The 283672-nt window shown below is 48.6% G+C and overlaps 5 protein-coding genes across 26 annotated transcripts; 2 read left to right on the plus strand and 3 right to left on the minus strand.

Annotated features, from left to right (window-relative positions):
- The first annotated feature begins 6399 nt into the window (after positions 1–6399).
- Positions 6400–25491, plus strand: BSPRY (B-box and SPRY domain containing). Of its 2 annotated transcripts, XM_081067113.1 has the most exons (7): positions 6424–6658; positions 9974–10072; positions 14474–14704; positions 16478–16503; positions 21765–21889; positions 22990–23051; positions 23135–24456. In XM_081067113.1, the coding sequence occupies exons 1-6, from the start codon at positions 6434–6436 to the stop codon at positions 23016–23018; spliced, it is 735 nt and encodes a 244-aa protein (XP_080923239.1). In that variant the 5' UTR covers positions 6424–6433; the 3' UTR covers positions 23019–23051; positions 23135–24456. The 2 variants fall into 2 exon arrangements, with proteins under 2 accessions (XP_080923238.1, XP_080923239.1); XM_081067112.1 differs by lacking the exon at positions 22990–23051 and having other exon boundaries at positions 6400–6658; positions 23135–25491.
- On the minus strand, positions 25321–30072 carry HDHD3 (haloacid dehalogenase like hydrolase domain containing 3). Of its 3 annotated transcripts, none has more exons than XM_081067115.1 (2): positions 29534–30072; positions 25321–27212 (listed from the first exon to the last, which is right to left on the minus strand). In XM_081067115.1, exon 2 carries the CDS (start codon positions 27045–27047, stop codon positions 26292–26294), a length of 756 nt encoding a protein of 251 aa, XP_080923241.1. In that variant the 5' UTR covers positions 27048–27212; positions 29534–30072; the 3' UTR covers positions 25321–26291. The 3 variants fall into 3 exon arrangements, with proteins under 3 accessions (XP_080923241.1, XP_080923240.1, XP_080923242.1); XM_081067114.1 differs by having other exon boundaries at positions 25328–27212; positions 29548–30072; XM_081067116.1 differs by having other exon boundaries at positions 25328–27212; positions 29879–30037.
- Positions 30073–30865: 793 nt separating this feature from the next.
- ALAD (aminolevulinate dehydratase) lies at positions 30866–47649 on the minus strand. Of its 4 annotated transcripts, none has more exons than XR_013994494.1 (13): positions 47265–47634; positions 41400–41587; positions 40396–40446; positions 39815–39911; positions 39313–39448; positions 39103–39186; positions 38914–39002; positions 38573–38628; positions 38398–38485; positions 38218–38304; positions 37770–37899; positions 36983–37113; positions 33946–36501 (listed from the first exon to the last, which is right to left on the minus strand). XR_013994494.1 is itself a non-coding variant. In XM_081067117.1 (12 exons), the coding sequence occupies exons 2-12, from the start codon at positions 41510–41512 to the stop codon at positions 37055–37057; spliced, it is 990 nt and encodes a 329-aa protein (XP_080923243.1). In that variant the 5' UTR covers positions 41513–41587; positions 47265–47649; the 3' UTR covers positions 30866–37054. The 4 variants fall into 4 exon arrangements, 2 of the variants coding, with proteins under 2 accessions (XP_080923243.1, XP_080923244.1); XR_013994495.1 differs by having other exon boundaries at positions 36356–36544; positions 47265–47418; XM_081067117.1 differs by having other exon boundaries at positions 30866–37113; positions 47265–47649.
- Positions 47650–51188: 3539 nt separating this feature from the next.
- On the minus strand, positions 51189–54177 carry POLE3 (DNA polymerase epsilon 3, accessory subunit). The gene is made up of 4 exons (XM_081065298.1): positions 53697–54177; positions 53511–53596; positions 53016–53134; positions 51189–52741 (listed from the first exon to the last, which is right to left on the minus strand). Exons 1-4 carry the CDS (start codon positions 53760–53762, stop codon positions 52569–52571), a joined length of 444 nt encoding a protein of 147 aa, XP_080921424.1. The 5' UTR covers positions 53763–54177; the 3' UTR covers positions 51189–52568.
- Positions 54178–54499: 322 nt separating this feature from the next.
- RGS3 (regulator of G protein signaling 3) lies at positions 54500–193685 on the plus strand. 16 transcript variants are annotated; one of them, XM_081065281.1, is made up of 31 exons: positions 54500–54617; positions 56225–56424; positions 56529–56679; positions 60017–60095; positions 61763–61863; positions 63093–63156; positions 63928–64100; positions 64750–64900; positions 65277–65337; positions 95418–95468; positions 97447–97505; positions 97808–97902; positions 98893–98961; positions 105418–105478; positions 106535–106625; positions 107264–107319; positions 113735–113816; positions 114606–114711; positions 115485–115836; positions 116718–116757; positions 121301–121497; positions 123923–124006; positions 129291–129402; positions 135069–135112; positions 140327–140449; positions 179487–180437; positions 187990–188054; positions 190631–190732; positions 191129–191190; positions 191789–191955; positions 192730–193685. In XM_081065281.1, exons 2-31 carry the CDS (start codon positions 56274–56276, stop codon positions 192913–192915), a joined length of 4086 nt encoding a protein of 1361 aa, XP_080921407.1. In that variant the 5' UTR covers positions 54500–54617; positions 56225–56273; the 3' UTR covers positions 192916–193685. The 16 variants fall into 16 exon arrangements, with proteins under 16 accessions (XP_080921407.1, XP_080921419.1, XP_080921421.1 ...); XM_081065293.1 differs by lacking the exons at positions 179487–180437; positions 187990–188054; positions 190631–190732; ... (1 more) ...; positions 191789–191955; positions 192730–193685 and adding an exon at positions 144814–149213; XM_081065289.1 differs by lacking the exons at positions 54500–54617; positions 56225–56424; positions 56529–56679; ... (4 more) ...; positions 64750–64900; positions 65277–65337 and adding an exon at positions 85102–85228.
- Positions 193686–283672: the final 89987 nt, after the last annotated feature.

Here is a 283672-nt window from a genome sequence, read left to right on the forward strand (position 1 = left end):
TGCTGACTCCTACAGTGCTGATCTCCCAGCAGAACTGCCTTCAAGAAAAACTTGTGAAATTTCTGAAAGTTCGGTGCCTCTGGGAACAAGGGTAGGGGTGGTGAGGGAAATTGACCTTCACAGAATACCAAGGCTGGTGATTGGGTCTCTCTTCCAACCCAGAGGAGTCCTCTTCACAGCATTCCTGACGGGGTTCCTCTAAGCCCTCCTTGACACTCCCTTGGTGATGATGCATTCATTACTCTCTGAGTCAGTGGCTTGTTGTTAGACTTCCTCCTGCCAGGCCCTGGGGTCTACCCCCATACCACTTGCAACACTGATCTTAGTTCAGAGCTGAGGGCTCTCCCTACAAACTTAGTCCCTCTTCCCCACAACAGCCTGGCAACCTTCCACCAAGAGAGACTGATTGCCTTAGCACTGGGCTAGGCTCAGTGCAGTAACCAAGTTGACCTACCAGACACCTGCTCTCAAGACGCTTTAGCTCTGGGGAATGTAGCCCCCTTGGAAGATGCTTTAGGCTTAAGGCACCTGAGACTTCCAAACTTAGGTATCTCTTCCCAGATTTTCCCCAGACTTGTATATCCACCTGCTTCCTGCCCCGTCTCCACCTGGCTGTGTAAAAACACCTCATCCTTGACATGACTCACACTGGAAACATTTTCCCCCAAAACCTGTTCTTCCTCTTTTCTTTTCTAGAGTTTGGGGCACTACCATTCACCAATCACTCATGCCAAGGATCTCAGAGTTATTTGTAACTTCACCGTCTCCTCTTCGTTGTTCCAAAACAATCCCCACAACTTCTCAATTTTGCCTCCTACATATCCTAAAAATAACAATCTGTCCACTTCTCTTTACCCACCACCTCAGTTCAGGCCAGCACCATCCCAGGGATGATAGATTAAAAATAGCCACATATTCTTTGTAGCTTCTCACATCAGAGGTGGTCTTATAAATTGTTTTGACCAACAGAATGTGGTGGAAGTAACATTGTGCTACTTCTGAGTTTAAGCTTCAAAAGGCTTTGTAGTTTCTGCTCTCATTTTCTTTGAACAGTGCCACCACGGAAGGAGCCCAGATCCCCTCTTTTTAAAGATTTTTATTGGGGAAGGGGAACAGGACTTTATTGGGGAACAGTGTGTACTTCCAGGACTTTTTTCCAAGTCAAGTTGTTGTCCTTTCAATCTTAGTTGTGGAGGGTGCCATTCATTCAGTTTTAAGTTGTTGTCCTTTCAGTCTTAGTTGTGGAGGACACAGCTCAGCTCCAGGTCCAGTTGCCGTTGCTAGTTGCAGGGGGCACAGCCCACCATCCCTTGCAGGAGTCGAGGAATCGAACTGGCAACCTTGTGGTTGAGAGCCCACTGGCCCATGTGGGAATCGAACCGGCAGCCTTCGGAGTTAGGAGCATGGAGCTCTAACCACCTGAGCCACTGGGCCACCCCATGGATCCCCTCTTTAAGACATGGCCCATCCAATAGCTAGCACCATGTGCCAGACATGTGAGACGATTTCAGACTGTCCAGCCCTAGTTGAGACGTCAGATGACTGCAACCACATACGTCACCACCAGAAAAACAGCCCAGCTGTATCCAGCCTGATCTGCCAACCCTCAGAATTGTGAGCAAATAACCAGTTGTTATTTTAAGCCAGTAAGTTTTGGGGTGGCTTGTTTTGCACAATAGATAATAACTGATTTCCAAGGTGAAATCCAGATTCCTTTGTTAGGTCTAGAGAGCTGGGTCTATATCTTTGGCCTCATCTTCCACCTCTGCTACACTATATGCTTCAATGGTCTAAACTCCTTGCAGCTCCCTGGCTCGTTTTGCTGTTACCTTTGAATCCTTGCATGTGGTGTTGTCTCTGCACAGAACATCTCCTTATATCCCTATCACCTATCTTTGTCTGGATAACTGTTTATCCTTAGCTCAGAGACCATCTTCCTTCTCTACACTCAAGTCTTCCCTAACCATTTCTTTCCTCCTCCAGACTGAGTTAGCCATCTTTCCTTTGTGCTTCCAAAGCCTCCACACATTCCCCAACATAGCGTGAGTTTTTCATTAACTTGTCTGTCCCACTTGCCTGTGAGCTCCATGTGGGCAGCGACTGAGTCTTATTTACACCTGTGTTTACTGCTGGTGTTTAACACAGGGTCTAACAGCACTGCGATAGAGCAATCTACATATATCTATGCTGTCCGATATGCTAGCCCTGAGCCACACGTGGTTATTGAACACCTGAAATGTGGCTAGTGCAACTGAAGAACGGAATTTTGAATTGTATTTAATTTTAATTTTAAATTTTAGTACCCACATGTGGCTAGTGGCTCTGGTATTGGGCAGCACAGGTCTAGCACATAGTAGATGATCACTGAGTATTTTTGAATAAAGAATGAAAGGGGAAGACCGTTGTGGACAACTAACTGGGACAAAAGATAGACTGCTATGGGTGTAAGGAACATAGTTTCATGTACCCCTTCCTTCTGTGTCACCTTTCATCCCTTCAACCTGACACGACCAGTGCCTTGAATTCTGCCTTACACAAATATAACCCTAGTGCATGGCTCTTTACTGCCTGAATTGCTTATTCTCTCCTGGACCTGCCCAGTTTAATGTTATCCCTTCTCTGAAGTGCCCTGGTCCTCTGGAGATGAGATCTGGTCTCATCTAGTCTGTTCTAGTTTGGCTGGAGTAGAAAAGACTCTCTGCTTGGGGGCCTGGACTTCATCACGTGGGACCCATGTGGTCTGAGTTTGTCTGCACTGGCAGGCCACCAAGTTCCTCTTAAAGGTGACAGTTAAAGCTGTTGTGCTGTGAAAACATCACAAGAGAAAAGAAGCCACAGCATTGACAGTCTTCTTGCCACTCCTGGAAACCTTGTAAACCCCAGTCAGATGATTTCCAGCCGTAACATAACATCGGAGACAGTGGTTGGATCAGGGACTGAGAAGGAAGGAGGCCTGGGACGGGGTGAGGCGGGGCCAGCCCAGTGGTTGACAGGGGGCCTACCAGGCAGCAGACAAGGGCTGGGTCTGTGGTTGAAGAGCAGGCCTGAATGATATTAAAGGCCAGGAAAGAACAGTTCTTTCCAATAGACTTTCCCAAAAGCTCACTACCAAAAAGGTTAAAAAAAAAAAGTCCAAATCCAAAGGTCATAAACGTGCAAGTGAAAAAGCAGGTTAAAGAGCAAAATGTACAGATAATCCCGATTTTATAAAAATAAATACATTCCTGCTTATGTCATAAGTAAGGAGATAATGAATAATTTACCATGTGTGAGGGTGTGTAACTATACCTGTAGCACTTTTCCAGAATGTGAATTGTCTATGGTTTTTTGGGGAGAAGGGAGTAGAGTTCATGGCATACAGAGACATTTTGCCCTTGCAGACCCGTCTGGAAAGCTCCTTCCTCAGATGTTCTCAGGCATGCTTGCTCTCTTTATTCAGGGTACAGTTCCAGTCAGTGCCACTCGTCCAAGAGATTTCCTAGATCATCCTTTCTAGATTAGCACCATCCAGCTCTCTTTCCTATAATGCCTGAGTCATTTTTTTTGTAGCGTTTATCACTTACCGATATTATATTACATTTCCATTTGTTTTATTTGTCCAGGAGAGTAGACTTTGTTCTTTACGGTTATATCCTCAGTGTCTTAAATACAGCTTGACACCTGGGTAGGTGCTCAATAAATCTATTGAATGACTAAAATATAACAAAGGTGTTCATTCTTTTCTGTCCCCAGATCAATGTGTCCTGACTATGCAAACCCAAAAGTTCAAGTACAGCTCTTCTCTCTCCCACCAATGCTCCAAAGGTCACCGTAGAGCAGCAGCTTTCAAACTTTTGTGACCAGGACCCTCAGTAAGAAATAGTCAATCCCCAGTGCTCGTATATGTACAAGTGTACGTACCATATTTAACTGAAACAAAAAAAACCCCTTACTACGAGCAACGCCTCCTATTTTTTCTTTTCTTTCTTTTTTCCCTTTCTTCCTTCCTTTTTTTGTTTTTCTTTTTCTTTCTTTTCTCTCTCTCTCTCTCTCTCTCTCTCTCTCTCTCTCTACCTCCCTCCCTCCCTCCCTCCTTCCCTCCCTCCCTCCCCCTCCCTCCCTCCTTCCCTCCTTCCTTCCTTCCTTTCTTCACCCCTTGAATTAATTTGCCACCCACTAATGGGTGGTCACTGCCTTAGGGCAATGTTTGTACCAGTCAGAGGGCTCATTTGCATGCCAGTCTGTGCTACAGCTACACTTGTGGATTCCTGGCTCCACCCCAGACTCAGTGAATGAGAATCTTACTGGAAAGTCTGCCTGCTTCACAACCCTACCACCCCAGGTTATTCTGAAGCCTGATAAAGCTTGAGAGCCACCACAGGGGGTTTATGAGTGTCCTGAGGCCTCATGTGGGGACACTGTGTCAGGCAGAGCCTGATGCACATTGAGGGAAGGGGCTGATTTTCCAGTTCTAGTCTAACTCAGCCCCTGAATGGTGGAACAGATGATCCCAATTTTATAAAAGCAAATCTATTCCCACCTAAGCCCATTACACTTTCTAGTCCCTCTGCCTGGAAGGACTTCTGGTGATTTTACTGTTTTCCTGACTCCAGCCCTCCTAGGGCCACTGACTGCTCCAGCATCACTCGCAATGAAAAGAGGCCTCACTTTCCCCAAGGACCTTAACCCCTTCATCTACTCCCTGCCCTTCGTAGTCTCTTTTCCTTTCACACAAAAATCACCTCCTCTTTTCTTTGTTCTTACCATAAGAGCTAAATAGTCTTCCCCACCCTCAGCCCTTAGAACAGAAAATACTAACCACAATCTCTAATTATGGTGGCTCATTTCCTTCCCCACCCCTAGAAGAGGGTAAATGCTGTTATAAGGTCTTCATCCTCCCATTGGTATTGCACTAAAACTTCTTTTGATGCCAGGAATGCTGCACTTTCCCCCACCAAAGAACCTCAAACAATTTACATTCTGAAAACCTGCTACACGCATATTTACTGATCCTCACTTGTACAATAAAACATTTATTAGCTCCTAAGTGTATGCCATACACCCAAGCTAACAGATCTTTGCTGACAAGATCTCATTTAATTCTTGAACCAGATAATAGTATAATAGATACTATTATCACCCCCATTTTAGAGATGTGGAAACTAAGGCACAGTGGGACTAAATAATCTGACCACGTTCCCATAGCTGTAAGTGGCCATAGATCTGGGTCTATGATGTTTCTCTTTCTGATTTGGCTTTCACAAGCGTCCAGCTCTGATGAACTCAGAATTCCCTCTGACACTCCTCCCTTTGGCTGAGTTCTTTCCTCAGTCCTCTGCCAAGACCTCCTAAAATGGAGTCTGGGGGTTGAGGAGCAGTGCTCTTCTTGTGTGCCCAGGACGGCTGGACTGGAGCCTCAGGACAGGGTTCAATTTGGGTTTACTGATTTATCAGATCCTAAGAAAAAAAGCCCCAAGACAGCTCAGGTACATGTTAGCAGTGTTTGTTTTTTTGGGGGGGATGAGTTTTTCATCCACGTGCTTATTTGCATAGTCTATCTTCTTCAATAAACATGCATTTGTTTTCAATACTAGTTTAAAATTTTTTCAGATTAAGAAAATTTGGATGTAAATATTTTGGGGGAAATCAGCCTAACACAGACGTTCTTCATTGGACGTTAATACGGAATTAAAAATTATTAACCATTAACCATAGGTCATACAGTCTGGTTCCAATCTCATTCCTACTAGTTAGTAACTGTGACCCCTGGCAAGTTACTTAAACTCCATAAAAATCGGAATCACGGTACTTTTCTTGGACTATTAGCGTATGCTTAGCCGCTTAGAAGTTGCAGCCGCTGTCCGCGCTCCAGGTACTGTTGTAGGAGTTTTAACTCAGTTAATCGTCAGCACAGGTCTGTGAGGTAGGCACCCTCCTTACCCCCCCTTTTACAGCGGAGGCCCTGGAAGGTATTTAGCCAGTGGGCAGTCATATGGGACTTGAGCTCAGAACCTACCTTTAAAGCTAGTACTTGTTTAAAGTGGCCTCTCAAAAATAAAAAAGGCTGTTATATTACATGACAGAACACTTAGAAAGCGCTTAGCAAAAGTCGGGCACCTACAAGTGCTCAATTAAGTTTCCTATGGTTCCATGAATACTTGGTGTTTCATGGTTGTTATAAAACAAACCCATATAACGCAATTTAATTCAGAGAACAAGGAAATCAAAACACTGCCGAAGCCGGCGGGATGTGAGCCGGGGTCGATCGAGGGTGCGGCGCGGGCGGCCACCGAGCGGCGAGAGCGGGCTGGGAGGAAGCGCGGGAGCCGCGCGCGCGGACGCGGGTTCGGGCCCGGGGGCGGGGTCAGGGAGGCCCGGGGGCGGGGTCAGGGAGGCCCCGCCCAGCCGCCACCTGCGACAGGTGGAGCGCGCGGCGCCGGGTCGGCGCTCGGCCATGTCCGAGGAGCGCGCGGGGCCAGGAGCGGGGCCGGGGCCGGGACCGAGACCGGGACCCGGGCCGGGGTCCGAGCCGGGGCCGCTGTGCCCCGAGCACGGCCAAGCTCTAAACTGGTTTTGCTGCTCCGAGCGACGGCCGGTGTGCGCCACCTGCGCCGCGCTGGGCGGCCGCTGCCAGGGACACCGCCTCCGCCGGCTGGAGGAGCGCGCGGAAGAGCTGCGGGTGAGCGGACGTTGGCCCGGAAGGCGGGGGGCTCCGGAGCGAGGCGCGCTGGGCGACACCCGCGGGGACCCGGGAGCCTGGGCCGGCTGCCCCGGCGGCTGCTCCTGGAGCCCAGGCTCCGCGGCGGTTTACGGGCTGTGGGACCCGGCGGTGAAGGGTGTGGCCACCCGCGTCAGGCAGACCTGAATGCGAATCCCACCTCCTTCTGTCCTTGGGAATCTCGTAACTTTCTGAGGCTGAGTGGCCTCATCTGTAGTTTGGGGGCAAGGATAGCGCGCATTTAATAAAGTGCGATATGAATAAGATAATGGGGTCACACAGTGGGAGATCCAGCCGCCCAGAGTCTCCGTTGCCCTGCTGAAGGGGCTGGGAGCTGGGCATAGCCCTGGACACTAACGGGCTGTGCTGCTGCGGTGGCCCCAACTCCCACCAGGGCGGAAGATGACTTCGGGTAAAACCCAGCCTTCCACACTCAATCCCTGGACTCAGAACCTCTCCCCTCGTCCACCCTTCAGGCTTCCTGGTGAGGTGATTTCTTTTCCCTTTCAAGATTGGCCTTGACTGTACTTCACGCTGGTTTCGCCTGAGTAAATGGGGGCTGGGGGGCTGGGAGGATATCAGGAGGTTCCTGCTGGAACCCTTCACCTAGGGTTTCTCTCCACCTCCATCCTACACTTGGCTCCAGGCTCGTCACTTTCCTGTCACCGTCCCTTCCCTGAGCTGCTGAGATTGAAGAGTCAAGTCACCCTGGGGCTTCCTCCCTCCTTCCACCCTACCTGTGGCCCCTGGGGATTCCCGTGCAATTTGATTAAAATACTTGATTCTCCCAAACTGTCCCTGGAGTTCTGCCCCGCTGTGAGGGGAGGGCTCTCACTGGGGACTTGCCGACTCAGACTGGACTGTAATAAACCCATCTGACAGGGTGCTGGGGCCAGGAGGGATTCAGTTATTCAGCGACACCTTTAAGCTCCTGCTTGGTCCTACCTGTCACCACTGCCCACAACCGGGATGATGAAAATAAACTTGGATAGCTTGGTTTAGTCAACTTGCATAATGTAAGTTCCAAAGCACTTAAATATCCTTCATCTCATTCCATCCAGACCAAGCCTTTCAAATGGTGTCTTACCCACATTTTATAGATGAGGAAACAGGCCCAGAACAGGGCAGTAACTCCTCCAAGGTTCCTACTGTTCAGGGGCTGGACCAGGGCAGTCATTGACTAGGCCAGAGGAAACCACCTACTTGCTTCAGTGGTTGGAGGGAGGAAGTGATGCTAATGGGAGTGAGAATTTCATGAAAACCTTTTTTTAAAAAGCTGCCACCAGGGCAGAATCTGAGTGGTGGAAGGGGTGACGGCTGGGACAGAGTGGCAGTCCTGGTGCTTGTTCTGGAATGCACTCTTTCTGAGGATCCTTGCCTGAACCCTCCTGAGGCCCTAGGAGGGTTCATCTTCTTTGCCTGGAGGGAGGTGTGTCTTGCCCTGTCTCCCTCCAACTTTGATTGGATTGTGGCTTTTGTACACTCCTTTCTCTATCCCTCCAGCCAGCAAAGAAATTTCGCCCCAGGGCAAGATTGTTCTGGAACTGGGCAAAAACAGCACCACTGCAACAACTTCTCACTTATCTTCTGGATTGCTGCCCCTGTCGCTTTTCAGAAGCTCCCTCAGTCTTAGTTCCCTCAGTCCGGTGGTGTGTGGTGATCATATAGCTTCCTCCCAATCAACTCAATTCAATAACTTTGTGTCTGGACGGGTGAAGCTTAAGGCTAATTCCTAATGGGGGTGAGGGGTGGGGGGAAGAATTTATAAGGGCTTCCTAGAAGAGGTAGCTGAGTTGCCTTCTGGCAGATGGAACTGGGGCAGTGCTCATAGCGGTAATAGTGGAGGGGCTGGCTGCTGCTTGGAAGGGGTCCAGTTATATGGAGAAATGGAGTGAAAAAGCAGGGGCCTGGCCATATCTCCTTGGGCAAGTCACTTCTCTGTGGGCCTCAGCTTTTTCATTTCTAAAATTCTTCCCTGCTGCCATGGGCGATGCTCAAAGCTTTGGCAGCTGTAAACTGCTGAACTTCTTGTGCTCAAGGAAGTGGGTTTAATTCATTCAGCAAACATTTATTCAGAGCCTTCTATGTGTGGGGACTCTGTTCTAGGTAGTGGAACATAGAGAATAATAAGTCAAAGTCATGGTGCCTATGTTCCAGTGGTGGCGGGGGGGAAGATACAAAAAATGGTGAACAAACACACAACATACAGTCAGACAGTGATAGTGCAAGGGAGAAACATGAGCAAAGTAAGGGAATGGAGTATGGGGATGGTTAACGAAGGCTTCTGAAGAAGTGACGCGTGAATGGAGGCGGGGAGTGAGACATGGAGATGTATGGGAGAAGACTGCTAGAGAAAGAACAACAGGTGCAAAGGCACTGAGGTCAGGACAAATTTGGTGTGTTTATGGAATAAAATGAAGGCCAGTGTGGAGAGTGGTAGGAGGGGAGATAGCTCCAGAGTCACATCAGGTAGGGCCTGTTGGCTAAGGTAAGAAGCTTGAGCTCATCTCACTGTGGGTGTATTGGAAAGCCAAGTTTTGAGCAGGCACAGTGACCTCATCTGATTTCCTTACAAAAGTTGACAGTGACTAACCGTGGTGTTCAAGAATGGAAACCCAGTTAGGAGGCTCTAACAGTGCTTCGAGTGAGAGAAGGTGGTGATCTGGGTAGAATAGCATGAGTGGAAGTGACCAGGAGTGGCCAGAGGAGACAGAGAGACTTTGGAGATGGGGTTGAGAGGATTCACTGATGGATTAGATGTGGGGCTGGAGAATAACTAGTTTTTTTTCCTAGGTAATGAGGCTGATGATTGATGGTATTGTTTAGTGAATGGAGGGATGCTTGGGGAACAGCTGTTTGAGAAGCCACGTTCTGCTCAGGTGCAGGTGTGGAGAGTCGTGGAGCTGTGTGTGAAGGAGGGTTGAGAGTATATGCAGGAAAGTGATGATCATGATAGGCCACAGGATTTCAGGGTAAAGAGGCAAGCAAGACCATAAAAGGGGATGATTGGTGGTAAAAAGCGGTAAGACTAATGAATTGGTGGCTCCAACTGAGAAGAAGAATTGTTGGCATGGAAATTCTAGAGTTAGTGATCTAGAAGGCTGGGAAGTGGTAGGCAACATTGGGATCTTTGAAATGAAGATTTTGGAGGTGGTATAGTTTTCAATAATGATAAGGTTGGGGATATGATCATGGCAATAGGTGATGGAGGTGAAGTAAAAGGGAAAAAAAATCAATGGAATGGATCAAGATGTCCTGGTGGTGTTTGTTTTGCAGAACAAGATTGTGGACCAGTGTGAGAGACTGCAGTTACAGAGTGCCAGCATCAGCAAATATGTCGCCGAGGTCCTACCTGGGAAGAACCAGAGCGTGGTGGTAAGTAGTTCTTCCCCTTTCCCCTCCACCCTGGACCCCTCCCAGGATAAGACCTCAGTCTTAGGGACTTGAACCAATCTGGTTCCCATCCGAACCTCACAGACTCATTGTGCTATTAGCAAAGCTGGATGCCCAGAAAGGATGGTTTCTTATCTCTCCGAGCCTTGATTTACTATCTGGTCAGAGTATCACACTGGGTGCAAAGACTCTGCTAAAAAATGACCTTTTGGGGGGTAATGGATCAGGAAGGGTAGCGTTTTTCTACCGTCTAATTCTTTTGTGTGCTCAGCCCAGAATTGTAAAATAACCTACGGACTTTTACATTGAGTGTTCTTTATGACAGTCTTATTTATGCAGTAGATTGCAGTACATGCCCATTTACAGATGGGAAAATGGGTCCCGTAGCGGTTAATTGACTAGGTTAAGGTCCCACAGCCTCCTGCCACAGTCAGTTCTGTGATCGGGATCTTGTGACTTGCAGCCCAGTGCTCCTTCTGCTGCACCCCACTGCTTATCCTCTGTTCAGCGACTCATTGCCCTGGCTACATCTCTCAAGTGTGCCCTTCAAGGGGCCGTGGCTATGAATTTCCTTCTGCGCCTTGCCTCCCACCTGCCCCCATAGTACATGAGGGCGGACCATTGGACTTAGGGACATGCACGGCACTGGAAATCCCTACAAGAGGAGTTTTGTAGAGTGGTGGATTGGAGTGGGTTTCAGGGAGAACAGAGGAGCAATTTGGGTTAGTTCACACAGGCAACTCTTGAGGAACTTTGCTGTAGAAGGGAGCTAAGAAATGGGATGATAGTGGAGGGGGATCAAGAGGAGTTTTTTTGTTTTGTTGTTAAGATGGGAGAAATTACTCTATGTGTGTATGCTGATGGGAATTGTCCAGTAGAAAGGGGAAAATTAATGATACAAGAGAAAGGGGAGAATCAGGTACAGCAGAGGGGGTGGGATCTAGCAAACAAGTGGAAGTGTTGGCCGTAGGTAAAAGCGTGGACAGTTACAGAAACAGGGAAAGCAGCGTGTCTGAGCACAGGTGTAGGTACATGGGTAGCTGATTTTGGCACCCTTAAGATTTTAACACAAATACTTAACAATGTTTAAAATAACCTGAATAATACAAGTACCATAAGAATGCGTTAACCTAACAACCCCTCTGGTCTTAATATTTTAGTTAAATTAAGTTTTTTAATAAATCCTTCCCATTCATAGGAAATATTCCAGTTTTGATTAGAGGTGTCTTTATTGTGCTCTCATTTTTATATGCTGGTTTGATTTAGATGAGTATACAATTCTAAAGTAAATCACAAGCTCCACCTAGGGCAATCCTCAGCTCCTGATTACACGGGTTTCCAGCTTCTTTCTACTTTTGGACTCCAGGGGATTTCCTTTACTTAGTTGCGAGAGAAGCTTCACTTTCAAAAGGATGCTTTTTTTCTCAGCATTTCTGTGTTTCGTTCTAGGAGGATTTTCTTGTTTTTCTCTTTTGTCTTTTTTTTTTTAATTAAAGTTTATTGGGGTGATAATTGTTAGTAAAGTTACATAGATTTCAGGTGTACAATTTTGTAATACATTATATCTCACATTGTGTGTTCACCACCAAGAGTCAGTTCTCTTTCCATCACCATATATTAGACCCTGTTTACCCTCACCTACAGTCCCCCTCCCCCCTTACCCTCTGGTAACCCCTAAACTATTGTCTATGTTTATGAGTTTTGTTTCTTCATTTGTTTGTCTTGTTCTTTTGTTGTTTTCAGTTTTATATACCACACATCAGTGAAATCATATGGTTCTCTACTTTTTCTGTCTGACTGATTTCGCTTAGCATTATAATCTCAAGATCAATCCATGTTGTCACAATCGTACTATTTCATCTTTTCTTACCGCCAAATAGTATTCCATTGTATATATATACCACAACTTCTTTTTATTTTTAATTCCCCCCACCCCTTCTTCCGCCTACCCCCCTCACCCCCCACTTCGGTTCAAGCCATTGTTTCTCAGTCTAGTTGTGTAGGACACAGCTCCCTGGCCCATGCTGGTATTACGAGCCTTGCGCTCCCCCCAGGCTGAGGCAGTCGGTCACCTGTCATTGGTCACCAGTCGTCCATTGGCTGCTACCACAACTTCTTTATCCATTCATGCATCGAAAGACATTTTGGTTGTTTCCATGTCTTGCCCACCGTAAACAAAGCTGCAATGAACATTGGAGCACACTTGTCTTTATGGGTAAATGTTTTCAGATTTTTTAGGTAGATACCCAGGAGAGGGATTGCTGGGTCATATGGTAATTCTATTCGTAATTTCTTGAGGAACCTTCACACTGCCTTCCATAGCGGCTGCACCAGTCTGCATTCCCACCAACAGTGTATGAGAGTTCCTTTTTCTCCACAGCCTCTCCAACACTTGTTACTATTTGTCTTGTTGATGAAAGCCATTCTGACTGGGGTGAGGTGATATCTCATTGTGGTTTTCATTTGCATTTCTCTGATGATTAGTGATGTTGAGCATTTTTTCATATGTCTATTTGCCATTTGTATGACCTCTTTGGAGATCTAGGAGGATTTTCAGTTTATTTTTTCATATCTTTAGACAGGGAAATTTTCTTGTTTTCTTTGTTATTCATTTCTGAGAATGACTCATGAAGTGTATTGAAATTGACTGCTGTCCTCTAGTCAGGGAATATCTGATACCTCTTGGGTCAGGGTGTGCTGTTGATCCTGATCCACAGTACAAACATGGCTGCAGAGACCCACTGCTGTGGGTAAGGCTCTGAGGTGGGACAGAGACAAGAGCCATAGCTGATGTTATTGAACACACATGTGCTGGCTTTGTTCCATTTACTTTATATGTATTCACTCATTTAATCCTTATAGTAGCCTTACGAGGTAGACACTATTATTATCTTCAGCTGACAGATTAGAAAACTGAGCCATAGGGAGAATAAGTAACGTGCTTAAAGTTCCACAGACAGTAAATGGAACGGCTAAGATTTAAACCTTGGCACTGTCTCTAAAACATAATTTCCTAACTACTATGTTATGTTGCCTCAAAAGAGCACTGAAGTTGGAGTCTGAACTCCTGGGTTCACTTGGCCATCCACTTAACCACTCTCTTTTCCCCATTGGGCAAATTGTAGGTCTCAGTTTCTTCTTTTAAATAGGGATAATTGTCTCCTGCACTGTACAAAGCAAGTCTTCAGGGGCAAGGCACAGGGAAGCTGCTGATTATCCCTGACTTTCTGGCGTAGAGACTGGTCTTACTTGTCTGGCAAGAGTGCAGGTGCTTCACTGTCGTGGAGGGTGTCAGGAGGGGTCTCTGCTCCCGCTCCCCCCGTAAGAACACAGGACATGGTAAGGCCAAACAGGAACACCCACGGAGCCATAGGCAGGGGAATCATATCACTATAGTCTCACCGGCGGCATCCGCCTGTCTGCAATCCGCTCTTGCTAGCCCCCATCTTTGCTAGCGTAGCCACAGCAGTTGTATTAGTGGTCAATGGCTTACAGGTTACAGCTGACGGCCAACTAGCCACAGCTGATGACCATCCAATCACAGTTGATGGCCATTTATTACCTGAGCCAGCACCTTTCTATGTGAGGCCGAGAGCCTGGAAACTGCTTTTTGGGGCTTTGTCCCCACATTCACGCAACAGATGCCTTTGGGAGGTTTGGTTACCAGATGGCATTGGTGTAAGGGAATGGTGTACTGAGAGTCAAGAACACTGGGTTCTAGTCCCAGCTCTGTCACTGACTTGGCATGGGAGTGCTACCAATGGATTTTTAACTAAGTCAGAAAAGATTTTCCCATCAGTCATTCAGTAAATACTTGGGTGCCTACTGTGTGCTAGTTGCTAGGGGACACACATTAACTTCATTGGCTGAGAATTGATTTCAGGCCTCCTGTGTGGCAGAAAATAATTCTGCCACTGAAGCAGTTGAATTGGACAGATTAGGAAATAATGAAGTTTTTGTCCTCAGACATGGTCAAAAATATTGACTGGACCACTGTTGGTACAGATCCTGTTGATGTGAATGACTTTGTAGGCTCTCCGCCTCTGCGATTCTCTGATCTCTGACCCTGGTCCCTTGGCCTTGGTATTCCCATCTGTAAAATAAGCTGGTGATTCTATCTGATCTCTAGGTCCTGTCCTGCTCTTCCATTCTGTGGTCCTGCTTCCATGAGAAATGGCCTGGATGTCTGGGTCTAAAATTTCTTCACCATACACCGTATTTGTGAATGCTTAGGGCTGGGATGGCTTAAGCACCGTCGCCCATTACAATGCCCATGGCAGACATTGCTGATCAATTTCTGCACTTCTTCTGGCTGAACCCAAAACCTCCTAGTCTTCAGTGGGACTTTGTCAGGACCCAACTCCTCGTTTCATCCCTTTTTAGAGCACAGCCAGCATAGCGCGGGAACTGGTTATCCAGCGGCTGAGTCTGGTGAGGAGTCTGTGTGAGACTGAGGAGCAGCGGTTGCTGGAACGGGTGCATGGCGAAGAGGAGCGGGCCCACCAGAGTATCCTGACGCAGCGAGTACACTGGGCTGAGGCACTACGGAAGCTCGACACCATCCGCACCAGCTTGGTGGACATGCTCACCAGTACGGATGACCTCCAGCTGATTGTAAGTTAGGCAAGGGTGAGGGCGTGACTTGGTTAGTCTCTCCAAACAGTCTGAAAACATTGAGAATATTTATTGGTAGGAGGTGAGTGGGTAATGAACATTTGGAGCAGGGATGAGGCAGGGGAATAAAATTATGAGGTGTGATCAAAAACTATGGTGAATGTTTAAATTAAAAAAAAAATTATTACAGTAAAAAACACATTGCCATTAATCCCCCTCAAAATATGCCCCCTCGCATTGAGCACACATATCCCATTGTTCTTGCCACTTTCTGAAGCAGTTCTGGAAATCCTTTTTTATGAGTATCTTTAGTTGTGTTTTCGTGGCTGCCTCGATGTTCTGAATCAATTCAAAATGTTTATCTTTCATGGTCACTTTGACTTTGGGGAGGAGCCAGAAGTCACACGGTGCCAGATCCGGTGAATAAGGTGGATGAGGACACACTGTCATGTTTTTATTTGACAGAAATTGCTGTACCAGAAGCCATGTGTGACACGGAGCGTTGTCATGATGGAAGATGAAACCATTTACCCATTTCATGTTAATGCATTGTTCGTGATCCATGATTTATGGCACAGTCTAAAACACACCTTCTCTCAACTGTAATTCATACCTAACTGATTGCACCGAACAGGTGAAACTTGTCACACACTGTTACTAAGGTTTGACATGCCACTTCCCATATTGAAGATTGCTGCATTTCCATTGGATGGGACTCAGCAGCAGCATTCACTGTATTTTTTTATCACAGTTCGTATATGGATTTTTTTTTGGCACTTGATAACTTCTTAAAATAGTGAGCAAATATTTACTAAGTGCCTACTGTATGCTGAGCATTGTGTTGGCGTTACAGGATACAGGTGTCAGCGACTCATAGCCTTATGGAGGGAAAAATAAATAAACTGCTAATTAGGTTATGGAGGGATATGTGCTGTGGTAGATGACATTCCTGGGAGCTGGGGACCCCACAAGCCAAACTTGGGGGTGGTGGTGGTCAGGGAAGGCTTCCTGGATGAAGTGACTTACAAGCTGATGCCTGAAGGATAAGAGTTACAGGTATGACAAAGGAAATGGGAGGTGGAGAGAGTTCTGAAGCACACAGAGAGAACTCTGCACTTGGGAGAGCTGACAATGGTCCAATATGAAGATACAGAGCTCATCTTTAATCTTTCCACCTGGAAATTACCATGATTAATATTTTGGTATACATCCTTTCAAAGTATTTTATATAGATATGCAGATGCCTGCCGTTTTAAGGGACAGTGTGACATCTGAATAAATATGTCAAGCAGAGAAATGAGAATGTAGAACAACTGAGCTGTCCCACTGCAGATCAAGTAGGACAGTTTCCACGACTGCCCTAGATTGTGCATTTAGTCACAGCTTCCAGGTAGAGCACATTATGTCCCAAACACTGGGAGCGTCACAGTAGAAGATTCAGAAAGAGTCCCAGCCATCTAGTTGCTGACAATCTCGGTGGGGGATGAAATGTTGGGTAAATATGTGATTGTCCCGAAGTGTAGTTGAGGGAAACTCCGGACACAGCGGGGCACAGGGAACAGAGTGATTCATTCTGAGTGCAAGATGGGGGAGGTATGTGAAGAAGAACCTTCTCATACAGTTTTGTGCTGCGTCTTAAAGAAGGAGTAGAATTTTTAATTCTAGAGTCTCTGGTCATCATGTGGAGACCTCCATGCCAGCTGAATATATTTCAGCCTTGACTGCCTGCTGGGTTTCTGGTACTAAGCCTGACTCTGTTTTCTCTTCTCACAGCAGAAGGAGCAGGAGATTTTTGAAAGGTGAGTATCGCCCCGTAATTTGCTTGGGCAGTCACAGAAACCATGACCCTTAGGCCTCTCCTAGTCCATTGCATTCAGGCCCCACAGCTCCTGGGAGAAAGCCCAGGGTGGCAGCTGAGTGGCTTCTCGGGAGCCAGGCTCAGTGGATAGAGGTCTTCTTGCGTCTAGCTTGGAGACCTGATCTAGACCCTGTGTTCGGGCAGTGGAGTAATCACTTATTAATCAGTGGCTTACCACAGTCTTTCTTAAACATATTCCTATTAAAAACTGTCGGAGGGTTTTACCACCCCATCTGTGGATGAGAATACTGGGCTCCAAAAGGGGAAGAGACTTGCCTAAACTTCAAAGCCGGGACTGGGACCCACACCTGATACCCGTTTCTCTGCTGAAAGAATCTTTGAAACAATTCTACATTACCACTCAAAATTTGCATTTTAATTATGCAATAATAAAAGAATTTCATCAGGTCCTACCTGGGTCCCAACAGGCTGAGAGCCAAGAGCTTGAGGAAGTATCCAACAGGATGTAATTTGCCAGGCAGTGAAATTAAATGCCTAATCTTCTGTGTAAGATTTCAGAGCTGTACTTGGGGAGCACAGCCCATTCTTCTTATCTATTTTTGTATTTACATTTCAATAGCAATACGTGTGTGAGAGAAAGAAAAATAAATGCCACCAATATAAAACTATTACAATTAAAAATGAATCACCCCTTCTCAGTCCTATTCCATAGAGGTGATCAGTTTTAAGAGTTAGATGTATGTCTTTTGGACTTGCCTATGTATAGTCATAGGAGAATATGTGAGTTGGGTGTTTATTTTGCCTTTAAAAAAAATATTTTTTAAAACACAGATGGGGTTGTTTTATACTTGCTGTTCTATAATTTTTCAGGCTATCTTGGAGTCTTTCCATGTCGGTACATGTAGACTTACCTCACTTTTTGGAAGGCCTGTGAAGTATTCCACAGTATGGGTGCACCCACATTCATTTTTCTGTCTCCTTTTAAATAAAGCGTGTTTGGCTTGTTCCTGTTTTTTCCCTCCTATGAATCTTTCCACACTTCTGTTAGTCTTCTCTTTCTCCTTTATCTTTATCATCTTCCTCTAATACAGTCTGTCTTCCATATTAGGCTGATGTGATTTTTGAAAAAATTTTGATTTTCAATTTTTAGTTTTGAAACCTGTATTTCAAACTTGTAGAAAAGTTGCAAAAATAGTATAATGAACTTCACTAATTTTTAACATTTGCTATATTTGCTGTCTTTAGCACTCCTTTTTTCCTGTCTATCAAAAGTATATATAAAAAACTTATTTTTTTTGACTATTCGCAAGTTGCAGAAAGCATGATCTTTGATCCCTAAATACTTCAGCATTTATCTCCTACTGTGTTTTCCCCAAAATAAGACCTACCCTGAAAATAAGCCCCAGTTAAGATCGTCAGCCAGACAGATGCATTTAGTACGATATGATGATGTTCCAGAAGAAGATGATATTACGGTATTTGAATAAATGTAGATTGTTGTACATGAATCAATAAGACATCCCCTGAAAATATGCCCTAATGTGTCTTTTGGAGCAAAAATTAATATAAGACCCGGTCTTATTTTCAGGAAAACACAGTAAGAACATTTTCTTACATAACCACAGTATAATTGTCAAGTTCAGAAATTTAATGTTGATATAATACTATCATCTAGCATGTAGTCCACACTGAAGTGTTTCCAGTTGTGCCAAAAAAGTTCCTAACAGTGTTTGGTGTTTTTTTTATTTGTTTTTTTCCGGATCCATCTAGTCTCTTAATCTGGAATTGTTTTCTTAGCCTTTTTTGAAAAAGAAAACACATTTTTAACGACTCTAGGATAGTTATTTTATAGAGTATTCCTCAATTTGAGTTCATCAAATTAGTCTATCAAATCAGGGGGCATGTGATGTCACTTTGTCCCATTATCAGGGATGTTAGTGTTTTTTTTTGTTTGTTTGTTTTTAAAGATTTTATTGGGGCAGGGGAACAGGACTTTATTGGGGAACAGTGTGTACTTCCAGGCCTTTTTTCCAAGTCAAGTTGTCCTTTCAGTCTTACTTGTGCGCAGCTCAGCTCCAGTTGCCGTTGCTAGTTGCAGGGGGCGCAGCCCACCATCCCTTGGTGGGAGTTAAACCGGCAACCTTGTGGTTGAGAGGACACGCTCCAACCAACTCAGCCATCCGGGAGCTCATCCGGGAGCTCAGCGGCAACTCAGCTCAAGGTGCCGTGTTCAATCTTAGTTGCAGGGGGCAGAGCCCACCATCCCCTAGTTGCAGGGGGCGCAGCCCACCATCCCTTGGTGGGAGTTAAACCGGCAACCTTGTGGTTGAGAGGACACGCTCCAACCAACTCAGCCATCCGGGAGCTCATCCGGGAGCTCAGCGGCAACTCAGCTCAAGGTGCCGTGTTCAATCTTAGTTGCAGGGGGCAGAGCCCACCATCCCCTGCGGGACTCCGAGGAGTTGAATTGGCAACCTTGTGGTAGAGAGCCCACTGGCCCATGTGGGAATTGAACCGGCAGCCTTCGGAGTTAGGAGCACGGAGCTCTAACCGCCTGAGCCACCGGGCCGGTCCCGGGATGTTAGTTTTGATCACTTGGATAAAGCGATGCCTACCAGGTTTTTTCATTATAAAGTTTTACCTTTGGTAATTAATAAGCAATCTGAGGAGATACTTTTTGTGTAAAACGCCTGTTTACTTTCAAATTTTCATCCAGTAGTTTTAGCATCCATTGTGCTAAATTACTTCCTGAATTATTCATTTATTTATTTGCTTGTTTGTTCATTCACTTATTTAGGATCAATATAAACTCATGGCTTATTATTTTATTCAGTACACTATGATCTACTATTACTTATTGTTAGTTTTGATCTTCAAACTGTCCTAGCTTGGCTAGGAGGAGTCTCTTCAAGCTGTATCCTTTTGACAGGTCCCCATGATGCTTTGAGCACTTTCCTGCCTTCTGGCACAAGACGTCCCAGGCTGAACCTGTTCTTTTCCTGCCTCAGCCCTGAAATCAGCTATTTCTCCAGGGCATCTTGGGTCCTTTTAGTGGGGAATAATATTTTTTTTTTATTAATTTTATTGGGGTGACAATTGTTAGTAAATTTACATAGATTTCAGGTGTACAATTCTGTATTACATCGTCTATAAATCCCATTGTGTGTTCACCACCCAGAGTCAGTTCTCCTTCCATCACCATATATTTGAGGGGAATAATATTTTAAAACCAAGATCTGTCCGTTGCTACTGATGTTTCATTGCCTCCAGGCCTTTTCAGTGGACAGCAGATAGAGCTGGGAAGTGTGTATGTCCTCTTTTTATTCGTGGGTTTGTATCACAACTTCTAATTCCAGTGGAACACCACAACGTTTTTCCTTCGCCTTCCTCCCATTCTATATTTATATCTTTCTTCTTTCATAGTGAGAACCCTGGCTCCCAACAATAGCGATAGTTTTTTATTTGTTTAGTCCTGTAGTACACACAAAGTTGTTTGAGAATTGCTAAACCTATACTGCTATTTACAAACTTATTAGTAGAGGTCAAGATTTGTTTGTAGGTTTTTGTGCCTGTAGACTGGGGGTGTATACTCTCAAAGTACCGTGTTCAGAAGTTGTCAAGCCCCTTCTAGCTGGGAACTCACTTGTCTGAGAAATGCCTTTGCTGGCTCCAATTTTGTTTCCACGCCCCAGCTGGGCTCAGCTCTGGCCTGTCACGGCAACAGGTCCTGCTGCACCGATTCTGATCCTAGCTGGGGCCCTGCCGGGTCCGAATCCCAATTCACTCCCACTCCTTTGGAGTCATGAGCTTTCTCTTCTGTCCCATGAAGTACCTGGATCAGCTCCTTCTCTAGATTCCAGTGTCTATGATTGGCCGCAGATTTGCCCTGGGATGACAGCTTAGCACTGCTGACATCGGCTCCTCTTTCCTCCCCACCTGATGGCTGGGGCTCCTCCAGACCCAGACTCAGTGCTTTGGGAGGATGGCAACAGACCCTTTGTTGTCCTGACCACAAAGAGCCTTTGTTACTGGAACCTGCTCTCCGCATTTCTAGGGCTCTGTTCACCTCGTTCCTCCCAAGCCAGGACAGGCAATGACAGTCTGGCAAAGAACTGGCATCCATGAGGAAACGTGCCCCACCCTTTCCCCACCCTCCTTCATTAATGAGCAGAGCCATGAGGTTTGGGGAAGAGAGTATGTGCTCTCGAAACTGCTGCCTGATCTCAAAGCCATCTTTAGGATTGCTTTGAGATCAGACGGTGAGAAGTTCTTTCTCAAATGCTAGTTCAGAGGTCAGCAAAGCTCTGTGGCAAATCCTCACTTTGCGCTACATCCCTTTGAGATTTCACTTCAGGTCAAGGGAAGAATTATGTTGAATGGTGCCTGGACTCCAGCCTGGGTTTGTTCTCTTTTTGCATGGAAGCAGGACTTGAATCTAACTCCTCTTTTTAGCTGAGTGCCTTCTCTGAATCTCTGTTCTCTCCTGTCAAATGGGTAACAACCACCTCCCAGGTTATAGCAAAGACAATGTGAGATTCTGTATAGACAACAGCAAGGCCAGAGACTAGCTACTTAATAAATGACAGTTCTCCTTGCTTTTAAATTCCCTCTCCAACCAAACACAGTCCCCACTGGGAGCAGAGGAGGGGTAGTTAATGGGAGCAAAGTGCTGGCAATAATTTATGATTGGGGAGATAACTGATAGTCCCTTCCTGTGTGACCCTGCAGGGGTGTGTGCATTTGAAGAGCACAGGAGTTGGCTGTAGCTTCTGATCAAACCAAGGGTGACATTCCTGCTGTAATAGGTTTGGGAGGGAGGCGAGATTTTTCTCTAGGCAGGATAGTGGAGTGGAAAGCCTGCTGCTCAGAGGTCCGAGAGGCCCAGGTCCTAGTTCCAGCTCTGCTGCTAACTGACTGGAGACACTGGTGAACTGCTTCCCCCACACAGCAGACCCACTCCAAGTTCTAATACTGGCCCCAAGTATTTATCTCCCTGTAAATCGTCTGCCTTGCTGGTATTAAGGCTTTTGGGGGCGGGGGGTACAGGAGAAATGCCCACCTTCCCTTTTGGCTCCAGCCCTCTTTGGGGGGCCCCAGTGTGGGCCTGACTGCCAGTCTTGGTGTCACCCTCAGGGGAAGGGGATTTTACTTCTGTCTCCTTCCTGGCATCCTGTATTGATCCATATACATTTTAAGAACCTTCCTGAATTTGTGTTTTTTGTTTTGTTTTCCCTCTACAAGGTCCGAGGAAGCAGAGGGCATTCTGGATCCCCAAGAGTCGAAAAAGTTAAACTTTAATGAGAAGTGTGCTCGGAGCCTACTACTGACCCAACTCTGGGCAACAGCAGTTTTTGGGTCCCTCTCAGGTTAGCAGCTGCTAGAGCCCAGCACCAATCGGAGCAACTGGGAGTCTGTCTGTGCTTCTGGGGTTTGCTAGTGGGTCAACCCAGAGGACCAGTGCATCTGGGATGGTAGCTTAAACGACCAGTGATACTGGACGCATGCTCGTCAGGGGAGCCAAGGTTCTAGACAGGCCTGGGGCACTTAGGCCAGGTCCTTCCAGGTTCCAGACCAACCTGCTCTATAGCTGGGTCTAGGATAAATCTCGTTCCTGTAAATCACATTCTTGTGTCCTGCCCTACTGCGACAACTCAGTAATACTTCTTGGAAACCTAGTTTCTCTGTAAGAAGACATAATTGATGGCCAACTGGAGAGCATCTGGAGTGAGAATTGAGCTGCCTGGATTCGCCTCACTTACTTAACAAACATTGACTTATGCTGACGGTGGGCCTGGCCTTGTACTGCATGCCTGGGGCACAGAGGTGAATGTGACAGGTTTCCTGCCTCCGCGAATTCCTACTTAGTTGTGGAGGTTCTCAAAGCAGGCTTTCCCCAAGCCAGAAGGAAGCTTCTATATTCCCAGTTGTCATAGTTGCACAATTTAGAGAAAGATGAGGTTAATGATTGACGTTTTTCTCAATTTTAACACTACCCCCAACCCCATCCTTAAAATGTTAGTACAAGCTAGAGCTTGTCTTCTCTAGAATCTGGGATCAGATAGTACCTGATTTACCAGCAGTCCCATTTAGTGGTTGGAAACTGCATATCTGATGCTTCTTATCTTCCAGAGGCCATGTCCCTAGGACAAGTCTGATCTGTCGGGTGTAGATTTGCCTAGCTGGAATGCAGTGTGATCAGTGCTAGATGCTAGATATAGGAACAAAATGCTGGATCTTAGTTTTGCCCCACCAACTTGGTGTGTGACCTTGGGCAACTTGCTTCTCCTCTCTGGGCCTTATTTCTAGCAGAGTTTATAGATGACTGTCTTAGATAGTAAGTACTGTTGTCGTGGCTGCAATTTATTGAGCACATATTATTGCTAGGCACTTCCCATGTACCATCTCATTTGATCCTTATACTCGTATCTACCCTGTGGTAAGTCCTATTTTGATCCCCATTTTACAGATGAGGAAACTGAGGCTCAGAGAGAATAAATGGCTTGTCTGAGGTTATACTACCAGTGAGTGGTAAGCAAGCCTTTTGCTACCTGGCAGGACCAGGATAGGGCTGAGGGTGGGCTTTGGGCAACTCTGAGAATTCTTTCTGGCAGGCACAGAGGATGTACGTATCGATGAGAGGACTGTCAGCCCCTTCCTGCAATTGTCAGATGATCAAAGGACCCTGACCTTCAATGCCAAGAAGTCCAAGTCCTGTGTCGATGGCCCGGAGCGCTTTGACCATTGGCCCAATGCCCTGTCCACCACCTCCTTCCAGGCTGGGCTACACACCTGGACGGTGAATGTGCAGAACAGTTGTGCCTATAAGGTGGGTGTGGCCTTAAGCCATCTACCCCGAAAGGGGTCTGGCAGTGACTCTCGTCTGGGCCACAATGCCTTCTCCTGGGTCTTCTCCCGCTACGACCAGGAGTTCTGTTTCTCACACGATGGGCAGCACGAGCCCCTGGGGCTGCTGCGCTGCCCAGCCCAGCTGGGCGTGCTGCTGGACTTGCAGGCCCAGGAGCTGCTATTCTACGAGCCGGCCTCGGGCACGGTGCTCCACACCCACCACGCGTCCTTCCATGGGCCCCTCTTCCCAGTCTTTGCTGTGGCTGACCAGACCATTTCCATCGTCCACTGACTTTTGGCCCTGGGGAGGCCAGATCTATCTCCCCACCACCCTTTTAGGCCACATTTCTACCCAGTGTCCTTTTCCCAGATGTTGCCTATGCCCACTAGGCAGCTTTAGAAGGGTAGGGATCCGTTTCAGATCTGGGTACAGCTGTCAAATGCTGGGTATCTATAGGGAACCTGCTATTCTCTGGGCCTTAGTCTCCCAAATGCACCCTCTCAGGGTGTCTCATTCACCATTTTATCTCTGGCATCCAGCATGGTGCCTGGTGAGTGTGCAATAAATACTTGGCAAGTGAGTGGGTGGGTGGGTGGATGGATAGATAGGTGGGTGGATGGATACAAACTCTTCTGGAGAAGCACTGCCTTTCAGACCCTTGCCTTCAGCTTCAAAAGCACGTAAAAGTGGTTTTCTAGCAGAAAAGCCTGTGGCTGAAGTCCTTTTATCCCCTCAATTCAGTGCTTCTCGGTCCTTTTTATAACATGGCACAGAGAGAAAATATTCTAGTACACAAGGACACATGGAAGGGATTTAGAACTCCTGCCAGGCTGCTCTTCAGAGGACTCTGGACTGGGGGGCTGTATCTTCCCCCCCGGTCCTGCCTGGGCACTCAGAAGACAGAGGGGATCCCACCATGGTAACGGGTCAACTTTCCCCACCAAATGTAGCTAATGAGTACCCCACCTGATGGCCCCTTCTGACATAAATGTGGAGACGTGGGATGAGGGCTGCAGGCCAGAAAGAGCTGAGGGAGTACAAGGGACAGCCTTAGGAAACATGGACTTATTAAAAGTTAAAAGATTGAAGATTTTCTTCCATGTTCTTTGTTGGTAATTGGGCAAACTCCCCAAGTGGCACCTCAGAGCTAGAGATGTTTGCTGGGAAATCATGTCTTCCTCACCGTCATCCACATTCCCCCAGATAGAAGCAGGTAGCAGATTAGCATTCACGTACACAGTGGAGAAGGGCCCGGAGATGGTTCTGTGCCCTGCATTGCTAGGACCAAGGGCAAGTCCCTTCCTGTTCTCTGAGGTTGTCACATTAGAACAGTGGTCCGAAACATTTTTGTTTCATCAGGGAACACAGTTCAAAGGCAGTCTTACCTACGACTTCAGACACCTGGGTTCAAAGATGGGCGCCAGAGCCCTCTTCACTCTTCAGTTTGCTGAATAATATACTTAAAACAGTGGGTGGATTAAATCCAGTCCACAGACCTACTGGCAACTTTTCTGGTTGTGATGACTTCCGAGGCCCTTGCAGCCCATAACCCTGTCCTCAGTGCCTGACATTTGGGAAGATGTCTGAGAAGAGCTTCCTTGCCTTCACGGGCCAGTTTCTGTGAAAAACCCTGGGATTCTTCTACATGGCGCCTGAAGGCCCCTATGGCACGCTCCCTGAACCACCTATCTAACCACAGCCTTCAGTCCACAGTCCATAGGCCTATTGCTATGGATGCCCCTTATCCTTCTGCCCATCTAAATGCCAGCCCCAGTTCAGGGTCCACTCCAGAGCCCTCCCTGGCTGTTGGCACCAGAACATATGCTGTGTGCCTATGTGCTTTTCACCTTTGGTATCCCCTGTGCCTGGCATTGGGTAGGGCATAGAGGTACCCAGTAAATACCAAGTAACCACGTAGAGAGGTGTGTAAAGAGAGGCAGGAAGAGACATGGAATTTAAAAAGCCCAACCTACTTTAATCGCCAGTGCTGCTTCTTATTCCCTACACTCCTCCCACCTTGGGCTCTGGTCCCTGTGCTTTCCTATCCCACACTAACCCCTATGACTGGAGTGTCCTTCAAGACTGACGTCCTTTAGGCCACCTTCCCTATTCTCCCAGGATCTCCACTGCACCATGTCTCATGTGACATGGATCCCTTTCTACTTGTAACCTAGTGACGAAGCCAATGGGCTTTGGAGTCAGACAGGCCTAAATTGGAACCCTAGCTCCCTCATGCACTATCTGTGACCTGAGGCAGGCTCCTTAACCTCTGAATCCCTTGCACAGTGGAGGTCACACTACCTATACCCACTAGATGCATATAAAGGACTAGGGGAGTACCTAACACGTGGCAGGCATAAATCAAGTTTCTTCTCATGACTCTAATTACGGTGTTCCTTTCTAAAATCTCTGGTGTGGACTATGTGGTCCTAGAGGACATGTCCCTACAGCACAGCTTAGCACCGATTTTCAAACTAAGGTCCTCTGACCTCAGACCTTTGGGGTGGGGGGTGGTGTCACAGAGGCTTCAGGGCCCTAAGACCTCTGCTTCAACCCTAGCAGTTTCTGGTTTTTTTCCTGTTTTGCATATTGGGGTTCCACATAAGATCTCGATTAACAAAAGGCCCCTGCTGCTAAAATAAAATTTGAAAGTACCTGGTTTTGAAGCTAGTTGGGCCCGCAGTGAATCTTGTTGGAGGTAAAGGGGACTCGTGGTGGAAAAGGGACATAGACATGATGAATGAATCATCTCAGAGACCAGGAGCTGGTTAGTGGGGCAGGGCTGAACGCCCTGCACGCACTGCTTTATAGTCAGAATGTGTTATCAAGGCTGTGGGGAGAGGGGCAAAGGCCAGATCTTGGGCAGGAAAGGGTTCCCTGTCCCTAGTGTTTGTTGGGCCCAGCCACTTCCTTCACCAGACTCACAGCTGTGGGGGTAAGCCCTCCAAGCGGTCAAGGGCAGGCAGGAGATGGGACAGTGAGGGGAGGATATGTTCTTGGGGTACAGAATCCTTGACTGCAGGGTCCAAAGGCCCCGGACCAACCACCAGGAAGCTGTGCATGCCTACAGCCTGTGCCCCCTTGTAATCATAGTGGTAACTGTCCCCAATATGGGCTGCCAGTGCTGGTTCTACATGAGCAAGCCGCAAAGCCTCATGGAAAATGCGGGGGTCTGGCTTGGGCCAGCCAGTAGCCTCAGAGGTCAGCACAAAGTCGAAGTGTTGTCGCAGGCCAACACCCACCAGGATGTCCTCTAGTCGCCGGTCAAAGTTGGAGACCACTGCCAGCCTCAAACCTCGTTCTCGGCACCCACTCAGGGTGGCCTCAGCCCCCTCCAACAGCTGCCAGGTGCAGGGGCTACTGAAGTCCTTGTATAGCTGGTCAGCGACAGGGGCCACAGCCTGAGCATCCCGAACTCCCGCCAAGTGGAAAGTCTGCAGGACCACATCCAGCCACCACTGGCGGGAGGTGAGACCATGGCTCAGGCCATAGTTGGGGAAGCTGTGGCTCTGAGCCCTGTATGCCTGCCTGAAGGCTTGTCCCAGGGCCCAGGCCTCCACCTCCAGCCCGTGGGCCCGGGCCTTGGAGGCATATTCCTCCCCAACGGGGTGGCGGAGCCTGAGCAGCGTGTCCTTCACGTCCCAGGTAAGCAGCCGTATCTTTAGCCGGTGTGCCATGGGTCTGCAGAAGGGGGCTAAGTTCACCCCTGCTCCACCTCAGGTTCCAGGGGCCGGGGCGAAACCGAGCTGGACAACACCTTTACAACCTAACGGTTGTCTCCTTCCAGGCCTCGTGGGTCAGATTTGCTGGCATTTGGGTTAATGTCTTCACAGCAGAAGATCCTGGAATGAGATGGCAGGTGAGGTGGAAACTCCGGCTTGAGAGTCACACAGACTGGGTTCAATAGCACCCAGACTGGGTGCTGCCAACTCACTGTGTGACCCTGTAAGCGTTACTCTCTGAAGCCCTGTCTCTTCATGTGTAAGAAGAGCACAAGGCCCTAACCTCATAAAGCTGCTGGATTAAATCAGATCACCTGTTCATTCTACAACACATTTTTGAGCACCTATTATGTGCTAGATGCTGGGAATGGGACAGGGTTCCAGCCTTCATGGCATTGACAAGCATTAAATAATAGGGGACAGACATTAGACAAAGAACTACACAAACACTTCAGCATAATGAATGCACCATGAATCATGAGGTTATAAATCCAGGGACCAGGTCAGGGCTTCGTCAGGGAACTTCCTTGCCAAGTGCAGTTTCAGTGGGGATCTGAGGAATGACTATGTGGAAAACGGAGGTGGTTAAGTATTCCTGGCACTGGAAACAGCAAGTGCAAAGGCCCTGAGGAAGGACAAAGAGTCTGGTGCTTTGGGCAGATAGGAGCCAGTTCACGCAGGGCTTTGTAGGTCAAGGTAAGGAAACAATTACAGTTGTGTCCTAAGAAATGTCCAAACCTGTAAACACCTTCAATGACTTTATCTGAGCCAAAGGGATAACATTAAGAAAATGCTCTGGAGAAGGGCAGTTTTGCAGGTTATTTTATACATCAGAATCAAAGGAGGAGACGTAAGGAGGGTTACATGAAGTCTATTGGTAGATTAAGGGAGTGGGAGGAAACAAAGCGGGGAAATCTCTGGGATTGGATAAAAAGTAAAATGGAGAGACACACTTCTTTTACTTTGGTGGGAACAGGAGAGTTAACAACTAACATTTTATAGCACATAGAGATGATATTCAGAGAACAAGATACAATGATGGGTTCTGTAGTCTCGGTCTGGTGTGGCGGGTTGTGCCCAGAGGGTTCCGGAAAAAGGGATTACTCTGACATGCCAAGTGTATGTTATCTTAGATGCAATAAGACAACAGACAGGCTAACTTCCGGTCAAGATTGACCTTTGTCAAGGAAACTACAGGCCAAGGATGTGATTACCAGCCATGACTTGCATTTAGTCAGGCATTTTTATGTTCAGACCATCCTATGTGGCTAATTTCAGTCTCTGAGTTTGTAAGGCCAGCCATGCAGGCCTCCCCTGAGCTTGTCAGGTTTAGTATGTGGCCTTTTCATCCACAATTGCTATTCCTTTTGTTAATAATGCCAAAGACAGAAGGATCCTTGCAGACCATCTGACCAAACCCCTGGCTGCTCAACAGGAAAGACTGAGCCAGAGAGGGACAGATACTTGCCTACGGTCACAGTGAGAAGCAGCACAGCCAGGACTAGAATCCAAACTTCCAGACTTTCTGGCCAATGCTCCCTTCCACTGCTTAGACATATTTGGATTTTTAAAAAAAACCTGATTTGGGTAAACCTGTACAACATGGGATGAGATGCAGGGCAAAGCAATCTGGTCCTACTGTCCTTACGCCTCTCTGAGCCCCAGCTTCATCTTTACTGGAGATAATACGTGTTACCCCGAAAATAAGGCCTAGCGAGACAATCAGCTCTAATGCGTCTTTTGGAGCAAAAATTAATATAAGACCCGTCATTATATTATATATTGTATTATATATTCTATTCCGTGCTAGTCTATTCTATTGTACCATACTATATCTATTCTGTTATATTATAATAGAATATATTATTCTACTATAATTAAATAAGACTGGGTCTTATATTAATTTTTGCACCAAAAGATGCATTACAGCTAATTGTCCGGCTAGGTCTTATTTTGGGGGGAACACGGTAATATCTGCCTGGGTGGACAGCCAGAGAAAGAATTAGCGACTCAATGTACGGGAAACAAATTCCTCAGCCTGTTGTCCAGGGGCTGGATGCAATTTCTTCCCCCAGGTTTCCAGAAGAAACCCATTGGGGCAGAGTTCAAAGTGCAGCCACGTTTTTGCACAGGGAGAGATGCGCCTGGTCAGTCTGGGGACATATCTTGGAGAAAGTTGGTCAAGAAAATGAACTTAGGGCGGACTTAGCTCAGTTGGTTAGAGCACAGTGCTCATGACATCAAGGTTGCAGGGTTGGATCCCCACACGGGTCACTGTGAGCTGCACCCTCCACAACTATGTTGAAACTACTTGGCTTGGAGCTGATGGATCCTGGAAAAACACTTAAAGTGTTTACTTAAAATGTTACTTAAAATAAGTAACAGTTTTAGAAAAAGAAAGAAAATGAACTTAAGTCCGTCTGGAACTTAGGGAGACGCACCCAAAGACACTCACTTCGCTGGTGGGGCGATGCAGAGGCGGAATTCGCTCAAAGTCACGCAGGGAGCTGCTGGCTCCCGATCCACCAGCGTTTTCCATTCCTGGAAGCCGGGGCTGGGGACTCCGAGCTGCAGGCCTGAACCGCTCACCCTTCCTGCCCACCTCCAGGGCTTGGTGGCAGCCAAGTTCAGGTAAGCCTGCCGTAGAGCGAAACCTCTACAGCTGCCGTCTGCAGCGGGAAGGTGTTAAGGACGCTGGCCGCGACTGCAGCTGCAATTCTGAGACCGCTTCTCATATCCAGCGCGTGCCGACTGCTCTACGCCCGTCCCTGAGGCCCAGGACCCACCTGCCTAGCAGGGAAGCCGGTCAAGAAGGAAGCCGCAGCCGCCGCCGGGATCCGGAGAGGCGAGCAGAAGCCGGGCGGCCCCGCGGAGCCAGTGACCCGCCCCGCTCTCCACCCGGCTGGGCACCCCCTGTACCTCGGTTCCCGGCGCCCGCCGGCTCCGCCCCTCCTCCTGACCCTGCCGACTCCGCCCCTCCTCCTGACCCCGCCGACTCCGCCCCTCCTCCTGACCCCGCCGGCTCCGCCCCTCCTCCTGACCCCGCCGGCTCCGCCCCTCCTGACCCCGCTGGCTACGCCCCTCCTCCTGACCCCGCCGACTCCGCCCCTCCTCCGGCCCCCGCCGGCTCCGCCCCTCCTCCTGACCCTGCCGACTCCGCCTCTCCTCCTGACCCCGCCGGCTCCGCCCCTCCTCCTGACCCCGCCGGCTCCGCCTCTCCTCCTGACCCCGCCGGCTCCGCCTCTCCTCCTGACCCTGCCGACTCCGCCCCTCTGCCGGCTCCGCCCCCTTCCGCTGCACTCTCGCACCCGCCGCTCGTTCTGCACCTCCACCTGCCTGCACCCGGCGCCCTCTGTCACCTGCTCTTGCCGCGCTCCTCGGTAGGCTCTCCGCCCGTTCATAAGACCCCCGTCCTCTGGGTTCTCCATCCCGCACTCTTATGCTAACACTGTCTCCGCCGTTCTGCGTGCCCCGCCCTCGCTGTCTCGCTCCTTTCTCCGCTTTCTGCGCTCTCTCCGCTTCCTCTTTCCCTTCCCAACACCCTTCGCTTCCCTTGGGTCCCGACATTACTGGGAGGGACACAGGCTGGCGGGAAGAAGGGGATTTGGGTCCCTGCCTGGCTTGCTGAGCGCTGTGGCCTTGGGCCCCTGTCTGGTTGGAGTTCCAACGAGAACCAGGAGGGAAACCTGTCTAACCCAAGTCAGTTTGCTGAGGGTAGAGGCCTCTGCAGTAATGTAGCTGCTTTTTTTTTTTTTAAATGAAAACAAGGTTTCATGCTCATCTCAAAAATGTTTAATAATACAAAGTGTACAAAGAAAAAAGAGAAAGCCCGACCTCATTCACTAAGTACTCGCTGAACACGTCTTTCTCTGTGTCTGACCCTGTCCTTCACTGAGGATACAGTGGGAAACAAGACAGTTTCTGCCTTCATGGAACATGGGAGGAACAGACAAAAATCAACTGAATAAACACGATTTTAGATCGTGATGAGTGCTGTGGAGGCAATACAACAATGGTTCCATGAGCAGGAAGGGCCTCTTTGGATGAGGCGGTTAGGGGAGGAGCAAAGATCGCAAAGGCAGCCAGGTGAAAAGGAAGGGACAGATACGAAACTGGCAAGTGCAAAGGTGCTGAGGCCCCGCCAGGGAAGAAAAGGAGGGCCTGTCACCCCCACTCACTCCCCAGGTCTCTCTCTCTCTCTCTCTCTCTCCCCAAAACTTGCGCCTGTATTCCAAGGCTGGCCTGTTTACTTCAATCAGAACTGCCTCACCTTCACTGGGCTCCGGCCTGGGAGGGAATACGAAGTGCAGAGTCACAGATGCTGGGCCTCAAGGGAGAGCCTGACTCCAGGGGCTCATCAGCAAAACTTGGTTTATGTGTCACAAGCATGATTCCCAGAAGTGGGAGTAAAAAGGGTGGTTGGGAGGCCAGAGGTCCATCTGCATTTCACAGAATCCAACAGTGTCTGAGACTGACCACTTTTCAGGGTTACGTAAAAACCAGCCCCTTAGGTTCTGCTCCCAGCTCTGCCACCTGCCCCTCTGTGAGCCCTCTGGTAAATCCTTTTCCTCTCTGGGCCTCAGCCTCACAGTATACAGTGGGAGGAGGGGGAAGAGGAGGGTTGGACAAAACAACTTCCAGCTGAAGTCCCAGTTAGCTTATAATTTCCAAGATAATTAATTTTGCCCATGGACTCTCGGTTTCTCTATAAATAGAGCATTTTACTCTATCTCAGGATCAAATGAGAAGACATGGAAAAGCTCTAAGAAGTAGATGATTCTTTACTGATGAGATAATTGTCTCCTGAGAGGTTAAGGTTTTGTTCGGTCATATAACTCTTTCAACCCAGGGCACCTGTTGCACAAAGGGGGCATTTCCATGAAAATCTATGTGAATGTGCTCCCGGGAGTTATGGCCCTGGTTTAACTGTCCTCTAGGGCCTGCCTTACTCTTTCTCTGGGTAACTTTTTCAGGAGAGAAAATGGAGGTTTGTGTGTCACAGGAAAGCCAATGACAGGCCCCTGCTATTCTGAAATGACCTTCTGATTTGCCAGTTCAAAAATGGGTACATTTAATGGGTGTGTAGTGTCCTTCTGAAGTCAGGTGACAGAAATCCTGGGAGGGCTTCATTCCTTGATCTGTGTCCTGGCCTGGTGATTGCTCCTGGATACACCTGGCATGTCACTTACACTGGATGCTGCCTTAAGTTATTTGTCTTTGAGAAAACATGTTTCTTACATGAGGGCTTTTTCCTTGAGATTCTCACACCCAAAGCACAAGTAAACCCAGGCTGGGCACACCAGACACAATAAATTTTCATCTTTTAGGTTGCTACAAAAATAATTGAGGTTTTTTGCCAGGTTATTTTTAGCCTTTAAACTACAATTACTTTTGCACCAACCTAATACTTTTTAGTTAACTTAGAATATACATAGAGAAAGGTGCAATACATGTAAATGTTCTTGAATTTTTACAAATTGAACATAGCTATGCAACCAGAACCCAGACCAAGAAAAAGAACATTTCTAGAACCCTGGAGCCCCCATCCTCTTCCAGTCGCTCACCCCCACAGAGGGTAACCACTATTTGACTTCTACTTGAATATTTACTTTGAACTGTGTAAAAATGGCATAATACAGCATGCTTTCTTTTGCCTTCTTTAGCTCAAAATTTCATTTGTAAGATTCATTCATGTTGCTATGTGTAGTTGTTGGTCATTCATTCTCCTATAATATTCCATTATATAAATATACTACATTTTACTGTTGGTAGACATTTGGGTTATCTCCAGTTTTTGGTTACTACAAATAATAGAAAATGTTACTATGAACATTCTCAAATATGTCTAATTTTAGTGAACATATGTACGCATTTGTGTTAGGTTAATTCCTAGATGTGAAATCACTGGGCCATAACGTATGCATGTGTTCAGCTTTAGTAGATGTGGCCAGTTTTCTGAAGTGGTTGTACCAGTAATATCTGAGAGTTCCAGTTGCTCCACATTCTCAACGATTGGCATTGTCTATCTTTTAAAAACTTTAGTATTCTGACGGATGTATGGTTCTATCGATCTCATTGTGGTTTTAATTTGAATTTCTCTGTTGACTAATGATAACACCTTTTTATACATGTACTAGCCGTTTTCATTTACACAAATAACAAATGGCTATATCCTTGTTAGATATATATCATACATGAATATAAATGAATTTGAAGCTAAGCTAATACATAAAAAGCTAAAGTCCATCTAAAAGCAATTCCTTACCCCTACTCCTTTATAATCCCTTTCCCAGTTTTGAGCACCTGGCTTGGAATTAGGCTTGAATCTCAGCATTGGTCTGCTCCTGGCTTGTGTGAATTTGGACGAGCCCCCTCTCTGGGTCTGTCTCCTGTCTGTCTCCTAAGGATCTCTTTTACTTTGCTATTCTGACCAGTTTCTGTGATTACAAGAACTCCACGTGATGCCCCAATAGCCGTTCTCTCCATTTTCCTTAGTAATTGAACCTGAGTTTTAGCTGCCCCACTAGACTGTTTTCCAGCCTTGCTTACACAACTAGGTGTGGTCATATGACTAAGTTCAGACAAGGGCATGTACATAGAAGTGCTGTGTACAACTTTTGGGTTGTATGGAAGGGTCATGTCCTCTACTTGCCCATCTTCCTGCTGGCTGAAAAGAGGACGTAATGGTGGGAACTGGACCCACCATCTTTGTTCACGAGATGGAAGCTGACACGTACGTGTTGAGGATGACAGAACAAGGTAGGAGCCATGACCGCCTATATCACGTAGCTGACAGCTCTGGACTGCTCAGAAATATTCCATCTTAAGCTATTGTTATTTTTTTTTGTTTGTTATATCTACTGAACTTGAATCCTGAGTAATACAGTGACTGGGGAAGCACTTTAAATTGGGTATCAGGAGAGGTGGCTTTGAGGAAACGAAGATCTTAAACCAAGATCTTAACAATAAAAAGGAGACAGTCATACAGATTTTGGGGTAAAGCAATTCCAGACAAAGGGGACCACTGGTACAACAGCCTCCTGTGTAATGAGGGAGACTGTCAATCACAGTGCCACATCTCTCATGCCATTGTTTACAGTAATGGAGCCAAGAGGTCAGCCATGTGACCTGAGCAGGGCCAATCAGACCTCCAGAGATTTGCTATGTGAACGATGGGACAGAAAGAATCTTTCTCTGGAATGGTAGGTCTAAAGGACCATGTAAGGATCATGTGGTTGTTAAGTGGCAAAATAAAGCCAAGCGGAGGCAAACAGCGAGAGCTAGGAAGGGGCAGAGGCCTCCATGAGAGCCTCTGACCCTAGACCTGGCCACACTTGACCTTATTACAATCCAGTTATGAAAACCAATCATTTCCTATTGCGTTTAGTTTCTGTCACCAAGACTACCCAGAACAGTACAGCTTATGGGGTGCTGCAAGGCACAGGCACTAATATGGAATTGGCAGAGTCCATGTGAGGTAGGGAGCAGGTCAGGATTCCTCCTTTTCTACTTGGGAAACTGGTAGTAAATTGGCTGGTTAAAATGCCTGTTGCTTTTTGAGACCCTCAACCACATGCCACTGAGTTTGTACTTCTAGGGATTTTAGTAAAGCAAAACGTGAGGGTGGTGGAATGTGTTAGCTTGGTTGCTCTTCCTTCAGGTCTAGGCTTAAATGTCAGTCCCTCAGGGAAGCATTTTCTGGTCCTTCGAACTAGGTCAGGTCTTGGTGACCTCCTTCATAGCACCTGTCACCACATCACTGGTGACACGTGTGCTTCCTGGTTCTCAGGGAGACTCATTCCACTTAATGTTACCCTGGGGTAGGGGGTCTGGATACACAGAGTTGTTTGCTCCCTGTGGACTGTTTGTACCTAAAGGGCAGTGTCTAGCTACTGTCCTCTCTGTGCCTAGAACAGAGCCAGGCCCTGTATTTGCTTGGCAACGATGACTCTGGGATGGTCTTGAAGAACCTTCCCTTTCACACTAGTCGTTTTAACCAGAAATGAGCTCAGAGGCTAGGGGCCAGGAGACAGGAAGCCAAGAAGCTAAGATTGTCACAGGCTGTGGCCTAGTCGAAGCCCCAATGCCCATCAGTGACTCATCACCGATGAGTGCTTTGGGCCCCTCAGTGGTAGGTAGATCAGGCTCAGGCTTCCTGGAAGAAGCTTTGTGACTCTTGAAGCCCCGATCTTGGCTGGCCACTTTCCCATAGGCTGAGGTCAGGTCTTTAGTGAAATCGGCCACAGCCCTGGGGAAGACCACCAAGAGTCAGGAGACTGGTCTGACTGCAGGAGCTGCCAGCCATTTATTTATTTTAAATTTTAAAAGGGATTGTTTTGCTTCATGGTCCAAATTGAACTTGCTTTGGGCCTGGAGTTGGGATTCTCTGTTTTTGCAGATGGGCAGGTGGACTTGTACACGGGCCCCTCCTTAGCTGGGCGTTAACTTTCAACTAGGGGGAAGTATTATATCCTGTCAGTCTCAGAAGAAAATTGAAACTACGAATTCAGTTGCTCAAGTCAGAAACCATGAAGGCATCCTTGGTTTCTTCCATTGCCTCACCCTCGACCCCTCTGGATTTAAAGCACGGGCAAAATCTGCTAATTCTGTGTTCAAAATGTATCCTAAATACATTTGCTTCCTCCTGTCTCCACTGACACCACCATGGTCAAACCATCACCATTGCTCCCCGGGGTCTGCAGCAGCCTCCCAAACAGGCTCTTTCTGCTTTTTCTCTTGCCCTTCTGCTTTCCCCATAAAGGCAGTGTGCAAAACTGGACCACACATAACTGGTTAAGATCCTTCAGGTGGCTTTATATCAGATGCAAAATAAAATCCAAGCTTCCTAAAAGGTGCAGGATCTACCTTTCCAACCTCCAGTCTTCTCACCCAGCTTCCTCTTCATCCCGCTCCCAGCAGCGCTGCCAAATTCCTCTCATCACTGGATCGCTGCACACTTCATGTCATTCTCGAAGCTTCTGGCGTGCTTCCCTCTGCTCTCTGAAAAGGACCTTCCTTGTCCCTCAACCTCAGGGAGGGCTTTCTCAACTATCCTCTCAAGAAAGGCCCCTTTCTTCTGTCTCAGACCCTTTCTTACCTTCAAAGCACTTATAATGTGTAACTGTTTTATTGTCTGTTTTCTTGTTGTTGTCTGTCTCCCTCATTCTTGTATAGCTTCATGCAGAGAGACAGGCTGAGGTCTGCCTGCGAGATGCTCAGTACCTAGCACTGCCTGGGCACAGAGCACACGTTCTCAAAAAAAAACAAAAACAAACCCAAATCTCTTTAATAAAAACCTTTTTGATGGTGGCACCTCCAACAGTCAGGAACTCTCTCTTTGCTTCTGGATTTTGATCCTCAGGCAATGTTTCTGCTCGTTAATGAGTAATTCCTTCCTGGTTTTATGGCTCTGAGTAAAACAAGAGATCTCAGGCGTCCTGGTGATCCCTGGCCTGTGTGAGAATCCCCTTCCAGTTGAAATTGCAGCAAATCTCAACTCTAAACCCGGGGATATCAATCTAGGCCTCAGTCCCAGCACCCAGCAATGCTGCCAGAGGTCTTGGGCTTTCCGGAGCACCTGTGGATCCATGATCCAAGTGCCTTCCTCTTCCCCTAATGCCTTAGGCCCCTCTCCCAGGCCCCACCAAGCCTGCGCCCTTGACTGCTGGGGGTTTTTAACCTGAAGCCACACCAGAGAAAGGAGCTGGAACGATAGCGGTAGCCTTAGGACTGACTCAGGAGAGGGTGGGAAGCTTGAAGGAGCCCATGAAGATGTGGCTGTGAGTGGTAAGATTTGGCACATTGGCAGAAACCACCTGGGACTGCTAGGCACCTGACAGCATGTGAGCAGGAAGAGGGCATGATGGCAAAGTTCTAAAAGCAGCATTTACTTTGGTTTTCACTTCTCCAAGGCCCGGGACCTTTTTAAAGTTCCAATTCTTGGGTCTTCCATACTCTCTCCATCACTCCTTCAGCCACTGCAATAGCTGAGGTGTGTAGTAGGTAATGATGATGTCGGCACCTGTGTGGGGGAGAGAAGCAGGAAGCAGGGGAGGGGCAGGGCATCAGCTCTGGGCACACCTTCTGGGAGTTGAGGGCCAGAGGGGGAAGAAGGCTACTATGAAGGGGCACAGTTGGTGGGCGACACAACTGAGACTAGAACTGGTGAGACTGAGCCCAGCTCTTACCAGTTCTAGCTCTGTACATTGTGTGACTGTGGGCAAAGCCATTTTCTCTTTGTGGGCCTCAGTTTGCCAATGTATAAAATGCACAGTGAGGCAAATAGGTAAGCTATAAGTTTCCTTCCCACACCGAGTGGCATATCAACAGAACCAGCTCCCATTTATGGAGTGATAACACATGCCAATTATACATATCATCTCATTTAACCCACATGACAACCATGCACCGGGTATCTTATCCCTATGACAGGCGAGGGCATTGAAGTGGCTAGGCTGAGGTCTCAGAACCAAAAAAGTAATAGAGGGATCTGCTTTCCTCACTGCTCCCCGTTCTGTTCTACAGTTCCATGTCTCTTCCTCAGCCTGCGTCTATTTAGATCACTGGCATTTGCAGGCCTGAGACCCCAGGCTGTCTCGTGACTTCATTTCCCCCTCTGGGCAAAGTGCCAATCAGTCCATGTGGCACAGGTCCAAACCCCCACCCCTGCCTGCTTACCTGCTCTGCGGAAGGCGGTCATGGCCTCCAGGACAGCAGCCTTGAGATCAAACGCCCCAGCCTGGGCTCCATGCCACAGCATTGCGAACTCTCCAGAAACGTGGTACACAGCGAGAGGGAGCTCAGGGTGCTGCAGAGAAACGGCGAGCGGTAGGCAGACGTGGAGGGTGGGTGTGTCCCCGGAAGTGTCCCTTCCTCTCTGGCCAATCTGTGACCATCTTGAGGCCCATGCCCTGAGTCACTGCTGCTCATTCTTGGGCTTTTCAAAGCAGAAGCTTTTCAAAGACTCCTGCCCACTGGTGGTTCCTGGGCAGGGGTGAGGAGGGGCGGATTCCTGTTCAGGGGCAGACTGCTTCCAACCCTGAGATTCTCAGTCCCTTCATCTAAGGTCCCAGAGTCCATGGACTCTCTCATCTCCCTGAGGCCCCACGTCTCGCCCTGTGCTCACCTTGTCCTTCACCTCCCGCACAATGTCCAGGTAGGGCATGCCCGGCTTCACCATGACCATGTCGGCTCCTTCCCGTACATCCCGGTCCTAAGGGATGAGGAACAATGTGGGCAGTGCCTGGGAGGTGAGGGGAGAGGGGGACCGACTTGGGGGGTGAGGGCTCCAGCTCTGGTCACTCACCACTGCTCGCAGGGCCAAGCCTCGTGCTCCGGGCGGCAGCTGGTAGCAGCGGCGGTCTCCAAAAGCTGGGCTTGATTGAGCCGCGTCCCTGGGAAGCAGACGCATCGGGGTGGGCTCCAGCTTTGCGCTAATGGGTCAAGGAATTACCAGCAGAACCCTGCTAATCCCTACTCACCGGAAAGGGCCGTAGAAACAGGAAGCAAATTTGGCGCTATAGCTCATCACGGACACCTGTGGGGAGACAACGGGAGCTGAGGCTCAGTCAGCCCTTTCCAGATGTCCCAGGGTGATGTGGCAGAACCAGGACCCAGGCTGGGAAGTACAGGGCCAGTGCCCTAGTCCCACTGGAGCTCTGGGCCTTCATTTCCCCGTTTGAGGTGCAGAGGTTGAGAGCTCCCAAAGGCCTTGTCCACTGCTGTCTTCAGTTCTGTGATTCTTGGCAGATACGGGGGTGGGGCTGGTCCAGGCTCAAGCTCTCCCACTCCCCCCTCCCCTCCCTGCATTCCCCACCCCTACCCTGTTGCCAAGTCCATATGCCATCAGAGTCTCCTTGATGGCTTCCACGCGTCCATCCATCATGTCCGACGGGGCTACCACCTGACATCCTAAAGGGCAGAGGGTGGCCTTCAGCACTCCAGGGCCTGCCTATCCACTCTGCCACCTCCCTCACCCGGGGCTGCTTATCCCTGCTGATGACTGACTCACCTGCCTTGGCATAGGCCAGTGCTACTTCTGCCAGCCGCTGGCGGCTCTCCTCGGCCTGGAAAGCCCCATTCTCACTCAGAAGCCCTGCAGGTCAGATAGCTGCGTTGTAGGGAGCATTTTAATTTTAGGTTCTGGCCTGTTCCCAGTATGTGGAGAACTGAGCGGTGGGAGTGCAGGTGGCAGCAGGGCTGGGGGAGGCAGGGACCTCACCGCAGTGACCGTGGGAAGTGTAGGGGCACAGGCAGACATCACAGGCCACCAGGAGGCTGGGGAAGGTCTTGCGCAGCAGACGGGTCGCCTCGATAGCTGGGGAGTCCTCCGAGTCGGCTGCAGAGCCCCGCTCATCCTAGTGGCAAAGGGAGGACCAAGCAGGGCGTCTGTCACATGAAGCCTTCGGGAGGCACCACGGCCCTCCGAGTGCAGCCCTGTCCCTCTGCTGGTATCGCCATCACAGCCGCTGGACGGGGATTCACAGTGAGGACTGTCCCCACTTTGCAGAGGGGACCTGACTTTCCCGGTCAGGATGTCACAGCCCTATTTAGTTTCCTGACCCTACATGGGTGCTGTATGAACAGCAGGGGCCATGTCCATTCAGCTGTGGCCCCAGGGCCAGCACAAGGCCAGAATGAGGGTGTGGTCAGTGGGGAACCTCAGCCCAGCCTCATCCAACCTCCCCTGCCCCTCCCTGCTAACGCCTCTTCTGACTCTTCACCTTGGGAATTCTGCTGGGGACGCCAAAGACCAGGACACAGCGCAGGCCCTCTTCTACCAGGGGCCTCAGCATCTCTTCTAGCCGGTTCACACCATACCTGCACAGAGACAGGGTGCAGGGGCTGAAGTGAGGCAGGCTCCCCATAGGTCCTCCCCACTCTGCCTCTGTGAAGGGCCAAGCTGGACATGGCACCAGGATGACTCAAGCCCCATAGTACAGAGAGAGACAGGAATGCACCCAACACACAGATGGGGAAACCGAGGCCCCAAGTAGATGAGCTGTGGAATTCAGATGTGGAAAGTCTTCCAATGTTTTTTTATTGAACACCCATTTGAAGGTCAGCTCTCCCATGCAAGACTCTGCTATGACACCTCTAGTGATAGACAGCACATTATTACTTTACAAGGCTGCCTCTTCTGTTATGGAACAACCTTGACCCTGAAAATACCCTTCTCACTAATGAGCTGAAGCCAGACTCTGTGGACCTTCTAATTCCTGGGTCTGCTTCTGCTTCCTGCTATTTCCACCTGTAAAAATCTCTCCCTCCATCATCCCCTTGCTTTCCCCAACGTGTTGCCTACCTGGCCACTCCTGGGAGGCTGGCGATAGGCTGTATGTCATCAGGAACATCCCTGCAAGAGTGGGGGTGAGCTATGAATTGGCAGTGGTGGGAAGGGCCAGTGGTGAGGGGGTGACTGGCGGGGGATGGTTGGGGAGCTGGAAAGGAATATGGAAGTGGAGATGGTGAGAAGAGGATGGGGTCCAGTGTCTGGTTCCCTTGCCTGGCCAAGCCCAGGGCCTGAAATAATAATAGGAACAACAAAAAAATAACAGTGACAATAAGAGCAACTATACTAAAAAAAGAGTAATCATAGGAAGCAGTCAAGTGGTTGAGAAGTTGGATTCTGAAGCCAAAAGGTCCTCATTTGCTATCACTGCCACTAACTGACTGGGTGACCTTGGCAAAGACATACCAACGACCTAAGCTTCGGGTCGTTCATGTATATCCTGGGTGGATTCATTCATTTATTCAACAAATATTTACTGAGCACTTATTATCTGCCAGGTACTGTTCTAGGCTCTGGCGATATAACTGAACAAAACAGACAAAAATCTCTGCCCTCTTGGAGATGACATTCTAAAGGGTAATAGCCATACCCTCCTTATACAGATGCTGTCAGGACTGAATGAGATAATAGATGTAGGTGCTTAGCATAGTACCTAGTACACAGTAAGGACTCAATAAATGTCAGCTGTTGCTATTATTAATAATCATGACTGCAACCTCTTAGGTGTACACAGCACTTTACAATTCTACAGAACTCCTTCTCAGCTTCCGTCTTATTGCAAAAGCTCAGGAGGCAGGTAAGGGTTACTCTTCTTTTCCAATTGAGAAGATTGAGTTCTTTTCAAGGTTTGTTTAATTCCTAAGATGACTGTCCTTAACCCAGTAGGCCACTCCAATACCTTGAGCTCCAAGCTGGCAGCTCACTTTACCACCCAAAACAACACAGACGCCTGCTGTGGTCATATACACACCCACCCACCCTGAAGATCAGAGACCTGACTCATTCTGGGGACTCACGTGACAAAGATGGGGTAGATGAGGTTGGAGGCATTGAGGGTGGTGGCTGCTGTCTGCCAGGTCCGAAGCAGTGGGTGAAAGTAGCCGCTGTGCAGGACTGACTGGGGTTGCATGGTGGGCAGTGGCTGCGCAGGGCAGCAAACTGGTTGGAATTGAGGGCTTCTGAGGTATCTGCTGTGTGCTCAGCTCTGTGGGGGCAATGGGAGGCACATGAGACATGATCCCTGTCCCCAGGACGTGGCCATGTTCCCCCAGACTCTTCAAGATTCCTGCCTTCCTTGCTCTCCACCCCAGTGCTCCTCTGAGTGTGGTTCCCCAATCGCTGCTGGTCTGTAAGATAAGCAGAGGAATGAAAGTAGGCCTTTGCACCTAATAATGTGAAATTTGGGCTACTACTTTATATGATCTCTTTTTCTTTTCAAATAACATTTTTCTAGTAATTCATTTTTATTTTATTTTGTCAAAGGATCACTCTGTGATGGATTGGAGATTAGTATGAGGAGCACTGATCTAGCCAACGTTTAAACTTTGTTTATTCCATGGAAAACGTCCATGTGCTTGGCAGAAACTTTAGATAAGCCAAAAGAGAAAAGGTTCCGTAATTTCACCTCTAGAGAAAAGCACTGCTAACCCCTTGTTCCGGGGACTTCTTGTCAGGCAGGATATACACTAAGAGGATTAAATAGCACCTGACAGAGAGCTAGACACCCGTATTTTCCAGCCCTAGATTATGCTGCTGCTCCCCAAGAAAAAGCCACACCTGGCCATCTTCTGGCTCTGCTCCCCTGTTCCCTTTACGGAGAAGGGTTATGCTCTCTCCACAACCTCCCACCTCCAAATCCTACCTGGTTCTCCACAAGGCATCCTTTCCCCACTGAAACTTTTCTTCTTCCCCAGCTCACTCTCTCTCTTATATAACAATTCTTTGTTGACCCATCTTATCTTGTCCCAGTAGACAGAGCTTCTGCAGGGCAGTGACCATAGAGAGTTCATTTTTGCCTCCCCCACATACTCTGCCACATAGTAAATATTTAATTACATGAAGTACAGAATATGCCCTAAATGCCAAATAAGGGATGTCAGACAGAAGGAAGCTGGGGTGGGGGCATTGTCATTTGTTTCTTGAGCACCTACTGTGTGCCAGGCCAACACTTGCACACACGATTTCGTATCAAGTTGGCACTGCAGTTCTGGGAGGCGGGCTGACTGAGGGCACTAGGAGAGGTGCAGCCTACCATAAAAGAACCATGAGTTCCACGGGAATTTGGATGTTAGAAGAAGCTTGTTAAAAGATGAGGACTTGAACTTGGTTTTGTAGGATACGTGGGTTCAGCTAGTCAGAGGGAAAGGGGAGAACGTTCCCTCAGGAAGAGAAGAAAGGAGCAAAGGTGGGGAAGGAGGGATGGCTATGGACTGTTCTCAGGACCTGAGGAGGCAATCTAGCCTCCATGTGTGTCCAAGGGGAGGGGATGAGGGGGCCAGACTGAGGACAGGGAAGATTTCTGACCAGGGGGAGTTGCCTGGTCAGAACCTAGCTTTAGGAAGAAAATTCTTACAGCCTGAGCACAGCAGATTGGAAGCAGAAGAGCACAGAGGCTGTGGGGTCAGAGGGGTGGAGAAGAAAGAGCCATCATAAGGCAGTCTCTTGGGTTGGATGCTCTGAGCTTATTTAACATGGTGGGCAACGGAGAAGGGACAAGGCAGAAAGAGGGCAGCAGGGAGCAGAGCTTGGAGAGGAAGCAGAGAGCTCCGTTTTAGATGCTTCTCTCTGGAGGTGTGTATAGAAGATGTGAACCAAACTGACTCCATCTTTGTATCCCTGCTTTTGTTTTTCCATGCTGAGAACTCTGACCTAAATAGCCTCAGGCATCACCAAAGCCTCAGTTAATGACTAATTGTGTCCTGTAAGCTTACACAATGTAACCATAAAGAATACTGTCAGTAAAAGGCCAGAATGGCATAGCAATGGAGGTAAATTATCAATTCTAAGCAATTACCCATAAGACCACCAAGAGGTATGGTTCCTGGTTTGTATTCTTTGTCCCTCTGTCTTGTCAATCATTAGTAGTTCAGCTATACTATAAAATACTTACTGTAACAACTATCTAGCAGCAGAGAATAATCTGCACAGACCGCTGGGTTGTCTCTTCCACTCCAACCCAATCTTCCTTTAAGTAATTACCCTATAATAAATTCCATTATATTCAATGGACTTGTCTGCTTCATTTTTCAGTCTTAAGACACTTTATGGTTTGGTGGTCTCTGTACGTATGGTCTCCTTTCAGACAAGGTGCCTGGCAGAACACCCATTAGCCAAGTAGGAAAGAAAAAGAGCCACCAATCTCTCCTTGTGTGAACGGGACCTCTAGGTGCCGAGAAGGGCAGAGACTTACCCAAGGCTTTGCTCTTCCTGGGTCTGGGGAGGTCCTTTAGTACACCAATGTGCCTTGTTCCCCAGTTTCCCAGGCTCCTTTAGCTCCCTCCCAACCAGCTCTGGGGCCCATTTTATCTGATCCTCCTCCCTGGCAGGGTTGGGGTTATCAGGAGTCACACAGGGACACAGCCTACCACCCCACCCTTGAGCCAGCCACATTATCTGACATGGGAGCAACTCCTCAAAGAAACTCCAATCCCCAAATAAGCAATCATTCAGCAGTTCCAAAGTCCTGAGTATCCACATTGTGTAGGATTTTGCTCTGAGGTATGCGAAGGATAAGCCTAGCCTAGAGAGGTTAAATCAGTTGCCTAAGACTATACAGCTGGTTTGTAACTGAGCCAGAACTTGCGTTTGTTCTAGACAATGAGTGCAGGGTATGATAGTCCATAGTATTGGTAAAGACTTGATTCAGTAAGCATCTCTCTGCCTCTACTACCTGCCTTGGAGGCTGGAGAGATGGAGAAATTAAGAGAAAAATATACTGTGTGTGTTACGTGCTGGGCACTAGGCTAGGTACTTTGTATCTATTATAACATTATCTCATTTAATTGCAGAGAATCATCCTTTTAGTGATAAGGAAATGGAGGCTCAGAGAGGTTAAGTGACTTGCTTAATGTCATTCTGCAGTCAAGTCTGGAGTCAATGTCATTCTGGGGTCTACAGGTCTGTGATTCAATTCTCAGAGAATAACCTTAGTAGCAGGCCTCTTTGGCTTCTGGAATCCAAAGCTGCATTCCACTGGCCTCAACTCTGCATCTACTTTAGAAGGCTGAGGTAGCAAATGTTTATCAGAAGCAATAGGGCAGGGCTGCCTAGGCTCCTTGCAGTCTAAATATCACCACAAGGAGACTGGGGGTTGAGGGTGGGGACAAGGGAGGAGGGTGAGAGTGGTGAACGGGAGGCCTCACTAGGGCAGTTTCACTTTAATCTTTTTGTGTTTTGTTGTTGTTTTTTTTTTAAACTTTAGGGTTCAGAGAGAGATTTGATTTTGAGAAATGGGTATCAGTAATAAAAAAATTAAAAAGTTGAAATCACCAATCCTGTTTATTTCTTACATTCTGAGGTGGAAAATTGGATGTAGGGAGGTGACAGGACTTATCTGACATCACACAACAAGTTAGGGCTTGACCAGGGGCCTCCTGGCTTCTCCTCCAGTGCCCTGTTACCTATACCAAACATGGTCATTCTGTTACAACAGGTGCTTAAAAAATATCTCTGGAGTAGAAAAACACCCCCGAGCAACAGAGTTGCGTCTCTTGCTTGCAGAGCCAAAGCCAGGTGGAGGTTTGGCTTTGCACAAAGTCTCTCAAAGATTGGGAGATTTTCACACAGTTGGGAGGGCACTTCTTCCAAATCAAGGAGCTTGCAAGCTTTCCCTTAAATCCTGTGATACTACATTGAGGTCAAGAGCAAGTCACCACGGAGCCCAGCACCTATGCTCGCCCCACATTGGAACAGGTTAGCTTAGCTGGAAGGCAGTATAGGGTGGTGCAGAAAGAATCACGTTTCAGGGTCAAACAGCCCCAGGTCTGGTCTCTGCTGTGTGTGACTTGGGGCAAGGTTGCCGGCCTTTCAGTCTTCATTTTGTGATCCATAAAATGGGAATGATATATAAGGCTGAAACTGGCAAAGCGTCAGAGAAAATTAGAGACCGTGAAGAGGGGTATGCAGAGCCACACAGTAAACATGTAGCTAATTTTTTGAGTAGAACTGAGCTGAAACTAAATCTTGCCATCATAGCTGTACCTTCTGCACCACACCCAGAAGGGAGAACTATCACTCAAACCTGTGAGGGTCACAGGGTCTTCCAAGATATCCGAGGTGGGGGGTGGGGTCCCTGCCTTCCAGCAGCTTATGTGGGGCAAGAGAAATAATCTCATCACCTAGATGCTACAGTAGAGGGATGGACCAGGTGCTGTGGGAGGGTCCTGTGTGTCTGGGAGTCAAGAATGGCTTCATAGAAGAAGGGACATTGAAGGATCAGTAGTTTTTCAGACTGATTGTGACAGTATCTCCTTCCTTAGAAGGTAACTTCCTCAACCTGGGAGTACCCTAATTTGGCCCTATGAGAGCTGCCACCAGCAGGGGCTGGGAAAGAGCTGCAGGGCTTGAACCCCTCCCTGTCCTCCATATTGTACTCAGCGGAAGATTCCAGAGGCTGTGGTCTTGGTACAGAGGGTTGGAAGCTGCTGCCAGCTCTGGCAGGCTTTGCCACTAGCTGGAGAGGAGACAGTCAGGAAGGCCAGCTAGGTAGAAGGTCCAAAAGCCCAGAGGAGGGGCCCAGGACTGCAGCTGTCAGGCAGTTCTGAAAACAGACCAACTTGTTATTCAATCCACATTTCCTGAATACCTACTCTGAGCCTGCCCCAATGTGACCGACAGGAATTAAAGAGAAGAATGAGACCAGGTCTTCATCTAAGGTTGTGAAGGGCCCAACCTCCTCTGGGTTTAGCTAGTTGGAGCTATGAGGAGAATTTGCCAGGTCCACAGACTCCTCAACAATTTGCCTAAGGGGATCCTTAAAACTTGTTGGTTGCATCATAGAAATGATGGTGAAACTGGGCTCAGAGAGGGACAGACACAGGCAGGGGTTAGCGGCAGATCTTGGGCTAGAATTCGGGACTCCAGCAGCCCAGCTCTCAGTGCCTACTATTACTCCTTGATCCCTTTTTGTTTTAAAGGAGGGCACAGCTCACAGTGGCCCATGCGGAGATGGAACCGGTGATCTAACAACACACTCCAACCAACTGAGCTAATTGGCCACCCCTACCCCTTGCTACTTTAAGTACAGATTTCAAAGCACACAGCAGAATTGGACTGTGGAGAGCTCTGGATGAAGCGGGGAGACGGGGAGAGAAGCAGACCGTGACTCTGGACCCGGCTGCAGCTGGCAGCATGATGGTTCAGTGCGTGGGTTTTCCAGTTTGTACACATGGGTTCAAACGCTGGCTCTGTCACTTTCCAGCTGTGTCATTTCAGTTCCCTCATCTGGTCAATGAGGACCTGAGCCTCACTCCATGGGCTGTTACAAGGAGTGAATGGGCCAATCCACGCAGCAGCGTACTTCCAAGCCTACCACAAAGCGGCTGTTATTATTTCCACCTCCCTCGCGTATCGGCGATGGCACCTCGCGCTCTGCTCTTACAGAAACACTGCGCAGCGGTGGCCAAGGGAGTGGACCACAGCGTGGAGCCGCGGAGCCCGCAGCCCGGCCCTCCAGGGCTACGGCCACGCGGAGACTCCAACGCAGGCTGCAGCGGGAAAGTCTACCTCTAAGACCCCAAGTACCGGCCCCGCAGGACGGATCCCGGCTGCCCTGCCAGCGCTGCAGGCGCACAGCACAATCTGGGGCTGGGGACGCGGCGGTTCTCGGTGCCACAGGCCCCGTCTCCAAGTCCGTCATCTCGCCGAGGCCAGCCCCCGCTCACCTGCCTCCCGAAGGGATCCGAGGCGACGCTCCCGCCACCGCTGGCGCGCTCTCGTCTCCGGGGCCCACGGGGGGGCGGGGGGGCAATCCCGGAAGCAGCCCGCCCTCTCACACTCGGTGCTCGCCCGCGTGCAGGCCACGCCCCCTGCACCGGCGGGGGGGGGGGGTTTGCCGGCCAGCCGGTCAGCTCCAGCCGCAGCCGCGCGGGGACGTCAGGCTCGAAGCTGGCCAATCCGGTGTGCGGAGGGGCTGGAGAGCCCGCCCGTACCCGCTCACGGCGGGGGGCAAAGGCTGGAGGGAGCCCGCGTGGGGGCCCCGGGGCCCTGCGAGTGAGCCTGTCTCCGAAGCGGTTACAGCTCCAACGGTCTCTCTACAGCCCTCTTCCCAGCCTAGCGCATGCTTGGTGCAGGTTAATTATTTGTTGAAAGCGTAATTGGATGTCAAGGACATTAAAACAACACCGTAATGCCTAACACAAAAGCTAAGTCCGTTTTTGCGGAGAGCCTTTTAAATTTTGTCGAGTTCAGCACCAAGCTGCCTTCCAAGTTTTCACAGAAAACGTATTCCAGCGTAACTGCTCAGGTCTACTTACTCTGTGCCATGGTTTGGGAGATGTGATGTGCATGACATGGGCACTTTGGGCATCAGACCTATGATGGGTGCAAGAGGAGATCTGACCAAAAGCCTGTGGGGGGTTGGGGCAGAGTACGTGCACGGGCTGGAAGAACCTAGTAAGGCTTTTGGGGCTTGGGTGAACTGGTAGGATTGCGTGGGTGAAATAGGGATCGGGATCTATACGCTATAGCAAAGGAATATGCCTTTATAAAGGTGAATCGGGGACTATTGAAAAGTTGCCTTTCAACTGCAGAGGATGCCAGTGAATTGTACTACACTTATTCTCAGATTTTGCTTCTCAAAAGCAATAACCCACACCTGTTTTATACCTCTGTATTTCAAGTTAAAGAGGTAGAGAGGCTTAACGCTGTGGAAATAGGACACTGCTTAGTTCCCAGCTACTAGAGTTGATCTGTGTTCAAATAAGGAAGGTGGTGGAAAGGAATGAGAAAAAGAGTGAAGACATAAAATGGAGTCACCTTGGTCAAGCTGCTAAATTATTAAAAATCAAGTAGGCTGAGGCAAGAGGAAAACAATTCTATTTTTGTTTTAACTAGCCCGGGAACTTAAACATTTCAGTTGTGTTTGGATGTACATTAATTCCACAGATAACCATCTGAACAACTCAGAAAGAAATGTTCCATTAACCAGACCACTGGATACCTGGAAGACTTCCATCTTGGATCAATCCAGAGTTTAAGAATGCAGGACTGATTTTTCTCAAAAATGTACTTTTTACAATATAAAAACTTTCGAACTCTTTTCTCCTTCAGAATACTCTGGGTATTGCCTAGTTGTGTTTTCAGTTTTCAAGCCCTAAGGTCTTTGAATAAAACTTTTGTTATTTTTAATTTTAGCAAAGCCTCCTGATTCTTTTACAGTTCAGTTGGCAGGAAGTAATGTTTTTTTGTCCATTAGAGTCAGGGACAGTACAGTGCACTTTACATTCACTCATCTAATTTTGACAACGGTTACTATCCTCATTTTATAGACTGGGAAAACAATTGTCATGGAGATTAATTGCCCCACATCACACTGGGTTATCTCTGTAATGTCTGCTAACCATGCTCCTTCATAGGGATTACTGTTCATTCCCTGCGCCCCCCACTATTTAGATTCCCTGCCCAACATTTCTTTCATGACACCTGTTCCATCTCTGAGTTTATTGATAACTAAAAATATTGATAACTAAAAATAATTAGGATCATCTACCTCCAAGAGCCCAAACAGGATGAAAAAATTTTAAATGTTACTGTTTGGTGTACTCTATCCTTCCCATGTCTCTCTTATTCTTGACTAAAAGACATGTTCCCATCCCTACATCCCCAAAATTAAGGTAATTTTACCTTAATCTTTCACTTTGATCCCTAAGAGTATTCTGAATGCAACAATATGAATACATCTTAAACGTAAGATTTGTTAAGCAAAAGGAGTCAGACACAAGAGTGCATATTGTATTATTTCGTTTACATGAAATATAATCCCAGGCAAAATTAATCGGTGCTGTTCCAAGTCAGGACAGTGATTACCATGGAGACATAGGGAGTGACTACAAGGGAGACCAAAGGCACTTTTTAGGGTGCCGGTCATGTTGTTTATTGATCTGAGTGTGTTTGTGAAAATTTATCTAGCTCTATACTTACCTGTACCTTTTAGTATGTATATTTTAATTAAAAAAAAAGTAACACCCCACCCCCACCCCGAAACCCACTAAACTATCGTGCCTCCCAGGTAGGTACATGGAATGGCACTAAATGCTGTGAAGAACATAAAAAGAAAGAGATTAGTAGTTGCACGTGGGAAGAAATTGCTTGACTAGTGTGAGATTTTATTTTTGGGTGATGAAAATGTTTTGAAACTAGATAGAAATAGTGGTTGCACATTGTGAATGTGCTAAATGCCACTGAATTGCTAATTTTAAATGGTTAATTGTATGTTCTATGAATTTCATCTCAATTAAAAAGAAAATTGGTTCACCAAATGTGATGTGGTATTCTGGGTTGGATTCTGGAACAGAAAAAAATGTTAGTGGAAAAACTGGTGAAATACAATAGTTTGGCCAATTTAATAGTTTTTTCTTAGTTTTGAGAAATGTGCCATGGTTATGTGAGATATAAAGATGAGGGGAAGTTGGGTGCCGGTTATATGGGAACACTCTACAACTTTTCTATAAATATAATTGTTCCAAAATAAAAATTAAAAAGCTTCAGTTTCCCATTGGCAAAAATAGATTAGGCTGCAAAAGCTATTTTGCATGGGTAATGATGGTAACCCTCCCAATCCTCTAAATCCAGTTCAGAAACTCGAGGCATCAAGGGCTATGGTTAAAAATGATGAGAAACATTACCTTCGTCTAATAAAGAATGTTCAAAATCCAGATATCACTACAGGAATGATAGAGGTGAGAAAAACTGAGGGATGACCGCAAACATTCTTCCCAGTTCCTAAATTCTGTAGTTTTAAGTCACAGTCCTTACTTTCCGTAAACATGACTTTTCTTAGGTAGTCAAAGTTTGGTAAGAACCAAAGCCACATGGAAAGGGAGTTCTTTTGGGAATTCATTCTTGACTACAGCCTTATGTTGGAGTAGAAGCAGATTAGAATAGATGGTAAGGCGAGCCCTCTTTAAGCAGGCTTTGAATAACAGGTTTAAGTCTGGATTTAATAGGAAACAGTGTGGGACTGTAACAGAAATGTTCCAGGAAGAGCCACTTGGCAAGTAGTACACAGGGGAAGCTGAGATGAGGCAGGAAACTGAGCTCAAAGGAAGCCACAGGAGTCCAGATGGGACTTGGGGGCTTAGGCTAGTGGTGCTCATGGGAATTAAGAAATGTTTCTGCCGCGGAGAAGGAAAAGGCCACTGGATCTAATGACTGTTGGGGTTTATATTTGAGGAATGTTATTTATAAATCCAGGATTTGAGAAATCTATGTAGGTTAGAGAGGTAATACAGGATTAGAGTTGAGATCATGAAGATAACAGCAGTGCGCCTTCATAGGGTTTAAGAGTTAATACTTGAAAGCATTTGGAAGAGTGCCAGACATATGGCAGGAACTCAATAAATGTTTGGAGTTGTTGAGCATCTAGTATGTCCAGGGTGTCCTGCAGAGCCATGGAAAGCTCTCTCGTGTGGCTGAGGGGCAGAGCCTCCTTTGCCTGGGAAACAGCAGCATCTGCTGGCCATCCAAGGTGATGCAGGATCCCATAATTGCCAAGGTCTGGCCCAGTCCACAGTCCAAAAACTGTACAGGGCGTGATCAGTGGGTCTTCCCCCAAAGCATACCACGAAGAAGCATGAAAGAGGAGTCATCACTTTTAACAAGAATGTTTTTTATTTGTACAAAGCACTGCAATTTTCTCAATATTCTTCACTCATTTATCAACTTTTCACTGTATTCATTTCACAAATTAACAGTGTCAAACTACACCTGTCAACCTTCTTAGAGACAAAAAAGTGCTTGAAGCACTAAATGGAAAGAGAAAAAAACACGAAGAAAAGTCAATAGAGATATTTTACAAACAGTTAAAGGGGATGGTTTGGCAAAGGGGGTGGGGGGGTTAGATTCTCGAGCACCATCAGATTTCCCTTAAGATTCAGGAGGTTTACAAAATCATTTTTAAAAGACATCAAATTGGACCTAAGAAATCAGAGGAACCTGTACTTTGGGTTATTAAGCAGATCACTGAAGTTTCTGAACTGACAGAAGTGAGAAAAGAAGGAAGAATGGGAATGGAGAGCAAAGGAAAGGCAGGAGAGAGACAGGAAGTGAGAAGCACAGGAGAAAGCTGTGCCTATGAGAAATAAAGCTTGGAAATTGTCACGAACTGGAAGAATGAAAAGCCATAGTCCTAAGTCTGGGAGATGGCCTGTAAGAGAAAACCTGGAATTTTATATCTGCTGGGTCACAATAATTCCTAACATTGTACAGTGGAAGGAAGTGAGGTGCAGCTAAGATTAAACCATTTGTTTTTTTAAGAGTTAGACATTGATTGGCACACTTGCTTGACTAATTCCACTCTACAATGCTGATTTAAAAGCATATTTGCCCAGAGTGCAGCACACCAACAGGTCAAATGTTTGCAAGCAATATAGAAGGGCCCCAAGCCAAGTGGGTCAGTAAAAACCAAAATCCAATGAATGTTGACAGTCAACTAAAGAGATCACAGATTCCACTGTTCTCCCACAGCCTTTCAGCAGTTTTCCAAAGCTAAGCCTTTCTCACCACTTGTAATAGCTCGTATTGTCAGATACTGTACAAGCAGGCTGACCATGATCTAAGCCTCAATTTTTCCTGAGCCTTTGGCTGCCTCTGTGATTTGGAACACAGCACATGGCATGGAAGTTGTTGTTTTTGGTGGGGGAAGCATAGAAGGGAACTGAGAATCAAAACCTGCCTAATCACATATAAAAATAAACAAGAGAGATCAAATTGATTGATGAAATTATCTGTTCAGGATCCCTCTTGCCAAAAAGTCATAACCTTCAGACCAATTAAGCAAAACAGGATTCTCCTCCTCAGATGCTCTGAGCCTGGGAAGTGCCGGTTTGGTAATTCGAGCCAGTTTTCATTTCGATGTTCTCAGGCTCTCCTGCCTAAGAGTGCTCTGCCCAGTAGGAAAAAGCTTCATATAAACACACAGCACATTTCTGAGTGGTACCTTCCAAGGTGCCACCGCCTCCTCCCCCTATTCAGTTGTCCACTTCCTCCTCTTCATTCTGTTCTTCTTCTTCCAGTCTTTCCTCATCTTCGTCATTGTCCTCATCCCTACTCTTGTCTTGTTCTTCTGAATCTGTCTTTTTGTCTTTGTCCTTCTTCTTTTGCTCTGAAGCTTCCTTCTTGCCTTTCTGCTCCCTCCTATATGCTGTAAGGAGGAAGGAGGGGGTTAGGAGGCAAGACTGAACCAAACAGATGGCGGCAGTTAACGCCCGTGTATAACGGGAAAAGCTGCGGCACACAAGGAAAACATACCTGCCTAGAACGGTAACACCTGAGATGGTCCAACTGCACTGGTTCTGAGTCACACCCAATACTTGCTTACTGGACTCAAGGGATCCAGGCCAGAAGGACTTAGGACCAGGTGAGCAGGTCACACAGAATGAACATCTAGTTGACTGAGAAAATGAAATGGTCGTTACCTTCCAGAGCTTCTTTCAACGGGGTAATGAACCGCTGGAACTCCATCTCTTCCATGGCTGAGAGCACATCACTGGCGTTCAGTGTCTTGCGTTTCCCTTTCATGGCGAAGTTGTTGGCACTGAAACAAGAAAAGAAACATTAGGGGTCACCAGCCTCGCCCTTGCCACTTACGGATCGGACAGAAAAAAGGAGCACCCAGGGGGAGCATGGGAGAGCCCGTGTCCTAGATGCACGGAGTTTGGTGACACGGCAGCTCCCTTTTCCCTGTACAAGAAAGTTAAATCGAAGTTACTTTTTGTTTTATTTGCTTCGGGTCTTGCAAAAAGTGCATGAAGGCTGTGAACCTCCCCCCACCGAGGTAGGAGAGTAATTGGGGTGTGTGGGCTAAAAGCCACAACCTCGGGCGCAGGGAGCCCCTCTGCGCTGCCCTCCTGTCCCAGCCCCTCGAGTCACAGCCAAGGTCTGGCCAGCTCTGCCCGCCTCACCCGCCTCACCAGGACGTGGCGTAGAGCACGAAGACGCTGGCGGCGCGGGAGATGGCGCTCCGGGCCTCCTTGGAGATGTTGACACCATCCGGGAGCTGCGACAAGAGCGGGCGTGAGCAAAGCCGCGGGCCCGGGACCCGTCTCCCCCATCGCCGTCCGTCCGCCCCCGGCCCCACCGTCAGTCCAGCTGCTCACCGCCTCCTTGATGATCCTGGTGATGACGGCGTTGGGCAGGTTGAGGTCCTCGGGCCTTTCCGCCATTGCCGCCAGCGGGGCCGGCCCTGCTTCTCAGGCCTCGTCTTTAGGCAGCCGCGGCGTCCAGACTTCCCGCGTCGCCACGGTCTGACCCCACGAGGCTTCCGTCCCGCCCCACGTTGCCCACATCGTGTCCCAGACGGCCCCGCGCGCGGCAGCCTCCCTCCCCCAGCAGCCCCGCTTCCGCCTCCAGTCGCGGGCGCGTCCCAACGTCCCCCGCCTCGGTGGCTTCGGTCCGCCGGGGCTTCCGTCGGGCCCCACTGACACTCGGCGTCCCTTCCGAAGCTCGTGTGTCCGCCTCACGCCGCCACCCCGTCGGGAGCTTTTCCCCCCAATTAAGTAGGGCTCACTGGGGCTTCCGTCCCTTCCGCAGGGCCCCGTGCGCCGCTGCCTAGCGACAGCGCAGCCTGCCGGCTGGCGTGGGAGACGGAGGCGGGACGCGGCGGGCGGAGCGGGGCCTGGGGGGCGGGGGCGGGGCCTGGTGGGCGGGGGGCGGGGCCTGGGGGCGGGGCCCCGGGGCGGGGGGCGGGGCCTGGGGGCGGGGCGCACGGCCCCGGTGGGCTGCGGCCTCCCAGCGGGGTGGCGTCTGCTCTGACTCCGCGGCCCCGCGACCCTCCGCGGCCGGATTCTCCCGCTGCCCTTCTCCGGAACGAAGCGGGGAGTCTCTTTCTCAACGCTTTCCGGAGCTGATGTCCCTCCTTAATCATTCCCCACCCCCACACACGTGGGAATAACAGTAGTAAGGATAACGGCTGCGTAGAAGTTTTGGAGGCAAACTCTTTTGCCAGCGCAGGGGCAATGCTGGCGACATAAAGGCGGGCATGACTGGACCTCGGGGCGTTGTCAGTTCGGGCTGGTCAGGTAGGGACAGGGCGATACGCAGCCGGGGGTAGGAATACTGCAACGTCACATTCCTGTTCCCAAACAAGCCCTGTTAAAACGGGGGGGGTTTTTTTTTTTTTTTGGTTGATTAAATTGTTCATAAAACATCTTTCTCGGTCAAAAACATTACCACAGCTTTACAGTGGCTTTTTAAGGTGTATCATTTTCATGTTCCGTAGGTAGAAATTGTCCTCACTCTTAACTGAGTACTAATGCTTTTTTTTTTCTTGAAAGAGATTCCCACGTCACCCTTTCGTTTTCCTGCTTTTGATAATGAGTATAGAGAAATACTTCCCTATTACGAGAAAAGCAACAGGAATTTGAGGATGAATGGCAACTGAAACCGCTTCAGTTAGAAACTGTAGGGTCTGGTGGGAAAACGCTCCACTTTGATGGGACAGACCTGGTTTGAAGCTGTCAGGAGATGCTCGGCTTCAGTCAGTTGCTGTCTACTTGGAATTGGGCCCCCTGTGTTGTCAGATACTTGGATTGCTAAAAGGAGCCAGAAATCTGGACAGTATGGATTGTTTCCATTTTAAAATAATGACCCAAAGTGAAGACTAAAGAAACAAGACACAGACCAGGTGCAATCCCAGACCAATATTTTGCTACTTTTGGTCTAAATTATAAGCTCTTTAGAACAGAGACTTATTATTTTTTTTTTTTACTGTTTTCCATGCTTATACAGGTTCCCTCACATATTTGGTAGTCAATAATAAACATCTTGGATAAAAGAAAGTAGAAATGGACACTGTCCTTAAAAAGTTGTTAGGGACCAGGTGGTAATGATTGCCTAAAACACTTTTAGAAAGAGAAAGCTGATCGTATCGATTGAGCACCTATTATGTTGTCACACATTAAAAGTACATGCTCTCATTTAATCCTTCTACAATCCTACTTAGGGATTTCTTGTCCTCTTTATATGAGGAAACAGGCTAAGAGGTTAAGGCACTTGTCCAAGACCATACAGACAGTAAATGAAAAGCCAGTGGCCTCTGAAGCAACTACAAGTCTACTGATTTGCTGTTTGAGCAAACCCAGTAATTTCTGGTGGGTAGCTGCCTGTATGAAAATTGGAGCATTTGAAAAGTGAAGCATATAGCTTTCAAAGTTTTGAGCCATGTAAAAGCACTTCTGTGACTACATTAGTTGTGATTTGATAAGGGTTTTTGGACATGGGATCATTTCCTTCGTGATTAATGAAGGGGAAAAGGAAAGGATGCTGACGTTTATTCCGAACTATATACCACAACTTTTAATATCCATTAACTACTTTTTTGTAATGACCCTGTGAAATAGGCTTATCCTCATTTTGCAGATGAGGAAACTGAGGCTCAGATTAACAAATCTTTTAAATGGTGAATTAGGAGACGTTCTAAAGTCAGTCTGCTCCCAAACTCTTGCCACTCTACTTCATACTGAGATGTTCTTATACTTGCTTGTTACCCTATTCTTAGTTATTTTGTGACCACCATTTACCTATATGGACTCCATAGAAATATTGTATACTTTTGAGTCCAAATTAAAATCTGGACTGCATGGCTAGTATATAATACCCCCTAATTATGTGGTTACTGTCTCTCCAGAGGACTAGAAAGCTGCAAGGTTGTCTTTTGTCCTAAACCATTCATAATTATGGACTTGCCAGATGAGAGCCAATGGGATGAAACCACCTGTAACTTGGCTGTTTGTCAGCATCCACAATGCTGGGCAACTATCCGCCGAATTGAGAGGGGCCACCCTCGAATCCTGGGCTCACCCTGCAGAGCTCCTCTGGATGCTAATGGTAAATTAGCCAACCTTTGTCTCTTTCCTTACAAGATCTTTGAACTGTTTCTGTTTGGTTCCTTTTTGGCATGTTACATGTTTTCTTCTGGTCTGCTTTCTCAGACAAATTCCCAGTGCTCACCATTGTAAACATCTCAGATTCCCGTTTTCTGGCCAAGAGACGTGCTCATCATCATTTATCAGGATTTACCTTCACTAAGCCTCACTCTTTATTGTCTCAGGGGTCAAAACTGGACTCCAAATTTCAAGGCAGGTAAATTATCATTGAATCTTCTTTTAAGGGCCTATTATCTCAAATTTGGGGTTGACTTCCTTTATGCATGTAGTAGACCTTGAGAAAGCTGGATTAAAAATAAAGCATCGATTCAGTTAAAGAAGTGGCAAATAAGCAATTGGAAACTAAAAGAAAGCATTCTTATTTATGTTCTAGGAATTGGTTAAAATGGGAGGTGTATTAGTTTGCTTTGGTACCTTAACAAAATACCACAGACTGGGTATCTTAAACAACAGAAATTAATTTTGTCAAAATTCTGGGGCTACAAATCCAAGATTAAGGTGTTGGCAGAGCTGTTGTCCTCTGAGCCCTCCTTGGCTTGTAGGTGGCCATCTTCTCTTTATGTCTTAACATGGTCTTCCCTTTGTGTGTCCCCATGTCCTAATCTTCTCATCTTACATGTACATCAGTCATACTGGATGAGGGCCCACCTGTGGCACTTCATTTTACCTTAATTACCTCCAAATACAGTCAAAATCTGAAGTACAGGGGGTTACGACATCAGCAAATGACTTTGCAGACACAATTCAGCCCATATCAGGGAAAATCTATCTCATCAACTTCTATAGGTCATCAGAAAACTGTCTAAGCATGCTGTCTTTCTTTTATTTTTAGGTATGAAACTATTTGTAAACTCCTGAAGTCAAAAGCAATGGCTTTTCCTTTTGGATCTCCTACAAAATATAGTCACCCAATTGGTGTTTTCTGATATGAGACTAAGACGTCTGTGGAAAACTTAGACTTTTAAAATATGAAGACCTTGTTGTCTGGAATCAAAGCACTAGTGGTGGCCCTTGTAGAGGTTTCTTGTTTCCTGTTCGATTTAAGGAACCCCTGGATGATTTCTCTTAGGCTAAAGAGTATAGGAGAGGGCAGGACTACTTTCAGTTTCTCTAGGACTTGAGATGAGCCCTGGGAAAGTAGTGGTTTCTCCCAGTCAGGGTCTCTGAAGGTAAAGACCATGGCATCATTTTTTTTTTTTTAAAGATTTTATTAGGGAAGGGGACAGGACTTTATTGGGGAACAGTGTGTACTTCCAGGCCTTTTTTCCAAGTCAAGTTGTTGTCCTTTCAGTCTTAGTTGTGGAGGGCACAGTTCAGCTCCAGGTCCAGTTGCCGTTTTCTAGTTGCAGGGGGCACAGCCCACCATCCCTTGTGGGAGTTGAGGAATCGAACTGGCAACCTTATGGTTGAGAGCCTGTGCTCCAACCAACTGAGCCATCCCAGAGGCAGCTCAGCTCAAGGTGCCATGTTCAATCTTAGTTGCAGGGGGCAGAGCCCACCATCCCTTGGGGGACTTGAAGAATTGAACTGGCAACCTTGTGGCTGAGAGCCCCCTGTCCCATGTGGGAATCGAACCGATAGCCTTCGGAGTTAGGAGCATGGAGCTCTAACCGCCTGAGCCACCGGGCCGGCCCCATGGCATCATTTTTTAGTCACGCATTGAATTACTAGATATGTCGTAGTGGGGGCCACTTTGCTCTCCACTAGAGACACAGTGGTAAACAAGATAACAGCCTTTACCCTCAAAGGGCTTTCAGCCTAGTCGGGGAGGTAAAGAATCGTTCATTGTGATGAGTGTGGTGAGAAGAGTGCCCGCCCAGGTGTGTGGAGGCACCTAGGGCACTGTCTTCTGTATAGGTGGCATCTATGCCTACACCTGGCATTAGAGCAGTTTAGTGAAGAGGGGGTTGCAGGTGGGAGGTAGAAAGGAAGAGACTTCTAGACTACAGAACTAGCACATGCAAGATCCAGGAGGCAAGAGGAAATTCTTTAGGTGTCAGAAACACACCATGTTTCCCTAAAAATAAGACCTAACCGGAAAAGAAGCCCTAGCATGAATTTTCAGGATGACATCCCCTGCACATAAGCCCTAATGTGTCTTTTGGAGCAAACCTTACTATAAGATCGGGTCTTGTTTTCAGGGAAACACAATAGTTCAGTGTATTTGGAACATGGACCAGGAATTGGAGAGTGGTCAGAGATGAGGCTGGAGGAGCTGGAGTAAAGAGCAGGGGCCTGGAAAAAAAAAAAAAAAAAGCAGGGGCCTAAGTCATGTAGGGCTTCATAAATCAGGCTAAGGAGTTGGGTCTTTTCTATCTTATGCTTCTTTGCGATAGTCATTCATTTATACATTTAACATCTTTTTTTTTGTTATAAATTTTATTGGGGAATATTGGGGAACAGTGTGTTTCTCCAGGGCCCATTAGCTCCAAACCGTTGTCCTTCAATGTAGTTGTGGAGGGCGCAGCTCAGCTCCAAGTCCAGTCACTGTTTTCAGTCATAGTTGCAGGGGCGCAGCCCACCATCCCATGCGGGAATTGAACCAGCAACCTTGTTGTTGAGAGCTTGTGCTCTAATCAACCGAGCCATCCGGCCACCTCTCCAGAAGCTCAGCAACAGCTCATTGTCTTCAATCTAGTTGTGGAGGGCGCAGCTCACTGGCCCATGTGGGAATCGAACTGGCAACCCTTTTGTTCAGAGCTCGCCCTCTAACCAACTGAGGCATCCACCCTCCCCTTAACATGTTTTTTTTTAAAAAATAAAATAGCAAGTGATATAAAAATATAAGGGGACAATATTGTTTTATTGTAAATATACATAACATAAAATTTACAATTTTAACCATTTCTAAGTGTACACTTTAGTGGCATTAAGTACACTCACAATGTTGTGCAACCATCACCATTGTCCATTTCTAGAACTTTTTCATCATGTCAAACAGACTTTGTACCCATTAAACAATAACTCCTCATTCCCTCCTCCCTCAAGCTCCTGATAATTTCTATTATATTTTCTGTCTATGAATTTGCCTGGTTTAGGTACCTCATCTAAGTGGAATCATACAATATTTGTCCTTTTATGTCTGGCTTATTGCACCTAGCATAATGTTTGCAAGGTTTATCTATGTTGTAGCAGGTATCAGACTTCGACTACTTTTAAGGCTGAGAAATATTCCTTTGTATATACCACACTTTGTTTATTTAATGTTTTTGAGCGTCTACATGGAAGGGACTTCCAATTCTATTGATATGATGTAACTTTCGGTAGTTGGACAGAGAGAGAGAGAGACATAGGCGTGAATTAATTTTGATGCAAGAAATAAAGTGTCTGCAATATGCAGTGTCTGTTTGCGAGCTGTTCGAGGAAAAACAAACAGAACGTAAGGAGCTGGCAAGACCCTCCATTCATTTGATAAGTCTTAAGCCCGAGGCTTTCTGTCGATAAGTAGAAGACTTTTCTTCAGAGCACTAACTGTATCACCCCAAGGAGTCTTTTGTGTCTCTGATGCATGTTCGGAAACTCTCATTTTTTAGACCTTGGATGGATTTACCTGACAAAGATTTGATCAACCATGCGAATAGACTTCCCAACATAGGTCACAGATTGAAAAAGGTACTTCCTCCGCATTTTTCTCTTTACTAGTAGGAATAAAATATTTGCCTTTATTTAGCATTCTTCCTTGGAATGACTGCAAGCTGAAGAATGGTGACGATCATACTGGTGATGATGACTGTCTAGCATTGGGCCCTTACTGTAGGCTAGGCTCTGTGCTAATGGCTTTACATGCTGTACTGTTTCCAGAAATCCCAGACACAGGTGGGTTTGATTTATGGCAGTTTGGCATAGGAGAGAATTCTCTGTCTCTATCCTACGTAGAATGAGCTCAGTTACTATTAAGTTGGTGCAAAAGTAATTGCGGTTTAAAAGGTTAAAAATAATTACAAAAACTCAATTACATTTGCACCAACCTAATAAGTACACACTGTCATCTCATAATAAAGGAAATTAGAATGCTGGAATGTCAGACCTAAATTGGGCCTTAAGATCATCTACTCCAATGACTTTCAAATGTTTTTAGCTATGACCTATAGTAACAAATTTTATAACAAAAGTATCATGGAATAATCTTAACTATGTGTGATGTGTTCTGATTATTTTCTTTCCTATTCTATTTCATTCTATTTCATTTCTAAACAGTGTAGGCTGCAATTCACACATTTTGATTTCATGACCCATGAATAACTTGCAATTACAGTTTGAATAACATTACTATGGTCTATCTCATACATTTTATGGTTGAAGAAACTGAGGCCCAGATAGAAGTGATTTCCTAAAGCACACAGCTAGTTAGGGGCAGAGCTAAATTAGAGTTTAGGAAGAAAAACCCATCTACTTATCTACAATTAGAGATTTGCTATTTGCAGTCCCACTATTGAGGCCTTTTATTTTTGTCATGAGATGCTTCATTTTTCAGTGTCCTGTGGTGGAGAGAGTGTAAGGGACTAAGAGAGGGTAGATGGGTTTGAATGGATGAATGAACAAAGCACTTACCTCTTTGGCCACTTCAGAAAAAGAGGGTTGGATTAAATTAGCTTAATTATTTGAATAGATAATACATGCACACGGTTCTAAACTCAAACAGCATAAAAGGGTTTAGTGTGCAAAGAAGTACCCGTTTCCCCAGGCCAATCAGTTCATTTTCATGGGGACAACCTTATTTTTAAACACCCTCCTTTTCCTACTAGGGATATAGACTAGCAGGTTCTATATCTTAAATATAGTGTTCTAGTATCTTAAATAGCTAAAGTTAGGAGAGTTAAGGCTTTCACTTTTATGGAGATGCCTATAATTGTAGACAGGCTATAAAAGTAGAAAACTGGCTTCTCTCTCTATCAGTTACCTCCCTGCTCCCAAATTGTATTATCTCCAGACGGTCTGTCTTTGGAGTGGAGTGGGCAGAATGAGTAGTGTTCCCTTAGGGGAGCCCTGACGTACCCTGATATGAGATGGGGTTGGTTGTTGCTAAATGCCACCCTAATGTCATAGGGAGGCAGTGGAGACTATTCACTTACAACTGCTCCCTCTTACAGTACCTATACTGATGGTTTCCTGGGGGAATATTATGACGATGTTTTGGGCATGGGAAATGTCTTTTCATCATCTTGTGGGACATCACACCCTTTCGGTTCATATGATAATTCAGTCCTTAGTTTGGTACTGAATGCCATCAAGGAGCTGGTACCTGCAAGCCATACATAGGCTCTACATTTTTCTCTTAGCTTCCAGTGTTGAATTTGAATGAGACACAACTTCCCTGCCCTCAGGATATCAGAAATAAGGTTGTAATCTGGATCCCAGGAGAACCCGAGAAGCCTATGAGGTGAGTATCATGTCTAGAACTTAGAGATCTTCAACTCTTACGTTCTATAAATTCCTGCTGTCCTCTGCAGGCCTCCTTTTTGTGATCTCCTTTGTAGCACCTCACTGTGTAAGTAGCAGGAGGCCAAGCAGCCAACGTCATATTCGCTTGCTTCTGCCTCTTGCTACACTGTAATGCTGTTTTAATGCACTTGAGATTCATGTCCTGGGACTTCTCTACATCAAATTCCACATGGCAGTAAATAGCATACAAGATAGAGCCCAGTGTATTTGTGAGGTTTGATTAAGAAACAAATGCTGTCTGACTATTAGTTTATCTTATAAGCCCTCAGCAACTAGTGACAAAGTTTTCAGTAAAGTACATGAATCTTTGGTCTCAACCCCAAGGCCAAGTACAGTGGCACGAAACGAATAGCATATAGAGCTTGTGTATAAAGCAGAATATGACAAAGGTGAAGCCTTGCTAATATTGAGAACCTGTGGAAGAATGTGGTTTTCCTTTTGTGACCGCTGAGGCTTTCAGATTCTGTTAAGTGACTTGAGATATGATGAAACTTATGAAGTCCTTTTTATTTCATTTTCTTTTTTTAATGATCCTGTGAATGCTTCTTTATATATGCATTTTTTTGAGTGTATATATGGTGTAAACATATAGGTGGGCCAGGGCTAGTACGTGAGACCCATGAGGTAATCAGAAACCAGAGTTCCTTCTAGATTTCTGGGTCATCATCCTTAGCCATGGCTTCCATCTTCTAAGGTGCTTCATGAGGGCTTTTAAGGTCTAAGTGACTGCTAGGGCGCTAGCCATCATATCCATGTTCCAGGGAAAATGGAGGAAGATGACAGAGCAAAAATACCTCCTTATGCTAAGCAGTGGGAATTCAGTGGAGAACCAAATAGACTGGGTGCCTGTCCTCCTGGGGTCTTATGCTGGTGGGGGATTCAGACATTGCAAACATCACCACACCTAAGTGTATAATTATTAATTTGGATTAATGCTAGGAAAGTAAATAACTGGATTGCATGAGAGAATGGTGCAAATCTAATTCAGATGTGAGGGTGGGGATCTTGTTTTCAGCAGCCTTGAGATAGCAGGTACAGCTGGGCTCCCAATGGCCACCTTTGAATATTGAATACAGGATAGAAATTTTCATGGCCATCATTTACAAATATTCTTGGTGCTTTTGTTTGTGATGTCTGGGAATAAGTTGTGGTTATTCTTATTTCAAGTCCAGCTGAGAGGAAATATATTGTTCCCAGCCAGGATGGGAAGAAGAAAAGAAAGACAGCTACAGTAAGTTGGATGTTTTGGTCAAAGCTTTATAATATTACTTTGGAGAGTTTATTTTTGTTTTCCTTTCAGATATGTTTCCCCTTCCCCTATTCTCTCTTTAAATGAATGAAATCTGCAAAAGAAAACCCCTTTTAGGAAATAATTCCCAAACCATTTTCGAATCAGAGACACTTTTTCCTTACCTCCTCCCTGTAGGAAGGTGAAGAAGAGCACCTTGAAGAGATGTGAGGAGGAACAGTTGGGTGTTCAGGGGGAATTTTTGGTCAATTAAAAACTAATTCCCAGTGTGATGGACATAGAATTTCAATGGACTAGGAGTTATAATAGAACTGGGCTTCTAATTCGAATTCTACCATTTATTGGGTAAATGTAGCCTTGGATGAGTCACAGAGCTGGAAGGTTGCTACGTCCATGAGAATAGTATCTTGGTCCATTTTGTTCATTGCTGAATCCCAGCCCAGCCCCAACCCTGTGCCTGACACGTTGTTGGCTAATACATATTTGTTCAGTGAATAAATTAATAACCCAAGAAATAAATAAATTAATAAAACAAAGAAACAAAACCACTCATCCCTGTGTGATCTGAATTCAACAATAGGTTTGGGAGCCAGAGAGGGAAAAATGTGGTGGCCCTCATAGTGCAGATTGGGGAGCAACCTGCTGCTGGAGTCGGTCTGGAAACATGGAGCTTCACGTGCCCCGGTTGTGTGGGATGGGAAGTGGCACTGAAGAGAGTGCTCCAGGGACTTCTTTCCACTGTTTCTCTTCCAGAAAGACAAGCCACCTCTGGTTCTCTCTGGAAAGCAGAACACAGAAACACAGTTGAGACCTTCAGGGAAAATAGTACCTCCCTCCTTCCCAGTACACTTGTTTGAGCAACTAAGTTCAGAATTCATACCTTTCTGGAACCAGTTTGACATGTTACCTCAGGATCTCCTGAACGAGTAAGTATCATGTAAGCCTGTTTTCCTGAGAAGGGTCTAAGCAGTGTGCTCTTTCTGAGTAGGGAGGGGAGAAAACCGCTACCCTACTTGTTCACTGTTCTTAGACTTAACCAATAGGCACCAGTGACAATCATCACCACCATTTGTCAAGTACTTACCATCAGCTGTGCCCTGTGCTAAACAAGCACATTACATATATTCTCTCATTTAAGCCTCCGCTAGGAGCTAGACCCAATTACGCACCTCTTTTTATAGATGAGTTATGGATAAGTGGGAGGCAGAATGGATATGTGGTTTGGAGTGAGACAACCTTTGCATTTTGTGTTGAAACTTACTGGCTTTATGATTTTTAGTAATGTATTTAGCCTCTTTAAGCTTCATTTTCCTCATTTGCAAAATGGGGACAATAGTACACGTTCTCAGGGTGTTGTAAGGATTCAGCCGCAGATAGCATGGGGGCCTGACAAATAGTAAACACTGAGTCCACACACTAGAATGATCATAGCTTCTACTGAATGAGCACTTGTTGGCACAGGCCTTTTAGGCCCAAAGTGGCTATTTCTTCAAATCTGGAGCCCTTTTCATCTCTTTCTCCTCAGCCGTTCTCCAAGAAGAGCTGTCTGTGAGTGTCTGTCTCTGTCCTCTTCAGTCTTTTGTCAGGTGCAGGGAAAACTACTCCTTGTCCAGAGATGAAGATACAATTGGCCATGATGAAAAAGAAACCTCCTCTGGAAAAGAGCCGACCTGACAGTGCCATTTCTGCTAAGATGTTTTTATCTGTCCACCGCCTCACCCTGCAAGTAAGAGCTGGGGAGCCTCAGAGCAAGGTGTCTACATGCAAAGCCAAACTCATCTCTCTTCAAGGCTGGGACAGTTGACTGTTTCTTCTTTCCCTTCTATCCTACCACTCTGGTCCCATGCCCCACAGAAGAGCAGGGCTATATATAGGTGAAAGCAAATGATGGGGAGGGGTTTGAGGAGAGCAACGTTCTCTATTTCCTCTGTACTTCATTCCCTACACTTTTCCCCTCTCCAGAACCCCCGGTACGATGCTGCACAAACCGGGTTCTCTAGAAGTGCATGTTGACTAGATGGATAAATGCATTGGGGGGATACATTTTGGGAAAGGCAAAGACCTTTCCCAACGGTAGAGCTTTCCTTCTTCTATTTCTCCAGAGACCGGCATTGAGACATCCTGAACATTTGAAGAAAGTATGTTATAACCTGAAGACAGAAGGTAGGTTTTCTGGTACAGCCAGATCTCTAGGTACCACTCCCGCTTAGCCCACAGCTCTCATACTTGATCTTCGTCTCAGTTCAGTGGGGTCACATGTAGAACTTGGAAACTGAAATTTCAAGAAGCAGCAGCCCGCGTCCTCTGCCCATCAGCCCGGCTTGGTCCTCACCAGGGAGAGAGTGTCACCACTGTGGAGCAGGGCTCGACAAGCAGCCCTGGGGGAGGGTGGGAGCTGTCGGAGAAGAGGACTGAGCTGGCTCTCTGGTCACCAGGTCATAGGAAGCAGCAACAGCAGCAGTGGCAGCAGCAGAGGCAGGCGAAGACACCTACTAAGAAGCAGGTAGGGCGGCAGTGAGGGGAGCCCTAGGACTTGCTGGAACTAGGACAAGCGGATGCAGCCTGGCACGGGAAGGGATGTGTGAGGTGGAATTCTCGCGGTTCTCTCTGGTTATAGATACAAAGTTCCTGTCTGGTTATAGACGTTAACTTCCTTCTTTTAGACTCTTTTGAAAAGTTTTCTTCATTTCCAAAAGTGCTAATTCAGTTCCTCCTTGTGTGGGTTTCAGGAGGCTAACAAGAAATCCAAGAGTGATCCAGGGAGCCAGCGCACTTCACTTAAATGTTTCGGTGCCATGGTTTATGACCCATGCCCTGGTGGGAGAATATGGGTTGGGAATATCTGTCAGAATCCCAGGATGTTATCTGAGGGCAGGAAACGCTGAACATGTTTGTCATTTGGGGACCTGCCTTGTCAGAATTCTCCTTGGAGTGCTTCGGTTTGGCTGATCTACCATGCATGCATCATTCTTCCAGCAAATATTTACTAAGCATGCAAGCTAGGCCAGATGTCTGTTTCACATGCGATTTCAGAGAGGCCCACAAGCATGAATCCGAGCCATTTTTCCTCAGGTCCTGCTTTAGAAAAGGCAGAGTGGTTTGAGCGGGGTGAGCAAGCTGAGGTTACTAAAGAGAGACCCCTGAAGGCCGTTGGCCGGTTAGGCGGCGGGGAGCCGGGACCCCTCACAGGTGCCCCAAGAGTTCTAAGGAAGCATGGGCCAGGGCCCTCCACTAGTCAGTCTCTGCAGCCTCCGGTTGCCATCACCACATTATCTAGCCCCGTGTAGGACGCAGGTAGCCAGTTCTTGACAGGTGACCCTTTTCCTTTAGTGTTCATGCCTTTTTGGAGTCCTTATCACAGCTGAGCTAAATAAAGGATATACTTGCCCAGGTCCCTCTGACGTTTCTCAGCTTGAGTGCAGAATGGGAGGGAAGGTGGGAGAAAGAATTTCCCCTAACCCTTAGAAGATTCTTCTGCCCTACTCAGACTGGACACTGCTGACTGTATTGTGAAAATAACTGTTTAATCATCAGAATTCACTCTGTAACCCTGGGGGGCCCTGGGAGGGCTTAGGCGAGGTGTTTCCTGGGAAGGAGGCTGCTCTCTTGGTTTATGTCCCATCCCCCTGAGCTCTCTGATACTACTGGTGTCCTCTAACTCGAAGATCTAAGAAGGCTCCTGACCTTCACATGGGAGGTAGACAGAACCAGGGCTGGGGCCCAGGGTGGGAGGTGACTTGTTGCAGGTTATCACCCCATCCAGGGTGATCAGCACGCCTCTGAATTCCACTGCAGTTCCACTCTTCCTGATGCCTCCAATAGGAGTTTTGCTTGGGGCACTGGAGTGCCCCTTTGAATTATGTTCTTAGAGCAGTGGCCTGTCCTCACGGAGTTGAGAAAGGCATTATGGAAGAGATGATTGTTGCATTAGATCTTGAATATGTGTGAGAGTTTTCCTGACATGGAGAGGAATTCCTGGAAGTGGAAGTAGCCTGTGCAAAGGCGTTTTGTGGTAGCACGGCTGCTCAGGGAACATCGAGCTGTCCCTGTGGCTGTGGGCCTGGGTATTTAAAAGAGAGACGTAGGTAGGAACTTGAATAGCCGCTGAGATTTTTGACCTTTATCCTTCATGTCAGTGGTGCTCCACCTTGATTGCACACTGAAATCAACTGAGGAGTTTTTAAAACCCTAATTCCCGGGGTGCACCCCAGACCTATTAAATCAGAATTTTTGGTGTCAGTACCCAGGGCCCAGTGGTTTCTAGAACTCCCCAGTGCTTCCAGTGTGTAGCTAAGGGGAGAATCAGTGCTGCTAAGGAGCCAACAGAAGTGTTGAGCAAGGGAGTTCCTTGACTGGCTCTGCCTTTAGCATGATACCTCTGGTGGCAGCTTGGAAGATAGTCCTTCAGAGAAAGGGATGCCGAGAGTGGAAAGAATGAGCATTTGGGGACTAGTTGGGAACACAGCTGATGCAAAAGAATCCTAGAACTAGAGCTTTTTTGGGGGAGGGGTTTCATTTTCAGGACCCGATACAGGTACATTAGAGATGGCGCAAGAAGGTCAAAGGAGTATTTATAAACTGGAAAGGTTGAGTTAGGTCTTCTTTTGCTGCTGTGCTGTGCAGGCTCCTACCCCTTAGGTTGCTTGGAGGAATCCTGGTTCTTTGAACACACACTTTCCCTTGATCTGTAATTCTGTAACAGATGTGGGCACAGTCCCAGGTGAACAGAATCCCACATAGAACCCAGAAGGCCTACCTCCCTTTACCTACCTCTAAGGTCTCGTCTTGTCCTGGATGGAGTCACTTGTAGACTAGGGGTTGACTAGAAACCCAACAATGGGACAAGAAATACCAGTAAGAAGAGAATCGAGTTGACTTTGTGGTCACTAGGTCACAGAACTCTATCAGATTTGGAAAGTGACAAAAAGCAGCAGCAGCAGATGAAAAGAAAAGGCCCCACCTTGAAACAGGTGAGAGTGTACGGAGGACATCCTGCTAGGACTGTTTCAGTTTTCTATTACTGTATACCCACCCCAAAGCTGAAACCATAGTGGTTTGTTATTTCTCATGATGCTGTGGGTTGACTGGACAGTTTTTCTAATCTTGCTTGACGTCATTCATTCTTTTGGAGGCTGGACTGGGGCTGTTGGCCAAATCGCCTTAGTTTTCTTCTGTGAGGCCTCTCTGTGTGGCCAATTTGGGCTTCTTAATGGCATAGTGCAAGCTCATGCAAGCACTTTCTTAAAGGATGGAACTGGAACAGTTACACTTCTGCCACATTTTATTGGTCAAAAAAATCAAGTCCAGCCCTGGTTCAAGAGGACAGGAAATCACCTCCATCTCTTGATGGAAGGAACAGCTCGTGCATACAGGAATGGGAGGAATTGTTGGCAGCCACCTTTGGAGGCACTCTACCCTTAGCTGAAGGCTTGGAATGGGGAAAAGTGGGTTCTGGCTTCATCTGCTCAGCATGGAAGGCAAAGAATGTTATATAAGCTTCTCTCTTCAGCCTCAGGAGGTGGGATTTTAGGTGTTAATTATTTCTACAAGCAAAACATCATTTAGAAAAATCCTTTGTTTCCTGAAGTTCCAAGTTTCCTTACACTTATTCTCATGAATTTCAGGATCCCACAGAGAGACCACAGGGGGACAAGGCTAAGAATTACCAGGATTACTTGCCCAGTAAGCAGAGTAAGTTATTTGGGTGGAGTAACTTTAGGAAGTGACTGAGGACAGGGAGAGCTGAACCTGTGTTGGTGGACCAGGACGGTTCACCTCCCTGGATGGCATAGCCCTCATCCCTTAGAAGCGTCCTAGAGACACCCCAGCCCTCCCTTTTCTGTGCTCCATTTGTCACAGTTAGTTGGGAGGAAAGCTACAGGTACAATTAATGGCTGGATCTTCTTTTAGATCCTAAATTATCCAAGAGAGAACCCACTAATGAGGACATCAGTACTCAGATGGAGGTTGTGTGGGAAGCCCAAGAGAGGACCCCAAAGGACCTTTCAGCCAGTACATCTAGAACAATTTGGAACCCTGAGCTCAAACTACTGAGGATTCTTCAGGCCCATGATTATGAAGATGAGGACAAGCAAGCCTGTGGTACGCAGAGTAGAGTCTCCGGGGGCACAGGCAGAAGACCTCGCTGGGACAGCCTTGTTCCACAGCAGGATGCGGAGAATCTCGAGGACAGCGACCTTGAACACGAGGGCTGAAAGGGCTTCTGCTCCCTGGAGCCTTTACCAGGCCTGAGCTAGGGAGTCTGTTTTCTTCACTGATCTCTACTTGCCTCTAAAATAAATGAGGGAGAAAAAGCCCGATCCCCTTTCAACTTAGATTTTTTTCACTTCCATTAGGGCCAGAATAATTTTGGTGATTAAACATAGTTGTTGCTTAATCAAAAGACTCATTCTCTGTTTCTGGAAGGAGGGGAGAATTATTTCTTGGCATTGTTTTCTGGGTTACTTTTATCTCCTCTGTGAAGCTCTGAAAGGTTTCCAGTTGTAGAAAGATGAATTTGACCTGTGGGCACCCCTACTGTGTTCCTGGCTTTTCCTCTAATTCTCTAGAAATGAATTTTTGAGGATGGGATCTATATCATTATCCAATAATATCCATGTGCTCTGTGTGTCTGTGTTCTGTGTAATATGCCTGTGTGTGTGGCAAGGGACTCGTGTTAACCTGACAGAGTCTGAAGCTCCAGCTTCTAAGTAACTGAGTCTGCAGGAGAGTTTCACTGATGCTCATAAAGACTCAGAATTGCAGTCTCAGGATTGTTTGAACTTGGTTTTTAGAAGAATTTTTTTGTTTGTTTCATGTTTCTAATCCTTAAACCTTTAAATATAGAAACACTTCAAAATTCCATAAAAGTAAAGAGAATGATATAATGAAAGTCTCATGTATTCAATAAAAGCCCTGGGCCCTGTGCTCCAGGCTGGGGCAGGGGGATTTGGGGCTCCAGTATTCTCAGCAGCTCTGCACCCAAGGTTGAGCTTCCTTCCCACAAGGGGGGGCTGGGTGGAAGAAGAGAGCCCCCACCTATAGGCTGTACTCGCAGGAACTTAGCCTCGGACGACAGGTAGTGGGGGACAAGATGAGAAATGATGACATCTTGTTCCTCTGACTCGAAGCTGGGGGGAGGGAGCCCTATGTTCTTAGGCTTCAGCAGCCTGGAGTTGAGTTTGTCTCGCTGAAGTTGGGGTGGGTGGAGGGAGGGCATGGATCCAGGGTCACATCCCACAGACTCTTGCAGGTCTTACCGAGCTTTTGTAGGTTTTCTTGAACAAATGTTTCCTTATTTGCTGCATGCTCTTAGGGTCATTTCCAAAGACATAAAAAATTTAAAAAAATTTTTCACCAGCTTCATTGGAGAGTGGTCATACTGTTATGCCAGAAGTGGAACTCTGGGCTGGGCCTAAGATCTTTTTATAAAGAGAAACTTATCCCTCATCAGTGATTTGGTTACCCTAAGTACAGTTCATACAAAGAAGGCAGACTAAATGTTCAACTCCTTTGTAACATTGTCTCAAAACAGACCAAATTAGAAAGCTCCCACTGCTGCCTACCCTTGCCTCCTCTTTCCCAAGCCAAATCAAAATTATATGACATCATTTGTGTTACTAGACTGAACTATACTTAGCTGGAACCTTCATGGAGAGAAGAATCCAAAAGGCATTATATGGACTTTTTCCCTGAAAATAATATTTCTCAAATGTACATTACATCGCAGAAGGACTTCTGTGGGATAATTTAAAATTTTACAGCTTTTTTTACTTCTCTTTCGCCTTTCCTCAGACCTGTCCACCCAAGCAAACCCTATTTGCAGTGGTCGGTAATGGGGTCTCAGGATGGGGCAGGGTTTGGCTTTCATTTGCTCATTTTGTTGAAGACTCAGAGAAGAGAAGAGAAGAGAAGATCTGAGTATTTTATAACCAATTCAGCAACTTTACTTAGTAAAGCAATTCCTAGAAATTGGCACAATCTTTTAAATCTTGAGTACAAAGCTACCTTTTGAAACATGACATATTTTGAGTGAGAAGATATTTGCCATATGAACACTGGCCTTTGCTATTTTCAAAGGGAGGTAAAACATTTGTAGGCTGAAACTTATTTCACCTTCATCATGCCAATCTCTCAAATTTGGATAATCACAAACAGAATTTAGGGAAATAAATATAATCTACATACCACATTACAGTTTTCAAGGTGCTTTACACCCACTATTTTGGTTGGTTCTCTGACCAAATGTACAGATAAATGTGGATTGTCTCCATTTTATAGATTAGGAAACAGGCTCATAATGCAGGACTGATGATAGTCCATTTGAGGCCTTTGAGTGAGTTAGAAGAAATGCACCATTTCTATCAACTGCTGAAAAATATTTCAGTGAATGTACAAATCTGTGGTGATTAAAATATGAGCAATATCCTGAGAGATGGTCCACTGTCCTCAGTCAATGAAGGGGATGGGTTTAGAACCTGGGTCCTTGCTCTTCTCTCCCCTGTATTCTGATGCTTCTCTGAGTCCCTCTCTTTAATGCACAGTTGACATTCTTAATCAGAAAGGAAGGATGAGGCCTGGCAGAAAAGAATAATTGACTGAGGGCGAGGAGCCCTCAGGAACCCTTTGCTTCAGCTTCCCAATCTTCTGAGAGAGGAGGAGACAAGTAAATGTTGCTCACTGTTATTTTCCCATCCTCTGGACCAAAGGAATCAGGAGAATTAAGGCCTGATAGCCATGACGCCCCAGCCAGAATCACATGGAAATCCATCGATTTTACACACTTAAGCAGACAGTAGAACAAGACTTAGCCTGTTGGAATATTGTCCTAGGAGCCTTATGTTCCTGAGAAACTTGTCTCTGATTTCTTTTGTTTTTTTTCTACTTTCTTTGTGAACCTTACTAGGGATAGGCCACTTTGTTTGGGTCACATGGTTTTCTGAGCACACTTCACGATGACACTGGGCCCAGTTTGACCTGTGTCTAGAAGTGAGTCAATGAAAACATCTTCAGATATCCCGTGTCCACACCCTTCTTGCAAAGCCAGCCATCTTGTTTTGGTATTGGTCCTGATATCTGGGGTAACAGACTTCGTTCTTCATTGTTTTTTGGATTACACAAAGCTCCCTGAGGTGGGAGGGAGTCAGGCTTTCATTCATGGTAGCAGTGACCCTTAAAAATCAGTTTATTCAAATGTGCCCAAAGGAATTGTTTGCTAAATTAAAGACAGAAATACCTCTGGCCTTTAGATAGAAACGATTAGAGGCCCTTTGGAGTCCAGAGGAATCTGGGAAAGAAGTTCTCAATTTTCTCTTTCATTTGCCAGAAGGTACCAGGGTATGGAATTAATTTGCTCTCCTGTTTATACATTTATTTAACAAATATAGGTTATATGTTAGAGAATCAACCCCTAGGTTATCTGGGTAGAGAAAAGAGAAGTCTGGAGAGACATTAGAGAGTTATTTCCAGGAATATATGTACCATGTTTCCCCGAAAATAAAACCTAGCCGGACAATCAGCTCTAATGCGTCTTTTGGAGCAAAAATTAATATAAGACCCGGTCTTATTTTAACATAAGACCGGGTATAATATAATATAATATAATATAATATAATATAATATAATATAATATAACATAGTATATAATGTAATAATGTAATACTGGGTCTTATATTAATTTTTGCTCCAAAAACGCATTACAGCTGATTGTCCGGCTAGGTCTTATTTTCGGGGAAACACGGTAGCTAGAAATTTTCCTGGATCAATCGGTAAAGTTGTTTGGGACCACTAGATGGCGATATGACATTATGAAAATGACATCCTTCAAAGACTGGAGGTCTGATTATTTCTGAGGCCAATGTCTACACAGCCAAAGAGACGTTTTCTGTGAGTAAATGGAGAAAAATCCACGCTTCACCATTTACATATGTGACCCAATTTAAATGCTCAAGGGGACTGGTAGCTCCTGGAAGGATGGGGCCGTGTCTATTGTTGTCATGGTTACAGCCCCAGATTATAGCCCTAACATGTAGTAAGCACTCAATCCATTCTTGACGAACGAATTAATCTTTGAACAGTTTAGACTGTCATTAGAGGAACCATTTCAGGAGTGTGGAAAATTCTGGAACATGCTCAGAGGCCTAGGATTTAGGGAAGTTGGGAGCTACTGCTGCTCCTGCAGATCGTCAGTTGGGCAAAGACTTAGGGAAGCAGCACTTGGGAAGGCAGAAACACCAAAAGCAATCTGAGGCTCTGATAATGCTTTGTGTCTCCTAAATTTATCTTGATCAGATTTCACCTGTTTAAAAATACAGGGAGGGTATAAACCAACAAATTCAGGTGTTTTTGTTTTTCTTTTCTTGAGTCTATATTACTTCTAAGGATGGCTCTGTCTTGGAAGAGATCTCCAAAAATAATTTCCTCTACTTTTCTCTGTCTCTCATTCGTTGGTACATTTATTCATTCAATCACTTATTTGTTAATAATTCATTCCTTACGCAAGTGTTAATTGAGCACCTATTATGTGCACGGACGAGGCTGGGGGATTATCTCTGACCTTTTTCTCTCATGGCCCCTTTAAGTTGAATTAATCACAAAATCCTATTAGCTATCATATCCAAATCCGTGTTCCTCTCTGTTCCTCCCGCCCTTACCCAAGTCCAGGCCTCCTTCTTTTATCAGGTTTATGGCACCAACCCTGTGCTTTACTGCCACCATCCATTCTCCCAGCTTTCATTTGCAAATATGATCCTGACACTCCTTTCCTAAAAACTCTCCCTTGCCCTCAGGGTCAAACCCAACCTCTTTTACTTGTTTTACAAGGCTTACAAGGAAGGGCTGTGACTTGGCGGGGCCGTGCTTCTCTCTGCAGCCCCAATTCCCCCATTCCCACCTTGTTCTATGGGACCCAGCAATGATTTTTTTTCTTTTGTTTCTTCTAATGAGCCCTGACCTCTCTCACCTTCAGATCTTCCCTGTACTTTTCCTTCAACCTGTAAAATTCTTTTCTTCTCCCCTCTGCCTAGTTATTATATTTTCTACTTATTTTTCAGGTGTCAGCTTACACGTTTCCTATTTGGGGAAGCTTTTTCTGACCACTGTCAGGGTGAGGCTCCCCTCTTTCAATTCTCCTCTTACAGTCTCTATGGGATTCACAGCTTTTTCATTGCCACCCTCTCCTGCCAGACTATAGTTCTGTGAGAGGCCTCTGTCTTCACTGCATTGTATGCCTGGCACTTTGTAAATGCTTAGTAATATATGCTGAATGAGCGAATGAATAAAAAGCATATGACATATTTCCTTTCTTTAGGGTACATGTAATGTAGCAGCATGCGCTGAGTGGGGCAAAGAAGGAGGTATAGTGATGAGAAGAAGGAGGGGGCAATTTGAGTGCTACCACTTGAAACCGACTTAGGTTTTGGCAAGAGGAGATGTTTGTGGAGGTGGCCTTTAGGTGGAGGAAGTGACAGGTGGGAAAAGTTTGTGGGATTTGCCAGGAGTGTAGTGTTCCTGCCTGAGAAGAGTGGATGGGAAGCTTGTGACTAGATAGTTCAGGGCCTTGAATGCCAGGCTAGAAAGAGTGTACTCTATTTGCTAGCCATTGATGGCTGTTGAATAGCGGAGTGATAGGACTAAATGAGTGCTTTAGGAAATGTTAATCTAATGGCCATGAAACTTGAATTAGAGAGAGACCAGCAAGATCAGTTAGGAGGCGATCGTAAAAGTCAAGATGAGAGGTGATCAAGGCCCGGATTATATAGGTGGCAATAAGAATGGAGACAAACAGACATTGTACAGAGGAAAGATTAACAACAACTTGGAAACTGGAAAGAGGGAGAGTGAGGAGCCAAAGAATTTTCATCTTGATTCAGTGAGGTTCTGTCATCATCAGAAATTGTGAAGTCAAAAGGAAGAACCAATTTAAAGAAAGATCAATGTTTGATGTAGTTGGAATCCCTCAACATGAAACCTTTACAACGGAGTTATTGCTAGATGTGCTTTTCTCTTATGGAAACTCAATCAATGTGCAGGGCCAAAAAATGAGGCACAAGCGGAGGAGTGACTGAGAGACTATAATGCAACGGGTGGGGGCTGTTCTACTTCTGCCACTCAGTGAAAGTATGTCCTAGAGGGAGCGCGAGATGGGGAAGGCAAATTTACTGTTCCCCTTTCGATTTACAATTCCATGTGCATTTTATGAGTGACCAATGGCTTATTTGAGGGTAAGTTTTGGCTATTCACAATCTATGTCTTAGATGCTGATTTTAGATCTGAATTCCCTAGCAAGATTTTGCCTTTTTATGTGTGCCAAACACTAGGCTGGGCGGTAGGCAGCTACAAAGAAGACATATCTCAGTCACTGCACTAGAGTTGCCCACAGTCTAGATGGGGAGAAAGATAGGGAAGCAGACAATTAGAGCTACAGACTATGTGAGCAGTCAGAGGAGGGTGCTGAAAGGAAGGAGCTTGTTGGTTAGTGAGTCAAAGCAGAGGTAGTCCTGGGCCCTGTGATTGGAGAGAGATCTAGAAGTTATCATCAGAACAGGTAAGAGTAGCAATAAGAGTGGATGAGATCTCGGAGAGGGAAAATATTGAGGAAGGAAGGGATGAAAGGACACAACTGAGTAACATTTTCTAGGTGTAAGAGTCATAAAATAGAGGAATTATTAGGGAAGTGGGAGGAAAATGAAGGCAAGGTGGGTGAGTACTGAGGAGAGGCACATGATTTTCATAATTAGGAAGTCAATGGTGACCTCTGAATGAACAGTTTCAGTAGAGTGATGGGCAAAAAAAAGGAGTCCAAGAGTGATTGGTATGAACCTGGAAGCAAAGGGAGCACATTCCACTTCTCCCAGTTCCAGCTCCAACCTAGATATATCCCCTAGTTTCTGATGAAATTTCCCTGGAGAATGTTTGGGATCTCTGGATGCCATGACCTCTGTTTTTGTATGGTCTCTCCAGTGGAAGGGCACGTTGTCATTACATTATACTAATCCAGAAATTGGCTTTGTTCTACATAAGCCTTGTATTCAAGCTTGAGTGCAATCCAGCTGAGCCACAGATCTCAGCTGTGGTTGTTGCATTTTATACTAAACATATCTATATTATTTTCTTCCATAAGTAAACTCCACACTCCCACATGACTGCAAAAGCTAACTTGCTAATAGCTTCCCTGGAGTTTGCTTCTTGCAATTATCTCATCAGAATTTAGACAAAGCAATATATAACAATTTATTTCAGGATGCAGGGAGTTCTAAGTGTTTTGTAGTCAATTGTTCCTTAGCTAGTTATATCGTTCTTTTAAAGAGATTTAAATAATAAGAAAAAACTCTTTTATATGTACCTACATAGTTACCATTTTTGGTATTCTCCTCATTCCTTTGTATAGATCAAGACTTGCATGTGATATCATTTTCTTTCTGCCTGAAAGACTTAAACACTTCTTGTAGGGCTGGTTTATTGATGACGAATTCATTAACAACAAATGAATGATGAATTTACTCAGCTTTTGTAAGTCGAAGAAAGTATCTTTGCTTTATTTTTGAAAGCTATTTTTGCTGGGTAAAGAATTCTAGGTTGGCAGTTTTTTCTCTCAGTACTTTAAAGATGTTGCTTTACTGTCTTCGGGTGCATATTTCTGATGAGAAGTCCAATGTCTTTCTTATCTTTGTTCCCATGGCTGCTTTGACGATTTTTTTTTTTCTGGACACTTTTAAGATTTTCTCATTATCACTGATTTTAAGCAATTTGATTGTGATGTGCTTTGATACAGGTTTCTTCATGTTTCTTCTGCTTGGGGTTCATTGAGCTTCTTGGATTTATGGGTTTATAATTGTCATCAAATTTGAGAAATTTCGTATTTCTTGAAATACATTTTCTGTCTTCTACTTCCTTTAGGGATTCCAATTATATATCTATTAGGCTGCTGAAAGTTGTCCAGCAGCTTGGTTGTCTTTCTTTCTTTTTTGGGGGGTGGATGTGGGTCTTTTTTCTCTTTGTGTTTCATTTTGGATGGTTTCTATTGCTATGTCTTCAAGTTCACTAATCTTTTTCTCTTTCCTGTAGTGTCTAATCTGCTGTTAATCCCATTCTATCTATCTATCTATCTATCTATCTATCTATCTATCTATCTATCTATCTATCTATCTCAGTCGTTATATTTTTCACCTTTAGATGTTCAATTTGGCCTTTTTATATATTTTCCATGTCTCTACTTAACATCCTCTTAAAATGCTTCTTGAACATACAGAATATAGTTGTAATAACCATTTTAATGTGTTGTCTACTAATTCTGTCATCTGTGTCATTTCCGGATTGGTTTCTATTGATTTTTCTCCTCATTATGGGTCACATTTTCCTGCTTCTTTACATGCCTGGTAACTTTTTATTGGATACCAGACATTGTGAATTTTACCTTGTGGGTGTTGGATATTTTTGTATGCCTATAAATATTTTTGAGCTTGTTCTAGGATGCAGTTAATTTACTTATAAATGTTTTGGTCCTTTTGGGTCTTGCTTTTAAGCTTTTCTGGATGGAACCAGAGCATGATTTAGCCTAGGGCTAATTATTCTCCACAACTGAGGCAAAACCCTTCTGAGTACCTACCCAATGCCCCATGAGTTAGGTCTTTCTACTCTGGCTTAAGAGAATAAGAATTATTCCTCATCATGTGGGAGCTTCAAAGATTGTTCCCTCTAATCCTTTTGGGTGGTTCTTTCCCCAGCCTCAGGGTGCTTTCCTTACACTCTTGAGCTCACCAGCACTCATCTGAAGATTTGAAGGAAAACCCTCTGCAGTTCCCTGAGCTCTCTCTATGCAACTTTTTCCTCTCTGATATTCTGTCCTGTGAACTCTAGCTGCCTTGGCCTCCTGAACTTCTCAACTGAGGGAGTTGACCTGGGTACCCTCTCTTGTCCAGACAGCTCTCCAGGCAATAAGCTGGGGGCAATCGTAACACTCTCCTTGCTGATTTTCTGTTTCTCAGGAATCATTGTCCTTTGTTGCTTGGTGTCCAACATCTTTTCATATGTCGTCCAGTCTTTTCGTTATTTCAGGTGAGAAGGAAAATCCAGTTTCTGGATTAGATTCAGTCCTAAGAGATTGCTCCATCTTGGCAGGAGGCAGAAGTTTCTGTTATTCTTTAAGTTTGGAAAATGTTTTGTGGGCCTCTGGAGCCTTTGACCAAGCCAACCCAAGTTGCTTGTTATCAGGTAAGGAAAAGGGGTGCTTACTGAAGAGGCTAAAAGGGTTTCCAACATAAGTACAAGGACACTGAACCATTCTAGGAGGGACAGGGGACTCTGCTTTTCTATTTTGGCTCTTTTCAAGTCTTTGGCTTTTATCTTTGAACTCAACTTACTCTTTCATATTCCTTTGGCAGTGAAGGTTTTCATCTCTTCTACTTTGAAATAACACCTCTCAGCTCACTTGAAATCTTGAAATTTTTACTTGGTTCCGTTAGGTCACCAAAGGCTTCTTCTATATCTGAGGCAAATGAAAGTTTCTCAGTGGTATTTACAGCAACCAGCGTCTGCTTCTGAGAACCACTACCCCAAGATACTGTGTTCTAACTTGAACATGAATTGCAGACGTACTTTTAAAAGGCAAATCCTGCATTTCAAGGGTGAATAAAATACCACTTAACAAAGCATTCCAGCTGCTTAAATTTAGGACAAAAAAGAAAAAAAGCTGACCCAAGAATCCCAATATTCTCTGGCTTTGAGTCCAGGGTATTTTTCCTTTTAGAGTGAGTTTGGTACATTTTCATTCATGTGGAGCTGTTGCCTCCCAGCATTTTATTCTGGGATGGAAGGTCAACAGCGATTGCCTTGTTGCTAAATCCAATGGACACTCCTCAGTTGTTAACTTACTTGACCTCTCCAATGTTATTGGACATCGTTGACTATAATCTCCCTCTCAGTACACTATGACTTTCCTTCTCCCTTTCTAGCCTTTCTTCCTCTGCCTGTCTTTTCCGTTAGTATTCTTGGCTCTTCTCACATTAAACATTCTTCTTGGGCTCTCTTATTAATGCCCATGGCTTGACTGGGAATTCCTAAATCTGAATTTGTAGCCTAAGGATTTTTCCTGAACCTCTGTCCAGCATATTCAACAGTTCACTTGACATTTTCACGTGGACAGCACATAGGTAACTCAACCTTAGCAGGCTCATAGTCGAACTCATCAAGTCTCCCCTCAGTTCAGCCCTTCCATTTCTGTAAAGGGTACTTCTAGACATTCAATTTCTCAAGCAAGGAGTCCTTGCATTTTATCTTTCAATCAATCACCAAGTCCTGTTGATTGTACCTCTTTCCATCCCTACTGCTACTACATTAGTTTGGCCACGATCATATTTTACCTGAATTACTAGAAAAGCCTTCACCTAACAACACTTTCTGATTCCAACCTTCATGCAACCCTTCCTCCATCCCAATCCATGTTTTCAGACTTTAGCCAGAGTGATCTTTCTGAAACATAAATTAAAACCTTTTGGCATCTTGCTTAAAATCTTCTGATGACTGCCCTATGCTCTTAGGATTAAGCCTGAGCTCCTTTTAATAATATATGAAGCCCTGTATGATGTTTACCTTCTTGCATATTACTTCCTCCCTCATACTCTAAGTTCCCTGCCACGTTTCCCATTGTTCAGTTCCTCAAGTGTATGATGCTTTTCTTATATTCTGACGTTTGCATGTTTTGTTCTTTCTGCCTCTATAACCCTTCCTTTACCTCCTTTGCTTGGCTAAATCATCCTTCAGGTTACTTTCTCTGAGACGTCTTCTCTGACTTCTTTATCATCTCAGTCTGCCCATCTTCCCAGTCTAAGTGAGATGTTAATCTGTTTGTGCAGGTTGCCATGTTTCCTTTGTTGTAACACTCATCCAGTGTCTCACTAGATTGCAAGCTCCATCTTGCTCACTTCTATATCCCCAGTGCTCAGTGGAAGGCTCAGCACAGCACAGGGGCTTAGCTTCGCAGACATTTGTTGAATTGAGTTTTAATGTGTCAGTAGCCACGGAGGGCTCAGTCCTACTAGTTTGCCCCCAGCTATTCAGAGCAGGAGGGTTGGTGTGAAAGATGACATTCTATAGTGGTTTTTTGGCTAGATTCTTATTTCTCCACAGTTTATTTATTACTTTAGCAACTTGATTCATTTAACAACTCTGAACCTTAGTCACCTCATCTATAAATACAAATGCTTGAATTTCCTGAAGGCAAATGGTGGGACCCGATGATTTTTTCTTTCTTTGGTTACTAGTATTTTATGCATTAGTCATTTATTTTCCTCTCTTGTGCAATGATTATTCATGTTCTTTAGTACATTCATATTTTTCTTACTTGATTTGTAAGATTTCTTTGTATATATTGGCCATATATTTAAAAAGTACTTTAAATTCATTTGTTAATTTAAAAAAAATCTTAACTTTTTATGGCCATAGAAAAGCTTTTAATTTTTTTGACTTTTTTCAGTCATTTAAAAATGTGAAATCCATTCTTAGCTCTACACGACAAAAATAGGTAGTGGGCCAGATTTAGCTTGTAGGCATATTTTGCCAACCCCTGCACTAATAGGTTCATTAAATTTGAACCACCTTTGCAATCCTGGAATGAATACTACTTGATCGTAAATATACTGCTGGTTTTAATATGCTAATCTTTAGGATTTTATTGTTTATATTCATAAGTCAGATTGTTCTAGCAGAGATTTCAAACTTGTTATAGTGCAGAAATTTATTTTATTTGGCCTACATAATATTTTAAAATTTCTGACTGAATAGCCAATATTAAAAATTTGGGAGATATTACATTAAAAATTAGATGTTTCTAGCTTTTCCTTAAAAACAGGAATGTGTCAAAACTGGGAGAATGTGGGCCCAGTTTGGTCATAATTTTAATAGATCTTCTCAATGTATGTTTTCTATTTCATTAATTTCTACTCTTATTTTTATCTTTGACCTTTGGTCTGTAGTTTTCTGTTGCTAACCTTGTCTGATTGTTGTCTTTGCCTAGGCTTGTACCTAGCACTGAAAAATCTTTCAGATTTTTTTCTAGTGCTGAAACAGTTTAAATGCCATTGGCATTATGTATTTCTTGAAGGTCTTATAGAATTGCCCTCTAAAACTATCTGGGTCTTATATAATTTTGTCAGGTAGAATTTTGATTTCCTTGTCTATTTTATCTATGGTTAGTGAGCTATTAAAAATTTCAAGCTCTTGTATCAATTTTAGTAAGTAATGCTTTCTAGAAAATCATCCATTTTCTCCTCAGATTTTCAAATTTATAAATAAGGTTGCAATGGTTTCCTCTTATAATAGAAAAAATTACCTTTGTATTTTGGGTATCTTTCTCTCTCCTAAACCTGTTTACTTGTAGTTTTCTTTGTTTTGACAGAGTTCTATTTTATTTATTTATTTATTTATTTATTTATTTATTTATTTATTTAAAGAACAAGGCTTTGGTTTTATTGTTGAAGCCTATTGTAAAACAAAATAAAGTTAAACTTTAACTATATTATTTCCTTTTTTTAAAAAAACAACACTTTTATTTATTTAAGTGTGTTTTTCCAGGAGCCATTAACTCCAAGTCAAGTTGTTGTTTCAATCTAGTTGTGGAGGGCGCAGCTCACAGTGGCCCATGAGGGGATCGAACCGGCAACCTTATTGTTAAGAGCACCACGCTTTAACCAACTGCGATAACTGGCCGCCCCTATATTATTTCCTTTTAAGATTTTCATCTTAAGTAGCTTGTTCCTCTTCTAACTGTTTGAAATGAATCTTTAAAAACTTTTGAAAATCTTTCTTATATTCTAAATAAAATCATTTTTCTCCTTGAACTTTCTATTCTATTCCATTGATCTGTTTGTCTTCTTTCTGGTACTACATTATTATAATATTATTTACATTTGGTAGTCCTAGTCCCCTTTATTATTATTTTTCAATAATTATTTGGCTATTGGGCCAGATGATATCTTAAGGAACTACGATTCTTTAATAGCTAAGGTGAAAATGCACCCAAATAAATCCATTTAGTCCCTTCCCTCCAAACCCAGGCAGTCCTTATTCTTTTAGATACAGTCTTAAAAAATGCCTACAATCGATCTTTGTATCTGAATGTGGTATATGTATGTAGCGTATTTAAGTGGGTTTTTTTTTGTGTGTGTGTCTGTGCGGTGTGTGTCTATGTGCTTGTATATAAGATGCATGTATAGTGTGTGGGGTTTGTGTATATATATATATATATATATATACACACACACACACATATATATATATATAGATGATGTATGTAGTATGTTTATGTGTGTGTATGTACTAGTATGTGGTATGTTTGTGTGTGTGGAGTGTTAGTGTTTATACATGGGAAGTGTTCTGGTATGTATGTGTGTGTAGTGTGCGGGGTGTGTGTGAGGTGTAAGAGAGATACTGAGGCCAATGGCCAGGGGACGCTAGAGTGCTCAGGGCATGGCAGAAAGCTGGGCTTGGTCCTCAAACTCTCCTGCCTTCTTGGGGAAAGCAGGGCCATAACCACGACACCTTCTGGATGTCCCCTGTGGACAGGAGAAATAGATTAGTAGGACCAGTCTCTCCTACAATGGTACTGCCCAGGCTCCCACTCACTCTGTCCTCCTTCACCTGAGAAAAGAGTGACCTGCCCCTTTAAGAGAAGGAAGTTTCCAGTGCTCTACTAAGTAGGGGCCTTATGGTTGGTGGTAAAGGTGGTGCAGGTGGTGCCACCACAGGAGTCGGATCAGAATCAGAGTGGCATTGGGGTCTCCCAACTAAATAGGTTAGCTGCTGAGTAGGGCAGGAGCTGGGAGGGAACTTACAGGGCAGTGGGACTCTTCTCCTGAGTGGGGTGAAGTGGGATTTTTTGTCCTGAGTGAGCTGAAGTGTGGTCCTCAGTCTTTTTACCCCAGACCACATACAGATAGCGCAACTCTGCCCAGCTCTCCTGCTGGGCCCCACACTCGTGAGGGTGCATTTGCAGGTTGCTCACAGCTTCCTGAGTCCAAGGTGATTTTCCCTAGTATGGGGAATTTTCTCTAGTATTCCCTAGAGAGCAGAGCAGGGCCTCTGGCAGAGCTGTGAAGGGGCCACTGTCCTCTTGGGCACATCACTCTCCCCTTCCCTGTGGACCTCCTAATTCCGACTGGGAGAGAACATCCCTCTCAGGGGACATCCTCAGGCCGTGCCTACCCATGCTCCCACCTTGTTCCTGCAGCTCTACAGCACCCCCAGCCTCAGTGTCCTGTCTGTACCCTGTAGCTGGAGTCTGAGGTGGCCCATTTTCCCTGGATAGATGGAATGGCAGGGCCAGGATACCTCCCTGCCCAGAAAGGATGCCTGGACTCAAACTTCCCCAGCTAGGAGGAGAATCAGGCACAGGGTGCAGGTAAGTCCATCTGCCACCGGGTTGGGGCCAGGGAGGTAAGCTTGTCCCCTGCTAAAGGCAGTGCTCATGGTGTGGGGGCTGGGGGAAAGCAGAGCAAGGCCTCCCAAAGTGCCAGGATTGAAACAATCCACCTACATTTCATGTGACTCATTTGCACTTGACCACTAGTTTGCTGATTTCAGGGCCCCTTCTCTAGTTTCAGCTCCCTGCTGGTGGCCAGCTGGCCCTGTGGGATCTTGTTTTCTTACCTGCCTCAAGAAGGCAGGTCTGCTACTTCCACTTGCCATTGGCCATGGGGCAGGTCTGGACGCCAAGGAGGAACAGAAGGAGGATAGCCTTTGGGGCACACAGGACTGGGTTCAAATTTCAGCTCTCCCAACCTTAGATAAGTTACCTACTCTGCCTGCCTGAGGTTCAGATTTATCCCTGGTAAATTGGGGCTAATGCTGTCTAGGGTTACTGTGAATATTTAATGAGATGCTGTGTGTAAATTTCCCAACTCAGCCCCTTTCACCTGGTACTCAATACACACAACTTTTCTCCCCACTTTCTCTATCGCATCCCCCAACTCTATCTTGAGTGGGTCACTGAGTCACAAACGTCCATTTGGCAACGTCAGACATTTCCCATTTTTAGACTTACAAAAGACCAGCAACTTTCCCTCCCACAGCAGCAACAGTCAGAGATTTGCAGAGCAGATGTCTTGGTGTGAAACTGCTCCCAGGAGGCGTCCCATGAAGGTTTGCCGACAAAACAGCTCAGGGGCTGACCTTCCTTCCAGCACTGCCTCCTCGCACCAGGCTCTGGAGACTGAAAGCATCTACCTTCTCTGCATAGTATACTTTTCGGTCCCCTCATATGCTGGGGGCCTGTCCTGCCCCATGGCACCAGGCTGCAGATGGGGTCTGTGAGGCTGGCTGGAGCACGCTGCTATGGTCTGGACTTATGCCGGGCTTCTCTCATCCAAGAGGGGGCCCACGAGGGAGACAGAGAGGGCAGGGTTGGGAAGGCTGCAGCCTGGTGGGTGGGCCTGTCCAAGTGTGGAGAACACTTTTCCAAAGCCCCTGGGCCAGGAGGGTGCTCCTTTGCTTTTGCTCCGATCCGGTGATTACAGGTCTGAGCTTCAAAGCATGTTACAAACCGGGCTAATTGCTAGCCTGGGAGAACTGGACGAGCAGGCCAAGCGCGCCTGAATGGGCAGCCCAGGGACTGCGGGCCTCTCGTGGGGATGGCACTTCCCGCCTGGAGCGGTCTTGGAGCCAGGAGACCTGGCGTGGCCGCCGGGTCCTGCGCGCTCCTGGGGAGGACTGCGGTCCTAGCCGCGGTGGCTGCCCTCGCAGTTGGGGCGCCAGCGCCATTCCGCCTCTGGCCGGCGTCTGCTCTGTCAGGTTTAACCTTCCCGTTCAAACCAGCGCGGGCCAATCAGGGCCTGGCGCGCCCGCCCGTTCAAACGCGCGATTCAGCCGGGCCTCGGGCTCCCGCCTGGGAGGCCGGTGCGGGGCGGGGAGGGGGGAGCGGGTGAACCTGCTGCCTCGGTTACTGTGGAGCAACACAGTCGCTTCGGGTTACAGGAGCGAGCGGCCATGGAGCACTCCCTGCACCGCGTCTCCCTCGGGAGCCGGCGTGCTCCCCCGGGCTTGTCCTTCTACCTCACCACCTTTGGTAAGTGCCCTCTGCGGCCCGCTGCCAGGACTGCTGCACCCTGCTCTCAGCGCCCAGAAAGGGCGCCCCGTGGTGATAGATGAGGCTGGGGGCAGATGAGCCTTCTGTTTGGGGGCACCTTCTCTGGCCCCTTCCTCCTGCGGTTGCCCAGGTGGGGCTCAGGACACAGGCTCAGACCGTGCAAGCTGCTGGGCACCACCTGCTCCCTGGCTGCTGGTGCCAGGTGCAGTTGGTTCTGCCTCACTGGGCTGGCACAATCACGCCCCAGTTAATCTTTCAGAGACCCGATTTATCACTGCTGAGTTTCCCATCAGCAAGCAGCTCAGAGTTCAATCAAGGTCTTGTTGCTACGTCTCAACCTCTCCTCAGTTCTCTGTCCTTTGGTGCAGGGACAGGGCAGGTGCCAGGTTAGCCCAAGTGGCCTTGTTTCCTTGTGGGCTAACCTTGGAAGCAGTGTGACTGCTCCAGTGGACATCTGACCTACAAGAGAGATGGGAGAATTCTCTTCTCCAGGAGTGATCAGGCTCTCAGGAGGGTCACAGGGCTGCTCTGGGGACTTGAAAGGAATGGGCAGTGGGTTCCTGCTCCCAAGCCCCTAGGTAGCAGGACTGAGTTCCCCGAAATAACAGCTGGGTAGCAGCTACCCCAAGGGTCTAGGCAAACCCAGCCTTCCCAGGAGCCATAGTAAAGCTAATAGCCGGGTCCTAGAATACAGCCCTTTACAGTTCTCCATTCCTTTCCTCACTGGTTCTGCAACACCTTGTGGAGAGGGGGTTATGTTTCCTCTGTGAAGACTTGAGATCCAGAGAGAGGAAGGCCTCCCAGTGAGCCAGTGACAGGAGTTGGTACCTGAGCGACCTGTCTGGCACATTTGTTTTGAACTTGTATACATTTTCTTTATGAAGGTTGGGGAAGTTACTGCAACATAAGTGGACTTCGCCCAGATTTCAAAGACAGAGCACCTGGGGAGTTAGGCCCTTCCTAGGGTCCGGGTCCCTACTCTCAGGCTACCTCTGTTGACACACTTGGCTCTTCACAACCTGCCTTTTCCTCTAGTGGCAAAGGAAGTGATGGAAAAGCAGTGGCTTGGCCCCTAGAAGTGGCTGTGCTCTGGCGTCCTGGAATTTACTGGTCCAGTTGGTGGAGGATAATAATGAGTAATTGACTAGCCACCACTATTGAGACCTTACCGTGCGTCGTGCCTTGTGCCACGTGCTTTACCTACATTATCTCATGTATCCTCCCAACCCTCGGAGGCAATTCCTGTGAACCCCCCCCCCCCATCCCCGGGATTTGGGACTGTACTAGACAAAGGAGGTGTCTGGGATGATCTGAGTTGGTGGGGCTGGAGTGGTCAGAACGAGGAAGCTGGAGACCCTGCTACCTTCGCTGTTTCCTGATTCAAATGTAAAACTGTGTTTCACTGTTTTCTCCTCTTTATTCTCATGGTGATATGTATTCATTGTTGAAAACTTAGTGACAAGAAGAAAGTAAGAATCATCTGTAATCTGAAATCTGACTCCCCAGAAAAGACCATTGTTAACATTTTTCGGTTTATATCCTCAGACTTACCTCTCTGTCTCTGTCTGTCTGTCTGTCTCTCTCTGTCTCTGTCTGTCTCTGTCTGTCTCTCGTATCTAATTTTAACAAAATTCAGATCACATTGTAAGTACAGTTTTGTAACCCGCTTCTTTACCTTACTGGTATGAGGCGACTGTTTGCTTGTATCAGTCCACATGTCTTCTGTTGAATGAAGCGCCCTGCCCGATCTGGGAAGTTGAGGCGTGTCCAGTGCAGCAGGGAGTGGAAGCCCTGCCCAGCCATGGCCTAGGGCTGGGTCGGATGGGTAGCAGGGAAGGTGGCTGCTTGAACCAGTCAGTGCCTGACCTGAGTGTGCAGCGGGCGGCAGGAACCTGGTGGGGTAGAGAGCCTCTTGCTCTAATGTGTGCAGTCTCCTCTCAATGTCCCCGGGGACACTGATGGACACTGGAAAAGTTCTCGCCTGTTTCCTTCATTAACTGTTTTCTTGACAAATGCCACCCCTCTTCCAGGCTGCTGACTTTTCTTCGTACAGTGAGGGATCTTTGCCTGTCTGCTCCTGAGTGAAGATTCATATCAGTGGTTACCAGCCTGGCTAATTATCAAAAGCACCTGGGGAGCCTGTTAAAAACAGATTTCTAGGATTTTCTCCCAGATATCATGTTTTAATAGATCTGGGGCGGAGCCTGAGAATCTAATTTTAAGAAGCCACAGAAGTATTTCAGCGATTCAGGCAGGTTTGGAAGCTATAGAGTCAGTTTTGGAAGCTGTAGGTTCAGAGTCAGTTTTGTTAGCCATGGACTCCTCACCAGGAAGGTCTTTGCAAAGTTTTCCTCTGTTCCCTGGCCTTTCCTCAGCATGGCAGGTACCTGGCCTTCAGCATGGGGCTTTGCCCTGGTAGAACCAGATGAAGGTGCTGCCTAGCTGGTAGTTTCCTGAGCACAAACATATAAAAAGTTTTTTATTTAATTAATTTTATTTTTACTTTGTTTCAATTACAGTTGACAATATTATATTAGTTTTAGGTGTACAATAGAGTGGTTAGACATTTATACAGCTTACGAAGTGATCCCTCATAAGTCTAGTACCCACCTGGCACCACACTTATGTACTGGAATCTTCTTGACTGTATTCCCTATGCTGTAGTTTATTTACATCCTCATGACTGTTTTGTAAGTGCCAATTTGTACTTCTTAATCTCTTCATCTTTTCTACCCAGCCCCGTCTGGCAACCATCAGTTTGTTCTCAGTATCTATGAGTTTGTTCCTGTTTTGATTGTTCATTTGTGTTTTAGATTCCACATAGAAGTGAAATCATACGGTATTTGTCTTTCTCTGTCTGGCTTATTTCACTTAGCATGATACTTTCTAGGTCCATCTGTGTTTCCGCAAATGGTAAGATTTCATGCCTTTTTTTATGGCTGCGTAATATTCCATTGTATGTATGTACCTCCTCTTCTTTGTCCAATTGTCTATTGATGGACACTTAGCTTGTTTCTGTATCTTGGCTATTGTATATGAAATGTCCTTCTTTGTCTTGTTATAGCTTTTGTTTTAAAGTCTATTTTGTCTGATACAAGTATTGCTGAATACAAACATTTAAAGGGAAGCTAAATTTCCAGCATCTCTGAAACTATAGAGACAAAATTATTTTGACCAGAATTTCTTTCAGGGAGAGCACTACATGGTATGAGTTGTGGTTTATGTGTCGTGTGTGTGTGCACACATGAGCACAACCTCTGGCCCCCCAATAAGGGGCATGTTCAAGTACCAGATCGCTGTGGACATTGGATGATATAACCCCACTCTTTTTAGAATTGTTATTCCCAGATGAACCTGCAAGGGGAAAGCCATGGGGAGCGTCTCTGTGTGTAGGCTCTAAAGGAGTGTCTGGGATCTTTGGTTTGCCAGAGGGAAGTCAGGAAGATGAAGGCAGCGTAGACTAAAGAATGGCATCCACTTGCTGGGCACTTTCTGTTTTTCTGTGGCAGTACCCTGGGGTCCTGTCCCACTCTTTTTTGTGCCTCTCATTAGAGGCCGCAGAGAGTTTTATAAAAATCCATTTTGTCTAGTGAGAATGTAGCTTGGGACCAGATGCCAGCCAGCTGCTTGGTGTATTGGGCGGTGGGAAGGCAGATCCTGAACTGGAGCCCCTGCCCACTGCCCCTGGCTCACTTGCTGCTCTGAATCTGAGACATCCCCGAGGCTTGGCTGGGACACCCATCCAACTGTCTTTCAGGAGCTCATTTACTGGTCAGAGCACTGAGCAATGACTGGCTTTTCTGTACTTTGGAGTCCATCTGCTTGGGAGCGTTCAGAAATTCTCAGTTTCTGGCCTAGTGATAGCCCTTTGTTCACTTTTCTAATTCTGCTCTATATAGTCTTTTTGAAAACCTTTTTATTATGAAATATAACATGTATACAGAAAAGTGTCCCCCCAAATAATGTGCAGTTCATATCACAAAGTGTAACTTTCGCTTGGGTCAAAAGTAGAGTATTGCCAGTAGTCAGAAGCCTCATATTTGAAGATACGTAGCTTTTTTTTTTTTTTTTAATCATTCAGTTCAAAATATTTTCCAGTTTTTTAGTCATTTCTTCTGTATCCATGGGATGTTTAGATGTATATTTCTTAATTTCCAAATATTGGGCGTTTTCAGGTACTAGTTTTCGTCTTTATCTTACATTTGCTCAGGATACATGCTCTGCATCCTGTTGGTCCTTTGATGGCTCAGCACACAGTTTTTATAAATGTTCTGTGTGTACTTGGACAGGTCTGCAGTGGTTGGGTGTAGTGTTCTTTGTATATGTCAGGTTTAGGTCAAGTTTGCTAATTATGCTGTTCAGAAGGACCCCACTTCTGAGTCTATATTCTTGCTGATTTTTTCCCTCATTTGTTCTATCCGTTATCCAGAGAGGTATGTTAAAATTCTTATTATGATTGTAAATTTGTCTATTTCTCATTATAATTCTGTCAGTTCTTTATATATTTTGAAGCAATATTAAAAGCACACAAATTTAGAATTATTACTTTTCTGGTGAATTGAGACTTTTATTATAATGAAGTCTTCTTTTATTGTTATGAAGTCTTCTATTTTATTTTAGTGGGGATTAATTCTACTTATACTGACGTTAACATAGCTACGTAGCCTTCTTTCAGTTAATAATTGCCTGGCATAACTTTTTCCATCCTATGTCTTTCAGTCTTTTTGTTTCTTTACGTTTTCAGTGTGCTGTGCCTATTACAAATGGTAGGCACAGAGTTGTTCTTTTTCTTTTTAATTCAGGCCTAGGATGATATCTTCCTCCAAAAAGATCTTTATTTACTTCTGCCAGGTGCTTGAGGTCACTAGCAAGCTGGGATAATGTTAATTAATGTTAGAGATTGAGATTGTTTGAAGTTGAGCAACAGTCCCGGAGGAACTGTGTCTGATCACAGTTCACTCGGTTTTTTTATGGATCAACCCTTTAGGGTTCCACCCCAAAAGGTAGGGGCTCAGAAGGACCCCACTTCTGGGCAGCCCTAATCTCCAACTCCTGTTCCTCTAGCCCTGAGAGGCAGAGAGAAACTGCTCACCTCTCTTTCAGTCACCTCTCTGGAACTTGAAAACACCCCCAGGAGAAAATTAGCCCAGGAAAACATTAAACTTAATTCCGCAGACCTCCATTCCCCCAGATCCTGCTTTATAATTCCTCTCTATCTTGTTACATCTCCAAGAAGCTGCTTTTAAATATTTTGTCTAGCATTTCTAGATTTCCTCAGTGGGTCTGTCATTCCAGAAATAAAAGTTCCCTACATATGTTTCCTAATTCTTCTGAGTGTTTTTCTTCCTTCCCTCCCTCCCTCATTCAGTGGGGGTGCCTTCTCTTTGCCAGGTGCTACATTGAGAACTAAAACTTAGTTTTGAGAGCTAAAACTTTGCAACAGCCCTCTGAGAACTGTACTGTTATTATTCTTTCCATGGTACTGATGAAAAAACTGAAGCTCTGGTGATTAAAGATCATCAGTGGTAGAACCAAGATCCAAACCAAGTCTTCCTGAGTCCCAAACCCACCCTTTGCTCATAGTTTTATGCTTCCTCTCTTGTGTTTCCCATATTAAACTTGTCCTTCTGGAAAACTTCATTTGACAGTGAAAAAAATAACATAGATATAAAACATATTGAAAATACATTATTGATTCCATTGTGTGTGTGTGGTGTGTGTGTGTGTGTGTGGCTTAAAGCTACACACAAGCACTTAACAGACCTTCATCATTATAAAATAACCTATTTAACTATGGAGAAAAAGTCTATGATATGAAATAGATAAGGATGCTGAGTAACTTATAATATGGGGGAAAACTCATAATTTGGAATTAAAATTATATGACTTTATATGACTTAAAATCATTACAATACAATCCGAAGGAAATCATGAAAGGCAGAGTAATAGGAATTCTTATATGTTATAGTATTGTACACAAATGTGTATAAAAGAAAACCGCTCTGCAGGTGAAGCATTTTCATGAATGTGCTGGGCTGCCCTTGGGTTAATGTGGGGCAATTCCAGATTTTGCAGTTTAGTGGTAAATAGTATGGTTTGCAACTATCAAAAGTCTGTAAAAAAAAAAAAAAAAAAAAAAGTCTGTATTAAGAAACCCAAGGTTCTCAAAAACAGGAGGTCTTCTGTTTCCTTAGTCATAAAACTGATTTATCTTAAAATTGCATTTTCTTAACAATTTTAAAATTGCTTCAGAATTGATCGGTTTGATGTCATCCAACTGTGGAGGCAATATGGCTTTGCATTAGTTACGTATTGCTTCATAACAAATTATCCCAATCTCTGTTGGCTTAAGAAGACACACATTTATCCTCTCACTGTTTCTGTGAGTCAGGAATTTGAGAAGGACGTAGCCGGGCAGTGTTTGCTCAGGGGCTCTCACAGGGGTTCAGTCAGGATGTTAGCTGCGGTACACATGGCTGGCTAGAACAACCTATTCCTGGAAGGAAAAGCAGCTTGGGAAACCACAGTAATATCAGGTTTCACAGGAAGGAGAGAGTCAAATGAAAGGGGTTGAATTGTCCCATCATAATTTTTATCCTGCCACGGCAGCCCCCTCCCTGCTCCCTTTGGCTCTTCAGCTCTTTCTGCCAGCAGGCATCATCGAAAGCCAGGGCTGCTTCTCTGCATGCACCTCAGGATTTTCCTTCTTCAAAACAACAGACACTTGAAATTCTCCAGGGCTATATCCCAACAGCCATGTGGCTCCCAGTTCTCCAGCACCCTGCAGCCTACCTACCATTTCCGCCTTTGAGGGCAGAGAGTGAAATCCACAAGCATGCATAACCCTCTCTGAGCCTTAATCAAGCTGCTGTGTTGTTGAGGCGGCTGGGGACCACAGAGAGAGGGGGTGCCTGGCAGCTGGCTAGGCTCCCTCCCTCCCTTCTGTACATGCTGCTTGAAGGACAGACTCATCCCCACTAATGGAGGGAAAAATCTGTGTTAGTGACTGGCTAGACTCCACATAGACCCCAAACTCCTTTGTGCATGTGTCCTGATATTATCCCCCTTCCTGTGGCTTTCAAACATGACAGTTCCTAAACAAGGATTACTTTTGGGGTGAATTGGGTTTTGAGATGACTTTTGCTTTATGCTAGTCAGGCAAGCCCCCTCATAGATATATTATTCTCTGTACACCCCGGGTTGGCAAAGGCTCCCTCTAGGACACATCTTGCTGCCCCCTGAGTTCAGTAATGTGTGTAGCCCCCATCTTCTTGCTTCTTTTTCTGAGGATGTCCTAAGAGTCAGAGTTCATCTTCCTACGGCGTTCCTTTAGTGAGGAAGGCCTGCCAGGTTGAATTTTTTCAGTTGGCTTCTGCACCGTTTTCTCCTCAGTGCCCAGTGAGTCTGCACTCCTCAAGTTCTGTGCCCAGCAGAAATTGGGTTCGTTGTCTTCTTTGCGCTTCCTGAAGCTCACTCTCATCCAGTATTTTTCCTGCCATCTGGGGCCCCATCTGTTTTCCCTTTGCCTCTGGGCCCTGGCTCCCTGGTGCACTCCTGCAGTCTCTGTGGCCACCCATTACCATCACCCTTTGCAGACAGAGTTGGTGCCCAGTTGTAGTCCCCAAGTGGGAATTGGGGCTGTGCCCCCCACCCCCGGGCCCCCGAATATCCCGATGAGGGTGACTTCAGGCCCTTTAGCCTGAACATTCCTGGGTATTCTCACAGGACACATCCTCAGCCTGGGAAGAAATAGGATATTGACAGGGCCAGAGATTTGGGGGGCTTGTGAGGAGCTAGATTAGCTGGTACCTAGACCAGCTGAAGGTCCCAGGGATTCAGCTGACTTCCCTTCTTCTGGGGGTTTCTTTCTCTATACTTGGGGACATTTTTTTGGAGCCTGCCCTCTCTTTGGCTACCTCTTGGCTTCTCAAAGCTGCGGTTCCTTGTCCTGTGCCTGATGGCGCTCTCTGCTCCTGAACCGTGGGGCTGCATGGGCAGATACAATGGTGCACACTAGATGGCTGTGAGTGTTCTAGAAGACGGGCTCGGTGCACAGGAGACAGTGCTGGACTTGAGGCCGAGCTCTGGTCTTCAGTTCTGGTTCAGCTTATGCTAGTCACTCTGGGCCCTGGGCAACTCACCTTCCATCACTGGGCATGACTATTTCGGCTACCAAATGAGAAGGTAGGACAAGACGGCTTCAGGGGCCTCAGACATCTGATGGAATGGGCTAAGTGGGGAGGATGGGACAGGCATGGCTGTGGTAGTGTATGCCCGGCACTAAGGCCGGGAACCTGGTCTGCTGGGTCCAGTTCCTCTGCTGTAACAGCGTATAGGGCACCCTGGCCCTCCCTAAGGACATGTGCTTGGCAGGGCTGGAGGCGAACTGTGTGGAGCTGTGCTGTGGAGCTGTGCAGACTAACCTGACTTCTGAGCCAGTCTTCACTTCCACCCTTCGCCTTGCCTGTGTCCCTGTCCAGGCCCCTGGGTTGAGAGCTCCCGGAGGTCAGGCACCAGGCTGTTCAGATTTCGCCTTCCTCACTCAGGTGCCCAGGAGATGTTTGTCAAACGGAATTAGGGACATTTGTGTTGGGAGATTTCTCCATCCTGATTTCTGGGAAAGGGCCATTGGTAGGTGATGAGTGATGTCTAGCACAGTGGTTCCCACGGCTTTGGAAACCACATGTGTTCCGACCGGGGTTGGCTTTCTGGTTGACGTGCGGGGTTGCTGCGCTGGTAAGTTTCAGAAGAAGTGTGTCATGTTAAGCATAGAGGCCTTTGTGTTGATGAGATCCAATCAAGGCTGCTTGGCCCTGTTTTTCTGTTTCTGTCCTCCCTCTCCCATCTCACACTGGATCAGGCACAGTTTTTGTAGGAGGGTCTCAGCTCTAAGGAGCCGCAAAGTGGTAATTGCTCGGGCCTTGAGCTAATAATACCATGGATTTTCCTGATGTCTTTCATCCAAGGACCTCCTCACTCTCCAGCGTTATCTGATCCCCACACAGCTCAGAGAGTGCGATAACCCCTATTATTAGCTCCACCTCACAGCCTTGGACATTGTGGCTCTGAAAGAGGAGATCAGTCAGATGTGGAACCGGAACAGGCCTCCTGGGCTTCTGAAATAATTGTCCTGGGCAGGAGAGCAGCAGGGATTTCTGATGGGTGGAGAACTGGACCAGGGTTTGCTGGAGCCTGGAATGCCTGGGCTTGTGGCTTAAACACCCGGAAGTGTGACGAGTAAGTGGTTGCCAGGTCACAGTGGTTGGTGGACTGCTGCAAAGCTTCTCTCCTTTCTGTTCTCCAAATCCTGCCTACCCTTCCTCCAACCAGCAACAAAGCACAAGTCCCAGTTCCATGGGACATATCCAGAGGTGAACAATTGGGATGATGAGGCATGTCATATTGTGCCATGAGGAGCGGTGGGAAGGGCTGTAGACTTTGGTCTAGAGGAGAGATCCCAGACTGCAGAATGAGGTCCACTCAACAAAAGTTACTGAGAGGCCACTTTTGACTCAATAAAGATGGAGCGTTGAACAATCAGAGCTATCTCGAAAATGAAAGGGTTCCCACTTCAGGAAGTGAGTTCCCCATTGTTGGAGGTGATCAAGTAGAAGCAGATGACTGCTCGACATGGTTGTCATGGACGGAGCAGATGCAAGGGCTTTCCAGTTGATGTGTGGGGTCGCTGCAGGCTGGGAGGCCTGCCTGTCCTTCTTGCCTCCCCAGTGTGTGTGTTTAAGTTCAAATTCAAGATGAAGTTCAGTGGCTTCTTGAGGTTCCAGGAAGAGTCTGTTGGACTGACAAGATTTTTCAACATGTCATTGAGGAAGAGGAGTCCTCTCTCACCTCTGTCCTTGCTGGAGGTCCACTGGGTTTTTGTGAGGATGAGCTGATGTTTTGTTTTAGGTTGCCTTGCAAAGTAATGAGCTCCTCATCCCCAGAGGAGTGTAAGCCTGGGCTGGAGAACCACTGCTGGTGGTATAGCAGAAGGGACTTCTGATGTGTTGAGGAGGCAGAATTAGATGGCTTCTGAGCTCCCTTCCAACCCAGAGACTGAATGAACCTTTGAATCACTTCACATGAACAAAAGAGCATTCCTGTCACTGTTACTCCACGTTTCATCCAGCAAGGGGTCGAGGTGAAGTTGTTTCTGTCGTTGTTTCCTCAGGTCAGCTGAAGCTGTCGATTGATGCCCAGGACCGGGTTCTGCTGTTGCACAGTGAGTATGACTGTGTGCCAGCCCCACCAGGGGCAGGGTGGGCCACTCAGCCCCCCACCTGGAGGTGGAGGGGGTGTTACATGGGCCAAGGCTTCTTTTCTCATCTTTGTATAGTGTCCTGCCATGTGTCCATTGAAAAAAAAGAGTGTATTCACTTGGGACTCTTACTAGGGACCTTTCCCTGGTCCTGTTCCTGATGCGATGGAATCCACCTATCCATTTATCCATTTGTTCACCCTTCCATTCAGCACACAAATAGTTATTGAGCTTTTGTTATGGTTCCCGCTGCCTGAACTCTTCGATTCGGCCCAGAAGGCCTATCTCTCTAGGCTCCCTGGCTATTGCTGCTAACGGCACCCTTCACCCCCGTTCTGTCCAGTTACGTGCACCTCCCGCCCCCTGAATGCGTCATGCTTGCTCATGCCTCTTGCCTTTGCACCCTCTGTTCCTTGTGTCTGGAATAGCCTGCCTTCTTTTTGATCTCCTTCTGAAAAATAACCCTCCCTCCCTCTGATTTGCAAGAACTATGCCTGCCTTCATCATCATTAAGACTCAGGAAGGAAGGCTCCTTCTGCCTCCTGTTTTCCCCTCCAGGAATCACTCCCTGATCTACCTGCATGTGCTGTTTGTTTCCTCCCCCGTGTCCTCAGACAGCCCTGACTACATTGTGTTCCCCTGGTTTATCCAGGGTCTTTCTTCTCACCAGAATGGGGGTGCGTCCCCTGAGAGCCAGGGAGACCCCCGGGCTCATCAGGACCAGATCCTGCCCTCCGGGCCCACGCCCTTGAGGGGAAGCACGCACATAGGAACAGTAACTAGGGTACCAGGCAGCGTAGACCAGCAGGCGCCTGGGGTCCTCCGGTCCTGGCCTCGGGGGGCCCAAGGTGAAGTTCCCAAGGACCAGCAGAACGGGGTTCTTTGCCCGCCAGAGCCTAACTCCAGCTGTGCAAACAGTTTTTGCAGCGCTCATGTTGGCCTCAGTTCTCCATTTGTCCTGCACAGTTTGGTTTGGCTTCAGCCCAGTCTCAGGGCTTCATCCCGTCCAGCCTGTTCCCCTCTCTCCTTTGGCTCCCCAGGCCTCATGCCTCAGACTACAGAGCTCCTTCCAAGCCAAACCCCAGGGCTCTATCAAATATAACACGAAAGAAAATAGAGAAGAGGCTCAGCTTCTGTCAGATCTGCTGTCTGATTTCTGCAGCTCTCAGGCAAATGGGCCACGCTTGCTTTCGTGACCAGACCTGCAACCCACCGCCACCTATCCCTTGCCTTTATTTATTATTCTTTTCTTTAACAAACTTTGGTTGCGCGGTGACTTATTTGCCAGGCTCCGTACTAACCACGTGAGACACATTACCTCATCTGATCGCACAACCACCCTGGGAAGTGGGTCTTATTTTCATAAACTCACTTACAAAAATGACACATTCAGTCTCAGGGAGGTGAGGCGCTTGCTCAGGCTCACCTGGCCAGTAAGTGGCTGGGATTCATGCTGTGTCTGTCTACCTCTGGGCCCCAGCTTTGCCTACTGTGCTCTACTGCCCGTCAGCCAGAGCACAGGTCACTGTGGAGGGTATGTTCTCCGGCCTGGCCCCTCCGTTCCCAGGAGGAAGTCTTGTGTGGAGGAAAGAACACTGGCCTGGGAGAAAAGAGATGTGGATATAAACCCAGCTCTGTCATCTCCTTGCTTTGTGACTTTGGATAAGTTTCTTCTTGTCTTTGCCCCAGCCCCCCCACCCCCCATCATAGCTCCATCTTCCCCATTAAATGAGGGGTTGGACTCAATAAATGTTGTTTCCTTTCAGCTGTAAGATTCAGGGGATTGAACACACCTTCTAATGCCTCAGTGAGGGTGCTGGTGGGAGATGGTGGGAGTGGAGTAGACCAGAGCGGGTTACTATCCAATGGTGGTTATGCAGATTAAGAGCCTGGTAATAATTTTTCCCACCCACCCACCCCAACATTTTAATTCTCTGTTTAGTCATTGAAGGCAAAGGCCTGATGAACAAAGAGCCTGGCATCTGTGACCCCTATGTGAAGGTACATGATGAGCTGGAGGTAGGGGTGGGTATGGGTGGGCTGGGGGGTGGTGAGGGGCCATGTCACCGAACCCCTTCTTGGTGCCACCCACTGTGGGGCCCTGTCCTGGCATCTGACTCTAGTGGCCTGGGGCTCCTCATGCTTTCCCAGCATGTGACTGCAGATGCCCCCCTGTGCTCTGCAGAGGCTGGTGTGAAGGCTGCCTGGGAAGCCTTCACCTGGAGATGTGCACAGTCAGCTCCGGGCGTAGGTAGCTCATAGCCACGAGGGGTTATCCAATGCTTACTTTTCTCCACTTCAAGATTGCTTTGAGCCCTGAGGATAACCGACTACGCCGTCAGAAGACGCAGACCATTCCAGACTGCAGAGATCCAGTCTTCCATGAACACTTCTTCTTGTAAGAGTTTGGTACAGCCGGGCCCTGGAGAGGAGAGGGAAGGAGTGTTTCTCTGGAAACAACTCTGTTTGCCAAATCTAGAACTAGATCTAAGCAGAAAAACAGTGACTTCTAAAGGGTGTCTTTGTTTTCTCATTCACTTGTGTCCCTGCATCCCTGGCGCCCGGCCCAGCAGTGAGGGCCACAGTGATAAGGACTCACTTGGCTTGTTCTCATAACTAAAATGCCCAGCCTGAGGCTGGCAGTCCCTGAAGAGTAGGCAATTTCCCACTGTGCCTCGGGCCAAGCAATCTCCTTTAGCAGAAGGAATTTTCCAAGCCGAGAGATGTTTTGCCTCCCCACCCGGTTCCCCCTCCCCTTTTAAAAACTTGCTAACCTCTCTGAGCCCTGGCTTCCTTATTTGTAAATAGGGCTAATAATAGTGCCAACCTGAGAGAGCTGAGATGTAAGGAGACAGAGTAACGCCAAATGTCAGCTGCTGTGGTTGTTATTGTTATTATTTCTTTCCTCCATCCTTGAACTCTGAGTCCAATGGGAAGGTAACGGACATTTTGTATTTTCCTATTAGTGGAAAATTAATACTATTTTATTGTTTTTCAAACTCTACAAGATAATTTTGCTTATTATAGAAGAATGGAAAATATAGATATGTAGAAGAAGAAAAGAGAAAACACCCTTAGCTCTATTGCTCACTGATATGCCTTGGTTTATTTCTTTTCAGATCTTTGAATGTGTGTGTGTTTATAAAAAATGGAATTGTTCTGTAACATTGTATGATAACCTCCCTTTTGTCCTTAGCAACGTAATGTATACTCTTTCATGTATGTCAGTACTTACTACCTCCCACATTATTTGTGCTTGAGTTTTGTAATCAGCTCCTAATGGTTGGATGTGTAGGTTCTTTCCACCTTTTGCAATTATGTGGCATTCTGTGGGTCTGGCCTGGAGCTCCGCCCTATGAGTGCTCTGATTGTCCTGTTTGCTTTGCAGTCCTGTCCAAGAGGAAGATGAACACAAGCGCCTCCTGGTCTCTGTGTGGAATAGGGCAGGTGATTCCAGGTGAGCGGATGTGCTGAGCTGGCAGAGGGATCCTGCTCTGGGCCTCTGGGTGGCAGCCAGGAGGCCAGCAGGGCCTCAGTTAGTGCTTGTTGGACAAATGAGCAGTAGTGGCAACGCTAAATTTGCCGCCTCCTGAGTCCCCACCACTCCCGCTGATGCCAAGCATTGTGTTATCAAGGAGCGTTCGCTGTGCCCTTGGTATCAGTAAGGCACTGTGTTGGGCAGCGTCCATGTGGATTCTGCTTTCAAGGGACTTGAGATGCTGAATGGAGACAAATGACAATCATAACAGGCACAGGCGCAATCCCATAGGAGTAGAAGCTTCGTGGAAAGTGGGCCCTTTCCTCTCGTAGTCACCATTGTACCCAGTGCCTAGCGCATAAATGTTTAGTGAATATTGGTTCAGTGAATACAAGAATGAAATGAGTAATAGGACAGTAAGTGTGGGAGGAGGGAGAGTTCATCGTGGGCTGAGGTGATCAAGGAATCCTTTGTGTAGAAAGGGGATTTTCAACATGGGGCAGAGATTGGAAAGGGCATTCCAGGCAGGGGCATAGCATGAGCTGGGGGCAGGAATATGCCTGGTGGGCTCAGGCTGCCATGAGGAGGCCAGTTTAAGAGGCGCAGAAGTTTTGCGTGGGAGAATCCAAACAGGCTGATCTTGCAGGCAGCCCGGAACACTTGGAGGTCAGCTGTGGTCATTAGTCATGGCGTTTTGTACAGAGCAGAGGAGGAGAGCTAGGTGAGGGTGAGGATTCGCTGCTACCCCGAGGGGGTGAGAGCATGTGGCTGATGGCCTTGCCAACCGTGAGCAGCAGGGGCTCCTTCACCTGGTGCAGCCCAAGAAATCTGGGGAGACCCTGTGGCCAGTAACATGCGTCAAGCATGTTATTAAGCACGGTAGGGGTGTGGGAGCCATGACCTGCGAGGCGGTGGGTGAAATCTGGTCAGGTGAGTGCCAAGGACCAAGGCTCAGAATACTGTCTTGAAGGGAAAGCCCTGAAAGAGCCAGAGGGTCAGAAAAACATCTGGCCAGCCCACTGGGTGGAAGCAGGGAGTGGAGCAGGTGCTGGAGGCAGACACCAAACTGGGAGCTGCCACTCCCTCCACTTCCAGACCAGAAAGAGCTGGAGAGAGCTGCTGGGGAAGAAGCCAGGGATGCGGTTCAGGGTTTTTCGAAAAGAAAGTGAGGCCAGGGAGAGTGAGTCAGCGCCCCAGGAGGCAGTGTGACAGAGGCAGTGAGTGTCTCCACTTGTTGCCTATTTTGGGAAAGTGAGATTCCTTATTAAACAAAACACCGTCGAACTCGTGGTCACAGTCCCAACCCAAAGCTCAAGGGGGACAGAGCAGGCTCTGACAGGCCTGCTTTCGGAACCGAGGGCCCTGCGTGAGCGCCGGCACCGCGGACACCAGCTCAGCCAGTAGGGGGCGCAGCGTCGATCCATCATCTCTGGCCCAGCCAGCCTCTGAGCGGGCGGAGGCCGACGGAGCAATTGCAGGAAACTTCTGCCCTGATCAACGCTCTCAAATCAAATCGTGCTTCTCTGAAGGACGGACATTCAACTTATCAACATGAAAGACAATTACGGAAGGAAGGAAACAAACATTTATTGAACTCTTCTCTGTGCCAAGCACTTTACATACATTATCTCAGTTAATTCTCATGACTACCCTGAGAAGTAGGACTCATTATTGTCCCTCTCTTCAGAGAAGAGGGAACGGAGGCTTTATGAAGGCTCAGGAACTTGCCTAGGGTCATATAACAGCTCATATTTATTAAGCACGTAATGTCCACTATGCATGGACATTAATCTAAGTATATTCTATGCATTATCTAATTTAATCCTCACAACACCATATAAGGTTGGTATTACTATTGTTGCTCTTTTACAGGTGCGGAAACAGGCACAGAGAGGTTAAGTAACTTGCCCAAGGTGACACAGCACTATGCAGTGAAAACAATGTGCAAATCCAGGTAGTCTGGCACCAAACTTGTGTACTCGTAATCACATCATAGTATACTTGACCATCTCACACAGGTGATAAATGACTCCAAAGCCATATTCTTTCTGTGTCAGTACATGTGTTCCTCAGGCCTCGGACTACTTCCCAGAGCATTTATAATTGTAGTTTTACATAAGTCATCCGGCTGAATATGTGGCAGTTACATTTTGAAACTGATAGGAGATAAAAAGGAAGCCCCTGTTTCATGAATTCTCACAATCCTTCCAGGGATGGCTATAAACTTGTATTAGGAAAACAAGATGATCGGCGAAGAAGTTCTGGGGAAGGGCTGGATGATTTCAACTCATCCTGGTGAGAGTGGGAGCTGAGGAGATCCCAGTGGGAGCTGAGGAGAACAGGGCTCCGAGCAGTAGGTTTTGGCTTAGCTGTAACTCTCTGAGAGACCATGGGTAAGTCCCTTCCCTGTTCTGGGCCTCAGTTTCCCCATCTGTAAAATGTACTGATTTCTAAGGTTACTTTCAGCTTTCCGGTTCTATGAGTTTCTAAGAAATAATAGACATTTTCAAATATATGGAAAGGGAGCAAATATAGAGGGTGTCAAAAAGTGTATATACATTTTAAGGAAGGAAAAACTATTAAAATTGTAATACTCAATAAATACTGATAACAAAAGATGAATACAAGTCACGTTTGACTTCTGCAATTACAAGAGGTGCTCGAAGTGGTTACCATCAGCGTCCAGACACTTCTGATTACGGTGAACTACTGCTTGAGTCACGTTGACCGAAGTGTCTACTTGTAGACTTTTTTTTGGCGCCCCTGGTGTATAATAAATCCTCAGGTACTCATAGCCCAGCTTCATCAATTATCGATATATGGCTAATCTTATTTCATCTTTGCCCCCAACCACTTTCCCCTCCTCCAGTGGATTATTTTAAAGCAAATCCCAGATAACATCTCTATATATAGCTTTTAAAAAACCACAATGCCATTATCATGTTTAAAAATTAACAGTAATTTCTTAATATTGAACTATGGAACTGAGCTATTTTAAAGTTTTGTTAGATGATATAGTGAAAGCTAAACTGAAGCTTTTAGTATCAGTCATCGCATTTTCAGAATTTGTGGCCAGAGAACAATCTTAGGATTGTAGTGTTATGTACCAAGTTAAAAAATAATAACACACATATGTGTTTGAAGAACATAATTATTTTATATTACCAATACCTACGTTTATGGAGATTCTGCTTGCTGTAGGTCATGCACTGTCTTGGGTGCTCTCAGTGTACTGTCTCTTATAATCTATTTTATAAACAAGACCTCAGTGCCAAGTACAGTGCCGTGATGTTAGAAAGTTTGTGACCAGAGATGGCAACTGAACCTAAGGAAAGAAAACAAAAAATGAATGGAAAAATATGTTCAATTTAAGCCATCAAATTAAAAATAAATTGAGACGAAATGGAGCAACCTTGTAAGAGGAGTAGTTTAAGGCCCCTGACAGAAAGAATTAAAGTGCATTCCCTCAAAATAATATCTTTTCATTTTGCAGTGGGTCTCCTATCTTATGCTCAAAAGTAAACTGAGCCAAGTACTTTTCCCCATGAAGTCTTACCTCTGAGCCTTTGTACTGGCTGTTCCCTCTGCCTGAAATGCTCTTCCTCACGTTCTCTCTCGCTTAACTTTTGGGCCTTCTCCAAACATCTTGGCCCTAAAGTGCCTCTTGTTTTCCCCAGCTTTCAGCATTTGTTGCCTGTCCTGTTCATCTGTCAATCTCGCCTCGTCTAGTGACATCCCTTGTATTGCTGTCTTGAACTGCTATTTAAATTCCTGCATGTTTGTCTTGTTTCCTTAATGCTGGGGCTCCTTGCCCAGTGCCTGCCAACTGTGGGCATGATGGATTCATCCATTTGTCAAGCCTTCACTGAGTGCACCAAGCACTGAGCTCAGGGTTTGGCATTCAGAAGTAAGCAAGGCCTGGCCCCTGAGACTTTGTGCCTAGGGAAATATCAGGCATTCCCCAGGGGGAGGGCTAGTTCCCAAGGTTAGAAGCTGGCCTGTATATTGCGTGTACTCAGGTTGCATGTAAAAGAAGTCTTTCTTCCTCCAAAAATTTTTCAAAGGCAGGCTTAGGAAGTAGCTAATTGAAGAAACAGAGAGAGGGTCCCGCTTATGGACATCAATTGTGACCATTTACTTGGCCTGAATTATCCTAAAATCACTGGAGGCTCCCTAGCTGGAAGTAAAACTCATGAGAGGTATTAACCATTGAGCATTCTTTAAGTACCGAGGAATGAAAATTCTACTTACTGAGGAGCTGTGAGAGGCCACCTTTATTACAGCTAAAGCATCATGCCTGGAGACCTAGAAAGTTGCAGCCATAACCGGTGTGGAAGAAAAGTGTATAGCAAGGCAGTGTGGGCACCTAGATACCAGCCGCTTGCTCTGGAATGTGTTGACAAACATAATTAAATCAGCGATGAGGACTTTGGCAAAGTCTTGAGGAGGCTTTTCTGGAATGGCAGCTCAGGTCAGTGTCTGCGCTCCTAATGGTCCCCGCAACTGCCCCTCCAGTTAGTGCTGACCTGGCCGCTTGCCAGGAGGAGTATCTGTTTTGGTGGTGGGCTGGGGAGGTGGATGTGGAAGGATGGCTTTACTGGGGTGACATCACTGTCCTCTTTGGGTAGATTATTAATATGGCCTTGTATGATGGGAGGGGGAAGTGAAAGGGGAGCAGGTGGAGCCCAGGCTGCAGGAGACCGGGCATGGAGAGGGAGCAGGGGGAGTAGTGGAGTGAGAATAGCTGGTGGGACCCGGCCAGGTACAGAGTGTGCATCGGCAGGGCAGGGGCACCCGTTCTGAGGATAAGGCCCCAGTATTCTGCACCCCACCCCTCACTGGGTTGGCTTGGCTGCCCACGAAAAGCCACTTTTGTTTTGCTGAGTACTGTCAGGTGGTGAGCTGCCACCCTTCCTGGAGAATCCAAACAATATGTATTTATAGAGACCTTCTAGACAACTGGTCTCTGATTGGGGCAGGCACGTGCTTTCTCTAGACTTGCCTGGACCCCGCCTTGGGCCTGCTGGGTCTGGGGCACAGGAGTTGGACAGGCTCTTCAGGGGATTCTGTGGTGTACCCCTGGCTAGAGCTGCTGGCTTCGCTCAGGCCCCCATAGACCAGGTTCTGGGGAGTTCACTACCCATCCAGGAGCTCATTGTATCTTTGGCTCTGCTGTTGTGCCTTCCACAGAACGTGCCAGAACTAGGTGGGTCCCTCAGAATTTGAAGTCAACAACCATCAGGGTTATGCCCCAGTCTAAATACCCTTGTTGTTTCTTGATTAATAGTAAACCAGTCTCTGAAGGGGTCTCTGAGTTGGGGATGTGCTAGGAGAGAGGAGAACAGAAAATTAAAAAAAAAAGCTGACTCTAATGTTAGGATAGAGAAAAATGCGGTAGAATAGAAGTACTTTCAAATACATTTATACCGTTTTTTGTTTTTTCTGGTTACAAAAGTACTGCTTGTTCCCTGTGAAAATTTGAAAGCACTGAAAAACCCAAAGAAGAAAACAAAACCCCTTCTAATCCCCCCTACCAGATACAACAATTGTTAATATTTTTGTGGTTGTCTTTCTCATTAACAACCATTGTGAATATTTTTGTGGGCATCTTTCTCATTAAACTACAGATTTATAAATTTCTTTTTCTCTCACAGTAGCGAGATTATTTTTTGTGTTGCATTAATACTCATCTCTGCCATCATTATTGAAAGCTGCCAAGTGTCAATCAGTCCCTGCCTACGGGAGGGTGGGACTCAATGGAGGACAGTCTTCAGGAACTTTGAATTATTCTTAGCCAAGAAGGACCCAACTGGACTCAGCGTGTCGCCCTCGTGTGACATCCTGACAAGGCCTGGCCCTGGTTCATGCCTACTTGTCCAGCTGGCCCCCAGGTCAGGTTGGTCTTGGAGACTTTTTTGTTGGTTTGGACCTTGATCTGAAACTGTGCAAGGACTGCCCAGGTCCTACTTGGACCCGAGACAAAGCTTCTTGAGCTTCAGGTCCCATAACTTTTCTCCTCGACTGAGCATCACCAGCTAATGTGGGAGCTGAAATTCCCTGTGGGGACCAGCTCTTCGGATCCACCTGGCACCAGAACAGTTGAAACCTGCGGGGTAGCTCTGAGCTTCTGTGGTTGTTGGAGGGAGTGCTGCCCCGTGACCTGGGACACCTGGGTTTCCCACGGGACTCTGCTACTAACTAGTCTGGTGACCTGGGGAAGGGGACCAACTCTGAGCCTCAGTGTTTTCCTCTGTGAAATGGAGAAATAGCTCTTCTCCGGCCTAATTGACAAAGTTGAAAAGGTCACATGGTATGAGGCAGGTAAAAACACTGTAAGCCACAGTGCATCAGGCAAACCCATATTACACTTGGTGATTGGCCTCTCAATATAGCCCCGCGAAAAGGTGCTGACTCAAGCCTCTGTTGTTCTCCCAGACAGACTGGACTCATCGGCTGCATGAGCTTCGGGGTGAAGTCCCTCCTGACTTCGGACAAGGTGGGTCCTAAGGAAGCTTCTGGCAGGGTCCTCCCACCTCAGCCAGCGCTGCTACAGGCAGAGGAAGTCCTGGGTGGGGCTTCTGTCTGTGAGATGGTGCCCCACTGAGGCACGTGCTCTGTGGCCTGAATAACAGTACTGTATTTGTCACCTATGTGACCAAGGGGTTGGGTCCCCTTCTTGGTTTGATGGCAGAGAGCAGTTGTAAGGTGGCCCCGAGTCCTCCCAGGAAGCTCTGGGTCTGGACCGTGCTGTTACAGACACTGGCAGGTCTCTTGGAGCTCAGATCACTGCTGGGCCTGACGTGGAGGAGGAGGGCCAGGTGCTCCGTGTGGTCTGCTCCAGGGGTCATGTTCCTGGGCGTAGCAGATGCCCAGCAGTGGAGTCAGCATCCTCTATGGAGCTTTCCTTCGGGCTGGTTGCGGACTCTTTGGGGTCGAGGGACCCCTCCCTTTCTATTCACTGCACCCACAAACTGAAGGCTTTTGAGCAGGGAAGGGATGTGTTCCTTTTGCATATCCCTGGAGATGTCCTGGTGCCTGCTTCGTGGAGTTGCCAGGTGCCCCCTGGAAGTGAAGTCTGGGGTAGGTGGCTGAGGACCTTATATCCTGCATGTGGGTCCCAAGTGTCTTGACTGCAGCCTCTGCTGTATTTTCTCCTGGAAGAAGATGCCCGCGCTTCCCCCGCCCCGGCCTCTCCATCTCCCCTCACTCCCTTCTATCAACATGTATTGGGTTCCTTCTGTATACCAGGCACAATGCTAGACCCATAAAAGAGCCTGTATATAGCCTAGTGGGAGGCAGGCATGTATGTAGACTGTTCTCCAGGGACAAGAAGCTGTGGGAATTTGGCAGAAGAGATCAGTTCTGCCTGGCGTATCAGGGAAGGCTTCCTGGAGGTGCAGGCATAGCAGCTCCCTTTGGGATAGGGAGGCTGGAATGTCTGTCTCTGCAGAGATGCTGCTTCTGAGGGAGGCTCTCCAGTTGCTGCTTTTTGAGGGGCATTGATGGCTGCCCTCTGCCTTCTCTGAACATGTCATGTCTTCTCTTGTGACAGGAGATCAGCGGCTGGTACTACCTTCTGGGGCAGGACCTGGGTCGGACCAAGCACCTGAAGGTGGCCAGGCGGCGACTGCGGCCCCTGAGAGGTGAGTGCACACCGCCTTCAGCCTTTGCCCAGATGCACTGTCCCCTATGGTTTCCGCCCCCACCCCCTTCCCATGTGGTAGCATCAACCCCTGTGTTTTGTGGCACCTGTCACCCGAGACTGCGATCAGACCATGAGTGCAGGGACTTCTCCTGAGTACCTGCTAGAATGCAGCCTGCAGGCGGCCTGCTGAAAAACACACCTTTATTGATCTGGTTGGACTTTCCTTGAAGAGGGTTATGGGCCTGCCCCCATGTGGTTCAGCTTTCCCCACCCCTAGCTCATGGAGGGCTGGGCTTCAGGAGCTTCCTGCATGACCCCTTCCCAGGGTCAGTGGTCTCAGGATCCCTTCCTGCCTCCTTGCTGACCTTGGGGCGCCTACCTTGGTGGACAGGTCATGTGGGCCCTGCTATGAGTCCTGAGGCTCAGAACTTGGACTTTGTATCCCCTCTGTTCTGTCCTTCCCACATACAGTCCTGGCTCCTGAGTTCTGGCATCCACACGCTGGAGGCTGGAGGCCAGGAGTGATCTGGACAGCCATAATGGGCCTGGCACGCTGGTCTCCTCCTCTGGGTGGTCTGTGGGAAGGACCCTTACATGCCAGCAGAAATTTTCTGATACTCCTCTGTCACCTTCCAGACCCACTGCTGAGAATTCCAGGAGGTGAGGACACTGAGAACGGGGAGAAACTCAAGGTAGGTGGGGACGAGCCCGGACGGGACTCCTGGGACTGAGCACTGCTCCAGACTCTACCGTGCTTCGGTTAGTCCTCTGGCCCAGCAGACCTGTCACAGCGTAGCGTTTGGTGCCCGAGACTCAGGTTCACTTGGTGCTTAGAAACTTAGCAAGCCGTGTAGTTTTAAGGGACTATTTCTTGTGCTTTACACGGGTTACTCCTGCTTGGGGCAGGGCTAGAGAAAGCCAGGGGTGGGGAAAGCCAGGCCCTGGCCCTGGAAATGGAGGATTCTGGATCTTCCTGTCTTTCAGTCTCCTGAAGCCAAGGCCTCCTTTTCCCACAGGCCCTCTCAGACCCCTAATTTCCCCTGGCACTGGGGCCAAATTACCCTCCCAAGTTAAGCCTGCTTCATGTCAGGGAGCAGCTGTGAGTCGGAACCTGAGAATGATGGTTCTAACTGCATTAGGGCTTTGAATCTAGCGAGGAACCTTCACATAGGGATTGGAGAATTTCCCAAAATTCATTCCGACTCTTTGTAGGACATGGGAGGTGATTCGTGATTTTTCTCCAGCCACTAAAACCGGCAGAAACAAACTTCCCGAGATTGAGTAGCCCCTCTGTGCCAGGTGCTGTGGTTATTGAGTTTAATCCTCACTGTTACCTCTGAGGTACTTGTTACTTTCCCATCCCACGTAAGGTTCAGAGACGTTAGGTCACTTTTTGTGGTCACACAGCCAGCAAGTTGTGGAGGCAGGATGTGAAGCAAGGTCTGGCTGGCTGCTAAGGGCACAGTGTCACACGGCTTCCTACGTGTGGCCTTGTTGGGAGGCTATGATGATATTTTATTTAATTTTTTATCTATATTTGTATTATAATCTACAATCATTTACTCCATTCATTCACTCATTCATTCATTCATTTGGTATTTATTGACTGTCTACACGGGCCAGGTCCTGTGCTGGGTGCTGGGATATAGCCGTAAACAAGTTAAAGGTCCCTGCCCTCAAGGAGGGTACACTCTAGAGCCTTGTTGTCCAGTATGCTAGCCACTGGCCACCTGTGGCTACTGAGCACTTGAAATAGCGAGTATGACCGATGTCCGACCGTTTACTTAATTTTAATTCATTTAATTTTATCTTGTATGTGTGTCTAGTTGTTACTGAATTGCATAGCACACGGTATTCGAGTAACTTGCCAGTTGCTGTTTTCTGTGGCTTCATTAGGAGTTTAAAACTGTCTTCTAGCTTTAGAGGGGGAGCTGCAAAGACCTTTCTTCCTCTCTCTGTGCTTTCGGAGCACAGAGCCCAGCTGGTGATTGGCGGGAATTACAGGGACGGCAGCACTGCAGGTTTCTAGGTGGCCTGGGAAGTCCTGCCTCTGCACACAGGCCCTCAGCCCAGGGGCACTGTTGTGAGGCGCATTTGATTTTCCGGGGTTTTCTGGAGCACTCAGCCAAGTGGGGTGATTGTCAGAGGCTTGGTTGGGGTAAGAGGAGAGCCCCCAGAGGTCACCTGTTCAACTCCCCCGTCCTGTGGATGGGGAGATAGAGGCCCAGAGCCAAAGCTGGGCTGGACCAAGGGACACTCTCTGGCATCAAGAATGGGATGGGGGGGTTTCCCCAGGGACTCTGAGGTGGGAGAAAGGGGGTCCAGGCTCACCAGGTACTGGTCTCCAAAGCAGGGGACAAGAACGGGGTCCGGTCTCAGCTCCCCCCTACCCTGCTCTGTGACCATAACAGGTCTTGGCACCCGCTTCTTCTTGGGCACAGTGAGGGGGCTGGATCATCCCTTCCTGATTTGCCTTCATGGGCTAGGTATCATCAGATCCTAAAGCAGCCCACTGACTGACATGAGTGAGGAAACTGGCTTTTAAGTAGCTGCTGAGCAGCAGCTGCTCCTCAGAATGCCAATGTTTCATGTCCCTTGCCCTGATGTGGGATGTCTCGGTACAACCCCCCAAGGCATCCTTGGTTTCTTTCTGGGTTGGGCCCCCTGGGTTTGCTGTGGGGACCCTGGGATTTGCAGGGGGAGGCGCCATTGTTATAGAGTGGCCGTGTTTTCTGCCTGGGTTCTCTTCTGGACAGGGGTGTTTGTGAGAACATTGGAATGACAAAGTGGCCCATGGCGGAGAATGCAGCCAGAACAAAGGCGTCCTCTCCCCGCCGGGCCCGGGGAATACTAACTAGTTGACAGGAATTTTAATATAAAACTCTCCCTCTTCCTTGTCATTCTGAGGTTTCAGGAAGCCTTCGGGCTTATCGTGCAGAGGCACACAGCACAGACAGGGCTTGGGGAGGTGAGAGGTGATTTCCTGCCATTCTTCTGCGGGGCGGGCTTCCCAGGGCGGTCATGCCAGGCTGACGGGGCGCAGTGCGGGCTCCCACTGCTGGGGGGGAGAGCTGGGTTTTCATGGGGCGGCAGATGAGGCAGGACCTGCAGCCATGAATCGCTTCAATGGGCTCTGCAAGGTGTGCTCGGAGCGCCGCTATCGTCAGGTGGGTGCTTGGCCCCCATGGGGTGTCATTGGGGGTCTGGGTTAGGGGCTCACCCTAGCGGACTTCTCTCCCCACAGGCCTTTTTTCCCTCTCCTGCTCCTTGCAGGTTCATGATCCAGGGGGAGGATAGAGGCAGGAGCTAGACCAGAGGTCCAGCCTTTACCCGCCACCCCTCTCCAGGGACAGACGAGGCCCAGCTTTGTGTTATCCTAACCTCTGGCTGGGTGCTGTCCCTGGTGTGATTATTGATTTTTCTGTTATTTTTATTTTGGGGGAGTGCATGTGAAAAAAGCATCCCAAGGCTGAGAATGGAAATGACTAGGTTGCTAAGCAGCTGGGTTTTGTGTTTTATGCTAACTTTGTATTTTTGCTCACTTTCCCTACTTCCGATGGGACAGCAGTGCCTGTTCTGCATTGTGTGTGTGTGTGAGTGTGTGAGTGTTTCTGCCTGTGTTGGTGTGTGCTTGTATGTGAGATAGGATGTCTGTGTGTGTTTGTACGCACATGGAACTTTCTGGGTGCACGATCACACATGAATATGCACACATTCTCCCTGGTGGTGCCTCCCTGAAGATCCAGAGTCCTCCGGCTCTGGAGCCCAACTTCACTGAGAAGGTCTGGCCTTTCAGCTTCTCGTCTTAGGATGTGGAGCAGAGTGGGAGTGAAGATCCGTTAGCCTCTGAGCCTCTTCTGGAACTGTGATAGACATTTTCTTCTCATCAAAAAGGCATAGAGTCAGGGAGGATGAAGGCAAAGGATGTCCAGATTTGGGGAATGTCTCAGCTGGAAGGGAGCTCAGGAATAGTTCTGCTTTTATAAATATAGAAAAGACCCTGTGTATTTTAATGACCAGACTGGAATCTGGGTCCTGCCTCCTTCGGACGGGCAGCCTTCTATCTCACGGAGATGCCCAGAGGGGCCTCTTGTACCGTGGCCCCACAGCCATGGGACCCACGTGTTCTCCCTTTCGTCCTGCTCAGCTCTCAGCCCCTGCCCCGGATGGCCCCACGCTGCCCTCCTGCCCTCCTTGAGATGGACAGAGCAGTCCCCGCCACACCAGCACCCAGGTGGTAGAGTTGCGGGGCCGAGATGGTGCTGAGTGGGAGGTGAATGTGTCCTTGGTCACTTGCGACTACAGGCCAGAAGACGGGGGGCTCGCTGCAGTCAGAGAGGGACCAGGCCGGGGGCTCTGGGACTCAAGTTCAAGACAGGTCCTACGCTAGTAACAGTGCAGGGTTGAGAGCACCAGCTTTTTGTCAGAGCCGGGCTCACATCCAGCTCTGTCCTTCAGCTGTGGCTCCTGAGAGTGTCGCTTTACCGCCCTGAGACTCAGTCTCCTTGTCAGTGGAATGGGGCTGACAATGTCCAGTGACAATGCTGGGAGAGTACATGGAATGTTGTGTGCAGCACCTGTGACGTACCTATAGAAAGTGTTCAATAAATGGTGGCGTTGCAGGTGGAAGGCTAGGCATGACAGAGAACCAGAAACCAGGTAGGAGGCCAGGAGTGAGGTGCTGACATGGCTGAGAGCTGGGAGCAGTGCAGTGCCTTCCCCGGACAGGAAAAAGCAAGAACCACCCCCGGGAAGGATAGCCTCTGCCAGGGGCCACCAAGGTCCCAGAATCAGGGCAGGGCTGCTCCCTTCACCTCCTGACGCGGAGTCCCGAGGTCAGAGAGCTGGAGGCTGCCACTTACTCACTTCAGGCCTCCGCTTCTTTCTCTGTCAGATGGGCTGTCCTAAACTAGTACCCGCTCAGGGCTGCGGTGATGACCAGGTGCTTTGGACACTGTCTTTTCAACGTGGCCAGTGCTCACAATGGCCGGAGCACAATTCTGCTTCCTTCACGCGATCCCACCCCCTCACACTGAGCCAGGAGAGGGCCTTGCTTCCTGACCCCTTCTCCTCCTCCCGCCCTTCCCTTTTCCCAGCTGATCTGGGTGGTTGGCTGGGCTAGTTCTTCTTAGCTGGTGCCAAGGCTCCGCAGTCCCACCTGGATGAGGGGAGTGGGTGCGGGAGGTGGTTTTGCTGAAGCACATGCCTTCTCTCTAGAGTCAACTCTGGGGCCAGCCCCAAAACTGTTAGCACTGAGTCCACGGGTGCTAGAATCTGTTTCCAGAGCCGGCCCCCAGCCAGAGGAGCTATGGCCCTTGTGGGGTAGGACTGCGGAGGTGCTGGTAAGACTGGAATTCCAGCCTCTGCTTGGATGGAGGGTGGGTTGCTAGGCAGGCCCCTAAAATCCCTGCTAGTCTGATGGAGTGGTGCCGGCTACTGGTCCTCAGCTTCCCTCAGCCTCAGCCTGGACTTTCTGCACTTACTCCCGAGTTTGTTTTTCTTTCTTTCCATTTTTTTCTCTTCCTGTCTTAGCTGCGTGTTTTCCCAGAATTCTTATGGGAATGGGTATTTTCCTGCCCCCTCCCCCTTCCCCTTGTCTGTCAGATTTCCTGTTTTACAAACTCGCTTTGAATCCAGGCCCAGGGCTGGTGGGAAGCAGAGCCTCAGGGGCCTCCTGGCAGCTTCCAAGGACCTTGGTCACCCTGCGCCCCCATCCCTCCCCATCCTTACACCTGGCCTTTGGAACAGCTGGCAGGTGAATGCCAGGCATCCAGCCTTAAAGAGAGAACCCCTGCAGGAAGGGGACAGAATCTCCTGACCAGGCCAGCAGCTCTTGACCTTTTCAAGGCTTGCTGAGCTGGCTTCTTTCTCAGTCTGCCTGAGACTCCCTGCCTGTGCCTCACCAGGGCCCACTTCACATCTACTTCCAGGGAGTCTCTCGGGACTTCACTGAACCCCTTTTCTGACTTTTGCTCCGTTAGGTCTGTTGCTCTCATACACCTGCTCCCAGCAGCCTGGAATTGCTCTTGGGATGGGCAGGGCTGGGCCTTCTGCACCCCACCCAAAGCCTGATTGGGGGGTGTACAGAGGGGGAGTGTAGCAAGCCTGAACTGAACTGCACCAGCAGACAGCACTGCAGCCCCACGGCTTCTGCTGCCTGGAGGATGATGCAGGCTGTCCTCATTAACTTAGCACTTGCGGAGTTCCTGCTGTGCACGAAACCAGGCACAAGGGCCCGTTTCCAACACTATCCTCATGGTTTGCTCTAACGCTTGTCATGTCCTGCTTTGCTTCGGAGAGATCTGTACACCCAGAGCCAGAGACCAAGGCCTCATGCTTTGGTGCCTCAGCAGAACCTGGCATGCAGCAGGAGCTCGATAATTGCCCCCGGCTTTGTAAAGAGCATCCAGATGGCGGAGCCCTTTTAGGGGACTTCTGAAAGTAGGCGTTGCGGAGCTGCCATACACATGGGCCTCAGGCACAGTGAGGTCGGTGGCGAGCTCAGGGTCAGTAGGCAGGCCTGACTGTCCTCACCTGCCCTCTCACCTGGGAGCCCTCACTGGGTGCCTTGAGGTTCTGGTGATGGGCTGTCCTGAGAACCCCAGCACTTGCCCCGTGACGCTTGGCTTGAGGTTGTGAATGTATGTGTCCCTGTCTTCCCTCCCCTGTTTTCTGGGAAGGCAGCAATGGGGTCAGCTTCATCTCTGAGCCCTCAGCACAGGACCAGCCCTGGGCCGATGCTCTGAGAGCCCCTGGGGTAAAGGAGGAAGGGGCAGAGTAGGCGGTGGATCACAGGCCAAGTGGAGAGGTGCAGGTCCAGTGGGCCCTTCGGTAAAGGGCTGTATGGTAGCAGGGCTGAGGAAGGCGAGTGTCATCCTTCCAAGTCTCTGCCTGTCCCAGCTTCCTGCGTCGGCCTGGGTTTGCCTCCTGCTTGGCCCACAACCCAGTGCTCACGATGCCCGGGCTTAGGTAGGGACAGTGCGGGGCTAGCAAGCCTCCTTTTTGGCTCTAGTTCCCTTGGAAATGAGGGTGGCTCTGGGGTGGGGCCTGGGGGCTTCCCGACCTGGGAGCGGCTTCTGGGAGTAACTGGGCCGGGCTGTGTCCTAGATCACCATCCCGAGGGGCAAGGACGGCTTTGGCTTTACCATCTGCTGTGACTCTCCAGTCCGAGTGCAGGCCGTGGATTCTGGTGAGTGAGTGTCTTGGACGAAGCCCGCCTCGCTCACCCGACATACACCTGGGCTTTGCGAACAAGACCTTGGGACTAAAAAGGGGAGCCCGAACTGGAGCAAAGTGTCTTCTCGGTTTTCAAAATGAAAATAATAATATTTTTAAATGACCACAGATAAAACTGAGGTTTATGAAAATATACCCACTCTTTTTTGGTTGTTTTTATCAAAATGAAAACAGATTTTTATATTTTGTTTCCCAAGCATTTCAAAAAGGAACTAAACCTATATTTTCAATAATGACTGCATGGGGAAATGAATCATTCCTGAACTCTGTTTGGAATCGGTATTTTGTCCTATTCCAAGCCTGATTAACACTTAAAAGTAGGCATTCCTTCCCTACTTTTCACAAAGACTCCTTCTAGTCACAGAGTATCGTAAGAGGAGAAGCCAGGACTCGGTGATTTGGGTGACCCCCGGTGCCAGCATGAGGTTGGCACTCAGTGAAAGGTGTTGAATGCAACAAGGAAGGGTTCTGAGTGGGGTGAGAGGCCCTGGGGATGGAGGGGGGCTGGCTGAGAGCGAGGACAGCAGAGAGGTGTGAGCAGGTCAGGAAGCGATGAGGGTGAAGGTGTTCCTTTAAGGCCCATGAGAGCCACCAAGGTCAGCCCCTCACTTCACAGATGAAGAAACAGAGGGGCAGTCCTTGTCTGAGGTCACTGGGGAAGCAGGGGACCCCAGGTTGTTTGAAGGGGTCGTGGGCTTCAGGAGCCCTTGAGCGGCTTTTCTCCCCCCCCCTCCCCCCGCAGGGGGCCCGGCAGAGCGGGCAGGGCTGCAGCAGCTGGACACGGTGCTACAGCTGAACGAGAGGCCTGTGGAGCATTGGAAATGTGTAGAGCTGGCCCACGAGATCCGGTGAGAGGGGCTGGCCGTGGCCTGGGGCCTCAGACTGATGGCACATCTTCCGTCCCCAACTCTGGGCACGCGGCTTTGCCCTCCCCTTCTTTGCCCAGCTGTCAGCAATTCACTTTGCTCCTCAGGGAATCAGTTTCTTGGCCTGAAAATGGAAGGTTCAGGCTCAGAGCAATTTTGGATCCCCAGCAAATAGTAGGAAGAAGCTCTCAAACAGACCTTGTGGTTTCCGATGCAGCTCCAGGGGGTAGCTTTCTACTTTAGCTAATTATTTCTGATACCTGCAGCTAAGCCCCTAGTTTTTAAAGACTATGTCAATGTTGCAATTGTTTCAATTGCACAGGTACAAAAAGTATTCTTTAAAATGTTTGGGTCCTCTCAATTTTGACCTGTTGGGGTAGAACTCTCATGGCCCATTGTAGTTTTGCTTCTAGAATGACTGGAGGAGGGGTTGCATGTAAGAGGTTTGCTTGCTCCTCCTTGCTTACACTTTGCCCATGACAGGTGTCACTAGTTGAGTTTGGTACTCTTTCTTGTTTAACCTGGGCTTGGCTCGGCGTCCTTCTCAGCCTCTGCCGGTCAATTAAGAGTTGACCTAAGGGACCCCTGTGCTGTCTCTGCTTTACATGGCCTCTTACCTCCCTTCCTGCCCTGACATTAAGGGCTTCTCCCCCTCCCACACTCTTCCTCTCTGCCCCTGCAGGTCCCTACCCTGGCTGACATTGGTCTCTCCCAGACTCAACTTCTCTTTGTGACCCCCCACCCCCAACTTCCAGGAGCTGCCCCAGCGAGATCATTTTGCTTGTGTGGCGCATGGTCCCTCAGATCAAGCCCGGGCCAGACGGTGGGGTCCTGCGGCGGGCCTCCTGCAAGTCGACCCATGACCTCCAGTCGCCCCCCAATAAGCGGGAGAAGAACTGCACCCATGGGGCCCAGGCCCGTCCTGAGCAGCGCCACAGCTGCCACCTGGTATGTGACAGCTCTGACGGGCTGCTGCTCAGCGGCTGGGAGCGCTACACCGAGGTGGCCAAGCGCGGGGGCCAGCACACCCTGCCTGCATTGTCCCGTGCCTCTGCCCCCACCGACCCCAACTACATCATTCTGGCCCCGCTGAACCCGGGGAGCCAGGTATGGACAGCTGGTTTGGGGAAGATGAAGGGCACGGGTCCCTGTGTGAGGCCAGGAAAAGACTCAAAATTGTGTCAGGAGGACCCTTGCAAGCGGCTAGGAGTGTTGGGCAAGGAGGCAGGGTGTGTGTTAGCTCCTGGGTAGAGCGAGCAGGGAGATCTTTGTGGCCTCAGGGCACAGATCCAGGACCCGGGGGGTGTCACAGGGTGGAAGATTGCACCTTGAAAGAAGGAAAAGCTTTGTGCCAGTCTGCACTTTTCCACAGTCAGACGGGCTGCTGTGTGTGGCAGGTGGTGAGGCCCCTATCATAAGAAGTGTGAAAGCAAAGCAGATGCTGCACGATGGCATGGTGGGGTGATGGAGTGCACGCTCCGAAACATTAGTCCCAGGAGATACTCCGCGAAAAAAGTGTTCTGAGGTCAAATAAGTTTGAGAAATATCCCCTCCTCTGCCTTTTCTGGAGATTCCCAGTGTAAATGAGCTCTGAGGGCATCCTGCAGTGAAGAGGGTGGTTTAACCTTGTTTTACTCAGCATTTCCCAGACTCCCCTGATGGTGTCCCCTTTGTGGCAGGGTTGTTAGCGTCCCACAGTGCCAGTGTTCTGTGGAATGCACTTTGGAACAAACTACCATCAAGGAAGTTGGGAACTTGGCCAAGGGGTTAGACTTGATGACAGCTAACGTCTTGTTCAACTCTAATATTCTGGAGGATTCTGGGTTCTGTTCCCTCCACGCCCCCCCTCAGCTGAGTAGCAGGACAGCTGTTTTTCCCTTGTGCCCTGAGATGCTGCCTTCCCATCCCCAGGCTGAGGATGAGCAGCCTGCCTGGCTGTCCTGCCCTGTTCCTGGGGCTGAGGTGGTTCTCCTGTGTTTCCCTTGCAGCTGCTGCGGCCCGTGTACCAGGAGGATCCCATCCCTGAAGGTGAGTCTGTCCTCTGCTGCTGTGCCCTCCACGCCCCAGAGAGACTGTGAGGTCAGCTGGGAGGCCAGGCCCTGCCTCCTCCAAGGTTGGTGGCCTTCTCTCCAGAGACAAGGTCCTCCCACATGTTGACACAGACAGTTTCCTCTTGGTCCATTTTCTCCCTCACCAAACCAGTGTTTTTCTCCTTGGAGCCTGCCTAAGGAGGAAGAGAGGGGATCTTACCAGAGCAGTCTAAGAGATGGTGTTCGGGACTCTAACATTTATCCAATTTTACCAAACAACCAATATGTGTCAGGTGCTGTGGGCAACGTGATCGGCCTGCACAGAAGGGAGGCATGGAATTTGAAGCTGGGAGGTCTCAAGTTGGAGTCCTAGCTGTGTGACTTTGATCAGCTCATGGCCCCTCACGGAGCCTCAGTTTCTTCATCTATAAAATGGGACTGACATTTCTCACCTCAGGGGTTGTGGGAAGATGAAAGGAGACAGTGGCTGTGAGAAGTAGTCTATACTGAAGGTAGTTGTCTTTGAAGTGCACAGATGTCTCTGCTGTTTGAATGATTCTTCTCCTTTGGCCTTCAAATCCTGGCCCTATTTCTGAAGGGCCAGGGAAAGAGGCTGGGCTCAAAACCAATTCCTTCTCTCAGGAAGCCTGAGATATCAGTCTTGATGCTGGAGCCGGCGGGGCATCCGGGTAGGCCCCCTATGTGCCTACTGGAGACCTCTGACCCGAGTAGCTGGAAAGTTGAGACCAGCCTTGCCATGTGTTCTGTAATGCCTACCGTGGGTATGCCTGAGCCCTGCCTCTATTGCCTGCAGAATGCCCTTGGCCTCCTTCCTGGGGAGAGGCCTTCTCCCAGGCTGGTCCCCTCTGTCAGTACCGTGAAGATCATGCTGCTTAGAGCAGGGACTTGGAAGAATGCCTGTGCCTTTCGGGGGACAAGGGCTCCCGTCAGGCTTAGGACCGCTGACGGAGCAGCTTCATTCTCTCCAGGCTGGGTGTTTGGGTGCTCGGGCCTCTTCTGTTGAAAACGAGTCTGTGTCCCTGTTGGAGAGGAGTCTGATAGTGATTCAACCCTGAGTTTTTAAAAAGCTTTCAGTTGGCACATTAGGTTAGAGTGGAAATGCCTCTGCTAAATGGTGACTTCATTAAAGGCAGGGCCTGGGCTAGCTCATTTCTGTGTCCAGTGCTGGAGGTGTGGCGGCAGCAGGTACTCCGTAGAATTTCTGTTCCTCAGATGACTGAAGGAGAATGACTGCGGTTGCCTCTCAGGGTTTGCAGACTGGTCATGGTGTAAGGGAGCTGGAGAGGTGTGTCACCTGTGGTGGGCCAGTGGTTGGGAGTTGGTTCCCTCTCAGCCTGAGAGATGCCACCGAGTTTCCCTGCTGTCCTCCCCACCTGTGTCCACATTGCGATTCCCTTCTGAGAATACAGAACTTAGTGACCTAAGAAGGGCACCGTCATCTAAGCGAGGGGAGAGGGACAAGGACGGCAGTGATGACGATGTTAATAATGACAGTAACTTTCTGAATGCATTGTGTGAAGAACTTGACCTTCCTTCATAACAATAATCCTTCTGGTATCCAAGAACGTCTTTGCTCTTTATCAGGGATCAAGCCTTCATAGCGCCCAGTCCTGGGGTTTAGAGGAAGGGGTGGAATTCAGGGCACAAAGCTTCCCTGAAAAACACTCGGGGTTCTCCAGAGGCTGAGGCTGGCACCAGGGTGCCCACTTTTGTCCCCTCCTTTGACTGGGCTGCCTGCCCTTTTTTCAGGAGGGTGGGTTGGGCTATCCTGAGTGGAATGGGGTCTCGTGCCCTTCCAGGGCCTGGGGCGCCTGCCTGCCTGTGGTTGGCATGTTCCCTGAGGCTGCTGGTGTCCTCGGCATTGTCTTGTCCACTGTGAGGGCAGCCTGGCCTCAGATTCGCCACTGCTTGGGCAGGATGGCTGCCAGGGCTCACCTCGGAAGCTGGAGCAAAGCCAAGTAATTACTGTGTTTGGTCAGTGAAGCAGGTGTTAGAACAAAAAGGGTGATATGGGGGTTTGAAGCAAAGGGGGTAAGAGGTAATAGGTGGGAAGTCGAGGGATTTGCCTTTACAGAGCTCGGTAACTGGGTTCTACCTGGACTGTTTTAAAGAAAGATCCTTCACACAAATCACTTTTGGAGAGCCACATGCACGCATTACCCAGGAGTGTGTGGAGATGGGGCACGAAGGCCTGACATCCACATAGGTTAGGCTGATCCCATCTCACACCATTTACTGGCCAAATGACCTTGGGCAAGTTACCCAACTACTCCAGACCTCAGTGGTCTTGTCTATCAAATGAGGCTGAGCAGACCTTTGCCACCTGAAGGCAGAGGTGTGTTTGAAGTGGCTTATTCGTGACTATCCAGGCCCAAGGTGAAGATGCTGTGACAGCTCTGTGCAGCTGGGCTAGGGAAGGGGACAAATGGATTCTTTTTAAAGTCTGAACCTGGGGGGCACAGGGCCCAGAGTTTGGCATCAGCAAATGGTAACTTTCTCTAGTTTTGGCTCAGTCCCCGCTTGGCAGTCCTGTGGTGTTGCCTGGGATTGCCAATGTGGAATTAGAGGGGCTAGTTGCAGGCTAACCCTGTGACCCCAGTCCCCGTGTGGCTTGGGGGCTAGCATCCCTGTTCTAAGGCCAGCCCTGACGGTCGGATCTGTCAGCTTGGGGTTTGCAAGAACCCCTCCAGACTCATACTCCGGTACCGTTCACCACGTCACTCAGGTCTCTGGTGCATGCCCCCCACAGCAGCCCTGGGACAGGCAAGGCAGCAATCTGTATCATCTGCACTCTGCACTGGAGAACACTGGCTCAGAGCGGGAAGGAGCCTGTCTCTGGGGGAGCTATTGGTCAATTCAGGCGTCTTACCCAACTCGAATCCTGAGAGACCGAGGATGGGGTTGGGTTCTTTCAGCAAAGGGGCCAGGGCCTGGCAGCAAAGACCACCCCCCACTCCCCCAGGACCAGATCAGACGGGGAGCTGTGTAATTACATCCATGCATCTCTCCACCTTCCCCCAACCCCACCCCGTTCTGGTCTCAGGCTCTTTCTACTCTTCTCGATGCACCTTCCTGAAGAGGCAGGAAGTGGTTTAAATGATTATGGTTTGAGTATTGCCCCAAGAGATACACTGGGATGGGTGGTCACTTATGGGGGTGGTCGACTTGTTTTTCTCACTCCGCTCAGTGAGAAGGGGCACAAGGTAGGCGGAGGAAGCAAGTGTGAAACCTTCTGAGCTGAGTTTTTCCTCTGAGGCTGTGGACTTGGCGTTGGTGGGGAGCTTCCCTGAGACATAGCTGGGGTCAAGCCACCTGTTCAGCCCCTGGCAGCCAGGACGGGGGTGGCAGGAGGAAGCCTGGGCCCCAGGACGTGGGCTGGCCATGCAGGGCCAGGACGGGGGTGGCAGGGGGGGAAGCCTGGGCCCCAGGACGTGGGCTGGCCATGCAGGTCAGGGAGGGCAGGTCAGCTGCCCACCTGGCAGCAGGAGCTCTCAGAGGGGACAGGGGTGTGTGGCGCATGAGTGCTCCAGAATTTGCCTGCTCACACCCAAGAATCCCTGACTTTTTAGCTACCCTCTGTTTGGCTCCTCTGCCCATCAGACTCTGTTGGCAGACCTGTTGGCCACTCCTGTTCAGTGGGAGGGAGTGGACACTGTGGACACACACTGTCCAGTGGTATCTCCTTACAGAGGAATCCCCTGCCGCCTTCTGCTCTCTTTCCTGGAGCGGCGCCCCCCGCCTCTTCCTCTCCTTTTTCTGGTTAGAATGGTTTGTGGGTTGGCGGCCAAGGCCGGAGGCCCTCTTAGCTGCGCTCAGACCTAGGGTTCCCAGACTCCCTGAGGCACCTGATGAGCTTGCCTTTCCAAGCGGAGGAATTACAACAAGAAGCACCACCTGTTAGCAGCTAGCTCGCATTGTGCACCTAGAGGTTGCAGGCCCTGTTCTAAGGGTTTTACTTAGAGCATCAATTAATCCTCACAGCAACCCAGTGAGCTTGGTACTGTTGTTGAGGAAATCAGGGCTCTGGGCAGGGAAGTGAGTTGCCGAAGTCACCAAGCTAATAAGCAGAGCAGTGCCATTTGGGCACAGGCATCTGGCTTCTGCCACCGGGCAGTCGCTGCTCTGCTCCAACTGATTGTTCTAGGTGAGCCCCACGAGGTCAGATCTTCTGAGTTTTCAAATGTGAGAGATTTCCTGATGGTTAAAAGTATGAGGCCAGATTGATGGGTCTGATTTGGTCCCTGGGTCACCAGATGGGGACGGCAGCCCGCATCACAGTTGGTGGTTCCCCGCTCCATCCAAGCTCCGGGGTTGCTTGTTTCCGTGGCTGTACCTCTCGGAGGTCCGAGGGCCTGCTGCAGCCTCCCGCTGTTCTCTGCGCCTGCACAAGGCGTGGCACACAGCAGGTGCTGTCGGTAAATGGCTGTTCCCGACGAGTCTGTTCCCCGTTTCTGTAGAGGGAATGCCTTTTGCAGGGGTGACGGAAATGCCGCGTGGTTCACCCCCTCTCTGTTCCACAGAATCAGGGAACCCCAGTAAAGGGAAGTCCTACACGGGCCTGGGGAAGAAGTCCCGGCTGATGAAGACCGTGCAGACCATGAAGGGCCACGGGAACTACCAGAACTGCCCGGCCATGAGGCCGCACCCCCCACACTCGAGCTACGGCACCTACGTCACGCTGGCCCCCAAGGTCCTGGTGTTCCCCGTCTTTGTTCAGGTGAGCTGGTGGCTGGCTTCACGGGAGGGAAGAAAAAGGGGGGTCCTTCCCCCCATCACTCAGGTAGGAGGGGAGGAATAGGGGGTCCTTCAGGTAGGAGGGGAGAAGGAGGGGGGTCCCTCACCCTGGGACTCAGGGATGGTGCCTCGTTCCAGGATTGGGGGCCTCCTTTATGGAAAGACAAATAGCTTTAGGTGCCCAGGATTCGGGGGGTTATACTGAGGGAGGACAGGTCTCCAAGAGGGGAAATAGGAGAGTGGGGGCAGGGAAGCCCAGCAACAAGGGGGTCCCCTCCCTGCCCCCCTGAACCTCCCCTTTCTCTGTGGACGGGGCAGGCACACTGTAGCTGCTGTGTTGTTCCAGGACCTCGGAGTTGCAGCTCCTGCTTGCTGGCGCCTCCAGTGGTTTGTTGTTTGGAAATGATCGAGGGAGAGCCTGGAGATCTGGCATCTCCTCTGGCCTCCTGGGTCTTGGCAAACATGTCTGGCCAGTCAGTAGTAGCTAGTGGCCTGAGATTCACTTAGATCTCCCTTCTCCTGCTTTTCCCTCTTCTCCCCTCTCTGCCTCCCCATTTCCAAACCTTCATTTATTCCATCACCCGGATATAACCAGTGTAAGCATTTAGGTGCCTTTGTGTGTGTGCTTATACACAGTAAAAAGAAAAACACATCTTATTATACATTTTATATCCTGTCGCTTGTTTTGAAAATGAAAATTGCAGCACAAACATTTCCCACATTACCAAATACTCTTTGAGCCTGTGTTTTGTAGTGATTGCACACTATTTTGTTATACGGATGTACCATGTTGACTTAACCAGTTCCCTGTTCAGACACTTCTGCTATGTCTACCTCTTTTACTATTATTGTAAATAATTCTGTGATGAAAACCCTTGTGCATGAATTGCCTCTCTGCTTATTTCCCTTGGAAGAGATTCCTAGAAGTGAAATGACTGAGTCATGGGTCATAAACATTTTAAAGGCTCTTTATACATGCTGACAAATTGCTTTCCATAAAGACTTGATTAGTTCATCCCCTCATCAGCAACGTAGAGGTGACGTGGTCACGAGGGCTTCATTTCTGACCATTATTTCCTTCTCTGCTATTCCTGGCATCTCATTCTAGACCTGTCACTGCCTAGTGGGTCTTAGAACTCGCAGTTTTTAGGACCCAGTGCCCCTCTGGCCGGTGACACACCTCCCCCAGACAACTCCCTCAGTAGGGCCTGCCCTTTGCCTTTCTCTTGGTCTCTTTCTTGGGATTTAACCACAAAGGTCTTGGCATTCATGGGGGTTATTTTTTGCTTTCATGTTTAAATTTTTACAAAAAAATTAAAATTTTGAAAATGTGATAAAAACTTTAAAATTGTAAAATATATAAACCCAAAACGACATCACACCTAAATGTAAAATTTAACAAAAAATTATAAAGTGGATATCCACTAAGGTAAAGAAATAGACCATGGCCACCACCCATGCCAGAGACTGCGTATGTCTCTTCTTGATGGACGGCCCTTCTCCCCAGCAGACATGCCCATTAGCCTGACTTTATGATACTCATTTCCTTACTTTTCTTTAGTTTTACCATCTATGTGTGCTTTCCTCACCACGTTTGGTTTGGCCTCTTTTTGAATGTTACTGAATGAAACCATACCGCATGTATTCTTTTGGGCCCTACTTCCTTTGCTTCACATTATTTGTAAGATTCACCCAGGTTGCTGTGTGTAGTTGACATTTATTTGATTATCTTTTCTCCAGAACCTTGCTTGTTGTCAGGTGCCTGGAAGCCATGTTATAAATGTGCTTTCACGAGGATAAGCTTTGCTGGGTAGTCCAGAGCTTACGGAGCTTTCTCTGGGCTGGGCAGGAGGTGGGGGCTCCTCAGTAGGTACGGGGTAGGGTGATGGGGTAGGGGAAGGGGTCTGGGTGAGAACTGCTTCCTGGGAATTGATAGCTGAGGAGTGTGTATGAATGTAGAGCAGGGACTGGCCTGGCTTTGAAGGGAATCAAGTGACTGAATCTGGCATAGTTTGATATCCTGAGACCTCTCTGGGGATATCCTGAAAGCCTGGACGTAACAGCAGGGACCAGCTCGTCAGGACAGATGGGGGAGTTGGGCCTGGGAAGCCCCAAGAGCACAGTATAGTGGGAGAGCCGAGGGGAGGAGGGCTGCTACGTGTGGTTGGACTTCCTGCCGGAGTGTAGCTCTCACGGTGAGGGCTGGTGGGGAAGGTGGCAGCAACAGTTCCGCCCAGGACAAAAGCGTCTGTCTTTCTGTTTCCATCTGTGTCTGTGGGAGTGTGTGGGTTCTTGGGGTGTGGGGAGGACAGGCAGTCTTTTCTGTGTCTGGCTTTGCCAAGCCATCTCCCCCCACCCACAACCATCTCCACGAGGCCTCTTTGAACTGCTTACTTTTTTTCCCCCAGCCTTTAGATCTCTGTAACCCTGCCCGGACCCTCCTGTTGTCAGAGGAGCTGCTGTTGTACGAGGGGCGAAACAAGGCTGCTGAGGTAAGACTTACACACCATTCCCTGGTGGGGTTTCCTGGTGGGCTGCATTGGCCATCCTTCAGGCCGCTAACTTTTCTCTCTTCCTGATGGTCTTAGAATTGTATAAGCTCGGGGTAGAACAAAAACCCTGAAAAGTCTTCCATCCTCCTTCATGCCTTCCTTACCAAATGGTGACCCGCTTTTTCTTGTACATTTCCAGTGATGGGGAGCTCACCTCCTCTCAAAGCTGTTGTGTCCATCTTAGATAGTTAGAAAGTTTTCCCAGCCACTAAAGATGTCCCGTTGTTTATGCCAACTTTCTCTAAGGAGCGGAGAGATGGCCGTTCACTCCAGCTGTGGTGAATGACTTTGTAGGTGAGAATTTTAGAGGAGCATCGCTTAGGTTTTCTGGGTCTGCATTCACTCACGTCCTAACTCCTCTTCTAAGGGGTAAGTCTGTTATTTCTCCCGGGCTTTAGCTCTGCCAGCAGAGGCCTGCGTGTGGAGATCATGCCCTCTTCCGGGGAGCTGGCCCTTGCTGCTGTCTGATGGGGGAATTGCACTCACCCACACAATCCCCAGAGCTGACCACGCTCCAGCGCAGTCCTGTGAGCTTACATCTACGGGAGCACAGAAGTTGGAGCGCTGGGTCGGCAAGGCTACCTAGGGGCCTTGCAGAGAGGGGAAGGGGCTTGCTGCAGGTCAGGTCCTGACTGAACACGGGCAGTGTGTCTTGGCTGTATTGAGGGTCAGCTTGAGGTAGTGTGGAAAGATCAGGAAACGCGAGGGCAGGAAGCATGTAGCCAGCTCCTGCTCAGCTGTTGGCTCACTTGTGACTTCTCCCTTCTTCCTCAGTCTTCTCATCGGAACGGTGGGTGTGTTGTATATTTGAGGCAGCTGAGATCCGCTGACCTCTAAGGGCCCGTTCAGCCTCAGCATTCTGGGACAGTATGTATAATTGTGGTTAAAGCAGGAGGCCGCTTTTGTTTTGTTTTATGAACAAGCAGACCAGAACTCATATAGTATTCCCAGTGAGCGTCGTGTCTTTCAAGGGAGCCTGCGTGCCGATTTCTACCACATGGGCCTTGCTCCCTGCAGCTCTGGACCTCTTGGGAAACTTTCTTAAGAACCTTGGCATATCTTCTGAATTGCCTCCATGGGAGTAAAACTTCATCTGCTGAGGGGGATTTGAGTTTTAGGAACAAGAAGTCACTGGGAGCTGTGCTTAGTGAGTAAGGGTATGATGAATCTAAGGTGGCCAAGGGTCAGAAAGTGAGGTGGGGCTACACATTCAGAAGATTCTGAAGAGGGCACTGGGAAATGACAGCCACCCTGAAATCCATACATATGTCTAAATTTGCTCTTTTGTTTGTCTGCTCACCACTGAGTCTGCAAACCCTGAGCACGTGCTGTGTTACCCTCTCTGTGTGTGCATTTTACATACTAGATCTCAGCTCTTGCATCCCCAGGACAGGCACAGTTGTCCCCACTCTATAGATGAGGAAACTGAGGCTCCAGAGAGATTAACTGGGACCTGAAGTTCTCAAGGCTTGTAAGAGACGGAGCCAGGATTAGTATTCATATCGCTGGCTCTGGCTCAGCCGGGCTTTCCATGCTCCCATGCTGCCTCTGGCCAGTTTGTTTACAAACAAACTAGCAAATGCAAGCTGAAGCCACAGCCTGATTACAGTCTGTCCCCAAACTCTTTGCCTTGTGGAGCTTGGAGCCTTAGAACAAAGAGACCCTCTTTTGAAGATTAAAAGAAGTGATTTGAAGACAAGCAAGATAAATATATTTCTTTTTCTTGAAGTATGCTAGGAAGTATGTTTATCTTAGTATCCTGTCATGTTATGCAGGCCAAAAATATAAACCAGTCCAAGAGAGGCTTGGATAAATTTGTAGAATTGCAGTGTTGCTTAGTCCTCAGGAGCTGTCTGTTCTGAGTGCAACCCTGGAACTTCCAGCTGATGGTTTTCCAGCCAGCCCTTGAGTCTGCAGAGACAGTCCCCTCCAGGCATTGGTTTTGTTACCGGAGAGTGCTAACTTGTAGGAAGTTCTCTCTTACATTCAACAGGAATCTTTATTTCTGGAATGTTCGCCCTTGGTCCTTGGTCCTGTCTCTGCTCTCTGAGCACGCTCCGGTTTGCTCATGTCTGTGAGCTGATCCAGACCCACACCAGGAACTGCCCTCGTTACACACCCTCCCAGAAGTCACAGGCTTCATTAACGTGCCCTGAGATCAAATCAGAGTAACAGAGGAGCCTCATTTCTATATTCAAACACTAGTTACTGGGCATCACAATGTAGCCAGGCCCTGTGTGAGAGTTTCCAGGACTACTGTGGGCCCAAGACAGACACACCCTCACTCCACACACTGACTCATTGAGTTTACCATTAACTAAGGCCTCAACGTCTATTTTGCAAACCCTGCCCTTAGTCCAGATTCCTGGAGGAAGCTTGGTTAGGGCTACTTGGGAGAAGTGACCCTCCAAGTTGCAAGGATTCCCTAACCACGCTATCCCTCAACCCTTGACTCTGGTCAAACAGATGTGTCCTTGGAGCAAGTGCGGGGAAGACACCTAGTGGGCAGCAGGTAATTGGGCCATGGAGATGGGCCGCTGTGGCTCCTGCTGGAGCAAGGTCAGCAGGATGCCAATGAGATGGGAGAGGGGCCCACCTACGATCCCCTGGCATGCGTGCCCCCTGGCCTTTCTTCCAGCTGTGTGCCAGCTCTGCCCTTTCCCTGACCTGACCTTTGGGGAAATTCTTCGTTCATGCCTTAATCACTTCCTGTCTAGACCACATTTCCAGTTCTGGGAACTGGGGCCAGAGCAGCAGCCTAGGGCTTTTTTCACCTTGCAGTTGGGCACTTGTCATCCATCCAGTCCTCTCTGGGACTGGGATATGTTTCGATGTTTTTTAGACTCCTGATAGACTGTCTCGTCCAACCGTTCCCCTGCCAGCTTACCTGTGGGTCCACAGGTAACCCTTGAGTGGGTCGGGGAGCTTGAGGGTTTGCTTATGTTTGGCTGCTTTCGAGCCTTGTCCTTTCCACGGCGTGGACTTCAAAGACCTCTCTTTAGACAACTAACCCCTCAAATCCTTCTGAGCTCTTGGATCATTTTTTTTCCTCTTCCTTAACTTCATTTACTTTTTGGTCTCCTTTGCTCTTCTTTTTTTGGTCCCTGCTCGGATTCTTTCACATTCAGGGACAGGACAACTGTAGACATATTGCTGTTTCTCTGTATAGTGAGCACTGTAGGGTCAGCCAGACCTGGGCAATGGTCCCTGGCTGTGTGGCCTTGGACAGGTCACTTAAACTCTCTGAGTTTCAGGGTCCTCATCTATAAATGGGGGAGGGCAATGCTGAGGATCCACTGAACAGAAAGTAAGTGCTTAGCCAGTGGAGACTTCTGTTGGGCTCAGTTGGGACAGGACTGTGGTGGGAAGGGGTTTGGATAGAGTCATCGCCGGGATCCCTTCCAGTCCAGGGTCCCTTCCAGAGCCCTCCTGTTTGGTCCCCTTAGAGGAGCCCGAGCCCCGTGAGAGAGCCTCCCGCTCAAGGATGCCTCTTATTATCTCTGTGGCCCAGATTCCCTCACACCTCTGTGTTTGTGTTACTCACAAGAAGCCAAGCGGTCCTGTGAAAAATATTTATATATTAAATTACAAAAATAACTGATTCTCATTGCAAAATAATGCAAATTAAGCAGAATTGTTTGAAGTAAAATCCACTGCCTAGAGTGAAGAGCGTGGTATCTTAGACATTTAAAAAATGTTAACATATAGATAGATTTATAGTTTTGTTTCACAAAATTGGATTATACTTGTAGGTATTTTTGCACATTGCACTATTGTGACTTATGATGGACAGATTTCGGCTTCTGCTCACATAGCTCTGCTTTATTCTTTTAGTAGTTGCGTCAAACTACCATCTGAAGATGGCACAATTTATCTTCTCCATCCTCTCTTGATGGGCGTTTATTCCATTTTTTTCTCTTGCCCTTCTCTTGTTTATTTTACTATATTCTTTTTTCTGTGTCATTCCCACCCCCCCACTCTCATTAGTTTATGTATTTTTATTACAAAAATGTTGAGAACATCCTTATAGGTTCATATATATATATATATATATATATATATATATATATATATATAAATACATATAGCCTTGTAAATATTTCTGTAGGATGGTCTCAGAGGTGGAGTTGTTAGGTCATCTTTATCAGTCAGATAGCTAAATGTCAACATGTTGGCTTTTTAAACTTCAATGACAATCCAACACACACTCACTGTGGCCCTTGCTAGTGCGTGCCAAGCTTTCCTGGCTGGTGCTTCTTACTTCAGAAGAGATGAAGTGTCAGATTTTGACACCTCAAAGGGAAGTTCACCTAATTAATCATATTTGGTTTTCTTCGGAGAGTCTAAAATTGGATTTTATTGCCCTGGACTACAGGCCACTGCAGGATTTACAAAGCAAAGAACAGTGTAATCTTTAGTGGCATTAGAGGATCAAGTGAATTTTTGTAGCACAAAAATATGCTAAGCATGCCTGTTGGTTTACCTATAATGCCTAAAAATAGCTTTCTCACTTATTTTTGGAGCAGCTAGTGCATAAAAGAGATAAAAGTTATGTACATGTCTGTATTGGAGCGTAAGTAACTGGCTTTTTCTCAAACTGATGGCGCATTACTGTGGTTAAAATTACCCGCAAGGAATTTGGTAACCTCACATTGCAGGGTGCCTCAATTCATAGCCTGCACAGAGCTTATGAAAGGAGCCTGTGAGGGAACCAGGCAGGGTCTCTCCGCCTGTTTGCACAGAGGAGAAAACTCAGGGGACTTAACCAAATTTTCATGGCTATTTAGTAGGATAGGAGCCTCATGACTTCTGATTCCAAGCCCAGGGCTCTTTCAGCCAGATGTTTAGAGGAGAATGCAAGCAGATGTGGAACATTCTGCAGCTCATGGGTGGCTCCAAGCCAAGGGTGTGGGGCTGGAGATTCCAGGGGCTTTTGGCCAGAGAGGTGAGCCTCTGGGGTGCCATGTGCCACAGAGAATGAGGGTCATTTTCTGTTCTGTTTATTTTTTCCTGCTGTGCGGAGTGGAGCTGTAGAAAACCGTAGGGCACAGGGGCGGTCTCCATTGCAGGCCAGGTCTCCATTCTTGGCTGAGGCCACACGAAGTCTGCTCCTGGTTCTGCCTGAGGTGATGAGGACTCCTTACCTGGGCCTCTAAGGGAGGTTGTGGCCCTTGGCCTCTGGGACAGCTGAAGAGCCAGTTCTATGTGCTCTCGCCTCACTCAGGTGACGCTGTTTGCCTATTCGGACCTGCTGCTCTTCACCAAGGAGGACGAGCCGGGCCGCTGCAACGTCCTGAGGAATCCCCTCTACCTCCAGAGTGTGAAGCTGCAGGAAGGTATGTGGGTGCCGAGATGCCTTGGGCCTCCTCCTCACTTGTGCTGAGTCCACTGCTCTGGGCAGCCTGGATGCTCAGCCCCTGGGGGTGCTGGGCTGCCAGCCTCTGGGGTGCTGAGCTGCCAGCTGTCCGTGAGGCATCTGAGCATGTGCGGCCAGGTCCTGCCCCTGGGCCGGTGGGGTCTCAGACACCGACGTTCCATTCTAGGCTGGCAAGCCTCCCTGTACACTCTGAGTTTTGCTGGGAGGTTTCTGTTCCGGGGACGTTCAGGGAGGCTGTGGAGAGGAGTGGGAAGAGCTTTGGATTTAGACCTGTGCTCAGATTTTGGCCCTGTCCCTCCGTGCCTGTGTGACTTTGGGTAAGGTGCTCAACCTCTCTGAGCCTGTTTCCTGGTGTAAATGTGGGATACTAACAGTATCTCAGAAGGTTGTTGTGAAGATTAAATTAGGTCATATACGCAAAGTGCCTGACCCACACCAGGTGCCCAATAAATGCTAGTTGCCACCACACTCACCACATATATCCGGGACAAGAGACCATTGCTCCTTCTCCGCTCAGCCGCGTTGCTTTGACCAGAGCCGGAGGAAGCTAAGCACGTGTGGCTGGGGGCTGCTGAGCAGGAACACGTGGGAGTGTGGAGTGAACCTCTACCCCAAACTTTCCATCGTGCCCTCCTCCACTTGGGGACGGGAAGCCAGCTGGGAGTATCTGCTGAGCGGTTTGGTTTGGCGCCTGAGGTCTCTGCTGAAGGGGCTCCATTTCCTCTCCCAGATTATGAAAACAACAACAGACCTGTTTGAGCATGGGTGACAGGGGCAGGGAGGAAAATATGACCCAGCGAAAGAATTCTGTTTTGACGGGTTTTGCTCCAGGAAAACTTCCTGCCTGTTTGCAAACCCGACGTGTGTGCTTGGCCCTTGCTGGCCTTCCTCCTTAGACACCAGGCAGTGTGAGAACCTCCACTCTCACTGCCCCACAGGAAGTCACTTATAACTTCTTCTCTGCCTTTGGCTTTCTCCTGCCCACTGACCAGGGCTGCCACTGAGGGGAAAACGCAAGTTACCTCATTCGAGGCCAGCCCCTCCCCCGGGTCAGTGGTGAGGAGTAGCCCTCTGTGCAAGTCCAGCTCAGACCCTGGCATTGCAGGGAGCTGCCATGGGAGGGGGGCAGGTGAGAGCTGCTGCCCTTGGTGTCCTGCTGCTGTGCCCTTTCCTTTCTTCCTCACACCAGCTTCCTCTACATGCCTACTATCGTGTCACTCCCACCCACTGCGCGCACATACGTATGCCCTCACGCTGTATAATCCCTTCCTCTGTGCATCTGCTCATCTCCAGCTCAGACAATCTGGGACCCGGTCAGCTGTGAGGGGGACACTGGCGGGCCGTGCTTGGTAACAGGTTGGTAGATTATAGAACCAAACCCTTACCGGTGGGCAGTGCTCAGCCTCCTGCTAAAGGGGGGGAGGGAGAAGAAAGGGAAGCTCAGAATGGTTGTGCTTTGGGGAGGGGTTGGCATGGAAGCAACCAGGGCAGTGGAAGAGCTGAGGGTAGCAACTGGGAGATTGGGGTTTGGGCTCAGTTGTGCTGCTAACGTACTATGTGACTTCAGCTGGCTCTTTCCCTTTTCTGAACTTCAATTTCTCTGCCTGTGAAACAAGGGTTGGGCCAGTCTTTTGTGTTCCCTCCCAGTCCTGATGTCCCCAGACAGACCCTGAGGTGGCTGTGAGAAGCTGGACAGTGCCCATACGTATGTCCTCCCTCCCCTCCTGGAGCCCCCAGACCCAAGGTTTGAAATTAGAAGCAGGATGAGCTCCATCCTCCACTGAGTGCTGGATGGTCATGGTAGGTGCTGTGGGGCCTTGAGGTGTTGAGCCCATGTGAGTGACAGCCTTGCAGGCATGGCTTCCTCAGGCTGGAGACCACATCCTCTCCCCGCAGCTGGCAGGCTCAGGGTAGTCAAGACCAGCACTCCTCAGGAGAGGTGACCAGGCCATCAGAGCCCTGTGGGTTGGCATGAGAGAGGTGTGTGTATGTGTGCGTGTTCGTGTGTGTGCGTGTATGTGTGTGTGCGCGTATGGATGTATAAGTCTGTCCTGGGCTTGCTGGGCAGGTGATTTCGTGCACACAAATTGCTTTGCCCTTCTCCAGAGTGCTGGTGAGCAAATACAGTGAACATGGCTCTCCAGGGAGCCCATGAGCTGCAGAGAGCAAAGGAAATGGCTCTGTGACACTGAGCACTCAAGGTGCACATTCCACCGCTTAGAATTCTTTCCAGGCATTGGCGGAGCCCTCGCTTTCTCCCCCTCCTGCTCCCCTGAGATGCTGGGCTTGTGGGCAGTGGGGGTTTGCAGGAGTCCAGTGCCTTCTGCAGTTGGATTTGGAGCCTCAGAGCCCAGTGTCCTGAGTCCAGGCGCCCAATTTCCTGCCTGATTCCCTTGTGCCCTCAGAGACCCACTGCGGCAGCAAAGGCCTTGAGTGAGGCTTTTAAGAGATTCATTTCGGGCTCAGCTGCAGCTTCTATTGGCCGAATGATTTCTTGTTAACGTGGCTCACACTCCTAGGTTTCTTTGGGGCAAAAAAGATGGTAAACAAGGAACACGCCCAGCCTTTCCTGCGGGCTGGGACTGGTGAGGGTTGTTCCCTGGCCGGGGAGAATCTGCCCCACCCAGGGACCATGGAGTCCTTCAGGCGACTTGTCTGAAGGGGGCTTAGCTCCTCTGGAAAAGCATACTCCCAGGGTCTAGCACGGGGCCCAGAACATCATGGGGCCCAAGGAATGTTTGCTGGGTGAATGACTGAATGACTGAAAGGAGAACAGAAGCACTGCTTCAGCTCGCGGGGCCGGAAGTATACTCTTCCCGCTGGGCTCCTGCTGGTGGCCCCTTAAACCTCGCCTGCCCTCCTCCTGCCCAGCTTCGCTTCCCCAAAGCTTCAGCGGGGCTGCCTGCCTGCCTGTGCAATGGGAACAGGCGGAGAGCTGGCGCTAACAATTGGGACATCTCCGGTCAGCCGGGGCCCATTGTGGTCTCTTCCTGCCTCTGCCGCCCACTGGCTTTGCTGCTCTTTGTGTTTCTGCCTCCCAGGCGGCCAGTATCCTGCCCACAGTGTGTCTTCCTGGCCTGCTCTGGTCTGTTAGGATGGTCTGGAAATGTCCAGCTGAGTCTTGGTCTCTCCATCTACCCTGGGGAGTCAGGGGGCCCAGTCTTGGAAACTCAGCTGTTTAGGTCGCAGCCGCTGGAATGCTTGGCGTTAAATTTGGGTGACACTTTTCGAGCACATCCTCAGAGCCTACCTCAGGGTGGGCTGCCAGGGCGAGAGCAGTGGGAGGAACACATTTTCACTTCTGGAGCGCATGGCCTGGCACAATGCCAGTGATATAAACTGGTGGTGGGGGCAGAAGTGTGACATAATGGTCAGAACACAGGCTTTGGAGGCAGGTAGTCCTGGGTTCAAACCTCAGCTCTGCTGCTTTCTCACTGTCTGCCTTGTATATAGTTGTTTCCCTCCCTGGGCCTCAGTTTCTGCATCTGGAAAATGGAGACAGCAACCCTCTTGGCTTGTCTCACAGGGTAGAGAGGGCTTGGTGAATGGCTGAGTTTGGGATCTCAGGCCAGGCTTGCGAGGGCTCTGAGAAAATGACAGAGGGGTCAGACCTGGGCAGGAAAGCCCTCTCTGGGCCCTACCCGGCCCGTGACCGGGGATCCCCCTGCATGACCCACACGTTCTTTGGTGGGAAGCAAAGCCCACCCAGGAACCAAATGGCTCCTTCTTACATTTTAAAATGGCCAAAGCATTTGGAGTGTTGGATGGAAACCCAAATGTGTGCTGCCTCCCTGTCCCTTTTCCTTGACACCCCTTTTCCACACCCTGGAGAGTCCAGAGCTTGATTTAATGTTCCACAAGGTTTTCTGGTGGGGCTGAGGTCTCTCTCCCGGGTCAGCTCCCTTGCAGCCTGCTTTCCCACAGCTGTGGCTCCCCGCTGGCACCTCCAGAGGCTTGTCATCCTTTCATGAGCCTCTGAGCCATGCTGAGCACTGCCCCCATCCCATCGTTCCCTCCAAGTGCTGCCAGCACAGAGCTGTGATGTGGAGGGGACTTCCGTGAAGGTTTGGGGTAATGCAGGAGGGCAGTGGCAGGCAGTGTTACAGCACAGATAATTTAAGGCAGTTGTCAGCCATCCCTCACCATCGGGAACGTGTTCCGGGCTGCATTTCTCCAACCTCGGCCTCCTGTCTTGGCTTTTCCCTACCTCTGAGAGCCTTCTCTTCTATCACTGCCAGCTTCTAAACTCCAAATTTCTATTTTCTTACATAGATCTTTTTGTATCTCCCTTGGCACTAAGGTCTTCTTCTGGAAAGTCAAAGTCCCAGAGTATTTTCTTAAAAGAAACCACCTCCGTTTGTTTCCATCCTCAGCAACATAAGGAACTGGCAGAAGCTTTGAAATGACAGGTTCCTTAAACATGACAGATTTCTTAGGCAGGGCTCCCTCCCTCCCTACCCACCTCTAGGTGAGGACAAGAGGATTCATTCTAAGTCCAAAATGAATCCCATTTACTTAATGCGCTTTTTAAATCTGGCTCTGCTTGGCACCCCTGGCCCTAGGCATGATTTTGCCCAGGGAACTGCCCACATGCCTTCTCTGAGGGGGCTTGGCCTTCACTCACAGGAGGGTCCTCGCTCTGCTTTTCTTAGGAATACGCTGGACCCACTGTCTTTGTTTGTACCTAGCCACCTTTACTTCACAACGCATCTTACAACTTCTTTGATGATTGATTTGATCCAGGTATGCTTGGAGAGGGCTACTTTGAGCCCAGCACTGGGCCTGCGTCCTTGAGGAGGCAGACGCATTTGAGAGGAGGGTGTATAGGGGTTCGGAGTGTGGGCTCTGGAGCCAGGCTTCCTGGGTATACATCTTGGTTCTTCCCCTTTCTACCTGGAGCTTGTTCCTCAAGCTCTTTGTGCCTCAGTTCTCTCACTGGAATCATAGGTGATAACAAGCCCTGCCTCACAGGGGGTGTAGTGAGGGTTGAGCTCTTACAGGTAAAGCATCTGGCACAGCGGTTGGCACTCTCAAGTTCTATGGCGCTTTGTGTTTGCTGTGCTGTACGGTTGCTTCCCTGCAACATGACAGCCTGCCTGCTGAAGTCTGTTGCTTGAAATACAGGGATTTATTAATACTAACCATCCCCGATCTGTACCCAGATGAGTGCCCACGGGAGAGAGCTGCCAGGTCGTGGGCAGACCGCAGCAGTCAGGGCAAGTATCCTGGAGGAGGGGCGAGGCTTCTTCGCCACACCTGCTATCCCTTGAACACACCTTGTGCTTTTCCATCTCCATGCCTTTGCCCATGCTGTTCCCATCTCCTGGGGTGCCCTGTACCTGGCAGTTTCATGCCCAGAGGGGACTCCTGGCTGCCTCTCATGGGGTGAGATCTCAGCATTTCTTGAGTCCAGCTGACCTGCAGGCAAAGGCCTTATAGCTGCGCCTTAGTTAGTAAGTGGCATTTCCTCCAGGGAGTTCCCTGTCCCCTGTTCCTGCTTCTTTCTTTGTCTTTTTCCAGGAAGTACCACACACACAGCCCTCTGTGTGTGACAGCGCTCTATGCACCAGCAAACTGCTGAGACTGTAGCCAATTCTAATGCAAATCTTACTTTTTTCCCCAAAGGTTCATCAGAAGACCTGAAATTCTGTGTGCTGTATCTAGCGGAGGTGAGTCCTTCCCTCTGAATTTGAGGAGAGAGATCTGTGACCTGGTGTTTGAGGGGTGGTTTTAGGCAGGGTTATAGTCTAGGGTTCTGATGCTGCCCCCACCCCACCTTGTGCAGGGGTCCTAGGCAGGTCCTGCATGGCAGTTTCCTCCCTGCCCCTGTAGCTCTCACCTCTGTGTAGAAGAGCAGCGGGCACGAGAGTGGTTAGAGGGGACAGAGGACACTGATCTCCCGCTTAGGACTTCCTGCTCTCTCCATAGTGAAGGTGTGGTCTGAGCTGTGCCTCTCCATATTTATTTATCTGGGAGCCCTTCCTCTGGAGAGTACCCTGATTCCTATTCCTGCTTCTTTCTTCCTCTTTTTCCAGGAAGTGCCACCCATGACCCCTCCTAAGGGTCTTATCAGTGTTTCAAACGGCCTGAAGATGATTGTATTAGGTTGGTGCAAAAGTAATTGCGGTTTAAAAGGTTAAACATAATAGTGAAAACCACAATTACTTTTGTACCTATCTAATACCTTTACCTAGGCCAGACAGTACAGACTAAAAAACACATCAAATGCCTGTGTTTTGGGCTGGAGTGATACCCGCTCAGTGTGATTGGTGTTCCTGGGTATTTCAGTCTGATCAGAAGCTCGGATGGGCCGTGCTCTGCCTTTGTTGAGCAAAATTGGGCAAACAGCTTATTGCTTGATATGGTTCGGGAGATAAAACATCATTAAACCAGAGGTTTAATCAAAGAGGTTCTTGGTGATGAAAAAGTTGAGAGCTGTTGAGCCATCAAATTCTTTTAGCTTTTTGGGGAATTTTCTAGTGTGTTTCCTTGGAAATAAGACCTAGCTGGACAATCAGCTCTAATGTGTCTTTTGGAGCAAAAATTAATATAAGACCCGATTTTATTTTACTATAATATAAGACTGGGTATAATATAATGTAATGTAATGTAATGTAATATAATATAATATAATATAATATAATATAATATAATATAATATAATAATATAATATAATAAATTATATTAATTTTGGCTCCAAAAGACACATTAGAGCTGATTGTCCGGCAATGTCTTATTTTCTGGGAAACATGGTAGAACGTTTGCCCCTCCATCCCCACCCCTCTGGATTCTGATTCTCTCTGGCAGGGCCTGACATAAAGCTCCAGGTTCTTTAATGCCAAGAGAGCTTCCTGCCAGGCTGGATTTGTTTTTCCCAGAGAGAAGCACTTCTGCTTATTGGTTTCCTGGGAGTTGTGACCTCCTAGCCCTCCTAAGATTGATGAAGGGATATTGATCTGGGGCCTTTTATTTCAGTAAAGTACCAGGTGATTTGATGCCCCAGGGGCCGGGGAATTGAGGCTCACAGGCAGCCAGAAGACTCCCTTTTCTCTTAATGGGCAACTATTTATGAGAGGCATGTCTGTAATGAAGGAAGACAAGAAGCCTGGGACAGGCTTGCCAAGGTGGTTTGGGATCCCACAGAGAACCCCCAACTCATATCTTAGAACTTGTGACAAGTGGTTCCTCTTCATTGCCTAACAGACGGGTGGCACCCAGAGAAGAAACCAGGGCAAGAGAGTCAAGATTTGGAGAGGGTCTTCCACTGCACTGAGAACGTCCCAATTGCTTGGGTGGCAGCTGCTTTTACTATGCCCCAGCAGTAGGTCCTGGGTGGAGTTGCCCTAAGCAGTCCTTAGCTCTGGGGTCTCTATTGCTCTGGACATGTTTCCCTCAGCCCCTGCAAATCCATGGGACAGATGCAGCCTACTCCTCGCTTCAAAGCACCAGGGGTATTGGGTCATAGGGCACATTGGCCAGGGACCATTCTCTAACCTCGAATCTGATCCCAGCTCCCGTAAGTTCAGCCTACGCTTTGGGGTTAAGAAAACCTAGATTTGAATCTTGGCTCTGCCGTGTCCTAAGTGAGTGATCTGGGCAAGTCACATACTCATCTCTGAAACAAGGTCGATGAGGCCTACCTTGCGAGGTGGTTGTAATGATTAAATGAGATTCAATAAGATACTGTGTCCACTGCACTTAGCTCAGAGCCTGGCACACAGTGAGTGCTCAATAAATGGTAGCTGTTGTTATGGGCAGCTTCATAACACGGGGAGAGCTTTTTATATGCATTTCCTCTCCATTAGAGACATCATCAATGAGTTATCGATCTTTTAAAAAGAAAGCTAAGAGGAATATCTCACTTTCTTTGTAATGTACATATGCAGTAACAGAAATGTGGCAAGATCTTAGCCTCTGGAGGAGACAGAAGACAGACTTTTAATGTCTCTACTCTTGAGACCTCCTGGGGCTGCCCACTTAACCTTTCTGAACCTTAGTTTTCTCATCTGAAAAATGATATCTGAAAAATGGTAGCGTCTGTGCCTTTCCTTCCTCTCTATGTCATAGGGTCATTGAGAGAATTCAATTAAAAGAGAGAACGTTTGTCAAAGCAAGTGAACAAATGTAAATTGTAGAAGAAGAGGTTTTAGTTTGTACAAATATAATATTAATTCAGGAACAAGGAGGTGAGGCAAGATGGGGGTTTTAAAGAGGCCAAGAAGAGCTGGGTTTCTGGTTGGATTTGGGGATGCTCACGTTTGAATACAGAGGTCAGGCCCACCTGGAGAGGTCTGTGCATGGCTAACTACCCTGCAGCCAAGAGGCCCTGCCTCTCAGTGAGTTACATGAGAATGCCTTCAGGGTAGCTTACACCCTTGGCCCTGGAGCCTGGTTTTGAGGGCAGGGTGTGTATCAGTGTTACAACTGATGTGTCGGATCCCACAGTGGATTGAGAGTGAGGATTCACATGCTGGGGCAACCAGGAGGGCCCTGGGGCCCTGCTTTAGGCAGATTTAGGCAGATGGAAATTCAGCTGCCCTGGAGGGAGCTGGCTCCATGTTGTCTCTTGGCCAGGCCGGTCTCCAAAGCTCCAGGCAGTACCTAGAGAAGAGCCTTGGGAGCAGGGGCTTCCCAATAGTGTGCCTATCTAAGACAGCCAGCCCCGGGCCAGGCCTGGGTTTAGGTCTTTGAGCGTAGATCATGGTTGGGAAAGTGCTTTGTAAAACTGATAATTAGATAAAAGGAATTATTATTATGGCAGAATTCAGAACTGAAAGAGAGGAAGATTTGGGGCTAAGGGAGGTTAAGGGATTTGCTGAAACCCAAACAGCTCGGTAGAGGCTCCAGCGAGGGCCAGCTTTGTGGAGTGATGGCCTTTTCCAAGCTGGAAGGGACTATAGTCCCTGCTTCACCCCACCCCTTGCAGGGGGAGCATGATAAGACAGGGAGCAGAGGGCCGTTTGGTCATCTCTTACGGAACCCGACTTCTCCCTGGGGAATCTTGGGGTCTTTTACTGAGTGTGTCCTGCCCTGCAGTGGGCTGGGGGTTCTGGGAAGTGGAGGGAACCTGTTGTTAAGTGATAGGATTGCCTCATTCATCCACCCCGTTCCCAGAAGCCCAGGGGCAAGGCTTTCTTCACTCTCTCCTCTGAGGCTATTAGGAAGATCAGCTTCTGAACACTTTTGGGCAGGAGAGGAATGGCTGCACCCAGGAAACACTTAGCATGGGAGGTGGCCCTGCCCTGGAGGGGGGCGTCCCTGAAGCTTGGGTTGGATAGCAGGGTAGAAAATGTCCCCAAATGCTATTAAATGATGCTGATTACCACTAAGCTCAGAGCTTTCGCATTTGCTGTTCTTTTTGCCTGGAACAATTTCTCCCAAGCACTTTTCTTACTGGCCCCTTGTTGTTCAAGTCTTTGCTGGAGTGCTGCCCCCTCAGAGAGGCCATCTCTGACCGCCAGGCTCAAGTAGGATTTCTCCCTTTGTGGGCTTCTCATCTTTATACTGATATTGTTTAGTTGTTTATTGGTTTACTGTCTGCCCTCAACCTGAGGGCAAGAATCCTGTCTCTCTTATTTCCCCCTTTATCTCCAGGGCCTAGTACAGACCCTGACACAGAGCAGGAGCTCAGTGACTATGTATTAAATGAATGAACTCCTGAGTAATAACAGCAGTGGCTGATCGTTGAGGCCTCAGATGGCCCTCATTCTTGCCTCCTGAAGCTCTGAGAAGTGGGCGATAGCGTTATCATTCCCATTTTAGAGACTTTCCTGAGGTCGTCAGCTAGGAAATGGCAAAGCTGGGATTCAGACTAGGCCTGTCCAAGTGCAAAATGAGGAAGGAGTGCATACAAACACTGTCTTCTCTGTTCCAAGCCATGCAACTCATGCTCAGCTCCCTGCTGAGTTCATCTAATCACAGCCCTGTGAGCTTATAATCAGATTCCAGCGGAGTCAGAAGGAGCGCCTAACCCCCTGATCAGAGTGTCCTGTAGTGGGTGATAACATTGGGCAAGCTTTACTGCCCCTCTCCGCCCCCGGCACATTCTGACTGTTTTGGGCCAACTCCCTGGGTCCCGGCAGCTCCCTGGTGCTCAGGCCAAGCTGACTTGGCTTTGACCTCATCCCGGAAGTCCCTCCAGGGAGCCAGAGCTTACCCAGGCATTGCTTGCCAAGCACCTTGCTACGTCCAGATTAAAAAGGCCTTCCAAGAAGGAGTTTCTAGTCTCGTTGGGTAGACAAGACTGCAGCACTTAACAAGATTAAATAGAAAAGCAATACTTAAATGACAGCAGTGCAGACTGTTGTTGTACTCAGTGGGGCTGAACAGTTGTTGATCAGCCCCAGCTCATGTGCCAGGCAGTAGTGGGGCTTTGACAGACCAACACAGACTTTGTAAAAGGTTCTGTCGGTTTGTCCATCCTATCACTCGTCTAACCTTGGCCTGATGATCAGATGCCTGTGTCCTGGGTGGGGGCTGGGGGCCCTGGCTCCAGAGAGTGTTAAGGGGCGGAGCCCTTGGCCCTCTGTGTTCCCCACATGCTCTCCCAGCTGCTGCCTTGCGCTGCCTGTCCCCGGGGGTGACCTCACCATTTCTGTTCTGTGGTCTCCACAGGCCTCCACTGTGCTGGGAACCACCGCCTTCCTCCCTTCCCCCGACCTGTGGGCACAAGGCTCTTCAGCTGGCCCCCTGAACCAGCTTCCTTGCTCCTCTAGCTGCCTCAATGTCACCAGGGATTAATGTGCATTTGTGGCTTTTAGCGGGCACTCCCTTCCCTGCTGCAGCCTTGTCCTCTGGAGCTCAGGGATGGGTTTGGGCCCGGGAGCCCCCTGAACCAGGGAGCAGTGCTGACCATCCCTTTCTCTGTTTTCCCTGACGTCAGAAGGCAGAGTGCTTATTCACTTTGGAGGCGCACTCACAGGAGCAGAAGAAGAGAGTGTGCTGGTGTCTGTCAGAGAACATCGCAAAGCAGCAACAGCTGGTGGCCTCCCCTCCACAGAGCAAGGTAAGGGCCTCGCCAGTGGCTACAGCCCTGGCTGCATGGCTTTCCCTGGGCCAGCCTGGACCCTTGAGCCTCCGAATTGAGTTTGGGACCAGCCCGAGCTCAGGACTTGGATCTGGACAATGAACTCCTGGCAAGGAGGCCTGTGCCCGAATGTCCCTCCCCCGTGGCATTTCACTGGGTCTGTTCAGTCGGGTTCACATTGCTTGGGTAGAGCGACAGAGCCAAATTGAGCATGACCCATCAATTCTTGGCTCTTTTCTTTCATTTGCCTATGGCAGGGGCTAATTTGGGCTGGCTTCCCTGCTGCTGCCAGGCATGTGGTCCCCCTCTGCCATTGGGGGAATCGTGCCAGGGGCAGCACACTTGTGTTCAACACTGGCCCAAGGCGGGCAGAATTGGGAGGGGATGTTTGTGGCAGAAGCTGTTTTAGCTTGATGCAGGGCACAGCCCACTGGAGCCAAGTGGAGTTTGCTGGGAACTGTGGGCCGGCCTTCCAGAGGGTCAGGGAAGATTAGAAGGTCCCAGCTGAGGCTGATCTGGGATAGGCCCCCTCAGCTGGGCCGGTGCCGTGGGGGGAGGGGATGGGAGCTGGACCACAGCCTTCCCCTTTGTCACCCGGGTGCCAGCCACAAGGCACAGTTGTATTTCCCCATTTGTGAGTCACTCAGGTCCCTTCTCTTGCTAAAAGTGTTTTGGGATTCGGTCTGGTTGGCTGCAAAAGGAGCCAACGTGTTTGGTCTGCCAGATTGGGGGGAAGAGGATCAATGAAAGTGAGTGGCAGCCTGTACACTCGTGGGTCTTGTTGCTTCTTCCTGATGCATTCAGGCCCACTGTGCCACGGGCAGCGTGCGTATGGTGGGGGCAGTGGGGTCAGGCCCGCTGAGGGCAGGAGGTGGGGAGCAGGTGGCTGGGCAGTGGTGGATGGCAGCTCCCCAGCTATTCCCTAAGGGAGTAATCATCTGAGAATTGTGTAATTTCAGATTTGACAGTTATCTTGTTGTGCACTAGCCAGGGGCAAGAATAACATTGATGAGGGAGCCCAGTGGGAATGTTGAGTCTCACTCTGCTGCTGACTGGCGGTGTGACCTTAGGCAAGTCGCTATACGAACGTGGAGCTTTGGTGTCCTCATCTGGGGGCAACAGTTCCTCCCTCAAAAGGTTCTTGTGACAAATCAATGGGATGGTGCATATACAGTTCATAGCACAGTGCTTGGTATACAGTAGGCACTCAATAGCTGTGGGCAGTGCACTGCCCCTACCTCCATCAAGGCTGCTTGTTGCTACACTGGCTGTTCCCACTGTCAGGTTCTCCCACCAAACAGAGACCTGTGGAGGCTGGAGGCTGTCATGCGCTCTTGACCCCAAGTTGGTTACAGTCTGAAACCAGGCCACTCCCTCTTCACTGGATGTCCCATGGCCGAACGCGTGCCCCTAGCATTCTTGTGGCTTGGGCTTAGCTCCTTCTGGTCTGGTGGAAAGAGTTCTTTCTGCCTCAGCTTCAAGGTGTGCAGGCTTAGAGTGTGTTGGCAACAGCCTTCTCAGTACCTTGGGGAGTCTCTCTGTCATCGGTCAACTAAAGGTCGGCTGGGTTTCTGAGACAGGCTCTGATCCCTGCAGGGCTGTGGGCTTGGCTGACGGACCCTGGAAGGGCTCCAGGGTGTGGGGCCTGGCTTCAGGGCCACACCAAGATGTATGGACATCCTGGGGAGGCAACAGATGGATGCCTCCCCAAATTAAAACTCTTTAAGCGTGTGTTTAATCGAGAAGCTGTGTGCCGGGCGTGAGAAGTGAAGGGCAGGCTGACCACTGGGATAGTCTGAGAAGTGCCTCCTCACCTGAGACCTGGGCCCTGTCCCAGCCACGCACACCCCACGTGCCCCCCCTCCTTAGTAGGCCATTATACAATCTTTTTTTAGGCAGACCCCTTGGGGGTCTCACTGCCCAACTTTCCCCACCCCCACCATATGCACTTCCAGAGTCTTAGCAACTGATCCCTCTACTCACTTCCAGAAGTTTGGTAAATATGATTTTTCTCCAGTCCCATAGAGCTGCAGGAATGCTTTAGAAATCTTAGCGACTCGGCCCAGGTGGCTGTCCAGCCGGCCACAGGACATCCACATGTACTCGGCTCTGTCAGGTCCTGGCAGCCTCAGGAGTGAGCTGAACCTCTTGCTAAGCAAGGGCTGGAGCCCAGCCTTTCCACTAGGGTTGCTGTCCCCCAGGGGAGAAGAAGAGGGAAGGCCAAGCAGAATGCAGACACCAGCTTTTTGCTTTTCAGGCAGAAAGAATCCTGCTTGATCAACTTGTCCTGACTGGTTAGCATGCCTTTTTCAAATGCCTTTTCTTTGTTATTTCTGTGAGTGTTCTGCCTTCTGCTGCACAATGGAAACCACTGCCCAAGTCACTCCCTCCTCCCTCAAATGTCTCTCTGGGGAAAGAGGGCTTTGCAAGGCAACTCCCCAAATCCCCATGCTGCCCCTTCTCAACCCTGTTCCTTTCAAACAGCAAGGTGTTTACTGACACCTTGGAGTGGGGAATTCTTCAAACATCTCAAGGAATGCATCATGCTTTCCAAATTTGCAAAACATACTAAATGTGATAGGCCCTGAACATGAAATGATTGTTGGGAAAGATGGAGGGAATTGGAGGAAGATGGATTCAAAAACAATAGAGAGACAAGTGTGCCGCCACCTGCTGTGTGACCTTTCGCCATGGCCTCAGTGGTCCCATCTGCACATTGGTCTGGTGGCTCTTTCCAGCTCTTCAAGCTTTGCCATTATCATGAAAGCTGAGGGTCTGGGGTCATCCAGTCTCCATGTGGGAACTATACCTTGAAGATGTCCGTGTAACTTGAGTGTCTGTGAAATCTGTTGCCAGGCGACGTCGGTTCCTCTCTTCGGGGTGTGAAGGGGAAGGCACAGGCTTTCTGCGCCGTCTCTGAGGTGCCTGTGGCCTGAGGGTTGCAGGGTGGGTCCCGGCTGTGAGGGTGGACACAGGGAGGCAGGCAGCAGGCAGACTAAATCCATTGCCTGTTCGCTCACTAGTAGCTGACCACAGGAGGTGGGGGGCTGCTCTGGCCTGGCCTGCGTGCTTTCCCTTTGTGAACAAGTAAGTGGCCCGCTCCCTCTGCTCTCCCAGTCTCCTTCTCCCGCTCACCACTCCCTTCCTCCTCATTATCTGCCCCTTCTCTTGCTTCATTATCTATCCCCAGAGGGAACCCACTTTTCTTTTTCTGCCTGGGATAACTTTCACTAAACTCCCTGCACGGGAGCGCGGCGATGCGTCTTGTATAGACTAACTCACAGGTGGTCCTACCTGTGGCCACTGAGGTTCTCAGCCAGTAGGGACAGACAGACACATATTACTTTGATTATTCAATCAAACATACATCATAAATGCCTCCTCTGGGTTTGCAGAGATGAATGAGACCTTGTTCTTGTCCTTATGGAATTCTCCTCTAATTAGACAGATGTGACAAAGGCACCAGAGTGACAATCCAGACATTAAAGGCTGTAGCTGACGGGTCCTAAGAGTAGTCCAGGGGGTCTTGGCTGCACATTTGTCACCCTCTCAGTGAACCTCTACTGAGCCCCCAGCACCTGCACAGCACTGGGCTGGGCACTGGGAAGCCTCTCAGGACAGTAGGCTTGTGACCGAGCCGTCAGGGACGAGGAGACGGTGCAGTGTAGCCTGTACTACCCTGTTCTCAGGGATGCCCTGGGCTCCATGATGGCAACGCATGGACGAATCCATTGCACTCTTTCCTTGGGAGACCACAGGCCAGCGGTGGAGACAGATATGCCAACAGATCATTCAAAAATCACGTAGCAAGTGATGTCGGAGGTGTACCTCTTACCACTCTGTGACCTCAGGTGAGGCACCGAGCTGCTCCGAGGCTCAGTTTTTTCATCAGTAGAGTACATGGATGAACAGGGTTCTCGTGAGGGATTAAACTCATGTTATGTGCTTAGGAAAGTGGCACACAAGAAGAATTCTGTGAATTATTAAAGTTATGTCTATATAGGAAGATTCCTCTCGTGGCTTTGTCTATTGAAGCTGAATGCTGCTGCCCTGGGCACATGTGACGACTGCTCCATGTCACTTGCTGGTACCACCTGCTGTATTCCAGGGCCCAGGCAGGGACACTGAGGCCTCCTAGGTCTACTCTGGCTGTAAGACTTCTCCCAGATGTGACGCTGAGGTGCGTTCTACCTTGTCATCTCCACTGGGCAGCTAGAGATGGGGCCCTGGAAATGCCAGGGTCTGTCTGAGCAACTTAGAAAGGAGCAGGGGCAGGTCCTGGAGTCAGGCAGCCCTGCCCTGAGTAGACAGTGAGCTAATTCCAGTTCTGTCTGGTTCCACAGAAACTCCACCCTTACGGCTCTCTCCAGCAGGAGATGGGGCCGGCCAACTCAACCAATGCTACCCAGGATAGAAGCTTTACCTCATCAGGACAGACTCTGATTGGCTGAGCAAAGCCAAGGGCGGGACTCTGCTTCTGGCAACTTAACCCTCTCTTGGGCGTCCCCTACCACACAGTAACCTCACTTCAACTGGACCCAAAACAGAGGACCAAGATGGTGGGCCTGAGGTCATCTGAAGGGAGTGGCCCCACAGGTGTGTGTGGACTGGCATCAGAAGCACCACAGTGGTGTGAGAGCCCCTGTGGGCACGTTCAGACTGGCATCAGGAAGTTCCAAATGCAGAAGACTCAGAAACTTATTCCCGATGAGGAAGAAGGAGGTGAAGTAGCACCTGAGCTTCCAGTGGCTCCAGCGCCTGCCTTGGAGGCAGCAGGAGAGGTTGGGAGAGGTCAGCGTGGTGGAGAATAATGCCATGACCCTCAGCTGCCAGAAGACATCGTCACCCATTCCCTCATCTGCACTCCTTCATTCCTTCATTCCGTGGAGGTTTGGGGAGCATCCTGCCTTGTGCCAGGCTCTGTGCTAGGAGCTGGGGATACTCTGGAGAATGAGACGGATAGGCGCTCTGCTCTCATCATTCTTCTCTTTCAGTCGTAGTAGGAGAGCGAGCATTAAATAAATCCACATACACACAGATACTCACATGCACTCACGTGATTACAACCTGTGATGAGCCATGCAGGAGAAGAACAGAGTCCTTTGAGAAAGAATATTATTTAGATTGCTGTGTGTGTGGGGATGGGCTCTGGTAGGGGAGATTGTAACTTTTAAGCTGGGACCTGCAGGCCAGAAAGGAGTTAGCCTGTCAAAGACTGTGGAAAGAGAGCTCCAGGTAGAAGTACCGGAGATGGGAAGAAACTTGGCGTGCTGGAGGAATGGCGGTCAGGCCAGTGTGGCTGGAGCTCAGGGAGGAGGCAGGGTCAGATCACCCTGGACTGTGGTGGTTAATATTTTACTGATTTCATTCTAGATACAATGGGAAGCCACTGAAGGCTTCTGAGAGAGGGAGTCACAGTTACAGGTACATTTCTAGATCAGAGTCAGGAGGGGCCCAAGTGGGTGTGAGATCAGTTAGAGGACCCCTTAGTTTTCCAGGTGAGGGGTGATGGTGACCTGTCCGGGATGGTGTCTCGGGAGGTGAGGATGTGAATGCCCAGTCCTTGGGATGTGGGGGGGCTCTGGGGTGAGAAGAGAGAGTCAATCCCCTGCCTCTTCACCACATCCCAGCCCCTAACCGTGTGCTTATCCTTTGCTGTGTCTTGGTCTTGGTGGATGCAATGAGGACTGGGGCCTTCCTCCCAGAGCCCGCTCCTGGCCAGGCCTGGATAGGGACCAGTGCCGAGTTGTGGGAATGGCCCTGGGAGTTGGGAGCAGTGGGTGCTTCCCCTGGCCGAGGTGGGAAAGGTCACAGGCCCAGACTCAGTCGGGGTGGCCTGTGCTGTCCCTCCATCCTGTGCTGCGTGGTCTGACCGGAAGCTGGGACAGGCTCTCTGGAAACTGACTTGGTTTTCTTCCTGCAGAGCTCCTAAGGTCAGGGACCCGGGCTCGGTGTGGCTAAGCACTCCAGAGGAGACTGTCCTGCCACAAGGCTAAAGAAAGACCTCCTGAGGGGACAGCGATTAGAGCTCAGCCTACTCCCTGCCCTCTGTACCCCCGTTGGAGCCCAGGGTTGGGCAGCACTCACACCCTTTCCTAACTATGGAGACCTACAGGCAGGGAGCCCAAGGCCACAGGTGCGAGTGGAGTGGTACCGCTCAGCACAAAGCAGATGTGTAGGGTCAGGGTCACTTGCGGAGGAAGAGGGGTTAAGAAAGGCCAGAGGGTGGCTCAGGCCAGAGAAGCCTCAGACCCTGGATACTCCCAAGTGTCTGTAGAGAGAGGTCTTGTGCTCTGGTGAGTTGCTCTGCTGCTGTGACCACTTGAATCCCAAGAAGGGTGGCCCCGAAGAGAATTCATCCCTTACCTCCCACTTACCCACCTCCCAGCCTAGGAAAGATCAAGCATGTGGCATCAGCAGTCTAACGGGATAGGATGTATCTGCCCAGGACCAGGCCGGTGCCCCCGCCCAGGAGGGGAACAGACTCGCCTGAAGGGGGACAAGTGATACAGCTGCAGGGGTAATTCTGAGAGGCTGAGCAGCTGGGTCTGCACAGACAGCAAGCTGCACGTTGATTTCATTTGACTCCCTTACAAATGACATTAAGGGGAATGTGGGGCACTGGAGAATCGCCTGTCTGGGAAGGCAGCAGCTTGTCTCTCTGGGACTCAGTGACCTACCTGTCCACCAGACAGGTGCAGAGGACAGGTGGTCTAGTCACCGGGAAATGGAGAATCGGAACGAGCATTCAGCCCTGGGGACAGGGCTTTCTTCCCGGCTTGTCTCAGTAAGCTGCTGAGTCGGGTGGACTCTCACTCAGGGTCCTCGTCCTGACTGGCTGTGGGGGAAGCGGACATCAGCTCCTGAAGGGCTCGGTCTTCCCAGTGACTGCTGAGCCAGAGCACCATTGCTACTCTCTTTCCAATCGATGACACAATTAATTTGGCTCCATGGGCTTGAGAAGATGAAATATGACTGGTGGCCACTGCTGCTCTTCAGCACCACCGTCCATCTCAGCCATCCAGAATGAACAAGCGATCAAAATTGCATTTGCGAGTTATAATCACGGGAAACACAGCCGAGCCCCTCCCTCCGCATAAATCACCCTAAGAAGCACATACAATGGACTCTTTCCTGATGGGTCAATTGTCTTGGTTTGGTGTCTCAGGGCCTAGGAGTTGGGAGGATGGGAGAACAACCATTTATTGTTGAAAAGGCCATCAGTGTGACTTGAATACAAAGTGACCCTTTTAGTTCCTCACACCCCCCATCCCGTTTTTCATGTTTTCTTGTGTCTCAGCCTCTGGGTTTTTTGAAAGTGTTGGTCTTTCCTGTCTGTAGTCCTGCCCGGGTCTCTGCAGGCCCTGGGTCTTTTGGCCCTTTGGGAGTTGGGACCTGCTGGAAATGATGATGACGTTTATTTACGTATGTCTAGGTTTTTCAGTCTTTATTTTTAATTCTGCCACCCAACTCCTCATTTCTCACACATGTTGCCAAGAAGGTTCTGTAAAGTGAAGGTACAGGCCATTTCACGGTGTGGGAGGGGTCCCCCTAGTGAGAGTATGGGCTTTGAAGATGGCAACTGGGGTCCCTCTAGGGGAGTCATTATTTCCTCTAGACCTCCTAGCAGCCTCGGTGTACACATGAAAGGGACTAGGACTCAGAGAAGTTAAGTGATTTATCCAAGGTCACACACCTGGTAAGAAGCCCAGCTAGTTCTCAAGCCACGGCCTTTGAACCTAATCCATTGCTCTTTCCAATGCAAAGGTTTGCCTTTTAGGGTGGAAGTGATCAGTCCCCTCCTCCAGGAAGAGGCGGAAAGAGGTGTTCCCCCACTTAGAAGTTGTGGCCCTTTAAGATCTAGAGAGGACCCTTTAGGGCAAATACTTGAGATAGCATGTTCTACACAAAGTAGAGAATGAACTTGCATAGTTCGTATTCCTGAGGGGTGGCCCAGGCTGAAAAGACCAGTAGCTTCACACAAGATTTGAAAAGTCTGATATGAAAGACAAGGTAGAGTTCCTTAAGACAGGCTCTTGGGGGGCACGGGGCCGGTCAGGGGACCCTTTTCCCTTTTTGAGTCTGTCATTCAAGAGGACCAGCAGACACAGCCTTGGGGTACCTGGCAGCAATAGGACTTTGGCCAAAGGCAGCAATGGATGGCTTCAGGCTCAGGCCGGGGTGCGCTGAGCATGAGTCTGGAAGGAGACCTTTGACCCGAGCCCCCTCAAGGGTGGGGAGAGCCTGTGCCAGGTTCTGGACCCAGATTTTGCTAATTGACTGGTTTAGAATCTCAACGCTAAGTAACTGGGAATCAGCTGGACTGGATTTCAGATACTCGCCCCAAGGAAGACGACTTTTCCCTAAAATGCTCAGCTCTTTTCCAGTCTTTCCTTCTCTTCTTCCGCTCCTAGCTACAGCTCTTGCTGTGACTAGACTGCCTTCTTTAGCATCTGCCCTTGGACTCAGCCATCTTGCCATTCTCTTTTAAGCTCTTAAAAAAGGCAGTGCAACCTTACCATCTATCCTGCCTTGACCTTATCTTTCTGCAAGCTTTTCTCTGCCTAAGGCCACCATCCTCCAAATTGTTCCTAGATCCTTGGGTTAAGGGTAGAAAAATAAGACCATAATTTGGTGAGCCTGGCACAGTGCCAAGCTTTTGATCTACGTTGTCTCTTCACTTCTCACTATAGCCTCACGGGGTCCGTTATCCCCTTACACCTTTACTCTCATTATACCCGATTGATTTAAAAAAAAAAAAAGATGCTGCGTCTCAGAGAAGTTAAGAAATGTGCCCAAGGTCACACAGCTAGTGGGCACCTGAGATTGGAAGCTGGATGGCCCAGTTCCAGAGCACCTGCTTTCCATCGCTCTGTTCTACTGCTTTCCAGCAATCTCAGACCATCCACGTTGGGAGGGGTCGGGGAGGCTGAGCAGACACAGTCCTGCGTCAAGACCATTGTGGGAGGCCATTGTGTTCAGAATCAAGCCCAGGTCTCAGCTTGGCTCTCAAGGCTCTCCCGCACTCCTGCTTTGCACTAGATTATTCCCCTCCTCCAAACTCCCCATGCACATTCATGTTTGGGCTGTTTCTTCTGTGTCACGGTGCCTGCCCTCCTCTGCTGTTCCTGCTGGGTACAATTCTCAACCTTCAAGGTTTGGTCCCTCCCGGAGACACCTTTCTCAGGCGTGCACCGGAAGTCATGGCTCCCTCCTCTGTGTCCCTGTAGCATTTTGTTCATCCTCAGTACAGTGTGGTGGGCAGTCGTGTCTCACCCGTAAGACTGTGAGTTCCTTGGGAGCCAGTGGAGGTTATTTCTTATTTATTTCTGATTCTGTTCCCGCCTGGTCCTTAGTAAGTGCTCAGTAGATGTTGTAGAATTGAATTAGGTCACGTGGTTCAAATCTCTCATGTTCTAGAATCTAGATGAGGAAACTGAGGCTCAAAAGGGAAATTGACCTGGCAAGGGTCATGGGACAAGTTAGTGGCAGAGACAGGACTAGAACTCAGGTCTCCCAACTCTCTTGGCTCAGAGCTTTTTCTGTTGCACCTCAGCTTTGTGAGACCAGAGGCTGGGTCCCCGCGTGGTTTATTAAGCCGTCTGGCCAAGTTCACTTCGGGGTCCTGGATTCCACCATATTCCATGCTGACTCCTGTGCGTCCTTGAAGGGAAAGGAGACCTGATCAGAACTGCTTCTGTGGGTCTCTTCCTCTCTCACGGAGCCCCTTGCCCTCAGAGAAAACCAGAGTAGGGCTCTGAAGACCTTGGTTCAAATCCTGGTTTTGCAGGTAACTCATTGTGTGACTTTGGGCAAATTACTTCCTCTCTCTTCAACATTAGCTCCAAATCAGGGAATATAGTGTTTATTTTATGAGCGATTGGAAATTTGATAGAACCATAGAATCTTCGAATGAGGATCTGAAAATCTCCCTTCTCCCCCACTGACATCGATTACTAAGCTGATTTCCAAGAAAGAGGCAAGAACTTGGTTGAGGGCACATGGTTGGTGCTAGAGCTGGAAGTAGGAGCCCAACCCCATACCTTCTAGGCCGGTGCTGCTCTTCAGTGACTTTTGAAGAGTTTGCCAGGTTGGGAATGGGGAGGGATACGGATTGTCTCAGAGATGCTCTCGTCATCTCACTCAGCTGTGTTGTCATTAGGAAAAGTTCAGTCACCACTTTGGACTGTAATGGAAATATGAGAAACGGCCTGGCTAAAGGCTTGGGGAGAGGTTGTCACGTTGGCTGGCTTGTCTGTAAAGTCCGGCGTGTTCTTGCTGGAGCAGAATGAATGGGGCCGCTGTGTTTCATCTGGAGCTCTGAGCATAGTGGGGTTGGTGGAGACGCTCCCTGTGGTCTGCTCTAAAAATAGCAGTGGGAACAGAACTGAGGGGAAGGGGAGGGGGCTCTTTCAGGGGCTGGGTGGGACGCCTCATCCCCTTCCTCTTCCTGCCAGGCCCTATGTGAGGAAGTGCCATAGATTCAGAGAATGTGGATCTGGGAGGGTCCTGGAGCCATCATTTCTCACACCCCATCCTCATGCAGAAGGGGAGGCTCTGGAGGCCGGAGAAGAGAAAGGACTGGCCTGCAGCCACGGAGCCCAGGGAGGAGGTCCCAGATGGCAGGCTGTCTTCCTCCTGCTGTTTCAGCAGGGTGACTGCAGGCTCTGTAGGTTTTTCTCTCACTACTGCCACTGGGCGAGCACAGGGCCTGGGAATTCCTGGGGCCGGATGTACTCTGGCTTCCTGAGAGTCGCCCAGCAGGCGAGGAGTCCCCAGCTCGTCTGCCCTGAGACCTGACCTCGGCCAGCTGGCCTTCTAGCACCACACCTTCCCTATGCTGGTGTCCTCACCCTTGCTGACTTGTCCTTCTGTCGCCCACTGGGCTGTCTGCAGGGAGGGAGGACAAAGGCCAGCATAGAACTGGCCTACAGGACAGAGGGCCCAGTGGCCTGGGACCTTTTTCTGCCCTGCCCCAGGCACAAACAGAAGCAGCTAAGGTAGAGGCAAGGGCCTGGGTTTAGACGAAGGCAGGCCAGATTTCAGATCCCAGGTGTGTCTCTCACTAGCTGTGGGATTACTGGCTGGTCACCTAGCATCTGTCAAATGAGACGAGGGCACCCATCTCATTGGGTTCTTGTGAGGGTTAACGGGACGGTTTGTGCAAGTGCCTGGCATGTAGAAAGTACTTAGTAAAGGTAGCTGTCATCACTAGATCAAGCATGAACGTGCTTGAGTCTCTGCACCTTCTTCCTTGGGGCCTCCACCCATGGGGCATGGCAGGTGTTTGTTTGTTTTTAATGCAGTTGACTGTTTTGCTGTGTTGTTGCAAAACTTATTCATGTTTATTATGAACAAAACATTTAATACAGATAAATCAGGAGAAGGAAATGAGGCTCACTCTCAATCCCAACACACAGAGATAACCACTGTTAACATTTTGGGGTGTATGCGGTCAGGCATTTGTTTATATACACATATATCTTATTTGCATATTAGGGTTACTGGTGCACACAATTTCCTAACCCACTTGTTTTCGTTTAACAATATCGTGTCCCCATGTTTCCAGGTCACTAGATGTCCTCCTACAGCATCGTTTTTAGTGCCAGCACATTATTTCATCGTGTAGATGAAATAGGCTTTATTTAAGTAATCTCCAGAAGTTCAACCTTTAGGTTGTTTCCCAGTTTTCCTTGTTATGAATGCCTGATATTAAACAATCCTTGTAGGTATGTCTTGGTATCTCCAGCCCTTTGGGAACATGGTTGACCCTCCACAAATATTTGTTGAACGAATGAATATTTTGTTAGAAGAAATTCCCGGTAGTAGATGTTCTGCGTCAAAGATGATATATTTATAAAAGAGGTTCTTGATACCTATTGCCAAACGACTCTCCAAAACGGTTGTACCGTATACTCGGTACTTTAGATTGACCATTTCATCTGGCTTTGCCCAGAACTTTCTGTGCTTAGCATGGAAAGTCCCGCTTCCTGGGAAATAAATCCCTTTGTCCCGAGCAAACTGAGACAATCTGGGTAAGCGAAGGCCTATTTCCCCACATCCTCACCAACACTGTGCATTGTTACATTTTTTAGTATGTCCATTTCTCTGATTACTAGAGATGTTGAATATTTATTTATATGCCATTCAGTCACTTATGTTACCTCTTTATGAGTAGCCTGTTCAATTCCTTTGCTCATTTTTTATTCGGTTGTTTATAGTTTGATTATTAATTCACAGGAGCTCTTTATATAAAAAGGATATTTGTGTTAGCCTTTTATTTATTATTTTTTAAACTACAGATGTTTCTGATTTATAGATCGTCATTTCTGAAAGTCAGATTGTTTTGGTGTAGCTCTGTTGAGATGTTATTCACATATAATACAATTAATTCATTTAAAGTATACAATTCAATGGTTTTTTTAATATCTTCACAGACGCATGCAACTATCACCACAATCAATTTTACTATATTTTCATTATCTCCAAAAGAAACCATATCCTTTAGTGGTCATCCATTAAGTCCCTCATTTCCTCCATCCATAAGCAACCACTAATCTACTTTCTATCTGTATAAATGTACCTAGTCTGGACATACCATATTAACTAATATTTGATCTTTTGTGACGGACTTCTTCCATTTTTTTTTCTGGACTTCTTTCACTTAACATAATGTTTTCAAAGTTCATCCACATTGTAGCATGGATCATTCCTTTTTATGGCTCTACCACATTTGTATAGATCTATCACATTTTATTTATATATTCATCTGTTGATGAACATTTGGGTTGTTTCTACCTTTTGGCTATTATGAATGATGCTGCCATAAATATTTGTGTGAAAGTTTTAATGTGGACATAGGTTTTCATTTCTCTTGGATATAAATGTGTGTGTATATATATATATATATATATATATATATATATATATATATACCTAAGAGTGGAATTGCTGGGTCAAATGATAACTCTGTTTAACTTTTTGAGGAACTGCTAGACTGTTTTCCAAAGTGGCAGCACAATTTTACTTTCCCATCATCAGTGTATGAGGATTCCAATTTCTCCACGTCCTCTCTAACACTTGTTATTTTCCCATTTCTTAAATTATAGCCATGCTAGTGGGTGTGAAGTAGTATCTCATTGTGGTTGTGAATTGCATTTTCTGATGACGAATATCACATTTATAAATTTTTTAAAATAGTTTTTTCCTTTGGTGTTGTGGTAGTCACCCCAGGATTACATAATATTCACTGCCCTTCTCTTGAACTTTGTGGTTTTATTTTTCAACTTTTAACATTTTAGTCTATCTGGAATTTACTTTGGCATATAGTATGAGGCAGAATGCTTTTCATTTTTCCCAGTTATTTGCTCCAATGCTTTTACATTGTATTAGCATCAGTACCCTCTCATTATTCTTCTTAAAAAAATTATTTTCTATTCTCACATATTTATTCGGTTTTAAATTTAGTTTTTATTTATTACATTTATTGGGTTGACTTTGGTTAGTAAAATTATATAGGTTTCAAGTGTACAATTCTGTAATACATCACCACATATTTGACTGCCTTTTCCCTCTTCTACCACCCCCCCCCCCTTACCCTCTGGTAACCACTAAACTGTTCTCTGTGTCTACGAGTTTTTGTTTGTTTGTCTTATTCCTTTGTTGCTTTCAGTTTTATATCCCACATATGAGGGAGGTCACATGGCTCATGACTTTTTCCATCTGAGTTATTTCATTTAGCACGATAATCTCAAGATCCACCCATGTCGTTGCAAGTGGCAGTATGTCATCTTTTCTTATGGCTGAGTAGTATTCCATTGTGTATATGTACCACATCTTCTTTATCCAATCATCTATTGAAGGACACTTTGGTTGTTTCCATCTCTTGGCCACTATAAATCATGCTACAGTGAACGTAGGGCTACATATATCTTTATGGATACATGTTTTCACATTTTTTGGGTTGATACCGAGAAAATAAATTTCATTTATTGTTTTAAATGAAATTTAGTGTAATTTTATTCAGTCCCCACCTCCTCTCTGCCCCTTCCCCAAAATCTCATTGGATTTTGATTATACTTATATTACAAATATTCATCAAAAAGGGGAGTATTGAAGTTTATACAACATTGTTTTTCCATCCAGGAATAAGATTATGTCTCTTTATTTATGCAAATCTTTTAAGATTTCTCAAGTAAAGTTTTGAAAAAAAATTTTTTTCATGTAAGTCTTGCACATTTTTTTTTTTGAATTTGAGGAAATTGAAATTTGTTATTTATATTACAAATGGAAATATTTACTTATTTAGCACTATATATGTTCTTTGATAATACACTTGTACAAAACTTGTACAAAAAAATCTGAAACATTACTGAACTCAATAAAATACATAAAGAAAATCCGAGGTGGCTGGTTGTCTCCATGGTTAGAGCTCAGTGCTCATAACACCAAGGTCATAACACATGGTCACCACATGGGCCACTGAGCTGCGCCCTCCACAACTAGATTGAAAACAACAACTTGACATGGAGCTGATGAGTCCTGGAAAAACACATTGTTCCCCAATATTCCCCAATAAAAATTTAAAATGTGGCACACACTACTACCAAAGTGCTCTACAAATGTTTTCCTTCTGTTTAAACATGTCATCTGCCCAACACTCTTCTTATCCCCATTTTACAGATGAGAAAAGAGTGGAACAGAAGGGTTAAGTAGATGTACAACTTACATTCCTATTTACAGTGAATGAGAGTGCCTGTTTCCCTACCTAATATTAGATGTTACATGAGAAATGAAAATTGTATTTCATTTTAATTTGCAATTATTGGATTATTAGTGAGGTTGAGCTTCTGTTTACATTTATTGGTCATTTATATTTCTTCTTTGGCTCATCAGTTCATATCAATTGCGCAGTTTTCAGCTGGGGCTTTTGTCTTATTTGTAAGAACCCTTTATATGGTTAGAATATTAACCATTTGCTTATTATGTAGGTTATAAAAATATTTTCCAGTTTGCCATTTGTCATAGTATCTTTTCTCATTGAGAAATTAACATTTTTTTGTTTGTAATCATTTTTTTGGCAGGGGAGAGGGCTATACTTTCGAAGCCCTGTCCCATTCCAAGATTATATAGAATATTCTTCTATATTTTATTCGAGTACTTTTATCCTTTTATTTTTCACATGCACATTTTCAATGTATCTGCAATTAATTTAGTGCCTGGTGTCAGATGGCACTCACATGAGTTTTCTTCCCTGAACAGTTAACCAGTTTTTCCAAACCTATGTTTTGAATCATCCTTCCTTTTCTCACTTACAGACCATGCATCGGTGGGTGGGTGTTTGAATGCCCTTGTTTCCCTCATTAATCTGTTTAATCCTACATCAGGTTGAGACTTGATTGCTGTAGCTTCATAATATGTTTTAGTAGCAGTAAACACCCAAGGCCAATCCCCATTATTTTGCAAAATTTCCTCTGAAGTTATACACCCTAATTCTAGTCTGCCAGTGTTTTATCCTTACCTTTTTCACACACATATTTCACTATCAGAAATGACACCAGATCTAGAATAGTTTGTCCTCACCTCCTACTACCCATAATGAGCACGTTGGCCGGCCCATACTTCTCCTTGCTTTCCTCCTGGCCTCCCTGGTATTGTTAAGTCATCTAGCATTTTAGTTTCTGATTGTTACCGTTTTAAAACATTAGTTCTCTTATGTTGTAAGAATCATTTATTGCACTTAACTTCTCAATTATATTACCAGGAGTTAAGTGTGTAAAGATTTCTGGCTTCATTGCTTGTGAGCCTTTGGTTATCCCACATCGTCTCACTCTCGACGTCTTGATTTTGATTCATTTTTGTCTGGAGAGCTTTCTTGAGTAAATGGCCCCCAAAGGGTCTGTGGGTGGCATATTTTCTTAGTCTTGGTAAGTCTGACAACATTTGCCCTTTCCCTGAGTAGAGAATTCTAGCTAACCGTCTTTCTCCCCCCAGGAACCCGGGAGCTGCGCTCTGTCATCCCGGCATCCAGTGTTGTAACAAGTGCAATACTCACTCGATGCTCTAAAATGTCTTTCTTCTTTTTTTTTAAATTTATCGGGGTGACAATTGTTAGTGAAATTACACAGATTTCAGGTGTACAATTCTGTATCACATCATCTATAAATCCCATTGTGTGTTCACCACCCAGAGTCAGTTCTCCTTCCATCGCCGTATATTTGATCTAAAATTTCTTGATGGAAACAAGCAGCATTTCTCTTTCTGATCTTTGGAATTGAGAAATTTTCACCAGATTATTTCTAGTTGTTTGTTCTCTTTTGATAATTTTTTTTCCTGATACTAACTTTCTGAAGACTCAAGTCCTCCCTTAGTTCAGAGAGAAATTTTCTGTTAATTTTTGGAGTTGTTTATTTTCTATGTGTTCAATTCCTTAGTAATAATGGCACCTAATACTTATTGAATGTGCTTTACCCTTCTGCTATAAATATGTAATCTGCCCAACACTATTGTTATTATTTTATAGACGACAAAACAAAGGAGCAGCAAGGTTAAGAAACGAAGGAACAGGACCAGGCGTCTGGCTCCAGAGCCCACATTCTTAGCTACTACACTATACTCCCTGCTTGTCAAACTAACCCTCAGATCCAACCCCAACCCTGATCGTGGTACCCTTCAGTAAAAATCTGAGTGTTGACAGTGGGAGAAAACGTGGGGATACTAAAATGATGGAGGTGAAATCGATGGGGAGACTAAGGACCAGAGAGGAGATGGGATCCTCAGATATTCCCCAGTCAATTTAGAGTTGGGAATCTTCCCCTGCTTTCTTCCCCTCTGTTCAGCCACCTGCTCCAGCCTCTGTCCCTGGGACTCCTGCATGTCTCCTTGTGGATCTCCCTGTCTTGTCCCTTTTGTCACCTCTCTAAACAGCAGCCAAGATGACTCTTTCTAAGGAGCAAACCTGGTCACCTTCTCACTGAGGAATGTTTGTTGAATGACTGCAGGAGCGAACCAATAATTTCAGAGTGTCTATTGTATGTCAGACACTGTGCTAAGTACTGGTGATATGGTATGCATTAGTCAGGATTCTTCCAGTTGCGAGTGACAAGAACCCAACTCAAATTTATCTTCAGCCAGGAAATGGAATTTATGGGATTATGGAGGGTAACCTTCAGGCACAGCTGGGTTCAGGGCCTTGAGCAATATCACCAAGAATTGGCCTCACCCCCTTCATCTCTTGGTTCTGCCTAGTTATGTGTTGGCTCACTCCCTTAGTGGTGGCAGTATAGCTGCCAGAAGTAGCAAGGTTGTGGCCTCTGATTTGGTGGCCTGGGCTTAGGCCCAATAGTCTAGGCAGGGGGTGGACTTGGGGGAGTGTGTGAATGACCTGTGTCTAGAAGCCAAGGTCACAGGGCTGGCCTACACATATCTGAGTCAGTTGCTTTTTGCTGAACACTTCCCAGGAACTCGCGTAGTCAAGACACTGCCTGTCCTTGGAGCTGGCACAAGCACGGTGGGTCGAGGATTGTTCCCAAAAGCCTGGAGTCTCAGGCCAGTATGTGGCTGGTTGGGCTGGAGCCAGGAAGGGAGATGGTCACGGCTGTTGGCCATTCTGTGCTGCTGCAGGTGCCCAAGGTCAGGCTGAGGCTGCTGAGGTGACTGTGGCATGTGCCCCGGGCTGGAGGCAGAATCCAGCCAGTGACCGCTCTCAGGGCCAGCTTCCCAGGGGGCATTGTCTCCCGGCTCTGGCTGCATGTGAGCTACTTGCTATGGCTGGGAGATGCAGTCCCCATGCTCAGGTTGGGATTGTCCTTGCCGCCTAAAGTTGCCGAGGAAGAGGGAGATGGCAAGGGGAGTGACATTGTGGGAACCTGAGTTGGGGTCAGAGCATCCGGAGCACAGGCATTGGAGCTGTACTGCCTGTTTGCCATTACTTTTGCTATGTAACCTTCCTATACCTTAGTTTCCCCATCTGTGAAGTGGGGATAATGCTAGTAGCCTGTTGCTCAATAACTATTCATGATTATCAGCTATCAGTACATGCCAGGTACCCTGTTAGGCCCTCATCGGTTAGACCCCTGACAGATTATCGCATTTAACTTGACTCTTTACATCAACCTTCTCAAGGTAAATTTTGTCCTTTTACCGATGATCACAACGACAGCCCAACAACAATGCTCTTATTTATTGAGCACTTAACATGAGCCAGGCATTCCACACACCACCTCACTTAGTCCCCACAGGGCCCAGTGAGGCAGATGGTAGTTGAAGGGAAGGCGTCGGACTTGGATCACGGGACACTCCCGTGTGGTCTCATTTTAGAGCTAGAACTCTGAGGCTTGGAAGGGGAAGGGACATACCCTGGGTTCTGCAGATACAGGCCAGAATTCCTTGTGAGTTTGAACCTGAGGATACCAGCTCTGTCCCACCCCACCTCACCACGTGCAGCATGTTCCCCAAGACCTAGGCAAGTGCCACCAGGAAGAGCCAGCTGCAGGCCCTTAGCAGGCAGTGAGAGAATGTGGTGTTAGGGTCACAGAGGCCAGACTTGGCAGGACAGTCCCTGCTTGTCGCGTCAATGCCAGGGTCAGCCACGCCCAGCTTCCAAGGCAGATCCCGGAGCGGGCTGCTTCCTGTCGGTCTGCGTCTATAGTTCTGAGCACAGCCTTCAGCACATCGTAGGGATCCAGTGGGTATTAACATAACTAATAAATGTTTCTTGGCCGACTCTTCAGGGGGGAGAGCCTTTCAGCATGGAGTCTGCAGACGTCCAAACCAATGGGTCCAAGACCCATTGAGTAAAAGCCCAGAGCATCCTAAGTGGGTTAGCGGATTGGCAGCTTCAGAGCTTGGGCTGAGTGGGCGAATACAGTAATTTTACAGGGCAGCGCAGGGTCATCACCCTCTTCTGTAGCAGGCTGGGCAGGGGCAGAGCTCTGCGGAAGGAGGGCTGGTGTGTCCCGGCTCAGGCTTCCACGACCGCGGCCACCCAAGCACAGGCCTGGCCGTTTCATTGTCCAGGTGTAAGGAAAGCCTGAGCAGCGGCGGGTAGGGACTGGGCAGTCGTAGTCTGTCATAGGCTCTGGAATTCCTAGGACCACACCTCTCCCTGGCTCGTGCCCGGTTTCTGCCATAGCAGCATCCTCCTCCCCCCCACCCTGGAACAAAATCCCAGTGGACTTTGGATCAGAAGCCAGGATGAGGAAGTTCATTCGAGTTTTTGGCAGGTACCCTCCTGTTTTTGAGGAGGGCACTGCCAAGGCTCGGCCTCCCCCCGGTGGAGTGTGCAGGGGAAAGGTGGGTGGGTTTTCGTCTGTGCAGGGCTCACGACGAGATCTTGGAAACACAGGCCTGTGTGTACCATGCTTGATGAAGTGGAGACAGTGAGGAGGATGGTGCGGGCTACCGGAGAGCTGCCCGTCCAGGCTGTCTGGATTGTATCCTGCTGCTGCCACATCTCCCTAGGGCCCGTCTGGAGCCTGGGGGGCTTTCCCCACCAAACAGGAGGTGTACACACATTGGCTCCCACTGACCCTCCGTGGTCCCAGCCCTAGAAACGGCTGTCAGCGTGTCTGGACAGCGGGAAGTTTGTCTGCGTAATTGGGCGGTCCAGCCAGACAGCTTCTCAGTACAGCTGAGGAACTTGTCTGTTCTGTGGGCCGCCCTGTGCGGCACTGCAGGGCACAGTGGAAAGTGGCGTGGGCGTGGTCTGTACCAGCGCACTTGCTGATGTATGACCTTAAGCAGGTTTCCTAATCTTTCTATGCTCTGTGTACAGGTCTATAAAATGGGGACATTAGACATCAGATCTGATAGGGTTATGCAGATTTAATGAGTTAACAGCCAGGAAGTGCTTTGAATGGTGCTGACAGTAAGTGTTAAATCAGTGTTTGGGAAATAAAATGTGTGGATCAGTAAATAGGGCCCAGGCCCTGAGTGCCCAGGGGCCAATCCCTGTGGCCCACGGGCCACCTAGATCTTGCTGCTCCCTAGATCCCCATTCCTCCAATACTGAACAGCGCCATCATTTATGTAGTTCTGAGAAACACTGGCATGTGATGGAAGGAGCATGGCACTGCTCCCAGCCCTGCTACTCAGTCGCCCTGTTTCCTTGGTAAAGTCACTGTCTGTCTTTGGGCCTCAGTTTCACTGGCTATAAATGGGGGAATAGGAGTGAAAACTCTCCAGAGCCCACTGGCTGTCAGTCACTGCCCCAGCCTGCCCCAGGCTGTGTACCAGGAGAGCCCACCTGCTCCTCTCATTTGTGTCTGGAACTATGGGGAGGCAGAGGGCAGTGGCTGCCTGGGCTCCCCTGGGCTACATGCTCTCCTAGCCAGGCCTGGAGGTGCCTGCGCCTCGGGGCACTGACTGCTGTGCTCTTGGGGTCCAGGCCATTGATGAATGCATTCTAGATCTGTTCTGGACCCAGTGCCCTGGGCTGTCAGAGCTTCTCTGCCTATCGTGGCACAATGTCTAATTATGGACTCATTAGTCTGACTGTGTGGCTGACGTCTGTCTCCCTCACTGGACTGTCAGCCTTGAGTGCAGGGCCCAGTCCTCAGGGCCTAGCACCAGAGCCTGGCAACACTGTTTGTTGAATGAAAGAAGGTAAAGTCGGAGCTGCAACTCAAGGGCTCCTCTCATGTCAAGGAATCCTGTATTCAGGAGCTCCACCCTAAGAAATCTTATCCCAAGTACCAGAAATTCCTTCCTGGGTACCAGTCACCCGCACTGAAATTGGTCAGCCCTGTTGGAATTGGCTATCTCCTGACACTCACTTCCTTAGTTTCCCAGGACAGAGCGGGGGCCCTGCTTCCCAGGAGCCTTCAGGATGACAGCCTTCCATTCTGGAAGCTTCCTGCAAGGACTGCATTGGCTCTGCCCCCAGGGACAAGACAAAGCCTTGATTGGAGTTTGTAAGTGCCTGACTTGATAAGGGCTGTTCCAGTGATAAAGGACTTTTTTCTTATACTAGCCTGCATGTGTGCACTTCTATGTGTGAGAGAGACGGGAATACAGAGTCAGACAGACAGGGGCTGGGAGATAGGCAGAGACAGACATTCAGAGACCTTGAGACTAATATGGGGGGGGGGCAGAGGGACAGTGCTTCAGCCCAGGTTGGCCAAGGTGGGGTAGAGCGGGAAAGGAGCATGGGGCTCCCCTGCCTCATGTTTTCTGTGCCTACATTCATCCCAGGGTGCCTCCCACTCCAGTAGCAAGCATATTCAGGTTGAGGCTGGCTATGGGATGGGCACCCCCAACCTAGGCACAGCCCGGGGTGTGTTTGTTGACCTCAGGCAACCAACTGCAACAGACAGAGCCAGAGCACTGGACAGCTTTGTCCTGGCAAAGCAGCTTGCTGCCCTGGTGGGGCTGCACAGTGGCCAGGACCGGGCACCCTGGAGCAGGACCCACTGCTTCAATCCTGGCTCCACAGCCAACTAGCTGTGTGACTGTGGGCAACTTCCTCTGCCGTTCCATACCTCAGGTTCTGCATCTATAAATAGGGTAATAATAGTCCCTGCCTGACAAGGTGCTGATGGGGATTAAAGGAAATAATGAAGGCCAAGCTCTCAGAATCGAGCCTGGCACCGGCACCATCATGAATCCTCTGTTAATCCCACAGGTGGCCAGGTCAAAGGTTGTCAGCCCCAATGTGCAGATAAGGACGCTAAGGGTTAGAGGTGGGCAGGGACTTGTTCCGTGATACCCAGCCAATAAGTGCTGCAGCGGGAACTGGAACTGGGGATCCTCGCCTCCCAGCCCTGTGCTCTTTCCTCTGCCCCCCATGGTCTCTTGTTGGGGAATGTCTCTTTCACTGTAGCACTCACTCTTGGGCTGTTGTAATGTGCCATCAGATTGGGGGCAGGAAGCCCCAAGCTCCCTGTCTTATCTCTGATTCCCCAGAGTTTGGTACACAAAAGTGCTGAAGAAAACTGTGTGTCCGGCTCTGCACTGGATGGCGCTGCTGCTGGGAGGTGGCTGAAGCAGCCACTCCCCCACCCTGGGGGGGGTGGCATTCTCAGAGTCAGCCTGTGTTGGCTGCAGGACCCTGGGTTGAATTGCAGCCACCCACTGGGATGAGAGCAGCGTGGGGGTGGGGGTGTGACAGGGAAGCATCGGTGATTGGCTCTGTCCTGCTGGGAGCCGTGGCCAGCGGCTTTGCACTCACTGCCCCCGCAGGAAGAGCCCTCAGGATGTGAGTGGGGTGCAGCCAGCTCAGGATTCCAGTGCCAGGGGGTGCGGCTGTGAGCAATGGATGCCTCTCCCTCCAGAGCAGCACTTCTGGGGCTAGCCTGCGCCCTGGGGACGGGCAGCAAGGGAGCCAGGGCCCACGAGTGGGAGCGTGTGACCCCAGAGCTGGTGGGCACCCTCCAAGGCTGAAGAACGGGCTGGCTGAGGACTCTTCCTTGAGACATCCCGGACTCTTGCTTGGTGAAAGTGGCTTAGGCAATCACAGAGTTTTCTGTTTGATGGAAGAAAGAAATCCAGCCTCTCTCCAGAGTGGCGTCCGCCGGCTGGACAGGGTGTGTGTTTGGGAAGGGCGCTGGAGGAGGAGGAGGGAAAGCAGGAGGGCAAGGAGGCAGAGGAGGGGGGACGGGTGATGCAAGGGTTTTGAAAACGCTACCTAGACGTGGGAGGTGGAACCTGGTCATTCGGTTCTGCTTTTCCCAGCAGGTATCGCTCCCCTAGGGAACTTGGGTAAGTCCATAAATAGCTCTGCTGACACAAAGGAGCTCTGTCTGGAAGGCAGCCGCTTGACACGGCCGCCAGGAGCTGCCACCGACACGGCTGCCTGCCCGCCTGCCCGCCTGCCCGCCTGCGGGAGGAGCTGGGCAGAGACCCGGGCGGGCGGGCTGGCAGGAGCCACAGCCCTGAGTCGCCTGGGTCTCTGCAGGAGTGTGCTGGGTAGGTGCTCGGTGACAGGGTGTGTAGGTGGTGGGCTGGGGGTCTCTTGTCCAGGCTATCCCATGCCCCTGTTTCTATTGTTTCTTCCCCAGGGCAGCCATTGATGAGCATGTTGCAACCAAACCGTGTGTTCTGCTCTGAGATAGCTGTGTGTGTGTGTGTGTGTGTGTGTGTGTGTGTGTGTGTGTGTGTTTCAGGGGGTGGGGGTCCTGCAAGGAAGAGCATGCTTCCAGGCGGCTCTCCACTTCTAGGATGGTCAGCGGCTTTTCTTTCTGGGAGAAAGGAATGTTTGGTGACCAGAAGTCGGGACACTGCCTGGGGAGGGAGCGCTCAGCGAGCCGTGTTAGCGCTCATGTCAGGGATGCTGACCGCACAGCAGATACCAGGGATGGCTGCTCTTGCCTCCTAGCTCCCTGTCGGGGAATGACCTGGTCCTGGGGGATTGCCTCTGAGTCCCCGAGACTTCTGCTAAAATGTCCACTGGAAGCACAGCAGGGACACTCTGTCTCCTGAGCCCCTTGGGAAAGGCCCTGCACCTGCTCCTTGGCTCCAGCTGAGACCCATAACGACGAGGTAATGGCTAGGGACCCACTCACCCCACAGAGCCAGCTCCTGGGAGTGGGCAGAGGCCAATTCTTTTCTTAGCATAGAGGCCCCACGTCTCTACTCTTGTCCTGAAGTGTCCAGGAAGAGCCACTGTGCCCTGGGACCTCAGGGCTGTGGAAGAGCTTGGCTGGGGGGTGGGGCGCCTGTCCAAGTGCACCCAGCAGGTCTATGGCCAGGAACAAGATGGAGGACTTCTGCCTCCTGGAACAGGATATGTGGGTGCCATTACCCCAACCTGAGCTGTTTAATTCAGCTGTGAACCTGGCACTCCTGGCTTGAGATGCCTAGCTCAGTACAGGGCCACCAGGCCCCTCACTGAAAAGTTTCCACATCCTCAGGCTTGATGGCTGGGGCCGTACGGTTCCCCTCTCAAGATGGCTGGAGTGGGTATATCTCCTGGAAGGGAGGAGCTGCAGGGCCTGCCCCACCAATGCCTGCGGGATCCCAGCCAGGGCACTGCCACCATAGTCAGAGTTTCCACCCAGGGCCCCTGGAGTCCTCCATGCCCAGCCAAGGGACACCTCCCCTCTTCCCAGCCCTAGCACGTGGCATGGCTTAGCCCAGGGCGGACCTTTCAGGGAGCCAAGTTCCACAGCAGGGCTCACTCCAGGCCCTGCCTGGCATCTGAAGCAGCAGAGGGATGGTGAAGATGGAGGCAGCTGAGGCAAGTGGCCTGACCCCCTGGGGAGTCTCCAGGGCTCTGAACCAGGAATCGTGGAGGGGGCTTCTGATTATAAGTACTTGGTAGCAATGAAACCACCTACCATCAGCTTTCTTTACTTTACATGTTTTCCTGCTGTCTGGAAAGCCCATCTCCTCTTCAGGTTTTAATCCCTCCCAAACTCCCACGACTAGAGCAAATAGTCCAGTTAGAATCGGTTTATTGGTGGTGGTACCCATAGCGGTTGCTTCATGTCCTATTTACGTGAGATCTACGCCTTATTCTCCCCTTGGTCCCAAGGGCCTAGCCTGGGGCCCAGCGCATGGCAAGAAAGGCCTAGGATGGCTTTTCCTTGAGGATTAGCACTGAGGTCCAAGTCAGCTTTCTGCTCATCTCCTAGCTCTGCGTGGAAGAGAGTGAGCACGATCGACTTCACGGCCTAGCGAGAGTCCCTTCGGAGGCCCTACTTCTGCGTGTCTGGGTTGCTTCCATAGGGTCAAAGAGTTGGAGGGTAGAATTGACAGGAGGTGAGGAAGGGAGAATCTTGGCTTCAGCCTGGATAAGGCCACAGGGGGAGCCCACTTGGGCCATGCCGGGCTGCCGTGGTGGAGGGGCAGCCCTGGTTGGTTTGAATGCAGTGCTCATGGTCCTTTGCAGACCACAGTGGCTTGGAGCTCAGCTTGGGCCCCCTTTGGGTGATGCCAACCAGAGAGGAGGATCTCAGCCTGGGTCTCCCTGGCGACCCCAGCAGAGGCACACTGAGGAAGGCAGTGTTCATACCCAGCTGGGTTCCTGGGGGTCCTAAGAGCGCCTTTCCATTTGCTGTCCAAGGCCCGGGGGATAGTTGAGCCCCTTTGTCTCTGGACAGGTAAGGAACTGAGGCAGGAGAGAAAGGACTTGATTGAGGTCACCTGTGACTCAGCAGCACAGTGAAAGTTTCCACATCCTCAGGCTTTATGGCTGAGACTATCTGGTTCCCTCTCAAGATGGCTGGAGTGGGTGTATCTCCTGGAAGGGAGGAGCTGTGGGGACAGTGGGCACAAGACCCAGGTCTCAGCTCCCCAGCCCAGGTCTCTTCGTCACACCAACTAGATTACTCAGAGTACCTGGCTTTCGTCTTGGTGCTCCCTTTCCTTTGGACTCCCTAGGGACATGTTCCTTCCTAGGAAGTCTGGGCTTATGGGCTAGAGCCCGGCTCTCCTCTGGAAAAGCAGTGTGTGCAGTAGAGAAAGCCCTTGCTTGGCCAGTGGGCTGGAGACGAGGCATATTCTAGTCCTTGCTCATTGGAGGAGCTCAGGCAAATATGCTTTCTCCTCCTCTGGCTCAGTTTCCGCTTTGGAGCAACTAGGGACTGGACTGGGTATTGCCAAGCCCCTTTCAGCCATTGGATTCTTCAGTGTTCTGCAGACCCTCTCCCTTTCCTGGCTTCCGAGTCATTGATCACTTCTAGGGTCTGGCTCAGCAGGGAAGCAGCCCCCAACCTGTTACACAGGCCCTTCTGGTCAGAAGCCTTCTCATGCAGGCTGGAGCCCAGGCTGAGGCTGGGAGGTTTGTTGTTGTTTGTGGAGCCAGGCCGTTTCCAAGATGTCATTGCTCAGGGAGAGCCATCATTCCTCCCAGGGATAAACAAGGCTGCTTATGGTTCAGCCTGCTCAGCCCAGAGAGGCTGGAGCAACTCATAGTGGGCAAGCCAGGCCCAGCCCTAGGGAACCGCCACCTTCCCCTGCACATCCAGCTGCACCCAAGCATTGAGATTGGGGTGGGGGTGGGACAGGATTAGGGAGAAGGATGTTGGGGACACGAACCACTTGTGAGATCCAAGCTTCCAGGCACAGCGGAGAGGGGAAAGGTCCCAGGATACCCTTTTCCGTTGGCAATGGGCCCCAGTTATCACTCCAGGTATGCGGGTAGCTGCCAGCTGTGCCTCTGCTCCAGGTGCTCTGGGTTCTTCCCTCTCCCTGCCTGCCATGGGCCAGCTTGTTTGCACCTGACACTGTGGCTCAGGCTGCTGCCAGAGAACTGTCAGCGGCTCCCAACTTAGAAGGGTGTGTGTGTGTGTGTGTGTGTGTGTGTGTGTGTGTGTGTGTGTGTGTTCGGAACCCGGCATGCTTTCCCCACACATAGCCAGGGCCCTCTGTGGTATCCTCCTTCCCTCTCGGTGGGGTTAGACTCAGGCTAAGGGCAGAACTCAGACACTTGGGGGAGAGGCAGAGAAGAGCTGGGCAGAGCCTCTAGGAGCCACATGGCTGGCTGCAACGTTGAGAAAAGACTGGAGCTAGGGGGATAGACCGTGGGATGGAAGGTGGCGTGCTCCTGCCACTCCTCAAGTCGAGGGTTAGAACTGATGTCCATCCAGGACGTGGAAACCTTCACTGCTCAGACTTCAGTTAAGGAAGTTCCCAGTTGATCCAAAGAGCTGCTCTGCACTTGTCCTCTGCCTGTCTCTCTCCTTCCCCCGCTTAATATGCGTTTAATACCTACTGTGTACCATGCACCGCCAGGTATTGGAAGTATAGACATAAAAGGCCAATCTTTAATCTAGTGCCTGGATAGGCATGTAATGATGGTAACCACACAGCTATCTTTGATGGGGAGGCTTGGGAAGGGGGCTGGGAAGCTTGAGGAAGCCTCCATCCCAGGCTTGGAAGCCTCAGTGAAGCTTCCTACAGGAGATGAGGCTGAATCTGGCTGCGTAGACACTTGTCCATTGAAGGACCAGGTCTCTTTCCCGGTCTGTCCACCCCTCTGAGGTGTACACATGGTTCTTGCCCAGCCATAGAAATTGCCTGTGTGTGTATCCAGCCACATGTACCTTCTTATCCCTGGGAGGCCATGTGGTGTGTTATGTGTAGGTGCGTGGGCTCAGGGCGTGAGGACAGGCTCTCCCACTGTACAGATGCGTGCCCTTGGACAAGACACTGAACGTTTCCGAGCCTCCACTTCCTCGGGCACTGGCCCAACCTCATGGGGTTGAATGAGATGATGCGCGTGGCAGAGATGCTGGAAATGCGTCATGCCGGTGCAGGAGTGCAGTAGCACCTTACCTCACGGGGGTGTTATTGAGTGAGACGGAGGCTTGGCGTGGGGTCTGGTACACAGTGGGCATTCAGTACACAGGAGGTTGTGCAGCAGCTTGTCGCAAACGGGGTCAGTTGGAATGTGCTGTCAGAGACGTGTACGAAGGAAAGGGGCTCATGGAGGAAGGAGCCACAGCCTCAGCCAGCGGAGCAGGGGAGACACTGGGATGAGGGCTTTTGTCTGTTTTTAAAGTAAACTTTTAAATTGATGTATAACGTAGGTAACAAAAGATTAGAATTATATAGACCCTGAGTTTTCACAAAGTGGACATACCCTTCAGGTCAAGAAATAGAACATTCTAGTACCCCGGGAACCCCTACCTTTGTGTCCCCTTTTGGTCACTACTGCCTCAAAGGTAACCCCTTTCCTGGCTTCTCTCATTGATTAGTGTTGCCTGTTTCTGAACTTTGTACACTTGGACTTATTGAGGATGTATTCTTTTATGCTGACTTCTTTCAATCAGCATTTCAATGGTGAGATTCGTCCGTGTTATATGAAGTTTTTATTTTATTCATTCTCATTGCTGCATAGTATTTCATTGTGTGGCTATACCACAATTTATCCGTCCACTGTTGATGGATATTTGGGTTGTTTCCAGTTGGAGGTTATAATGAGTAGTGCTACTATGAATATTGTTGCACGTGTCTTTTGATGCACTATATATACTTTCCTGTTGGGCAAATACCTAAGGTTTGCAATCTCTGAGTCATAACATTGAATATAATTAGCTTTAGTAGAGACCATCATGTAATTTCCCAAAATGTGACGTCAGTATGGCCTCCTGGAGCAATGTCTGAGAATGCTTGCTGCTCCTTTTCTTTACCAATGTTATTGGCGTTAGATATGATGATATCTAATTGTGGTTTCATTTGCATTTCCTTGACGGCTAATGAGATCCTTTGCATATACTGATTGGCCATTTGCATAAGCTCTTTGTGGTGTGTCTGTTCAAGTCTTTCTCCCAGTTTTCCACTGGATTGTCTGATCTTTTTCTTATTGATTTGTGGGAGCTTCAAAATATTCTGGATAGTGTTCATTGTTGGATATACATTTTGTATATATCCCCTCCCACTCTGTGGCTTGCATTCTCATACTTGTGAGGGTGTCTTTGGAAGAAATTCTTAATTTAATGCCGTCCAACTCGTCAATCTTTTTCTTTATGGAGGGTGCTTTTAGAATCCTGTTTCTTTGTCTATTACAAGGTTATGGATATATTCTCCTATGTTATGGGCTAGAAGTTTAATTGTTTTATTTTTCATATTTAGATCTAAAATCCACTTGAAATAGATTCTTATGCACGGTGTAATGTAGAGGTAAAGACTTCTTTTCCCTGAGTGGATGTCCAATTTTTTTAAAAGGCTATTTTTTCTCACTGTAAGGCAGTATCACCTTTGTCAACACTCAAGGGGCAATACATGGGTCGGTGAGCTGTTCTGAAGAATGAGGAGAGTCTGCCAGGTAGACAAGGGAGGGCAGGGGGTGCCAGGCAGGAAGTACAGTGGGTACAGGTTTAGAGGTACCTGAGGGCAGAGTGTGTTTGGGGAAATACAAATACTGATGACCCTTGAACAACATGAGGGTTAGGGATGCCGACCCCTCTGCACAGTTGAAAATCCATGTATGACTTTTGACTCCCCCAAAAGTTAACAACTAATAGCTTACTGTGGACTGGAAACCTTACCAAAACATAAAGTCGATAACACGTGTTTTGTATGTTATATATATTATATACTGTATTCTCTCAATAAAGTAAGGTGGGGAAAAGAGCATGTTGTTAAGAAAATCATAAGGAAGAGAAAATACATTTAGACTATTTATTGAACACAAGTCACATGGACGTGGACCTGCACAGCCCATGGTGTTCAGGGGGCACCTGTAGTTCAGATTGGTTGGGGGAAGGAGAGGAAGAACGGGCTGGCAGAGAGGTCCGTCAGCAGAGGCAGAACTAGCAGGTAGTGATCTGGGACCATTCCAGAGGCATGGAGGGGTCGAAAGCTGGAGAGGAGCACAGTCAGGTCCGTGTGGGGGACATGGGAGAAAGTCCCATGACAGCAGGAGGACGGGAGGATGAGTTTGGAGCAGACTATAAACCCAGCCAAACCAGCCTCTGCTCCCACACTCTGCAGAGACAGAGCGTGTCTGCTTCGGGGCGACAGCGGTGGAGGCAGCAGCGTGCCTGGGGCCTTGGAGGGTGACCTTCCGTTACAGGACTGCAGCTAAGTCCAGTGGCCAGATGTTCACTCCATTGTCCCCAATGGAAGAGCCTGCCCTCCCGTGCCAGTGCCCCCAGCACTGCGTGCCCTGAAGGAGGAGATATTTAGGAACTGGGACAGACAGGCAAGGCCAAGGGATTTCTGGAAAGGGGGTGCTTTCTGCTTTTCCTGCCCTTGATGCAGTATACAAGGAGACCTTGGGGCCTGCAGGCTGGCTGAGACTCAGAGCTGCACAGACCCGCTCTGGAAGAGTGTGGCCCGGAGAAGGAAGTAACTTGGCCCAGTCCGCACGGTGAGCTAGGCTGCCCCAGACTAGGGGAAGCCGAGTCCTTCCGGGGCCTTTGGGATGGGCCTCGGTTTCCTCCCCTGACGTGTGCAGAGATACTAGTGCCCCCGGCTTGGGCTGTTGTTAGGGTCAGGATGGGTCAAGTGCCCCCTCCCAGTGGGACACGGGGGAGGAGGCTGATTGATGATGATGACGATGAGGCTGATAATTATGACTGCAGGAATTGTGAATGTTCATTGAACACCTACTATGTGCCGGCACCTTTATGTGGTGTGCTAGGCAGGCAGGAGAGTGAGTACAGTATTGTTTCCTCACCACACTGTGATGTAGGTACTTGCTACTTGTATCGCTCTTTTATAAATGAGGACATGGAGCCTTGAAGAGGTTAAGCAGCCTGGCCAAGGTGCCCGGAGCTGGGAGGTGGCAGAGCCAGGATGTGAACCCAGATTTTTCTGTCTCCACACCCCAGTTTTTCACCAGCAATAGGCTTCCCTCAACCAACTGGGCTCTGAAAGTACTCTCTGTTCTTTCAGCTGTTGCTTGGAGTTTAGCCGTAGATTTTGGGTTGGTGCCTGGTGCCCACCGTGACGGAGAGCCAGGCAGTGGAGAAGAAGGGCACAGTGAGCTGAGCTCGGTGTGTACCAGGCCCTGCCTCCCGCCCCTGGCAGCCCTAAGAAGGAGGCATCAGTGATTCGGCCACACATTAGGATTCAGCCCCAGGCCTGCCTGACTCCAAATCCTGGGCTCATGATCACAGAGCTATTTGTGCCCTTACCTGGGGTCCTCCAAGCTGGGCAGAGCTTTTTTGTTTGACCAACCTAGTGTAGACATCACAGAAAAACCACGCACTTCCGGCTCTGCCCATGAAGTGGTCCCCGGGAGGGACAGGTTGGGAAGGTCAGAGGTGTATGGTGACCCTCCCCACACCAGGTGAGTCGTGCATCTGCCTCTCGTTCTCCGCTGATTTGGGGTAAGAGTAGGGAGCCTGCATCTGGAACTGCTCACCACGCCTAGCGCAGTGCCTGGCCCAGTTAGGTGCTCGGTCAAGTCTTTTGATGGAAGGGAGGGAGGGAGTGAGGAAAGGTAAGCAAGGGGGCAGGAAAGGAGATCACGGTAGAAAGAGCAGGGTTTTGAAGCTGGGCAGATCATGGTTTCAATTCTGATTTCTCTACTTCCATGCTTTTTGATCTTGCAAGAGGGACTGGGGGGCAAAGTCCGAATCCCTTAGCATATCCATGCTTCTGCTCCATGGAACCACCTGTACTTCCTTGAATGTTCTATGCTGTCTCTGGCTTCGGCCTGGATAGCCTCTCCCATCCCTTTCCCCTCCAATTACCTCCTCCAAGAGCCATCCCAGTCTTTCCTGCTGCCTTTGTGCTTCCATATCTTCCCAGGGTGGTAGTGGGTGGGTGGATATTGCCTTGACCCCTTACCTGGTCCTCTCCCACAGGCCTAGTGCTTTCAGGGAAGGGAATGTGTCTTGCTACTGTTTGGCTCCCTGCACAGGCTCTGGCTCATGGCTGGAGCTCGGTAGGTATTTGCTGAGTAACTCTGGTGGTGGGGGTGAGTAAGCCAGAGACTCAGTCCTGATGAGCTGAAGCAGGGCCTGCCCAGGGCCACGAGAGAAGGGCAGGCCAGGCATTGGCAGGAGAGCAGAGAGCCCTCTAGCTAGGCCATCCCAGGGATCATTTAGCTGGGCTCCAAGGGGTGGGCAGGAAATAGGCTTGAGGAGATAGAGATAATAGGGAAATTTTTTCTCAGGCAGAGAAAGAGGGTGCCAGGTGAGGAGGGGAGTGGTGGAGCCCACAGGCGAACTGGTTCCCGAGCAGAGAGCCCAGGGGTGGGGCAGGAGAGGCCCAAAGGGCCAGGTGCTCTCCTGAGAGAAGCATTAATCACCACAGGGACAGGAAGAGGCGGGAAAGCCCCTGCTTTCACCTTTCATGCCTTTTGGATGAGAAGAGAGCCAGGGCTGTGGGGTAAGACTGAAGCAGTGGTGTCTGAGTGTGCAGAGAAGGAGCAGCTTGGCAAGGTGGTGACAGAGCATAGGACTGGAAATCCAGACACTGGGAGCTGCCTCCTCCTGCCCAGTGAAAGGCTGGGCATCCAGGGGGTTGGTGGGGCAGCCCAGCAGCTCCAAAGGCCAGGCCTGGGAGTATGTCCTTCTGGTTTAGCCAAGCGGTAGTGCCAAGAGCATGGAAGGCTTCTAAGAGGGGTTTCTTCTCTTCTCACACCTCAAGGGTTCCTCTTCTCTGCGTATTGGCTTTGTCCTGAGAGTTTCTGAACTGGGTGAGCTACTTCTCCTCTGAGCCTCAGTATTGCTTCCCATAGAATGGGTGCGCTCTCTCCTGAGCCCCTGTGGGACCCGTGAATTGTCCTGAGATCCTTTAGAGATAGAGAATTTTCAGTCTGCAGTCCAATCCCTCCTCACTCTCCTTCCTACTGAAGTTGGGCCTCTGTTTCTAGGGAACATGAATGGGTAGCTGACTCCAGCGGGCTTGCCAGCTCCCCATCCTGGGACAAGCACTGCTGAGGTCATGCCTCTTCTCACGGGCTTCCCGTTACAGAGGGAGCGCTGTGTGTTGGAACTGGTCCTGCACTAGGTTCTGTTCTGGATTCTGTCCCAATTCTGTGGTGTGACCTTGAGCATGTCACCTCCCTTCTCTGGGCCTTACCTCATCTGTTAACAGGGGCTGCTCCCCACAGTTGTCAGGAAAAAGTCAAGATGCCTGGGCCCTGCTTTTAGGCAATCTCACCCGGTGGGTCTGGAATGGAGCCCAGATAGAAGTATTTTTTAAATGCTCCACAGGTGTTTCTACAATGTTTCTCTCTGTTGAGAACCAGTAGTCTGTATCGGTGCTTTTCAAACTTTAATGTGCAAATTAATCACCTGGTATCTTGGTGAGATGCAGATTCTGATTCAGGAGGTGTGGGCTGAGGCCTAACATTATCTATTTCATGTGAGCTCCTGGTACAACTGCTGCTGGGTCACCGGCCACACTTAGAGAAGGAGGAGTCTAGACGGTCCTGTGAAGTTCATTGGATTCCCCATCCATCCATCCATCCATCCATCCATCCATCCACCCACCTATTCATTTATCATCGAACACTTAAGATGGGGAGTGGTGAGAGGTGAGGCTAGAGGGAGAAGAGAGCCCAGAATCTCCCAGGGCTACAGAACTCTGACTTTATCTGAAGGGCACTAGGGACTCACGTCAAGTTTTAAGCAGAGGAGTGACAGGGTCAGATCTGCCCTTAGAAGTCTCCCGTCACCTGGTGCAGGGAATGACCAGAGGGGTCTGGACCACCGCTGGGAGGTTGGCATCAATCCTGGTGGGAGATGACGGTGGTCTGGAGGGAGGTGGCAGTAGTAGAGACGGAGAGGGTGGAACGATGATTATTATTGTTTATAATTATTAATCTTTATTTTTTTAGAGCAGTTTTAGGAATTGAGAGAAAAGTACAGAGAGTTCCTGTAAACTCCCTATCCCCACGCATGCATGACCCCCCCCCCACAGTGGCATAATTCTTAAGAGTTTACAAGGGACAGTTGGGAGGATTTGATGATTGGCCGGGGCAGTAATAGTGAAGGAAAAGGAAGGGAGGAGAATACTCAGATGCCTGGTTTGGGCAATCAGTGGTGGCATCATGGGTACAGAGGCTCCGAGAGGAGAAAGGGACTCTGGGGAAGACCATGCATTGAGTGTGGGGCATGTTGAGTTGGGGGCACTGAAGGGACATCCAAGGGGAGGTCTCCGTCTCTATGCCTGGGCTCCAGCTACACAGGTGTCCTCTCTGTTCCACCAGGTGCGGACTTCCTGGCTCGGGGCCTTGGCATTCGTCTTTCCCTCCTAGTGCGCCCCTCCCGGCCCAGTGAGCAGATCTGGGCTGTGTCACTCCTCAGGGTGGCCTTTCGCACATGCCCCTTTCTTCTCCCTCACAGCACCTTACAGGTTTCCCTCCTGTGAGGCCCACAATTTGTATTCATTACTTGCTTCTGTGGGCAATGACTTGGTTCATGTCAGCCCTTCCTCCCCAGCCTGGGAGCGCCTCCAGGACAGGGATCGTGTCTTTCTTCTTCCCCTGTGTGTGCACAGAGCCTGGAACAGTGTTTGGGAGCAGCACTGTCCCACGGGTGCTGGGCAAACACTTGTCGATGGGACTGGACTCCGGAGGCAGGTCTGGGCTGGCAGTGAGGACTGAGATTCGGCAGCGGCCAGGTGGCGCAGTCGGTGACTGTGGCCTGGGGAAAGGATGGGTGACTGACAGAGTGTATAGGATGGACATGAGAGGGGGGCCAGGGACGGGTTCCAATAAAAAGGCTGTGACGGCATGGAGAAGGGGTCATCGGATCTGGCGGAAGAAATCCCAGGAGGGCGATAGAAAGCTGAGCTGTACTGTGATGGTTTGGCTGCCACTTCTGAGTGCCTTGTATGACAGCATGGTGTCCATCAGCCCGGCCACTCCTCCCACAGCACTGTGAGGAGCTATGTTGCTCCCCCGATGTGGCTAAGGAAACTGAGGCCCAGCGAGATTCCACCTGGGGCACCCAGCCAGTAGGTGTGAAGTCAGGGTCAGTATCCAGAGCCGGCAGCCTGGAGCAGGGTGGTGGCTCCAGTCTCTGGGTGTCAGGAACCCAGGCCAGAGCAGCTGGACCCGGCCTAGGATGAGGAGTTAAGTATTAGCGGAGCAGCTGGATTCCTGGAAGCCAGCATCGAGCCAGGGACCAAGAAGCCAGCCTCAGAGCATGCCAGACTTGAGGGAGCAACCCATCTCAAAAGGCACGCCTGGAGGTCAGATGCTGGACTGGAATCTGAGAGCCTCTTCCTTTCTCCAAGGACTTGCCAGTGCACAGAACACTTTCTTTCTGGGACTGGGGTCAGGAGACCTCCTCACCCCATTTTATGGCAGAGAAAACCAGAAGCAAATGATGGGGTGAGGATTATCGCCCAGGTCTTCTGGCTTTATGTTCGTGTTCTTTCTGTAAAATCCTAATTGTGTAAGGGCCAAATGGAGGCAAACCCCGGTTCACACCCCCCTCACCCCTCTGGCCCTCCCCTGCACCAAGCACAGGAAGTGGTTTTTGAGGGCACACGTGGAGTCCAGCATGTGTGATGGATGCCGTGAGTCATCTCAGAGTGACAGCTGCAGGTTGACTCTGGGGTCAGCAGACCTGGCTCCACATTTAGTAGCTGTGTGACATTGGGCAAGTCACTTCCACCCCCACTGCCCTCCCCAATCCCAATAGCAGGTGGGGGTCTGGAGCCAAGGAGACAGAGCTGGTGTGAGTAGGCGCTCTGATGTCACACCTGCCACCCTTCCCCAGCTTGTGCTGAGCCCTGGATTGGATTGGGGAGAGGATTTGATTAGTTCCTAAACAGCAGCTCCATTTAGACGGCCGGGTTCATTTCCTGTGTGCTTCCAGCAGGCGAGACATGGACAGAATTAACCCTGGTCCAGCCAAGCCAAAGAAGTGATGGATGCGAGAGACAGACTTCCCATAGGAAGGAGGCAGCCACACCCATGATTCCGGACCCAAGGCCCTGGGCAAACTGGCTGGTCTCTCTGGAGTGCCTTGGCTGGATTCTTGTCACCCCAATCAGCTGCCTGTCCCCAGCTACCTGAACTTCCTCCATCAGAACACTCACCACATTTGTTAAGACCAGTTGTGTAACCTCTATTGTTTTCTGCTTAACTGAAGGCAAGGATTGTGTCTGACTTGCCCTCTGTTTCCTCCCCGCCCCCCAGGGCCTCACTCAGTGCCTGGAGGATGAATGAACACGAGCGTGTACGCATGCATGTATGAATGCATGCATGTTCCGGTCCCCACCCCCACTCCCTGCGTACACTGCCCAGAGCATTTCATGTAGCGCCACTCTGCAAGTGTCATTCCCTTGCTCACAGGACAATCCCACGCCTGGCGTGTATTCTGTGACATGCTCTCATCTTTATCTTTTCCCCTGTTCTGATTCTCTGTTGCCACCCCTCTGACCAGATTTCTGAGGTTTTCCTGTATTTGCCTCAGAGGCCCCCTCCCCCTAAGCACCCACCCCAGCTTTCCCAGGAACATGAGCCTGACCAAACCTGCCTGAGCAGCCCGCCCAGGAGCACAGGACAGAACCAACGAGTCCTGGTCCTCGTTTGCTGGTGTCTGCTTGGGTGGGATGGGCCCAGGGTTGGCAGCGCTCAGCCTGCTCCCCTTCCCTCTAGACCCTTGGGGGCCCCAAACACTTGTGTATAAAGGTCCAAGGAAGCAGGGAGAGAGCCTCAGCCAGGAGATATGACTTCTCATACTGAATCACCCTCCGGTTTCCTAGGGGATTCCCTTAGCCTCTGGGACCTCAGTTTCCCCATCTTTAAAATAAGACGAGACGGATAATAGCCACCATTTCATCAAATGCTTCTTCTGGCCCTGTGGAGACTCACTCCTGTGAATCCACTGTGATATCATGGCTCTGCGTCTCCAAGAAGCTGGGAGGCTTGGCCAGAGTTGCACAGCTGGAAAGTGACATTGCAGGGATCAAAACCCAAGTGTGACTCAGGCATCTGAGCACCAAACTGCTGGGCCCTTCAGTCCTTGGTGGTTTCTCAGCTGCCCTCGGCAAGGGCCCTCTGGGGACAGCGGCACTTCCCCTCCTGGCTTTGTTTGATTTGGCCTCCGTTGAGGGCAAGATTGGCAGAGGCAGGCTGACTTGCATTTCTGGTTTTGGGTCTGCTGCTGCACTTTCCCGAGGGGTGGGCGGGCTCAGACGGGTGGCAGTCACCGCCTGGACAGGCCTAAGCCCCACCCCTACCCCCCAAGAAAGGGGAAATGAGGCCTGTTCTCCTCTCAGGGCCACTCTGTGCCAGGCCCCGAGGGCACCAATTGCTGCTTCCTTCCATGGTTCTTCCAGGTGGGGATGAGCGAAGGTGGGCGCCAGGGAGCTGGCTTGGGGCAGTTTGTTTTTCCTGAAGGAGAATGCTCCCTGGTGGGAGGGGCAGTGGGAGGGGAGCTGGGCTGCTCTGGGGACTGAGATTAGAAGTCAGCTGGGGAAGGAGTGAGAGGCCGGGGGCTCTAACCCCAGTCTGGCCCTGAGCAGGGCCTTTGGGCAGGTCCCTAGGTTACTGTCCAGTCTGGGCTCTCAGTCTTCCTGTCAGGTCAGTGCAGGGTTTCTCTGGCCACCTGGGAGTAGCCCGATGGGATGACATACAGCCCTTAGTTTCCAGATGAGATTTCTGGACTGGGGGGCCTGGCGTCACTGTCACCAAGTCTGATTCTGGGTATCTGACTGGGTTTGCTTCTAGGAGTCCATGGGATAGAGGTGCTGCTGTTTGAGGTCTGTGATCTCAGTATTTCCCTTTAATGCCATTCTTTAAAATCACCATGACTACCGTCACCAGATCCTGTTGAGAGATTTACACTTTATGGTATGTTCTCCTGCTTGTCACTTGGGCATATTGGTTGTCCCATTGACTAGGTGGGGACGCTGCAGCCCAGAGAGTTTAGAGACTGACTACCTGGGCCCACTGTGTGATTCCAGGTTGGCCCCTGCCCCTTTCTCCCCCTCTGTGCGCTGGGATTTGGGGTCACTGATGTTTCAGGGTGTGAGACTGTGAGGTCTTGGGGTCCTCGGGTAGTATCATCTCCCAGCTGCAGGCAGGAGTTCCAGGGCAGGGAGTCCGGGGGGTGAGTGGGCACCTGTGTTTGGCTGTGCCTTGGGAACCAGACCCTGGCATCATCCTAGAGTCCTCTGAGGTTTCCCTCCTTTGTTTAGCCACCTTCTCTGCTGCGGTGGGGGAAGGCTTTCACTTTCGTGCTCCCAGGCAGTGGCTCTTACCCACACTGTGCTTTCACATCCACTCTGGTGCTCCCAGATGCCAGCGTGACCCCTGACACGTGTGTGCAGCACCCTGCAGCTGCCCCAAGCGGTAGCTGGCCGCTTCCTCCCAGATGGGAGGTCTGGCTGGGGCTTCACCGTCACAGACTCTCGAGGGCTGAAAGGATTTCTCAGGTTCCAGCAGATCCTTTCAGTCTCTGGGTGGCTGTGCAGTAGTGGGTAAGTCCCTGCTCTTCGGCTCAGCTTTCTCATGTCAAGTGGGTGTTAAGGGTCTCTACAGCAAGCGCTCTTACCCTGTGTTCTGGGGCTATGTACCCCTGAAATTCCTGGCGTGTGTGTGTGTATTCTCATGGATCTGTAAGTTCCTGGGTATGTGTGGCATCTTTTTTTTCCATTAGTTCTGGTTGATTATGGCCTCTTCATGGATGAAACCAGGGCTCTAAACAGTGCTCGCACCAGCATGCCAAGTCCTTGACTCTAATGAGGGGCTCAGCCCAGGCCTGAGACTTGCTTCCCCCACGTGGCTGTGCCACTGTGGTCATTCTTCACCTTCTCTGAGCCCCAGTCTTCATGTGAGATAGCTGCTTTTCAAACTTCATCAACGATACTCTTCTTCCTCTTGCAAATGAAACGTGTAGAGACCCAGCAAACACTCAGGGTTCTGAGAGTTGTGTGCAAGGCAGAAAAATGCTTTCTTTTTCACGCGTGGAACTCCTGAGATTCCTCCCACCGCAGTCACTGGGTGGGTGATCCCTCAGGGAGGTAGCATGTGTCTGTGACATCTATTTAGTCCAGGGGTGGGCAATATTGAAGTTCTGGTTTCGTTCCAGTTTACTAGTGTCAGAAAGATGCTTAAACATCCAGAGCAAGTTCTTATTTGAATGACTCATTAGAATTGAAAACAAACAAACAAACAAAAAAACCAAAACCAAACTTTGGTTCAGGTAGAAGATGCCCTTTTGCTGGGTGCACGATTCTCCTGCTGAGTGATTGCTCTGGCTCGGGATTTGGTTTGGTTCTGGTCCATGAGGACAGACTGCCTGGTTTCTCCTTGACTCACAGGGTGGCCTACAGAGGGACCATGACACTTGCCTTGGAGGGCCACTAGGAAGATTATAGAAGAGGAGTTTCATCTGGCATGGCACTGGCACATAATAGAAGCCAAATAATGGTGTTACCTCCCTCTCCCCTAAATGACCAACCATGTTTTTGATGGGACAGAAGTTTCAAGCAAGGAGATAAGGCTGGGACCTCTGATACAGCAAAGCCAAAGGGGCTTTCAGGTTTCCATGTGGTGCTTCGGTTCTCAGACTGTGGGGTGCAGGGTGCAGGATGTGGGGTTCTGGCCCCTGCCTGAATTTGTTTCAGCCTCCGGGATGCTGGCTGGTACACAGTACCTAGCATCTCATAGCCTCCTCTTCTGAAACGTTTTTGTTTTCTCTTTGTTTTCCAGATGTTTGAATCAGAGGCGGATGAGAAGAAGGAGATGCCCTTGGAGGAAGGGAAGGGGCCAGGCGCCGAGGACGCTCCACACAGCAAGGACCCCTCTCCTGGCCAGGAGCCTCCCCCAGGACAAGACCTTTCACCCAACAAGGACTCCTTTTCTGTCCAGGAGCCTTCTCCTGGCCAAGAATCCCTGTCCAGCAAAGACTCACCTTCCTGCAAGGAGCCCCTGCCAGGCCAGGAACCCTCCCCAAGCAAGGGTTCCCCACCATGCCTGGAGCCCTCTGTGCCCTCAGACCTCCCTGCCAGCCAGGACCTCCCTGCCAGGCAAGAAGCCCCTCCCAGCCAGGACCTCCCTGCCAGCCAGGAACCCCCTGCCCAGGACCTTCCTCCGCGGCAAGACCTGCCCCCTGCCGAGGCAGCCGAGGCCCTCTCTGAGGAGACCGCAAACGCTGGGGACGCACCAGTACCTCCTGGGGACGCGCCCGTGGCCTGCAGGCCGGCCTTTGTGATCCCTGAGGTGCGGCTCGATCGGACCTTCAGCCAGAAGGCAGGGGCGGAGGGGGGGAGTTCCTGTGACGAGGGGGACGCAGACGAGGCCGAGGACGGCGACGAGGGCGATGCAGGGGAGGTAGACGACGACGAGGACACGAGTGATGACAACTACGGCGAGCGCAGCGAGGTCAAGCGCAGCAGCATGATTGAGACAGGCCAGGGTGCTGAGGGCGGCCTCTCGCTGCGCGTGCAGAACTCCCTGCGGCGCCGGACGCACAGTGAGGGCAGCCTGCTGCAGGAGGTCCGCGGGCCCTGCTTCGCCTCCGACACCACCTTGAACTGCTCAGATGGAGAGGGCACCACGTCCTCCTGGGCCCTGCCTTCGCCCCGCACCCTCAAGAAGGAACTGGGCCGCAACGGCGGCTCCATGCACCACCTTTCCCTCTTTTTCACAGGACACAGGAAGGTAAGAAGGCCAGGGGTGGAGGGGGAGTGGCTACACGAGACAGTGGGATGGGAGTGGGTCCGTGTCTGTAGGGAAGGAGCAATCATTTTGTCCCACCCCTGCTCTTTTCTAAGCCTTCTAATGAGCTCTTCCAATGCACCTTCTACCCATTTAACAGAGGACAAAACTGAGGCCCGGAGGGACCAAGAAGACAGAACCTGGATTTAAACACCTGATTTTATGACCCCAGATGCTGTGTTCTTATAGCTAAATAGCTAAGTTGTACTGGGGTTCCCCACAGGAATTAGAGTACGTGTGGCCAATCCAGGACATTGTGTATTTGGATCTAAAAGATCTCATAGTAGCTAGAGAAATAGTCACAATTTAGACTTGGTTCAGGCCTAGCTAGACGAAAAATCCATCAGCCAGCAACAGTGACAACACATATTTACTCTGTGCTGGCATTATTCGAAGCAATTTACGTTAAGTCACAACAGCTCTATGAAGTAGATAGTATTGTTGTTCCCTACAGATGAGGAAACTGAGGCACTGAGAGGTTATCTCCCTTGCACCCAGGTTGCATGGTTTATAAATGTCGGAACCAGAATTAGACTATGGCTCCAGGGCTGAAGCTCTTAACCATCATGCTATTTGCCTCCTGCAAATATTTATAAATAGAGGGGAAAAGTGTTTATTGACTTCTTGCTGTGTGCTCGGCTCTATGCTGTGTGGCCCAGCAGGGGCCCCAGAAATGTGTGAGGCTGCTCTCGGCCTGGGAGGAATGAGTTATCTATGTGGGCCAGGAAGGTGGCCTAACAGTGAAGGGCTTGCACCACGCCCTTGGAAGCCCACTAGCCAGCTCGAGTCTGGGTTCAGACCTTTACTTACTGTGTGGCCTTGGGTGAATCTCTCAGTTCCTCTGAGCCTTAGCGTCCCAGGGCGGTTGAAGAGGAACTGAAAGAGTCTGGTGCCTCATGTACTTGGTGCAGGTGCTATAGCGAGTGGGGTCGAGGTGCTAACCGCCAGGCCAGTGCAAGGTGTTGTCATGACAACTGTTGTGAGGCTAGGTGGGTGGGGGGTGGTCAGTGTCCATGGAGGGCAGCTGACCCTGGGAGCCCTGGGAGTTCAGGGGGGAGAGACCCCAGGGCCTAGAGCCTTCAGGGAAGGCTTCTGGAGAAAGATGCCCCTCAGCTTGACTTCAAAGTTTGAGCAGGTTTGGAATAAGCAGAGGATGAGGCAGGCATTCTGTGAAAGAGGGCATGACCTGGACAAAACTGTCCGTGGAAGCCAGTTTGACTAGAGCAGGGGAGTCCTAAAGTGCCGGGATGGCAGACGCGTGGCACTCCGGCTGCCGTTCCTGCCGTCAAACCCATGGCAGACGTGACTAATGGATTCCAGCACACTTCCCGGCTGGTTGGCACGTGGCCTCAGAAACCTTAGCTTTGCAGCCACTAGCGATGAGGCTGACTTGGCACTTGGACACCTGTGGAAAGGTAGTGGGGCCGGAAGGGCAGGCAGAGGCCCTGAAAAACTTTGGCCCAGGAACTGGAACCAAATCTCAAAGGAACTGGGACTGGATCTCATCTGAAACGTGTGGTTCTCAAACTTTGATGTTCTGAAATCACCAGGAGGCGGTTACTAGTGTATAGGTTTCTATGTCCCCAACCTCAGACTTCCGGTGTGCCCCTGCCCCCGAGATTGTGATGTTTTTCATGGTTTGAGTATCAACATCATAGACCATTTCTCCATGCAGCTGCAACAGGAGAGAGTCCAGACCTCTGGCCTACCCAGGTGAGGCCTCATGCTAACTGCTCTTCTCTGGACGGTGGCTGACATCCAGGGGCCCACCCCTGCCTTAGGCCTCCCAACCCTCATCCCCCACCAGGCCTTTCCAAGTTCTCTCCCCAACCCCCTTGCTCCAATTTAAATATTTTTATGTAGATAAATTCATACACATTCTAGTTCCCAAAATCAGTTGACTTCAGCTCCTATTTGGGGGCAGATACTCCCACCAGGAGGTCTAGCAGTCATGGACCAGCTCTCTCCAGCGTCAGCTTCCTTTTTTGGGTGCCCAGGGTGCCCACTCTCTTTTGGCCTGGCTCTTTCTTCCTTGGGCTTGAGTGACCGAGCTGGCAGGACCTCAGAGGCTGCCCCCAGCCCTCTGCTGGCTACCAGCCCTCGAGACCTTCACCATCATTCATATCCTGCTCCCTCCAGGCAGCTGGCTGCAGTAAGAAGCGTACCCTTGTCAAGGGGAAGCAAGGTCCAGGATGGACAAGCACCCATCCCTCACCAGCAGTGGGCTCTGGGAAAGTCCCTGCCCCTCTTTGAGCCTCAGTTTCCTCACTAGTGAAATGGATAGGATAATAACAACCCCTGTGTACGGGTGCTGGGAAGATTACATAGCCCAACTAGGGGAAAGGGTTTAGGGCAGTACTGGCACTCAGCACCTGCTGGGTGCTCCATAAATGGGAGTCATGTTGACGAGAAGGAGAGGGGCGGGGAGGAGGAGGACGACAGCAGCAGCAAGTGGAGTACCAGTGATCCCAACATTCACCAAGTACCTCCAGCTCCCTTTTCTCGCCTTCACAACACTGCTGAGAGGTGGGCCCAGCTGTGCTTGTCTTATGGTAGGGAGCCTGAGGCTGAGGGTGGAGTGTTTTGTCCCAGGCCACACAGCGAGTGCAGTTGGACAGTGGCCAACTTGTGGCCCTTGTCCAGTCCTCTCTGGTTCTCCCCCAGGCCCTGTGTACCTCATGCTGGTGAGGGGCAGGGGCTCGGGGCTGGCAGCTGGGGAGGCAGTGGTTCCCCCACGACTTCCATCTTCCTGGCGTAGGCCTGGCTTTGCTGGGAGGATCAGCTGACGCTGCCAGGCCCTGCCAGGCAGTGCCAAGCAAGGGTGAAGAGGAGAGGGTGCAGTCTTCAGGCTGTGGAGTCAGACAGACCCTGTCTCAGCTCTGCCTCCTCCTTCCTGGTCCTGAGACCTTGGCCAAGTTAAATCTTTCTCCAAGCTTCAGTTTTCTCTTATAAAATGGGAAGGCTTCAGTCTGCACGGAGTTCTCCAGGGATTTAAGAAGGTTGCAGTACGTAGTAAGCTCTGTGCACTTATTACGATGATGAGATGAGACCCGGGAGGGCCAGACAGAGCTGGTGTAGCCTTGTGGTGGTCATTGTCCTGCTGTGTGGCTAAGCTGAGGCTGCCTGGAATGCAAGTTGTCTGTGACAGTGTGAAAGTCCCTACGGTGCCCCTCCCCCTAGCTATCATCCCGCCCTCTTATGCACTGAGCAATTTCTACTGTGAGCATAAGTATCCGAACCAGACAGACCTGAGAGGTGGTCTGCTGGGCCAAGTGCGGCTGCCTGAGGTCTAGAAAGAAGACCCTTCAAAGTTAACCTTTGTGGCAGGCCCTGGGTCGGGCTCCCTGTGCTAAGTTGAGTTGTCTCACAGTGCCCTCTGCTGCCAAACCTCTGCCTTGCCAGCTGCTCCCTGGAGGCCATGCAGGGCAGATCCAGAGGCCTCCATCAGCCCTTTTCCTGGGAGCCAGGGAAACCCCAGAGAACCTGTGTTTGGGCCAGGATGCACTTCACTCCAGCCTGCCTGGCTCAGCGAGTCCGCAGTCATTCTTTGTCAGTGAGGAGACAGAGGCTGGGGCTCCTCGTGGACCATGCTGCCTTGTCCCCTCCTGTAGGAGGCTGGCTTGTGCAGAGGCTATCAGCAAGGGTGCCAACCCTCCCAGACTCAGCTCCCCGCCTAGGCCAGAGGTCACACGAGAGGGCCCCTAAGTTGCCTTCCATCTCCAAGGCATGATAATACCTTCCGGCCTCCTATTTGAGAAAAGCCTAAAGAACAATTATTTCCTATGTCTAAATAAATAAGTGTAGAATTTAGGGCCAGTGTTTCCACAGGTTCCATGGGTTCTGCCAGGCTGGGATGGTCAGAGAAGTCGGGTCAGGACCAATAGGGGAACAGGTGAGGCCAGGCTCGAGGAGAGCCCGCAGTCATGGGTGAGCTCTGGAACAGAACTGGAAACTCTGCTACTTGCCAGCTTGCAGAGTCCTGGCAAGTAACTGAACTGCTCTGGGCCTCAGTCTCCTCAGCTGTAAACTGGGGGAAATACCAGCAAATAGCTCTTCGAATTGTTGCGAAGATTAAATTAGGTAGTTGTTATGACACTTGAGCTCAGGGCCTGGCACATAGTGAGTGCTCAAGAAATAACAGCAATAAGCATGATGCCTGACAGTTATTGAGCGAGCATGTCCTCGGATAGGCACTAGGTTTACGCTGGGTACTTCCCATGTGTTCGGTAACCTCGTCACAGCCCTCTGAGTGGGTCTAATTATCACCCTCGTTTTACAAAGAAAGAAACCAAGGCACAGAGAGGGAATGTAAATTGGCTAAAGTCTGTTAACTAATGAATGACTGAGCTGGGTTTCAAATCTAGGCAGTTTAGAATCTGAGCTCTTAACCACTACTGTGATGATAGTTCTAATTACAATTACAATTATAATTATTATTCCAAGAGGCAGTGAGCTCCCGGCCCCTGGAGGTGGCAGGGTAGGGCTGGGCAGACCCAAGGGATTCCTGCCTGGAGTGGGGGTGTGAGGGGGGGCTGCCTGGTCTGGGCTTGCCTCCATTTTCTTTTCAGCAGGGAGAGTTGCATAGTGTAGAAATGGCGGTAGCAGATGGGAAAGAGAGTTCCTCTGTGTGCTGGGCTCTGGTCTTGTTGCAGCTTCTGGAGAGAGGAGCCTTGGGAGCCACTCGGGGGCTGGAAGTCAGAACCCCAACTTTCCATCTCAGTTTCTTTTCTTTCTGGCCCACAGCCCACCCCCAACCCCCTTGGTGCCTGGGTTTCCCTCCCAGAGCCAGAGCTGTCCAGCCCCTCTATCAGGCTGATTGGCGTGGGCTGGTCCCTGCGAAGATGACCCCCTCCCAGCAGTGGAAGGAAGAGCCCATTTCCCAGCAGTGCAGAGGCTGGGGATGGCGGGTGGGAGTGGTCCACAGGCCCATTGTGTGGGCCCGATAAAGTGCGGAAGCTGAGGTTAGAATGGGAGGAAGCCCAGCACCGGGCCCTTTCCCACGGGTGGGGGCTGTGGGCACTGCCTCGCCAGGCCAGTGTGACCGCAGCCTGTATGTGCAATGGGGTAACCGCAGTGACACTCACTGGGCAGTGAACACTGGCGTCCCCTGGTTACGGAGGGCGCCCGGTGTGCCAGGGTTGGGCCATGGGGGCCCAGACATTTTCCTGGTGAATCTTCCAACAGTTGGGTGTGTGGTTATCGTCACATGAACCTATTGCAGGTGCTGCTCCTTCCATGGGGGATGCCTTCATGATTCTCCCACATCCCTCTAGCTAACACAGCTAAAGAAGCTGAAGCTGAGAGGCCGCGAAACTTCTCCAAAGTCAGTGGAAGCAGGATCTATGCCCAGGCCTGGCTGCAAACCGAGCACTGGAATCACACACCACAGATGGGCGTGTGCCTGTGTGTGCACGTACACACATGTGTTTACCATCTTGGTGGGGCAGCATTCTCAGGAAGGAGGCGGCATTTCCCCTGAATCTTTCACTGAAAACATTCAAAATGTGCCCTGTCCTTGCATTTGAGTAGCACCATCCTCTGGCGGAGAAACGCACAGCTTGAATCCAGACAGACGTACATTCTAGCTGTCAAATGCTGGATATCCTTGGGCAAATGACTGAACTTCTCTGAGCCTCTGTTTACTTTATGGACTTACTCTGAATATACTGAGATAGTATCTGGATAATGACCATTCCGAGGGCTGGAGCATTATAAGCTCTGTAAATGATGCTATGCTTCATCTGTCCATCTGTTGGTCCATCCATCCATTCATCTCTCTGTCCGTCCATCCGTCCGTCCGTCCGTCCGTCCGTCCAACCATCCATCCAACCATCCATCCATCCATCCATCCATCCATCCATCCATCCATCCATCCATCCATCCATGAGTGCTCCACTGAGGCTAGTTGCTCCCCCTTCTGGCTATCCTTGGATTACTTTTCTTTCCAGAAATAAGAAAACAGTATTTTAAGGCTTAGTCCTTCTTCTTTATGTTACAAATGAGGAAACTGAGGCTTAGGGGCTCATGAGGAGTCAGAGCTGAAATCCATACCTGGTGGCCTTCTGTCTTCTCTTGGGACATAGTGTCCAAGCTCATCCATCTCTGAGCTCTAGCTCCTTTGCTGTCTCAGATGTTTTCTGGGCTCCGGCTCTGGGATGGCAAGGTTGGGGCCCTGGGTTTCTCCTGGAGGAGGACAGACAGGCACAGGCAGGACGAAGTAGGCAGGGTGACCCCAGCAGAGATGGTGGGAGTCTGGAGTGGTCTGGAGGAGAGGAGGAGAGGCGGACTGGGGGGAGGCGGACACTAGAGAGAAGAGGAGAGGGCATTCCAGGAAGGGGGCACAGCAGACGCAAAGGCAAGGAGATGGGGGTGGCGGTGGGGGAATCTGTGGGCTACAATGCAGCGCTGGCGGATAAAGTTACAGGCTTTGAATCAAGCAGGAAGGGTCTCAAGATGCATCTTTCTCAGTCTGCTTTCCTTCTCACTGATTCATTCATTCGTTCGACACATATATTGAGCTCCCGTGTCCCAGGCCCAGTGAGGGTGACCCAGACACAGGTCTTGCTCTTGGGCACTCACAGTGGAGGAGACAGATTTGGAAGAAGCCATTTCAGGTGTAGTGGGGACCTCAAAAGGGGTAAAGGGGACACAGCCTTGGTCTAGGTGTCGGGGAGGGCCTCCCCGGTGAGGAGGCATTTAAGCGACTTTCCTGAGATCTGGTTCTTTTCTGAGGCTGGGTCTTAGGAGGAATCCCAAAGGCACTCTCCATGGAAGGAGTACACATGCAAAGGCCTGAGGTGAGGGGGCAGGGCAGGTGAAGACGTTCTGTTTGGTTGCAGGGCAGGGTTGAGGAGGTTTCTGGAGCAGGAGTGGGGCTGGGGAGGTAACTGAAGGAGTGGTAACTAATGTTCAAGTAGAACTTTCTGCCCAGAACCTAATACGTCTGACCCTGTACGTCATGTTGTGGAGTTCAGACCTTACCCTGAGGCACTAGGGAGCCATGGAAAGTTTTAAGGCAGAAGAGGTGTTCCTAGGCCTGTGTAATTACTTTGCATACTGCTGACCAATCCCCGGGTTCTTTCAAACCTCAGAATCCTGAATTAGCTAGGCATGATGCCGATTTTGAAATTAAGAAATTGAGGTTCAGAGAGGGACAGCAATTGGCCAAGTCACACAGCAGAACCCCAACTGAAGCCTTGCTCTCTGGCCTGCCCTACTGCCTCGCCTTTAGTGCTGCGTCTCTGGCTTCTCCTCAGCAAACCAGGTTCTCGGTGCACTAGGAGGAGACCCCTTGGGCTGGAGGCTCTGCCAAGCCAGCTGTGCTCCATAGACAGGCTGTTTCCAGTAGTGGGGTCTCCTTCCCTCACCTGTTCTGTGAGAAGTGGGAGCTTTGGGGGCGGGAAGCTGGTTGGCAGGAGCTATTGGGCCCCTGAGCCTCTTTGCTAAGGCAGCAGCCCGATACCCAGACTGCAACATGTCTGTCTTTTCTCTGCAGATGAGCGGGGTCGACACGGTTGGGGATGATGATGAAGGCTCCCGGAAGAGAAAGAGCAAAAATCTGTATGTTGGAAAGATCCATGGCTCTCACCTTTGCGATCAGCGAGGCTCTCTCCACCCCTCTTCTTTCTCTGCCCTTGGGCTTGTCTCTCTTCCAGGGGTACAGGTGGGGAGAAGGGGCTACACGCAGTCCTGTCCCCGACAGACACCGGTGGACAGCAGGATCTTGAGACTCAGCAGTGGCCTCAGGGTCGGGTCACCACTGTCTCAGCATCCACGCATGAGGCTGGGTGCTGATTCATTACCTAGAAGCCACAGGGATCCAAGCAGAAGTAACCAGCCAGGTTGCCCTGGCCCGGGCCAAGCCTCTGAGCCAAATAGTGGCTGAGTGACCGCAACAAGTTCTTTGCTCCCTCAACAGACAGTTAGTTCATAGGGTCCCGTTTTTCCTTTTGAGCTCTGAAATCTAACAGTCTTGGGCATTGCCAGGAGGGGGCGCTGCTGGCACACAGTGTGGTCTCATACTCCCCAAGCCATTCACATGCAGAGCCCTCATGCTTTCGTTTTGGAGATTTGTTAGAGGTGCCAGTTACCAGGAGGTGTGGGGAATCTCCTCGGGCCTCCTCGGCTAGAGGCCCTGGAGATGGCAGAGAGGGACAGGATGAAGCTGTAGGGCACATGGAACCCTCTCCCCTGCAGGTCCTGTCGTGCCCACCAATCTGCACAAACTGGGCCTGGGGGAGGAGAACAGGGAGCCTTCTCAGATGCCTCCTGCATCCTTTTTCCCTGGCCTCGACCTTATCCGGGGTCCACTGCCCTAGCAACTCTGCCTCCCCTGCCTTCTCCAGTTTCTCGCGGCAGTTGCAGTCTGCTCTCTGCAGCCAGGAGCAATCATACTTTCTAGGAAAGGTGAAACACACAAACCAAAACAGTCCTTTGTACCAGCCATCTGGTCCAGGCCAGAGCTGCTGTGGGTGGTGCTCTCAGGGATGGAGCAGTGGAGGACAGGGCTCCCACTCCCAGCCCCCCAGGGCTCTCTGAGGGCCCTGAGCCTCACCAGAGGGCTGCCAGTCCCTGGACTCCTTGGTCCTATCTCACTGGCTTAGAACCTGCTAGACAGAGCCAGGTCCTCATCGCTGGACAGCTGCCCCAAACCCCAGGGAGCGTGTAAACCTCCGTTCCTAAGCTTGAGCACTTTTGCCATTGTACTAAAGCTTTGTGTGCGTTTTCTCCTTGCCTTGAAACAACCGAGCGGATGGTAGGTAATTTTATAATCCCTGTTTAACAGAAGAGAAAACTTGACGTTCAGTGAGGTGAAGTAACTTAACAAAGGGCACACAGTTGGTAACTGCTGGAGCTGGGATTTGAACCGAGGTTCTCTGGCTCCAGAGTCTCACTTAACCTTTACGAGGTCACTTCCTTCAGTCACACGGGGTGTTCCATAGGTCATAGTGCCATTTGAAGCTTGAATAACTTCAGAAATACAAGTGCTACAAAGTTACAAAACACATTTGAAAGTTTAATTATTTAAATTTCTTTTACACTTACTTAGCTGTGTGATTTTGATCATACATTCTCAACTTTTGGTTTCAGTCAGCATTTTTTATCCTTAATCAGAAGGATGGAGACCAAAATTATTTTTTGTTATTCAAAAATCATAAAACTAAATGTGTCTTAAACCTTAAACAATTAAACTTTCAAAAGGTGTACTTGAAAGTTGATAGGATTTGTACTTCTGAATTTATTCAAGCTTAAAGTTGTACTAAAACTTTTTGGGCATGCTGCGTGTTCATGGATGGAAGAACCCAAAGCCAGTGACTAAAGCTGAGGGGCCAGCTGAGGAGTTCTTCTCTGAGGTACCCAGGGTAGGGGGTCTAGGCGGAAGAGAGGATGTGAGCAGAAGCATGGGACATTTAACCCCTTTCCTGCCAGCAGCTTTGCCCAGTGCTGAAATGTGCCACCTTGGGGGGGTGTGGCAACACTAAAAATAGTTCTTGGCTAAAAATAGCCAGTCCTGCCACCCTGGTGCACAGAGCCTTCCCTCCTTCCCTTCTTCCCCTCCCAGCAAATTGCTGACTTGTTTTCTCCTCCTCCCCACCCCCTCCGCCCCATGCTGCCATGGCAACAGGGGAGGCCAGTCACAAATAACTGGATCTGGCTTCCTGCCTGGGCCAGCCCCAGAGGCCGCCCCTTGCAGACACATGCCCCTTTCACAGGCTCCCTCTCAGGGTTGGCCAGAAGGGATACTTTTTTCCCTGTCCTGGTCCCTCCCATTTCCTGGCTCCTCCTGTCTGAGTCCCAGCCCAGCCCATGCCTGGGTGTCCAGTAGTCCGGCTGGGACCCCAGTAAGCACTAGGCTGCAGCCTGCACTGTTACTGCCTCCCTGCCTGCTGCCCGGAACTCTGGGGTGGGGGGCAGGAGCCTCGGGGTGCTCTCTGCACACTTTCCTTGGTCCCAAGTTTTGGGGGGCTCTGCAGAGATGCTCCGAGGCATGTACCTCACACGCAACGGGAATCTACAAAGGCGGCACACGATGAAGGAGTAGGTGCCCTCGCCTCAGCCCACGGCTTCCCCAGCCTGAATGTGCAGGGGCCGAGTGGGCCAGGCTGACCGACCCCCTTCTCTGCTTCTGCCCCCAGAGCCAAGGACATGAAGAACAAGCTGGGCATCTTCAGGCGGCGGAACGAGTCCCCCGGGGCTCAGCCAGCAAGCAAGGCGGACAAAGTGACGAAGTCATTCAAGTAGGTGCTCCTGGGCATCCCCGGGACCCCTCAGGCACTCACGGGTCCCCTGGGTAGCAAGGCTGGTGGTGGGGTTCCAGGGGAAGGGGTGTTGCTGGCTTGATCCTGCTCTGGGTTGGATGGAGGCTCTCACAGAGAGAGCCTGGTACCTGCCAGCAGCAGCCCTCCGGGGGAACAGCTGCATTGGGAAGGACTGCCAGGCAGGGCGGAGGTGGGGGCTAGAAGTGATGCTGGCCCCAAGAAAGGTGGTGGGCCCCTTTCTGGGCTTCCCATTTGGGCTCAGCCGCTGCTGGGCCAAGGGCAGCTAACAGAGGCTCCCCAGACCTGCCATTCCATGTCCCCAGGGCCTGACGGTGCCCTCGCTGTGCCCTGACTGTACCTTCCCTCTCCCCTCAGGCCCACCTCAGAGGAAGCCCTCAAGTGGGGAGAGTCCTTGGAGAAGCTGCTGCTTCACAAATGTAAGTGGGGGCCAGTGGCCTGTTCCCCCTCCCTGTGTTCTCTCTCTCCCGTCTGTCCTGTCTTCCTCTCCCAGACCAGAGTGCGACTGGTCCTGGAAAGGTTGCCTTTCCCTCTTTGCTGGGTTTAGTTAAGTGTCCCTGCTGTTGGGAGAGGCTGAGCCCAGGCTGAGGCCCTTGGTCTGGCCTTGGAGCTGGCTTCGGCCAGCCCCTCCCTGTCCATGGGAGCTGGCACTGCCTGCTAGAGGCCGTTGGGACCTGTGTGCTAATACCCATGTTCCCAGAATAAATACTAATAAACATTTCCATGTACTGAGGTCTTACACTGGGCTGAATGTGGCCACCGTTTCATGGGCAGGATCCCCTCTGATCTTCGCAGGGCTCCAGGAGACAGGGTGATGGTCCCCATTTTATGGATGAGGAGACTGAGGCACAATTGGGGAGAGACCTGCCCAAGGCCCACAAAGAGGCAATGGCAGGGGTGAGACCCCGTCCCAGGGCTCCTGGCATCTGTATCCTAAAGGCCCCAGAATAAGCTAGGGTCCTGAGGGCATGAGGGGCTGGTTCTGCTCTCACCCAGAGTCTGGGCTTCTCCTTACAGATGGGTTAGCAGTGTTCCAGGCCTTCCTTCGCACTGAATTTAGTGAGGAGAACCTGGAATTTTGGCTGGCATGCGAGGACTTCAAGAAGGTCAAGTCCCAGTCCAAAATGGCAGCCAAGGCCAAGAAGATCTTCGCTGAGTACATCGCAATCCAGGCGTGCAAGGAGGTAGGGCCTCAGGCCGGGCCCTCAGGCCCTCGTCCTCGTGTGCAGTGGCCTCTCCATGACTGGGATTGTCTGGCAGCCTCAGGGAGGAGCTCAGGAAGGGGGGACGCCAGAGTGAGTCTTGGGGACTGTGTGCCCAGTGTGGAAAGGAAGCAAGCTGGGGCCTCAGGAAGAACTGAATTCCGTTGATAACAAAAATGGCCTGTTGAGGTGCTAAGCCTTTTATGAATGGGCTCTCGTATTTAACCCCCACGACCATCTATAAAATGGGTTTTAGTATTATCTTCATTTTAAAAATGAGGGACCGCCTTGGAGAGCCTAATCATAGTACCTAACATCTATTGAGTGCTTACTGTTTGCCGTCACTATGTGCAAAGTAGCCAGGATGATCTATTGCTTTAATCCCTATCTGTTTATTATGGAGGATTCTCCTTCATTTGCACAACTCTTGGAAGAATCTACTATTATTCTTGATCTATCTATAAGACAACTGAGGCTCAGAGCACTTAAGTGACTTGCTTAAAGCCACACATGTAGGTGTGGCACTGCTGGGATTTGAAGCTGGGCAGCCTGACTCTAAAGGTGGTGTTTTCAGGCCCTGGAGTAAGTGACCGAGCCAGGACTTGAGTCTGCTGACCCGAGGGCCTCCACTCTGAACCTTAAAATGTGCAGCAGAAGGGCTTGGAGGTGAAACGCTGGCTAGGTCCCAGCCCCGGCCCTGGCCCTCCGGCCAGCCCCCTGCAGACAGCCCTGACCATGCCGCCTCTACCCCTGCAGGTAAACCTGGACTCATATACACGGGAGCGCACCAAGGACAACCTGCAGAGCGTCACACGGGGCTGCTTTGATCTGGCACAAAAGCGCATCTTTGGGCTCATGGAAAAGGACTCGTACCCACGCTTCCTCCGCTCTGACCTCTACCTAGACCTCATTAACCAGAAGAAAATGAGTCCCCCACTTTAGGGGCCTCAGGGTAGAGCTCAGCATTCACACCAGGCGGGCTGGGCCCCCTCCCACGTCTCCCTCTCCCCTGCGACAGAGTGGGCAACCAAGCCCCCGGAGGCCGTATCTCCGGGCAGACAGATGGACATTTGGATGAGAGGCCTGGACCAAGAGATGCCCAGGCCACTGGAGAGAAGGACTGGCCTCGTTGGGTCTCCACCGCCCTGGTACGAGGGGGCCCACGGGCTCCGGCAGGTCAGGGGCCCTGGCTGAGCCGATCAGAGCTGCTGCTCCCAGCTGTGGAGACCGTGCATTGACCAAGTTCCTTCAAGAACTGGCTGATAGGGCAGGGGTGAGGCCCAGGCTCCAGGGCTCTACAGGGGCGCCGCGGGGCTCAGGGCTCAGATCCCTGCCTTGAGTTTTATTTATTTAAACAGTAGTAGGATGTTTGGCACGTCATCCTGTAATAGGAAACCTTTGCCTCATCAGTTTTCCTAATTTACAAGTGCAATATTTTAACCAACGCCTTGTGAAAAGCCACCTTGCAGAGGCGGTGGCCATCATTTTCCAGTTTCAGGGGTTTTTCTGGTTCCAGGCACCAGTGATGGGTAGCTGGGCCTCGTGGACTGATTAGGCCTGGAGGGTCAGGTGCTGCAGCCTGGCCTCCCACAGAGACCCAGCACCCCTGAGTGAGGTGTCCTTCAGGGGCTCCGGGAAAGCATGAGACCCTCAGACCACACAGCAGCCAAGTTCTGGAGCAAATAAAAGGCCTGTGTTATTTCTTGTTCTTGACCCTTTGTGTGTGTTCCTGGTTTGGAGGCTTCCCAAGGTTCGGTAGTTGGGCTGCTAGTCCAGCTTCTCCTCTCTAGCCGTCACCTGCCTCCCATCCTGGAGCCATAGACATGATAAGACCGGTGAAAGCTGCTCCCTGACAACCGCTGCCTCTGTGCCAGACACTCTGCCATGCTTGCTCCATTTGTCACCTCATGTTCTCAGCAAGCCTGGGAGGTGGCGGTTATCGCCATTTTACATATGAGGAGAAGGAAGCACAGGCAGGGAAGGTGACTTGTCCAAGGTCACAGCCGGCAAGTGGCAGAGGCAGGTTCAGCCTAAGCCTGACTGGCTGCAAAACTCTGGATCTCTGTCTTCTCCCAGCTACAGGATGGAGTCCTAACTTGGCCACTAACTGGCTGTGTGACCTTTGCTTCCTTTAGTTCCTTTACTTCTCTGCCCTGCCACACCTTGACATTCTAGTGGCACTTTCAGGTGGTACAGGAATGGATGGTGGCTGTGGATGGGTCCAGAATCTCTGGCAGGGCAGTGGCTGCAGATGGGCAGGCTCACAGAGGCCTTTAGGACAGAAGGAAGAGCTGGGGAAGTGACGGGGGTAGGGTTCACAGAGTCTGTCAGTGGCTCTGGGGAAGGTTTCTCCCTCTGTGTCTAACAGGAGAAGCAAATTTAGGAAAGGCCTGGTACAGAGCCGCCGTTCAGGGGAGGCTCTGGGGCACTCTCCTGGACGGGGGGAAGCCCAGAACTCAGGCCAAGCTGATGCCAAAACTGCCAGGCTCTGGGGCCAGGGCATGGCCTGGGGTGGGGACTGGCCCCGACGGGCTGACTTAGGTAAAGCCGGGCTGAGTTTGTGCAGAGGGGATGGACCCCATCTCCTTGGATCTTGGTCCCTGCTTGGGGGTCCTGGGTACAGTTCTGCCACTGAGGATGTGAAGATGCGAAGGACATGGGGCCGTGCAGCCCTCTCCTCCCTGCTTTCTCCATAGGGAGAACAGCAGAAGTGGTGGTTCCTGGAGGCCTAACTGGGGCCAGGCATACAGTCGGTGCTCAATACGTGTTACAGCCTCTTTTGCCTAGCACCAGAGTGTGAGCATCTCCAGGAATGGACTGGGTGTTCTTCCCGGCACCGGACCTGGCCCATGAGCCCTGTTTGGCTGTGTAAACAATGAAGGGGATCCCCCCCCCCACCGCACCGTGGAGCTACCAGCACCTCCATGAGGCAGGAAGGGGAGGGAACAGAGATGTGGCATCTCTGCTTGGAGGAGACACGGCCCACAAGGAGACTCACCTTCCCCTTTCTGTATTCCAGGGATTTAGCCCCCCTCCAGGCCCTACAGCCTCCCATCCCCAAGTTGCCATAGAAACCCAAGTCCAGGAGAACAAAGTCAGGCAGATGGAATTCCCATTTTGGAAGGCCCCATTGCCTGGTTTCCATTACTCACACCCTGGTCCCTTGGCCTCAGAGGGGCTTTGGCTACTCTGGAGAACAGCCTGGAAAGGCGCCTGGATCTTCCTGTGCCGGGCCCACCTGGGATCCTGGGGGACTTGGGCACAGCCCCTCCCCTGCCCCCCCACCTTGGGACCTTAGGCCTCAGTCTCCTCACCTGTGCAGCGTTGTTTGGGCTGTTTTTCATAGGTGAGGGGAAGGAACAGGCTTCGTGGTCTCTGTCTGCAATGCCAGACCTGTCAGTGGGGGATCTGCGAGCTGTGAGGTCAGTGTGCCCAGCTCCCTCCCCATCCCACAGGTGGGTAGACAGAGGTGGAGGGAGGGGAGCAGTACGTGTGAGGGGAGAGGCCCAGAGCCTGGAGTCGGGCTCTAAGATTCAGCTCCTGGCTCCCCACTGACTACTGGCCACAAATCTTTGAAAAAATCACATGACTTCTCTTTGCCTCAGTTTTCTCATCTATAAATTGTACATATTGGCAACTACCCCAGAGTAGTGGTGACTGATCGAGGTCAGGCCTGAGGCAAATTTGGCCCAGTGCCTGGCCCAGGGATATGATCCTCCAACATCATTGTTCCGTCACAGGGAGATGGAAGAGCTCATTCTCCAGTTGCCCAAGCCCGGGCTCTACCCTTGTCAGAGTGGACAGGGAGCCTTTAGTCTCAGACCCCACATCCTTGTCCTTCCAGGAACAGTTTTGCTGGAGGACAAAGCAAGCCTGTTCCAGGGAGTAAGTCAGAACAGCCTGTCCCTGTGCCACTGCCCAGTCTTGGCCTGGCTGGGTACAGTTGGGGTCAGTTGGCAAATAGGGTGTGAAAGGTGGAAAAGAGAGAAGGCACAACAGTGCCGCTTGGTTGGAGGCCAGTGGGAAGGGATTCAGCATTGGCCTGCCTGTGCCAACCTCAGCTGACTCCTAACGCTCAACCTCTTGGCGTGGCTGGGGGCAGATATGGCCTCCTAGACTCTTGCTTTGGTCCCAACTGTGGCCTGGTGCCTGGGTTCCTTCTTGGGTTTCTGCTTGCACCTCTCCTGTAACAGGGAGCTCGTTATCTCCCCAAGGCACCTTGGGAAGCCCTGGGAAGCTCCAGGGAATTCTAAAGTTCTTTCCCTGTGAAGTCAGAGTCCTGGGATGCGGATGGGGCAATGGAGGCAGGTCAGCCCCGTTCTCAGACTTCACGTCTCCCTCCGCCCCGCCCCCTCAGCAGACTCCTTCCAGCTCCCTGCCCCCACCTCCCTGCCTTGCTCCTGGGTCCCTACGCTTACTGTCCCCTCTCTGGGTCCCTCCCACTGACATTCTACCCTAGCAAGCCTCTCGGATTCCCCTCTCTTCCCCAAGCTTGCCTCAGGCCCCTGCCGCTCCCTCAGTGCTGAGGCCTCAACAGCCACTGGGCTTCAGAGGCGCTGCTCCTGTGCTCTTGTTTGGCTGACAGTCGGCAACATCTGGGAAACATCTGGCTTTGTCCTCTCCCTGGCCCACTGGAAGGAGGGAAGGGGGTACCCTGGGCCTCCTGCCGCTGAGGTGCCGCTTCTTTGGATTGGAGGAGACGGTGGGGGGTTGAGGAAGACGTGTGTGAGGCTCATCCCCGCCTGCTCAGTGAGGGAATAGCTGGGGTGGGGGAGGACCTGCCAGGTTGCAGAGACAAGATAATAGCGGGGGCCACACACACCAAGGGTGTTCCACGCCTTGCCTGTCAGTCCTCACAACAGGCCTGGAGAAGTTCTGAGTAGTGTGTTCATTTGGCAAATAACAAAGTTAAGGATCAGAGAAAGTGAACACGTATGCCACAGCTAAGCAGGGGCTGGGGCCCTGATCCCTAATTTCCAGGCAGCCTCGCCTTCAGCCAGTCTGAGGGTGAGGGATTTAGTGGCTTCCATTAGGGGCTGTCACCCCAGGTTGTCCTTGACTTGAGGGCAGAGCTTTTCTAAGGCCAAGGAATGGTGGGAGCGGAAGTGTGTGGCGGTATCTGGTCCTGAGTTGAATCTCAGTTCTAGGTAGAGCTGTGTGATAAGTTGCTTGGCCTCTCTGAGTCTTGGTCATCTCATCTATAAAATGGGAAGAGTCATCCACCTCATGGGACTCATGTGGACTCAGTGAGATAATGAATGTGTGTAAACCCCCAGCACAGGGCCAGCCACAGAGGATGGGGGCAGAGGAGGGCGGCCTGGGCTGTGACTGAGTAATCCATGAGGTGAGGTCAGGTCAGGCCAAAGCCCAGCCAGCTGCGCAGGAGGAAGCTGCCCCCGCATTTGCCTCATGGCCAGTTTCTGAAAAGAGATGGTCGGTGACTCAATGACAGGGACAGGCCCCAAGAGGGTGGGGTTGGGTCCCAGGCCCCACGTGGACTCAGCAGCGTCCTACCTGCTGATTCAGGGGCAACAGAACAGCACCTACGCTGTCAGGCAGCGGGCCTGCTCCGCTCTGTCCCAAACCCCTGTGACCTTGAATGAGGCCCCTCCCCCTTCCTGTTGGTTTCTTCTGGAAAACAAGGAGAATTAAGCTTTTCCCCTGTCTGAGGACCTTCTGAAGGGGCAGATGGTGCTTTGTGTGGTGTGAAGGGCTGGGATTCAGGCCAAGTGTGTTTCTGTGGAGTGTGTGTGTGTGTGTGTGTGTGTGTGTGTGTGTGTGTACACATGAGTTGTGAGGAGGCTAAAAACAGAGTTTAACCACTTCCCCAGAGGACTGAGGGGCCCGCTTGGATGCAGCGTCTATTTACCACTTGCCCGTGTCTCGTGGTTCATGCCCCTGGGGAAATTGCCCTGCATATCCTCTAGCCAGGCTAGCTGAGGAAGGATCTGCTGCTTATTTACAAACTTCTTCCCCTGAGGTAAAGTCCTCATCCCAACCTATCTCTGTCACACATGCTGAGACACTTAGCCCATGGCAGAGAAGCGCCTGGGAGCAGGGGAGGGCTCAGTTTGCACCCTGGGGAAAATATAAAAATATGTAGAGGATGGAGAAGGCAAAGCTGATGGTCCCTGGATTAGGGTAGGGAAGGAACCCAGCCCCAGGTCTGGTTCTGCTGCCAATTGTGGCAAGTCCTTCCCCTCACTGGGCCTCACTTTCCCCATCTGAAAAATGGGTGGATGGGTGTTCGAAGTTTTGTCCAGGAGCCATTGACTCTGACACCTCAGGCTGTGGTGCTTCTCCCTCTATTATCCCAGCAAGACCTGGCTCTATCCCTGCAGTGTGTCTGCTGCAGGGGTATGAAGGATGGTGACTAGGAGCGTGGGCTTTGGAGGCTGACAGACCTGGGTTTGAGTTCAGGTTCAGATGTTTATTTACTGTGTGACTTTGGGCAAGTCACTTAACCTATCTGAGCCACTGTGCCCTCATTTATAAAGAGAGGGTAATAGTTCCCACTACTAGAGTTGTTGTGAAGAATAAAATCATGCAGACCTTCTGGTCTGCCTTCAAGTCCTTCCACCTCAGGGTCTTTGTATGTGTGCTTCCCTTCACCTAGAACACTCTTTCCCCACTCCCTTAGTGATTAATGATACTGATGATGATAATAATAGCTAACCTTTATTGAACATTTAATATTTTCCAGGCACTGTGCTGAGTATTTGACTGACGTGTTCTTACTTTATGCTCACAACAACCCCACAAGTTAAGCGCTGGTATTATGAACCACTACAGCGTAGTGTTCTGAGAATACACAATCGAGTCAGATTGCTTGAGGTAACCTCTTGTCCCTTGACCTGGGGCAAGTTTCTTCACTTTCTGGGCCTCGGTTTACCTATCTGTACATGGGGCTAGAAATAGTACCTGTATCATAAGGAAGCTATAATGAGAATTAAAAGTGTTCATATCTGTAAAGTGCTTAGAACAGTGCCTAGCACACTGTAAGTGTGATATAATAGTTTTCTTAACTGAATCTGTTTCTTAGGCAAGAAAACTGAGGCACAGAGAGATTGGGCCTTGTGCAAGGTTACACAGTGAGTGACAAGAGGGAGATGGGATTTGAACCCAGACTGGCTGGCTTCGGGGACCATGCTCTTGAGAGTTAAGCTATATTTCCTTCCCCTGTTCCCCAGAGCTCGATTGAGATGTCACTTCCTCTGGGAAGCCTTCCCTGATAGCCCTGCCTAGAGAAGGGTCCCTGCTGCCTGGTCACAAAGTGTTTTGTGCTTTTCTTTTGTGGCACGTGTCATAGGTTGCAAGTACATATACATATGTGTTTATTTCATTGTTGTTTGTCTCTTCCTCTCAACTATAACATCCTTGAGGGCTGGGACCACATCTGTCTTGTTCCTTATTGTTTCCCCAGCATTATCACATTGCCTGGTATGTAGTAAGTGCTTAATAAATACTTTAGTGGAGGGAAGGCATATAGTGCTTAGCATAGTTGGTTGCACAGCATAAGCTCATGAAAAAGGGTACTCTAGATAAGAAGCCACTGTATAAGTAAAGACTGAGTTCTGTTGTGAGTGACAGAAAACATAAAATAGAAGTACATATGTCTCTCACATAAAGGAAATTCAGATATAAGCAGCCTGGGGCTCGTGTGACATCTCCATCAACAGGAACCCTAATTCCTTGTATTTTGTTGCTTGGCCATCCTCAAAATGTAGTTTCCACCTTATATCCAACATAGTTGCTTGAGCTCCAACCATCATTTCTGCATTCCAATCTGTGGGAATAATGGAGGGCTAAGAAAGAGAGGGAAAAGTGAATATCAGTTCTTTCTTAGAGAAGATTCCTGGAACCTGTCACACGACACATCCCCTTACACTCCATTGGTCAGAACTTAGCCACATGGCAACTAATTACGAGAGGCTGGAAATGTAGTCTTAATCTAGATATGACCAGATAAAAATCAGAAATGCTATTGCTCTGGGGTAACAGAAGGGTAGAACAGATGTTGGAGGACAACTGGCTGTCCCTGCCACAGTTACCAGTGACAGTCCTCCATTCTGTTAGGGCTGTTGGAGAGGAGGTGAGGCAAGGGGCATGTACAGGTAGCTATTGTCACACCAGTGCTGCAAAACAAACTCTGCAGGGCTCAGTGGCTTAAAACAATAATCCCGTATTTTCCCTTATGCTTCTACAGGGCAGCGGGAGCCAACTGGTCCAGGGAGAGCCAGCTAGACTCAGCTTGTCACCGGGGACTGGGCTCAGATCTGCTCCATGTCACCCTTCCCCCTAGGCAGAAGGCTCATACCCACCTGGGGAAAATTCTCACTGAAATTAAATTGGTTTTCTTTTTACATTTTGAAATAATTATGTATCCACAGGAAATTTCAAAGATAGCACAGAGATGCCCTTCACCTAATGGGCAACTACCCTTCACCTAGTTTCTCCCAATAGTTATATCTTAGATAATTATAGTACAATATCAAAACCAGAATCTGACAGTGGTATCATGAGTGTGGAGAGTTCTGTGTCATTTTATCACATGTGTAGATTATGGAACCACTACTTTTAACCAAGATACAGAACCATTTCGCCACAAAGATCTTCCCAACACTTCTTTATAGTCACCCCCACCCCCACCCTCCACCATCCCTAACCCCTGGCAACCACTAATCTTCTCTCCATCTATATAATTTTGTCATTTTAAGAACGTTATATAAAGAGAATCATACAGTATGTGACCTTATGAGATTGTCTTTCTTCATTCGTCATCACACCCTTGAGATCCGTCCAAGTTGTGTGGATTGGCCGTTCATTGCTTTTCATTTCTGGGTAGTGGTCCGTGGTATAGGGGCAAACAGTTGGTTTCACCATTCCCTGACTGAGGGACATTCTGATCGTTTCCAATTCTTGGCTATTACATATAAAGGTACAATGAACAACTGGGTGGAGAGTTTTGAGTGGACACAAATTTTTATTTGTCTGAAATAAATGTCCAGGAGTGCAATTGCTGGGTTGTATGGTAAGTTTAGGTTTCATTTTTAAGAAACTGCCAAAGTATCATCCATAGTAGCTGTACCACAAGTGATCCAGTTTTTCTGCATCCTTGCCGGCGTTTAACGTTGTCCCGATGTCTTATTTTAGCTGTTCTAATAGGTGTGAGGTGAGAGCTCATCCGGGTCTTATTTTGCAATTCCTTAATGGCTAGGGATAGTGCACATCTTTTCACGTACTTATTTGCCATCTCCTCTTTGGTGAAATGTCTCTTCATGTCTTTTGCCCATTTTCTTATTAGAGTGTTTGCTTTTTTACTGTTGAGTTTGAAATCACTTTATATAATCTATGTATGAATTCTTTACCAAGTATGTGATTTGCAAATAATTTCTCTCAGTTTCTAGCTTGTCTTTTCATCCTTGTAATGTGCCTTTTGCAAACTAAATGGTTTTTAATTCTGAACAAGTCCAATTTATCATATTTTGCCTTTATGAATCATGCTTTTGGTGTTATGTCTAAGAACTTTTCATCAATCCCTAGATCCTAAAGGTTTTCTTCCAAAAGTTTGGTAGTTTTACATTTAAATCTATGGTTCCTTTTGAGTTAATTCTTGGGTGAGACGTGAGGTTTACGTTGAGGTTCGTATTTTTGCATAAGTAGTCCAGTTGCTCAGGCACCATTTGTTGAAAAGACTATCTTTCATCCATTGAATTGTTTTTTTAAAAAGCCAGCTTTATTGAGATGTAACCACGCATCGTACAATTTACCTTTTTAAAGTGTACAACTCGGTGATTTTTAGTATAGTCACAGAGTTGTACAACCATCACCACAATCAATTTTAGAACATTTTCATCACTCCCTAAAAAAGCTCCCTTTTCTGTACCCAAACCTCCCAGCCTTGGACAACCACTAATCTACTTTGTGTCTCTACAGATTTGCTTATTGTGGACATTTCATGTAAATGGGATCATACAACATGTGGTCTTTTGTGTCTGGCTTCTTTTAATTAGCCTAATGTTTTCAAGGTTCATCATATTGTAGCATGTATCAGTACTTCATTTCTTTTTATTGCCTGATAGTAATACTCCATTGTGTATATCCCATTTCAAATGCCACATAATATTCCACATTTTATTCATGCATTCATCAGTTGATAAACATTTGAGTTGTTTCTGCTTTTTGACTATTATGAATAAGGTTGCTATGAACATTCATGTACAAGTTTTTATGTGGTCATATGTTTTCAGTTCTCTCTGGTCTGTACCTTGGTGTGGAATTGCTTAGTCATAGACAAACTCAATGTTTAACCTTTTGAGGAATTGCCAAACTGCTCCATTTGACATTCCCACCAGCAGTGTGTGTGTTCCAATCTCTCCACCTCTTCACCAACACTTGTCATAATGTCTTTTTTATTATAGCTATCCTAGTGGGTGGGTGTAACGTGTTATCATTGAATTGCTTTTGCACCTTTGTCAAAAATCAGTTGGCCATACTCGTATGGGTCTATTTCTAGATTTTTCTATTCTGTTCCATTGATCTATGTTTCTATCCCACCAAAGCCACACAGTCTTGATTGGTGTAGCTATGTAATAAGTCTTGAAATTAGATGGAATAATTCTTGCCACTTTATTCTTTCTTTTTCAAAATTGTTTTAACTGTTCTAGTTCCTTTGCCTTTTGGTGTAAATTTTAGGATAATCTTGCCTAATCTACAAATATCTTCCTGAGATCTTGATAATAATTTAGTTAAACCAATGTTTCAATTTGTGGAGAACTGGTATCTTTACTATGCTGAATATTTCAATTCATGAGCATGGTAATGTCTCTCCATTTACTTAGATTTTAGATTTCTTTCATCAGTACTTGGTAGTTTTCCGTACACAAGTCCTGTTTTGATAGACTTTTAAAAATTATTATTAGTTTTTAAAGATTTTTCTTAAAATATAGCTAACATATGACATTATATTAATTTCAGGTGTACATCATACTTACTCAACATTTATATGCCTAAAGAAGTGATCACCATGATAATAAGTGCAGCAACCGTGTGACACCGTACTGTGCTATCACAGTATTATTGACTATATTCTCTGTGCTGTACATTGCATTCCCATGACTTATTTGTTTTGTACCTGGAGATTTGAACTTCTTATTCCCCTTCACCTTTTCCCTCCTTTTTTAGTTTTTCAATTACAATTGACACTCAACATTAGTTTACATTCATTTCAGGTGTATAGCATAGTGGTTAGACATTTGTATAATTTAAAAAATGATTTCCCTGACTAGTCTAGTATTAACGTGGCACTATATATAGTTATTACCATATTATTGACTATATTCCCATGCTTTACTTTACATCCCCATGATTATTTTGTAACTATCAGTTTGTATTTCTTACTCCCTTCACCTTACACCCTGCCCCCAACCCCCTCCCATCTATCACCCCAACAAATCTAGTACCAATATGTAGGTATTACAGTATTATTGACTATATTCATTATGCTATACCCTACATCCCCATGTTACTGTGTAACAACCAAATTGTACTTCTTAATCCCTTCCCCTTTTTCACTCATCCCTAACACCCCTCCCATCTGGCAACCATCAAAATGGTCTCTGTAGTTATGAGTTTGTTTCTGTTTTGTTTGTTTATTTTGTTCTTTACATTCCACATATAAATAAAATCTCATTGCATCTGTCTTTCTCTGTCTGATACACTCCACTCAGCACAATACCCTCCAGGTCCATCCATGCCACTGCAGATGGCAAGAACCCATTCCCTTCCCTGGCCGAGCAATATTCCATTGTATATATGTACCGCCTCCTCTTTATCCATTCATCCATCGACAGAAGCCCAGGCTGCCTCCACATCTTGGCCATTGTAAACAACGCTGCAATGAACATATGGATACACATGTCCCCTCAAAGTAGCATTTGGGTTCCTTCAGATAAATACTCTGAAGGGGGATTACTGGGTCCTTCTTTGTCCCTTGTTATAGCCTTTGTTTTAAAGTCTATTTTGTTTGTCTATAAGTATTGCTACCCAAGCTTTTTGTTTGTTTGTCTGTTTTCATTAACATTTTTATGAAATGTCTTTTTCCATCCCTTTACTTTCAGTCTGTGTGTGTCTTTCAATCTGAAGTGAGTCTCTCGTAGGGAGCATATGTAAAGGTCTTGTTTTCTTATCCATTCAGCCCTCCTATGCCTTTTGAGTGAAGAATTTAATCCATTTACATTGAAAGCAATTGCTGATAGATATGTAGCTACTCACATTTTATTTTTCATAATTTTGATTTTTTTTTTCAATCTTAAAGAAGTCCCTCTAACATTCATTATAATACTGGTTTGGTGATGATGAACTCCTTTAGCTTTGTTAATTGTCTGGGAAGCTCTTTATCTGTCCTTTGATTCTAAGTGATAGCTTTGCTTGGTAATGTTGGTTGTAGGTGCTTGCTTTAATTTATTGACTATTTTGTGCCAATCCTTTCTGGCCTGCAAAGTTTCTGTTGAGAAATCACCTGACAATCTCATGAGTGCTCCCTTACAAGTTACTAGTTGCCTTTCTTTTGCTGCTTTTAGGATTCTCTCTTTGCCTTTAACCTTTGCCATTTTAATTGTAATGTGTCTTGGTGCGGGCCTGTTTGGATTCATCTTCTTTGGGACTCTCTGCACTTCCTGGACTTGTATGTCTATGTCCTTCACCAGGTTAGAAAAGTTTTCAGTCATTATTTCTTCAAATAGATTTTCAGTCTCTTGCTTTGTCTCTTCTCCTTCTGGTACCCCTACGACGCGAATGTTGTTAAGCTTGGTGTTATCCTGGAGGTCTCTTAAACTATCCTCACTTTTTTTAAAATTCTTTTTTCTTTTTGGTGTTCCAATTGAGTGATTTCTGCTACCTTCTCTTCCAAATCACTGATTCAATCCTCTGCTTCATCTAGTCTGCTGGTGATTCCTTCTAGTGCATTCTTCATTTCAGTTATTGTATTCTTCACTGCTGACTGGTTCTTTTTTATGGTTCCTATGTCCTTTTTTATGCTTGCTATCTCGTTGTTTAAGTTCTCTCTAAGTTCCTTGAGCATCCTTATAATCATTGTTTTGAACTCTGTACCTGGTAGATTGCTTGCCTCCATTTTGCTTAGTTCTTTTTCTGGTTTTCTTCTGTTCTTTCATTTGGGATGTATTTCTTTGTTTCCTCATTTTGGCTGCCTCTCTATGTGTTTCTATGTATTAGGTAGATCTGCTATGTCGCCCATCTTAGCCAGGTGGCCTTATGTAGCCGGTGCCCCATGTGTCATCTGCACTGTGTGCTCCAGGAGTGTCTCTTGTGTGGGTTGCATGTGTCCTCCTGTTATAGTTGAGCTTTGGTTGCTACTGGCATGTCAGTAGGTGGAATTGACGCTCAGGCTGATTGATTGTGGGATTTTGCCATGGCTACAGCTTACAGACTGCTGTTTGGGATTCACCCCAGAGGGCTCTGGTGCCTGTTGGGACCACCCTTTGGGTGTGCCGATTGTGGGGCTAATTGAGCAGTGCTCTGCTTTGGTTTGAAGCTAACCTCCAAGTATGTTGGTTCTGGGGCCTCTTGGGAGGGGTTCTGGTGCAGGCCCAGGTCACCCACTGCCTGTGTCCAGCCAGGGACTACGTGGTAGGACCTGCAATGCGATCCACAGTTTGTTGCTTCCTGTGCTGTAGCTGGGGGCACATGTGAGAGGCCACACTGTGAACCAAGGACATCTACCACCAGTAAAGGGCTTGGGGTAGATCCGCAAAATGCCAGGACACCCCAAGGCCCGCTGACGCCTGATGGCTCCCTTAAGGTTTAGCCCCTGGTAGAGCCTTGTGCGGTATGGGAGTTGGGTGAGGCCAGGTCTCAGGGTGTCACTAGAGTGGAAAGAATTATGGTCACCAAGTTAATGGAAATTCTGGTTTGTTGCCAGTGCTGAGTCTGAAGATACTCAGCAAAAGTCTCAGAGCACACTGAGGCCAGTTGCTGCCTGCCTGTGTTCTGTCATACTCCAGTAGTATTCCAAGAAAGTGTAATGAGGGTGAAGCTGGCAGCTCTTAGAGAAAGTGTCTCCAATGTTGAAGGTGTTGGGTCCCAGTGAGTCAGCAAAGCCAAGCTTCGGAGTTCACCAGACCAATCAGATTCAGATTTGGCTGTAAGAGTAGGGGGCAGGCTCAACACATTAAAGATGGCGGCTGCCTGCCCAGCTGCGTGGGAGCAGGACTCCGCACAGGGAAGATGCCGATTATCCTCCAGCTGTCATCCTGAAGCCACACAACTCAGTCTGCCCTTCGCATGTCTCCAACGCCCCCTGAGTTACTGTCCCTCCACTGGAGCCCAAGGTGAGTGCCTGGAAGTGAGAGAGTCTGTGCGCGGGCCCTGTAAGAGGACCTCTGGGTTTCCTGCTGCCTTCCATCCCAGCCAGGTGGTCAGAATCCCCACTGTTTTTCAGTTAGATGTGGGCGTTCCTCTTCTCAGCACCAGCACTCTGGGCTGGGGACGCTGGCATGGGGCTGGGTCCCTCGCTCCTCTGGGGGGAACCTCTGAGGCCTGAGATCCCTCCCAGATCTCAGAGGTTTAGGGTCAGAGGTTTAGGCCACGCAGAGGTTTAGGGTCAGCCAGTTTTGCGTCTCCGCCCCTCAGACCAGTCTCAACATGGCTTCCTTTCGTCCTTAGTTATAAAACTTCTGTTCAGGTAGACTTAAGATGGTTCTCCAGGTTGATTATTCTATCATTTTAGTTGTAATTTTAATTTGTTCATGGAAGGGAAGCAGGCACAGTGTTTATTCACTTCGCCATCTTGGATCTCCGAAAATGCGTATTCCTGTTTTGTTAGATTTATACCTAAGTGTTTATTCTTTTTTTAATTGTAAATGATATTTTATTTTTAATTTCATTTTCCACGTGTTCATTACTAGCACAGAGAAATACACTGGGTTTTTGTACATTCATCTTATAGCTTGTGACCTTGCTGAAGTCACTTAATAATTCTAGGAGTTTTTTTTGTGGATGCTTTGGATTTTTCTACATAAATAATCATGTCATATGCAAATAGGTACATAGTTTTATGTTACCCTTTCTGATCTGTATGTCATTTATTTCCCTTTTTTTCCTTATTGGGCTTCAGTCTTTCATCAATAAGTATGATATGAGCGCTCAGTTTTTGGTAGATGTTATTCATTTATTGAGGAAACTATTTTATTTATGTAGTTATTTTATTTATATAGCATTTTATTTATATATTTATATTTACATAAGTATTTTTATAGGAAGTTTCATTTTTATTATTGGAAGTTGCCCTTGATTCCAAATTTTCTGACAATTTTTTATCATGAGTAGGGGTTGAATTTTGTTAAATTATTTTCATCAATTAATATGATTACGTGACTTTTCTTCTTTGGCCGGTGAATATGGTGGATTATATTGATTCATTTTCAAGTATTGAACCAGTCCTGCATCCCTGGAATAGACTACATTTGGTAGTGGTATATACTTTTTCAGTATGTTTCTGAATTCTATTTGCTAATAATTTGTTAAAGATTTTTGCATTGTTTATGTGAGGGATGTTGATCTGTAGTTGTTTTATTTTGTTTGTATTTTGTGCTGTCTTTAATGCTGGCTTCCCAAAATGAATTGGAAAGTGCTCCCTCCTCCAATTCTGTTGTGTAGAATTGGTGTAAATTTTTCTTTCAGATGCAAGTGTATGTTAAGCTTCTGTTTGAAATTTGTCTGCTAATATCCCATTGGCCAAAACAAGTCACATGGTTTTGCCCGAAGTCAAGGGCAGGAAAGGCAGAACTATAAGCTCACAAGGCAAAGGGAGTGGGTGCAGGAGGTTTGAAGAACTGGGACCAGTGACATCACAGAGATCTTGGGAACTCCCCAGAGGGGACCTTTTCACTCGGGGCTGCAAGCACCCACAGGCCAGTGCCATCTGGCCTTCCTGGAACCCCCATCTGCTTGACTGAACCTTCCCAAGAGGGGCTTTAGAACACTGTCTGTGTATTATGGGTACCCTCAGTTTAAGCACAGCTTATAAATCAAACCCCCAACGTACAAATAGCACAAGGCTTTCCTTACAGAACTATTAGTGATCAAATTCCCAGGCTCTGAGTTTAAAAAATAGTATTTAATCTACTTCATTTGGTTGATTCCTATTTTTCAAACGGTTTCATTCACCAGCCTTTCTGTGGCTGACAACTATATTTGTGTTCCTGAGGGATTCAGAGAAAGGTGGAATCTGGCCTCCAAAGACCTTTGGAGCCTCATTACCCCCACACTCCAACTCTGCCCTATCTCTGTCCCCCACCCCCGCCCCCGCCTCCCCCCACACAGCAGTTAGGCTCACTTGCAGCCCGGAGCCTTTGTGCATACTGCTCTCTGCCTGGAACACCTTTCCTGCCACTTCTTACCTGACCATCTCCTCTTTAACCTTTGACACTCCACTCAGGGGCTGTGTCCCCAGGAACCCTTTGCTAACACCCTGAGTCTGGAGGAGGGCCCTTGCCTGGGTTGTCCCAGCACTGTGCTCAGGTGACTCCACCCTGGAGTTGCTTCTTCCTGTGTCTGCTTCTCCCCTAGACTGTGAGCCCCTCAAGGGCTGGAACTGAGTGGAATAGACATGTCCCCAGCACCCAGCCCAGGGCCCAGTCGAGAGCAGGTACTGGAAAGCTGCCTGTTGAAGGCCTAAATGGCTGCAGGCTGACTTTGTCAAAACCTCGGAGTCCACCTGATGTGTCTCTGGTGAGCAACCCCATTCCTGAGGCCTGGAGGGGCAGCTAAAGTCACTGCTCTCAGTGTCAGCAGCCCTCGGTTCCTCCCTCAAGGCTGTGACTGCTTCTTAGGCAGGAGGCACTGGAAGTAAAGGCGGCCATGGGACCCGCTGCTGACAGGGCCTTGCCTTGAAGGGCAGGGCAGCCTTGCCTGGCATTCAGGACCCTGCCTAACTGAGCCTCCCTCGAAGGCTCACTTTCTGGGCCACCAAGCAGACGTCCCACAGCCTCTCCTTGTTCTGTTCAGCCTCGCCACTCGTCCCTTTGCTTCTTCTGTTCCTACCACCTGGAATGCCTTTCCCTGCTTCTCTTTGCTTTGCCAATTATGGCCTGTTCTTTCAGGCCCTTCCTCCCGACCCATCACAGGCCAAGTCTGAAAGTCTACACCAAAGCTCTACCCTCAGGGAGTTATAGAGCTGGCCTTGAATTTTCCATGAAAGATGTTGCGGGTGTGAGTTTGGACGCTCCCCTGAGGGTGATCTGTGAGCCGGCCAAGCTGGACTTCCTCTAGAGTAGTGACCAGGAAGAGTGGGACAGCTCCTGACCCCTGCAGTGAGATAAGCAGCTGGACCCCAACACTCCACTGGGGCTATTTTTAACTGCTGGTTCCCAGCAGGCTTGGCCTGGTTTGGGCCGGCAGGGAGGACAATGGGCCATTGAGCCTTATCCACCGCTGTGCCCTGTTAGGCTGGGTGGAGGCAATGACAGTGTATGTGCTGAGGGCTCGGAGCAGTGCTCAGGGGACCGAGGTTGTCCCCCATGCAGACCAGCAGGAAAAGCTTCTATCATGAGCTTTGTGTCAGACTTTCTGGGGCCAGGTGCTGGGCCAGCTGGGTGATTCCAGAAGCCTGTCCTCATTGGCAGCACCACCACCACCATTACTCGAGCCCCTTCTGTGGGCCAGATACTGTGCTAAGCACCACATGTCCTGTCCCATATTTATCAGTCTCATTGTACAGATGTGGAAACTGAGGCCCCGGCTCAGAGAGGTCAGTAACTTGCTCACACACAATAAGCAAGAGGAGCGCAGGATTTGAATCCAGGACCTCTCTGTCTCCTTCCAGAGGGCAGGACTCTGCAGAACCTTCCAACTCCAGCCTTCCCCTCTCAGGCCCTCCCTGGGACCTGTGGGCTTTGGTCTGTCCTCTCTACCGGCTCTGAGTCTGTGAATGACCTTGGGCACATCACTTGCCTTCCCTGGGCCTCGGTTCACTCATCTGTAAAATGAAGTGGCCGTTTCTCTCAAGGCCGTTGAGGGTGGAACCAGGGGCCAGATGGGGAGGAACACAGAGGGGAAGGGGCCGTGCACTGTCGGGTCTCCTTCCTTACCAGCAGTTGATGATTTAAAGAGCCCATGAACCGAATTCTGTGTATTGTGGAAGGTGTTCACCCAGGCAATGCTCTCTGAACCTCTCGGGGTTGTGGAGGGTATGAGGCTCCAAGGGGTGGACAGGTCCGATCTGCTGAGTGCCTTCAGGGAGTTCACAGTCTGAAAGGGAGACAGGCCCATCAACAGGTGACGACAGTGCAATGGGAGAGAGGCATCAAAACACCTGTCTTAGCTTCCTTGGGCTGCCATAACAGAGTGCCACGGACTGGGTAGCTCAAACAACAGGACTTTATTTTCTTACAGTCCTGGGGGCTGGAAGTCCAAAACCAAGGTGTCAGCAGGGTTGTTTCTCCTGAGGTCTCTCTCCTTAGCTTGTAGATGGCCCCCTTCTCCCTGTGTCTTCATATCATCTTCCTTCTGTGCTCATCTGTGTCTAAATTTCCTCTTCATATAAGGACACCAGTCCTATTACATTTGAGCCCACCCTAATGATCTCATTTGACTAAGTCACCTCTTTACAGGCTTATCTCCAAATATAGTCACATTCTGAGGTACTGGGGTTTAGGACCTAATATATGAATTTGAGGCGGGGGGCACAATTCAGTCCAGAGTAATGGCTATTTAAAATAACTGACAGTAGCTGCTTTTGCTTGTTGGCAGAGAGTGAATCTGTCCAGGAGAGGCCCCTCCCTCCTGAGTCTTCAAAGAGCCAGCCAGACATAGTTCTCCATCAGAACATGAGAAGAGAGAGGGGCTCTGAGAGGGGAGCGGAGGAGTTCCCAGAACACTCCCAGAGGTCAGGTCCCCTCTACCCCAGCTGGTGAGAGATTATCTGGGTGAGGATGGTTGACAAATTCCTAAGAATTGCGCTGTCTGTCTCAACTTGTTTTGTGCTCATCACTGGGATTGGTCTCTGCTGTCTCCAGAATGTCAGCAAACTCTTATCCAAATTAATTCTTCAGTGCAAGGCCTTTGGGATAAGGTGGGGAGTGGGATGTCTTCAGAATGGAGCCCAGTGGGCCACTGAGGCAGAGGGCAGCTGTAAGGGTTGAGAGTAAGGAGGACTGATAAGCAGACATAAGCCCCACTGAAATCCACAGGAACTGGGGGAAGGACGTGCCAGGCCTGAGGGTGGGGAGTGGAGTTACCTCATTCAGATAGGATGGCAATGGCAGAAAATTTGGGGACACCAGGCAGCCCTACTTGGGAAGAAGTCACCAACACTGGCCTGGGGTTGGGGATGGATATCCAGGCAGGCTTCCTGGAGGAGGTAAAGATTAAAGTCTTTAAGTGTGAGTCAGAGATGACCAGAGGAGGGCAATGGTATTCCAAGCAAAGGATCCTGCTGGATGCTGGTGTCTCTGCAGACTCTGGCTCGCAGCTTCCTGAACAGTCTCCTGTGTGCCAGGCCCTGAACTAAGCTCTTCCCATAGGTAATGAAAGCATGTGGCCGTGTGGGACTGGCCATAGCTGGTGTGAAGGGTTCTAGGTGACGAGGTACAGGAGAGAGCATAGGGTTGCTGGCCAGACCCAGAGGGGCCTGGAAAGCTCAGGTGCCGATTAAGAACTTAATGTCTTAAGTGTGGAGCCAGGAGAGGCTTTGAGCAGGGGAAGGTCAGGTGAGATGACGTCAGGAAGGAAAGTTCCTGATGGCATTTATTGGTGTAAGGTATACAATAAATGGTGTATACCTTACAGGACCATGGAACTCAGTGAAGGCAGCTAAGAGATCATAGAGGGCCATTCTGGGCCTGGAGGTTGGTGTGGCTGCCAGGTAACATCATGACGAATGGTCCGCCTTTTCCAGGGAGAGCTTGATGGTGGCTTTCCAAGAACTGTTTTCTTTCTGCCCCGCAGCTTCTGCCAGGGCCAGGAGGGGAGCGGCCTTGGGGAAGTCAAGCCCCGCTTGTCACTTGTTCTGACCAGGGCAGCCCAGGATGGGAACAGAACACATATCCATCAGGTACCTCCTTTGTGCCAGCCCTGTGCCAAGTACTCCACACAGGGGCACGTGGTGCCTCAACCATCCCAGGAGACAGTTGTTGTTATTCCCATTTTACTGAGGAGGCTCAGGAAAGAAGAATCTGTCCCCAGGCTGAGAAGGTCTTGAATCTCTGTCTTTCTACAGCAAAAGACCATCTCCCCAGAAGCTTCCCTTGTCCTGAGCTGGGCTGCTTCCTTCAGTTTCCAAGAAGTAGAGGGTGAACCTCTAGCAGCCCTTGCTGTCTGAGGATAGAGGGAATACGTGGGGAAGAGGGGACCTGGCCTGCCTGAGCTGCCAGGATGGACAGCTGGGTGGGGGAAAGGCCTACATCCCTGCTGTGCCCAGCTCCACCCACTGCCCGCCCCTCCTGGCCAGGGCCTGCATCCCCGCAGACAGGAAAGAAGCCAGTGCTCCTCATGGAGCTCAAAACTTACCAGGCTGACTTTCCTGCCCGATCCCCAAAGCCTCCAGGGACTGCCCCTCTCCATGTGGCTGCCAGGGGCCTGCCTTCACCTCTGGTTCCCTCTGAGCCTGTTCCGTCCTCTGATAAAGGGGCAATGATGCCCCCTTGATGAGTGGGTGAGAGAGGGAAGAGCAGCCATGTTTGTAGAGTGTCCAGGGCCCTGAGTGCCGGCTCTGGGCACGGCGGCCAGGACTACTGTGGTCCTCGTTGTTGCCACAGCCTTGCCACTTCTTTGCTTGCTGGTTCTTTGGCACTGAAGGTCATCAGGCCGTGGGGAGGAGGACGGGGCCCCGGCTTCTTGGGACTTCAGCTGTGTCGCCTGCGGTTCTTTGGACTGGGGAATTTTAGGACTGGGTGTCACCAGAGACAAAGTCCAATTCTTACATTCGGGGCAAGGGCTGGTGGGGAGCAAGTTCGTACAGAGGCCCTTCTACTGCCTTCTCTACCTGTCTGGATTTCCCTAACAAATTGCCCTGAAAGATCTCAGAAAGGTGCCACACTGGAGAGAGTGCTAGGTGAAAAAAGGAATACGCTCCCCAACACAATTTACCTTCCAGAAGTGCTTCTGGCCTGATTACGGCATCCACACACAGCACGCATCAAATACACACAACATACACACACCCCACCCTACACAGAGCACACATCAAACACATCACACGTACACACAATAAGCATGCAAACACACAACACATACACATAGACGCACTCCACCACATGTCATACATGCAGACCATATTCATACACGTCACATAGACTCACACACACACACTCTGGCGGAACTCTGGCACATTTAGCATCTTTTGGAGAAAGTGCATGTCAACAAAAGCTCTCGGAGTTCAGTGATGCTTGAAATGATTTGGTATTTCGTCCATCCCGACAGTATCTTCAGGTAACTGAAAACCAGCCATTCAAAGATGCATCAGACACATTCTTTATCCTGGCTCCAAACAGTGCCCGGGTCTTATGGGTCCAGGCACACTAGTGGGAATGCGTCACACCCTAGGACTCTGGGGTGCCAGAGTGGGGACCCCCAGGTCTAGTCTACCATTCAGTCCCTCTTGCTCCTCCACTGTCTTTCATCCAGTGCGTGGTTTCCCTCTCCCCGAATCGCAGCCCCGAGGTCGTGTGCATGCGTGAGGGCTGCAGTGTGAGTGTGCATTTGGGCTTGCATGTGTGGAAGGAGGGCGGTGGGCACTGGGCCAGCAGCCTTCCCCGCCATATCTCTGAGCTCATAAACTGCTGTCCTGGAGGACCCTCCTGCAGAGAAACTTCCCCGCCCTCTCCACCCAGAAGGGAGAGCAGATGGAAAATTGGAGCAAGCCCTCATCTCGGGTCAGCGAAGAAAATATTCTTTTTTTCCCCTTTTCTCTAAAAATATGCTCAGGCCGTTTTGAGCCTTAATGCAATAAAAACCAGCTGTGGCTCAGAAGGGCCCCACAGCCTTTGCCCAGGCAAAGAAAAACAGCCGTGGAGGCGGGGTCAATGCCTGTCCAGGCGCCAGGCCCAGCCTCCAGCCACCTCCCACCTGGAATTGTGTCCTAAATGGCCACCAAACAGTCCCTATTTGTTCGTCATGGTGTGGGCTCAGGGCACCAGGGGTCATTTAGGCCTTCCTTTTTTAATTCTTGGTGCTGAGGGTGACAAGATGACTCGAGGTGAGTATACTGTGGACCCGGCTCCCAGGTATCTTCCCATCTTCTGGGGGAGACAGATGAGCACTCGAGGTACCCAGAGCCAGCCTGAGGTAGGCCTCTGGTAGCCTACAGGAGGGAGAGAGAGGCCATGTCTGATTTGGGAAGCAGGAAGACTTCCTGGAGCAGGTGACACTGGGATGGCCTTAAAGGTAGGAGACAGGGAAGGGTGTTCCAGGAGGAGGAGCCAGCTTCAACGAAGGCTTGGAGGTGGGGACAGTGGTTACTATGTGGTGATCAGAATGAAAGGCAAGGGGGGGTGACACCAACACAGATTAAGGAGGTAGATTGGGACCTTGGATGCTGGGTGAGATGTTCATTGGGTGACAGGGAGCCATGTAAGATGCTGAGCAGAGGAGGGACTTGTCTAGAGGTGAGCTGCTTGTAGGATATTTAGAAGGAAAGTCTGGTCACAAAAAACGTGGAGGTTTTGTTGGGGGGGGTCTCTTAAAGAGGGAGCTGCATCTTCTAACTGGACTTCCTGGTATCCTGGTCCATCCCCATGGCACGAAGCCCTCTGGAGGAGAGTGTGGAGAGCTGCTGGGCCTCGGAGTCAGGAGATTTGGCTCCTAGTTCTGACTCTGCTGTAGACTCGTGTGGCCTTGAATAAATCACTGTCCTTCCCGGGCCTCTACTTTCCTCGCTGCAAAAAGGAATGATGAGGTCTTTTTGTTCCCCTGGAACACCGGTGCTGAGAAGGGTCAGGATGCCCTGACAGACAGATGGGGAAGAAGATGGACCCCAATAGGGGCATTTGTCTTTTTGTGTCTGGCTTATTTCACTTAGCATAATGTCCTCAAGGTTCATCCATGCTGTAGCAGGTGTCAGGATTTCCTTTAAGGCTGGGCGGCATTCCGTGCATGTGTATACCACATCTTGCTTACCCGTCCATCTATTAACGAATGCCTGGGTTGCTTCCACGTCTTTGCTGTTGTGAACAGTGCTGCTGTGAACATGGGTGTACAAATCTCTCTTCGAGACCCTGTTTTCAATTCTTTTGGCTATATCCTCAGAAGTGGGATTGCTGGATTATGTCGTACATAGTTCTATTGTTAATCTTTTGAGAAAATACCGTACTGTTTTCTATAGCAGCCGCACCATTTTATCCCACCAACAGTGCACAAGGATTCTGATTTATCCACATCCTGTCCAGGCCTTGTGATTTTATTTGATGTTTTATTTGCTAGTAGCCATCCCGATGAGTATGAGGTGCCATTTCCGTGTGGCTTTGATTTGCATTTCTCTAACGATTAGCGATGTGGAGCGTCTTTTCACGTACTGTTGGACATTAGGACATCATCTTGAGCAGGGTGGCCACTTTCCTCTCCTTCCAGCCTCCAGCCCTGGGCTCCCGGTGCCTGCAGGACACCTTTGTTTGCCTACAGCCCTGAGATCCTCTAAGACTTGACCTACAAGAGTCACAGGATCTTGAGTTCTCCCAATGGAAAGGGCTCCTAGCCATCTCCATGTCCAGACTCTCATTGCTGAGACGGCAGGACTGCAGTCCAGGGTGGTCCTGAGATTTGTGAAGGTGCTCGATGCTGGCGCTGCCAGTGATTGGCACGCTCTGAGCTTCCAGCCCTTTTTTCCCACCCCTTCCCTGGAGCTCTACTCTGCAACCACCCACATGCATTTTTGCAAGGTGATGTCATCTGCAGATAATGGTTTTTCCGTTCCTGGTGGAGCAGGAGTTCTAGATATTGTGCTTTGGGGGAGGGGCTCAGGAGAGCTGATTGTCCTCCCCTCCCCCTGGCATGGGGCTGAATAGACCCACCCCCACCCCCACCCGACAGCCCCATCTGAGGTACGGACGGCTGGCCCACTGTCTCAGGCCTCCTGGTCAAGAACCCTGAAGGGCCCTGAATGACCCAAACTGCGAGGGCCCCAGAGAGGAACCTGTCCTCTCGCTTGTGTAGATGGGAGTCTGAGGCCCAGAGAGAGCAGGGCCTTGCCTGAGCTCACACAGCATTGAGAGGCAACCCCTGAACTCACACCCAGACTCCTAACATCCTGGGCCACTTGCCCATATCGTAGTTTAAGGTCTCTCTACCTCAGTACTGTTGACATTTTGGGCGAGGGTGGCTTTGTTGTGGGGCACTGTCCTGTGCATTTTAGGATGTTTAGCAGTATCCCTGACTGCCATCCATTAGATGCCAGCACCATCTCCCTCAAATTGGGACAACCAAAAAATACACCTACCTATTGCCAAATGCCCCCTTCCTCGCCCAGGAGAGAGCAAAAATCTTCCCCACTGAGAACCACTACCTTAGTTGTGGAGACTGGCAGCAATCACATATCCACCACCCTCCATTTTCAGATGTGTTTTGGGGTGAGGGCAATAGGAAAAGTTCCATTGTCCCCAGGAATAAGTAACCCTCACCTTCAGAGCCATTAGCTACTGCTGTCAGCAGGAGAGGGGTCTTGAATCTGAAGCCCACAGACGCTTTGTCTGAGGACCGGAATCCATGCCCAGTACCTTCAGGATGTCAAGGCAGCCCTGCAGGGGGCTGCAAGGGTCTGGCAGGGGTCCAGGACCTCCTCCTGGCTGGGAACACTGCTTCCTCTGACCACTTTTCTTAGAGCAAAACTGCCAATTTATTTTCTCAGGGAAATAAAAATAAATGCTGTTTTTTTGTAATCCCATCCCCAGTCCCATCTGGAAAAACCAGGCTCACGCAGCTTGGCAGCCCGAGCTCTGAGGGCTGTGTCTGGCGGAATCTCGAGTCACGATGGGCGCTCAAACATCGGAACAGGCACAGCCGACATTTCCTTTCCTGTTACAAGTTTCCTTGGAATGCAAGCAGCCCCGGGAGGCAATTTGTGGGTAGGCGGAATTTGGTGGAAAGAAGCCCTGGGCAGGCCAGAGGCCAGCTCAGCTTCTGACTTGCTGTGTGACTTCGAGTCATTGCTCTTTTCTTCTCTGGTCCTCAATTTCCCCATCTGTGAAGTGGGAGGAATAGTATTTCCATGGACCACATACATCAGAATCACTTAAGGGATGTGTATAAAATGCATATTCTTGATTCCTTCCCCAGATGTCCTCAAGTTTTTATGAGCTTCCAAGTAATTTTGATGTGCTTAACTTTTGGGACCCACTGCCCTAAGGATCCGAAATTTCCCCTCCCGGCCTCCAGTTTGAACACACTACAGTTATGCAGGACCCCCTTTTCCCCTCATAAGCAGTGTGAGGGTCCTGCCTGAGGTGAGAGGGTAAAATTCTGTGGAGGGTCCAGTCAGGGCATTGCTCCTGAAAAATGTCTGCTCTCAAGCCCTTGGCAAGGTCCCTCGGGTCGTCAATCCAGCTGAAGTCACTGTTAAAGCACTTTATTCTTGCAATGATGAAACTCTAGCTGCTAGTTACAGAGTTTGGTTTCAAAATTGTGCCATTTATTATTTTGATTGGATTGGCTTGTAAACTCTTGTGTAGTCATACATCATTTATAACTGCATTATTCCACAGGAATGCATTTTCCAGATGAGGTCCATTCCTTCTGTGAAAAACTAAAAGAAAAATTTTTTCTTTCTTTTTATATTAAATGGAAGTCTTTCGCAATGTGTTACCTATTTATGTCATCCTAAATGGAGGTCAGAGAACACAATTTTACTCATTCCTGATGCCCAAGGGCTGTCTGTCACTGTGAGCCTTAATGACTGTATACATAATGTTTTTAGGGACTCCTAAACTGTATGATCACTGTGTCTTGGGAGATGTTTAGTGTCCCCCAAGATGCTAGGCCCAAGATGCTTGTTTGCTTTTAAAAGTTTTGTTTTGCTTTTATTTTTATATTTTAAAATATTTTTTTCTTCACATGTCAGCATTTAGTTCTCATCAATATCACAACCATGCCCTCTAGTGGAAAACCAATAGCTCATGTGTGTTAGAATTGTTTGTATTGTAAGAGTTAATAAGCAATGAATGAGAAGATTCTCTGATGAGTTAAGGATATCGACTTTTTACTGTTATTTTGGCATCTGAGAATAAGGGGTATTTTTTTTTTCTTTCTAAATTTAAACCCAGTTCCAGATGCCTCTGATAGCTTTCTGGGAAAATGAATTAGTATAGATAAAATTTTCCGTGTAACTAATTTACATTCCAGGTGGATTTGTTTTGTTTCTGAATTAGAGATGCCTTCATTTCCTCCTCATCCACACCCTGTTCTTGGAGAAGCTGCTCCACCCTTTCGCCCCTGATCAGGACTCAGCTCAGCTCACTGGCCACCTGATCTCACATGGGCCAATCAGATTCTCTGGCCAGGAAATTTACCCTTGGAATTCAGAACTGGAAAAAGTTACCTATGGGGTGCTGAACCTGCAGGCCGTGTGACTCAGGGGCTCAGGCTGTTGTGGGGAGCTGTCCTCACATGTCATGGGCGAGCCCAGAGTGAGCCCAGAAGGCAGGCTGTGGAGCTTCCCTGAGCAGAGATGCAGGCAGGGTGTGTGGGGTGTGCAGGGTGTGTGTGTGTGTGTGTGTGTGTGTGTGTGTGTGTGTGTATGAGTGTGTGGTGGGGAAACACATGGGTCCCAAGCACCTGAGGATAGGGGCTGGTCAAGTCACAGAAAATCAGGGCAAGGAGAACCCCGAAAGAATCCGAACCTCTCTCTACATTTGGGAGACTGAGACTGGGAGGGGCAGAGACTGACCCAGGGTCACCCCAAGAGGATGTGGCTAAGCCGGATCAGAATTCTGCCATGCTTGTTCTGCTCTCCTATCTAGGTACCTGGCTCAGAGGATGGACAGATTCTCTTCTGCCATGTTCTCTTCTGCTGGGAATCAGGACTAGGCAGATGCCGCGGCATGGCCTGACTTGCTCCAAATGCCTCCCTAATAGCTGGTCACAGTGCCTACAATTCCACCAACTTTCATTTCCAGAAGTAGCCCCGGGCAGGTGAACACCACATGTCTTGTTCACAGGAGGGATTAAGTGATGATTTAAAAGCCCAAGATAAGGAACCCCACATTTATTGATTCTCCAGGCAATTTATACCCATCGCTGCCAGTTTACAGGGGAGGAAACTGAGGCTCAGAGGGGTGAGGTGATTTGTCCAAGGTCACACAGCAAGTTCGGAGCAGGGCTCCAACCTGCTTCCAGAACCCAGCCTCCTTTTTGTAAAGAGTACAGGTGCTGAGTTCTGGAGCCAGGGATAGGCTGAGGAGGTAGACACATACGGGATGGACATGTTCCACAGAATCATTCAGTGGGAAGAGTCCTGGCTTGGGAATAGAGCCACCTGGCTCCATAACCTTGGGCTCTTCTCTCGGCCTCAATTTCCTCACCTCCAAAGGAGGGTGGGACTGGGTTGGACTGGATACTCTCTGCAATCCCAGATTGCTCTGTGGGTGGAGAGAGGGGCTGGGCTCTGAAACCTGAAGTGGGAGGGCCTGCTGGGAGTAGCTGACCGTCCACCCAGGGTCCAGATTCCAAGGAACAGAAAGTAAGAGCAGGGACTCTGGGGTTTGACTGCCTGGCTTCAAATCCCACTCTACTCACTACTACCATGTCGGCTCAAGTCGGTTAAATTACTGACTTCAGCCTTGGTTTCCTCATCTATAAAATGGGGATAATAATAGTATCTACCCTGTAGTAAGGATGAAATATGTCAATACATGTAAAGTCAGAACAGTGCGTAGCACTAGTAAATGTGCAATGTGTGTTAATTATTGCTTCCGTTGCCCACACCCTGAGGTACCCCTTGGAGGTGAGAAGGTTTAAGCTTCCAGTCCTGCGGAATATCTATCTCCTCCCAGCGGCCGTGGCAGCCCGGGGATCCAGCAGGCGGTCCCTGAGGGCCTGTTTCCTGGGCAGAGTGAGTTCATGATCACTCAGACATGACACATGGCCTGGCCGTCCGCATGGTGACCGGAGGCAGCCGGTCCTGGGCTAAAAATACCACTTTCATGAATGGAGCCCTCAGGGCTATTCTAGGCCCCACAATTAGTGTTTGTGTGAAAACCGAATCTCTGGCTGTACACCCTTGCCCCTCAGCACCACCCCTTCTGAGCTGCTTCTTGGGGAGACTCACTCAGGATTGGGATTGTGCGTGGTAGTGGAGGGGCTGAGCGGCCGTGGAATGCACTGATGGTTCCTTTAACACATCAGGAGCCAGGAACCTGTCCCCCGATTCCCCTACAACTTGGGGAGGTAGCAATGGCCATCTCCCCTCATGGAAGAAACGGGAGTTTCTAGAGCTCACAGCTGGGGCATATAGTTACATTAAGGCTCTGGATCTGTGTCTCATCCCAAAGTGTCTTGCCCTCTACCTGCTGCTGCCATGGGACCGCCGTTATGGAGGGATGCTCACTGGAGGCGGCGGGGCTGTCCTGAGCAGGCTTTCTTCTCTCCCTGAGACGCAGAGGTTGGTCATCTCACGAGAAGCAGGGATGGAAAGGAGGGGCCAGCTCAGGGAGCAGCAGAAGCAGAGCTGAAGCGGAGCTGGAAACCAAGGCTGGGATGGGAGGACAGCCGCAGGCCCAGCCAATGAGAAGCCAAGGCAGGCAGCAGTCTCAGGGGGCCTGCCACCAACCGGAGTCTCCAAGAGGCTTCCTCCTGCAGCAGGAGCCGAGGACTGGCATGTGTGGGACGTGACCTGGGTGTAGCTGGTAGGTGGGGTGGCAGTCAGTGGCAGGGCAGGAAATCAGGCCCCCATGAGGGGGTCAAAGCTGGCCATTCCACTGTCCTGTTAACTCCCATCCAGGGCTCCTTAGTGCTTGAGCATCTGTCCCCAACGAGACTGTGAGCTCTGTGAGGGCAGCATGCTTTGGAATAAATGTGGAGGGGACACTTTCAGCTCATGGCCCACAGCACTGTCCTTTCCTAAAGAAGGATTAGGCCCAGAGGGGCCCTAATGGAAAAGGGCTAAGATCCAAATTACTCCACTCAGGGACCTCTTGGGCTCCTTGTCATGGAGACTACTCTGAACTCAGAAAACCCTGCCCCATTCCCTGACCCTCAGGGATAGCCATGTCCAAACAGGTGGCCAGTACCTGGTCACAGAGAAAGCGTAAGATAACGATGGTGACCCTACTCCTTTCACGGTCCTCGAGCTAGATTCCTCGTAGGCCCAAAGTGGGTCTGGGGGGTGCAGGGGGGGGGCTTTTAGAATTTGGGGAGTTGAGATCTTTGAAACTTTGAGAATTTTGGAAACTTTAGTGCTTTCACGATCTTTCGAAGTCTTGATATCTTGGAAATTTTCGAACCTTTGGAATCTTAAAATCTGGAGCACTTTCAGAATCTTGGGCTCTTCTGACCTTCTGGAATGCTGAGGGATTTAAACTGCTGCTCTTCCGATCTCAGAGGAGAAAGTGCCCTTTTGGTGTCAAGATAGACATTTACCAGTAGACCCGACGCTTCTCCTCCCACCAGCCCCCGGAGCCCAGTATTTCAAATACCCTGATCTTGTGTGTAGTTTTTTGTGTCAGATTTTAAAAAATAAAATTGTATTGATCACCTGAAACTTTTGATGTGGTGTTTTTTAAAACAAATGATGACAATAGTTGTTGGCTTCTTGGATTTTTAAGATTCCAGATTTTTTTTAAAAGATGCTTTTTACCCCTCATGTCATAGAAACAACAAATATTCACCCTGCGATGAGAAGCAGAAATCAGCTACTTTGACAGATGTTGAAACTGAGGCCCAAGAGAGGGCACAGGATCTATTCAGGGTCCTACATTGATTCGGAGTCAGATCTGGGCTTCTTGGCTCCTAGATCTGAGCTCCACCCACTGCCTCCCCCGTGTCTACCCAGCACCCCTGTTCTCAGTTGCCGGCCCATTCACTCAGGCTGAGGATGTTCAAAGCCTTGCCACAGAGTTTTCTCCCACTTCCAAGTTCCCCTCTGCCAAACGAGGTCAGGGATTCTTGAGCCTGGAACGTGAGATGTGTGTAAGGCGCAGAGATACTGCCAGGTCGCTTCCAACAAGCAGGATGCAGGAGGAAATGAGGAAAACAGAATCTCCACTACAGCTCAGCCAGGGCTCTTGCAGTGTGGAAAGCTCTTTAGAGAACTGGAGAGTTGTTCAGGGCCGGGTACTTTGTCTCCCCAGTTGTCTTCTCTAGTGCGTGCACATTAAGGCCTCTCCATCCTTCTCTGCCTCTTCTTCCACCTGCCACTGTTGCCAACTGCATCTTCTCTCCTTCTGCCTTAAGGCGTCTGCTTCCCGGTGGGGTTTGTCTCCGCCTGGCTTCTCCTGCTGTTGGTCCTGTGAGCTCCTGGCTTCTGCAGCCTCAGAGTTTCTCTTTGCTTTGTTTCACATATCTCTTAGTTTTGGCTTTCATTCCCAACTTCTCAATTTTACTCAGAGAATAGTATACTTCTCAACTTATACAAAGAGAGGACCTGATTGGTTTGGAAGTCACACACCAGGAGAGGCCATGGATTCAATGAGCTCTTATAACCAGTCTTTGATTCTTTGACACCGACTGGATGTCCAACAATTCAATTCAGTTGTGGCACAAACCCCTAGAGTTAGAGAAGACCTCACAGGTTTAGGGCTCAGGCCCACAAGACTGCCCCACTTCAGATGCCGGTTGTAGGTCCCTGGATCATCCATCCTTGTGACAGACCAACTATGAATTTGGGGGTTCCCAGAGCCCTTTCCTCGGGTTCCATAATTTGCTACAACAACTCACAAAACTCAGGAACATGCTTTACTTACTATTACCGATCTATTATAAAGAAACAACTCAGAAGCAGCCCAATGGAAGAGATGAATAGGGTGAAATATGGCAGGGGGTGGGTGCCATGACCTCCCCCTTCAGCAAGTCCCCAACCCAGAAGCCCTCCAAACCCTATTCTTTAGGGGGTTTAATGAAAGTTTCATTATGTAGGCATGACAGATTTAATCCTTGGCCATTGTTGTTGAATTAAATCTCCAGCCTGTCTCCCCTCGCAGGAGTCAGGGTGCGGACAACCAGTCCTCATCCTGAACCTATGTAGGGGCCCCCCCAAGTCATTTCATTCTAGCCTACACAAGACAATAAATTCTAAAGGACCTCTTCCCGGAACAAGGGACAAAGAACAGATATGGACTTTTTGTTGTCGTACCATACTGAGCCACTTCTCAGGCCACTAGCCAACAGCAAGATTGGCTGCTCTTAGATCAAACACCCACTTTGGTCCAAGTGGTCCTGGCCAGGGTGGAAGGGTCACGCAGTGCAGTGTGTGGTGGCCCGTGTGTAAGCTACTCAGGCTGGGCACACACAGGGCAGGTGACAGAAGTGGCTGGGTAACCGGTAGTTACTCAGCCTGGCTGGAGTAGGGACGTATAGGGTAAGAATCCATTCATTTAAGTGTGCCGTCTTCAGAAATCCTCTCGCCTCAATTCCTTCCTTCTTATCATCTCTCCTTTGCTTTCTTAAAGTGGCACATTGGAAAGAATTGTCTACATATGTAGCCATCCTGCAGCTGACTGTCAATCAGCACAGCCCATCTTCCCTCCACATCCATCCCCTTTACTTCACCCCCACTGCCCTCTCTCCTCATGTCTACCCAGTCACTCAGGTCTCCTGCTAGTTTCTGAAGTAGGCAAAGCCTTTTCCCATCTCAGAAGCTTTGTATATGCTGTTCCCTCTGCCTGGAATGCTCTTCCTCGCCTCCACTGCAGGCTAACTTCCTTCCTTAGCACTCGTCTGGCCTCCCACTTTCAATGACACACTTCTTTACATGTGTGTCTCCCTTAATACTCATCAGCTTTTCTATTGACGGGCTTCTTTGCAAGATTGTTTACTAAATCACGAAACTGGAATCTCCAGGGCAGCAGCGATCAGATTTTGTTCAGCAGCACACGACTGTACCTTGAGTAGGTCTGGCTTAGTAGATAGCTGTTGAATGAATGAATGAGTGAATAAATGAGTGAATGAGGTTAAACCAGAGATAATTACAATATACAAAGCCTTGTACGTATGAGTGAATTAGAAAATAGGAGCAACTTAAATGTTCAATTAAATGGCAACTTAAATAGCCAATCTAAAAATGCTTTATAGCATAATAAATCTGTTATTTGTTTGTTTATATTCTTTAGATTCCACATATAAGGGAAGTCAGATGGTATTTGTCTTTCTCTGTCTGACTTATTTCGTTAGCATAACACCCTCTGGGTCTATCCATGTTGTCAAAAATGGTTGAATGTCAACTGTAATTGAAAAAAAATAATTTAAAAAAGAAAGTACTCATAAAAAAATACATATAGCAATCTATGACAAAATTTACATGGCCAATAAAATCACAATTTAAAAGCATATTTATGCCCAACGTCATTAGTCATTAAGGAAATGGAAGTCAAAACCACAATGAGATACCATTTCTTACTCATTAGCATGGCTGTAATTGTTTTTCAAAAAAGGAAAACAACTAGTATTGGTGAGGATGTGGAGAAATTGGAATCCTCAAACATTGCTGATGAGCATGTAAAATGGTGTGGCCACTATGAAAAAAAAGTCTGGCAGCTCCTTAAAAAGCTAAATATAGAATTACCATATGACTCAGCAATTCCATTCCTAGGTATATATGCAAGAAAAATGAAAACATTTGTTCATACAAAAACTTGTACGTGACATTCATAGCACCATTATCCATAATATCCAAAAAATGGAAACGACTCAAATGTTGATCAGCTAATGAATGGCTATGTAAAATGGAGTCTATCCATACAACAGAACATCATTCAGCCATAAACAGGAAGTAGGTTACATGCTACAACCTGGATGAACCTCGAAAACGTGCTCAGTGAAAGAAGCCAGACATGATTCCATTTATATGACCTGTGCAGGATGACAAATCCACAGAGATAGGAAGTAGATTAGTCATTGCCAGGGGACGAGAGGAGGCAGGGTTGACACTAACTGCTTATAGGTACCAGTTTCTTCTGGGGATGATGAAAATGTTCTGGAATTAGATAGTGGAGATAGCTGTACAACACAGTGAATATACTGAAAACCACTGAGGCGTCCCCTTTAAAATGGTGAACTTTATATTATGTGAACTATATCTTAAAAAATTAATTAAAGTATATTCAATGATAGAAGAGAGTGCTCGTGACATATTAAAAGGAAATGGTATAAAATCTAGCTACAGTATGTATGTACTATATAATCTATATATACCATAATTTCTAAAAACTGTGAGACAGAGAGAGGGAGAGGGAGGGAAAAAGAGAGAGAGGGAGAAAGAGAGAGAAGCAGGTTTACAGATATCAACCACAAACTCAGACGTGTAAGAAATGTCACGTTTGTCTCCATTTTAAAAATTACCTTAGATCTGACTCAGACCCTGGCCCACTGGACCAGTGGGGAATTCAATCTTAGTCATCTGGGGGCTCCTTCCCTCTCCTCTTTGCCCACACCAGCCACAGGCTGGTGGTGAAGCCACAGGGGACCTTCATGTTCCCTTCAATCTAGCCTTTCTAATGCTTCCTCCATTGCTGATGAGAAGCCCCTCTTTTTCCCTCCCCTCTCCCAACCCTCCATTCTCTCTGGTCTTAAAGCTACAACCCTCTACCCCTGTCCCTCTAGGACACTTAGTACAAACTCCTCTGTGAGCTCAGATTTTCCCAAAAGATGGAGGCAGGGATTCTCTTTAGGAAGCTCTGCCTTTCAGCCCTGAAGCAGTACCTTCTCCTAACCCCAAGCCAGGGACATGGTGACAGTCAGGCTGCCTCCTATAATGGAGAAGGTGACAAAGGCAATTCGGAAGGAAAAACAAAGACACAAATTATCTTTATAAATTATGCTGCCATCTATGTGGACAGAAAACAAGACTTTGCGTGTTTACAGCATTTGTCTCTGGGGATGGGATGATGGGTAATTTTCATTATTTTTCTTTATGCTTGTAGGACTTTTCTACAGTGAATACATATTCCTTTACTGATTTAAAATTTTGCCATTCATGGGGTAACTGGTTAGCTCGGTTGGTTGGAGTGTCGTGCTAATAACACCAGGATCGCCGGTTCGATTCCTGCATGGGCCGCTGTGAGCTGTGCCCTCCTTTAAAAAAAAATTTAAAAAATTCTACCATTCACTACCTAAAAAATACTTTGCCAGGTCCTCTTCAGTCCTTCCCTCTTCCCTAAACCAGTTATACTTAGAGTGGAAGGGGAGGCTAAAATGGCGCTCATCACGCCTGTTTGGATAATAGCTATCAATGCCCAGGTGGGCTTGGCTAGAACCCTGAACACAGAATTTATAAGAAAGTGCAAAAGAATGCTGTGGCTCTTGAATATAACACATTGAGAAAAGGGAGAGAGAGAGATTTGTGAGAAATTTCTTTGAAGGAAACTTTCGTTGTGAGGGTAGGGGCATGAGGGGGTTAGGGGTGTGAGGAGGAGGCTCCCTCTTTCACTTTAATGAAACACCGAAGAGAGCTTGACCTGTGTTCCTGGAAGTTAGGGGGCACAAGTGGCCTCTGTGAGGGAGCAGAGAGGGGAGGGCTAATTGTGGGAGGGTCAACCCTCCATGCAGAGTGTGTTTCCCGAAGTAGATGTAGGCTAGGAGAGCTGACCTGCAGCCCTTCTAATACCTGCTCAAGAGAATCTTCTGGAAGGGGGAGGTGTCTTCATGGGTGAGTCTGTATGTGGAGGGATCTTCTCAGGGGGCTCTGTGTCTGAGGGCAGAGGGAGAGAGCTGGCCCAACTGGGAGCCTCAGACTTCCCCATGGAATGGCACAAGAAAGGCCGCTGCAGGCTCAGAGAGCATCAAGCTAGCTCACCACAGAACCACCCAGGTAAGAACTTTACTGTCGCTCCCATTTGCTCTTTTTCTTGGCTACTGCTCAAACCCGGGCTGGGTTGAAACTGCAGCCTGGATGATGAGGCACGATGGTGGGGAGAGAAGAAGCTGACCACTGTCCCTATTTCTGGACCAGAAAATTCTGCATGAGTCTGTGCATTCTCATGATTGTTTCGGAAGGACTGTCGTTACCTAAGACTGAGCAGGAAAGTTGTCCCTACCTGGAGTTGCCCCACTGACTGCATTTTAAAGAGACAGCAAGACCAAAACGTCAAGTTGTATGTTTGATTGTATCACCAGTGCAGCTTGTTCAACCTGATGGTTCCAATAGCTTTATTTTCAGCAGCTACTGTGAGGCAGGCACTGGGCTAAAGCAACAAACGTGAGCCTCAGTGGGCCTCAGAACAAGCCTCGAGGCAGGCATTGCCTTCCTGATGATCCAGGAAAAACTGAAGCCTAGAGCCATTATGGTGCATGTCCTCAGTCACACAGCTAGTACATAGTAGGTCTGCGGGCTTCTGTGATGTACTGTCCTGCCTGGGAAAACCTGCTTCTCTGAGTCTCAGACTCGTCATCTGTGAAATGGGGATGCGGTGGGTTACCTTCCAGAGTCATCACAAGGATTCATTGAGAGGGGAGTGGAAGTGCTCTGTGCACAGTAGGAGGTGCAGTTAAGGTCATGCCCTTTACCTTGGGCCTGCCCTGGGCCCATTCCCCAGGTGCTGCATCCCTGGTGAGACTGGAGCTTTGTGTTTGGCCTGGTGGTTCCTCGCATCTGGAAAGCATGGCTTGCAGGCACATTTGGATTCTGGAAATCCCCCTCCTGTCCCCCACCTTGCATCTCGGGGCAGCTGACAGCAGGAATCCCATGGCTTGGCTATGGAGAGCTGCCAGGGTAAGGTCTGGCGGGCTCAGCACTTCTCACTAACCTCACTTGACACTGCTGTCTCTCTTTGGTAACCAGGCAGAATCTGTGAGTCCTCAAAATGTGAGAGACTGAGCTTTGCTCTGCTGGTGTCTGCCTGTCACACCGCTGGCCTTAACAGGGGGTGAGGGTGGAGGGTTCAGCAGGGATTTGGGTTTGCAGAGATCTGGAGCCAGGTGACAGAGGGCTCTTGTCCTGGGCGCCAGCCTCCGCAAAGGGACCGTGGGGGTGCAGTTCTCCTGGGCCAGGCTCTCCCTGTAGAGGTAGGGGTCTTGCATTCCAGCCTCACTTGCTGTGATCTCAGGCACAGCCGCTGCCTCTCTGGGCCCCGTGAGCCCATGTGTATGTAGGGGAGGAAAAGAATCTTCCCTGTAACCTTCAGAGTTCTTAGCTGACACCCCTATAATAACCGACAAATTAACAAGAGAAAAACACACAGAGGTTTACTAACACCTCATGGGTGTATGAGAGAGACACAGGGAGAGGAACTCAAAAAGAATTCAGGCTTAAAACACCATCTTAATAGGGAAAAGGAATGGGGGTGGGATGTAGGTCTCTTAGAGGAGAGGAAATGATTTTGGGGAAAGATGAATGGGTCCTTAGAAAAATAGGTGGGAGGTATGATAGTTTGTGACAAACGTCGTCTGGGTGTGGCATTGCCTTCTGGTCTCCTATCCTGTGACGAGTCAGTTTCCCAGGTTGATGACACTCCCCGCAACTGAGGACAACTGAGTTCCCTTCGGAGGTTCTGTCTTTAGGCAGATAAGAGGAGTACAGAGAAAGCCTCTCCCTGCATTTGCTATCTGTCAAGTGCCTAAATTCAAAATAATTGATATTCCAAGACAGCATAGTTTAGGGTGGCTTATTTTGCTACCTTTCGTGTAAAATGAGAGGACTGGTTCTCTATCCAATGTATGCATGAGTGTGTGCTTATGTGCTTGTGCATGAGTGTGCGTGGGGGAGCATTTTTGGTTGTCACATGATGGAAGTGGGGTGCTATTGGCATACAGTGCTGGGAAGGCAGGGATTCTAAGTGTCCTGCAATGTACAGGACAGTCCCACCCCATGAGGGCCAGTGGTGCCTCATTGAGAAATTCCGGGCAAGATAATTTCTAAGATCTGAGACTTTTGATATTTTAGGATTATGATTGGAAAGAAGTTTGTTGCTACTTAATCTGAGGAAGAATTTCCTTTTGCTAAGCGTAGTTAGCATTATTGGAGTCCATCAAATACTAGGCATGGTGCCAGAGGATGAAGAGGCCAGTCAAAGGTCCCACTGCCCTGGAAGAGGGGGCCCAGGTAATCGGAAGGCCCCTAGATGGGTAACTGTGGAAGGGTTTGGAATTAGGGCTGGAGGCAGCAGAAGCCTATCCCCTAACAGACTGGAAAGGGGAAGGGGGTGCGTGTGGGAGGGGGAGGAGGAGAGAGGAGACCCTTGAGGGTGGAGTGCTGAGCCCTTGGGAGGCAGGACCCTATAAGGCTAATTAAGCAGGGAACAGTTCTTAGAGGTATGGGGTTGGGGGAAAAGGATACTTAAAAACAGGGCTGTTAAGTGTTCAATGTAAAGTTGTGCTCTTCAGTGCAAACAGTTTTCCACGTTCCATCTTCATTTAAATCTGTGCCATGGGGGAAAGGGTTTTTCCTGGTGCTTGAGGAAAGGGGCCGATGCACCAAGGAATTAAGATAGGGCTCTCGAATGATCTACACTGAATTAACTCAGAAGGTTGGAGATGAGCAGGGAGAGACGAGAGAATGTGAAAACCCTCATGCTGAAATCTTGGAGAGGGCTTTCGACAGGGAGCAAGGGTCCATGGCAATCCAGTAGTAAGTCCTTGCGATGACTAGCATTTACTGAGCACGTACCTGCAGCAGGTTTGAAGTGCCCGTGCCTTACCGTGATTAAACACGTGGGTTCCCAGTGCCGGTGACCTGGTCTGAAATCCCAGCCCTGCCCTCTCTAACTGGTGGCCTTGGCCAATTACACACAATGCTCTAAGTGTTTGCTTCCTCATCTGTAAAATGGGACAATGTCATGCTTTCCTTGGAGGTCATTGTGAAGATGAAATACTGTAATCCACATAAGACACTGAGCACCGGCCATGTATATATTTCTCCGTAGAGGTCAGTGGTTTTCATGACAATGGTCACTGTGCTCCATTATCTCCAGGGGCAGGGAGACGACTGCAGCTGACATTTGGGTTTCACATGTTCTCTCACTGAATTCTCACACCAGTTCCACAAGGCAAACATTTTACTCCCCATTGTATAGATGGAGAAATGAAGGCTCAGAGAGGTGAAGCAATTTTACCTGAGGCCACACAGCTAGTATGTACGAGAGTCACATTGGAACTCAGGTCTCTCTGACCCCATGGCCCTGCTCTTTCTGCTCCTCCAGGGTGTTGAACAGTGGGGTGAGATGCCTTGACAGGTCATGAGCTCCTGTCCCTCAACAAACTGGAAGAGAGTTCCTGCCCTGGACAGGAGCACAGATGGTCTGGCTCTAGGATTCAATTCTGTGACTCAGTTTCAGGCCTTGGGAAGGGTTGTGGGTATTTTCTGGTGAGCTTCCAGGCATGGGTCATGACATTTGAGGGCCAGGGGGTGCTAAGAAAGCCTGAAGACCCAACAGGCCACTATGCTGCCCTTAACACATACGGAGCTGGTGTGTGTGTGTGTGTGTGTGTGTGTGTGTGTGTGTGTGTGTGTACACACACACATTGAATTGACACTGCTTTCTTTTCATCACCAAGAGCCCTGGCCCTGCTGGTGAGGTCACCTCACAAGGAATAGCCTTCTTTCAAGGTCACAGGTGGTGACATAGGATATGGACACAAAATTCCGGGAGGAAGTTGACAGGGGAGGGCTGGAAGCCTGGTGACCACTGTGTCCCCGCCACTCTTTATGCAGAGAGCTGGCTCTCCTGTTTTCTGGGGCTGGCCAGAGGGTACCTGGCCTCAGGAGACAGAGGGAGCAAGACATCCACAGGGGGGTCCAGTGCCTGGGAGACCGAGACAGTGTTAGGGACCTGCTGTGCCACCACCTCCCTGGGTGACCTTCTTTCCTTCCATCCATACAAGAGGGGCCTGGGCTAGACGCCTGTACAATGGGGAGGGTCCTGGATGTCTGACTCAAAGTCCTTGGAATTTCCCAAGCTGGGAAGGCTCAGGAATATTCCCCTAAAAGGCCTGGTGGGTGAATGAGTGGCCCAAAGAAGTGTTAGTGCATCAAAGAAAAGGAAAGCAATTCAGTGCAGAAATTTCAAGGAGGAAAGGTACCAGCAACATTCTTGGGTTGGGGGAGGGGCTGGTGCTTTCTTCCTGCTTGGGGGCACATGACCTCTCAGAGGAAAATGACAAGCTGCTTCCTTCGCCTCAGGACTGAGTGTGAGAAAATGGACTGGAATTACAACAGGAGGGATTACGGTTAGATACTTAGCTCAAGCAGAGAAAGCAAACACTTGGGTCGCCTTACTCGCCTTACTCGGAGAGAGAGTCAGCCTGAAGTTGTAAACAAGTTGAACAAAGCTTAGAGAAATACACAGAAACTGAACAAAAATGGAGAACAATGGGAAAGGGAAGATTTCAAATCAACAGCGGAGTTCTTAGTATAAGCCATATTCCTGGTACTATGCCTGTTCTTGGCAATGGGTACACGGCCCCTGTCCCCAGAAACTTGTAGCACATTGCTAAAAGAAAGAATCTGAAAACAAGTCAAAAGCCAAAAAAGAAGTCAAAGTTCAAATCCAGAATGTAGTACTTATTGAGCACTTGCTGGGTGTCCTTTGTATGCATGAGTATCCCCCTTTGGAGCTCTTGGCTGCCAAAGTCCCTGGTTGGGGCACCAGGTTTCCAGCTGTGTCCCAGGCACAGTGAACACTGCCCTTAGAGGCAGGATAGCTGGGTGGTTAGGGGCACTGGCTTTGGAATTGAGCAGATCTACACTCCAACCCAGCTCCAGCTCTGTGCGACTTTGGACAAGTTATTTGCCCTCTCTGAGGCCCACTTTCCCCACCTGTTAAACAAGAATAATGCTTTCCTTTCAGGGATGTTATACGTAAAGCATTTAGCCCAGTGCTTGGCATATCACATAATTGGGAGCTGTTATTATTCAGTTTACATTTGGGCAGGTCCCTTCTCCATTTGCTCTCTGGTCTGTTTCCCCAGATAACAGGACATCCTCTGAGCAGCTCTGAGAGGCCAGGGCTCCATCGGAGACTCTGGGCAGGGGCTGACCAGGGCCTGGTCCCCACGGAGATCGAATTTCCAGCCCCTCAATGGAGCCAAGTAAACACAGGGGAGACAGCACGGCTCCCTCAGCTGCCCACTAACAACCAGATTCCTGAAGCCACCACAGCCACAGCTGCTCACGCTGATTGCGTCTGGCTCCAGTGTCCTGGGGCCCTGTTGCTGTCATTCTCATGAGACCGTGGGGTGTGGGGTTTGGGGTGAGGGTGTGGAAGTGGCGGTGCAAGCCTGTTTCATGGTGGCGGCTGCGGCTGTGGCCAGGGTGTCAGCTGCTTCCAGAGCAGATGGCTTTTGTCTTGGAGTTTCCCTTTCTAGTTCCCTCCTCCCTTTGTTGGTGACTTCATTGGACCACTAAAGTTGCTGAGGAATGAGAAAAGAGCCCAGGATGCTAAGGAAATTCCCTTCCTCAGCCCCAAATCTGCTGAGGCCAAGAAGAGTGACCCCCGTTTTATAACCTCTGCATTCTTCTGGTCTCTGACTTTTCACTTTCCAAGAGAAATCAGCATGTATTTACTGAGCGTGGCTACGCACTAGGCATAGGTGATCAAGGCACAGAATCCCAGCCCTTGAGGATTTTACAATCTCTGCCTGGTGAACTTTTATCCAATTTCCAAAGCACAGTGCAAATATCCCCTCCCACCTTTCCATGCTACTCATCTCATGCCATTTCCTCACTAGTTCTCTACAAGTTCTCTACACATGGCCACGTGAGCTTTTTAGCAGCTCCTTGAGACCAAGCTCCCTCTCTCTCGTGGACCTTCTTTAGCGCTGCCCCCTGCAAACTCTCCCACCTACCGTTCCTAAGCAGCCCATGCTCACGCTTCAGATCTCAGTGCCCCTGGGCTTTACTATTAAGGCCATGATTGTGGCCTGCAATGTAAGTCATGTTTATTTGATTCCTGCCTGTCTCCCTCCCTGGAATGTAAATTCAACAGGGGCAAGGGATGTGCATATTTGGTTACTTTTGTCCTCTCAGGGTCTGGTATGTGGCAGAATCTCAGTATGCATTTGCTGAATGGACCCCCTCTTGCATGAAGTCTTCCCTGATTTCCCCAGGCACAGTTTCTCTCTCATCTGGACATCTCTCATCACTTTCTTACCTTACTTTGTTTATAAATTTTTATTCTGGAATATTTTAACATATAGAAAAGTGCACAAAATATGTGTACAGTTTAACAAATAATTTTAAAGCAAACACCCACTTAACTACCACCCAGGTCAAGATACAGAACATAATCAGCAACTAGAACCCCTAGTGTACCTTTCTCTCCCCACTAGAGTTAGCTATAATCTTGCTTTTTGACCATTTCCTTGCTTTATTTTATAGTTTTACTATCTACATAGTAAACCACAGAGAACCACAGGAACTACATTCCCAAACCACAGAGTTTAATTTTGCCCCCCCACCTTTGTTTTTTCTTTTTTTTTGCTTTGCGTGCATGGAATCATGTTGCACACATTTTTATGTGTGTTTGGCTTCTTTGGCTCAATATTATGTTGGTGCTGCTCATCTATGCCGGGGTGTGTAATTGCATTTCATTCACTTTCTTTGCAGTATAGTATTCTACTGCATGACATCATTTATTTATTCATTCTGCTGCCGATAGACATTTTAACTGTACTGCAAAGATTTGTGTGTCAACTAATGAACCTTCATGGCTGTGATCTCAGAGAAAGGAGACTGACACTGTGCCTCTAGGCCATGATGCCCTGCCCCGAGCTCCCACGTCCCAAAAGTGGGGCCTGTAGAAAGCAGCTTCCATGCTCAGCTTGGGCCCCGAGACTGCTCTCACCATTAGGCATGAGGTTCACCAGGCAGGCTGAAAGCTTGCTGACTTGTGGCCTCGCTCTGGCTGGGAAGTCACACTGCGCTTGCTTAGGAAGTGGGGCCATTATGCCCCAGAGGATGTACGGGCCTCCACTCCACTGTCTTTCATTTTTAAAACAGATTTGGAAACCTCCCTGGGAAGTGAGGACCTCTGGAGATTCAGGACTGGAAGATCAGAGCTTGAGGTGGGCTGAGGCTGCTTGGTGGGGTGGCTTCTGCCTCCCAGCTCTGACTCTCCCCACCAAGTCCCCAGGGAACTTCAGCTCTGTCTCTGTATGGCCATAGTTGGCATTCAGAAGCTGGCCTCGCTCACCACTGGGGCTCTGTATGAGAAGTGAGATGTCACACTGGGACCGTCTTCATTCTCTCCAACATTAATGCCAATGATAGTGCTGACAATAATAATTAATAATAATAGCAACTCCGATTTACTAGGCATGTACTATGTGTAAGACATTTTGCATGTCTTGGCTCATTCAATCCTCACAACGACCGTGCGGCTTGGCAACATTACTGACCCATTTTATGGATGAGGATCCAGAGCGGGTGAGGAACCTCTACGTTACAGAGTAGGGCTGCTAACTCAGGCCTGTCCAATGCTGAAGCCAATGCCCTCGTCTGCACCCCGGGCCTGGGCCAGATTTCTGGGTCCTGCCCTCTGGCCCTGCTTCTTGGCCCCACAGGGTGTGTGTCTGAGTAAACCACTCAAGGCCTCTCTTAGCGCCTCCTTGTCCCACGAGCTGCCCCCTGAGTCACTCAGCGACTGTCCCAGCTGGCCACTTGGTCCTGGCTGCTGGTACAGGGCAGGGAGAGCCAGCGTGTGGGAACTACAAGTGCTGCCCTATCGGGGGCCTGCATCTCTCCCGTAAATGGGACCCAGCAGTCCCTCCAGGCCCCTGAGAGCCCACAAGGCCATGGGCCAAGTGCTTGGCAGAGTGGCTGGCTGAGGACACTGAGTGGAAGCAGATGTGTCCAGGCCGCATCTGACCGGGTGCCAGAGAACTTGGAGGAGCCCTGGGGCCTGGGAGGATGCTGGAGCGGGCTGGTCTAGGAACAACGCTGCCTTGGAGCCAAATGTTTTCATCTGTTTGGTTTAAGAAAGAAATAAAATCTTCATTTTCGTTGTGTACATTAGAGCTGGTTCTGAGCCAAAGGTAATTAATTGGAGATTGACCTCAACCTCTGCTGCATCTTACAGATGGGGAAATGGAGGCCCACGGCAGGGACGTACCCAAGGTCACTCAGCACTTTGCGAGCTATGACATGCTATACAAATTACGGTAACGATTGGGGCAGACCTACATGGGTCCCCAGCCTTCCTCTGGAGGGGTACTTAGGGGCATCTTTCTTGTCTGGCCTGAGTATGGGCCTCAGAGCCAGGAGGCTTTTCAGAAGAGACACTCCTACCATTCTAAGAAGGGGAAGATAGCCAGTGCCCACCTGTTCAGTCAGGTTAACTCCTGCCCTCAGAGCGCAATGGGCTCCTTCACCATTTACTGGCAAACAGACGCATGTCCAGGGGAGAGGAGAACCTGCCTTTCTTCCCTAACCTTGCTGGCGGGATCTTTTAAGAGAGACAGCTCTGATCTAGGACTGGGAACCCTTGCTTCAAGTCCTGAATCTGCCTCGGACGTGCTGTGTGACCTTGGGCAAGCTGCTTCTCTTCTGTGGGCCTCGGTGTTTTCATCTGAGAAACGGAATAATAGCATATAATAAGGTCTTCCTTCCTTAGAACGGTTGTCGTCATTTTGTCGTCATCATTATCACCATCCTTACCTGCTGGCACAGATTAGAATCTGCTTTTCTGAAAAAGCCAGACCTGAGCAATGAGCCTATTTGAGCCTGGTCTCACCTGGAAAGGCTGAAGCTCAGAGAGGCGCAGGGCATTCCTCAGGCCAGCCCTCCCCAGACATTCTCAGGCACACAGATCCCTTGGGGACCTTGCTGGAGTGCAGATTCCCACTCAGAGGCCTGCATTTCCAGGAATCTCGCAGGTGAGCAGATGTTGCTGGTCCTAGGGCCACCCTTCGGCCCACAGCCAGTCAGTGATAGAGCTGGGGCTGCTTACCCTCTTTCCACCTGCCGTCAGCGTGACCTGGGGAGCACGGGGCAGGCTGGAACCAGGCTTAGACGGTATTGTATCCAAAAGAGCCACACCTGTCTGAAGAATTAGAAAATTAACATATTGTAACCTCCAGTGAAATAAGTGATTCAGGCAAGACTCATCAATGCATGCTAAAATCTCAGGGTAAAAGTTGTTGGGGAACAGGATAGTGACAGTTTGAAAGTGTCTCCCCAAAGATTCCTTGTTAACTGCAGAAGGGAACGTGCTTTGATGCTGAAGACGCCTGGCGGTCGTCTCCTTTATGGAGCATGAGGCTGGGCTTTGGCCATGGGCAGATGGGCGGCTGGCATGGGCTGCCCTTGCTGGGAGCGTTTGCCAGGGGCTAACATGGGAATCCTGGGGGACATTCTGCAGGACATCTGGCCTGGCTTCTTCAAAGGATCTAGTGTCACGAGGAACGGGAGTGGGGGAGACATAACAGCAAATGCCGTGCATGATGCTTCATTATATCCTGGGTTGGGAAGAAGAAACAGCCACAAAGTACCTTTGGGAGGCGGCTGAGGAAATGGGAGTGTGGACTGTGTTGGGTGATGTTGCCTAATTAATGATGATTATTGTGGGCGTGGCGGGCTGTGGGGCTGTGGAGGAGAACGTCCGTGTTCCTGGGAGAGGCACGCTGAAGTCTTTGGGGATGAAGTATCCTGGTGCCCCGGCTCACTCTTGGATGGTTTGGCAAAAGTGAAGTGCGTGTGTGTGTGCGTGTGCATGTATGGAAAGGGAGAGGGACAGAGAGGTGTGTGTGTGGAGTGGGTGTGACAGATGTTAGTAGGTGTGTATCTTGGTGAGGGCTATTCTTTCAATTATTACGTTAGGGCTATTTCAATTAGGTTAGAAATTTTTCAAAATAAAAAAAATTGCAAATAATTGTAAAAGAAACAAAGCACCAAAAAGCTATAATTTTTTACTGAAATCTCTCTAAGAGATATACCCTGTTTCCCTGAAAACAAGACCTAGCCGGACCATCAGCTCTAATGTGTCTTTTGGAGCAAAAATTAATATGAGACCCCTATAACTGTTACGTTATGTTATGTTATGTTATATTAATTATATGGTATTATATTATATTATATTATATTATATTATATTATATTATATTATATTGACCGGGTCTTATGTTATAGTAAAATAAGACCAGGTCTTATATTAATTTTTGCTCTAAAAGACGCATTAGAGCCGATTGTCCGGCTAGGTCTTATTTCCAGGGAAACATGGTAAAAGCAGGACTTATATTGTATGACAGGAAAATGTCTTAAGTACCCTCTTCCCCCAGCTACCACTTGAAGTCTCCCTTGTTATGGAAGCTGCTCCTCATAAAATCCCCGTTTTGTCTCTTTTGGAATCTCTCTTTTCGAAGGTTAAATGCTGGGGTGCGAAATCTCATTTACATGCTGTGTGGCCTTGACCAAATTGCATCAACCTTTCTGTGCCTCGCTTTCCTCATCTGTAAAATGGGAAGAATATTGGTACCTACCTCCAGTGTAAATGTGGTAATGCCCACAGAGCACCGGGCTGATAGTAAGTGCTCAATAAATGACACGACTGCCGCTGGCAGGTTGTCCTGCCCCAGGCCCAGACTTTTCGGAAGGCTCAGCTAAGGCCCTGTTGTGGCTTAACAGGCATCTCTGACTGTCCGTCGCATGGTGGGTAGCCAGACGTCAGTGCTGCTCACACTAGATCTCCTCCTCTTCCAGCACATGCAGTGATTCCACCGACCCACCTGAAGCTTGGGCATGGCCACATGCCTTGCCGTGACCACCAGGTAGAGGTTTAATTGCGATATTCCACTTTCCCCACGCTCTCTTCCCATGTTGATGTGCAGGGACCACGCTGAGCCAACATGAAGCCGTGCCTGCACCCACGGTGGACTCTGTATGAGTGAGAAATGCATCTTTGTGGTTTTAAACCTGATGGATCTAGGAGTTGTTTTGTTTCTGCTACAGCCTTGTCTTACTCTGACTGATAACGCAGGGTTGCCTTGTCCCCCCAAGGCTCCCTGGAATGCTCATCTAGAGAAGGGTCAGTCTTAACTGGAACTTTCCAAACATCTCTGACTCCCAGCTAATGCTCTCCCCCTGTTAGGAGCCTCTGTGTTGAGCTCTGCCAACGCCCAGCTGTCCCCTTGCCCTGGCCAAGGGCCACTGAAACATGATCACAGAGGAAGGTGCCTCATTTTCCCCAATAGAGGCTCTTATCAGCCCCATCTACACAGGACATTTGGTCATTGTCTTAGTCTAGACATCAGGATAAAAATCTCTTATCAGCTCATATACTGGGGGAGTTGGGCCAGGCTGTATCAGGGCCCAAATTCCTCTGCCTGCAGGGCAGCTGCTGCTGCTACAGCAGAGATGAAGCATGTTGGAGGGGGAACCAGGGATGAGCGAAGGAGCCCTGGATCGGGAGCCAGAAAGCCTGGGCGCCAGCCCTGGCTCTGCTTCTCACTGTGTGATCCCAGGGAGTCGCTTTCTTTTTCTGGGCCAAAGATTAAATAGCTCTGTGTTGTCCTGCCCCAGGGCCTTTGCACTGGTTCCTTTTCCTAATAGCTCTCACCGTCTCCTTCCCTGTTCACCTGGTTAACTTGCCCCATCATCACTACTCAGCCTGAAACACAGGGTCACTGTGTTCAATCCATCCTGCATGCCATTTTCAGAGCATACCCTTGTTTGCTTTAATTACTTGAATTACTTGTGCAGAGACTGTCTCCCTGTTGGGTCTGAGCTCAGTGAAAGTGACAATTTGTCTGACTACCTTTCTGTGACCCACTTACGGCTTGGTGAAGGAACGAGTGATGTGTGTGAGTTTGACCTGGGAGAGCCTCCCTGGGCACGGAGGGAGGCGTTAAAGGTGCCCAGCCCAGCCCTCGCAGTTGCTGCAGGAGGGTCCCTCTCTTCCAGCTCCCCTTGGCCAAGGTTAAGTGCAGCCGAATGACAACTTGGGCCTGTGCTGTGCCCTGGTGTCCACTTCTGAGATCACAGTCCCAGACCCTCCTTCCACTGCATGGAAGAAACTGTCTGGGTGCTCTCCCTGTGTCGTCTTGTTTGTTCCTAACAGCAGCCCGGTGAGGCAGGGGTTCTTATTACCTGTTTTATTATTGCCTGTCAGGCTGAGGAGCTGCGCTGTCTGTGGGCTTGGGGCCCTCGAGGGGAAGAAAGCCTACATCTGTTCATTTATTTGAAAAATATTTCTCTATTTTTGGCCAAGCGCTTTGCTAGGAACTGGTGCTTCACTGGTAAGCCCTCCTGGAGCTTACCTTCAGTCTGATGGAGAAGGAAAATAATAGCAAATGAACACACAGAATGTGTGTGTGTGTGTGTTACATGTATATGTATGTATGTGTATGTGGCCAGCAGGTGGGTGGCCCAGATGTTAACTGACTTGTCCAAGGTCACAGAGATGTCACCAGATTTGAACCCAGTTGTAATGCTCATAGCTAATAAATGTATAAGCTCTCAGTTGGTGCCAGGTGCCGAACTCCACGTTCCTTACCTATGTGTTAACTTGTTCTACCCTCACAACTGCTCTATTGTTATCTGCACTTTGTAGGTAGGGAAACAAAGCGCAAAGAGGCTAGTAGCTTGCCCAAGGTCACTTAGCTGCTGAAGGGTAGAATCAGGCTTGAACCCAGGCGACTTGGCTCCAGGACCTGTCCTCTTAATACTGTACTACACAAACTCTAGGAGTTTTGACATCCAGGGTGTCCATGATGGTGGCCATAGTTCTAGTGCCACCCATTCCCCCCTCATAGCCGAGAAGGATCAGAAGAGCCCATCCTGGCCGGTCCCTTGTCTCCAAACCACCCAAGATGGCTGAGTAGCCTCCTGTCCCATGACTCCGAGAGAGAGGGGAGGAGAGGGTGCTGTAGATAGCTCCTGCCTTCAGGGAGCCTGATGGGTCGGACAGATCCAACCCTGCTGGGCTGTGAGGAGAGGGGCTCAGGGTACACAGACCCAGGAAAGAATTTTTAGACGAGATGAGGGATGGGATGGGCCTAGAAAATTGAACAGAATTCAGATGTACAATTCTGTGGTGGAGGGATTGGGGGGCAGAAGCAGAGGTAATGGGGTGAGCTGAGGTTTGGAGGGAGAAAAAATGAAGCTGCCTGCGGGCTCAGAGCTTCAGGGCTTACCTGCCAGGCCAAGGAGCTGGACTGCCTGTGGCTGGGGGTCCTTGAGGGGAAAAATGTGGTCAGATCTGGGCTTTGGAAGAGCCTCTGGCTGCAGAGTTGGGGGGATGAGCTGGGAGCCAGGGAGCCCTGAAAAAGGGAGGTGAGATAGGGGCTATGGCAGGTGTCCAGGTGAGAGGGGCAGGGACAGCCAGGGGACAGAGAGGCTGAAGTCAAAGATGAGTTTTGAAATCACGTGGCCTGCCCCCCTCCCACCTCTCTGACTTTGATCCTTCCAACATCCCCCACATTCATTCCACTCTTTGCTCTTGGCTTTGGTAAAGAAAAATCATTCTGACACTTGTGAAACGGTAAAGACTGTATCCAAGACTATTGCAATAGGGGAGAGGGACTGAGCTCAACTCTGAACATAGCAAAGATGGTTGGGATTTATAGTCAAGGAGCAAAGTGAGGGGTCAGGGGATGGACAAGTACAAGAGGAGACATCTAGGGTAGGAAGTGCTTGCTAAATGGGCCTAACAGGATTCCTGCTAAAGGCAGGCCAAGGACGAAGATATTGGGGGTAGGAGGATTCTTGCTAAACTAACATACACATGCACACACAGACATAAACACACACAGGTGTATATATCCACGAACTCATATGCACACACCCATACACATGCACACAATCGTGCACATACAATGTACATGTAGACATCCATACATGTACACGTGCCCATTGTGCACACACATGCCTCCACACACGTGCACATACATGCACTGACACCCCTACTCTGACCCCCTTTTGTTGAGGTGGGGACTGCATTGCCCTACAGCTAGATTGCCAGGGCTCCTTGGGTGTGAGTGGACTCAGAGCCTGAGCTGGTGACCCCACTGATCCTCTGCTGCCATCTTGTGGCCACTTCCCAGATGGCGGCATGTAGGAGGAGACTAAGGCCTTTCCCCAGGCAAAGCCCCAGGCCCAATCCACAGAGCTCCTGGGAGGCTCTTAGTTCCTCGCCCCAGAGCACTTGGTTTTGCCAAGTGCTGTGGGTGATTAGTGGGGCTTGAAATAGACTGCTGCCCACCTTTCGCCTCTCCTTTCCATCCATCTCTTCTCACCTCCAGGCCTTCCCAATGCTGTTTCCTCTGCTGGGAGCACTCGCTGCTCCCCATCTCCCAGACTGCTCTGTGGCCCTTTGGAGCAGAGCCTTCACTGTGCTCAGCTCAGTATCTGGAGACCTTATATGGCCTCTGGCACAGGCAGGTGTTCAATGGAGAGAGGGAGGAGGGAGGGAGAAGGAAGGAAGCAAGAGAGAAAGGGAGAGGGAGAGAGGGAGTGGGGAGAGAAGAAAGGAGGGAAGGAGGAGGAAAAGGTCGGCTTGATAAGCTGTCAGGAGAGGGGTACACCCTGCCTATCCCCAGAGACGACTGATCAAAGTTTTAACAAGGAGGGAGAGAACATAGCATGAGATTTTTCTACCATCTTTTTGTCATGCTCTAAATTATTATTTGCTTACAAATATTTTTATTATGAAATAGAGGGAGTCTTCATCTCTAAATGCCCCCAAAAGGCAGAAATTATGATTAGATGTGATCTATGTCTGTCACCTCCATGTAAGAGTAGGCGGTTTCCTTTTCTTCTGAGGAAGCAAGTCCAGGGAGCTGGGCCAGTGCTGAACCCCATTTTCCCAGCAGCCTAAACTGAAGTGGGGAGGGACAATCTTCACAGCTGAAACTTTACAAACAGTGAGAGAAATCTTATTAGTGGAGGACTGAAACCCTAATCTGACGATATTTGATGACTGTTACTATTTTGAGTAGACAATAGAAGGAACTTGGTGGAAAACCCCTTTCAACTCATGTCTGTCTCTCAGAGTTCTGGGTCTTTCTCTCACTGCCTTATAAAGACCTCTTCTCTGATCTTTGGCCAAGAATGAATTTTAACAATGTTATCTGAACACCCATTATGTGCCAATTCCTGTTCCAAGGTGCTGGGATGGAGCCATGAATGGTACAGACGGAATTCCTACCTTCACGGGGCCTACATTATAGCAGGGGAGACAGAGAGTAAACGAGTCAACAGAGATGTGTAAAATCATGCCAGGTGTTGATGGGGACATGAAGAAAAATACAGCAGGGTAAGGGGATCCAGAGGGGTGAAGGTGCGGTTTTAGGCGGCATGGCCAAGAATGCCCTCTCTGAGGAGTGACGCCGATGAATCCTCCTAAAACAAGTAGGCAGGAAAGCAGGACCCTTTGCTCTGTGCCCTTAACCAGATCTTCTCATTTTGTTAATTCTTAGAAATGAGACAAGTGATGTAGGTTTATTGTTGACAATTTTGAAAGGTGCCCATAATCGCTTTATCTGCAGGTTTACACATGCCCAGAATGCAGTGAGGACTCCTGGTGTCTACACTTGTTATAGTTTAAGACGGAATCACCTTGACTTTGGGAAATGTAGGTACTTGGAACTCCTGTGTGATTGTCATTTGGGGGCCTTGGGCCCACCATGGCCTGGTTTCCTGTCTAATCCAGGTTTCCTGCAGTCATCTGTGTTACCTGGCCCCCGTAGGACTGTGAGTTTGTGATTCCTGTTAAGAGCTGGCCCTTCCACAAGAGGTGGGATAAGGGAAGCGGCAGACACAGGCTATGGGCCTACGTCCCAGCCACATGTAAGAGATGGCTGTGTGGACAGAACTGACTGTGGCCACTTCAATCCTTTAACAAGTCGCAGAGATGGCCAGGCGGTTCCCGCAATAGAGAAACTGGATCGCTCGCCGATCAATGTATGAAGAAGTGTTTGGACTTACTTGAAGTCTAAGAAGTGCATGTTAAAATACCACTCCACGGATGAGAAAAATAGCAAGTTGGATGGTACCAAGTACAGGAGCAAATGTGGGAAATAGCCATTATGCACCAGCAATGGCGGGGTGGGGCGGGGCGGGGCGTAGAAACAAATACTTATAGTATGGGTCTCTTTTTATTGGGTTGGTGATCTAGTCCTTCAGTCCTTCCGCGGGAGGGCACATTGATATTGGCAGATACCAGTCAAATTTCCCATTTCTAGCAATTTTTTTGAGTTTCCTCATGACGTCGTCTCACTTACATTGCCTGCTTCTCTGTCATTCTGAGCAATGGTGGGTGGCAGAATTGTCGCTCCTACAGGCACTGCCGTGGGCATTGTGTTGTACCTCCCTCCGTTACCCCCCAGGACTCGTCCTCTCTGAAGCGATGCGTCATTAGCAACATTCTCCTCTTTCTTCAACTCTTGTGCAACGTTCGAAAGTTAGAGGGGACAGCTACCAGAGTCCTGGTGGGCACAGGCCCCGAGTCAGGGAATAGACACTGGGAAAGCTTGAAGTGTTTTCCTGTTTTTTCCTCATCCAGATGGTTCTCTACGTTGAGAACCTATAAAGTGGTCTTTAAAACAACTGGAACTGAATCACGTGACTCCCTTCTTAAAGTAACTGACCCATTCCCCATCCCCCACTGCTGTTAGAGTATGGATCCCTTAATATGCTTTGCACCTATCTCATCATGCCCTCCTCTCCAGCCTAGTTCCCTGCACTGCCCCGGAGCTTTATGTGGCTTCCCGAATGCTCACGCCGTCCACAGACCTTTGTGCCTTTACACAAGCTACTCCCTCGGGCAGCAACGGCCAGCCCCTTCCCACCCCGGTCTACCTGGAAAAGACTAGCAAGACGGGGCTCGGGTGGGTCTCCTCTAGAAACTGTCTCTGATGTCCCTGAGCGCATGAGGTTCCCCACCCCCAGTCTGTGCTGTGTTCGTTATCCATTCATTCCCTACACAGCTCCTGGACGTGATTTCGTTCCAGACACTCGGGCATCCCTCCTTCCACAGTACTGTGATGGGCAGGTCTGTGTCTCCGGGCCCAGTAGGTACCCATTCAATGCTGATAACACTGAACTAAGAGGCCCACACGAGCAGCGCAAACCTGAGTGGTGCTGCCACATTATACAGTGTCGTCTCGAGACCCAAGCCTAACAGTTGGTGGTGCTGGGCTTCTGGGAAAGGTGGTCAGAAGAGCCCACAGTCTCCAGCAAAGCAGCCCCAGAATGTCGTGGCATTCTGACCAAGGCCAGCTCTGCCCTTGGCCTGCCACTGGACCACACATCTTGTGTAGTTCAATTTCGTTAAGAACATTTTAGAATCCAGGAAAGAACTTGAGGGCAAAGGAAAGGGAGGGGCCTTTTTTTCAGTTGAGGTAAAGGTGTGCAGTGGTGACAACAGAAGGCTCAGACTGAGCCTTCAAGAGCTGTGTTTAGAAAATGCAAGGGCGGAACTCGCATCATGCAACTAGACATTTATTAAACTATCCTCTTATTTCAGCATGAAAAAAACTCCATCTTGCCTAAATTGCTTTAGAAATCTGAAAAGATCTATGCATAATCTATCTTTCCAAAGACAGAAACTCAATCCCCCTCTGCTCATGGGAACAGAATGTAAAACTCATCATTGGTGTTAGGGTCTGAATGCTACCTCCGTGGGGAGGAGGTGGGGAGCAGGGGGCAATGCCAGCCTCGCAAGGTAAGGTGGGCAGAAATTAGCATCCCATACTGCCCGCTGTGGAATTGTCACTGAACCAGGTTAAAAAAAGCTATTTCCAAGCAGGCTCCTCTGACGGCCTTGGAGCTGATGTGGAAGCCGCCAAATGTGTGTATTTGTGGAGTTGTAAGTAGGTCAGATATTTCTGTCGCTAATTATTACTTGTAAAAAAAATATGTCGTGAGCTTGCCACAGGGAGAGGATCGGAAGCAGCATTGATCTTTGGAAACTCCAGCCAGATTTATCCATGCAGGGCTGGAATCCCGAGGACTGTCAAAAGAGGAAAAGATGTCCTAAATCCAGGTCCACGTGGGGCCGTGGTGGGAAATCCAGCAGGAGGTCGGAAAACCTGGATTCCAGCCCTTGCTTTTCGTTTCCTCTTCTGAGTTTCAGTTTTCTCATTGAGCTGGGTTTTACATTTAGTACAAAGGTTCTGATGCTATGACCTCCTCCTGGAGGGTCATTTTCTAGGGACCTGGAATTTCCCTTCTGATTTAGGGATATGTTTTCCTCTTCTGGAGTTATAGGCAAGAAATTGGTTCAGAAGTAAGGTTAAAAAAAGCACCTATGTCTTTGGCTAATAATGAAGTTTTACTGCACCTGGATCAGACCCACGTGCCTAAATATTTGCTGAGTGTTGAATATGTGTTGGACATTGTGACAGTCATGTTAGACGCACTAATGAATATGACTGCCCACTTCTTTGTATATCTAGGATTGGTGGCCGCTTATCACCAAGTTTCAGAGCGTGAGACAATTGCCAAGGTTACACAGCTAGTAAGCAGCAGAGTTGGGATTGGAATCCAGCTTCTTGCCCCAGTGTCCTAAACCAGTCCCCATAGCTGTGCTTGAGCAAGCAGTTAGGAGGACGAAGACGCCCCCTCCCCTTCTCCTAGGTGTGCAGTCTGGATACCAGGGCAAGACACTGCTTCTAATTAGTTTTATTTTACAGGCTCTGAGACTTTATGCAAAGTTATGCAGAATATGCAAATCCAGGTGGGCTCTGGTTGTGTTGTAACCCGTACAGCACCTGTGATTGATTCTCTGATCTGAAAAGTTCTACTTGCAGAGCTTCCTGGTGGCATGGGCAGTAGGACGGGCTCTGGGCTGCTTTCCACAATGTCACACCTGCTTATAAGTCCCCTCTACGAGTTGTGCCCAGGACTCGGAATATAAATGCCCCAGCTACATGGACAGTATTAGCCCCAGATAGCTGAGCAAGGATGAGTTTAGTTTATCTGCAGAATTTTTGGTTCTGTTTTTGAAGCAGCTGGCCCTCCGTTCTTTCACCTTCAAAATGGGTGAGTTGGTTTCAATGAGTTTTAAGGTCCTGTGATAACCCTGAATATTCAGAATCCTGTATTGAGGTTTCTAGAAAGTACAAGTCTCTGTCTTTTTCTTCAGTGCTCTGCGTATGATGCCCTTACCCCCGACCCCTCTCCAGCACTTACTCCCACCATCCCTTGTTTATACTTCTCCCAATAAACTATTTGGTCCTCTGACACCTGCCCTGCCTTTTGTTGCCTCCCATGCTTTGTACATGCCATTTCTGCACACTGGAATGTCTTTCCCTCTCTCTTCCATTCATCTAACTCCTTTTCCTTCATGGGCTACTTAGTCATCACTTACTCCTGCCCCCTACCTCAGGCAAGACCAGCCATCCTCCATCTTCTGCCCTTTTGATGGCTCTTACTAGCTTTTACATGTCTACCTTCTCCAGAAGGTGGGTAAGCCCACTAGAGACAGACCCCCCCACACTCCAAGCAGAACTGTCAAAATGTGAATCAACATTTAAGAAATTAACAAGTCAAAGAATAAATGCACCCACCCATTTTAGTTTAGAATTGTCCAAAGAAAACAGTTGCAATGAACCTCTCGCCCAGCTCATGACTTTAGACTAAAAATAGGTAAAGGGACACCAGGCTGCTGTAACTCCCTAATATGAATTTTAATTTTTAATAACTTGAGAAATCAGTGAACTATACCTATGGGAAAATGATGAGGAATCAGCCACATAAATTAATGGAAAATATGTGTTCACATTATCTAACTATATTAAGTGTGAATAATAATTAATTATAGATTCCACATGCGGTCTTGTCTTAGAGAATTCAATGTGAAGGAATTTAAAAAGTCACTCATCACCCCCCCCCCCGCCCCGTGCTCCACCCCAGGCCATAACATGAAAAGCAATGACCAAAGAATTTTTCATAATTTATAAAAATCATCATCTTAGAGGGAAAATAACTCTCATTAGGAGCATAACAACTTGGAAAAAGAAGCTGTGCCCAAGCGTGTTATAATCATCTGACCCACCCTCCCCTTCTCCCCTGCTTTTATTCATTCTTCCATTCATTCGCTGTACTCTGTGGTGTATGGAGAAGTGGACCAGCAATGGATATGAACTTGAACTCTAGAGTCAGATTGTTTGAGTTCAAAACCATGCTCATCTACTCTGCAGCTCTGTGGACTTAGGCAAGTCCCTTAACCTCTCCGTGTCCCAGTTTCCCTATCTATAAAAACGTAGGTAATAAGAGTACCTATTGCATAGGGTTGGTATAGGGGTGGGGTGTAAATAAGCCAACACACACGAAGTGCTTAGCAGGGAGCCTAAGCACGCAATAAAAGCTAACTCTAGTTGTGGACCTGACATTGTTCTGGGTACCACTTAAGATGAACCAAGTTTCTGTCCTTGAAGAGTTTGCTGACTGGTGAGGGGAACAGACTATAAATAAGCAAGCTCATTTCAATTACAAATTGTGTGTGTGTTATATATGGAAGTGAGTACGGTACCGTGATAAGGAATGATGGAGGCTTCTTCCGTAGGGGGTAGGGGGACTTCTCTGAGGAGGTGATGGTTCAGTCAAGATTTTAAGGGTAAGAAAGAGCTAATAAGGTGAAGAATGGGGCCAAAGTTCCCAGGTCTTGACTTGTGTGCAATACTTTTCCTGGTTAGCCCTTTTCCTGTTTCCATTTTTGAAATGTGGGCCTGTTGTATCAGCTATTAAGGTAAACTGTAGAGTCACAGTGATAAAAAACAGTGCAGTTAAAGGATATGGGAAAGTCAGTAGACAGTGGCATGTACTCGATAATAGTTTACAGTCCAGAGATGCCAGAAGATAATGGGGAAAGGACAGATCCGTTAGTCTGTGGAGAACTGGCTTGCTATAGGGAGAAAAACAAAGCTAAATCTGCCTTACCCCGCACCAAAGCTGGACTCCAGATAGATTAAAGAAGGGAGTGGAAGAACATTGGGGATAATAGGTTTATGACTTGGGGGGTTAGGGTGGGAAAATATTTCCTAACTAAGAACAAAAAGGCACAAAAATCAGGCAAAACACTGTTATATTTGACTACATCAAAATTAAAGACTTCTGGGGGCAGCTGGTTGGCTCAGTTGGTTAGAGCACAGTGCTCATAACACCAAGGGCCCCAGTTCGATTCCCACAGGGGCCAGTGAGCTGCGCCTTCCACAGCTAGATTGAAAACAGTGACTTGACTTGGAGCTGATGGGTCCTGGAGAAATACACCATCCCCCAATTGAAAAAAAAAAGTTAAGGACTTCTGTTCAGCAGAGGAGAACACCGGCTGAATAGGCAAACAGATGCCAAGCCGAGAGCAGACTGATTATGTCTAAAACAGGAAGGGGTTATTATCTATAATATACAAAGGACCCCTTCTGATCAGTAAGGGAAAAACCCCCCAGTAAATTCAATACGGACGGTCATAGGATATGATGAGGGAGTTCACAGAGGAAGAAGATCAATGCCCAACAAGCTCATGAAGAGATGCACTAAAATCCAAGCTATGCAAATAAAACCTACACATGGAAACCTTCTTCTGAACCTCAGAAGGCTGACACTTGGAAAGGTAGCAAGCCCACGAATGCAAGGAGAAGGACCAACTTGCTTACGCCCTGCCCTTGGGAGCCATACTCGGGACCCTTAAGGACGGTGTGACAACAGCAGTTGGCTGAGGGGTAAAGGTGGTGCTGAAAGGCAGTCGCTGCCCGACAAGCCATGGCGCCGGCCTAGGGCTGCCTGTGCCTGGAGGAAGGGAACCCCTTCTCATCACACAAATCACTACCTGGCAGCCTAGCCAGGGGTTCCTGGGGCAGCATCTGCCTGGAGGCGGTGCCTTTTGCTGATTTTCAGAGAGGTTTCATTTGGGTTACATATAGGGCCCTGGCCTTTGGAAAACCATTTGCCCACAGTGAAGGATGTCAAGTTAAGTACTTATCCATGGCCCAGCAAGACCACTCCTGGCATTCTATCTCAGAGACATCGCATAGGACAAAAGGCACGAACCCCCATGAAGTTGCCACAGCAACAGAGTTTGGAGGGTCAGGAGCTTGGAGGCCACCCATGTGTCCTGCACTGGGGAAATGGATGAGAAAGATATGCTGGGTTCTCACCATGGAATATTGTGCACAGGGAGAAGCAACTATTACACACAACTGAACACACCTTGCTGCTGAGTGAGGGTGAAGAAAAGAACCAGACTGAGAGCTACAGCATGAATTAGTCGTGTTAATGAAAAGCATATCCAAACACAGAACACGTGACACAGGTCTATCAGTATTCACGCATATTTAAGAACAGACATCAACTACATCAGTGAGGATGTCTGTGGGGGAAGGGAATGGTGGTGGGAATCAGAGGTGAAGGAGAAAACAAACTGAAAAACAAAAAGCAAACCTCCGAGGAGGGTCCCACACAGTTCAGCAGTGTAATTGTGCTGGGAGCGAGGAGACGAACACCTTTGCTCTCTGAGAAAAGCAGAAAGATAACAAAACCCAAACCAAAGCCAAATCCTCCCTGTCATCCAAGGCTAAACTCACACCTTGCTCCTTCAAGGGGTGGGTGCCATTTCTTTTCTCTTCCGAGTGCCCCTGGCACGTGCTCTGCCCTCGTTGGGGAATAGTGAGCTGCTTGAAGATGGAAAATCATTTATTTGTCATCTATCTTTTTTACCAATTGCAAACAACAGGCCCTAGGAAAAGCTTGCTGGATTGATTTTCTATTTCCTTGCACTTCAGAGCAGCATGACTCCACCATACATCAGTGAGTATGCCAACGACAGTCGGGGGGAAAGTGGTGTGGCCTTAGTGGCAAGGATTGTGGTCTCCTGTCTGTCGCCAATCTGACGGGTGACCATAGGCAAATGAGTTTTCCTCTCTGGGACTCAGTTTCCCATGGGCAACTCCTCAGTAGCAAAAATAGGCTGGTCTTCCCCTAAACCATTTCGCTTTCCTCCTGGGCTCATACAGTTGGTTTGTATTTTTCATGCTCCTTGAATTTAGTGCTGCCATGCCACTGGGCTCTGGCCAACAGAATGTGGGTGGAAGTGAAATACTCCCCTTGTCGACCTGCTCCATGGAAACCTCCCCACATGACGCTCCGTGTCCTTACCTCACGTGCCGGCCAGATGCAGGGCATTCCACAAGTGAGAAGGAGCCTGGGTCCCCGAGTCACCACTTGGAGGAGAGCCAGCCACCCAAGGGAGCTTTATAACCAGGAAAACCCCTGTTGTGTAGTTTCATGAGCAAAACTAAACTTTTATTCTGTTTTCCTTTGAAACGTGAGGGTTGTTTGTTCCACCAGGTGTCCTCCCGAGTTACCATTTTCTTTTGGCCTCAGTCAGAGGTCACCAGAGAATTCCTTAATTTGTGTAATGCTTCTCCATTTTCCCAATTGACATTTTATAATCCACCTCCTTTATTTTACTCAAAAGTAGCTGAATAGCCTGAAATAGCAATTGAGTCTCCAAAAAGAGCCAGTCTCAGTGCTGGGGTCCCCTCCGCATTGGCTCCCTACAGTATATCCACTATCCTGGAAACAGAGAGACGTCTGGAAAAAGCAAGTCTGATAGTGTCTTTTCCTCCAATAATGCTTTCATGGTGCCCCATCGTCTTCATGATAAAGCCAAAGAGCTCAGGCTTGTAAGTGCCCTGCAAGCACTGGCTCCTGTTTATTTCTCCTGCCTCTTCTCTCCCTTGACTCTATGGTTTCGCTGAGATAAGCAGTTCATCTAACATACCAACCACAGAGCCTTTACACATGCTGCTCGCTTGGCCCAGGAAGCTCTTCCCTCCCTCCTCCTCATCATGGGCAGCTGGGCTTCCAAGTCACTTTCCCTTAGGGGGGTCTGGACCCCTTGACCACCCCCTGCAGCTATGTACTTGTCCCACTGATGTGCTCACCTTCACAACATTCATCTCAGTTGTAATTTCTTGTTCATTCTACGTATCCCCAACTGAACTGTCAGTGTCCCAATGGAAGGACAAGCCTGTGTGGCTTCTGGCTGGGTCCTGCCTCACTGACAGCGCTCATACGTACAAGTTGAACTGATGCATCTATAAATAAACAATTAATGAGGGAACGAATGAGTTTGCATCTTTGGAGACGAGGTCATTTCCTGTGTCATTCTGGGGAGACGCATGTATTTCTTGGAAGGAATCATGTCTCTCAAAGGAATGACAAGGTCATCCTGTGATGCGTGAGGTCCCTGTGGGTGATGGCATTGGGTCTGTGGCTTTCCAGAGTGAATCAAGAAAGCCACAGCTCACCACCCACCGAGATAGACCTGATAATGGGCACCAGTGCGGGCCACCAAATTCTGGAATTCAGTCCAAACGCCAAGAATTATTAAGATACAAAAATCAACCCTGAATGCCAGGCTGGAAGGTATGATTAGTGTTTGTGATGCAAATAAGCTGGAGGGGAAATCATTCGCACCAAATCATGCCTTTTTATATACACAAACTCATCTCCATGGCAATTGTTTTCTCTGCAAGTTCCCTTGAAGCAGCCATTTGTGTCTCTTGATTTCCACACAAGGCTGACCTTGTTAGGTCCTGTTAGATAAAAACAAGACGAATGCTCCAACAACACAGGCTTCTGTGCCCAGTTTCCCTCTGGCTAATTACAACATGCCTGAGATGCCCCTTCAGGTGGATTAAAATGAGAGGCCTGATGGTTAATTTAAATAACAAATGGTGTCAGCTTGGCCATCTGCTGATGGCTGCCAACCCCTGGCTTTTGCCCATCAGCAAAAGGACGTGTTCTCTCAGCCTAGCAAGATTATAAAAGGCCAGGCTGAGAGACCCCAAGACTCCCCAGAATGCCAGTGCCCAGTACAATAAGTACTGGACCTTTATGGTGACACTGAAATATCTTAAAGGTGATAAAAGCCTGCAGAGCCAGAGCCTCTTGCACAGCACTCCCCTAAGCCTAGCACTTTACTGATTTCATCCTTTTCTACCCCCATTAAAGGAAACCTGTGTGCCCTGACCTAGTATTGCTATTTTATTAATGATTGACATAAATAGTACCTTCCAATTACACAGAATTTTGAATTTTTTTTCACCAAAGCATTTATTTGTTTGGTTATTTCACTCTCTTGTCTTTTCAAACTGTCCTTTCCATTCATCTAAGATTTCAACTGGGTCACTGTCTGGGTAGTGAGAGGGAGAGGTGCATGTCTCCTTCTTCCAGAGACTGGGTACTTATCCAGCTGAGATGTGGCTGGGCGCAGCCAGACCTAGGCTGTGGGCTCATAGGCTGTTAGTGCTGCAAAAGCCTTATTAATGGCAGGGACAGAGACCAGGAGCGGGACAGCATGGCACGGTAGTGGGGTAGAGGTGGATTTGGGCCCTTAGTTGCTACCTACATCTCCAGGGCTCTATTGTTGCACCCCAGCCACCCACCAGGGCAGGCCTCTTCCTGGCAAGACGGGAAACCTACGCCATCATCCTCTCCATCTGTGAACTGCTGGTCCTATTGGCCTCTTTGGCTCCATTCCTAGTGTTGTCTCCACTGGACCATCACAGCAGCTCATCAACTGCTCTCCTGATGGAGTAGAATCTGGTCCACCTAGCCTTCTTCCAGCAGCCCCCAGCCCCTTTCTTTAGGGAACTGCCCTTTCCTCACTTGATATAGTTCAGATGGGGCATCGCCAAACGTTAGGGTGTCACTGGTCTGGGGGATGGCTTGAGCAGTGGGATTTTTAAGACTGCCCCAAGTCATTCTAGAATAGAGTCACGTTTGAAAACCACTGCCTCCTTCCCCTGGCCCAAGGATGGGCAGATGAAACCAAAGTGGGCCAATTAGTCCTTCCCTGGAATTTCACTGTAGCTACCACGTTTCCCCGAGAATAAGACCTAACTGGAAAATAAACCCTACCATTATTTTTCAGGATGACCTCCCCTGAACATAAGCCCTAATGCATCTTTTAGAGCAAAACTTAATATAAGACCTGGTCTTACTTTCGGGGAAACACAGTAGAAGTTCTCTCTTTACAGGCTGTTAGCAGGAATTATATCAATCTGTTGGTGCTTGGCCCCTCACTCACCGCCTACACGCCCCTTCCGCCCCTTCCAACATGAGCTTCCCAGCGCTACTTGAGTCGCTGGGCCGCTCCCCGGATGTGTGTGTGCGGTACTTCTTTCTCATGAAGTCCCACTTAACGTTAAAGAACCAAGCAGGCGGGATTTACTCCAGGAGACTGCCATGGCTGCCCCGTGGGCTGGGTTTCAGGGCTGCGCCCCTGGAGGGCCACAGCCCTGTGTACTCCACGAGGGACCTCATCACCATTCACACCTGTGTTCCTGCAGACTGCGCGCTTCTCTGAGGCAGGGACTTCACCTTGTTCTGGTCCACCCCCTATGGTTAGCTTGCAGCTGGCACAGGGTGGGACTGATGAATCCCTGTTTGTAAGTGAGTTGCATTTAGCTCCCAGGAGCATGGGGGAATCACCCAGCCATGGAGCTGGGGCTCACCCTGCTTCTCCTGAGAGCTCCTAAGAGGGCAGGAAAAGATGAGGATGTACAGATGTGGAAACTGAGGCCATATTGACGGTCACCCAGGCAGAGCTGGCTCTGGAGCCACAGTCTCCTGGCTCACTGCGCATGCTCTTGTACACCCTTTTCCCTTGATCTCATATTTTCTTTCTTTCTTTTTTTTTCCTTCCTTCCTTCCTTCCTTCCTTCCTTCCTTCCTTCCTTCCTCCCTCCCTCCCTCCCTCCCTCCCTCCCTCCCATCCTTCCTTCCTTCCTTCCTTCCTTCCTTCCTTCCTTCCTTCCTTCCTTCCTTCCTTCCTTCCTTCCTTCCTTCCTTCCTTCCTTCCAGGCCAAACCTGGCTTTAGAGTGCCTAAGATTTGGGAGGAGGCTATAATGAACTCAGATGCTTGAGGTAAAGAGAGCTGGGGGCCCCCATGCGCTCCATGGGGCCTCCCAGGCTGGGGTCTTACAGAGACGTCACACCGCTGACCACATTGGTTATGCTATGACCTTTCCCCAAGCCCAGCCCCACTGTTATGAGCAGCTGTGCCTGTCCCTTGGGAAAAGAAGCAAACTGGGACATGGGAAGATGGATAAGACTGTTGGGGAAAGGCCACTTTAGGAAAGTGTGGCCCACATCTCGGTGCCTGGGGACATTGATTAGACCCACAGTGTGTCCTCTGTGCATGCCTCCGATGTCCCCCACTCTGTTCCCTCAAGTATGAGGACCATATGTAGTGTTCAGAATCTTCTAAGCTTGCAATGTCCAGAGGTGTTGCTCACATAGTGGCCAGGCCAGCAGGCTAGGTGTTGAAGCACAGAGAGGGAAACTGAGGTACACAGATGTAAAACACCTGCAAGACGTCATCAGTTGAGACATCACTTGGTGGAGCTGGGACTTGCACCCAGGACTACCCGTCCTTTCAAAATACCCATGCCCTTCACTAAGAAGGGAATTGTCTTTAGGAGACTAAAAGTAGGAACAAGGATTCCAGCTCTGAGAACCTCAGATGGTTTGGAGAAATAAATAAGACACTGTTTGTCAGAGGATGTTGAAAACAGTAAAGTGAGGAGGCACAGCCTTAATTTTATGTCTCAGGCCTTGTTCAGGCCCTGAAACATTATTGTGATAATAAACATCACACTGTGCTAACAAGGAAACTGAGGCTCATGGGGGTCAAACCACTTGCCCAGGGTCACTTGCAAGCAATGGCAGAGCTGGACAGAGACCTGAGTTTGAGCCGAAAGCTGAGTTCTTTCCACAGCCTCACCTGGCCTGCCACGCTGCACAGAGACATCAAGCTGTCAGCGATTACTGCATATCGTCTCTAAACCAATCGTTTAAGGATATAGACCGTCTTGTCAACTTGAAGTGCGTGGTCCTGACCTCCATGAGGGCTTGGCATCCTTTCTCTTCTGGAATTTCCCCCTTCTCCCTTCCCTCTTGTACTTGCTTCTGGAAAACACTAAGATCCTTGTAATGAAATAAAACTGACTTCACCACCAAAAACAGCTCCTTCAACCGGCTTCTTTCTCCTCTAAATATTTCTTTAGTATTGTACCTTTGATTTCAAGACATTTTAACAACACCCCTACATGATCTTAACATTTTCCCTGAACTAGAAAAATAAAAAATAAAACGCTCTACTGGGAAGAAAAGGAAAATTGTATGTTCTTTTGTTTACACGAGTGTGCAGAAAATCATTACAGATCTCCATGCAGGCCCGGTGATTTTCCATTGTGATATGGAAAGAGAAATGGATAAACTGGAGTTTGCAACCAATCTCGAGGGATTTCTTTTCTATTTGAGTGACCCCTGAGAGGCTTCTGAGCACAGAGCTATTTTTGAAAGAAAAAAGGAAACACAGAGGGGTGGCACTGTTAGCAATAGTTCACCCAGATGCTAACTTATTCTGATGTTTGCTTGTTTTTATTTTTATTTAATCTGATGCTGTGATGCAATTATTGGCATTTTGTTCTTGACCTTCCACCAGTATAATTCATTTTGGGCATGCCAAGAGAGGCAATGGATTATCAGTGACCAAGGCGCAGCCTATTTTCTTAAATTATGACCCAGCCACGTTCATTGATGTGAGGCTGAGTGAGGTCCTTCTGGGCAGAGGGGGAAGTGGCACTGCTTTGATCTTTCTTAATTCTCTCTGATCATAATTTACCCCTAGGCTGCCTGGAATAGAAGGGCCTGTTTCCTCTCACCCAAGCCTTCCGCCAAAAGGCCTTTATGTTTGAGAAGGACTTTAGCCACGTCCTGACCCATCAATTCTGGATGCCAGATATACAGAATGAAGAATTGCTTTCCTAAAATTCTGAGCTATGTGAATTCTAGGAATGGCAGACTGAGCACTGGATTGGGAGTCAGTCAATATAATTGTCCCATAAATCCCAGGAAGAAAGTTATTACATCCATTTACAGATGAGGGGACTGAAACGTGGCGAGTGGTCCAAGCTGGCAAGCGAATAGAAGAGCCTTGGATTCAAGTGCAAGCCCCTCCCTACAGAGTCTAGGATCTTAAGGACTAAGAGCAGTACATCTCCAGATCTGCTGTGCGACCTCAGGTCAATTCTCTTCCTTCTCTGGGCCCTAGTTTCCTTCTCTCTAAAACAAGGGGCCTTGGCTGGATGATTTCTAGGACGCTTTTTAGCATTGACTACATATAAAATTTCATGATCTTCCCCAAAACCCAGCAGATATTCAGACTTTAACAGGGGATTGTGGGCAAGTTTCTTCTCCAGTGTATCGAAGGAAAAGAATTTAGTACAGATGGAGAAAAGTAGTGTTTAGTAAGGAAATGCTCTGTGTGCTATGTGTTTTCACTGTATTTCCATTCAATCTTCACCATAATTTAATTAGGTAGTTACTATTATCATGCCCATTTTACAGAAGTGAAAAATGAGGTTCAGAGCGGGGATGTGGCTTATCCAAAATCACACACCTGGGGAGTTGTAAAGCCAGGATTAGTCTCCAGGTTCTCACTGTACCCTGTTCTTCTCCCATCAGAGTGCTTTGTAACCATCTGATTATCTAATTGTGTTTAGTTTACACTATGAGTTCTCAGTGGCAAGGACCGTGTTTTAGTCTTCTCTGGCCTAAAACAGATGGTCAATAAACATTGTTGAATGAATAAATAAACCCAACACTCCAGAGCTCATTCTATCCACTGAGTGAACTGCACAAGAGTCTTACTCAGAAGGAAAGCAGCAGGTGTGGGAGAGGAGCTCAGAAAGAGTCTTCACTTACATGGTGAACTGATTTGGCCCCCAAACTCAGATGCCCACCCTCCTTCACAAGCTCAGAATTGAGCTCGGATTCACAAAATGTTTTGCCACAATGCTTCTGCTCTTTCTAAATAAACACCTACTGAACCAGTAGGACTGTAACCTCATTCCTTTCTCCTGCTGGTTGTGATGTAGTTAGAAAGCTTACTTTTGAGTTTTACTTTCTCCTTTGTGCTTTTTGGTATTTTCAAAATTTCACATCATGATTGTGTAAAAGCAAAATCAATACTTAATTTTTTAAAGTCAGAATCAATAATGAGATTGGAAAGTCATCTTACAACTCTTTGGAAAACAGTAGGTGGTGATTTAGGGTAGCATATTCAGGTGGCACCGAATTAAAGAGTACTTAAAAAAAAGAAAAGTCAACAAAAGCAAAGCAGAATTCCACCTGGCAGAAGGCAGAAAATGTTGGAAAACCTGCCGCTACCGCTGATGGCCACAAGAGGGCGCCTCAGGGTCATCAGGACGCAAACTCAAGCCCAGTTCCACCTCAGCAGCTGCAAAGGACCAAGAGCTGGTTCTGTAATATTAGCGATTACCCCGCCTCTTCAGTCCTTTACAATTTACGTTAGGTTCTTTCTCCTCCCCATGTCGTTTCAGCCTCACTAGGCCAGTTCTCCCAGAGGTTTCCACTCTGGGGGCATTTATGGTTCTCTCTTTGCCTAATGGGGCAGGACTGGTACTGTGTGTGTGTGTGTGTGTGTGTGTGTGTGTGTGTGTGTGTGTGTGTGTGTGTGAGAGAGAGAGAGAGAGAGAGAGAGAGAGAGAGAGAGAGAGAGAGAGAGAATGAGAGAGAGAGAGAATGAGAGAGAGAGAGAGAAACCAGGGCAAGCAGAGATGTAAACAGTCCACCACAAGCTGTACAGTTGGCTATACGTCGGGGAATTCATTCATCGAGATGTGGCACTCCCCTTTTCAAAACTTTGGGTCCATGACAACCATATTAAAAACATTTTTCACCAACCTTGTCAAATCAAGCAGATTTTTCAGAGTAGAGGACGGAAAAACAATGACCGCACAGCCTTGCACCATTTCTTCTGAAGAGGACAGTGACAGGACGCATTGATGTGGAAAAGCAGGGAGCACATCTTTTCTTTACAACACTGAGAAGGGAGAGAAGGGAGTCAGCCTGGCTGCAACCCAGTGTAGGCACTTTGTACATGATGTCCCTTTTAGAGCCCACTACACTCCTAGGAGAGAGGGACCACTCTCCCTATTTACAGATGGGAAAACTGAGGCTCAGAGATGTTCAGCCATCTTCCCAACATCACCCCATCTCCCAGCTCTTCAGGGACACACAAAAGCAAAATTTTAACTCTGGAAGGGCCTAGGACCCCTCCTGTCCCACCACTGCTTCTACTGAGGCAGAGACAGGCCTGGGAGTCACTTTCCAGAGAAGGGGTAGAAAGCAGGGATGGGTTAGGATTTCAGCTCCTGACTCAGGAGGCCAAGTTACCCACTCCAGAATTCTAGCTGGCTGTGGGGAGGCCCATCTCTAGTTCAAGGGTTCTGTGAGCCAGTACATGAAATCTTTTATGTTTTTCCCCATTAATGCATTCTGTACTTACACTTCTTACTATAATTACTCTGCAGTAATTAACAAGGGAAAATAACACATCTGGGTCTACATTGCAAGTCCAAACAGACGTACAAGATGCAGAGGCACATTATTTGATAAATGTGTGTTGAACACCTACTATGCAGTGGTCTGTTGAGGTACTGGGAATCCAACCATGAGCGAACAGGGCCAGGTCCCTGGTGGAGGGTTAGGAGGTGGCACATAGGCAGTGGGTACGTGGACACCTCAAAGCTGTCAGTTAATGGTAACTGTGGTGAAGACAATAAAGCAGGGTGACATGTGGCCAGGACGGCCTCTCCTGGAAGTAACATTTGAGCGGGGGTACCTGTTGAAATGCAGGGAAAAGCATGCCAGGCTGGGGAAGAGCAAGAGCCAATGCCCTGGGGGTGGGGGTGGGGGCAGGATGAGTTTATCATGTTTTAAGAAGGCCGAAAGGCCAATGTGACGCAAGCAGAGCCCAGTGGCAGGGTGGGTGGGAGAGGGGCCAGAGAAGGGCGTGCCAAGACCCTGAGGGCTCTGGAAGCCCCAGAAGGCAGTTGGATGATACTCAAAGCACAGTGGGAAGCCTGGTGGGGGACTTCCAACCGGGTCACCTGGCAGAATCTGATTTGGTATACTGCCAGTGAGCCCCTGGCTGCACGTTCATCTGTGTGGAGAATAATCTGTGTGGGGGAGGACAGAGTGGACAAGGGAAGAGAGAAGCGACTGGGGCTTTGACAGGGTGGAAGTGGGGATGATGAATTCAGTGCATGTCTTTTAGTTAAAGTCCGTGGATTCGTTGGATCGAATGTGGAGGTGAGACAAAGAGAGGAACCAAGGGACATTTCCTTAAGAGTGTGATTGCACTAGAGCTATAAGTCCCGGTCACCTGGGAATTCATACATTCATTCATGCACTTATTCAACTGTTCGACAAAGCCTGAGCGCCCCGTGCTAGGCACTGGGGATTGAGCAGTGAGCAAACTCGATAGAGTGACAGGTATGACATGACATACCAGGGTAAGGGCAGGCTGGAAGATCCAGGGGGTGCTGAGCTGCTGGGGTGGGGTAGCAGCCAGGGAAGCTTTCTTGAGGAAGTGACAGCTCCACTGAGATCTGAACAAAGGGAAGACTTCAACCAGGGGAAAGGGAAGAAAGAAGCAGTGTTTCAGGCAGAGGGAACAGCATGTGTGGAGGTGTTGAGACCAGAGGAAGCAGGGGGTGTTGAAGGGAGGCTCTATGTCTAGAATGGAGGGAACAAGTGGGGGGTGAGCGTGTGGCCTGTGGGGGAGGCTGGGGCTACCTGCACCCCATGGGCACGGAAGGAATCAGCATGCATCCTGGAGCGATGGGAAGCAACTCACAGGGCCCAAACCGAGGAGGGTCCAGGACGGACCCATATTCCTCATGTCTCATATCCCTCTGGTTGCCAGGTGGAGGCTGGACCGGATGTGGAGATAGAAAGCAGGGGACAGACTGGAGATGTGATTTTGGGTGCATACAACACGATTTGGTGACAGTTTGGTTGTGAAGGAGAAAGGAGGAGTGGGAGGGTGAGTTCCCCATTTCTTGCCTGAGCAAGTGGACAAATGGAGAAATCATTTACGGAGAAAGGGAAGACTGGATTTGGGGGAAATGCTTAAGGATGCAAAATTTGATGGCCATTTTGAGCAGAGATAGATAGATGATAGACAGACAGATATTCGATCTCCAAGACCATGCAGGAAGCATGGGGCTGCAAATCCCATGGGTGCTGGGCTCCCTGGAGAAAGCTTTAGTTTTGATTCTAGAAAAATAAGGTGCTGTGACATCTCTTGCACTTGGAGTGTCTAGAGTAAAAATCACATCCACCATATACACGTGCATTCAGAAAAAACTCTGGAAGGTCCACGCCAAAACCTTAGTGCTCTTTATTGATGGGTACTGACGGTGTGGGGGATTTTTTTCTTTCCTTTCGGTCTTTTGGTGAGTTTATATTCTACATTAAACATGGATTACTTGTATAATACTATATTCTAAGCAATTTAAAAGAAAACCCCTCGCTAGGAGGAGAGTGGCCCAATGATGAGGAGGTTTTCTTTTTTATTTACTCCCCTCTTCTCTCTTGCCCCCTCCTCCCTCCCATCCTTGCAAAGGGGCCCACAGGAAGCCCCTGCCTTGTGGGCCTGGGAGCCGGGCTGCTTAGGAGAGAAAAAATGGCTCTGCCGCCATGGAGGCTCCCGCACCACAGAGGGCCTGGTTTGAAAGAGAGGGAGGGGTGGAGAGCAAGTCCCAGACTTGCCAGCCCCTGCCAAGGCCCTGCTCTGCCGCCAACTGTAAGGGAGTCGCTGTGGAAAGCTTTCCAGGTAGAGGGCACAGCAGGGGCGAGGCCTGGAGTGATGAGAGAGCGCACAGTTGCTGAGGCTGGAAGGGCGGAAAGTGGAGGGAGGCAGGAGTTAGATCTCGCAGGCTCCTATGGGAGTGCCTCGTGTCTTGGAGGGCAGTGGGGGCTTGTTTTCCTGTTGTCCACAATGTTGTTGTTATTGTTAATAATAATATTGTTATTATTATTCCCCTACACTGATGAGGGAACTGACAGTCCCAAGGCCCGTCGCTTGCCTTGGCAGGGAGAGGCTGGGAGCCTGGGAAGCATGGACTCTCTAGACAGGAAAGGAAAGCGCCAGGCCAGCTGGCTCAGGCTCCTTCATTCTCGTCCTTCTCGCTCTGGCAGAGACACCCCGAGGCTTCCAAGGCCACCCCTCTCTGACAAAGGACTGAGCCAGGATTTGAAAGAGGGAGTTATTGAGGGTAGTGGGAACACTGGGACCTCCTTTCAGGCAGAGACTGGGACCATCCCTCTTGGAGGTTCTGTAAATGCTGTGCGTGAGGAGAGGAAAGAAAGAGGGAAGGATGGAGGAGGGATGGGGAAGTGAGGAGGGGGAAAAGGGAAGCTGGGACTTGGCCTTAGGTCACTTTTTAGAGGAAGAACTAAACCCCTAGCCAGGCCAGAGGACACCGGGAAAGCCCACATGGGACCTGTTTCTCCTGCGCAGGGTGGGATTGCATCTTTTACTTTTTCTCTCTCCTTTCTGCCCTGCTTCCCAATTTGGGGGATTCCTTACTCTTTGTGTGTGAGTCTGGGGGGTAGGCAGGGTGAGAAATGCCCCACACGAGTGGGGGTTCGGGGCATCATTGCTCGGTTCTGGAGCCCTGCGCTAGGTGGATCATTGCACCTTCTGGGCCTCTAGTAATTTGGTCTGTGCCTGTCACCGCCCCCCCCCAGCCCCCTTCCCCGCGCGCCCCCAATTTCGCCTGCTTCTCCGGGCCCCGAGAGACACTCTACAATTATCTCTCCTGCCTCTGGCTCCCCTATAAACTCTTCCGAGGGTTCTGGCTCTCGCTGCCGCGGGCAGGTGCCCCTGGGGACACCTCCAGGCTGAGCCTGGCCCAGCGCTCCATGCTTCCCGGTACAAATTGCCTCGTCAGCGCCGCCCACCCGCACTCACCTTGCCTTTCCGGGTGGTGGGTTGGGGGTAGGAGGCTTAGAGCTGGGAGGAGTATCGGCGGCACCCCACCCCAGCCCCTCTCCTAACCACACGCCCTTCCTGCTCTTGGAGCCCAGGTGCCACCTGGCTCCCCACCCCACCTACCCAGGGAGAACAGGGCCTGGGAATTGACACTGGGCTTTACACCTGACTTGCTGTTGACCTTGGCCCCTCTCAGATCTGTTTCCTCTTTAGAAAACTGTAGAGGCTCTAATAGTAGTTTTCCTGAGAATGTGGGAGTGTTTTCCAAAACCACTTTGTAAGTAAGGATTATTTATACCTTGGGAGGAGGGGCTCCCGTTGTAGCCTTTTTGTGTGCCAGAGTGGTTAAGATGACAGATTGGGATTCAGGCCACCTGCGTTCTGATCGCAGGGCTGAATGATCTTGGGTGAGTCCCTCGTTTTTCTCTGTCTCCATTTCCTCCAGGGCGAAATGGGGATGATGTTAGTAGTACCTACTGCAGTTAGTTTGAGAATCAATGTTTCACACCTATGAAGCGCTTAGAGTGACTGGTACAGAAGTGCTCTTGTTAAGCATTAACTGTTGTTACTAATATTATCACCCCATTTTGCAAGTGGGGATAGTGAGGCACAGGATCTCTGTGCCTTTCCCCATGGCTCACAGCTGATAACCGACCCCCACTGGCGCTCCTTCATGGTGTCAGGCTCACTAGGAGACCCCGTTTTGTGTGGGGTTCAGCTTCCAACCCACTCCCACCCCCTCTCCAGCAGGAGAAGCAGAGATGCCCAGCAGTGGGCTAACTCTAAGTTCCCAGGAGAGTTTAAGACAGCCTGCCAAACTGAGACCCTTGATCGAAAGGGTGCCCCTGTGCAGGGCAGGGGGAAGAGCCCTGGCCTCTGAATTATCCCTGGAGGCTCCTGCTGGCTCAGTAGAATGGTGAAGAGAAAGATCCCAGGTTATGGAGACAGACAGACATGGGTTCGAATTCTATCTCTGCTGCTCATGCTTTGTGTCCTTCAGCAAATACTTGACCTCTCAGAGCCCAGTTTTCTTAACTGTAAATGGAACAGTAACATCTTCCTTGTGGGGTAATGCCAAGGCTTGGAAATAATTATGCAAAGCCCCTCCCATCAGGCCTGGCGCCCGTGACATTGCAACTGGCATTAGGGTTGTTATCATTGCTGGCGACTTGCTATGTGAACTTGTGTGCGTCTCCTACCTTCTCTGAGCTTCTTTTCCCCCAGCCCAGTCATGAGGTGGCTGATCGGCTGGTCTTTAAATGCTGTAGCTGATCTAAACTTCTGTGATTCTTACGGAGGAGGAAGACGCTGTGGGTATCCTGCCCATGTCCCCTTAACACTCCCTGGATCCGTGCACACCCAGGGCTTCCTGACTCAAGCACCTGGAACTCTCTGCACTAGAGCTTTCTCTATCTGCAGGAGCAAACGTGGCCTACGTGTGCTAATGCCCAGAAAAGTCAGGGAGCTAGTGCCCCAGGAACAGCCCTCATCCACTGATGGATGAGAGCTGGTGGAAACTATCCCAGCCTCCCCACTCCCAGGCGTTTCTAAATTATGCCTCAAAGAGGTAGCCCCACTCACCCACAGTGGTTACCTACTCATGAATGTGCCTGAACTGGCTTCTTCCTGTGCCCGAGTCACGCCCCCTCCCCTTAGCAGTGCTTCCTGGGATGACCCTACCAAATAAACCATGCAGTCAACACTGGAGGTTGGCGTCTTCCCTCAGTGGTCCTGGAAGGACAGTCGTCCTCTAGCACCAGAGCTTCTGAGGGGTTACAAGCCTGGGTGGAAACCAAAGCTTTTCCCTTTGTTGAAGATCGAGTCCAAAGGTCACCTCTTCCTGGTGCTCCAAGGAGACGCCTGAACTGTCTCGGTGCCAGGACCTGCATCTTAAGAGACCCTTCAAGAGTGTATCCTGAATGAGTGGACAACGTGGGGAATGCTGAGTGCAGGGAGGAATGGCTACATGAACAAACGTGTGTTTGCCCATGGACCTCCTACATTGCTGTGACCTCCAGGCTTATGACACGCCTGGCAACACTTTGGGGGAAAGGATCCAGTAACAGGAGCAAGGACATCGTGATGCACGATCAAAGCGTTACCTAGTAAGAGCCCAGATAGCACGAGTCCATCTGTCCAGGTCACAAAGCACCTTCACGCCCATGATTTTACTCGACGTTCCCAACAACCTGACGAGGAAGCTTTTACTGCAATTACTACGATTATTGTTTGTATCATCATTCTATTTATGATTACTGTTTCCCTCATTACTGTAGGATTCAGCTACTCCTGGGCCCCTGGCCGACAGGAACAGTTATCACCCCCTGAGCCTTTGGGTGTCCTCAGAATATCCTTCTCCATCTAGCACTGTAGGCAGTCACTACCAATCAATTACGTGGGCACGAAAGCTGAAACCCCTTTTGCTTCCCTGGTTAGCAACTTTCCTGACAACAATAAATTCTTATTAAATTAAATTGTAAGGTTCCAGGAGGAAGAGGCAAAGTAGGCTCAGGGCTTGTGTCTCCTGACGCCCACCCAGTTTAGGGCTCTGCATGCAGACATCAGTGAGAAGCCTGCTTCAGTGAATGTTTCCTCATTTCTCTGACGTAATGAGATGGCCTCAGACACCATGACAGGTACACACACACACACATACACACACACACACTCTACTTCCATGGCAGACTTCCCTTTAACCAAACCAAAAAGAAAAAAGAAATCACCAAGCTGTGTTGGCAAGGAGATAAGTTTGGGGATGGGCCAGTTACCACAGCCAGAGACACTGGCTTCCTAAACCATGCAGTGGGCCCAGGTACCACAAGGAGACTCTGTACTGTAAGGAATTAATACTGATAATAAAGACTCGAATTTACTCTTCCAAACGGAAATGCTTTTGACTAGCAAATTGGAAATTTTCAGTTGCATCACTGCAAAAGCATACATTTTCTCTTGAATTGTCATTTCCCGGACAGAAAGTGTTCCTTACAGAGCCCAGGAGCAGGTGTGGGAAGCCCCTAGTTCACAGGTCCCTCCTGAGCCACTCTAGAGCGTGAACACCTGGCCCGTGCTGTGTGACCTCCCTGAGCCTCCAGCGCTTCAGCTGGACAATGCAAATGCCCACCCCTGTCTGGCTGCCACCTTGCCGTGCAGTGGGGTCAGTTACCAGCTGAGTAATTTCGAGTGAAGTGCTTGGCTCCTCGGGCAACAATTTTCCTATTTAGGAAAAGAAAATAATGACATTTTTTAGGACAAGCTGTTGAGCACATTCCACTCAATGTGTATGCTAAGGCAGTGCCTGGGAAACAGCATAGAACTGAATCTCTCAATCTTGTTACTCCTCTTCCCCTCATCGCACTGAATTGTTGTACCGTGAAAGGTGATTCGTGAGAAAACGCTACTTACACTTGTGCTGTCACTTAGAACTTTCTATGATGATGGAAACGTTTCCTGTGTGCACTGTCCAATACAGTTGTCACTAGCCCCAGGTGGCCACAGAACACTTGAAATGTTGCTACTGTGCTGAAGGCACTGTATTTTAAAGTTTATTTAACTTAAACCGTTTAAAATTTAAAAGCCATGTGTGACGAGTGGTGACTAGGGTGGACTTAACAGATGTAAACATATAGCAACGGTCTCCATTAGGAAGTAAGTCTCTTCTGCTCGCCCCCAACCAAAAGCAACACTTTGGGACCCAGAGTCATTGTTACCCAACTGTGCATGAGTTCAGAAGCCAGTTTAGGACCAGGAGATTTAGAGACTACCAAAGCCAAAGACGACTCACCTATCCTGTCTCCACCAGCAGGGAGGGTCTTCCCAACCCTGGTGGACTGACTGGGAACTGCGAGATGAACCCGGTCTGTGGTCTTGGAAGGAGACTTCTCCAATTGCTGTTAAAATTTGGAAATGCTGATTCCTGGCACAAGGACCCCATGGGGCAGACTAATAATAATAGTTAGATTTTTGTTCTTTCCCAATTGCCAGGAGGGTCCCACAAAGGAGCCACTGACCCTCCAAAGGGAAGATGTGTCAGGCTAAGGGGTTTTCCCATGACCTGGGAACCTGAGAGTCCAGTTGTTGAAACTTCAAGCGAGTGACAGCCAGCCTGGCTCCCAGACACGCAAAGCTCTGAGTTGCTCTGAATTTCTTCTTCTCTTCTTAGAACTGCATGGAGCCCCTTGGGGTGAATGTGGTCCAGTAAAGTCCCAACAAAAACACAGGTAGGAGATAATGAAGATTAAAGGACACGTTTCAGCAGAACCCAACAGAGAAATGGATGGACTGAGATATTATCGTATCAAAATCGAAGGCAGAAATAGCCCCTCTGAAAGCAGAACCATTCACAGTCAGGGGATTGCCCATAAAACTCATCATGTGGATAATCTAATCTAAGAGCGTTTTTGTATTTAAAACACCGCTCATCTACTATCAGAGCACTTTCTGCTACTTGCTCCTGCTCATGCTGGCATAGAAACACAAAACTTGCTGTGTAGCCGCTGCAACATTCCTCCAGTGACAGCCTGGCTGCCAACTCCAGAGGAGTGATAGAAGTCGGGCCTAGGAGTTGGAAGCCTTCTGAGTGGGGCCACTGCCTTGCTCTGCTGTGCTGGACGCCTCACCTCACCTCCCTGGACCTCAGTCTGCTATTTATAAACAGGGTAAGAGTTAGGAGGGCCCTTTAACTAGCTGCTGTGGCCCCATCCCCCACCATGGCCCCTAACACCTGCTCAGAGCTCCAGGCTCAGGCAGCTACCCCATTTCCTGACTATGCCATGCAGTTTCATTATTGATGGCTCAGCACCAGCTCAGATTAACCTGTTGGTTTGTTTTCTTGATTATTGTCTGTTTCCTCCACTGGATGTCAGCTCTACAAGGACAGGGAGATTGTCTGCTTTGCTCACTGATGTACTGAAGTACACTCAACTCTAGCTCAGTGGCTGGCACATAGTAGCTGCTTAATAAATATTTGTTGAACAATCAAAATGGAGCACAGACCTAATGTCAGAGGTAAAACTATAAAACTTTTAGAAGAAAACATAGGAGTAATTTTTTTTATTGGGGTGACAAGTGTTAGTAAAGTTACAAAGATTTCAGGTGTACAATTCTGTAATACATCATCTATATCTCATGTTATGTGTTCACCACCCAGAGTCAGTTCTCCTTCCACCACCATATATTTGACCCCATTTACCCTCTTCTAGAACCTCCCTCCTCCCTTACTCTTTGGTAACCACTAATTTTGTCTATGATACATATTGTCTATGTCTATGAGTTTTTGTTTCTTCATTTGTCTTGTTCTTTTGTTGTTTTTGGTTTATATACCACATACCAGTGAAATCATATGGTTCTCTGCTTTTTCTGTCTGACTTATTTCGCTTAACATTATACTCTCAAGATCCATCCATGTTGTCACAAATGGTCCTATATCATCTTTTCTTACCACCGAATAGTATTCCATTGTGTATATATACCACAACTTCTTTATCCATTCATCTATCGAAGGACATTTTGGTTGTTTCCATGTCTTGGCCACCGTAAACAAAGCTGCAGTGAACATTGGAGCACATGTGTCTTTATGGATAAATGTTTACAGATTTTTTGGGTAGACACCCAGGAGAGGGATTGCTGGGTCATATGGTAATTCTATTCGTAATTTTTTGAGGAACCTCCACACTGCCTTCCATAACGGCTGCACCAGTCTGCATTCCCACCAACAGTGTATGAGGGTTCCTTTTTCTCCACAGCCTCTCCAACACTTGTTACTATTTGTCTTGATGATGATAGCCATTCTGACTGGGGTGAGGTGATATCTCATTGTGGTTTTTATTTGCATTTCTCTGATGATTAGTGATGTTGAGCATTTTTTCATATGTCTATTGGCCATTTGTATGTCCTCTTTGGAGAAATGTCTCTTCAGGTCCTCTGCCCATTTTTTAATTGGATTGTTGGTTTTTTTTTGGTTGAGTAGTATGATTTCCTTATATATTTTGGATATTAGCCCCTTATCGGAGGCACTGTTTGCAAAAATCTTCTCCCATTCAGTTGGTTGCCTCTTTATTTTGTTGATGGTTTCTTTTGCTGTGCAGAAACTTTTAAGTTTGATATAGTCCCATTCAATGATTTTAGCTTTTACTACTCTTGCTTTTGGAGTCAAATTCATAAACTGCTCTTTGAAACCAAGGTCCATAAGTTTAGTAGATATGTTTTCTTCTATGCAGTTTATTGTTTCAGGTCTTATGTTTAGGTCTTTGATCCATTTTGAACTAATTTTGGTACATGGTGACAGATAGCAGTCCAGTTTCATTCTTTTGCACTTGGCTTTGCAATTCTCCTAGTACCATTTATTGAAGAGGGTGTCTTTTCTCCATTGTATGTTTTTGGCTTCTTTGTCAAAAATTATCTGTCCATATTTATGTGGTTTTATTTCTGGGTTCTCAGTTCTATTCCATTGGTCTATGTGTCTGTTTTTCTGCCGATACCATGCTGTTTTGATTATTGTAGCCCTGTAGTACAAGCTAAAGTCAGGGAGTGTGATACCTCCAGTATTGTTCTTTTTTCTTAAGATTGCTTTGGATATTTGGGGTCTTTTGTGGCTCCATACAAATTTGATGATTTTTTGTTCTATTTTTTTTTTTAAATGTCATTGGGATTTTAATGGGCATTGCATTAAATATGTATATTGCTTTGGGTAATATGGTCATTTTAACTATGTTGATTCTTCCAATCCATGAATATGGAATATCTTTCCATTTCTTTGTGTTTTCTTCAATTTCTTTTAAATATGTCTTATAGTTTTCAGTATATAGGTCTTTTATATCCTTGGTTAAGTTTATTCCTAGGTATTTTATTTTTGTTGTTGTTGCAATTGCAGAAGGAATTGGTTTTTTATTTCTTTTTCTGATATTTCATTGTTAATATGTAGGAATGCAATGGACTTTTGTATGTTGATTTTGTAACCGGCAACTTGACTGTATCCGTTTATTGTTTCTAATACTGTATTTCCCTGACAATAAGATCTACTCCAAAAATAAGCCCCAGTTAAGATCGTCAGCCAGATGGACACATTTAGTACATTATCACAATGTTCCAGAAGAGGATGACATGACTGTATTTGAATAAATGTAGATTGTTGTACATGAAAAAATAAGACATCCCCTGAAAATACGCCCTAATGCATCTTTTGGAGCAAAATTTAATATAAGACCTTGTCTTATTTTTGGGGAAACACAGTAGATTTTTGGTGTCAAAATGTCATCTGTAAAGAGTGACAATTTAACTTCTTCATTCCCAATTTGAGAATAAATTTTTGTGATCTTGGCTTAGGTAATGGTTTCTTAGATATGACACCAAGAGAACAAGTAACAATAGAAAAATAGGTAAATTGGCCTATATCAAAATTAAAAAATTTTGTGCATTGGGGGGTAGGGGGTGGAAGATGAGGGTAAAGGGGATCAAATATATGGTGATGGAAGGAGAACTGACTCTGGGTGGTGAACACACAATGGGATTTATAGATGATGTAATACAGAATTGTACACCTGAAATGTAAGTAATTTTACTAACAAATGTCACCCCAATTAAAAAAAAAATTTGTGCATCAAAGGATATCATCAAGAAAGTGGAAAGACAATCCATAGAATGGGAGAAAATATTTGCAAATCATATATTTGATAAGGGTCTAGTATTCAGAAATATAAAAAGAACTCTTATAACTCAATAACAAAAGGCGAATAATTATAAAAAATGGGCAAAGGATGTGAACAGACATTACCCCGAAGAAGTTGTACAAGTGGCAATAAACACGTGAAAAGATGCCCAACATCATTAGTTATCAGAGAATGCAAATCAGAACCGCAATAAGATACAACTTCACACACACACAAAAAAAAGATACAACTTCACACCCACTAGGATGGCTAACATCAAAAAGATAACAACAAGTGTTGGTGAGGCTGTGGAGAAGTTCAATTTCTCATACATTGCTGGCAGGAATGTAAAACGGCTCAGTCACTTTTCCACTTTGGAAAACAGGTGGTGAGTTCCTTAGAAAGTTAAATGATTCCACTGCTAGGTATATACCCAAGAGAATTGAAAACATCTACCCACACAAAAACTTGTACACAGATGTTCATAGAAGCATTATTCGTAATAGCCAAAAATTGGATGGAAACAACCCAAATGGCCACCAATTGATAAACAGATAAATAAAATGTGGTGTATCCATACCACATGCCAAATGCTATTTGGCAACACAAAGGAATGAAGTATTGTTACAACAAGGATGAGCTTTGAAAACATGATGCTAAGTGAAAGAAGTTGGTCGCAATAGACCACAGATTACATGATTCCATTTATGTGAAATGTCCAAAGCAGGCAAATCCATAGAGGCAAGAAGATTAGTGGTTGGGGGAGTGGGGAGTGACTGTGAACGGTGACAGAGTTTCTTTTGGGGGAATGAATATGTCCTCAAATTAAATTGTGATAGCACAACCCTGTGAATTGACTAAAACCATTGGATTATATACATTAAATGTGTGAATTGTATGGTATGTGAATATATCAATCAATAGATCTTTTAAAAAAAAAGTAGAAACGAAAACCCTACTATGGAATAGTGAAGACTTCCAGGAAGAGATGACACCGAAGCTAAGCCCTGTGATATGAGCAGAAAGGAGGGAGGTAAAGTGTGGATGGAGTGTGGGGTCGCAGAGAAGGAGGTGTGGAGAGTGAGTGATTTATGAAGGAAGAGCACCAAGGAGAGAAGGGTGAACCCTGGAGCTGGAAGAAGGGCAGTGTGACCGGAATGGAGTAGGCGAGCTGGGAATGCGGCGGGAGAGGAATCGGGGGCAAGTAAGAGAAGAGAAAGATTTATGAGTAAATTCCCATCCTACTGGGGAAAAAATGGAAGCCCACTCTCAACCCCTGGGACCTTCATTTCTTGGGGGAATCAGACAGTGAGTGCATGGGGATGTGGCGTGAGCATGGCAGGAGGAGGGTCAGCAGCCTGTAAGGCCACCTGGGGCGTGGGGTAACCCACACCTCAATGATTTTATTGTGTCTTGTCTTTAGTACAACTGTGGGACCCCTTCCTCAAATGCCTCCCGGGGCTGCCTACTGCCCACAGAATGAAGCCCCATTCCTTAGCGTGGCATTCAAGACCCCTGTGACCTGGGACCAGCATGGCATCTTATCTCTTCAGACCCTGGAGGTTACAGCTCCACTGTCCCCACACTGGCCTGTGTCTCTACTCTTGCGGCGCCTCTGCACTGAACCCTGTGGAACCCATTCACATCTCGTTACCCAGACCACTGCAGTGCATATGTCCTGGTTTCTGAACCTCCATCCCTTCTCTGAGGGCTTTCTGAGGCTGCCAGGGCCCACTTTGCCTGCCAGATGGACACCAAGCTTGCTGAAAATATACATGCTTCTCCTGCACAACTACCATAGACCTCAATCAATACGAAGGACTGGTGTATGAATCCCCCAACGCCCTGCCGTGTCCTGGGATAAAGTTGAGTCCGTGGACTACACTGGCTCTGGAGTTCCCCAGGGTGATTACGGTCCAGTTACCGACAGTGCAAATGGGGTGATAACACACCTGGGTCACTGGCTGCCTTCCCCTCTCACTTCCCCACTAGCACTATCTCCTTCACCTCCCAAATACGCTACTTGTGTGCAGATCCTTGCCTCAGGATGTGCTTCTGGGGGAACCCAAACCAAGACAGGACCTCACCTCAGCCAATTCCACACAACAGACACTCTGAGCTCACTCCAGTGGTGGTCCCATCCAAGAAGATGGGCAGAAATTGTAGCTAAGACTAACCACCAGATGTCATTCTAAGCACTTTACATGTATGAACTCTTGTAATCCTCACAATGATCCTATGAGGAGGGTCCTATTATTATCATTATCATACAGATGAGGAAACGGAGGCATGGAAGGGGCAACTTGTTTTAGATCCTGCAGCTACACTGAATTTGTGGGGACAGAACCAGGGTGAACATGCAGATTGGTTATGTCAATGCTGCCCATGCGCTATGTCTGGTTCCTTCTGTCTCCTCCCTTTATGATCTTGGATCAACTCTATCAAGCAGAGCATAAAGGCCTAGCTCAGGGCACAATACGTCTTAGGACTCAAGAGTGTTTACTAAATGACACCCCCAAATTAAATTGCTTCTTGTATCATGCCTCTCCCAGCATCCTGTTTGTGTCCTCCATGACCCTTATCATGAGACGTATTTATTTATCTGTTGCTTTGTTTGTTTCCTTTATACTCTGTCTGCTCCATGTGACAATAAGGCACAGGAGAGCAAGGTCCTTGTCTGTTGTGATTTGGCTGTTTCCTTAGCACCTATCGTAGCGTGTGGCAAATAGCATGTATTCAAAATATCTGTTAACAAGTGAATAATTAAATAAAGGGTCAGAGGGAACCAGGGCCTTCTCGGTTATGTGAGGATCTGGGCTGGATCGTCTTGGTTCATCTTCCTAGAAAATGGCTCACAGTCAGTAACCACTTGGCACAGGTCACATGGAAATTAGTGTCAGAGGCCAGTTTCCAAATGGAAGCTTTGTGTCCAGAGTTTGCTTTCTGGAAGGTGCCCCAGATTTTAGCTTTCTCAGTCCAGGGGCCAGACTCCCAGGTTCCCAGTTGAAAAACAACAGCTGTGAATATTAAATGAGACACAGAGTCTTCGATCCGCAGAACTTGTATAAATTTCAATAATAATGGGGATGCATTCATCAGACCTATCAATCATCACCCCCTATGCCACAAAGACATTTCTCAATGTCAGACAAGTCTTGCAGACATATGCTCTGGAATCCAGCTGTACGGCCCAGGCTGGTGGTCACCACTGTGAGCCATCCCCTTCCCCTCCCAGGCCTCTGTCCCTTTCTATCTGGGAGGGGGATTCGGCATGGATAGCCTTACTCCAACTGCCCAGGTTTCAGAATTATGAGTTCCAAGATGGCACATGATGAAACATCATGTCTTGCCTTCTGTTCATGGTGCCTGCACAACTGTCTTTCCTCTCCTAAAAATGCCTGCAATGGTTCCTCTCCACCTAGAGAATGAAGCTCCAATTCATCACGGGCATTTGAGATGCTGCTGAGTCTGGTCACCCAATCCCTTCTCATTTACTTGGTCCCTTCGGGTAGGAGCCCCAGCCATGCCTTTCTCACCTCTTCTGCCTCTGTCCCTGCTGCTTCCTGATCCTCACTCATCTCCACCCTTCACCTCTCCCCATCTTGTTCATACTGAGTGCCTGCAAAATGCCCATGGCGCAGTAGGTGCTCAAACATATGTGCGTTGTCTTCCTGCTTAGGAGACTGAGGAAGGCGTCAGGGACGAGGTGACATTTTAGTTGTTTCATTGTGGCAAATGTAGACAATTTGGGTAGGAAGACACCGAGAGAAGGCGGACATTTCAGGTTGTGGCCATAGCAGACCAGAATGACCGGCATGAAAGAGGGTGGACTGAGGATTGGAGATGAGGGAGGGGGAATCTCACGACTTGGCATCTTAGGAATTCATTTCATTGGCACTCACAGGGCTGGGTGAATGGTGGCCTCATGGCGACTTCTGAGATTCCATAGAAACATTCACCAGTCATCGTTTCTGTGGCAGGCTCTTGGCCAGGCACTGGGGATGGAACTTAAAAGACATATTTACACAATGAACTGTATATAGTAAAAGGCAAAAGAGCTGTGTGCTCAAAGAGGGATGGGAACCAACATTTGTTGGGCACCTGCCGTGTGCTGGGCACTTTCGTTCATTCCTCTCATGGTGGATTGTGTTTGCAAAGATACTGCAATAATATCCCATCTTTTGGAACGTGACCACACCGTTTGCCCACCAAGAATTGGTGTCTATTTGTCCTCCCCTTGAACCTGGGTTGACGGCGTCAGTGCAGAGGCCGGGCTTTAAGAGATTGCAGCATGTGTACTTGCCTGCTTTGTATTCTTCTTGAGGACCATCTATGACCAATCACCTGAAACCATGCTGTGAGGAAGCCCGAGCTGGTCGCAAGGGAGCTGCCCTGGAGAGGGGCCCCCAAAGCATCAGTCACCTGAGTGAAGCTGTCTTGGACCGCCTAGTTCAGCCCAGCCACCAGCCTGGAGAATAACCCCAGGGGACGCCTCATGGACCAGGACCACCGGGCCTGAGTTCCTGATCTACAAAATGATGAGCAAATAAAATGGTTTTTTTGTTTGTTTGTTTTTTTTTTATCAGCTTCTAAGTGTTGGGATCATTTGCTAGGCTGTAACAGAGAGTCAAAACACCTCTTTAACCTTCCTTCATAACTCCAAGAGGTAGATGTTGCTGTTTCCACTTTACAGATAAGCAAGCAGCAGATGGGAGAGCGGAAATGACTAATCCAAGGTCATATGGAAAGTCAATGGCAGAAGCAGGATTCAAATCCAGGCCTCTGCGACCCAAAGACTGCCAGTTCCCTCAGGGCAGAGGATGAAGGCCTTTCCCTCTAGGGAAGGGAGCTGGGGCGTGAGTGGGTAGGAGGAAGACTTTTCCCTCTACCCTTTTGTACCTTTAAAAATTTGCTATTATCATGTACTCCAAACAGAGAAAATAAAGGTAACATTTTTATTAAAAACAAAAATAGTATGGTACGTGTGGATGTTAGGGTGGGAGCAGATGAAATTAGAGGCCGCTTCCCAGAACAGAAGCATCTGGGCTTGGCATAGATGGAGTGGTTCCCATCCCTGGCCACGCAGTCAAGTCCCCTGTGGAGTTTTAGAACTGGAGTCTTGGGCCTGCTCCTAGAGCTGCTGGTTTCATGGCCTGGGGTGTTACTTAGGCCTCAGGATTTTTAAAAGCTCCTTAGGTGGTTCAACTGTGCAGCCCAGATTGAGATGGAGGACCAGGATTCCACCAGGCAGTGAAAGGATGGGGAGAGGAGAGAACAGGTGGGCTGTGCAGGACTGAAGGGACAGAAGAAAATGAAAAAGAATTGATTTTGCGGTATAGATGCTTAAACAAAACAAAACAAAAGAGAGTGGCTCTCCTTTCTGCACCCTGGTGTGTGAGATCCCTGAACAGTTCACAGAAATGCTCAACCTTCAAGGCCAAATCAATCAATCTCAGAAGGAATTAATTTGAAGGATGGTAATAATTAGGTTTGGTCATGGGGAAAAATGATAAGCAGTGCAAAATCCATCATTGCACAGGTCACCGTTCCTGGTCTCAGCTTTGCCAGGATTCTCGACCTGCCAGCAGCCAGGGCCCAAGCATCCTTAGGCTGCAGAAAGGTCTGGGGCTCCCCAAGAAGCAGGTGTAGCAAGAGACCTTCCTTGAACTTCCAGGGAAGGAAAGTCCCATGCAGGCCATTCAGGCTGGGCCCCACCTCAAACCACCTGAGAACTTTGCAAACAGATTCCATCCTGGGATTCAGGGGCTGGCTGCTCACAGAGAAAGTGCCTCCAGGTGGGTGAGTTGGGTAAGGTGGGGTCCCAGCTGAGTCAACTGGGCGGAATAATGCAGCTGACCGGGCCAATCAGGTTCAGATTTGGCCGGTGGGGCAGGCTCAACATAGGAAAGATGGCTGCCTGCCTGCCGGCTGCAGGGAAAGAGGACACTTACAGGAAAATGCTGACTGTCTTCGAGTCCTCCCCCTGAAGGCACACTTCTCAGTCTGCTTCTTGTGTGTCTCTGAGGCCCGCTGAGTTACTGTTCTTCCGCTGGAGCCCAAGGTGAGTGCCTGCGAGCGAGTGAGTCTGTGCACGGGCTGTTTAAGAGGACATCTGGGTTTCCAGCAACCTTCCTATATTTTTAGTTATAGGACTTCCGTCTCACACGAATGGTCGAATCCCCACTATTTTTCACAGCCAGAATTTGTGGGGGTTCCTTTTTCTGGTACCAGTATTCCTGGCTGGGGAACCTGGTGTGGGGGACTGGGGTCCCTTACTCCTCTGGGGGCAACATTTGCAGCCAAGGTATCCCTCCTGATTCTCAACGGCCACAGGGAGGTTTGGGGTCTGTTCTGCGTCGCCACCCCTCCTACCAGTCTCAACATGGCTTCTTCTTTATATTTTTAGTTATAGGACTTCTGTTTGGCTAGACTTCAGATGGTTTTCCAGGTTGAGTGTTCTATAATTTCATTGTAATTTTGATATGTTCATGGAAGGACGCAGGCACAGTGTTTATCTACTCCACCATCTTGGATCTCTCCTAGGTATGAGAAATTTTAAAATCTCCCCAAGTGATTCTAATGTGCAGCAAAGTTTGAGAACCCCTGGATTAGGGAGTCTAAAAACAGACTCAGGTATATGTGGGAGTTTAGTATATGATCAAAGTGAAATTTTAAGGTCAGTGAGGAAAGGGTGAATTTTCAGTAATGGGATGGGTTAACTGGCTATACATTTGGGAATAAAAACAGATCTTTTCTCATATTACAAACAATAATAAATTCCAGATGGATTAAAGACATAAACGTAAAGGATAAAATAACAAAATCTCTGTATAGGAAAATGCCTTCATAAGTTTGGGGTGAGGAAGGCTTTTCAAATGTGACACAAGGGCGGCCGGTTGGCTCCATTAGTTAGAGAGTGGTGCTCTTGACAACAAGGTTACCAGTTCGATCCCCACATGGGCCACTGTGAGCTGCGCCCTCCACAACTAGATTGAAACAACTACTTGACTTGGAGCTCATGGGTCCTGGAAAAACACACTTAAAAAAATAAAAAATGTGTTACAAAACCCAGAAGCCACAAAGAAAAAGATTGAAAGATTGGTTACTCCCCAAATTTAAAACTCTATATGGCAAAATGAATAATAAACAAAAATAAAAAAAAAACAACACCTGATATTCCTGGAGAAAATATTTGCAACCCATCTAACAAACCAAAGATTCATATCCACAAGACATTAACTATGCTTACAAATTAATAAGAGAAGGACAACAACCCAGTAAAAATGGGTCAATGAAATATATAGGTAATTCTCAAAAGAAGAAATACAAATAAGCCTAGATTTATGTACCAGTAAATATATAAAAAGATGCTCTTCAGTAATAATCAAATAAATATAAATTACATTTTTCATTTATCTGGTAAAAAATAAAAAGATTGGTATTGCCTATACTGGGAAATGTGGAAGGGAGAAACGGGACACCTCATACATTGTTGGTAAATGTGTAAATAGAACTTTTGAGGAGTGCAACTGACATTATCAAAATTTTAATGTGTCTAGCCTTTGACCTAGCAATCCCACTTCTAGAAATCTATGCCACAAAAATGTTACCAGCAGTGCACAATGACACTGTACATGGATATTCAGTGCATCATTATTTTTAATAGTGAAAAAATGGAAAAGGACCAAAGTGTCCAACAATACAAGAGGATGGTTAAATAAACTGTCATACAGCTGTGCAGTGGATTGCTGAGCAACCATTACAAACGATGAGTTCAGCTCTGTTTACTGATATGGAAAGATGTGCACATATGTTGGTAAAGTAATGAAAGCCATTGCAACACAAGATGGGTAATAAAAAGCTGTTTCCACACATAGTGTTTTGGGGCAGCAAAGGGTGAGGGGATTGGTCAATGATGGTGAACAGTTTCTGCCATGATCCACTTTTGGCAACAAATCAACTTGAGTTTCCAGAACAACTGAGGTAACTTTGGGGCGACAACCATGAAGAATCTTTTTGAAGGGATCCTACTATTAGACCCACAAAACCCCCAAGCTTATGTCTTTAGGCACTGAAATAATCATTGATAATAGTAATAGGCAGTGTGGAGATAGTATTTTCCATACTAACACTGCCCAGCACTGTTCCTTTACACGTGTTAATCCAGGCAGACTGGGATTCAAATCCCAGCTTTGCCACTCACTAGCTCTGTGCCCAGGGTCTCAGTTGGTAAATAAGGACACTACTTTCAGTGAGATGACCTTGGTGCAGGACCTACTTCATGCGCATGTTAACCCTCCATGATTCACTGACAACCTAAGGGTCAGTTCCTTTCACTAACCCTCATCATGTGGATTCAAAGTTTAAACTCAGCCTATTTACCAGCTTCTTTAAAGCTCTGCTATCAGCTTTCCTAAGATTTATTCATCATTTGGTTTCAAATGTTTTATTCTCAATCTCTTAGGCAACTCTCTGAGTCTTGAGGTCATTCGGCATCAATTTTATGACTTCCCGGTATAAATTGTCCAGCCCTCCATGACCCACTGAGGCCTCTGGCTGCATGTGATATTTTAAATACTAACTTTGGGTTCTTGTCTTAAAGGGAAGAGAAATTAAGTTCACAAATTGTGGCTCTTTAGAAATACATAAAATGTGAGCTGAGCTTTTAATGGAAAAGTCACCTTCTCATAACCTCTGCCAGGCATGGCTGGGACAGGCAGATTGAATCTCCTCCCTTTTTCAAAATCAAGAGCAAATATTGGTTTACCCTTAACCAAGATGACCTCAGGCCCATTCTTGTAGGAAAAAACTGCAGTAGGTGCTCAAATGCAAAATGGAGCCACAGCTGAGCCTGTGATTTGGGGTCATCTTGTTGTAGCTAATTAGGGAAATGAACACTCTCCAATTAAAGTGGCCTTTGCTCAGGAAAGAGTCAATTAGCCAAAGGAAGGAACCTGGAGGTGTGAAATTTCAGGCACCTGGGCAGTCCTTGAAGGCAGGGGCCTCCCTCACATGTTTATGTGTCTAACACTGGGCTGACCACTAAGGAAATGGGTGGCTGAATGAATTTGGATTGTCACAAATTCATGATTAACCCAATCTGGTTCAGAAGGTCCCCCAAAAGTAGATCCTCTGGAGGACACAAGTCATGTGGCTGCTTAGAAATAAACACTGAAATTCTGGTTGTACAAAACCTGGTGAGATGCCAGCTTGATGTTAGAGTATAGACTCCGAGGCTAAGCTTTCTGGCTGTGCGAACTTGGACAAGTTGCTTAACCCCTCTGTGTCTTATCTGTAAAAAGGGACTAAAAATAATAATACCCCATGAAAGAATTGTGAGGATCAAATTAATGCATTTTTTAAAAAAGATTAAAAGAAATCTGGCAATATTAAAAAAAAAAAGCCAATGACTAGGGACCCCATACTAGGGACACTTCCTCAAGGTGACTTACTGCTGTTGAATCTCAGTGATCCTTTGACAGATTGAGCCCCATTAAGACAAATTACACTATCTATAAGGATTTTGACTTGTGTGGGAAATCTTAAGATTATTACTGCCTTCACCTCCAAGCCCATGGAGAACTTGATTGCCTTGATTATCACTGCATAATTTGTGGACAGAAGGAACATTCTCCAGCTCAAAAAATGCCCCTTTCACCTGCTCATGGATGCTGGAAATCCCACTCAATGCATCTGCTCTCCTTCCACCATTCAAGCACAAAGTATTGCCACACCAGGCAAGGACCACATGCTGTGGGTTCTCCCAGAGCCTCATTCTTCTGTTCTCTTATCCTCATTCCACTTGTATTTACTTCTTTAGTGTCTGCCTTCCCTGTTAGGCTGTGTGTGGTTAATTTTATGTATCAACCTGACTGGGCCACAGGGCGTCCAGATATGTGGTCAAACATTATTGTGGGTGTGTCTTCAAGGATGTTTCTGGATGCACGGAACATCTGAACTGGCAGACTGAGAAAAGCAGATTGCTCTCCCTAATGTGGGTGGGCTTCATCTGATCAGTTGAACGCCTGAATGGAATAAAAAGGCTGGCACTCCTTGAGTAAGAGGGAAATCTTTCTGTTTGAGCAGGGACATGGGCTGTTTCCTGTCTTCAGACTTGAACTGAAACATCATCTCTTCTTGGGTCTTGAGCCAGGAACTACACCATTGGCTCTCCTGGGTTTCCAATTTACCAGCCAACTGCAGATCCTGGGACTTCTCGGTCTCCATAATCATATGAGCCAATTCCTAATTTATATGTATATAAATACATATATATATACACACATATATATATAGTAATACATATAAATACATATATATATACATATATACACACATAGTATATATATGTGTATATATAGTAGCTATCTATATCTATATATAGATATATATGATATAGACATATATAATATATATACATATATACATACACATATATATCTATATTCCATATGTGTCTGTATATATGTATATATGTGTATATATGTATACATGTGTGTATGCTTATATATATGTGTGTGTGTGTATATATATATACACATATATATATATATATATATGTGTATATATATATATATATTCATTCTGTTTCTCTGGAGAACCCTGACTAATAGTCTATACATTCAGATCAAGGAATCTCTCTGTGCCTCAGTTTCCCCATCCTTAGAGCGCAGTGAATGACTGGCATCCAATCACTGTCTGTTAAAGGAAGGAATGCTTGAGTGGGAAGAGATCGCTGTGGCAATGTCACACCTGTGAACGTTCGGCCCTTCCAAAGCCCTTAGGGCAGCATTTGCAGGGTCTGTGTAGTTGGTCTTTGACCTTTGGGTTTTTTATTCGCTTTCCTTTCTCTCTGTCTTGGTGGATCCCTGGGTACCCAGCTCCCAGATCTAATCCATCCTCCAGTTGGGATCTACTCCACATGCTAATTCTCACTAATGTGTGAGTGCCTAGAAGTGTGCCTTTGAGGGATGAAGAGCTGATGGCGGTTGTAAAGCATTTCTCCTGGGGCGTGACATGTCCTGGGAATTCAACTGTTACTTGTGAGTATTGAGACACACAGAAGACCTAAGAGAGTGGTCTTAGCACTGTTCTATAGAAGTGTCTGCTGAATCTCAGAGGGGTATAAGGGCTTGGCCAGGATACAGCTGGGTTTCAAACCACCATCTGTGGGACTCTAAGCCCAAAGCTTTTCCTAAAGACCTCTCATAGATGATTGGATCATTGCTCCCAAATCTTTACTTCCTCCCTTAATAGAATTATGAATCCTCATGCTTGCCATGCACTTCCCTAAATGGGTATCTTTAAGGATGGTTCAAGTGGAAGAGAAATGGAAAGAACCACAATGTTTGGATCCCTCTAAAGAGAATAATGGACATTACTGGTGTCCAGATGCCCTTTGTTTCCATGGCATACAGGAAACTTCCCAGCTCTCTTGCAGTTATCAGGACCATGTACTATTTCTGGCTGATGAAATATGAGTGGAAGTGCCATGTGGCACTTTCAGGCTGTGGCAGTGTAATTCCAGTGAAATTCCCTGGTTTCTCTCTTCCTGTGCCACGGTGATCATGGAGGGGGCCTCAGAATGAGATGGGAGCCATGAGAGCAAAGCAGCGTGTATCATGGAGTCACCTCATTGGGAACACAATGGATTTTCATAAGCAAGAAATGAAATTTTGTAGTGGTGAGGCAGAGATTTACGGGTTGTTTGTTCCTAAGTAATCCACCTGACTAATACACAGAGAGAGCAAAAGACTGTGGGAGGGACTTCAGCTGCAACCTGTTCAGAACCCCAATTCCAGTTCTCCCCAATGAGTGAGTGAGGCTCTGCCACAAGCTTGCTCCAAGTCCCAGGAACATGCTTTACCCCTCGCCCTCAGTTTGCTCAGTGGTCATGTGGGGGTCCCCTGGCTCCTCCCTAGGAGCATGAGCTGGTCCTTAGGTGATGTGAATAGATTCAGCGGGAATTCACCTTGAGAGGAACCTCACTGGTGCCAGCAGGCAGGGGCTCTGGGTGCGGGAGGTGTGACTTCATTGGCTTTCATGAGGTCTCTTTATGCAGGGAGCCAGGATCTGCAGACTGGTTACAACTTGACAAACCTGTAAATATGTATTTGGAATCACTCAGTGCCCGGCCTTTGTATGAAATCTGCATTGCAAAGCCAGGTCTAGAGAACAGGGCTTTTTAATCAGGCAAGTGTGGCCTGGGTCTGGCTGGTACCACATGTCCTGCAGCCTCAGTTTCCTCATTTGTAAGAGTATGCCCTGCTAACTCTTTAGCAATGTTATAGGTCAAGAGAGAATAGACTTAAGTGTGCTCCATAAACTGTGAAGTACCAGATGTTGGGTTCTCAGAAATGAACACAGCATAAATCCTGTCTTCTTGTTGTTAGGAAGTCAGTAAGCAAAAGAAGTGACCCCTCACCCAAGGCAGGAGAATGAGTTGTGGGGTGCAAAGGGGGAGAGAACCATCCACAAGGGGATCTGGGAGGACTTCCTGGAGGAGGGGCAGGTAGAATGTGAACAAGAAAACTGAGAACAGCATGGGAGAATGTATGCACCTGACAGCATATTGGTGTGCTCAGGGAACAGCAAAGAGGTGGTTGTTCTTGTCACTGCACCTGCAGGAGTTAAGAGCAGAGGCCCTGGGCAGACCAACCCAGGCTTAAGTCTTGGCACCATCAACTCTTCCTCTGTGACTTTGGGTAAGTCACTTCACTTCTCTAAACTCTGGTTTATTGACCTGAAAAATTGGGCTGATAACACCTACCTTGAAGGCTAAAACCATGCGCATAGGGTAAAGGCCTTACTACTTTGTCATGTGGTTTGTACTCCACAAAGGGTAGCTAATGACAGTGGCCTGATCCAGAAGGCTAGACTTACATGAGAGAGGAGGAGGTGGTATCTCCAGTCGGCAGTAGCTCCTTTCTGGTAAACCCTGTGTTGAGCCTCAGAAAGATCATAGCTTCCGGAGTCAGAGAGTTCTGGGTTTGGGTCTCAGCTCTGCCACTTCCTACCTGTGTGATGGTTCTGAAACCTCCCAGAGCTTGTGTTCTCTCATCCGTACCTGAAGGTGTGTTAGAGTCTTGATTGCGGGGACTGGGTGCCCCCATGCTGTCTTGAGAAAGGAGGTTTATTGTAAGGGTACACATGGAGTGAGAGGGCATCAGGATTTGAAGAAACTCCAAAGATGAGCTCCATGGGCCCACCATGCATTGGTGGTCAGGCTATGGGTGGGCCCTTGGTAAGCCAAGTGCCTCTCTGGACCAATTAGTGGAGGCCCTGCAAAAAATAGTGTCCTGTCTGTGTCTATTTCCCAGCATGAGTTGTAGGAGGGGAGGCCCAGTGCAGGGGATGTTAATTTCTGCTTCACAAAGTGGTCTTGAGGATCCAGTGACTGGTAGGTATAAAGTGACCAACCCAGAGCCTGACTGTGTAAGGGTTTGGAGGGTTTGGGCACTTTAGCTCCAAGGACGGAGAACTGAACTCTGTGTAACTGAGAGAAGCACAATCAGCACTCCTGGCAGAAAGGAGACATGGGACCTGTCCTTGGAAGCAGAGCCTGGGAGTCCCAGGGGACATGAGACCCAGTGGCTGGCAGCGGTAGGGATCAGGGTGCTGCCACTAGACCCAGTGTTGAGCGGTCTGGATTTTAATCCTGACCCTGCCAGAGACGTGCCTGTGGGCTTACCTGGTCTCTTAACCCCTCTGTGCCTCACAGTTGCCCCATTTGTAAAGTGGATATAATGACGCCTCTCTAACTTTCTCCCATGGCTTTTATACAAGGCATGCATTTAGTTTTTCTGTAACTGGTGAGACGTAGCTATATGAAAACAGAGACCGCAACCCCCATTGGATAGAGTTGTGAACTCAGGGCAGAAGATAATAATGTTTGAAATATGCTGCCTGAATCCGTGCCATGTACAGAGTCCTGGGCCAGGCAGAGTGGCAGGCAAGGTGGTCCCTCTGTCCTTTTCACTGTAGCCAGAGGGATCTTTCTGTCATGCACATCGATTACTATCAGTCTCCTGCCTGAAACCAGAAGGCTGGTAGAGTCTTTGAGATAGACAAGTTAGAAATATTTACGGACCTTAAAAAGGCAGGCGTGTAGGGTAGTGTCAGAGCCCAGATTTTCGAGTCAGGCGTTCTATGCTCAAAGC

This window comes from Rhinolophus hipposideros (genome assembly GCF_964194185.1).
Source record: "Rhinolophus hipposideros genome assembly, chromosome: 11".
Lineage (NCBI taxonomy): Eukaryota > Metazoa > Chordata > Mammalia > Chiroptera > Rhinolophidae > Rhinolophus > Rhinolophus hipposideros.

Bases quoted from the DNA above. Each gene is read 5' to 3' on its own strand.
- ALAD (XM_081067117.1), bottom strand. From the start codon at position 41,512: ATGCAACCCCAGTCAGTCCTGCACAGCGGCTACTTTCACCCACTGCTT. The intron at 39,449-39,814 runs GTGAAGAGTCAG...CTTTGCCACTAG, and splicing joins TCCCCAGCAGAATTCCCAAG to GATGAGCGGGGCTCTGCAGC. The intron at 38,629-38,913 runs GTAGGGGTGGGG...GTCTCCCCACAG, and splicing joins CATATGGACTTGGCAACAGG to GTGTCCGTGATGAGCTATAG.
- RGS3 (XM_081065281.1), top strand. From the start codon at position 56,274: ATGGACTTGCCAGATGAGAGCCAATGGGATGAAACCACCTGTAACTTG. The intron at 107,320-113,734 runs GTAGGTGGGGAC...GCTGTGTCCTAG, and splicing joins AGAACGGGGAGAAACTCAAG to ATCACCATCCCGAGGGGCAA. The intron at 113,817-114,605 runs GTGAGTGAGTGT...CTCCCCCCGCAG, and splicing joins AGTGCAGGCCGTGGATTCTG to GGGGCCCGGCAGAGCGGGCA.
- BSPRY (XM_081067112.1), top strand. From the start codon at position 6,434: ATGTCCGAGGAGCGCGCGGGGCCAGGAGCGGGGCCGGGGCCGGGACCG. The intron at 6,659-9,973 runs GTGAGCGGACGT...TTTGTTTTGCAG, and splicing joins AGCGCGCGGAAGAGCTGCGG to AACAAGATTGTGGACCAGTG. The intron at 10,073-14,473 runs GTAAGTAGTTCT...ATCCCTTTTTAG, and splicing joins GGAAGAACCAGAGCGTGGTG to AGCACAGCCAGCATAGCGCG.
- HDHD3 (XM_081067115.1), bottom strand. From the start codon at position 27,047: ATGGCACACCGGCTAAAGATACGGCTGCTTACCTGGGACGTGAAGGAC.
- POLE3 (XM_081065298.1), bottom strand. From the start codon at position 53,762: ATGGCGGAAAGGCCCGAGGACCTCAACCTGCCCAACGCCGTCATCACC. The intron at 53,597-53,696 runs GTGAGCAGCTGG...CTCTTGTCGCAG, and splicing joins CCAGGATCATCAAGGAGGCG to CTCCCGGATGGTGTCAACAT. The intron at 52,742-53,015 runs GTAACGACCATT...TCCTCCTTACAG, and splicing joins GTTGAAAGAAGCTCTGGAAG to CATATAGGAGGGAGCAGAAA.